The sequence below is a fragment of the Rhamphochromis sp. 'chilingali' genome (assembly GCF_963969265.1).
Source record: "Rhamphochromis sp. 'chilingali' genome assembly, chromosome: 11".
NCBI lineage: Eukaryota > Metazoa > Chordata > Actinopteri > Cichliformes > Cichlidae > Rhamphochromis > Rhamphochromis sp. 'chilingali'.
The window spans coordinates 39,118,133-39,355,632 of NC_137938.1; the positions used below are offsets into that span (position 1 = coordinate 39,118,133).

Genomic DNA, 237,500 nt, shown 5'->3' on the forward strand with positions numbered 1-237,500 from the left:
CAGATCCAGCTAAGACAAACTGCAAGAGACCACAAACAGGGTGCCATGTTAGCACAGATAGGTGGTGCCTAACACTACCTTACATGTCCCAGTTTAACTAATTGGTGTGTGTTATCTGGCTTCATGGACAGATAGAGCTGGGTGTCATTTGCATAGCAGTGTAAATGTATGCTATGTCTTCTAATGATGCTGCCTAAGGGAAGCATGTATAATGTGAACAGAATTGGTCCTAGCACTGAACCCTGTGGAACTCCATAATTTATATATATAATTACTTTCAGAAAGACATCTACTTTGATAAAGTCTACTCTCCACCGCTGTGTAATCAATTATTGTAAATGTAAATGTTATCAGGAAATGATCAGACAGGAGAGGGTTTTCAGGAAACACTGTTAAATGTTCAGTTTCTATGCCATATGTTAAAACAAGATCTAGAGTGTGATTAAAGTGGTGGGTGGGTTCTTTTACATTTTGAGAGAAGCCAATTGAGTCTAATAACAGATTAAATGCCATGTTGAGGCTGTCATTTTTAGCATCTACATGGATGTTAAAATCACCCACAATAATTATTTTATCTGAGCTGAGAACTAAATTAGATAAAAAGTCTGAGAAATCAGACAGAAACTCTGTGTAAGGCCCAGGTGGACGATAGATGATAACAAGTAAGACTGGTTTCTGAGTTTCACAGCTGGGGTGGACGAGGCGAAGCATCAGGCTTTCAAATGAATTAAAAGTCTGTCTGGGTCTTTGGTTGATTAATAGGCTGGTGTGAAAAATTGCTGCCACACCTCCCCCCCGGCCTGTGCTTCAAGATTTCTGGTAGTTAGAATGACTCGGGGGTGTTGATTCATTTAAACTAACATAATCATCCTGCTGCAACCAGGTTTCTGTAAGGCAGAGTAAATCAATTTGTTGATCAATTATTAAGTCATGTACTAACAGAGACTTGGAGGAGAGAGACCTAATATTTAATCATCCACATTTCACTGTTTTACTCTTTGGTTCAGATGTGGATACTTTATTGTTCTTTCTTTGTAATTGTTTATGTTTAAGTTGTTTGTTGCTGGTTTTTAGTTTGTTTTTTTGTCTGTTTGGGAGCTGACACAGTCTCTATGGAGATGGGTTTTTGGGGGGGTAGCAGGAGGAGAGAAGCTGCAAAGAGGCGTGTAAGACTGCAACTCTGCTTCCTGGTCCCAACTCTGGATAGTCATATTTAAAGTAAATCTCACTGCAATGAATGAGCTTTAATGGTGATACTCGGGAATTGAATAATACAAAATACAAAAACTCAAGCAAGGAAGGAACTAGGAAACTCAGAAACTACAGGGGAAACATGGACAACAGGGAGGGGGAGTGCATGCAGGATGAGGGAACACATGATAAAGAAGAGAGGGAGACTAAGCATTATACATGGACAGCTACAGAGGGAGAGGAAACAGGTGGGAGCACAGCTGACACTGATCATAGTGAAGGAGACAAGGGCTGTGTCCCAATTCAGCGACCATACAGTAGTCTGCGAAGTGTGGGTACTACGAACTGCGAGAAGTGCCGAAGTGAGAGGCTTGTGAAATGGGACGGTCTGGCCTTTGTCGCGCTGCTCAGGTTGCCTAGCAACCATGATACTAACCGCGAGAAACGTTTCATACAGCCTTGTGTGACAGAAATGAAGGAGAAAAATGTCTTTTGTTCTTTCATTTTTTTATGAGATCATTTTGATTAGCTGAGTATCTGAGGCTGAGACCACGGGACTGTAAAAATGATTGTTGGGCTTCATTTCTGTGCTGAACAGTCATTTAAGATTAGCTAGTAAATAACAATTAGCTGATGTTGTTCATGAGACTAAAGTCATCTCACTTTGGTAATGTAAATATAATATGGCCAGTATTATATTTAGTATTAGATTATTATGATATAGTACAGCAGTGAGCTTCAGTAAAGGTTTCTGAATATTAAACTTGTTTCTGGCTTTCATAGTTTGGGAGAAGTTGTGGAGGAAGTATTTTTGCATTTGGCACCTTGCACCGGGCGCTTGGGAATCCACTGCTGTGTATGTCACCTTTGCTCTTGTAAAAAAATTCATTGCTTAATGAACATGGGATGAGGGAGAACACAGAAAACGAACGATGAGACTGAGAGAAGATGAGACAGAGGGAGAAAAACTAGACACAAAAACACAGAGGGACAGAAGGTTACCAAAATATAACAGGAAAACTCAAGCACTGAGACAGGGAGTTAAAGATGCAAAGATCAAAGTGGTAAATCATGAGGACGACTGCACATGGAAGACGGAGTAGGAAGAGAATGCTCCAGAGAGCTAACCAACCATTTCCAAAAACCAAAACAATCATGAATTAACAGGGTACCAGTACCATGACAGATTAGGGGTTGCCTGATTGTGGCGGGGGGTTGTCTTGGATATTATAAGGTGTTTACCTCACAGTATAAAGCAGCTTGAAGCAAATTAACACACATGCTGGAGTAATTTTTGAAGTTTGCTCAGAGGTAACAACAGAAGCGCTGGACTATTTGTCTGACCTTTAGCAGCTTTATTCACCCTTCAGGGCCCTTCAATCAAGTGATCATTTGCTCCTTACCTTACACACGTCTAGAATGGTTCATAGAGGGGATCAGGCATTTGTGGTGTGGCGCCGAAAATGTGGAATGATCTACCTCTCCACATTAGAAAAGCAACTGTCACTCTTTTTAAATCCCATCTTATGACATATTTTTTCTCTTTGGCTTTCTATACTGCATGAGAGTTACCATTTTTTTATTCGAATGTTCTTACCTGTTTGATGATGTTAATGTCATTGTTTAATTATTCTGTTGTACAGCACTTTGGTGAACTCTGTGTTGTTTTAAATGCGCTTTATAAATAAATGAAATGAAATCTGTTTGTTCATGCAAAATCACTGAAATTAGTTCAGAAATTTCAACAGGAGGGAAGAAGTCCTGTTTAGCCGATTTCCCACGATGTTGTTTAGTATCCGTTCTTAAAGGTGATGCATTTTCTGTGTTTGGTAGTGAGTTTGGTCATAAAACCTCAGAATTGTAAAGTGACAGCAGAGAAAAGACCAACAGAGTCTCAGCACACTTACAGACAGAGATCCCCACAAGAAGACACCGCTATAAATCTCCAAATCAGAGTGTGGAAGCACGATGATCCCAAACAGGAGGAGCAGCAGGCCAACCATGATCTGCACCGTCTGTGGGTACAACCGTACGCACCACACAGATGCTTTACTGCAAACACTGTGTACTATTACTGTGATTCTGAGCAGTTACAGAGTCTCACCCCCAGGGCCTCCGGTCGTCCTTGGCTGAACTTGGTCTTCTGTGGAGTGTTTTGTGGCTCAGTAGCGGGGATCACGTGGGTGACCACGAAGACGCTGCCCACCGTCCCTGCTGCAGATGTAGATGCTGACATGTTTGAGCTGAAGTGATAGAAGCTGCTGTGGGCTGCTGCTTTGTATTTGAGCTCACAGCTAATGATTAAATCCGGACTGCTTCCTGCTTCCTCCTCAATTCCCCTTCACGAAAACACAGCATGTGTTTTCATGAGAAGGAGGAAATTTAGCCCTGAAAAATTAAGCTGACTTTGACCTTCATGCTTCAGCTCCCTGCAAAAATTCATCTTCCTCTTTTTGGTCTGGCTGCTGTTAAACTTTTCTAGTTAATGACTTATAGCCCTCCTGCTGTGAGCACCATAATGGATGAACCATGAGATCTTGTATTTATCCACAAAGCACATATAGACCAGATGGGCCAGTTCCTTTTCAGACTCTTCTTAGATCCTCAGAGTCAGGCTTCTTTGGTACCTGTAACATGTAACATCTCTCAGTATGTGGATCTGTTTTCTTTGTTAGAATCGGTCAGACCATTGCTGATCAAACTGAACATGCCAGACTTTGCTAAGAAAGTCTCCAAAACCAGATCAGCCAGACAAGCCAACAATGATGGAAACTTGTTAAAATGATCCATGATAGAAGAAAGGTAAATAGAAATAGGACCAAAGCAAGTACTAGGTATGCAAGCAGATCACTGTCACTGAGGCATAGGAGAAGCAGCAGATACACAGACAGACTTAAAATAAGCATAAAAGTACATAATGTAGAATCACAAGTGAAATGTTAACTAGAAGGAAAGGCAAGATTGAATAAGCGGGTCTTTAGTCGTGATTTAAACAGTGTAATAAGGTCAGAGGCGCGGATAGCGAGAGCGAGGTTATTCCACAGTACCGGGGCAGCCAGAGCAAACGCACCGTCACCCCGAGACTTCAGCCGAGATCTAGGTTGCGTCATAAATCAGATCAAATCAAATCACTTTTATTGTCACATCACATGTGCAGGTACACTGGTACAGTAAATGCGAGTGAAATTCTTGAGTGCAAGCTTCACAAGCAACAGAGGTGTCTAAAAATAAAATAACATGATGAGATGATGATGAGATGAGATAGCCTTTATTTGTCATTTGCAGGTCTTTTGCCCACAACCGAGATGACAGACCTTGCCGACCGTACATACAATACACAAACATCACATTGGGGAGACAGGTCAGGCCAGGTAGCGAGGAAAAAAACATCGAAATGTGTAACACAGAAGGATAATACAGGAATGCACAGATATCAACACACCACAGCACAATAAACACAGACAGCAACATGGGAAAGAGTTCCAGTGTGTACATCTGATCTGGGACCGCTGCAATCTTTCGACTGCGCCTCCAGCTGACCCGATGTCCACGTTGGAGGTGGCGTTGGATCCGGGGTAGGGAGGGTGATGCGTCAGTGAGTGCTTATCAGTATCAGTATATGTATGTGTGTGCGTGTCCATAGTTCAGCTGAGACAGTGTCCTTCGCCCTGCCAGGCTAAGTAAACAGTCTTCCAGCCAACTCAGGTGGCCTTGCATGGGATGGGAAGGAACAGTCATCAGGGAGTTGTTGTTCTGCTCCAGCCTTGAGCCCACAGCTGGCGCTGTAGGGGTAGCTGGATTATGATGGTGATTTTTCTTTTGCAACACCTCATGAGAATTTCAAGCTGTTCTTTAACACTCCGACACTGGTCTCTCAATCTCCCGTTGGAGAACCGCGGGCTTCCCCATTATGGTATCAAACTTGCATTCTGTGGTCTTGTCATTCTTTTGCTCAGAGAGCCGATTCTGAGAACTCACGACTGCAGTTAGCTGTTCCACGATGTAATCCAACTTTCGCTCAAAGGTGTTATTCTGAGCAGGCCTCTCCTTGATGTAACCCAATATACGCTCGGAGGTGTTATTCTGAGTATTCACGGCAGCCGTAAGCGTCTCCAAGGTCTTAACCGTGCTGCTCTCAATGAGCCCATTCTGAGAAGTCGCGCCTCGTCCCATCATTTCAATCCCAGCGGGCAGCCTTGGGGGGGTTTGAACAGCCAGTTCCGCTCTCTTAATTCTCCGATAAGCCAGGGCCAAGCCAGCTCCGATCAGCAAGAACCCTGTTATCATGGTTCCGAATAGATAGATATCTTCAGCGTCCTCGATCGACAGTCCCGCCAGGCACACGACCCTCCATTTCTGCCACCCGTCCATCGTGTATCCGGCAGGGAAAGTCCCTCCAGGGCACTCGGGCTCTTCCAAGCCCAGACTTCTCGTTGAGAAAAGGGTGTCAATAGCATTCAGAGACCAGTTGATCAAATCCATAATTCTCTTTAGGTTTTAGAAACAGACTGTGAGAGTGTTCCAGGGAAAGTAATACAAAAAACACGAGACTAGAGAAGGACATAGAGCTAAGCAGGGAACAAGCAAGCAAAATATAAGATGGGTAAATCTGAGAGTTATATGAATAAATATATGTACAATATAAGAGTGTGTGCGCATTACTGAATGTGTATACTAAATATATATATGTACACGTGTGTGTGTGTGTATACATATATACATATGTATATATACATATGTAAGCGGTGCTGTTGCCGTACCAGGTGGTGATGCATCCAGTGAGGATGCTCTCAATGGCACAGTGATAGAAGGTCCTGAGGATGCGGGGGCTCATGCCGAATCTTTTCAGTCTCCTGAGAAAGAAGAGGCGCTGCTGCGCCTTCTTCACTGTTTTGTTTGTGTGTACTGACCACGTAAGATCCTCAGCCAGATGTACTCCAAGGAACCGGAAGCTGCTCACTCTCTCCACAGCAGCGCCGTTGATGGTGATGGGGGTGTGTACTTCTCTGCACCTCCGGAAGTCCACTATCAACTCCTTTGTCTTTGTGACATTGAGGGTGAGATGGTTGTCTTGACACCAGTGGGTCACAAGTATTTGAGTAGCAGATCTAAGTGTTCTAGCAGGAATATGTGGTCTGAGAAGTTCACTAAGATAACTCGGCGCTAATTTATTAATATTTTTGAATGTAAGCAGCAATATTTTAAATTGAATACGGGACTTGCTATGCTATCCAGCAATACACCCAAGTTACTGTCATAGTCACAGGAAGAGCTAGCAAAGGGACCCAAAGCAGCATGAAGTTGGACATGAGGGATATTACTGTCGAACACCACGATCTCAGTCTTCTTAATGTTTAAAACAAGGGACTTACTCAGGAACCATTCTTTGACCTCACACTGCATTCTTGAAAGTAGTGCAGAGACACAGCAAGGTCATCAGTAAATTCAAAATAGATCTGTATGTCATCGGCGTAACAGGAAAAGGTGATATTGTATTTTTCAAAGATTGCGCCTAGAGGGATCAAATACAATGAAAAAGAATAGGGCCTAAAACTGATCCGTGAGGCACACCGCAAAAGGCCGGTGCAGAGGAAGAGGAGAAGGTGCCTAAGTTAACCGAAAAAGACCTGTCAGCGAGGTATGATTTAAACCAGTCAAGGGCAGTGCCTCTAATATCCTCAGTGAGACAAGTCTTAATAATAAGATGCTATGGTCCACCATATCAAAAGCCGAAGAGAGGTCCAATAAAACTAGGACCATAGAGCGTCCAGTATCAGTAATACATGCATATACAAAAAAAACGATGTCTAACGAAGATCTCAAGAGGACCTCAAAGGCTGACTTAATAAAATTATTCAGAGCTTTTACTTCACTCAAAGCTTCCTCTTGTTTTTCAGGAAACCTCTAATCAAGTACGTCCCCACACAGAGCTCTGAGAACATCTGTAGTTCATTGTTTCTGCAGAGTAGAGACACAAAAAGGAAGAAGCTCCTGAGCTCTAAAAGGGCTTTTTGGTAAACTGAAGGAATTCCTTGGTGACCTGGTGTACAACTGTAACCGCATATGGTAAATGGACTAGTTCTTATATAGCGCTTTTCCACTCTTCTGAGCACTCAAAGCGCTTTACACAACTTGTGCATTCACCCATTCGCACAAGCACAACTGACATTCACACACATTCATACTCCGATGAATGCATCGGAGAGCAATTTCGGGTTAGTATCTTGCCCAAGGATATTTGGCATGCAGACTAGGGGAAGCCGGGAATCGAACCACCAACCTTCCGATCAGTAGATGACCTGCTCTACCACATGACCTGCTCTGAGCTACAGCCACCCACCATATCAGCAACTCTCCTCCCTGATGACCTCTGACCTGAAATGTGCTCCATAAATCAGAGTTTAAATATTTGCTTATATGTAGGAGGAAATACTAGCTGCTGTTTCTGCTCCACAGTTAATCCTTTTAAATATGCACAGTGAGTTAAAGCTGGCTCTATATTCAGGTCAGCAGCCACGCATGCTGGTCACATAGTTTCATAAGAGGAAGCATCGAATCTAAATTATTTTTAACAGTTGAGCAGCTTCGTGGAAATTCAGTGATGTCAAGTCCAAACATATTTGTGCAGTCAGATGTTTTTCTAGAATATTAAAGACTTCACACAAACTTTGTGTTATTGTAAAAATGAAAACAAACCACTCACTTCATCGCTTTTATTTCAGTCCAAGGTTGGTTTCAACACTTGAAAACATAGAGAAAAGCTACTCTGTGATGACTGAATGACCTGATTTACCCATTTATGTATTTACAACAAGTAAAAGTCCCTGGATGCTTCCTAAAGTACTTAAATAAACCTCAAAGGCAAAACAATACAAAGATTCAGTCATGTGACAAAATGATGAATTCCTGTTGAGTAGCGTTTCAGCGCTACACATCACAAATACTTGGAAACGAGTCAAAAGTTTCCTCATACACCCAAAGTGTCAAACATAAAAGTACTCCTTATGTAGCAGAGTCCTTTTTCAGAGTTAGCAACAGTCTTTGGCATTGTGACCAAGGTCATCTTCATTCCTTAACCACAGAAACATACATGAGTGATTTTCATATTTATATTACAGCAAACAGTACTCATACAAAGGTCTGTTATGCTGTTGATTATTTGGTTACAGGTTTTTCTTGTGAGCGGTCTTCCAGCTGGTGCTGTTTAAAACGGTACTTTAACACTTACCTTTCGGATACGATTGTCTTACCCGTGTTTCCGCTCGATGACGTGCCAGCCAAAAGCATCTCGAGTGCCTTTTAAAGGTTCCTGTGGGTGAAGAGGGCATTGAATAGTTATATTTATATTTATTGTAGATTGTAGACAGTAGGCCATATTTTATTTAATAATTGTAATTGAAGAGCAGCTTCAGCAACAGGTTCCTCCAACCCAACTGTATCAGGGGACGTAACAGAAGCTCGTCCCTTCTGCTGCTGTCAGACTTTTATCAAATCAAATCACTTTTATTGTCACATCACATGTGCAGGCACACTGGCACAGCACATGCGAGTGAAATTCTTGTGTGCGAGCCCCACAAGCAACAGAGATGTGCAAACACAACAACACAAACGAGCAAAATACAAGAATGGCCAACCTGAAACTAATAAATATATGTACAATATATAATAGTGTATGCATTTCTGGATGTGTATACTAAATATTTTCCTACGTGTGTGTGTATACACATTTTTACAAATTAAATAGTAAAAAAAATAATAATAATAAAAAATAATAATAATAATAATAATAATAATAAAATATATAAAATATACAGAGTTGAATATGTGCAAAACAAGTGGCATTTATATACAGTGTGGAGTGCATAATGTTGAAGTTCCAGTAGTGAAGCTGAGGTGTCTATGACGTGTTCAGCAGTCTGATGGCCTGATGGAAGAAGCTGTCTCTCAGTCTGCTGGTACGGGACCGGATGCTGCAGAACCTCCTTCCTGATGGAAGCAGTCTGAACAGTTTATGGCTGGGGTGACTGGAGTCCTTGATGATCCTCCCCGCTTTCCTCAGGCAGCGCTTCCTGTAGATGTCTTGGAGGGAGGGAAGCTCACCTCCAATTATCAGGTTTGAGTTTCTTATTTCTAATTCCTTGTTTTGGTTTGATTTTCTGTAAATGTGTAGAATTATTTCCAGCAATAAAGCTGCTGTTTTCAATTAACTTCCCATGTTGTGTGTCCTGTGTTTGGGTCCTACATCCTGCCACACAGCCACATAAAAGGTTCGAGACATAAGATGGAGCTAATACATTCAGATATTTAAAAACAAAACAAAATCTTGAAGTCGATTCTACGACATACTGGTAACCAGTGCAAACATGCCAGGATTGAGGAGATGTTCAAATTTGCGAGTGCCTGTTAGGAGTCGGGCCAGCCGCATTCTAAACCAGCTGCAAACGAGAGAGTAGGACCTGGTTAATACCAAAATAGAGACTATTGCAATAGTCAAGCCTAGATGATATGAATGCATGAATCACTCTCTCGAAATCAGCAGATGACAAAATGGTCTTGGTTTTGCATTCCTCCTCCCTAGCACAGATCAGCCTGCATGTTCATGGTGCCCACTTTTTCCTCCTTGTGTATGTTGTGCAAACATGGGTGCAGCCAGTGTTGCAACCTTTTCGCAACATTTAGTGAGTTTTCACACCCCCTTAGTGACTTTTTCCTTAAAAGCGACTAGCAACAAATCGGATGACTTCTGCTGGTGTTATTGGAGACCTATGACGACTTTTTAAGCGAAAGCGCAAATCGCTCTTACTCTCAACAAGCAGCCGGTGCTGCCGTGGTCAGCTCACCCGTGCCAAAGCGCTCAAAGGTGGCGGATAGTCATCACGCAGCAGTTGCCCCCAGCTTCTGTCAGAGCAACAGATGTTCACACCTATGCATACTTACTGCAAATGAATCACGAATGAGCGAAGCTGCTGCTCCCACCTGAAGTTTTTTTACTGTTACTTTTGGTGGATCACAAGGTTTAAAACTACTCACACACACACACATGTGGAACTCCGCCACTTCGGGTCACTTTTGCTAGTCCCAAGCTCAGATAATGCAGGGTTTGAATTGTGACAGAAAAAACCCAAACATTTCTTTTAGCAGTTATTAATTTGTGGTTCTAAATATATTCTAAATGCATTTAGGGTGTTTTTTACTTTGTCTCTTCCACAATGTTATTTCTTTCTCCTACAGCGGTGGTTACAATTACACAAGCATGACCAATTATGTAAATAAGGTGATGACATCATCTAGCGAATTCTAGCGACTTTTAGCCAATACTTTTAGCCAATAGCGATTTTCCTTACTAAGGAGTTGGCAACACTGGGTGAAGCTGGAGAATCTTCAGCTTAGATTATTGTTGTCATTGCTGCGATTCTTTACATGATAAACTGATTTGGTGAGCAAATGTTTACACTTATTCAAATTGTTTATGTGCCTTCTCTCAGTTTAGCACCAGGTTTATGAACTTGCTAGCTAGCTAGTGTTAGCCTAGCATTGCTGCTGCCTCTCGGCTCATGTTACTTAAAAATTAACACCACAGCTTTAAAAGCCTGATATAAAAATCTCTCAGTGAAATTTTCTGTTGATTGTTTGAATTAGAAGACTGAGCAGCTGCTCAATAAGAGCCCGGACGAAACTTTTTCAGAAGATGCAGTCAAATTCAAATTCAAATTCAAATTTTATTTGTCACATACACAGTCATGCACAGTATGATATGCAGTGAAATGCTTACACAACTGCTCGTGACCTAAAGAAAAAAAAAAAGGCTATGAATAACATAGGAAATAAATATGAAAATTAAAGAGGGTCAATTTAACTAGGAAGGAATAAAATAAAATATAAAAATTAAAGTTAAAAATGAAATAACTGTACAACAACAATTTAGAATGAAGGGTAAATTTAACTGGGAAAGAATAAGATAAAATATATAAATTAAAGTTGAAAATGAAATAACTGTACAACAAAATACACAATACACAGTATAGAACTATATAAGAATGTATGAAGAAATATAAATATATATATACAATAACAGCAGCTGTACAGTATTAAGTGGATATGAAGAAATATGATGTCCAGTGTCCACTGAACTGGGCGCATGCGCACGCAACGACCGGCAGTGAGTGAGAGCTTGGCATCCTAAGTTTTTAAGTTTTTAAGTTTTTATAAGTTTTTATCATTTCTTTTCGGTTCTATTGCTGGCATGTGTTTTGGTTGAAAGAAGTGACAGTTTCTTACAAAGTGACACACGCTCCACAATAGTGAGAACGTCATGGATTCAGCTGAGGATTGTTTATTCCCGCGACGAACTGTTACAACTTAACTTACCGTATGACGGTAAGGACCTCACCTCATGTATGCCGGATTTTATACATAAAGATTTTAACAGAACGAGTGAGAAGAGGAAGAGGAAAAGAGGGAGACGTGGAGGTGTTAAATTGCGCATGAGGAGACAACAGGTCAGTCGGTTTCCCCTGCCGTCTGTTATCCTTGGAAATGTTCAGTCTCTTAGGAACAAGCTGGATGAACTCCAGGGAAACGTCAGGTTCCAGAAAGACTTCAGGGACAGCTGTGTAATGGCTTTTTCCGAGACATGGCTGACGGAGCTGGATCAGGACGCCGATTTTTCAATTGACGGTTTTGGAGCTCCCTTTCGCCAGGATCGGGGTGCCCGGGTAACAAGGAAATCTCAAGGAGGGGGAGTATGCTTGTATGTGAACAAACGTTATTGTAGCGCTGTGACTGTTAGAGAGTGTATTTGTACACCAGATGTTGAACTTTTATCCGTGTCACTGCGCCCTTTTTATCTCCCCCGTGAGTTTCCACAACTTTTTATTACCGTAGTTTACATTCACCCGGAGGCTCACCCCGCCTCCACCTGCAGCATCATCTCAGACGTAGTACAGAAGCTGCAGGCGCTTTCTCCTGATGCACCAAACTTTATAATGGGGGACTTTAACCATGTCTCCCTTAAATCAACTTTGGGCAATCTGTATCAATATGTATCCTGTCCTACCAGACGGGATAAAATGTTGGACCTTTGTTACGGATCGGTGAAGAATGCTTATAAATCCCTCCCGCTTCCTCCTCTGGGATCTTCTGACCATAACTGTGCATCTTCTGCCCATCTACAAAACTGTCTTAAAACGAGAGAAGACAAAGACTAAGGATGTTGACATATGGTCAGAAGAATCTGTGCTTACAGATTGGGAAGTTTTTATTCAGTCTTGTGGAGATGATCTCGACGCTTTGGTGGATGTTACTAGCTCTTATGCAGTATTTTGTAAAGACATGATTATACCCCGTAAGCGCGTTAAAGTCTACGCTAACAATAAGCCATGGGTCACTAAAAGTGTCAAATCCTGTTTAAGGAAAAAGAGACAGGCCTTTGAAGAGGGGGGTGTTACCGATTTTCAGACAGCCACCAAGGACCTGAAAATCGAGATTTTGAAAGCAAAACAGAACTACAAAAACCTTCTTGAAAGCAAATTTGCTGCAAAAAATTTTGGGTCTGCCTGGACTTGTATGAAAACCATAGCAGGGTTTCAAAATCCCCAGAGCAGCAGTCAGGTCATTTTAGATGGTTTTAATTCAGACAGAGATTTTGCAAATGCCTTAAACATGTTTTATGCTCGTTTTAGTTCTTTTGATTTTAGCGAGGATATTTTGGAACTGAAACAGAAACTGAGAGATACTCAGCACTTTATCATTGAACTCAGCGATGTTAAAAAGGCCTTTCATACAGTCAATGTGAACAAGAGCCAGGGTCCTGATAATATTAGTGGCCGCCTAATTAAATCTTGTGCTGATGAACTCAGTCCTATATTTCAGGTTATTTTTAACAAATCCTTGCAAACACAACATGTGCCCTCTCTTTGCAAAGAAGCAGTCGTGGTTCCTGTCCCTAAATCTAAACGACTTCAGGCCTGTTGCCTCACTTCAGTTGTCATGAAAGTCTTTGAAAAAATCATCAGAAATGTGATTATGAAGAGACTGAACATCAGCTGGATCCAATGCAGTTTGCATACAGGCCCAACAGAGGAGTGGAGGACGCACTTTTGACTTTACTAAATCTAATTCTTAAACATGTAGAGAGTAAAGGGACTTTTGCAAGACTTCTTTTCATTGATTTTTCTTCGGCTTTTAATACAATACAGCCCCATATTTTAATTAAAAGACTTTTAGAACAGTTTGAAATCAGGAAAAACCTGGTGGGCTGGATTTTAGATTTTCTAACTGACAGGTCACAAAGAGTGAGAATAAATGGGGTTCTGTCTGTCAGGGCAGACATGAAAACAGGGTCATTATTAAATATGCAGATGACTCTGTTATTGTCAGCTTACTGAAAGAGGGTGAAATTAACCACGGTCCAGTCATTGATGACTTTGTTCAGTGGTGTGAGGAGTCTCATCTCCAGCTGAACATATCTAAAACAAAAGATATGGTGATTGATTTTAGGAAACAACAAAATGGGCACGGAGTCACTTTAATTAAAGGTCAGAAAATAGAGCAAGTACAATCATGTAAATATCTTGGGACCATAATAAATGAAAAACTGAACTTTGATCAAAATTGCAAATCAGTTTGTAAAAAGGGTCACCAGCACCTCTATTGTCTTAGGAAACTTGTTCACTTCCACATTGACCAAAAAATTTTAACTTTGTTTTATCGTTCTTTTATTGAGTCTGTTTTATCCTTTTGTTTGGTGGCATGGTTTGGTCAGACCTCTGTCACAGAGAAAAACTCTCTAAATCAGATAGTGAGATGGTCCAGTCGTCTGATAGGTGAGCCACAGTCTTGTTTAGCCTCCCTGTACTCTAAGCAGGTACAGAGGATGGCTTTATCAATCCTTAAAAATGGTTCCCATCCTCTAAGGGGTGAATTTCAGCTTCTTCCCTCAGGACGGAGGTTTCTATTTCCGAGATGTAGGCCAAAGCGTTATAAAAATAGCTTTGTCCCCGTTGCTGTCACTGAATTAAATAAGAACTGTTTTTGATTCGAAATATCAAAACTACTATATATGTGCCACAGTGAGTTTTATATTTACTAGGTATGTGTGTTTTTAAAGGGATGCCAAATGCTGTCATTTTTCTGTAAAGCAAATTTACCTTGCCTTTGGGTATAAATAAAGTTACCTTGACCTTGAGTGTTGTGCAATCCACATTTAAGTGTCTCTTGCAGTGCAAATATGCTTAAAGTGATTTAGTGATGAAGTGATTCAATTAGATGACCACGCATCTAATCGAATTAGTGTAAACAAAGTGCAGAAAGTCCAGTGTGTGTGTAAGAACTGTATGTGTGGGTCAGTACTGTGTGGTGGTGTGATTGAGAGACCGTATCGCCTGCGGGAAGAAGCTCCTCCTCAGTCTCTCTGTGTTGGTCTTCAGGGAGCGGAATCGCTTTCCCGACCTCAGCAGAGAGAACAGTCTGTTGTTGGGATGGCTGAGGTCCTTCACCATCTTCCTGGCCTTGGTCCAGCACCGCCTGCTGTAGATTGAGTGCAGGTCAGGGAGCTCGGAGCGGATGGTGCGCTCAGCTGACCGCACAACCCTCTGTAGAGCTCGTCTGTCCTGCATGGTGCTGTTCCCGAACCAGGTTAAGATGTTTCCCGCCAGGATGCTCTCTATGGTGCAGGAGTAAAAGTTCCTGAGCACCTTGGAGGGCAGTTGGAAGTCTCTCAAGCGTCTGAGGTGGTAGAGACGCTGTCGGGCCTTTTTCACCACGGTGTTGATGTGACAGGACCATGACAGGTCCTGCGTGATGTGAACTCCGAGGTATTTGAAGCTGTCCACTCTCTCCACTGGGCACTCGTTGATGACGGGGGTCTGGTAGTTCCTCTCCTGCTTAGTGCTGAAGTCCACTATCAGCTCCTTTGTCTTACTGACGTTTAGAAGGAGGTTGTTCCTCTGGCACCAGTTCTCCAGATTCCTAATCTCCTTCAGGTAGGCCGTCTCGTTGTTATCAGAGATCAGGCCCACCACGACGGTGTCGTCAGCAAACTTGATGATGGTGGTGGAGCTGGTAGTGGGCACACAGTCATATGTGTACAAAGAGTACAGCAGGGGGCTCAGAACACACCCCTGGGGGGCTCCAGTGCTGAGAGTGGTGGAGGCTGAGACATGTCCGCCCATCCTTACTGCCTGTGGTCTGCCAGTTAGGAAGTTGGAGATCCACTGACACATAGATGAGCTGAGTCCCAGATGCTCCAGCTTGGTGGTGAGTGTGGAGGGAATTATGGTGTTAAATGCAGAGCTGTAGTCTATGAAGAGCATTTTAACATAATTCCCCCTTCTAGTGTCCAAGTGAGTGAGTGATGTGTGGAGGAGATGAGAGATGGCATCGTCTGTGGAACGATTTGGACGGTAAGCGAACTGTAGTGGGTCCAGTGTGTCTGGTAGTGAAGAAATGATGAAGTCTCTGACCAGGCGTTCAAAGCACTTCATCACTACTGAGGTGAGGGCTACAGGGCGATAGTCATTGAGAGAAGCAGGGTGGGGTTTCTTCGGGACAGGAACAATGATGGACTCCTTGAAGCATGTGGGGATCACCGACTGAGATAAAGAGATGTTGAATATCTCAGTGAACACAGGAGCTAGCTGGTATGCGCAGTCTCTGAGGATACGACCTGGGATGCCGTCTGGTCCTGCTGCTTTCCTGGTGTTCACTCTCTTGAAGGCTCTCCTTACTTCATGCTCGGAGATGACGAGCACGTTTCCGGTGCTGGCAGTATCTCCCTGTCTGCAGCCGTTAGCGCCGCTAACACTAGCATTGTTGGAGTCCTTAGCTGCAGCCTCGAAGCGAGCATAGAAAGTGTTCAGCTCGTCTGCCAGAGTCACGGCCGCGTTCGTCATACCGGTTGTTGGTGCTTTACAGTCCGTTATTGTCCTTAGTCCCCGCCACAGGCTCCTAGAGTCACTCTGTTGGAGTTGTGACTCTAGTTTCCTCCCGTAGCGCTGCTTCGCCTCTTTCACCGCCCTCCGCACGTTATATGACGCGGCTTTGTACGGGTCCATGTCCCCCGTCGTGAGTCCCGTGTTGTAGGCAACGGTGTGGGATCTCAGAGCATCGCGGATGGTTTTATCCACCCACGGCTTCTGGTTGGGAAACGTTGTGATAGTCTTTGTCTCCACGGTATCATCCGCTAGTTTCCCGATGAATCCCACAACCGCTTCCGTAAACACGTTGACGTCATCATCGGAGCTGTTTCTGAACATGCCCCAGTCTGCGTCATCAAGTGCGTCCTGTAACGCAGCCACCGATTGGTCCGTCCAGCGCGCGACCTTCCTCTGAACCGGAACTTCCTGTTTCAGCCTTTGTTTGTATTTTGGCATGAGGAAGATGGCAGCGTGATCGGATTTGCCAAAAGGAGGGCGGGATTGTGCCTTGTAGCATCCCTGACCGTAGTGTAGCAGTGGTCATTAGGGGATGGGGCTTGTTTTTAATCCATATGAACCTTTATAACATATGAACTGTATATACTTAATCCCTGTATTTATTTTAATGCTTTATGGCAGTTTTTGAACATCCGTGGCATCTATTAATATCATATCTAGCCTTTCTTTAACAACATAAGCAAAATGCTTTTATATTTAACGGACATTTCTGTTTAATTACATTTTAAATAATAATAACAATAGTATTTGTTTTGTTAAAAATGTTCTTTTCCTGTCCTCTCTTATTAGACTTAAGGTGGGGCTGCTCTCTGCTGTTGCTGATGACTCCAGTTAATTCTACAGACATGCTGTGTAACTCATGATTATATCACACAGACTTAGTTTAGACTGCCAACACTGTCTGCACAGTCTGTAGTGAAAGCTGCAAGTTTTTGAACAGTGAAATTAGTTTTGTGCCCAAATTATTCTGCAGCTCATAGGAATGAAAGGTTTTTGTCGCCCTTTTTAAAAAATATGCTTTCATTGCATTATTGTGTGGTGCTCAGAGCTATTGAGACTGACGTTGAATATCACCTCTCTGGTGGGGAGAGTGCCTGATTTATGCATGAGGATGAGAGATAATCACCTCAGTTGATAGCTGAGTTTTCAGCTAATCATCACCTGGTGGTGAGTTGGATCAGGTGGCAGGGAGCATGACGGACAGACCTAGCACACCCAACAGCATTCTGAGGGCGGCTAAGAATGGACATCATTTAGGCTGCTGCAAGGAGCTGCGACAGTAAGGTTGTTGGTGCCTGTCGTGATAGTAATTACCATGAAGCCTGTCGGGCTTGGTCAGCCATCAGGTGGTGGCCTCCAGTGGTCACTGGAGCAGGTCACAGCTGAGTGTTGAGTGGCGGGAGTGAGAATCACCACCTTCAAATCTGTGGCCATGGTCCTCACCCAGAAAAGGGTGGAGTACCTACTTTGCATCAGGGATGAGTTACTGCCCCACGTGGAGGACAGTCTTGTTCACGAGTGAGCAAAGAGGGGAACGAGAGATCAACAGATGTATTGGGACCACAGCTGCAGTGATGCGACCGCTGTAGGAGGCCGTCGTGGTGAAGAATGATTCAAGCTGGGCATGAAAACAACTCTTAAACTGAAACAGGCTGTTTTACAGCTGATGAAAGGTTTGGGGCAACATGACCGGGACCAGAGTGCATGCACATATTGAATGTGGAGAAGACGAAGGAGATTGTTGTGGACTTCAGGAGAATGCACACCCAACATGCTCCTCTGACCATTGACGGAGCGTCTGTGGAGAGAGTGAGCAGCACCAAGTTCTTGGGTGTGCACATCACAGAGGATCTCTCCTGGACGTACAACACCACAGCACTGGCCAAGAAATCACAGCAGCGTCTCTTCTTTCTCCGCAAACTAAGAAGAGCAGGAGCACCAGCCCCCATCATGTACACTTTCTACAGAGGCACCATCGAGAGCATCCTGTCGAGCTGCATCACTGTGTGGTTTGGAGCCTGCAATGCGTCCTGTCATAGAACCCTCCAACGCATAGTGAGAGCTGCAGAGAGGATCATTGGTGTCTCTCTCCCCTCCCTCCAGGACATTTACAGCACCCGTCTCACTAAAAAAAGCCCTTTGCACAGCGGCTGATCCCACGCACCCAATGCAAAGCTTCTTCAAGCTGCTGCCGTCAGGGAGGAGACTGCGGAGTCTCCAGGCCAGGACCAGCAGACTGAAGGACAGCTTCATCCATCAGGCTGTCAGGAAGCTTAACTCCCTCCCGATTCTGCCCCCTCTCCCCTCTCTCCTCCATGGTCTCACTGAACTCTGTCACACACACACACACACACACACACACACACACACACTCTCTGACTCACTCACTGGCCTGCACCAGTTACCAGTCACTTTGTGGAGCATTGGACTGCCATTACCTCATAAGACTTTGTTGTTACACTATCTCTTACCGTACATTACTAAATCTCCATTTGCACTATTTGCCTATTTGCACTACTCTGCCTGGTTTACACTCAATGTCATTTACCCTTACCTGAATACTGTATATTGTATATTGCATAGCTTTCTTGTTAAATTGTATTTATTTAAATTTTTACTTTTTAATTATTTTATTTGCATTTTTTAATCACTCTCTTATATTTAAATGTTCATTTGCTATTTCATCTAGGGTTTGAGAGTAACGGAATTTCTATTCTCTGTATGTCCTGTACATGTGGCAGAATTGACAAATAAAGTTGACTTTGACTTTGACTTTTGACTTTGAGAGGTAATACAGTGCGGTAGAGAAGAAATGTCTGGCAATCCGCTGGGCGGTCGACTCTTTGTTACTACCTCTTGGGATGCTCATTCACCATCTGCTCAGACCACACCCTGCTGCAATGGTTCCATCGCATGAAGGATGCCAAGAGCTTTACAGCTCTTTAAATTCAAGGTAGTGTGGAGACAGTTGGAAAGCTGTCTGGAATAAACAACAACAGCAATAAAAGCTATTCACAAGCACGCTGACTGTTGCGACATATAACTGAGCCTTACGCTATGACTTGAGCAATTTGGACTTCTGCTCAAGCTTGAGTACTGAGGACCTCACAAACTGTTTTATATCTACCTGCACTGCTGTATTGGACTGCATTGCCCCTTTTTATAACCAAACAGACTAAGCCTAACCCTAACCCGTCAGCCCTGGCAAGGAGATACAATCTGTGTTGTCAGACATGAGTGCAGAGACTTTATACAGCACTTTGGTAAACTCTGTTGTTTTAAAAGTGCTATATAAATAAACGTGACCTTGACCTTGTTTGTGTCCCAGCAACATCCAAAGCTTGTGGGATGTCAAGCTTCCTGGCATAGACAGACTATACAGTTGACTGATGGGTAATGGGGCGATGGGGCGCCAGTAAGCAAATCTATGCTACAATCGTAATGATGGTGAGGTGGCAGAGAGAGAGAGCCAAATCTTTGCTGAAAACCTTGGTGAGGTCATGGTAAACTTCTGGAACTGCGGAAAGGTCAGGTTTATCTAATGGGTCGAGGAGTTCATTGGAAGTCACACTAGGTGTAGCTGCATACAAGCAATTTTTGTAATGCTAGGTATTCCATCCAGCCAGGGGTCGCCAAGAACTAAAGGAGTGCTCGGAGCATGGAAAAGAAACAGACTAACCTCCTCCATGCGGTTACCAAACAGTGATAGCTGAATGTTCAGCGAGTAGGGTCCCATTAAGAGCCGAGACTTGTAGTGGTTCTGTCAGAGGGATCAATGGATGACCAAGACTTTGAGCTAACACCTGATCAATAAAGTTTTACTCCGCTCTGCATTAACTTAGCTAAACAGGTGAGTCATGGTAGGGAAGTTTCTCGAATCGTGCCTGCCAGCAACCCCACACTTACCAATGGGCGTGATCTTTCACCCAGGAGGAGTCAAGTGTACACACAGTGCCCCTTCTGCCCACGATAGAAACACTCACCCGCTAGCAGTCTTCTCCGATCCAACAGGGAAAGCTGTGCACGGCTGACTTGCATGGGCTGCTCATCCCCATCTGCCAACTCGCTTCCCTCCAAGCGCCGCTCTGTGGAAGTGTCTCCTGCCGCAGGTGTAAATCCCCCTGCTGGCGGTCCGAGGATCAGAGGTCCATTTACCATACTCGTACATGTGATCATCCATCCTGCTACACATGGAAATGAGAGGATCCAACGACTTAGGTAATTCCTTTACTGCCAATTCCCAGGAGCTGATCCCAGGATCGCTGAAACTTCAAATGGAGATTTGAGATTGAGAGGGCGCATCTGCATAGCAGTGTAAATGTATGCTATGTCTTCTAATGATGCTGCCTAAGGGAAGCATGTATAATGTAAACAGAATTGGTCCTAGCACTGAACCCTGTGGAACTCCATAATTAACCTCAGTGTGTGAAGAGGACTCTCCATTTACATGCACAAACTGGAGTCTATTAGATAGATATGATACAAACCACTGCAGCACAGTACCTGTAATACCTACAGCATGTTCTAATCGCTCTAATAGGATATTATGGTCGACAGTATCAAACGCTGCACTGAGGTCTAGCAGGACAAGCACAGAGATGAGTCCACTGTCAGAGGCCATAAGAAGATCATTTGTAACCTTCACTAAAGCGGTTTCTGTGCTGTGATGAGCTCTGAAACCTGACTGAAACTCTTCAAATAAGCCTCTGCAGATGATCTGTTAGCTGTTTGACAACTACTCTTTCAAGGATGTTTGATATGAAAGGAAGGTGTCACGGCGGCGGATGGCCGGTACTGAATAGGACTCAGGTGCAGAAACCCAGAGCGGAGACAGTAGATGATTTAACAGTTTATTACGGTTAAGTGCAAAGGGGAAAAAAAGGAAACGTGGCAAAGACAGAAAATGACGAGACGTGGAGCCTTGGTGTGGCGTGCCCAGGGGAACGTGGCTAGGGCGAGGGAACGAGGCCTGAGAAGCGGAACGGAGCTGAGTGGGGAACAGTCACACTGAGGGAAGAGGATATAGGAGTTAGGCAGGTAGTGAAGGCAGCTCAGAAGTGGCCAGTATAAGAGCAGCAATTCTTACTTGCAGTTAGGGACCTGGAGTGTTTGAGAGGGGGGTGATGAAGATCCAGGGGAGGCTGAGTGGCGTGGAAAGGCTGACCTGAGATCCGGGGCTCCAGATGGAGTGTGATGGCAGGAGGGCAGGCAGGTGAGGCACAGAGGGATTTCCAGAATGAGCACTAGGTATCCCGAGTCCGGAGGTGGAGTGAGCCTGGGTGGGTACAGCAACTGTAGTACAAAAGAGTCTTTGTTAGTAAGATGAATCACAGCGAGAATTTGAAGCACAAGACCTGTTACCAACATGGGTTGATGACGAACTGGCAGTGAGTGAACATCGATGTGTGGTTTAAATCCCTCTGGCTTGATTGCCTGCAATAGGCTCCAGGTGTGCAGGAGCTGGAGTTGGCCCTGCCCAGGGGCGGATCCCAGGTCAGTTCAGGAGCCTAATGGAAACTCCAGCCACCCACCGTAGACCATGACAGTACCCCCCCCCCCTCAAGGGACGCCACCCGGCGGCCGACCGGTCCCCAGCCCGCGACGTGACCTGAAAAAATCAGAGACAAGAGCAGGATCAAGGATAAACGAGCGAGGAACCCAGGCACGTTCCTCAGGCCCATACCCCTCCCAGTCCACCAAAAACTGGTGACCCCGACCACGGCGGCGGACGTCAACGATCCGCCGAACCGCATAGGCCGGATGACCATCGATGAGCCGGGCGGGCGGAGGGGGGTCGGAAGGCGGGCACAGCACACTGGACAGCACAGGCCTGACTTGGGAAACGTGAAAAACCGGGTGAATCCGCAGACTGGGAGGAAGCTCGAGCTTCACAGCAGAGGGCGAGATGACCGAGTGGATGACATACGGCCCAATAAACCGAGGAGCCAGCTTGCGGGAGGAAACTTTAAGGGGAACATCCTTAGCCGACAGCCACAACTTCTGCCCTGGAGCGTACCGAGGAGCTGGCGACCGTAGACGATCTGCATAGCGGCAGTGGCAGGCAGCAGCTTTCTTCAGTGCCTCCTGAGTCCGAGTCCAGACGCGGCGGCAGCGCTGGAGATGGTGCTGGACGGAAGGCACAGCCAAATCAGCCTCTTCCTCAGGGAAGAGGGGAGGCTGATAGCCCAGGGACGCTTCAAATGGAGAGAGACCAGTGGATGCGGAAACATGAGAATTGTGCGCATACTCCACCCATGGGAGATGTGCTGACCAGGTAGCCGGGTTATGGGAAACCATGCAGCGGAGCATGGACTCCAGCTCTTGGTTGAGCCTCTCAGTCTGCCCGTTGGTTTGAGGGTGGTAACCAGAACTGAGGTTGGCTCGAGCACCCAGGGCAGAGCAGAAAGATTTCCAAACCTGGGATGTAAACTGAGGTCCCCTGTCAGAAGTGACCTCGGCAGGAATCCCGTGGAGTTTGAAGACGTGGTCAACCATCAGTCTTGCAGTTTCCGTGGCAGTGGGTAGTTTCTCCAGGGCAACGAAGTGAGCTGCTTTTGAAAACCTGTCGATTACAGAGAGTATCACTGTTTTACCTGCTGACCTAGGCAGTCCAGTGACAAAGTCCAGGGAAATGTGGGACCAAGGACGAGAAGGTACGGCTAGAGGTTGTAGAAGACCGGATGGTCGCTGATTTCGGGTCTTGTTCCTGGCGCACACGTCACAGGCAGAGACGTAGTCCCGCACATCATGTTCCAGAGTTGCCCACCAGAAGTGACGACGTAGTAGTGCGATGGTGCGGCCGATTCCAGGATGGCAGGAAAACCGGGAGGTATGAGCCCACTTAATTACAGCCAAACGGGTTGCTGTGGGAATGAAGCGGCGGCCCGGAGGACCTGTGCCAGGGTCTGGTTCATCCTGTAAAGCATGCTGGATGGATTCCTCTATGTCCCAGGATAAAAACGCTACGCGGCAGGAGGCAGGAAGCACAGGAGCTGGTTCGGTGGGTTCAGCGTCTGGGTCGTAAAGACGAGACAGGGCATCAGCCTTGGCGTTCTTGGAACCTGGACGGAAAGAGATGGCAAACTTGAAGCGATCAAAGAACAGAGACCAACGGGCCTGGCGAGCGTTTAGACGCTTAGCTGTTTTGAGGTAAGTAAGGTTTTTATGATCTGTGAAGATGGTGAATGGGTGTTCAGCTCCTTCCAATAGGTGACGCCACTCTTCCAGGGCTAACTTAATAGCCAGCAACTCTCTGTCTCCTACATCATAGTTGCGTTCAGCTGACGAGAGTCGACGTGAAAAAAAGGCACATGGGTGTAACTTGGCCTTGGAACCTGAATGCTGTGAAAGGACCGCTCCGACGCCGACGTCGGACGCGTCTACCTCTAGAACAAATGGCTTGGAGTGATCTGGGTGACACAATACTGGAGCTGAAGTAAATAGGCGCTTGAGCCTACTGAATGCTACCTCAGCTTCAGGTGTCCAGATGAACTGTCTTTTGGTGGATGTGAGTGTAGTGAGAGGAGTGGCTACCTGGCTGTAGTTGCGAATAAACCTCCGGTAGAAATTGGCAAAGCCGAGGAAACGTTGTAGGTGCTTGCGTGACGTGGGCGTGGGCCACTCCAGGATCGTGCGGATCTTGGCTGGATCAGTCTTCACCTGCCCTCCTGCGAGTATATAGCCAAGAAAAGTGACAGATTGTGCATGAAACTCACATTTCTCGGCTTTGACGTAAAGTTGGTTTTCCAGGAGGCGTTGGAGGACTGCTCGGACGTGGACATGGTGTTCCTGGGGGGTCTTGGAGGAAATGAGTATGTCATCAAGATAAACAAAGACAAACTGGTTCAGGAAATCACGGAGCACGTCGTTGACCAGGTTCTGAAAGACAGCGGGGGCATTGGTTAACCCAAACGGCATGACCAAATACTCAAAATGATCTAGGGGCGTATTAAAAGCCGTTTTCCATTCGTCCCCCTCCCTGATGCGGACAAGGTGGTAGGCATTGCGGAGATCCAGTTTGGTGAATACGGTGGCTTCATGGAGGGGTTCGAAGGCTGAGTTGATAAGGGGTAAAGGATATTTGTTTTTAATGGTGATGTCGTTTAACCCTCTGTAGTCTATGCATGGACGGAGTGATTTATCCTTCTTTTCCACAAAAAAGAAGCCGGCGGCCACTGGAGAGGAGGATGGGCGGATGATACCTGCAGCTAATGACTCGTGGATGTATTTTTCCATGGACTCTCTTTCTGGTCTGGAGATGTTGAATAGCCGGCTAGAGGGAAGCGGAGCACCAGGTAGAAGGTCGATAGCGCAGTCATAAGGCCTGTGGGGTGGTAAGGACGACGCTTTGTCTTTACTGAAAACTTCCTGGAGGTCATGGTACTCAGGTGGGACGAGTGTGAGGTCAACCGGATCAACGTCCGAGGTGTTAGTGTCAGGGGCACCCGGCGGTAGGGCAGACTTGAGGCAGTGGGCTAGACAAAAAGGGCTCCAACTAGCGATTTTACTTCCAGACCAGTCTATATGAGGGTTGTGTTTCTGTAGCCAGGGGTAGCCTAGGATGAGTGGTGAATCAGGAGAAGAGAAGGTGAATAAGGTAATGGCTTCATGGTGGTTTCCAGAGGTGATGAGGGTTACGGGGCCAGCCTGATGGGTTATCTGAGAGAATATTTGATCGTTTAATGCGGTAACAGGGATGGGAGGATCGAGAGTCTTGAGTGGCAAATGAAGGCGTCTAGTGAGAGCTAAATCTATTAAATTTTGCTGTGCTCCGGAATCAACGAGAGCATGGAGGGGGTGAGAAACCTTATTTAGACACAGGGTGACTGGTAGAATTAACCGGGGTTTGGAACTGAAAGAGGATCCGCCCACCTGTATCCCCGAAATTACCGGCGGGCGGAGCCTTTTGGCCGAACCGAACACTGCGCTAACCTATGCTCCACTGAGCCACAGTAAAAACACGCGCCCGACCGAGGCTGTCGTTCTCGCTCCTCTGGTGTGAGACGAGAGCGGCCGATTAGCATAGGCTCCGGAGCGGCGTCCGTTTCCACGGAAACGGGAGCGGATGTTGACACCGGACGTGACGGTGGAGGAAGTGAAAACGTACGAGGCGCAGGTTTACGATGTTTCTGGTTCTTTTCTGCCTCCCTTTCCCTCAGGCGATTATCTATCCGAAGGGAAAGGGAGACCAAGTCTTCAAAGGATTCGGGCTCATCGCGGGAAGCGAGCTGGTCTTTGAGCTCGTCGTTTAAGGCGCGACGGAACACTCCCCGAAGGGCATGATCGGGCCAATTGGCCTCGGCGGCTGCGGTACGGAAGTCGATAATGAACTGTTGCAACCCGAGCAACCTTTCATCAGAACTACCCTCCGATACTGGGTGAGTAAAGGTCTTTTTAAACTCGCACAGAAAATCATCAAACGAGCAGGTTGGGAGCGGATGAGCCGACAGGTACGCCTCGGTCCATAACAGCGCCTTGCCCTGTAGCTTAGCCACCAGATATGCTACCCGAGCTGATTCGCTAGTAAATGAACGGGGTGAATGCGTGAACGCGAGAGAACATTTCAGTAGAAAGGCCGTACAGCGGCCCCGCTCCCCAGAGTACGGCTCGGGTTCTGGGAATGCAGCATCGCGAAACACGGAGCCCGAAGGGGTCGGAGCTGGGGAAGACTGGGGAGGTTCTGCCACGGGCGCAGGGGACGCGGAGGATGGGCCTGGAGGAGGGGAGAGAGCCGACTGAATCACCTGCAGGGAAGCTAAGATCCTAGCCTGGGTCTCGCCTATGGCTTGACACCGGGTGTCGAGAGCCTGCAACGCTTGCTCATGAGCCCCTAAAATGGCTCCCTGCTTGGAGACTGCTGCACATACTGGGTCTGCTGAGTCCATTTGTTGGCCAGTTCGTACTGTCACGGCGGCGGATGGCCGGTACTGAATAGGACTCAGGTGCAGAAACCCAGAGCGGAGACAGTAGATGATTTAACAGTTTATTACGGTTAAGTGCAAAGGGGAAAAAAAGGAAACGTGGCAAAGACAGAAAATGACGAGACGTGGAGCCTTGGTGTGGCGTGCCCAGGGGAACGTGGCTAGGGCGAGGGAACGAGGCCTGAGAAGCGGAACGGAGCTGAGTGGGGAACAGTCACACTGAGGGAAGAGGATATAGGAGTTAGGCAGGTAGTGAAGGCAGCTCAGAAGTGGCCAGTATAAGAGCAGCAATTCTTACTTGCAGTTAGGGACCTGGAGTGTTTGAGAGGGGGGTGATGAAGATCCAGGGGAGGCTGAGTGGCGTGGAAAGGCTGACCTGAGATCCGGGGCTCCAGATGGAGTGTGATGGCAGGAGGGCAGGCAGGTGAGGCACAGAGGGATTTCCAGAATGAGCACTAGGTATCCCGAGTCCGGAGGTGGAGTGAGCCTGGGTGGGTACAGCAACTGTAGTACAAAAGAGTCTTAGTTAGTAAGATGAATCACAGCGAGAATTTGAAGCACAAGACCTGTTACCAACATGGGTTGATGACGAACTGGCAGTGAGTGAACATCGATGTGTGGTTTAAATCCCTCTGGCTTGATTGCCTGCAATAGGCTCCAGGTGTGCAGGAGCTGGAGTTGGCCCTGCCCAGGGGCGGATCCCAGGTTAGTTCAGGAGCCTAATGGAAACCCCAGCCACCCACCGTAGACCATGACAGAAGGTTGGAGATTGGCCTATGATTATCATGGTCCCAGGACTTCTGACCTGATGTTTTGACATTGTGTATTAAGTTCATTTGTATTCTTAAGATCCCTAGGTTTTCTGTTCGGTATTGTTTATTAGATTTGCCCCTGTGTTTTCCTCTGTGTCTCCCTCTGTGTGACTGTGTATATAGTGATTTGAGTTACTGTGCTTTGCTTCCACTCCTTGTGTCCTGTGTTTTCCTCTTCCCATCATGTTCTCTCTCTCTGCCTGTCTCGGCTGTCTCTGTGTACCTTCTGTGTGATGTTTAAGGTCCGTGTCTTGGCATCAGCATTTTCAGTTTCGTGTCCTCCCCGCTCTGTCATGTGTAATTGTCCTCAGCTGTGTTTCCCGTGTGCTTCCACTTCCCTCGTTACCTTCTGTGTATTTATGTCAGCGTCCCCTCTGTTCCGTGTCGTGTCGTCCCTCGTGGTTGTGTGTGTTTCCTTGTGTCTCCCCTGTGCCTTAGCTTTTAGTTTCTCCCAGTACAGTGTTGTATCGCTCCCTGTGTTCCTGTTAATAAAGCCGTGCCTTTTGAGTTTATCCCCGTCTGTCTTGAATCGTGCGTTTAGGTCCTCTCCTGCTTACACACAACCCAAACCTGAGAATAATTAGCTAAGACCACTGGGTCTAGAGATGGCTTTTTAAGTAATGGCAAATTAATTAATTAATTGTACCAGCAGCAGCTAGGTCTGGGGAGGCATCCAAGCCCTCAAAAAACTATTAATGCGCCCCCCAGCCCCAGCAGCCTCAACCTGGCAGAGGTGCTCAACACCTTGTTTGCTTGGTTTGAGTCTACCCCTCCCTCATACTCCCTGCCACCCACATCCACCTTCCTCCCACACTTCCCCCTCCATCTCCCTTCAGGAACATGAGGTCAGGAGGAGACTGAAAGTGGTGAACCCAAGCATCACTGAAGAACAACTCAAACAGAACCCCTGTTGTGTTTCATCTTTAAATCGAGGGGAAGTAAATCCACAGACATGTTTTCTGCAAAGGGAACAATAAATTATTTATTTATCAGAAGATTTTAATTCTATCTTCTTATATTTTCCTTCACATTGACTGGATACATACAGAAGATTTCTGGGACTCTTCGTAAACATTTTGGATTCTTTGGCTTGCGTGTACTCACATTCTGATCATAAAATCTTTATTGAATATTTTGCTTACAGCTGATCTGTTGCTTTTTTATTTATTCTATGATCTCTACCTTTCTACCTCTACAAGATGATCCCCTCTCACCTTCCTGTAAGGGAAGTTTATTTTGGAAACAATTCAGACAAATCCAGGACCCTGAGCAGGACTCCTCATCCACAGGTAAGCTGTCTGAATCCAGCTATGGCACACCCGTATGTACCACCATGTGTATCTGCTGTGTGGTTCAAACACGAATCTTGAACATGCTGTTTGAGACGATTCAGGATGCTCTCTACAGGTACCCTCGTCATCTCTGAGTTCATCTGAAACTTTCTGCTTTATCGTGAAAATGTCCTGTGTGGCTTGTTTTATCCTGAGTTTAACACAAACTTTATTTCATGTAACTTTACACTAACAGCAGGTTCATGATGTCATTCCTGTATAACAGGAAGTCCGCATATCCTGCTGTTTCGATGAGTAATCCTTTAGTTTTCCCTCAGAGGATTGAACCTGCTGTCTGATCTTTCCAAAGATGTAATATAACCATGATACAAAGTCCTTTATTATGATTTACAAGTTATGAGGTAAGTTTTTAGGTCACTTAATCATCTCTGACAGCAAATATTGAAAACCTGCCTTTGGAGAATTGGCCCATTAAAGATGCCACATCAGGAAAACATGTCCAAAATCTCCTTTTTATTGCACACAGAGACAGTGTGAGGAGCTGCTTTCGGCCTCACACATCTCAAGAAGTGAGGTTTAAAAAACTCTGTCTCACCTGTGATGATGTTACTGACCACACAGCGCCATCGGGTGATCATCTCCAGGTATTACACCTGTATCATTTCTGCTGTGTTGTCATTATTCGAAGCTCTCTAATTATTAATAAAGATGACACTGTTTTATTTAACAGTTACAACAAGCTGACATCAAATCAGAAAAGTGAAGGGAAGGATGAGAAGCAATTAATAACATAATCGATGATAATCAGTAACAGGCAAAATGATCAGTCTGTTTAAGGGAAACTTTGAAGCACAAATAAAAGTCAGAATGCTGAATGTGATTGGACGGTAGTGGCATCTGTTTGAGGGGGTGTGATGGGGTTGAGCAGATCAAACTGAGGTTATTGTACTCGGCCCTGAAAAGCTTAGAAATATGGTATCTAACCAGATTCTTACTCTGGATGGCATTACCTTGGCCTCCAGTAACACTGTGAGGAACCTTGGAGTCATTTTTGACCAGGACATGTCCTTCAACGCACATATTAAACAAATATGTAAGACTGCTTTCTTCCATTTGTGCAACATCTCTAAAGTTAGAAATATCCTGTCTCAGAGTGACGCTGAAAAACTAGTTCATGCTTTTATTACTTCCAGGCTGGACGACTGTAATTCATTATTATCAGGAAGTCCAAAAAACTCCCTGAAAAGCCTTCAGCTGATCCAAAATGCTGCAGCAAGAGTCCTGACAGGGACTAGAAAGAGGGACTATTAGAGCACTTCGCTCTCGCACTGCAGGCCTACTTGTTGTTCCTAGAGTATTTAAAAGTAGAATGGGAGGGAGAAATTCCTTCTGCGGAGGTTTCTTCCTGTTAAAAGGGAATTTTTTCTTCCCCCTGTCACCAAAGTGCTTGCTTATAGAGTCTGATTACTGAGGTTTCTTTGTATTATCGTAGCATCGTTTTGTACAATATAAAGCACCTTGAGGCAACTGTTGTCATCATTTTGGATTACATAAATAAAACTGAATAGAACTGAATTCCATTATGTTTAGTCAACTGTAGCTAATAAACTGATCTGAGGAAAACTCAGTAGATAGACTCACCTGACGTGTGGGATCACAGCAACCTCCAGGTTTGCCTACTCCTGCAGAACAGCCACACAACATCTGCTGGATCAAGCAGAGAATGGCTGAAAATCCTGAAATTGCCTGGCTGGACTGAAAGAAAGAAAAACAGGCTGCTGATGTTCCCTTGCCCTAACTAAAAATTTGAAACAGTTTCTCTTCTCTTCAGCATGTTGGTCAAACACCTATAATCTCTGCTCCACAGACCTCTGCAGCTAGGTCACAGCTGTTACAGCCAGTCCGCATTCACCTGTGCTCTAAATACACATTCTCATTTAATTTAATATGAAAGAAAAAAGCTCACTATGTCCAGGTCTGACTCCCCAGGGTCGCTGTTGGTAAATGCTTGAGATGCATCCAGGAAGAAGACCGTCGCTGTGACAAGTTAAGTCACACCAGCAGCAACATTTAGAACCACAGCACTCTTACTGTGCATAGAAAACCACACCTTGCTATTAGTACACCTGGAACACCTGAAAATATTCATCAGTTCTATGAGGCAACTCTCTCATTGGCTCTCACAGACAATTAGCAAGTAATGTGTTTAATACACGAAAACATATGCATAGCACACATTCAAAGGAACCTGCAGACACCACTCTGATCTTTGAGGAAGCCTTCTTGAGGAAGTCACAGAGATGAGTTACTGACCTTAGGTCTCTGTGAAGTCCCATCATAGATCGTCATACACCCAGCTATGATGAACTAAAAGAGAGAGCAGTGATTAATTAGGGAAACGATATGAAGGGGAAGAAGTGTCAGCTGACTCACCATCACTGGTCTCCAGATGTACACCATGCAATCAGAGACCACACCTTTGGACCATGTTGCCCTCAGGACCCCAAAGACCATGACAGTCAGAGCAACCATGATCTGAATCACCTGCAGGAAGACATAAAGTCTCAGAGGAAACATTCAGAGCCTTTGGCTCATTCAGCCTTTGTAAGAACAAGTGATGCCAAAGAGATGATGAAAGAAACACTTTAACATTTGAAACATTTATGCTTGAAAGTCAGATGTTCCCGCCAAGTCATTAACAATCAGCTGACCTCCAACTTCTAGTCCTGTTTAAATTGTCCCTGATGAAGTTGTCCTGATGCCAAAGATGTTATCTCCACATCTACTGAACCACATCCTTACACTTTGTGCTGAGAGGAAGTTTGAACTAACCGGTAACACGAGTCTGTATTCACATTTAGCTTGTCTTCTGGACATTATCTTTCTGAACTTTAATTTCCAACAGAGATTATTTTCCGAGGCGATCCAAAAGCCTCTGAGGACAGACGTCCTCTGTCATTAAAGTCAGCTGAGAGATCGACAGCAGAGCAGCAGCGTGGTTGTGAATCACATGCCTTCAGCATCCACAGGTTAAAGATCAGTGGTTTAATCATCTCTGTCTGGATTCAATCTGACCCCATCAGGATGTAAAGGTGTCTCACCCCCAGTGCCGGCAGTTGCTTTCTGGTGATGTAGTACCGCGGTAAAACCACGACCACGGTGCCTGATGCCGCCCCTGCTGATGGAGATTGCTGCATGTCTGAGCCCACGAGAGTCAAGCTGCTGTGCTAAGTACTGAGTTAATTATTGACTGGATTTTTATCATTTTATCTCAAACACACCTGAACAGACTGAGGAAGTCAGTGGAAAATCGTGTATATTAAAGAGTAATTTGGAGGACTTTGCCAATCAGCTCTCATTTTATTATTGCCAAGACAACAATAAAACACCCATCAGTGCCTAAATAACAACTTTTTACTCATCATGTGAGGCTAGATGAGTAGAGATTATAGATTCATAATAAAGTCAATGTCTCACCTGAGACCAGCCCTGTATCGCGTTTGTAGGTTAAGGGAAAAATACTTTGCTGTGATAAAATGAAACCTTTTCTAACTTCCCCCCTGGACGATGAAGGGAATCCACCCACAGGTGGAATTGGTTTTTGCTTCTCATTCTAATGACTGAGTCTCGGCGATCATCTCTTCTTCTTCTTTTCTTGTGTATATTTTGGCAGCCAAAGAGTCAAAGCACACTTCAAGAACTAGAAAAATGCCCAGTGCAGCGCTACTGCACTGGGCCCCGGTCTGATGGGCCTGGGCCCCCCTTCCCTGGCGGGTCGCGTAGGGTGGGAGTGCCTACTGGGGTCAGCGGGGGAGCTGGCCCCAGGGAGGGGTTACCTGCCCCTCCCTTCCTTCCCTCCCCATCTCCAGCTGCCTCCCTCTTCCCGCTCCTCCACAACCACCCACACATGCAGGGCCTTGGAGTGGGGGTATGTCACCAGGGTGCAGAGGAGGCTACCCCCCCCCGTCCCCTTCTGGCTGCCTCTGCCTCAATTTTATCCCACAACTTAGACATTCACATTATTCACACTCTCATTACACATACATATAGGATCTTGGGGGTGGGCACAAACACGGAGTCCAAATCACCATCAGGGTGTATACCTCACCCCTGACGTCGTTGCCCACCTCTCAATTTTAAATACACTTAGTCATTGAGGGCTAGCAGGAGGGACCATGCGCTTACCTGCTGCTCCTTGGCAGGTAGCTCCATGCCCTCCTGGGTTTTAATTGCACCTTAGAACACATATGCATCAACACTACAATGAGCGGGTGGAGGGAGGTTTGGAGTCTTCTCCCACCCCCATTCTCTGCGGCCTGCTGGAGCGGGAGGGCTAGTAGGAGGAGTTGGCCGTCCGACTGCGGTCTGGGGTGTGGGGCCTCCCTGCTGCTGCGGAGTCGGGGTGGTCTGCCTCTCCCCACCGCAGGGAAAAGGGTAACACCACCTGGGTCTGGGTGCAATTCCCCCCTCCAGGGGCAAGGGTACCTAGACCCGGTTTGTAGAGTACGCTTGGGGAGTGTGATTGTGTGTACAGCGTCTCTTTATGTCTGTCTCCACGTTGGTTGAGTGTGGAGTAAGTGCATATGAGAGCATGAGGGTGGGAATGGATGTTTGTATCTGTGTGTGCCTGTATGTCTGTGTCTATATGTCAGGTTGGGTATCAGACGCCACCTCTCTGGGGACACCTCAGGCCCTCCAAGGTTTGGAGGCCTATCTCCACCTACCACCACTTCCCCTGCCGGTGGCGGACTCCCTCAGGTGTCGGTGTGTTGGTGGTTCTTTGTGTCTGGGGGTGGGCGTCCGGGTACACACCGGCTCACTCCTTGGCGGCCGCTTGTCGGGGCCTGGGGCCTGGGGCTCGCTCGGGCCCCTTTGGAGGTGGGGTGCCCCCGGCCTCTCGGCCTGGGGCTCGGTCACTCAGGCACAGCTGGGGGCCGGCGGAGCTCACGGGCGCGTCACTGCAACTCCCCCTGACTTCTGCTCCGCGGCTGCTGGGCGAGCCCTCATCTGGGACTCTCCTCAGCTCTTACTGGAACAGTGGCGCGGCTGCCCCTCTGTTGGTCTTCCATGGTCTCTTGTGTTCTGGGGGCCTCTGGATGTCTGGAGTTTTGATCTCCTCCATACCTGCTTCACACCCTGGAGGACGGGGCTGTGGCCCCCCCACACTCCCTAGCAGATCATTACATGGAGAAACCTTTGGAATGCAAGCATGCTGATCCACACAGGTATGCACACATGGGTATTCACAGACGCGGACTAAAGCTTTGTTGGCTGCTGCCTCAAAGCACACTGTGCGCTGTCTATCTTGCGTGCTGCACAATATCGTTTATTATTTAGTAAATATTGATATCTATGACTAGCTAGTTTATTGTGATGGTGCTTTGTTTTCTCTATTATTATGTTACTCTTTGTTGTTTGCTGTCTCCTCTGTTTGTTTTTTTTGTTTGTTTTTTTTTTTTTTTCTCCATACAGGTGACCCAGGAGTTCTTTTTTTTTTTTCTCTCTCTCTTCCCCCCCCTTCTCACCGTCTCTTCTCCCCTTTGGTTTTCTTTCTTTCTCTCCCCCTCTTTCTCTCATTCATTCCCCCTGTCCTATTTATTAAAAAAAAAAAAAAAAAAAAAAAAAAAAAAAAAATGACAAAGGATGAACTGAAGCTCTGCCATCACGTAATGTCGCATACTGCTGTTTCTGATGTCATTTAAAAAAAAAAAAAAAAAAAAAAAAAAAAAAAAGAACTAGAAAAATGCAAAATTTTTGTCCTCAAATATTTATATGTTTTGAGATTTTTTACATATTTATATCCCTGTATATCTCCAAGGAACAATTGCTCTCATGGTTATGCACTGTGCTGCCCAGACTGTCAAGTTATGTTCCTTGTGTTGCATTCAAGGACTGATGACAGATGCCATAATGGCACCGGTATCCGGTGCCATTATGGCACGGTTCTGACATAAACGGTAGTAACCAGACCGAAAAGCAGCGCACATTTCGGTGCTTTACTTCGGTGCTTTTTTTCCCTGAAATGTCATACAATTTGGATTCTAGCCAATCATTTTACCTTTGCAAGCGTAGTAGGCGGGCCCAAGTACGTACGTTCTTTTAGAGCAGAGCTACAGATTAAAAATGCCCAAGGCGAAGCTGTCAAAGTCTGGCTGTACTTCACAGCAAAATATGCAAACTCAGCAGCAACAAGTGCTTTAAGCTGATACTGTGATACTGTCAAAGGAGGTAACACCTCGAATCTGATGAAACACCTGGCGACCTATAGCATTTTGTTAAAAGCCGAGAAATGCGCCGTATTTGATAGCTTGCTGCGAGACCTCACACCGAGCGCATCTACTGCGAGTGTGGTGCCTGTTATCGGACCCGGAGTTAGCAACATCCCCCAAAAACCCGAAGAGGAGAGTCCTGGCCCCTAGCCCTGCCAGTGTAGCAGAAATGATGAGGATGATGATGCAGCAGCCGTTCTTCTCTGTGTGAGTAGCTTAATGTTGTTGGTGTGTAATTTACGTTGAGTAGGCTAACCACGTTATTAACACTTAAACCCCCGCATGCATGTAAGGTGAACTAGCAAACATCATCATAGCTACATGCGGCTGTCTTCTTGTTTGATGGCAGATACTCCCTTCACCCTGGCCAAAAAGGCTAAAATGACCAAAGAAAAAGTGGAAAACAGCTGAACATGGGAGGTTTTTGGACAAAGTTTGTGTTTTTTTCCATTGTTTAAGCACTGCTTCCAGCCAAGAGTGATACCATATATGCCCCATAGCTGCAGAAAAGGCTAACATTGTTATCTTTTTACAAGAAAACAGCTGAACATGAGAGTGTTTATGTTCTTGATTATTTAATCACCGGTTCGAGCACCGTTTAAGCACCGGCACCGCTTCAAAAGTACCGGTTTGGTACTGGTATCGGATAAAACCTAAACGATACCCATCCCTAGTCTAAACCCCATTAAGGTTAACCAACCTAAAGATTCATCAATGTTTTATAAAGCTTTCTGCCTGATAACTCAAAGAGCCCATGTTCTCTCTGGTGTTGTCCCTGTAACACAGTGGTTCTCAAGCGGAGCTGATGTTAAACATCGCAATCACGTTTACAGCGGAACAAAGAAATTTGCAGAAGTTAATAACATGTACATCCACTGCAAAGCTGCAGCAGCGTGTGTAAGTCGGCAGCTGCAATAAAGAAGTGTACTGAAAAGTGCGAATACATGGGCGAATCTGTCGTTCATTGTTTACAGCGGTGCTGAAACCCTGGATTGGGGCACGACAGACTCGCCCACGTGTTCGCACTTTTCAGTACACTTTTTTATTGCGGCTGGCGACTTACACATGCAACTGCAGTGTTTCAGCTACAGCCTACACACATCAACAACAACAACAACATAGGACCCAGTTCTTTCTGTTTTAAGCCGGCAAGGCATGATTGGGGATTTTGCTCAGGTGCAGCCGCTGTCACGGCGGGGTGCGCCGATGTGTGCGGAAACAGGACCCAAAAGCAGATGATGACGAGGAATAGTAATGATTAACAGAAAAGTGAACCTTTATTGCGATGACGGCAGGAAATGAACCAAGAGACCAAAGCAAACAGGCAAAACACTAAGAAACAAAACACTAAGCTGGCAAAACACTAAGAAACAAAACACTAAAGGTACTAAGACCAAAAACTATAACTATGACCGAGGTGGAAAATAAACAGGCTAAGACTATGACTATGACTGTAACTCTGGTGAGAATAAACAGACGAACTGACAATGGCATGAAGAAAACAAAAGGCTTAAATACAGACATGAGGTGATCAGGGGAAGTGGCGACACATGGGGGGAAACAGCTGACAGACATAAACCTAATGACAGGACCAGGAGAGGAAAGCTAAATACAATGAACAAAGAACACATGACATTGTCAGAATAAAACAGGAAATGACAACACAACTTAACAGACCTAATACGTGATGAAATAAATAGAAAACCCCAAAACATAGAAAACCCAGGAACAATAACTGCCTAAACTAAAGGCAAATAGGAAATAACACAAACTAATAACATATCAAAAAATACAAAGAAAACTCAGAGTGCTGGGTCGGAGACCCAGCCTGTGACAGCCGCCTCCCCCGCAGCTGCATCACAGACCACACCACCGCTCTGCAGTCAAAAACAGGCTGACTGCAGCCACTAAGAGTGAAAAGTATTAAACTCTCACTAAATTATATATTTTTCATCTCCGTTCAAAAGTTTCTGGACTTATTTCCATGTTTGGTTCACATCCTGTTCAACTTGTTGCTTTTTAGAAGAAGTGCTTCAGACGATTGAAGCAGTCGAGGGACAAACGTTACAAATAGTTATCTGAAATGAAAGTTGTTTAAAACAAAAATGACTGAAGGATTCATTGTGACTGAGTTTATGGCTTTAATTTTCTTTAGATGGGGCGTGAAAATATTTCTTCCTGCCATGTGGGGAATGATGTAAAACATTGGAGAACCACCGCTGTAACGTGTTGTAAAGGACTTCACTCATTCAATTCATGCTTCTTTGGCAGCCCATCCTAAAGACACTATTTTCACAAAATCAAAACTTGGTGATTAAAATTGATTTTTACAGCTCATCTCTGGGAGTAAAAGTTCAGCCTTTTTTATTGCGACATTACTTCTTGAATCTGACCCTGCTTAGTGCTGGACCAATCAGAGCAGACTTGTTGAAAGTTAAACATTAAGGCTCAGACATGTATTAAGTCCAGTCTTGGACCAAAAATGTTTTTTACGTGAAGCTACAGGTTAAAATGGCTTTTCAATTAGCACTAGCTTTAATCCACATCTGGGAAACTGGTTATGAAAGTAAACGTATTACCGTATAGCCTGTATCAAGGCCCAGTGATCAATAATCTATTTTAAATATATTTAAATAAATCTAATTTTAAATAATCTGCAGATTTCTTTTAAATTGCAGTCATAAAATGTTAAAATGTACCAAACTAATCAACCACCTTCAGCCCAGAATCAAAGTGCAAAACTCTAAAATCCCCGAAGCCTGATAAATGTTCAATTTACGACACAAAGCTTTAGAGAACTCTTATTGATTGGCCAAAACGCTAAATGCAAAAGGAGACCTAACCCTAACAGGAGATAAACACCAGAAGAGAACCTGTGATTTAACACCGTGACTCTGCAATGTGAGACGATGGCTGTGTCCCAATCCAGCGACCGCATGCTTTGTAGTGCACATTTGTAGACTGATTACGTCACAACGACGCAACGAAGGCTGTCCTCAAAGAGTCCTCCAAATGCATCCTTAATTTCCCCAGTCCGGTGTAGCCTTCGTGGCCCAACCTATCCCACAATTCATAGCGCGGCGGTGGGTGTGGATAGTTTTTTGTGAAAAAAATCGCAGATGGGTGAAGCGGAGCAGCTGAAAAGTGAACTTTTAAATGTAAGTACTGAATGTTATTTATTTATGTGCGAATGTTTAATAACGAAGAACATTAAAACATGACTGTTGGCCACATGTCGGCACAGTTATGTGACATTAGTGACGTTTGTACTAACTTGGTTTTAAAGCCTTTAAATATACGCCGTTCAATAGCTGAGCTTAATCTCACAGAGACTCTGATAATTTCATGGATAATTAAAGTCAGTCATATATCCACAAACACAACAAGCTGAAAGTCAGTGATGCTGCTCGGTTTGCAGTCCTGAACATCACGGCACAAGCAGGATTCACTGCACTGTTAATGTTAGCTGTGTTATATTGCTGCCTCTGTTCGGTGGTGTCGAGCCAAACGGACTTTAACGTGTTTGAACGAGCTGATGGTTCACTCGTTAAGCTGAAAGAAAGATGCTTTAATCACAGCAGTCACACATGTGTCCACTGCACCATCTGGAACTCTTCTTGTTTACACTGTAATAACACAAACACTAAATCCTCCTGTTTGTAGCAGTGTGTACACCTGAGACTTTAACCTGTCTGTCTGTCCTGCACTCTCTCTCTGTTTCTTTCTCTCTGATTGTGGAATAAAAGTATGAACATGTGTTTATAAGTTACACTTGTGTTTGAATCCTGCAGCTTATCACACATTTGATTTCCATGTGTGACGACTGCAAGTGTCCAGAGTGAGGACAGACTGAGGGACCCACTGCTGCACATCATCTGTGAGGCTTTGCAGCCCTGATGATCCACCAGGACAAACTCAGCAGTGTGTGAGGAAGAGGAGGAGGAAGAGCCAGCAGCAGCTGACAGATGGAGAGAATAGACAGACTGTTCCCTGTTTGTGAAGGACTGCTAGGAAAGTTTAACATGACTGTCTGTGCTGAATCAGTCTTATTAGGTAATGTTCACATAATGTGATCATCCCAGTGTTTCCAGTGTGGGAGAAAGTACTCAGAGTACTCAGGGCCTTCAGGTTACACACTATGAAAGGCAGAAACAAGTTTAATGTTCAGAAACCTAAAGTCTGTATCAGCAGCAGAATGGAGCTAAAATAAATGTTGGTTTCAGTTCTATGAAGCTTTGAGTATTTTGGATCAGTAGCTGCTGTGTTTGTTGCATCATGTTGCTGTAACTGTTTATATGCTTTATATATTCTGAGCTAAGTTGATCTATAGTGTTACATATTCTATAAGGATGTTATGTGTTTGTAGACTTTCTGCCCAGTTTGACCCATTTAGCAGACGTCAGCCTGTTTAAGGCTCTGATATCTATTCTGTGTGACTTACAGCAGTTATGACATGGTCTGATTTTCTCACCCAATAAAGGAATATTTCATATATCAGTCTACCCTTCATTCTATCAGAAACAGTTATCACAGCTCGTACATTTGCTTTTTATACATATATGTAAGCAATGAGCCAAATTAAATAATGCCAACAAATTAAATGAACAATATTTGTCTCTTATATATAATACATCGGTATATACCATGTAACAGATGCTTGTCTTTGAAGATTTATGGTGATAGGAAATATAAATAACTGCAACTTGAATCTTTACTGAAGCTCAGTATTTGACACAGAGTTCAAGCTCACTGCTGTAATAAATCTTAATTAATATAATAATAGATATATTAGCCATATTATATTTACATTACCAAAGTGTAATGACACTCGTCTCATGCGTGACATTAGCTAATTGTTATTTACTAGTTCATCTTAAAACTACCGTTAGATACAGAAATGAAGCCCAACAATCATGTTGTTACAGTCCCGTGGTCACAGCCTCAGATACTTAACTGAGGAGTTTGGCTCCACTCTTCTTCACAGCGTTGCTGAAGTTTGCTCCATTCGTTTATGCACAGCTCTCTGAGCTCTGCACTCTGGACCGCTGCAGCAGCTCCGTCTGCGCTCGCTTCAGCGTCCTGCCGATTGGTCCGAGCTTCAGCTGCGGGACACACGGCCTCACTCTGACTTTGGAATACTCGGATGTACGGGGAGTTCACGGTCCACTCGGATCGTCATCACTCCTGCACGGCGCTCACAGCGAGCCGTTTGCTGCTGTGCACTTTACTCTCGTCTGTTGCTGAAGTCTGCTGCGGCTTTACAAACCTAAGTCATGTTTTCTCCTCTTCTCTTTTAAAGCAGCAATACTTCTGTTAGATTTGTATTGTTGATTGTCATTTATGCTTAGAAATATTTACTTATATATGCTTAGAGTTTTGTAATTAGTTGTAGATTGGTAGAGGTTTTGATCCTTGATAGTCTGCAAACTTTGTGTGTATTAGACAGCACTTTGGGAGCATGAGAGGTCATACCGTGTCTTATTGTTTTATGGTAGGATTAACGTAGTTGCGTCTGTTCTAGTCTAAGTGCTCTTTGTTTAGATGAACTGCAGGACTTCCTCACCGTGTTATCTAGGATGAACCATCTAGGGTGAGGGGGAGGCTACCCTCTTCCTGACCAAGGATGTTTGACCCTTTGATCAGCAGTCCACACACACACACACACACACACACACACACACACACACACACACACACACACACACACACACAGGCAAGGTACTCTTTGTTTGTATGTAGACGTCGTATGTTAATGAACCTATGCATATTCATGTAACCTCAATAAAAGGACAGTGTATGGGAGAACGGACGAGAGCTACTGGGGTCAAGCGAAGGAACGGCGTTTGTCTGGTTCTCTCCCGTGCACGAGTACCATGAAGAAGTTTGCCTACTTGCGTCTTGCTTGCGGTGTAATTATATTGTCTTCAACGTTCCAGCAGATGGGTTCAAGCTACAAACCTATCAACTTCTTTGGTCTATTTCTATTTGTGCTGTCATTAACTTCAGTGTTTAAGATGCTAACTGAGGCCTGTAGAGTGTGAGATGGAGCGCTTTGATATTTGCACAAATTGACTGCAGCCACACCAACATCCGCCTATGAACAATCCTTCTCACTGTAGAATGACGGACTTTCACATTGTGTGGAAATGATCTCATCGCTCCTCCCAGATTGATGGACAGCACCAAGAATATTGCTGATGTCTTTCATCCTGAGCACTGATAACACATTCTTGAATGCTGACAACATTTCTACTTTTATATAGGTGGTTGCTTCTTACCCTTGCGACAGGCGAGACCTGAGTCTGGAAACTGCCCTGGCAGGCAGAGCTGGGTTTTTCCCTTTTATAAGCACAGGTGCAGGTAATTTGTTGATCTCTTGTGTGAACCTGGAGTTGTGTGAATACTGGGTCTAAGCAGCGCTATTTGGCCTTTTTAGCTTTTCTACAACAGCTTGGTGTGGCCTTCTGTTAGTGAGGTAGTCCCCAGATAACGTTCTGCTTGAGTTTTGGCAGAGGTTTAAAGTTATTTGTACCCCAGTAGCAAGAAACTGTGTGGAAACTTGCCGGGGGCAGTTAACTGAAAAACAGACATGAGGCAAAGTGGGAGGGATATTCCTTCTGAGGTAACCTGCTCAGTGTAAGTAATGTCCCGTTTTAATTTACAGATAGCCAATGGCTGCTGGGCCGACGTCCTTGGATGTCTGTGTCTGCTGCCATGTGTTCTGAGGCTGATTTAATTTGACAGTGAAGAGCTGAGAACTGTTCTGATGGTTGTGGCTGTTTATTTGGTCTATTTGTTAATTATCTCATCGTATCAGCACCCATTAATGTACGGATTGTGTTTTAGCACCGCAGACAGCGAAGGCGCCACGTGGAAGCTGATCCTTTTTCTCGCCGCTTTTACATGTACATAGAATAAAATAGAATACAAATGCTATTTTATTCAATTGTGTATATAGTATTTTATTCTATTCTATTGTGTACAGTTGTGTACAGTATCTTATTGATATTTTATTCCAGTCTTTATTTTTTTCTAATTTTTCTATGTAACTTTGCACTGTCCACGCGTGGGACTAATAAAGGTTATATTATCTTACCGCGGTGACGGGCATTGAAGAGTTTCTATGACACATCGTCAAGTGTGGATTGCCGTTTAATGTGTTCGTTTTTAATATATTCCCCTCAGCGCTTGTCTGTCTCCCACCTACAATTGTCTTGTGTGCTCCTGTTACCTGTTTAGAACAGTTGTTTTTGTATTAGGATTAGCCTTGTGGACTGACTGCATACCTACGGCTCATTCCTACTGCAATGGGTGCCTCCCTCGGGTAACACCATGTTGATGCCTATAGAACTAGTAACAGTGGGCTTGGTTTTTTCACAGGATTATATATAAATAAAAGTGAACTGAGGGGGTCATAGGTTCAGCTGTGAGATGAGGACACGCCCCAGTTTCCAACGATTTTTCCACCTGTTTATTAATAAAGGTGCTTCTGATTTAAAACCTGCTAACATCTCAGAATAAAATGAGTGAACTGACTTTTTCTGCCCAAGCTGCTCCTTTAACAGGGTCCCCTCGTGCTGAAACAGGTGTAGTGTATAACATTACAGATTTGTTTTTCAGTACTTACAGTGTGAACTGGTTTCTTTGGAGTATCATAAACAATAAACCAATGTTTCTCAACACAAGTTCAATCAAAATATCATCTCTGAAAGTACAGACACAGGAAACGGGTAAAATAAAGATGGGTTTCCACAGATATACCAACTATTATATTGACTATAGATCATTACAGTACATACAGCGCAGTAGGTAGTTTTACACGTTATCAATCAAACAGGAGCGTATAAATAAATATGTCAGCTTTATGAATGAAAACAAGTTAGTTTGCAGCAGGACGTTTGTGTCTTCATCTGGTAGCAGGAGGAAAATGGAAATGACCTCAGTGCAAATTGTGCATCTGTAAACATCAAAGGAGTCTGATTATTTCTCTTTAGGCCAGTTCAGGTCTGAGTGGAGGAGAGGATGAGAAATTCGGAGGAATCTGAGGAGCTTTCTGTGGCTAAACATTCAGACAATTAAATGAAGGTAAGGAGAGCTTCACCCACAAGTTTCAACTTCAACCTGCTGGAAATCTCTGAGGGAGCTACAACGGTGAAACGAATTACCACGTGTATGAGCAAATATGTTAAAGAGCTCTAGTATTGGGTAATTTCAGTTATCCTTTCTTTTATTCATTAAACTGATCTTGGGTTGGAGTTCTTCATCGAGCTTTCCTTGGATGTAAGAATTTTACACCAATATTGTGGATCTCCTACTGGTCATCCAGAGGTACTGCAGTTTGTCTGTGGCAAAACGATGCAACAGGAAGCTGTTCATCTGTTTGCCACACTATAAAGAAGTAATCGTGACTGTCACTGGAAGACATTAAACACTGTATATCAAATTATGGCCCACTAGGCCAGAACCAACCCACCGACTGCTCCAGGACTTTAGTCAAATGCGTGGCTGACTGCGGTGATACCAGCATTTACTTTGCATGGAAAATTTCAAGTACTTCTGCATGATGTTTGACTCATAAAGAATAAATATCAACGTTTTCTAGTTCAAAAATACTCAACATTAACATTTTATGCTTTTGAGGACCCACTGTAACCTACAAGTTGTAATGCACATGCACCGTATGAAAAGCAGGTGATCGCTGTGTCAGTTACATATGTCATATGGTTTATTAGGAACTGAAGGCATGCAGATGGTGTAAATAATCTTCCTTCTGAGTTTAATTTAAATTTTAGATGTTTTAAGAACTCTCCCTTGTATGTCAGCACAGTGGCCATGCTGATCAGGGGGAGCCGGGCCTCTGCACAAACAAGGTAAGTATATCCTCATAACTCACTGTATTTAAAGTGATTTTCAAGCACTTTGGTTTCTTAAAGATGCCAGAACAGTATTTGTGATCAAGAATACGTAGTTTGATTTAAAATGCAGCTTTCGTACTAATATGTTAAAACAAATTAGGACTACCTGTGAAGACACTGCTGACAAGCGTCACGCAATGTCACTGAACAGCCACATAAAGCACCATTACTTAATTTAATACAGGTTTGTAAACAGCTTCGTAAGAAAATAAGGTCTCACATGTTGATCGTTATTTAGTTTCTTGGATTTAATATTTACAATTTGATATTTTCTACTTGTTATTTTCAGAGCCCATGATCTTGTACATGATCTGCGTGTGGACGTACACGTCTCTGCGTGTGGACGAACACGTCTCTGCGTGTGGACGTACACGCCTGCGTGTGGACGTACACGTCTATGAACACGTCTCTGCGTGTGGACGAACACGTCTCTGCGTGTGGACGTACACGTCTGCGTGTGGACGTACACGTCTATGAACACGTCTCTGCGTGTGGACGTACACGTCTAGGAACTCTCTATATACTTGAGTCTCATCAGAAACGCTTTTTCAATAACCTAAAAAAGAAGTCTAATCAACTTAATACTGCTATCCACCTGCATGAACCTGCACAGACATGCACACGTCATCATATTCTCAGAATAATCTGATTCCTGAAGATGTGATGTTATATATGAAAGGTAATCGGTAAGGTGATAGAGTCTAACTGCATGTTGCAATGATCTTTAATGTTGGTTGGATTAAACTCATACTGACCTCACAGTTTCACACCAGGAACAGACAAAACCTGTATTAAACCTAAACTCTTCTCAGGTGAATTGAGTCCTTGTTGGTGCAGCTCTCCTTAAAGACCACACCATGGTATTAATTTGAGTTCATCTGTGATGATCTAATGGAGATGCTTCACAGTAAATCAACCCCTGATAAGTCTCTGCAGCTACCCTTTGCTTTGCTCCCTTGTCTTCATTCATCAATCCCCGTTGGACTCAATGACTTTTTCCGCCAGAATCTCCTGGAAGGTCGAAAGCTGCTTCATCTGCTCTGTCTGCATTGAGTGTCTCCTCATCAGCTTCTTCTTCATCTTGAAGTCTGGGCCCCGTTTGGGTGAGGCTGGGGCTACTGGAACCAGGATCTTGTGTCCGGAGTTGATGGGGGAGGTGGGTTTCCCATTGGCCCGGATGTCAGGGATGGGTCTCTGCGGGTTGATGTTAAGCGGAGGCAAGAAGCCGGGCCTGGTGTGGGAGATGTGGTCCAGCAGCAGGGTCCCAGAGCCCCGGCGCTCCAGGAGCCCTGGGCCACGCCGTCGCATAGTGATGGGAGAAACTGAGTTGGGGATGTTTTCCAGAGACTCCCTGGAAGAACTGGTGACCAGGGACAAGGGGGAAGCGTTGTACCTCCTCCGTTCTACCGAAATCCTCCCAGAGTCCGGTGATCCAGGAATGGACTCTGGACAAAGGTGGGTATCTGACTCATAGTGCTCCATCCGTGTGAGCTTGGGGTGAGCTAGGGCTCGGGCCACAACTGTCCCAGGTCCAGCAGCGTTCTCCTGGGATTCTGGAGCTGTGTTCCTGCGGTAGAGGATCTGGTGCTGCTGCACTTTGTCAGCCCACGATGGACCAGACAGCCCTGCGCAGTCCTCAGAGCAGGATCGGTCAATGAGTTTAGGGGATGTGGGGTCGTGCGTCTCAATGCTGTGACGCCGTGACAATAGTGGCCTCACCGGCTCTGTGACAGTCAGTCCGTTCATCTCTGTGATCGTCTTGTTCAGGTTGCTGTTGCCCTCCTCCTCCTCCAGACCTCCATCCACCCGGTCCTGGGGAACCCCACTGAGAACTGAAGGTGCCACCAGGCCCCACGGTTCTGAGTTCAGACGCTTAAGCAGTTTACGGGGAGGTGGCCTCTTCTCACCTGGAGGTCGAGCTGAAGGTAAAGGTAATGCTGAGGTGAGTTTGAAGCTGAAGATCCCTTCCTCATCTTTGTCTCCTGCAGGGGAGGAGGTGCCAATCTCCACCTCAGAGGGTGACATACAGGCAGGAGACAGTTTGTCCACAATGCCTGGGGATGGTGGGGAGTTGAGGTACTGTTTGGTCTTCTTGGTGCCTGACGGAGATGTGTCGGTGGTGATGATGATCACCTCCTTGCCCTTGGCCTTGCAGGAGTCCAGCAGAACCTGCAGGGTGTCACGGTCCCCTTTGTTGATGGCGTGGACAAGAGCAGAGGAACCAGAGTAGTCTTTGAGGCTGGGATCGGCTCCGTTCTCCAGCAGCAGTGACACCACCTCCTTTCCTGCCTGCTCTGCACAGGCATGCATCAGCGCTGTCCGGCCACTCTTATCGGGGATGTTCGGGTCAGCTCCTTTCTCCAACAGATACCTCACCATCCTCTGCCGGGTCTGTGGGTCATCGTAGCTTGCTAAGCAGGCAGCAGAGATGGGCGTCTCGCCACGCTCATTGCCCTCATTGATGTAAGCGCCACCCTCGAGCAGCAGGCGGGTCAGCCTCAACTTCCCCTGGAAGACAGCTTTGAGGAGGGCATTCCCCTCAGTCTGCAGGGGTCCTCCATCGCCCATGATCCCTTGCCTCTCCTCAGACCTCCTGCCCACAGGATGCTGGCTTAATGCTGAATCTCCATCCTCCTTGATAAGTTACATGACCTGCAGAAAAAGTACATTGAGGTGAGTCCACCTGAATAAAAAAAACATGCTAACATGATGGAACCAAAGATACTATTTAAATTCTATGGAGTTTTTAACCACTGATATTTATTGAAACTCTTTCTGAGTTGACGTCAGTAATAACTTCCTCATCCTATTCTCATCAATTCTGTTGTACATGTACAATGACAATAAAAGACTATCTTATTGTATTCTCCAAATCATCAATGTGACTTATAGACCCTTCTTTCCTACAAGACTGCTCAAAGAATTCCTACCATTAATCAATACTTCAATCTTAAATATGTTCAACCTATCTCTGCCTTGAAGCTGGCAGTAGTAGGTTTCAGAGCTCATCACAGCACAGAAACAGCTTTACAGGGAGTGCAGAATTATTAGGCAAATTAGTATTTTGTCCACATCATCCTTTTCATGCATGTTGTCTTATTCCAAGCTGTATAGGCTCAAAAGCCTACTACCAATTAAGCATATTAGGTGATGTGCATCTCTGTAATGAGAAGGGGTGTGGTCTAATGACATCAACACCCTATATCAGGTGTGCATAATTATTAGGCAACGTCCTTTCCTTTGGCAAAATGGGTCAAAAGAAGGACTTGACAGGCTCAGAAAAGTCAAAAATAGTGAGATATCTTGCAGAGGGATGCAGCAGTCTCAAAATTGCAAAGCTTCTGAAGCGTGATCATCGAACAATCAAGCGTTTCATTCAAAATAGTCAACAGGGTCGCAAGAAGCGTGTGGAAAAACCAAGGCGCAAAATAACTGCCCATGAACTGAGAAAAGTCAAGCGTGCAGCTGCCAAGATGCCACTTGCCACCAGTTTGGCCATATTTCAGAGCTGCAACATCACTGGAGTGCCCAAAAGCACAAGGTGTGCAATACTCAGAGACATGGTCAAGGTAAGAAAGGCTGAAAGACGACCACCACTGAACAAGACACACAAGCTGAAACGTCAAGACTGGGCCAAGAAATATCTCAAGACTGGTTTTTCTATGGTTTTATGGACTGATGAAATGAGAGTGAGTCTTGATGGGCCAGATGGATGGGCCCGTGGCTGGATTGGTAAAGGGCAGAGAGCTCCAGTCCCACTCAGACGCCAGCAAGGTGGAGGTGGAGTACTGGTTTGGGCTGGTATCATCAAAGATGAGCTTGTGGGGCCTTTTCGGGTTGAGGATGGAGTCAAGCTCAACTCCCAGTCCTACTGCCAGTTTCTGGAAGACACCTTCTTCAAGCAGTGGTACAGGAAGAAGTCTGCATCCTTCAAGAAAAACATGATTTTCATGCAGGACAATGCTCCATCACACGCGTCCAAGTACTCCACAGCGTGGCTGCAAGAAAGGGTATAAAAGAAGAAGAACTAATGACATGGCCTCCTTGTTCACCTGATCTGAACCCCATTGAGAACCTGTGGTCCATCATCAAATGTGAGATTTACAAGGAGGGAAAACAGTACACCTCTCTGAACAGTGTCTGGGAGGCTGTGGTTGCTGCTGCACGCAATGTTGATGGTGAACAGATCAAAACACTGACAGAATCCATGGATGGCAGGCTTTTGAGTGTCCTTGCAAAGAAAGGTGGCTATATTGGTCGCTGATTTGTTTTTGTTTGGTTTTTGAATGTCAGAAATGTATATTTGTGAATGTGGAGATGTTATATTGGTTTCACTGGTAAAAATAAATCATTGAAATGGGTATATAATTGTTTTTTGTTAAGTTGCCTAATAATTATGCACAGTAATAGTCACCTGCACACACAGATATCCCCCTAAAATAGCTAAAACTAAAAACAAACTAAAAACTACTTCCAAAAACATTCAGCTTTGATATTAATGAGTTTTTTGGGTTCACTGAGAACATGGTTGTTGTTCAATAATAACATTATTTCTCAAAAGTACAACTTGCCTAATAATTCTGCACTCCCTGTAGTGAAGCTTACAAATGATCTTCTTATGGCCTCTGACAGTGGACTCATTTCTGCGCTTGTCCTGCTAGACCTCAGTGCAGCGTTCGATACTGTCGACCATAATATCCTATTAGAGCAATTAGAACATGCTGTAGGTATTACAGGTACTGTGCTGCAGTGGTTTGTATCATATCTATCTAATAGACATACAAGGTCTTAAATAATCAGGCCCCATCTTATCTCAATGACCTTGTAGTACCATATCACCCTATCAGAGCACTTCGCTCTCGCTCTGCAGGCCTACTTGTTGTTCCTAGAGTATTTAAAAGTAGAATGGGAGGCAGAGCCTTCAGTTTTCAGGCCCCTCTTCTGTGGAACCAGCTTCCAGTTTGGATTCAGGAGACAGACACTATCTCTACTTTCAAGATTAGGCTTCAAACTTTCCTTTTTGCTAAAGCATATAGTTAGGGCTGGACCAGGTGACCCTGAATCCTCCCTTAGTTATGCTGCAATAGACGTAGGCTGCCGGGGATTCCCATGATGCATTGAGTTTTTCCTTTCCAGTCACCTTTCTCACTCACTATGTGTTCACAGACCTCTCTGCATTGAATCATATCTGTTATTAACCTCTGTCTCTCTTCCACAGCATGTCTTTATCCTGTCTTCCTTTTCTCACCCCAACCAATCACAGCAGATGGCCCCACCCCTCCCTGAGCCTGTTTCTGCCGGTTAAAAGGGAGTTTTTCCTTCCCACTGTCGCCAAAGTGCTTGCTCATAGGGGGTCATATGACTGTTGGGTTTTTCTCTGTATCTATGAAGCACCTTGAGGCGACTTTTGTTGTCATTTGGTGCTATATAAATAAAATGTAATTGAATTGAATAGACTCCAGTTTGTGCATGTAAATGGAGAGTCCTCTTCACACACTGAGGTCAATTATGGAGTTCCACAGGGTTCAGTGCTAGGACCAATTCTGTTTACATTATACATGCTTCCCTTAGGCAGCATCATTAGAAGACATAGCATACATTTACACTGCTATGCAGATGACACCCAGCTCTATCTGTCCATGAAGCCAGATAACACACACCAATGAGTTAAACTGCAGGAATGTCTTAAAGACATAAAGACCTGGATGGCCGCTAACTTTCTGCTTCTTAATTCAGATCAAACTGAGGTTATTGTACTCGGCCCTGAAAAGCTTAGAAATATGGTATCTAACCAGATTCTTACTCTGGATGGCATTACCTTGGCCTCCAGTAACACTGTGAGGAACCTTGGAGTCATGTTTGACCAGGACATGTCCTTCAACGCTCATATTAAACAACTATGTAAGACTGCTTTCTTCCATTTGTGCAACATCTCTAAAGTTAGAAATATCCTGTCTCAGAGTGACGCTGAAAAAACTAGTTCATGCATTTATTACTTCCAGGCTGGACGACTGTAATTCATTATTATCAGGAAGTCCTAAAAACTCCCTGAAAAGCCTTCAGCTGATCCAAAATGCTGCAGCAAGAGTCCTGACAGGGACTAGAAAGAGAGATTTCTCCTGTATTGGCTTCCCTTCATTGGCTTCCTGTTAAATCCAGAATTCAAAATCCTGCTCCTCACATACAAGGTCTTAAATAATCAGTCAAGTCAAGTCAAGTTTATTTATAAAGCACATTTAAAAACAACCGAGGCTGACCAAAGTGCTGTACAATAAAATACAAATATAAAATACAATAAAACACAAGTACATAAAAACACCTCACTGATAAAACAATAAGTTAAAACAATAAGTTAAACCTTGCTAAAAGCCAATGAGAAGAGGTGAGTTTTAAGAGCAGTTTTAAAAGTTCCTAGGCTTGTGGAGAATCTGATGTGAGGAGGTAAACTGTTCCACAGTCTGGGTGCAGCCACAGCAAAAGGCCTCTCTCCCCTAGTCTTTAATCTGTACCTGGGAACATCTAAAAGCATCAGGTCTGCTGACCTCAGAGATCTCCTGGGGCGGTAAATGCTAAGAAGCTCTGCCAGGTAAGGAGGTGCAGTACCGTTAAGAACCTTAAAAACAAACAGTAAAATTTTAAAATCAATCCTAAAAGCAACTGGGAGCCAGTGGAGAGAGCAGAGGACCGGAGTGATGTGGTCTCTCTTTTTGGAACCGGTCAGCATGCGAGCAGCAGCGTTCTGCACCAGTTGGAGGCGATGCAGACAGGAACGATCTAAACCAGCATAAAGGGAGTTACAGTAGTCCAGCCGTGAAGTAATAAAAGCATGGACCACCCTTTCTAGATCGTTCCTGCACAGGTAGGACTTCACTTTAGCTAAAATCCGTAGATGATAAAAAGATCCCTTGACTACGGAACTGATTTGTTTATCAAATTTAAAAGCACTGTCAAAAGTAACACCAAGGCTCTTAATGGAGGAAGTACATTCAGAAGTTAGGGGTCCCATAAAATCAAAGGAAAGGTTGGGGTCTTTAGGAAGCCCAAACACAATGACTTCATTTTTACTTTTATTTAGATGTAGAAAGTTAAGAGCCATCCAAGTCTTAATGTCAGACAGTCAGGAGAATAACGTGTGCAGAGAGTCCTTACAGTCTAACCTCAGAGGGAGGTAGATCTGAATCAGGCCCCATCTTATCTTAATGACCTTGTAGTACCATATCACCCTATTAGAGCACTTCGCTCTCGCTCTGCAGGCCTACTTGTTGTTCCTAGAGTATTTAAAAGTAGAATGGGAGGCAGAGCCTTCAGTTTTCAGGCCCCTCTTCTGTGGAACCAGCTTCCAGTTTGGATTCAGGAGACAGACACTATCTCTACTTTCAAGATTAGGCTTCAAACTTTCCTTTTTGCTAAAGCATATAGTTAGGGCTGGATCAGTGGCTCAGTGAGCTGAACTGGCGTTTAAGAAAGGAGTAATGCAGCTGGTCAATGATGGCGGGAGATCTCTGTTAGCTCATTGAGCGTCAGCTGACACTTGTTGCCAGGTGTGGAGGTTTAATGATGTGCTTCAGTCTGAACAAACAGGTCCAGAGTTCCGCTGAGTCTATCTGCTCTCACAGCCAGAAGTGAGTGTGAGTGTGTGTGTGTGTGTGTGTGTGTGTGTGTGTGTGTGTGTGTGTGTGTGTGTGTGTGTGTGTGTGTGTGAGTGAGTGAGTGAGTGAGTGAGTGAGTGAGTGTGTGTGTGGTTCTTCAAGGTTCTTTATTATTATTTGTCACATGCATAGTTATACAAGTATAACACACAGTGAAATGTAGCCTGACACGCTCCTCGACATGTGCAAAAATTGTGTGTGTGGGTGTGTGGGGGGGGGGGGGGGGGGGGGTGTAGAGGAAGAATATATATATATATATATATATACATACATATATATATACACACACACACACACATATAGTATATACACTGGGTGAATGTGCAGTAGTAGCAGCAAGCAGGTGAATTCTGTACATTAATATGAATAGATATCTGACTATTTTACAGGATAGACAATATAAACATATTTAAAATTAAAGGAATTGAAATGTACATTGTGCCTTGGTTTAGTGTCTGGAAGAGTCCTGACTCAGTCAATTATAGATGATGTGAGAGGGCGGGTGTGTGTGTTTAGGGCACGGATGGCTTGGGGATAGAAGCTCCTCTTGAGTCTCTCTGTCCTTGCCCGGAAGATGCGGAACCTTCTACCAGATTGCAGAAGTTGGAACAGTTTGTTGCCAGGATGGGACGGGTCCTTCAGTATCTGCGCTGCTCTAGTCCGGCATCTCCTGGTGTAGGTGTCCTGAAGCGGGGGGAGAGCAATCCTGCAGCAGCGTTCTGCTGTACGGATCACTCTCTGGAGGGCTTTTTGGTCCTTCACACAGCTGTTCCCAAACCACGATGTCATGTTCTGTGTGAGGATGCTCTCCACAGCGCCTGTATAGAAAATCCTGAGGATCTTTGGAGAGACCCTGAACTTCCTGAGGCGACTGAGGTCCTTCAACATCTGCCAGAAAATGCTGAGGATTTTCTATGAGTCTGTGGTGGCCAGTGCGATCCTCTATGCTGTTGCATGCTGGGGGAGCAGGCTGAGGGTCGCAGATGCCAACAGACTTAATAAACTGATCCGTAAGGCCAGCAATGTTGTGGGGATGGAGCTGGACTCCCTCAAGGTGGTGTCGGAGAGGCGGATGCTGTCCAAGATAAAGACAATGTTGGATAACACCTCCCACCCACTCCATGACATGTTGGTCAGTCACAGGAGCTCATTCAGTGAGAGACTGAGATTACCGAAAAGCACCACTGAACGACACAGGAAATCATTCCTGCCTGTGGCTCCCTGTACAACGCATCCACTTAACACACTGTTTGCTGCTACAACTACACATGTTTCTTTTCCAAATATTTATTTATAAGTGACTTATGTATGTATGTATGTATATATATGTATATATTGTACTATTCTTAGTTAGCGTATTGTCTGTCTTGTCTTAATGTTGGTTTAAAATGGAGCACTGTAACAAAAAATAATTTCCCCCAGGGATCAATAAAGTATTCTGATTCTGATTCTGATTCCTCAGTTGTCGTAGGTGATACAGGCGCTGCCTAGCCTTTTTGGTCTGGACCTGAATGTGGGCAGCCCATGTCAGGTCTGAGGAGATGTGGACACCAAGATACTTGAAGGACTGCACCCTCTCCACTGGAGCTCCATTGATGATAATGGGCTTGTAGTCTCTGTGCTGACCCCTTCTGAAGTCCACCACCAGCTCCTTGGTCTTGCTGACGTTCAGCTGGAGGTGGTTGTCCTGGCACCACGATGCCAGATTTTTCACTTCATCCATGTAGGCCGCCTCATCGTTGTTGGAGATGGCACCCAACACCACTGTGTCGTCAGCAAACTTCACAATGGTGTTAGAGCCATGGGTGGCCACACAGTCTGAAGTGTAGAGGGAGTAGAGCAGTGGCGAGAGGACACATCCCTGAGGTGCTCCTGTGTTGATGGTGATGCTGTTGGAGAAGCACCTGCCCACCCTCACCACCTGAGTTCTGCCAGTGAGGAAGTCCAACACCCATGCACACAGACGGCTGTTAAGTCCCAGATGCCTCAGCTTTGTGAACAGTCTGCAGGGCACTATTGTGTTAAACGCTGAACTGTAATCAACAAACAGCATTCGCACATAGTTACCCTGTTTCTTGTCCACGTGGCTGAGAGTAGTGTGTAGGACGTGGGCGATGGCATCCTCTGTGGATCTGTTGGATCTGTAGGCAAACTGCAGCGGATCTGTGGTGTCTGGGATGGAGGAGGAGATGATGTTCTTCAGCAGCCTCTCAAACACCTTCATTACTACCGAGGTCAGTGCAACTGGCCGGTAATCGTTCAGGGATGAGGGTTTGCTGTTCTTGGGCACAGGGATGATGGTGGATCTTTTGAAGCATGTGGGGACCACAGACTTCGCCAGGGACTCGTTGAAGATGTAAGTGAACACACCTGCTAGCTGGTCAGCACAGCAGCGCAGCAGACGGCCGGTGATGCCGTCTGGCCCCGCCGCTTTCCTTGTGTTCACTCTCCTCAGTGCCGCTCGGACGTCATGCTCCGCGATGCTGGTCACCGGTCTCTCGCTGATGACGTCACGGTCCTCGGTAGTCAGGCGGTAGATATTATTAGCCGCCTGGCTAACCTCGAAACGGGCGTAGAACCGATTCAGCTCATTGGTGAATGCAGAGTCGGTGTGTGTGTGTGTGTGTGTATTTCTTTAGCTTTGAGCCAGCTAAGAGCAGCACTTACACTTACAGGTGAGGAAGATGATGGTGAATCCTAAGGAGAGTGTTTTGTTCATGATGAGTTGTTCTTGTTATGTTTATGCCCAAAGTCTGAAAAATTGACCGCAAACTGAATGCATGTTTATGGATCAGGACCACTAGGCTAAGGCTAAGAACCACCTGAAGTCTGTAAGTACGTTCAACATATGTCGAACACCAGAGGAACACTTCTAACACTCTTTGTTTGTGTTTGCTGTGATGGCTCAAACTAATTTAAAAAAAAAAAAAACAGGTTTCATCCTGTGCTATTTTATCAAGGCATTGAAGAACATATCCTGGTCAAAAATGACTCCAAGGTTCCTCACAGCGTTACTGGAGGCCAAGGTAATGCCATCTAGAGTAAGAATCTGGTTAAATACCATATTTCTTTACCATAAGTTTGGGTGTCATCCTCGACAGTGCTTTATCTTTCAATTCACACATTAATAATGTTACTCGGTCTGCATATTTTCCAATTGCGCAACATTAATCGTCTCCGTCCTTTTCTCACCCCACATGCCACTGCCATTCTTGTCCTCAGCCTTGTTACTTCCCGGATTGATTATTGTGATTCACTTCTCTTTGGTCTTACTCAAAAATCCACCAACAAGCTCCAACGCGTCCAGAACTCTGCTGCCCGTATCATCACCAGGACCCCTTCTGTCCACCACATCACTCCTGCCTTGCAGCAGCTTCATTGGCTCCCGGTCAAATATCGCATCAATTTCAAAATACTCTTGTACACATTTAAGACTATTCATCATCTCTCTCCTCCATATCTCTCTGACCTGGTTAAGATCGCCGCCCCATCTCATTGCCTCAGATCTTCTTCTTCCCTTTCACTCTCCGTCCCTTCCCCCCGTCTTGCAACCATGGGGAGCAGGGCTTTCAGCTGCTCTGCTCCACGACTCTGGAATTCCCGACCTCCTGATTTAAGAAACATCTCTTCCTTCTCTCTCTTTAAGTCCAAACTCAAAACCCACTTGTACAAATAGTTTACCCACATAACCTCTCCACTCTGCTCTTTTATTAGTTTATGTCTTATGCTTTTATGATTCTGTAAACTGCTTGCTTTTATTCTACTATGTACAGTGACCTTGAGTGTTTTGAAAGGCGTTTTCAAATAAAATGTATTATTATTATTATTATTATTAGATACCATATTTCTAAGCTTTTCAGGGCCGAGTACAATAACCTCAGTTTGATCTGAATGAAGAAGCAGAAAGTTAGCGGCCATCCAGGTCTTTATGTCTTTAAGACATTCCTGCAGTTTAACTCATTGGTGTGTGTTATCTGGCTTCATGGACAGATAGAGCTGGGTGTCATCTGCATAGCAGTGTAAATGTATGCTATGTCTTCTAATGATGCTGCCTAAGGGAAGCATGTATAATGTAAACAGAATTGGTCCTAGCACTGAACCCTGTGGAACTCCATAATTAACCTCAGTGTGTGAAGAGGACTCTCCATTTACATGCACAAACTGGAGTCTATTAGATAGATATGATACAAACCACTGCAGCACAGTACCTGCAGTAAAGCTGTGTCTGTGCTGTGATGAGCTCTGAAACCTGACTGAAACTCTTCAAATAAACCATTCCTCTGCAGATGATCTGTTAGCTGTTTGACAACTACTCTTTCAAGAATGTTTGATATGAAAGGAAAGTTGGAGATTGGCCTATAATTAGCTAAAACTGCTGGGCCTAGAGATGGTTTTTCAAGTAACAGTTTAACTACTACGTTTACCCTTAGCCAGCAGTTTTAAATTTCCTTCAATGTCGCCTGCTCTGGCCCCTGGAAGACAATTGACTATGGTTGCTGGTGTCTCTAGCTTCACATGTCTGAGAACAGAATCACCAATTACCAGAGTTTGACCACCGGCGGGTGTGTCGCCGAGTGGGGAAAAACGGTTAGACACATGAACAGGTTGGTGGTGTACCTGGGGCTTCTGTTTAAGAGCTCAGCACCTGTTATCTCAATCTCTACCCCATCTCGGCCCATTATCTTGGATACTTTCTCTCCTGTTTCACTATCTGAGCTGGTAAAATTAGTGAATTCAGTGAAAGCATCCTCCTGTTCACTTGACATTGTACCTGCATCATTTTTCAAAATGTCTTCCAGTTTATTGGCCCATGTGTGCTCACTTTAATCAACTCTTCACTGGCGTCTGGTATAGTTCCGGTTTATTTTAAAAAACGCTGCAATTCTCCCACTTTAAAAAAAAACCTCAGCTAGACCCCTCTCTTTGGAGCAGCTACAGACCTATCTCTAAGTTACCGTTAATCGCTAAGCTTCTAGAAAAGGTTGTGGCTAAGCAACTTATGGCAGCTCTAGATAAACATGGCATTTACGATAAGTTTCAGTCCGGTTTTCGTCGATTTCACTCCACGGAGACAGCCCTTCTTAGGGTCTCAAGCGATATCTTGATGAATAATGATGCAGGAAAATGCTCTGTTCTACTCGTGTTGGACCTCACATCGGCTTTCGACACAGTTGACCATCACATCCTCATTGAAAGGCTGAAAAATTGGGTTGGTGTATCTGGAACTGCATTAGAGTGGTTCTCCTCTTATCTCCATCACCGATCCTTTTCTGTGGCAGTCTCCGATTTTAGGTCATCCTCTACCTCCCTTACTTATGGTGTCCCTCAGGGGTCAGTTTTGGGGGCTTTATTGTTTTTAATACATCTTCTCCCCCTCCAGAATATAATGGGCTCTTTTGAGGACATTTCTTATCACTGTTACGCTGATGACATTCAGTTGTACGTTTCTTTTATGCCCGAGGATTTATCTAAGCTTTAGCATCTGAATGATTGCTTAGATTCGATCAAACGTTGGATGGCTGCAAATTTTCTCCAACTCAACGAGGTGAAAACCGAAGTCCTCGTATGCGCCCCTGATAGGTTTCTATCGCAGATAGTGAAAGCCCTCGGTCCTCTCTCACTCTGTGTTAAATCCTCTATCAGGAATTTGACTCGAGTCTCACATTGGATGGGCATGTGAAATCTCTGGTTCGGTCTTGTTTTTATCGTTTAAGAAATGTGGCTAAGCTAAGCCCGGTTTTATCTCGCTCTGAACTGGAGATTGCTATAGATGCATTTATTTCGTCACGCTTGGATTATTGTAATCCACTGTTTATGTGTCTAAGCAAAGATTCTCTGGATCGTCTGCAGGTTGTGCAAAACACTGCAGCTAGGCTTTTGACAAAATCCTCCAAGTACTCACATGTGACACCGTTGTTATCTCAGTTACACTGGCTTCCTGTTAAATTTAGAGTCAATTTTAAGATCCTGGTCTTGACCTACAGAGCTGTGCACGGACTGGCACCAGCCTACATCTTTGATCTGCTACAGCCCTATGTCCCTAGCAGGTCTTTGAGGTCATCTGATCAGGGCTTACTTGCTTTAAAAACACTAAGAGGAGGACTAAGGGTGACAGAGCTTTTGCCGCTGTGGCCCCGAGACTGTGGAACTCTCTCCCCCAACATTAAGAACTGTGGACTCAGCAGCTGTTTTTAAAAAACAACTCAAAACTCACCTTTTTAAAACTACTTTTGGTTAATTTTTTGCCTGTTTTATTTTCTCTTTTTAAATCTTTTTATGACTTGTAATCTTATGTGCAGCACTTTGTGATTCTATCTCGAAAGGTGCTATATAAATAAAAAATTATTTATTTATTTAAGACTATGCTTACTCCTCACCGTCACTCAGCCGTCCTGTTTCCCCGGCTGCCCGGGGCAGTCTCCCAGGGGACAGCTAGTGGGGCCTACGCTATCTTCGGCTGCACCGGCTACAGGGGCCTTGCTAGCTACAGATTTTTCAAGGGTTCTAAGCCGAGTCTCCATTTCAGTAATCCTGGCCTCCAGAGCTGTAAATAGGCTACATTTATTACAAGTATCATTACTGCTAAAGGAGGCCAAGGAGTAACTAAACATCTGACACAATGAGCAGGAAAGTGCAGGAGGGACAGGTGAAGAGGCCATGCTGCTAACGAGTTGGCTACGAGCTAAGCTAAGCTAGTGAAACCCTAAAGCAACCGTAAGTGAATATAAACAGTGTTGGGGAGTAATGGAATACATGTAACACTGTTCCGCATTTAAAATACAAATATGAGTACCGTAATTGTCGGGCTATAAGCCGCTACTTTTTGCACAAGCTTTGAACCCTGCGGCTTTTAGTCAGGTGCGGCTTTTCTATGGATTGTCCATGATTTTTGTGATATCGTAAGACGATTTGTTTTGTTTGTTCCGCTGTTGTACGGCACTACGTTGCCTGGCGGAAGGATCGGGGTTCAAGAGTGGTATGTTGGTCACATGTCCATCCGCCAGGCAACATAGTGCCATACAAGTAGCGCGAAAAACAAACTTCAAAGTAGCGCTACGCGTTCAGCGGGAGTCGTGGATGACCAGCGGCGATAAACTTGCGAAAAGCAAGTTATGCCCAACTCCATTCTGACAGCGTGGAAAAGTGTGAAAACATCCACGATCACCAACGGATTTCGAAGGGCTGGACTGCTGCATGATGGAGAGGAGGACACCGCCACGGCCCTTCTGAGGGTGTTCGACTCTGACAACGAGGATTTCTTTTGTTTTGAAAGTGACAACGAAGGAGAGAAGCGGAGAGTGGATGACGAAGCCATCCTGAGCCTGTTCGTTTCCGACACTGGAGGAGAGGACTTTGGTGTTTTTAGTGCGCAGGAAGAAGAGAAAGATGGTGGTGAATGACTGACTTTTCTTCTTGTTAAAGCCGTGTCACTGCACCTGAGCCTAAAAGGTAGTCCGAATCTATTTTTCTGGTGTGCTGTAGGTTATTGTTATGTACTACATGTGCAAATATGTACCCATAACTTGTTTTTCAAAATATTAATAAAAGGGGTGTGTCTCCAAACAGCCATCTCTTTCCTGACAATTCGCTTTGTGCATATTCTCTTACATATGATAAGTCAACATTGAAATACCTGCGGCTTTTGGTCAGGTGCGGCTAATGTATGTACAAAACAGGATTTTCCCCTGATTTTAGCTTGTGCGGCTAATATTCAGGTGCGCTTTGTAGTCCGGGAAATACGGTAATTGTATTCCATTACAGTTACCGTTTAAAAAGGTGGTATTCAGAATACAGTTACTTTGTTGAAATAAAGGGATTACACAGCGGTCTTTTCCTGTTTCATATGTTCAGCTATGCACCCTCTGTATATCTCGCTAGCAAAGTTGACCCAGACAAAAGTAAAGCTAGTTTTCAGCTACGAGCCCGACATGAACCCGACGTATTAGTCAGAGGTCCCTTTACTACGGTTCGGAGCCGCGGACCTGTTTTATATACGCGCCGAATAGTTTTCTGCACGAGATCGCTGCAAAAAGTGCAGCCTTACCTAATGTCCACCTACTGTTACTCATTTATATTAAGATTTAAACATCTGGTTGGTGTGGAGGGTAACCTTCAGTAATAGTAATAAATCACACAGCAATAGGACATTCATGTAGTTGTAAAAAGCATGATAATATATTAAGTAATCCAAAGTATTCAGAATACACTACTGTCATTGAGTAACGTAACGGAATAAGTTACAAAATACATTTTGTACTCTGTAGTGGAATACATTTTAAAAGTAACCTTCCCAACACTGAATATAAATTAATGAGTAAATACACCAAGAGTGTGTTTCAGAGGACGCACATGAAGATTACACTACGAAATAAGAAGTTACTATAAGTTTTGTATTAAATTGCTACACAGATATACTACGGAAAAACACCACTGTGTTGGAACAGGAACAGGAAGTGATACTCTACTGCAGAGAGAACGAACACCAAGTGACAGTATGTGTACTGCATATATGCCTGCGACCTGATGAAGGTCGGATAGACCAACGTGTGTGCAGCAGTTACATGTAACTGTTTCATGAAGCAATAAGGCAAAAAATATTGAGATGACAAGCTGAGTCTGAAGGAAATAAAACACAAAAACGGGCTGTTATTTGTGTGTGTCTGTGTGTGTGCATTTTTACAATGTTTACATATCCTTATGGGGACCAAAAATTGGCATGCTACTATACTTGTGGGAACCATCAGTCACTTATGGAGACAACGTTTGAAGACATTTCTGAGGTTCAAAACGGGGTTTTCGTGTCAGGGTTACAGGCAGCTAGGGAAAGTATTACGTCAATTATGTCCTCACTAACATATGAAAACAAGTATGTGTGTGTGTGTGTGTGTCTCTGTGTGTGAGGTAGTGTTTCTACTGCAGCATACCATGTAGTACTACAGGACACTATTAGAGATCGATCCCTGATCACTGATAGATTAGATAGATTACTGATTACGTCACGTGTCCCCACGGTCACCTGGCACACAGGTGGAACCTCCGACTCATGACGACAACGATGATGATGATGATGAAGGTGAGCTGTGGAGGAATGCGGATCTCTCGGTTTCTACGTCACTGCACTGCTGTGACGCACGCGGATCTATATTTACACACGCATGAGACACGTGCACGCGCGTGTCCCATCGCAACGCGCGTGCACCAAGATGAAGATAAACGATGTTTCTATAGCTTCATCATCATCATCCTCAAACATCTCGAGGCATCACAGCGATCAAACGGACCCACACATGCACGCGCGTGGTACCGGTCCCGGGAGCGGCGATGCTGGTGGCGATAACGATGATGAAGATGGAGCAGAGCTGCAATGATGGAACTGATGAAGGTGTGTTTGGTGTTCTTACCCCGGCATAAAGAAGCCTCTTTATCGACTCACCGACCGTTTGAGTCCGTCACCGACCGCTGCTGTTTACCGACGGACTGACGGAGCGCTCCTCCTCCTGCGCGTCTTCCTCCTCCTCTTCCTCCTCAGTCTCAGCGGCTTACAACGGATTCAACCCCCCCACCCCCACCGATGGTTAACGGCACAACCGGACATTTTAAACATTTCTCCCTGATCAATAACCTGATCAGACTGAAGCTCTGTTTTTAGTTCCGCTGCTTCATTTTAATAGAAATCACCTGTTAGATGGCCACGGCGTTTCCATGGCAACCGTACACTTCCTGTTCGCACGAGGGAGAGTTTTGCTGCTAAAAAAACATTTCAGCGCAGACCAGCGATTATTATGGGATGTTTGTAACTGTAAGAAAGCAGGTCAGAGACTCTTCATCTCATCATCATCTTCATTATTATCATCATTTTTTATTTTTTTATTACCTGAAGATAAAAATAAAATACTGCAGCGCTCGCGCGCGCACACACACGCACACGCACACAGTGGTGCTATTATGGAAACAGTTTCTATGGTAACTGATGTCCTGAATTCCTGCAGAAGTGTTCCCACGGTGACACACACACACACACACACGGCGTGTGTTTAATGCTAGCATTTTAACGAATCAGCTGATGTGTTTTTGCTGAACATGCTGGAACCTCCTCACCTCACCAAATTCAGAAACCTTCATCATCCTCATCCTCACAGGGATGCTGAAACAGGGGTGTTCTCCTGTCTCTTTGAGGGTTCTCCAGGTTCCTCATCCGGTTAACTGGTGATAATAAACCTGCCATTGCCATGAATGTTGGTTTATCTCGTTGTGTCAGATTGGCCACCTGTCCAGTTGTACTCCACCTTTCAGCCTATGACAGCTGGAATAGGCTCCACCCCTCCACGACCCTGAAGTGTCTTAGCATAGAATCTCAGTGACACAGAGGAGCAGAGACGGGTACCTGATGTTTGATCTGTTTCTGATCATTTGCTGAAGGAAACTTTACAAAGTGCATTTTGGGCAAATGTTCAAACTCGCATCAGCCTGTGGGACAGGTGTCTGCTCCGGTGTGAGCAGCTGAACATTGCAGGTTTGTCACAGACCAGTTCTGTTGCAGGGTGTCAAATGTTTCCTCCAGGTCCATCACAGCATCTTGGTTACGACAGAGGTATCCAAATCCATGATCACTGTGAGAATTTTCCCATCTCCACTGACATCACGGCATCAGCCAAGCTTCACCTGTTTATAATGACAGGTGCTGCTCAGTTTAAGTCCTCGAGTAAATATATGGCATTTGGGGAATGAATAATCAAATAAAGGCATGTTAGAAAATGAATCTGTGCAGTGTCTTGATGCATGCTCAATCATCCAGGTAAGGAAATCCCAAAAGGTTGATTCTGTTCATCTGGACGTTTTCAGTGGGAGAAATGTTTTGTCACTCATCCAGGTGACTTCTTCAGTCTCAGCTGACTGCAGGTTTCCCCAACCATATAAACAGGACATTTGCACAATGACTGAAACCAGCACCACTGAATGAACAATGGCGTGGGAGCTCAGTTCCTTGATCATTAATATGCGAATTGTTATGACCATTGAACAAAGCCAATTGATGAAGGCCTAAGGAGCTTGGAAAGAAAAGCGTCTGGACTTCTTTGAGTTGCTTGAAGACGTTTCACCTCTCATCCGAGAAGCTTCTTCAGTTCTAGGATCAAATGGTGGAGAGTCCCAGATTTAAACCCGGTGGGAGTTTCCCCCCAAAGAGGGACGAAGGACCCCCTGATTATCCTCTAATCACATGACCCAAGGTGTGAAACTGGGTGTGGGTCCCAATCAGCCAGAGTTTCGGGTGTGTTCATTGTGAAACCTGGCCCCACCCTATCATGTGATTTCCTGAGGTCAGATGGCCCAGGATGTGAGTGGGCGTTAAGGCGTCTGGGAAGGATCTCAAAACTGGATTATAGATGGCAGAGAGTTGGTGTCGTAAACCCCGCCTCTGTTCAAAGATGGTCGCTCACAGTGGACATAGATGGCTTCTTTCACTCCTCTTTCAAACCATCTGTCCTCTCTGTCCAAAATGTGAACATTGGCATCCTCAAAGAGTGTCCTTTATCCTTAAGATGCAGATGGACTGCTGAGTCTTGTCCTGTGGAGGTGGCTCTTCTGTGTTGTGCCATGCGCTTGTGAAGTGGCTGTTTGGTCTCTCCAATGTAGAGGTCTGAGCATTCCTCGCTGCACTGTACAGCATACACCACATTGTTAACTCATTCACTGCCATTGACGTCTATAGCCGTCAATGGCAGTGAATGAGTCAATGGGTTTAACTCATTCACTGCCAATGGCTGGCAGTGAATGAGTTAAGTCTGTGTTTTGGAGTTTTGTCTTTCAGGTGAACCAGTTTCTCTCTGAGCGTGTTGCTGGGTCTGAAATGCACCGGGATGTCATGCTTGGAGAAAACTCTCCTGAGTTTCTCTGATACACCGGCTACATAGGGGATGACAATGTTGTTGCGTCTGTCCTTCTTATCCTCCCTCGCTGGTGTCTGGTCTTCTTTTCTGTGCCTCTTTGCTGACTTTAAGAACGCCCATTTAGGATAGCCGCACGTTTTGAGTGCTTCCTTTACATGTGTGTGTTCCGGGGTAGCGGTCATGTCCGGTTAGGGGCTCTGTTGGCTCTCCGGTGACTGTTTCCTCGCGGCTGCGTGCAGCGGGGCTAGGGGAGGGTCTGTGCTGACGGACGTGGGTTACTGACCTGGTAGCCTGGCTGCCCCTGGGTGGGTCCGGCATGGGCGTGAGGTTCTGGGGGCGCTCCGTCTCTGGGCTGGGACCCGGACCGGGCCTCGGGGGCTTGGGTCCTGGTTGGTGTGTTGCCGGGGTTGTGGGCGGGTGGGTGCATGGGGGCCCAGCCCTGGAGCAGGGTGCCGCCGGTGCGTCGAGCCACCTGGGGGGCTCTTCAACTGGTGGGGGAGATTGTCACATCTTGCAGGAGCTTTCCTCTCCTCAGGAGCTCCCTCTGCAGGAGGGGGAGATACAGGAGAGGTGGAGGAAGATCTCAGCCTGGGTGTTTATTGTCTTATGTAGTCTGGAAGATGAGTGGATGGTGGGGTGGGTGCAGTTTTCTCTGTGGTGGGGTTGGGTGGACTGTCCCGGACTCTGTGGGGCCGGGCGGCGCTGCTGCACTGGGCCCGGTCTGGATGGGCCTGGGCCCCCTTTCCCTGGCGGGTCGCAGAGTATGGGGGTACCTACTGGGGTCAGCGGGGGAGCTGGCCCCAGGGAGGGGTCACTTGCCCCTCCCTTCCTTTCCTCCCCATCTCCAGCTGCCTCCCTCTTCCCGCTCCACCACAACCACCCACACATGCAGGACCTTGGAGTAGGGGTATGTCACCAGGGTGCAGAGGAGGCTACCCCCCCCCCCCCCCCCCCCTGTCCCCTTCTGGCTGCCTCTGCCTCAATTTTATCCCACAACTTAGACATTCACATTACTCACACTCTCATTACACATACATATAGGATCTTGGGGGTGGGCACGATACACGGAGTCCAAAGTACCATCAGGGTGTACACCCCACCCCTGGCATCGTTGCCCACCTCTCAATTTTAAATACACGTAGACATTGAGGGCTAGCAGGAGGGACCATGCGCTTACCTGCTGCTCTCTGGCAGGTAGCTCCATGCCCTCCTGGGTTTTAAATGCACCTTAGAACACACATGCATCAACATTACAATGAGCGGGTGGAGGGAGGTTCGGAGTCTTCTCTCACCCCCGTTCTCTGCGACCTGCTGGAGCAGGGGGGCTAGGAGGAGGAGTTGGCCGTCCGACTGCGGTCTGGAGTGTGGAGCCTTCCTGCTGCTGCGGAGTCGGGGCGGTCTGCCTCCCCCCACCGCAGGGAAAAGGGAAACACCACCTGGGTCTGGGTGCAGTTCCCCCCTCCAGGGGCGGGGGCACCTAGACCCGGTTTGTAGAGTACGGTTGGGGAGTGTGATCGTGTGTACAGCGTCTCTTTATGTCTGTCTCCACGTTGGTTGAGTGTGGAGTAAGTGCATATGAGAGCATGAGGGTGGGAATGGATGTTTGTATATGTGTGTGCCTGTATGTCTGTGTCTATATGTCAGGTTGGGTATCAGGCGCCGCCTCTCTGGGGACATCTCAGGCCCTCCAAGGTTTGGAGGCCTATCTCCCCCTACCACCACTTCCCCTGCCAGTGGCGGACTCCCTCAGACATCGGTGCGTTGGTGGTTCTTTGTGTCCGGGGATGGGCGTCCAGGTACACACCGGCTCACTCATTGGCGGCCGCTTATCGGGGCCTGGAGCCTGGGACTCGCTCGGGCCACTTCGGAGGTGGGGTGCCCCCGGCCTCTCGGCCTGGGGCTCGGTCACTCAGGCGCAGCTGGCTGCCGGCGGAGCTCACGGGCGCGTCACTGCAACTCCCCCTGGCTTCTGCTCCGCGGCTGCTGAGTGAGCCCTCATCTGGGACTCTCCTCAGCTCTTTCTGGGACAGTGGCGCGGCTGCCCCTCTGTTGGTCTTCCTTGGTCTCTTGTGTTCTGGGGGCCTCTGGATGTCTGGAGTTTTGATCTCCTCCATACCTGCTTCATACCCTGGAGGACAGGGCTGTGGCCCCCCCACACCCTCTAGCAGATTATTACATGAAGGAACCTTTTAAAAAAAACAAAAAACAAGCACGTCCATGCTCACAGGTGTACACACGGGTGATCACACCCACAAACTACACCCTTTTTGGCTCCTACCTCAAAGCACACTGTGTTCTGTTGATCTTATGTGCTGCACAATAATGTTTAACATTTAGTATTTACTGTCATATTCCCATATATCATTGTGATGTTGTTTATTCTATTACTCTTGTTCTCTTCTGCTTGCTTTCTTTTTTCTTTCTCAGCAGGTGATCCAGGTGATTGATATATGCATTTTTTTTTCTCTGCCCGTTCTGTTGGTTTTTGTCTTTTGCCCTTCTCCCCCGTCCCTCTTCTCAGCTGTTTCTCTTTCCCTCTTTCTTTCTCCCCTTCTTTCCCCCAGTCAAGTCTGTCCCGTATTCATTAAGTGAAAATAAAATAAACAATAAAAGGTGAATCAAATGGACCATTACGGCAAGGCTGGGATGGTCAGTTTGGTAAAGTAAATCCGTTGGGCATCTTTCTTTGCCTTTAGACAACAATTCTGATGGCAAAAGAGCCAAACGGGACAGGCAAAAAAGAAAAAACACATGTGTGTGTTCCTTCTTTTTCCCTTCAGGCTTAGAGGGAACATGTTCTGCCCGGTGGTGTAGGGTCCTAATTACTCCAAGTTTGTGTTCCAGAGGGTGATGGGAGTCAAAGAGGAGGTACTGGTCCGTGTGTGTGGGCTTCCGGTAAACTTCGATGTTGAGTTTGCCGTTCTGTTCAATGTGCACAGCGCAGTCCAGGAACACCCCACATCACATCAAGAACTCCACCGACTTCACCGACAAGATCCAGAAACTTACCCTGGATCCAGATGAAACCATGGTGTCCTTTGATGTAGTCTCTCTCTTCACTTGCAAACCCACCACGGAGGCCGTGGAGACTGTCAGAAAACGACAAGAAGACAGCTCCTTGGAGGACAGGACCAATGTCACACCCGATCAGACCTGCACACTGTTAGACCTCTGCCTCACCACTACATATTTCAAGTACAACGAAGGCTTTTACAGACAAAAACATGGCTGTGCCATGGGCTCCCCCGTGTCACCTATTGTAGCCAACCTTTACATGGAGGAAGTGGAAAGGAAGGCTCTTGGCTCTTTCAAAGGAAGAGTACCCAGCCACTGGTACAGATATGTGGACGACACCTGGGTCAAAATCAAGACACAAGAAGTGGATTCCTTCACTGCGCACATTAACGCTGTGGATAAAAACATCAAGTTCACCAGGGAAGACACAAAGGACAACTGTCTGCCTTTCCTGGACTGCGCTGTGCACATTGAAGAGAACGGCAACCTCAACATGGAAGTTTACCGGAAGCCCACACACACGGACCAGTACCTCCTCTTTGACTCCCATCACCCTCTGGAACACAAACTTGGAGTAATCAGGACCCTACACCACCGGGCAGAACATGTTCCCTCTAAGCCTGAAGGGAAAAAGAAGGAACACACACATGTAAAGGAAGCACTTAAAACATACGGCTATCCTAAATGGGCGTTCTTAAAGTCAGCAAAGAGGCACAGAAAAGAAGATCAGACACCAGCGAGGGAGGATAAGAAGGACAGACGCAACTAGGGATGGGTATGGAAAACCGGTTCTTGTTGAGAACCGGTTCCCACTGTTTCAGTTCCTTGGAATCGTTTGCCATTTTTGCAAACGATTCCCTTATCGATTCCAGTCGCCCCGAATGACGTCACCACGTTGCAGAGCGTCATTTACCTGGCAGGAAACACAGCGGCTCAAACGCTCGGTTACACTTTACGAGAACGGATGACAACAGGGCAACTTGCAATACTTGCAAAGTAGAGATTTCATTTACGGGAGGAAACACTACGAATATGCAAAAAACACGTGATGACCTTAAATGAATGTCGTGTTTTTAATTCCGCTCCGGACTCGTGAATCTCAGCCCAGCAGCAGCGGTAACGTTTGCACGTCCTCTCCCGTTAATGCGGCAGGTAAATAATCAACTAACATATTATGTTAGCGCGATCTGCCTTATTACAAACCTGCCATTACTGTGCATTTAGTGACCATGATGAGACAGACAGAGTCTGGCTCAGATGCTGGCAGTTCTCGCTGCAGTCTGCCGGTAGCGTCTCCTTTCAGGCAGGATAGACGAACGTCACCGAGCAGTGACTCAGTTTGTGGTCAAAGGCTTGCACCCGTTTGCCACAGCAGATGATTTTCAGTAAGTGAATGTGTTTAATTGTAGGCAGGGACATTACTGTTGTGTAATTGCTACAGAATAATTTATGTTATACTTTGTTATTGCTACAGAAGAATATTTATTTTATTATTTTACATTTACAGTTTTTTTTCCTGGGGACCCTGTGACACCCCATTGAAGAGCCGCAGGCTGGATCTCTTAAGATCTCACTGCTGGGTTTGTAAGGCCATGTTACTCCTAAATTTCTATCTTGTTCAAAGAGAAGATATAAAACAAAGTTCTGAGCTAATCGACCTTAGTGTTCTCCTTTTTAAAAAGAATCGATAAACAGAATGGAAAATGGAATCGAATCGTGAAAATCTTATCAATACCCATCCCTAGATGCAACAACATTGTCATCCCCTATGTAGCCGGTGTATCAGAGAAACTCAGGAGAGTTTTCTCCAAGCATGACATCACAATGTACTTCAGAACCAGCAACACGCTCAGACAGAAACTGGTTCACCCGAAAGACAAAACTCCAAAACACAAACTTAACAATGTGGTGTATGCTGTACAGTGCAGCGAGGAATGCCCAGACCTCTACATCAGAGAGACCAAACAGCCACTTCACAAGCGCATGGCACAACACAGAAGAGCCACCTCCACAGGACAAGACTCAGCAGTCCATCTGCATCTAAAGGTCAAAGGTCACTCTCTCGAGGATGCCAATGTTCACATTTTGGACAGAGAGGACAGATGGTTTGAAAGAGGAGTGAAAGAAGTGTCACAACCCGGCTCATAGGAAGTGACAATCAAGAGAGAGACCACACACAGGTTTTTAAAGACTGTAAGACATATTTAATGAAAATAAGGTAAAGCAACTTAAACACAATTTAAAGGACATAACAGCCATAACTGAAACTTCCAAATGAACAAGATGGATGCCAGACAGAGCGAGCCAGAGCCAGAGCAAGCGAGAGACTCCGCTGGTTCAGTCTAGGTGTCTTTATATACACTGGGACTGGCCTTCTCAGGTCTGCTGCATCTATAATTGGTCAGCTTCACCTACCTGCAAGAAACAGGTAACAGAAAAAGCAAAACACAAGGCCAACCCACTGGCCATCACAGAAGCCATCTATGTCCACTGTGAGCGACCATCTTTGAACAGAGGCGGGGTTTACGACACCAACTCTCTGCCATCTATAATCCAGTTTTGAGATCCTTCCCAGACGCCTTAACGCCCACTCACATCCTGGGCCATCTGACCTCAGGAAATCACATGATAGGGTGGGGCCAGGTTTCACAATGAACACACCCGAAACTCTGGCTGATTGGGACCCACACCCAGTTTCACACCTTGGGTCATGTGATTAGAGGATAATCAGGGGGTCCTTCGTCCCTCTTTGGGGGGAAACTCCCACCGGGTTTAAATCTGGGACTCTCCACCATTTGATCCTAGAACTGAAGAAGCTTCTCGGATGAGAGGTGAAACGTCTTCAAGCAACTCAAAGAAGTCCAGACGCTTTTCTTTCCAAGCTCCTTAGACTACGAGGACCTGGATGACTGAGAACCTTCCCAGACCAATTGATGAAGGACTATTGATTACTGACTCAGGACGTACCACAATTCACGGATCATATTAACTTGGTGGACCGACACATCAAATTCACCAGGGAGGATATGAAAAGTGGCAGGTTAGCCTTCTTAGACTGAGATTTCCATCAGTAATGGGGGACATCTAAAAGCTGACGTGTACCGTAAACCTACATATACAGATCAGTATTTAAGGTTTGACTCTCATCATCCACTGTAGCATAAACTGGGCGTCATCAGGACGCTACAACACAGAGCGGACACCATCCCCACAGACACAGCGGCCAGGGAGGCAGAAGAACATCAAGAAGGCCCTGAGTAAATGTGGTTATCCCAGCTGGACTTTTGTCAAAGCTGGGAAGGCTCCTAAAGAAAGCTCCAGCCGATCCAGGAGAGAAGGACAAACTGTCATGGCCAAGGCCGCCTCGAAAGAGAAAGGATGCAAATGCTGGGCGCAGAACAGCACGTAGAAAGTTTCAGTGACAACGTTTGTTTTCTCAACAAGTGTACACAATCAGGAAACTGAAATGTGAGTTTAACAAGTACTAGATGCAACACCTAAACCTAAGGGGTTTATGCAGCCTGAGCTAAGTAAGCAATCTATCCTTTGTGTCGCACTGCTTACTTGCCGCGGATGGTCAGTAGTGGCGTGGAGGGGTGAGTGGTCCGGGTGAGTGGTCTGAAATCCAAAATCCCTGGCGTTGAGGCATGGAGGTAGGCAGGTGCATAGGGCGAGAAACCCATGAGACTGTCAGGACGTCCAGCGTCTGGATGGTTCAAGGTTCAAGGTTCTTCATTTGTCACATGCATAGTTATACAAGTATAACATACAGTGAAATGTAGCCTGACACGCTCCTCGACATGTGCAAAAATTGGGGGGGGGAGGGGTGTAGAGGAAGAACATATATATATATATATATATATATATATATATATATATATATATATATACACTGGGTTAATGTGCAGTAGTAGCAGCAAGCAGGTGAATTCTGTACATTAATATGAATAGACATCTGACTATTTTACAGGATAGACAATATAAACATATTTAAAGTTAAAGGAATTGAAATGTACATTGTGCCTTGGTTTAGTGTCTGGAAGAGAGTCCTGTCTCAGTCAATTATAGATGATGTCAGGATGGGTGTTCTTGAGTGGAGATTCGTGTCTGGCAACTTGGTGCGTGGCTGTGAAAGAGAGATACAGAATGAGATAAGGTAGTTTGCAAGTTGTGTACAAAATCACAGCGGTGGCCTGCGCTAACTAGGGTTAGCTGAGAATCTGGCGAAGAGAGGTCGTGTGCGCTGGCCTTATGAGTCCCCGGCTTAATTACCCACAGGTGCGAGCAATACGCAGAACACAGCGGCTCCTCCCAGGGGTGGAGATGCCAGCTCGGAGGGAGAAACACTGGTACCCACCCAGACCATGACACAACCGCTGACTAAGTGAAAACCTGTAGGGATCCCGTACGTGTCAGGAGTATCGGAGCAGCTGAGACGCATTTTTTCTAAACACCAGGTCTCTGTGGCTTTTAAACCCTAAAACGCTGCGCTAAAAATTGGTCCACCCCAAGGATTGGGTCCCCCGACACAAACAAAGTAACATAGTGTACGCTGTTAAGTGCAGGAGGATTGGCAGGATTTATACATCGGGGGAACCAAACAACCTCTGGCTACAGCACAGAAGAGCCACCTCGTCAGGCCAGGACTCTGCAGTCTGTTTACACCTACAGGCCAGTGGTCACTCTTTCAAGGATGAGGATGTAACATCCTGGACAGGGAGGAACGCTGGTTTGAGGGCAGAGTCAAGGAGGCCATTTGCGTGAAAAGGGAAAGACCATCTCTGAATCGAGGAGGGGCCTAAGGGTATGTCTATCACCATCTTACAATGCTGTGATTGTAGCCATTCCCCAACTTTCCTGGTTTACAGTGGTGTTCTGGTCTGTCCTGGTCTTTGTGGTCCCTGCTGATTGCCTCTTGGGGATAATGAAGAGACCCATGACTCTTGGTCTCTTTCAGTGCTTCTGTTGGTTTGTGTGAAGCATCAGGACGTGCTGTGAAATTGAAGCGTGTTCTTCTAAACTCTATGAACACTCCATCAGGAAAACTCTAGTGTGAGGAGAAAACCCCTAACATGTGACATCAGTGTAAATTAAACCTCATCATACAGGCTGATCAGCCTCATCAATGTCGATGCTAAATTACTATCCAAGCTATTAGTAAGGAGGCTTGAGGGCATTCTCCCACTTCTTATAAACCCTGATCAAACAGGCTTTATCCAAAATCGTTTCTCATCTACAATTAGACGACAATTAAATATTATACAATACTCGAATCAGACAAATTATAATATGTTATATCCTTAGATGCCGAAAAGGCATTTGACAGAATCGAGTGGACATACTTATTTAATGTATTAAAAAGATTTGGCTTAGGCGAGGGTTTTATTGGATGGATTAAAACTATTTACAAACTTCCAAAAGCTTGTGTCATAACTAATGGTGTACAATCAGCATTTCCACTGCAGAGCGGCACGAGGCAAGGTTGTCCCCCGTCCCCACTCCTCTTTGCATTAGCACTTGAACCTCTTAGTTGTCTGTGACAAAAAAAAATTACAAACGGAGATTAATAATAACCCAATTATTTATAATACAATAAGGGTTTGGAGGGAAATGCGTAAAAGATTGGGTAGAGAAGACTGCACTTCATTCTTGACTCCTTTACTGAGAAACAAAGAATTTGTTCCAGGAATGTCTCGCAGTATATGTTCGATGAGCAGCACAAAAATGAATTAATTAAGGGTAATTGGCGACTTGTTTCAAAACAACACACTGATGAACTTTGAGCAACTGTAGTCAAATTTTAATATTCCTAGAGACCATTTTTTGGGGTTTCTCAAGGTTTGTAATTTTGTTAAAAATTCCAAAATTCTGGGCCCCGGTCTGATGGGCCTGGGCCCCCCTTCCCTGGCGGGTCGCGGAGGGTGGGAGTGCCTACTGGGGTCAGCGGGGGAGCTGGCCCCAGGGAGGGGTTACCTGCCCCTCCCTTCCTTCCCTCCCCATCTCCAGCTGCCTCCCTCTTCCCGCTCCTCCACAACCACCCACACATGCAGGGCCTTGGAGTGGGGGTATGTCACCAGGGTGCAGAGGAGGCTACCCCCCCCCCCCCTGTCCCCTTCTGGCTGCCTCTGCCTCAATTTTATCCCACATCTTAGACATTCACATTATTCACACTCTCATTACACATACATATAGGATCTTGGGGGTGGGCACAATCACGGAGTCCAAATCACCATCAGGGTGTATACCTCACCCCTGACGTCGTTGCCCACCTCTCAATTTTAAATACACTTAGTCATTGAGGGTTAGCAGGAGGGACTATGCGCTTACCTGCTGCTCCTTGGCAGGTAGCTCCATGCCCTCCTGGGTTTTAATTGCACCTTAGAACACATATGCATCAACACTACAATGAGCGGGTGGAGGGAGGTTTGGAGTCTTCTCCCACCCCCATTCTCTGCGGCCTGCTGGAGCGGGAGGGCTAGTAGGAGGAGTTGGCCGTCCGGCTGCGGTCTGGAGTGTGGGGCCTCCCTGCTGCTGCGGAGTCGGGGTGGTCTGCCTCTCCCCACCGCAGGGAAAAGGGTAACACCACCTGGGTCTGGGTGCAATTCCCCCCTCCAGGGGCAAGGGTACCTAGACCCGGATTGTAGAGTACGCTTGGGGAGTGTGATTGTGTGTACAGCGTCTCTTTATGTCTGTCTCCACGTTGGTTGAGTGTGGAGTGAGTGCATATGAGAGCATGAGGGTGGGAATGGATGTTTGTGTCTGTGTGTGCCTGTATGTCTGTGTCTATATGTCAGGTTGGGTATCAGACGCCACCTCTCTGGGGACACCTCAGGCCCTCCAAGGTTTGGAGGCCTATCTCCACCCACCACCACTTCCCCTGCCGGTGGCGGACTCCCTCAGGTGTCGGTGTGTTGGTGGTTCTTTGTGTCTGGGGGTGGGCGTCCGGGTACACACCGGCTCACTCCCTGGCGGCCGCTTGTCGGGGCCTGGGGCCTGGGGCCCGCTCGGGCCCCCTTTGGAGGTGGGGTGACCCCGGCCTCTCGGCCTAGGGCTCGGTCACTCAGGCGCAGCTGGGGGCCGGCGGAGCTCACGGGCGCGTCACTGCAGCCCCCCCTGGCTTCTGCTCCGCGGCTGCTGAGTGAGCCCTCATCTGGGACTCTCCTCAGCTCTTACTGGAACAGTGGCGCGGCTGCCCCTCTGTTGGTCTTCCATGGTCTTTTGTGTTCTGGGGGCCTCTGGATGTCTGGAGTTTTGATCTCCTCCATACCCGCTTCACACCCTGGAGGACGGGGCTGAGGCCCCCCCACACTCCCTAGCAGATCATTACATGGAGAAACCTTTGGAATGCAAGCATGCTGATCCACACAGGTATGCACACATGGGTATTCACAGACGCGGACTAAAGCTTTCTTGGCTGCTGCCTCAAAGCACACTGTGCGCTGTCTATCTTGCGTGCTGCACAATATTGTTTATTACTTAGTAAATACTGATATCTATGACTAGCTAGTTTATTGTGATGGTGCTTTGTTTTCTCTATTATTATGTTGCTCTTTGTTGTTTGCTGTCTCCTCTGTTTGTTTGTTTGTTTGTTTTTTTTTTCTCTCCATACAGGTGACCCAGGAGTTTTTTTTTTTTTGTCTCTCTTCCCCCCCCTTCTCACCGTCTCTTCTCCCCTTTGGTTTTCTTTCTTTCTCTCCCCCTCTCTCTCTCATTCATTCCCCCTGTCCTATTTATTAAAAAAAAAAAAAAAAAAAAATTCCAAAATTCCACAGTCTTTAACATCGGTATTAACATAGGTAGATCCACTTTTACTTGCAACCGTTTGCGAGAAACCCAATACAAAATCCTACACTGCCTATACATAGCTCATAGCTATAGCTAATGTCTTGCATAAGATCACACCTCATATTTCTCCCTTCTGTAGTACATGTCAAAAAGAAACTGGCACTTTTTTTATTACTTTTGGGAATGCAAATTAATCAAAAGATTTTGGAGCTCCATATCTCAAGAACTAAGTAATATCTTTAAGAATCGGCTCCAAAGGGACCCCGGATATTTTCTCCTCAGCCTACCCTCAAAAGAATTAACATTAAATCACTTGCAGCGCAAACTATGTGATAAACTATTGGTGCTAAAGCTAGGAAATGTATTCTCATTAACTGGGTTAAGGATAAACCTCCCTCTTTGTGGCACAGGGAATTATTTAAAGTTGTTCCTCATGAAAGAACCGCTGCTGTTTTAGGAGGACATGAGGATCTGTTTCTCAATGTTTGGTCCCCTTTGCTTATTTATTTGCCAAATGATCTGTCCCAACTGTTGAGGGGGGGTGGCTGCTTTTAAGATGTCCTCAGGTAAATGGGAAGTCTTTTTTTGTTTCTTTCTTGTTTGTTTCTCTCTTCTTTCTGTTTTCTTTTCTTTTCTGTTTTTCCCCGATATGCGTATTTGCACAGGTATATGACTTTAATGCATGTGATTTCCTTTGGGGTTTTTTCTCTTGTCTGCTTTGTTATGTGTTTTTGCTTTTCCTGATCATGAATAAAAACTGTTAAAAGTAAAAACGCAAAAACAAAAAAGAAACTCAGACCTCAGAAGATGACCTTTTTTATTATCAAACTGTCCAAAGCATTTACACTGAGTATGTGCAAACAGTCATGTGACAGCCTCACCCCAGCTGTAAGCTAACAGGTTGGCTATTGAAGATCAGCTGATTGATCATTCATTCACTTATCTGAACTCCTGTCAGGTTTATAATTACATCGTCACTGCAGAGAGTGATTTGAATGACTGTGGTGGTCTTATGATGAGTGTCACTGTGCTTTCAGGATCCTTTGGTCTTTCTGATCATCGCCTCCAGTAGCTTCCACTGATCGGGAGTCACCTGAGACACAAAGAGTTGAACAAATGTTAATACAGTAAATAGGTGGAGCCACTGAATATTCAGGTGTGAAATTGGCAGAGGGACACAATGCGACACTCACACTGCGCAGTTCATTAAACTCTCCTGCGAGTGACACATACTCTCCTCCATCAAACCGAATCACCTGAAAACAAACATGCAGTTCCTGTTACATTCAGCAGGAAGTTCAATCTGACCAATTAGTGGCGCCTCGCAAATACACCTCATGAACCATCCAACCCTACAACTGTTTGACCTTTGACCCCAGGTCATTTTAAACTCACAGCTCCAGACATCCAGGAGGCATAGTTGCTGCTCACATAAGCCGCCAGGTTTGCGATCTCAGCTGGTGTGCCGAGTCGGCCCGTTGGGATGCGGTCGATCATGGCCTTCTCGAAGGCTCCAGTTGGGTCCAAACGGCTGAAGGCCCCCTGAAACCCCCCAAACAAGCCAAAAAACCTAAACAACAACAACAAACTGAAGATAACAAACACCAGCCGCTACAGTCACGTGGGTGGCACCTTTGTTCTGATTGGTCCAGGCTGGATGATGTTGAATCTGTGGCCATAGCGCCCCCATTCTGCTGCCAGAGACCTGAGACACAGCCACAACACTAATAATGCTAACCACAGGTGATGCTGTGAGACGTTCAAGGTCATCTAACCTTACAGAGTGACCTCCGAAATCAAAATGGAATTTAACCTACTTGTAGAGCGCCTCAACTCCGGCCTTTGCTGAAGCACTCGGGACCACAAAACCAGAACCAGACTCAGCATATATGGTGGTGATGGCAAGGAAGGATGCTCCTAAACAAACAACAATAAAAACCAGACCGCAACATACCTGATACACATGATCAGAGCGAGACAGTGAAAGACATCTGAACAGATTCTCGGAGAGAAGTCTCGAATGCCAAAAAAGGTGGCACTCTATGCCTAAAGAGCCAATCAACAGCTGGACAGGAAAAGGTTTCTCTACCTTTCTGGTTCTGGATCAGCCTCTTTCCGAGCTCCAAGGTGACAAACGCTGTCCCGTTCAGGACGATGTCGGTGATGGTCTTCCAGGCGTTTGGCGACAGACGTTCTGACGGACAGACAAAGTTTCCTGCAGCATTGTTGATTATTACCTGCACCAATCAGGATGGAAGGTTTGGGGTACGGGTCAGCCAATGAGGGGCCTCAGAGATCCAGAAAGAGGTGAGTGTTTGGTGTGTGTGTGCTTACATCAGGAAGTCCAGTCAGAGCCTCAATCTGATCAACACATTGAGAGACGGCCTGAGGATCTCTGACATCACACTGCACCGCATGCACCTGAGGACAAAGAGACAACTCGTTTGGACCAGGACAGATTACACAGAGTCTGTACTGGATCCAGATTCTGGTTCTGACCTTGTTTCCAGTTTGGCTGCTGATCTCCTCAGCTGTCCGCTGCAGGACGTCCAGCTTCCTGAAGCACAAACCAAGATGGAATCAGGGTTCAGACAGTGCTCGCGGCTGGTTTTGAGTTCTGGTGGCTGCTTGGTTTAAAGAGGAGATGGAGGAAGATCCGAATGTTGCTCTGATGAAAAAGGCACCGACTCATCTATAAAGTCAGGTTACTGAAGAGGAGAACTCAGAGGCTCTCTAGAGTTCTGGTCTAATGTATGAAAACAGGTTTTCCCTGCTATCAAAAATAACTGAGGTAAACCTCAGTGTGACGATTCTTAATAATGAGAGAGGAGAGGTTAAAGTTAACGGTGCGGTTTTAATGGGCCTCTCTTCACCTTCACCAGCTGGTTCTGTAGGATCTCTGCAAACATCGTGATGAAATCGACAGTTCCTGCGCTGACGATCAGATTTAAAACAGATTATGGTCATGTGACCTCTAACCTGCTGGCAATGATGCACTGCGCTCCCAGCTGCGACAGGGTGGCAGTCATGGCGCGCCCCAGCCCTGTCCCTCCTCCTGTGATTAAGGCCATACGGTTATTGAAGCTTCCCGAGGGCAGCATGGCATCTTCAAGGGGCGGAAAAAAGTTGGCCTGCGACCCGGAGCGGAGACCTGTTGACCCGTGGAGCCTCGACTGGAGCTGCAAACACATACGATTAATCACTTCATCAATCCGGTAAAAGTAGTGATTGATTACATTGAGCATCAGTTAGCCTCTTTATTGATAGACTCTTCCAATTTGAACTCTCAAAATGTACCTGACAGGTGAGTCCTTCTAGTAAATAAGTGTGTAACTGAGTCGGGGCTTATTGATCTCATTAATCTCCTGACAGGAAGTTCATCTAACCACCACCAATTGCATGCTTATTTACTCTGATGAAACTGATCAGTCTCATTGCTCTACGGAGTATCAGGGCCACGTTAAGAAAAACCTGTTAATAATCGTTTGGAGAATAAAGTGAAAATGTGCAGGTTACAGTAGTTGTGCGGCTGTTTCATATTGTGAAACCTGCTGTAAATCAATCTGAGGCGGACTAACTGTTATTTAAAATCCTCTGCAGGTTAGAGCAGGATAAACAGGTTAGTTTGCTGCACTGCGATGGTTTAAAGTAAAGAACACAGTTACATCAAGTGTAGCAGAGATTCATATGAATTTTAGCTGATGATGGTTGTATAGTGCAGGGGTCGGCAACCTTTCTGATGATGAGTGCCATCTAAAATTTCCTCAGAAGTCAATGTGCCATATGACTGCATTAGCAATAAATGTAATAACGCTTTATATGAACAGTTACACACTATATAGAACCACTTTAGAGAATTATATTTGTTCGCAGATGTTGGCAGCTATCAGCGAATAGTTATCAGCTATTTTGAAACAAAAAAAGGATCAAAGGTTTTTATCCATAACATCAAATGAACTGTACAACAGAAAATCCAAATGCTATTTATGGTCTCCTCACAACAATGATAAGAAAAATAAACTGGGCCAATATGGCATGTTTGTTAATACAGAGTAGACTTGTAGTCAAGACCACCTAAACTGAGACAAAGACAAGACCAAGACAAAAAAAAAAGTCTTTAAACTGCAGCCAGATGCTGCTTCGTTTACGGGTGTCGGGCATATTTATGTGTTTTTGCACTCGCATAGCCCTCCTCACCGCTGTCTACTGTCTCACTCATTTACTGAGAGGACAGACGCACGCTCCACTTGACTGTCGCATCTCTCACCCTCTCTGTATATTATCTTAGATCCTCGCATGTGACTGGCCACAATATGGAGGGATTGGAGCAAGGGGTGGGCGATATAAACAATATACGATAGAAACTATATAAATTTGGCCAACGATAGAGATTTTGACTATATCGCTCTATCGCGATAGCGCATGTTGATGATGTCATCAAGCTGCGCCTGTTTTGGTCGAAAGCATCGCAACGGCTGCAACCATTATCATCTGGAAATTATGGCGGGCGACAGTCATAGCAAAGAGATGAAGCACTTTTGAAATATGGGGAAAGCCAAAAACTGCGCTTCCTCCACTTCCGTAACATCGATTCATTAATGTTGAATTCTCTCGCAGCTGCTCTGTTCCCATGTTGTTGCAGTATATTAATAACTAACCTCGTATTGTGGATGAATAATCTCAGTTGTTCTCCTGACTGAAGTTTGGCCCGTGTACAGCATCCTGCTATGCGACTGCATTTGTCCCTGACCACCAGAATCCCTCACGTTAACTTTTATCGAGTGGAAAAAAAGTTGGCTTCATCCTCCAGCTTCACTGTGCTAATGTTATGCTAACATAGCTGTGTCGCTAGCAATCACGTAGCACAACATTATATACCAGGTAGTCCAACTTCAGTAACCCTGCAAACGCCACTGCTGTTTAGTTTTCTGTCTTTATGTTAGAAGTGGCAGCAGAGCTGTACGTTTGAATTAGTTTCAAAAATCTCAGTCAGAACATGGTATGAAATGTTTAGGTGGAAGCTAGCGAGCTAACTTCCTGTTAACTTCTAACTCTGTGAAATTTAATGAATTCTGTTTTCATGGATGCCTGGATGTAAAACTTAATTGTTACACCTGGTAAAGCAGCAACGCTGATGATTTAATTAAAGATGAAAGAATTTAGACCGTTTTTAACTCTCAGTGTCTTTGACTTTGGGACCTGAAGGCGACGGAGTTTTGGACGCAGATTACTCCGTGAAGCTCCTCACTACGGCAGCCGTAATGCTCTGACGATCCATCAAGCAGTGCTGCTTACCAAAGTTACACTAAAACATTTTTAACAGATTTCTGCAGCCAAAATCGGTTCGAGGTCAGTAAGCACAACCAGAATTCATACATAAGGTACACTCTCGATTTTTGAGAGTGGGGGGGGGGGGGTTAGAAATGACTGAAAGATTTATTAGGCTGTGTTTTGTTCAAAAAAAGAATGACTTCATATAGGAAAAAAATATATATCACATATGAAGGGCACCTTAAACTAGTTTTTTAATTAAGCAGCAAGACAGTCTTTTAGTGCGCATGCGCCAACCAGCGTGCAGCCTGTTACAGTCGCTCCTGCTTTTTCTCTTAGTTTAGCTCTGTTTTCTTACGTATTCTTTTTTTCTGACTTGTATTTTCATCCGTTTATTATCTTTTACTCAATCATGTGGATTGAGAGAGTTTTTGTTCTTCTGGTGGCCGTGGAACTGTTACTTTTATCATGGAACGGGACCGCGGCACATCTCCTACACTCACGGACTGTTTACTCCAGAGATCAGCTGATCGCCCTGATGCCGGCCGGCTCGCTGGCCAGGCCCGCAGAAGTACCAGCTGAAATTTGGAGGAAAACACATCGGGGATGCAGAGGTCAAGGACAGAAGAGAAGAAAGAGACGGTGAGACAGCAGAGGCTCGAAGCGAGGAGGAGGTATAAACCGTGTCTGCCGTCTATCGTGATGGGAAATGTGCGATCGTTATCGAATAAAATCGACGAGCTCTCAGCACTGGTACGGAGTCAGAGGGAATACCGAGAGTGTAGCCTGATGTGTTTCACCGAATCATGGCTGCACCAGGACATTCCCAATGAGAATGCTTCCATGGAAGGCTTCCACACTGTTCGGGCGGACAGCGACAGCATTGCTAGCGGTAAGCGGAAAGGAGGTGGGCTTGCTGTAGTTAACAACCGGTGGTGTAACCCTGCCAACATAACAGTCAAAGAAATCATTTGTTGCCCGGACACTGAACTGTGTGCTGTTGGACTCAGGCCGTATTATTTACCCAGGGAATTCTCTCAGGTCATCTTGGTGGCTGTTTATGTTCCTCCCTCTGCTAACCCCACAGCTGCATGTGACACTATCCACTCTGCCATAGCTCGGTTACAGACTCAGCACCCGAGTGCCTTTATTGTGATCTCGGGTGACTTCAACCATGTATCACTGGACAATACACTAACAACATTCCAACAATATGTGGACTGTCCCACCAGGGGAGAGAAAACTTTAGACCTACTGTATGCTAACGTCAAGGATGCATACAGCTCCTCCTCCCTCCCCCCACTTGGTAGGTCAGATCATAACCTGATTCACCTCACCCCCCGCTATGTGCCAATTTTGAGGCGGGAACCTGTGACCACCAGGACTGTTAGGAGGTGGTCAGAGGAGGCCTTAGCAGAACTACAGGGCTGTTTCGAGGTGACCGACTGGGAAACACTCTGTGAGCCTCACGCCGAGGACATCAATGGGCTTACTGAGTGTATCACAGACTACATAACTTTCTGCACCGACTCCATTGTTCCAGCTCAGACTGTTCATTGTTACCCAAATAACAAGCCGTGGGTGACTAAGGACATCAAAGCCCTCCTCAACAACAAGAAGAGGGCTTTCAGAGGGGGCAACAAAGAGGAGGTGAGGAAGGTCCAGGTGTTACTAAAGGACAAGATCAGAGAGGCTAAGGACAATTACAGGTTGGATGCATCAGCAGGGATGATGAGACAGAGTACCGGGCTGTGGTCGACTCCTTTGTCACGTGGTGTGAGCAGAATCATCTGCAGCTCAACGTGGCAAAGACCAAGGAACTGATCGTGGACTTCAGGAAGACCAGGAAACACTTGACCCCTGTTTCAATCCAGGGGTTCAGTGTTGACATTGTGGAGGACTATAAATACCTTGGAGTTCACATTGACAATAAACTGGACTGGGCTAAAAACACCACAGCACTTTACAGGAAGGGCCAGAGTCGTCTCTATTTTTTGAGGCGACTGAGGTCCTTCAACATCTGCCAGAAAATGCTGAGGATTTTCTACGAGTCTGTTGTGGCCAGTGCGATCCTCTATGCTGTTGCATGCTGGGGGAGCAGGCTGAGGGCAGCAGATGCCAACAGACTGGATAAACTGATCCGTAAGGCCAGCAATGTTGTGGGGATGGAGCTGGACTCCCTCAAGGTGGTGTCAGAGAGGCGGATGCTGTCCAAGATAAAGACAATGTTGGATAACACCTCCCACCCACTCCATGACATGCTGATCAGTCACAGGAGCTCGTTCAGTGAGAGACTGAGATTACTGAAAAGCACCACTGAACGACACAGGAAATCATTCCTGCCTGTGGCTCCCTGTACAACGCATCCACCTAACACACTGGTTACTGCAACAGCTACACCCTTCTTGCACATGTTCTTTTTCAGCTATTTATTAATAAGTGACTTTTATGTATATATATGCCTGTATATATTGTGCTATTCTTAGTTAGTGTGTTGTCTGTCTTTGTTAATGTTTGTTTATAATGGAGCACTGTAACGAAAAATAATTTCCCCCAGGGATCAATAAAGTATTTTGATACTGATTGATTGAGAACACAGTCAGGGCTGTATCAAGACACGAGGACTAAACCCCAATTCAACCAGACCCAGAACTGATCTGGAATTAAAACAGGACTACAACAGTTCAAAATCAGGACTACTTAGGACTTAACCAAAACAGAACCAGAATCAAAACTAGACAATAGTAGCACTAAAAATCATCATAGACCTGCACTACACTTATTGTTTAATTACACCAAAGCCCACTATTTAGATTCAGAAACGTTTATATAATTATTTAGCCTTGTTGAGCAAACAAGCCTGCAAAACTTAATAAATATGAATTCGAAAAGAAACAAATGGCATCTAAAAAGGAAACACTAAGTACTGGATACATGTTCTGATGAGTTTTGGCAAACAACCATTTGACTAAATGGCCTGCATTTGTATAGCGCTTTCCTCAGTCCCTAAGGACCCCAAAGCGCTTTACACTACATTCAGTCATCGGGCTAGCGATTTTGCGAGCCCTGCAGGCTCTGTGTTTTGCCTTATATGCATCCACAGGTGTGCCACCAATTTACTCACATGGACTCTACTAACCTATCAGAAGCTTCTTCACTCACCCCGGTTCTATCAGCCGTCAGGGCTGGGGAGCAGGGGGGAGGTGCTGGCCGTCAGATTGGGGTCTGGGATGCGGGGCCTCCCTGCTACTGCAGATAAGGAGGTGGTCCGCTTGCCTCCACCCCAGAGAGAAGGGTTACATCTCCTGGGTCTAGGTGCGGCTTGCCCCTCTGGGGGCGGGGGTACCTGGACCTGGGATATAGAGTATGTTTGGGGAGTGCGACTGTTTGTGCAGTGTCTATTTGTGTCTGTCTACACGTTGGGTGAGTGCCGAGTATTTGGTTGTGTATATGGGGGTGGGAATGCACGTTTTATGTCTGCGTGCGCCTGTTCGTCTGTGTCTATATGTCAGCTTGGGTCTTAGACTTCACCTCTCTGGGAACATCTCAAGCTCTCCGAGGTACGGAGGCCTATCTCCGCTCACCACACTCCCTGCCAGTTGCTGATGCCCTTAGACGTTGGTGTGTTGGTGGTTCTTGGTGTCTGGGGCTGGGGGCTCATGTATGTACCGGCTCACTCCTGGTGGCCGATTGGCGGGGCCTGGCGCCTGTGGCCCGGCTGGGCCCCTTCCGGGGGGTGGGGTACAGCCTGAGGCCTGGTCCTCTCTGGCACAGCTGGCTGCCGGCAGAGCCCGCGGGCACGCCACTGCAACCCCCTCTGGCCTCTGCTCCGTAGCTGCTGGGTGACCTCTCCTTTGGGGCTATACTCAGCTCTTCCCAGGAGGGTGGCACGGTTCCCCCCCTTTGGTGGTCCTCCTCGGGTCCTCGTACTCTGGGGCCTCTGGATGTCTGGGGCCTGGAGCTCCTCCATACCTGCTTCATGCCCTGGGGGACGGGGCTATGGCTCCCCACACTTCCTAGCAGATCGTTACATGGAGAAACCTTTGGAATACAAGCATGCTGATCCACACAGGTGTACACCCGGGTGTTCACAGACGCGGACTACAGCTTTCTTGGCTGCTGCCTCAAAGCACATTGTGCGCTGTTTATCTTGCGTGCTGCACAATATCGTTTAATGTTTAGTATCTACTGATATCTACTGCTAGCTAGTTTATTGTGATGGTGCTGTTTTTTTATTATGTTGCTCTTTGTTGTTTGCTTTCTCTTCTGGTTTTTTTCCTCCATACAGGTGACCCAGGCATTTTTTTTTCTTTCTTCCCCCCCTTCTCACCGTCTCTTCTCCCCTTTGGTTTTCTTTCTCTCCCTCTCTTTCTTTCATTCTTTCTCCCTGTCCTATCCCCCAGTCATGTCTGTCCCGTTTGTAGCAACCAAAAATAAAATAAATTCATAATTATAATAAAGGTCAATCAAATGGACCAATATGGCAAGGCCATGATGATCCACTTGGTAAAATAAATCCGCTTGGCATCTTTCTTGGCCTTAAGACAACAATTCTGATGGCTAAAGATCCTAACGGGACACACAAAAAAAACAAACAAAAAAAAAACAAAAAAAAAACAACAACTGCCAGCTAGCAACGTCCCTCTCACCGGTAGGTTAAGTTATTTTTAGCCAATTACAAGTTGAACCTGGTAGTTGGGGTTGTTAGCTAAGATACCATCATTAAGAAGCGGCACAACTAATGCATTTTCATTTCATTTTTTTTTTTTTTTTAAATTTTATTTGTTTCACACATGGTTCAGCAGTATTTGATTTCCTTCACACAAGTCCTCATTCATATTAATATAGCACCGCACCCATAGGTGAAAAGGAGCAGGAAGAGGAATAAATTGTTATAAGCACCTGCCCCCTATCTGAACTCCAATCAATCTTACAAGTGGGCGCACTCTAACATTTATCTATATTTAACAATGCAAAACAAAACAACAAATGAATATAATCAACAATATACAATTCTACTAATATAAAATACTACAAAAATACTACTCTTGCACCGGTTTTCAGCCAACAGGTCCTTAGACAGGCAGCCAAAATCATCAATGACCCCTCTCACATTCTTCACCCCGCATTTCAGTGGCTCCCCTCCGGGCGGCGCCTCCGCTGCATTTCCTGCAGGACTAACTCCAGCTGATAAGACCATTCCCCACACCAGAAACATAAACTCTTCTTATACTACCGACAATTCATTCACTTATAGTCACTTACAGTTATTTACTGACCTTTCAGTCACTTTAATTTTAAAACTGTAAAATTTTAAAACTGTGTATATACTGTATATTCTGTGTATTTATTATCTTACTCTTATTACCTGTTTATGCCCTGTCCTTATCTTCAACGTCATGCTGCTCTGTTGTATGTTAATTGCCCCCTTGGGGATAAATAAAGTCTCTCTGATTCTGATTCTACTTGATGGCACAGAAGAACTGTTCCTTCCACATTTAGCCCAGTTATCGTTTTAAGCATGTAACACATTTTAAAACGGTGTATATTTGTAGAACTCTTAAGATTATCATGAAGAGAATTCCATGTTCTTATACCGCTAACCGTCAGACACATTTGCCTTTGTGAGGTCCTAGCAAACTGATGCCTCAAATAAAATTTCCTTCTACAATCCCCACTTCCTGAACACAATACAAATAAACTTTGTAACTTCAGAGGTAATGTATTATTTTTTGCCTTGAACATGATTAATAATGTTTGTAATTTCACTAAATCTTATAATTTCAACAAATTCGATTTTATAAACAGATTATTTGTATGTTCTCTATATTTAACATTATGAACCATTCGTACCACTTTCTTCTGTAACAAGTATACAGGTTTTATATTACTCGCATATGTATTCCCCCGCACTTCAGCACAGTAACTGAGATAGGGGGAAATTAGTGAGAAATATAAAATACTAGGGCTGAACGATATATCGCATTTGCGATAATATCGCGACATGATCAAGTGCAATTTTCTAACCGCAAAGGCTGCGATTATACTCTGGACATGTCCAAATTCATGGGCTGCATCCTCCTGAGGCCGCATTTGTAGACCAATTACGTCACAGCGACGCACCGAAGGCTGTCCAAATTCGTAGACTCCTCCGAATGTAGCCGACAAATGCGTCCTCCTTTTCCCCGAATTTGAAGGATGGGTCGGGTGTGTCCTTCGTGGCCCACCATATCCCAGAATTCATAGCGCGGCCCAGCCAAACTCCAGTTTCCAATAATGGCGGCCGCTACTAAGTTTTAAAATTACTCTTATTAATCTTTCTGGGTCACAAAATAAACTTTTAACATATTTTCAGGCGAGAAACTAGTTGTGTAAACATCAAATATCTGCTCGGTTTATCAAGATATCGCATATTTGCAAAAGTGCTTCGACGTTTTCGGAGGCGTCTGTTACCCACCAGCTCGACAGCTAGCCGGGAGCTCGAGGATTACTGATGCGGCCGAGAACGGCACATCATTTTCAGATCACCGCGGACTTTCGCTGCTCGGGTTAAACGTAATATATATAAGTCACTTAGACAACCTAAAAATGTTATTGTTGGGCTTTTTTCAGTGTTTTGTTTGTTCGTGAGTAAATCGGTTTGGCTGAGATTAAAGTTATTAGATTAGATAAAATAAAACTTTATTGATCCCCCGGGTGGGTTCCTCCTTGGTTTTCACACAGCTGACTAAACGTCAAACAGAAAACTGATTAAACAGAAGTATGAGACAGTCGAGAATTTACACCAGTGTCTGGTTATATTTTAGATAGCATGAAGCAGACGGCCGAGTTTATTAAACTCCACCGAGACAGCGGTGACGCTAATCAGAAGGCTAGACCGTCCAATTTCACGGCCGTTTACATCCGGCCTACCCGACCGTCTGAGGACCAGTGCGGCCTCTTCAGCTTTGCCTCTGCCACTTGAAGATGTCGTGGAGGCAGAGTTGAATAGTTACCTGTTGACCCCTGTCATTGACGGAGAGGATGATCCCTTAGCCTGGTGGAAGGTGCACAACATTCACTTTCCACGACTGTGCAAGATGGCCCGCAAATATCTGTGTGTGCCAGCCACAAGTGCCCCCTCAGAGCGTCTGTTCAGCACTGGAGGGAATATAGTGACCTGCACTCGCTCATCCTTAAAGCCAGCAAAAGTAGATATGCTGGTCTTCCTAGCAAAAAACCTGTGAGCTAGGATGATTATGGCTAGCTGAGCCATACTCATTGTGCACTTTAGTTTGTGCTGTGTTGCTGTTACTTACTGCAGATAATCAAGATGTTCAGCCAGTTTTAATTTAAAGGCGTGTTTGTGTGTGTGTTTATACAATTGCTATTATGTTTGCACTTTATGTGTAATGTTACTGACTGCAGAGATCAGTAAGATGTGTGTATTTTTTATTTATTAGTTTTATTTATTTAATATTATTTTTTAATTTAATGACTGTCTAGTACCGTATTTTCACGACCATAAGGCGCACTTAAAAGTCTTAGATTTTCTTCAAAAAGTACGGCGCGCCCTATAGCGCAGTGCGCCCTGTGTGTTGTAATGAGGACGTAGTAGAGAACACCATGAGAACGCTAAAGGGTGAAGTGTGGCAGAGTTGGAGGAAAGACTCGAGCGGTGGATCATCGAGCAAAGAACGAGCGGGAGAAGCGTTTCGACGGTCACCATTCGGCTAAAAGCAGTTTCACTTTCACTTTTTATGAAACGGTGCCATTTTTCCATCCGGACCAGGACTACGGTAGCGCAGCAACTTCCAGCGGATTATAAGGAAAAGCTGGCCATCTTCCGCCCCTACTGCAGCAAACACATCCAGCCCAGCCACATCACTAACATGGACGAGGTCCTGCTCACTTTTGACATCCCAGTGAGTCACACTGTGGAGAAGAAGGGGACCAGCACGGTAGCGATACGCACAACGGGGTATGAAAAGTCTTCTTTTACTGTTGTGCTTGGCACAAAGAGTGGAAGGCAGCGCCGGGTGAGTTACGCCACAATTTGCGAATGGATTGTAGATGCTTGGGCTAACATGTCTGCTGGCACTGTTGTTCGAGCTTTCGCAAAAGCCGGCATCATTTCCGAGGAGCCGCACGGCACGGAAAGTGACTCTGACAGTGAAGAAAGTGAACCTGTAATGTTTGATGGAGATTCAGCGCAGCTGTTCAATTCAGACACAGAGGATGAGGACTTCGATGGGTTTGATTGATGATAAAAATGTGAGTACCAAACTTTGTTTTGCTCCTGCTTTATTTTTAAATACGCACACTTGTATGCTTGTGTGTTGTTGATGATGACGATTATTGGTAATAAAAATGTGAGTAAGGTACCGAACTCAGGTTTGCTCCCGCTTTATTTTTAAATACGCATACGGTACTTGTATGCGCCCTATGATCCAGTGCGCCTTATGTGTGTGTTAAATACAGTAATGGCACACATAACTGAGACTGCGCCTTTTAGCACAGTGCGTCTTATGGTCGTGAAAATACGGTAGTTCACAGATGTCGAAAAACTGAGTGTGGTAAAGCCACTGATTTTTTTTAATGTATATTTCTGCAATCTGCACATTGCACTGACTTTCATTTTAATGTTTACACCAGGGTTCCTTGTCAGCACTTTATGCTCAGATGTTTGTAAGCTAAAAATAAACTATTGTGTATGTTCAAATATACTGTTGTGATTGAAGAAGTTAAATAAAAATGTCAGTCATCAATTCATGCATCACCTCATGTCATCATAACAGAGGTCTGTCTTCCAGGAAAGAACAGTTTAAAATTAATGTAATATAGTATTGGCCATACTATAAGATGTATTGCTTGTCTTTGTTTAATAATACAGAAGACAAAGACCTTAAAAAATAATCGCATATCGCATCGCAATCGCAATTGGGGCAAAAAATCGCAATTAGATTATTTTCCATAATCGTTCAGCCCTATAAAATACGCATTGCCTTATAATCTAATATCCTGACATATACAGTGTACTGTCAGTGCAGAGGATGAAATCAGCCAGGACAGCTCAGGAAACATCTGCTCACATCTGGCTGAATTCATGGGAACTTCTAATCAACCACTCAGCTGCCTGTGCGCTGAGGCACGCGCCTCAGGTGGACATGCGATAGCTGGGTGAGAGGTCAACACCCTAAAAAACGTATTTACTCTATCATCGCTCAAACAGTCCGCTTTCTGACGTCACAGACGCCCGAGTGAGGGCATCAACAAAATGCTGCATAATTAAAGTTTCCCTCACGCGCACAGCGGAGCTCCTTACGACTGCCGCGAGCCTCCCTGTTCTCCCCACGACACGCGCCGCCATCTTCGTCGGCTCACGAAGGCGTCATAATGGGTCGTACTAAGTAAAGCAGGAGCGGCGGGAACGTCAAAACGGAAAAGCTCCCAGTCCGGTTAATGCTCGGGAATCACTCGGGACTGACCTGGATAAGAATTTGTCCATTTCTGAGTTAAAGGTTGTATTAGATTTGGTTCTTGATGACGACGACGACTATTATTGATCGCCTGGTTTTGTTTTGTTTTAAAATAATAAAGTTTCTAGTTTTAAGCTAAAATCACCTCTAATCTGTTTTTTAAATTTCAATTTTCAAAGTTTGTTTTTTTAGCCTCGCTCTTTCTTTCTTTACGTTAGCAGTGACGACGCCCCCTCCTCCCTGCACAGTGGTTCAGTCCACATCTGACGACGATCATGTGTTACCGTAATATCGCTATTGCGTTACACAAACCGAGCTCCGTTTTGTCCACAAACAGCTTGACGCGTCGCAGATCGATGGCCAGTCGGTTTGGTATTGATAATTGATCTGATGAAGCTTCGGTGAGTGATGACCTGCGCTCGCGGAGGACTTTGGTTTTGTTCCTTCCCGTCTACTGGGCCAGTTACGGCTCCGGTCCGTCATGGTCCGACCGGAAATCTGAACTGATAAACAGAAGCTGATCGATGCGCGCGGAGCTGAATGAGAGGATTGATCAGCAATGGAGGACCGGGTCTCCGAGCCCAGCCTGGTTCTGGTCTTCAGCGGGAAGAGGAAGTCCGGAAAAGATTACGTGACGGAGCTGATCCAGCAGAGGTAAACACACCTGGAATATTTCGTAATTTATGGAAAATTCAGCAACAAGAGACATTTGAATTTTCACAGCAGATTTCGGACCCAGTTTCAGCTCCACTACAGCTAAAACAGAAACCAGAGAAGAACAAACTGCACTTTTTGTATAAGATAACCCAACCCACCGCCACCACCACCATCATCATCATCATTATATCACGATCCAGTTTTTAAATCCGCCTTTCTTAATGTTAACCTTGTATTTGTAAATATTTGTTATTTGTGTTTCCGAGTGTTTGTTGTTTAAAACACAAACACCTGGAACACTTGAACACCTGTCCATGTTTACCTCACTGCGCTGACCGTGCAGGTTGGGCCCTGACGTCTGCTGCATCCTGCGCCTGTCTGGACCCCTAAAGGAGCAGTATGCTCAGGTGAGTCTCACCTGCTCCAGATGCACCTTCACACAAATCTCTGCACTTTACCTGGAGGTCATGAGTTTAGATCCCTGGCCAGCTGGTTCTCCTGGATTAAGGTGGGTGACCGTCCAGGTCTCGGAGCTCCTTCAGGTTTGCTCAGGCTGATGACGATGGAGGATGTGCGAGTAGGGCAGCAGGTTTGATCTCCAGAAGGTTCCTGGGAACCACCTCATGGACCACATCCTCCAGCAGCAGTTTATATTCATACTCAGACATGTGTGAGGTGTCCAGGTGAACCAGCCCATTCGGGGGTCACACCTCATCATACCTGCCAGTTTGCTACTGTACCTGAAGCTGATAAACCACAGCCAGACACTATACCAAGAAGGCTGCTTCTGGTTCTGCAGGAACACGGTCTGGACCTGGACCAGTTGATGGGTCCTGGACCTTATAAGGAGCAGTATCGAGCTGACATGATTCACTGGGGAGAATCTCGCCGCCGCCAGGACCCCGGCTTCTTCTGTCGCCTGGCGAGCAGAGGAGCCTGCCAACCAGTGTGGGTAGGTGAGCGTGGATCATGTTGCTGTGATGTCATCCTTCAGACAGCTGAGCTGTGCTCTGTGATTGGTCAGTTGGTGAGCGACGCGCGGCGGCTCTCAGACCTGCAGTGGTTCCAGGCAGAGTTTCCTCAACAGACTCAAAGTGTCAGAGTTCAAAGTTCCGAGAAGACCAGGTCACAGAGGGGGTGGAGCTTCACTGCAGGTGAGATTGAATCCTCCTACTAACCGTTTGTTTCTCTCACCTTTTTCCGTCTCACCTGTCTGCCCATCTCGGTCTCTCAGGTGTCGACGATGCAGAGTCGGAGTGCGGTCTGGACAACGGAGTTGAATTTGATTGGATTGTAATTAATGAAGCCGACGCCCCCTCGTTGGACGAGCAGCTGCGTCCAATCTTGCAGCTCACTGAGGAAGCAGCTTCAACATCATCAGTAAATCAAAGCTGATCATCAGTGACTGATCAGGTGGTCCCGCCCACAGAACTAACACGTTGACCTAACCTGCAGCTCAGGTGTTTCAGAGCAGCTGCTGCAGGTGGTCTGGCATGTTTTTAAAGAAGGGAGGACGGCATGCTTTCAGCAGAATGAACTACAAAACTATTGTTCAGCTGATCAATAAAGTTTTATTTAACACCTGTTCAGGCCCTGTGTTGTTGTGTTTAGAAGTTTGTAGTCCCCCTCAGCTGTTGCTGGTGTACGAGCACCCTCTGCTGGTCTGAGCAGGTTAAATCAATGATTTCAATGAGAAAGATGACAGCCGAGGCTTCGTTCCAAACTCTGCAGTTCCTACTTTAGTCCAGCAGATGTTGAATGAACGTGGCTCTGCAGCTGGAAGACGACGCTGGTGTAGTAAAAGGAGCCATTTCACCGGCTCTCAGCACACGCCTGTTCCACAAGCCTGAAAGTTTACCCAAGTTTGCACTTTCAGTCACTAGAACGTGACCAGGTTTTAAGACTGAGCCTAAAACTGACCTGGTGTCAGTTTTTAAACTCTCCTGCGGACGTGTATTTGTACTGCAGTACAACTTCACAGCTGCCTCACCGTTTCAGAGGAAAATGAGTCGATCGATCAATAACCCCCAGACTCTGTTTGGTTCTACATACGGTACTTTTATTTTATAAAATCCTGTTTCACTTTCACGATTTATTACAATGAACTGTGACATCATCAGTGATGACAGCACCTGCCTCCAGGTAATCACTTTTCTTAACTTTGATTCTGTCCTAAGGTCAAAGAAAACAGGAGGCGTGTCTGGCTTGTGATTGGCCCCTTTGTTCACCATATTTGGCAGTTGAATGCCTCCGTTATTGGTCACTCCAGTAAGCCACACCCCAGAAGACAAAAACAATAATTAATTGGCTAACAGAAGATTGGCTTTCATCAATCAGTCATCAATATTTATTGTGGCAAAGTGAACTAAAGCAGGAACAACAAACCGTTAAGACAAACACGCCATTAGTCATTAGTTAACGAGGGGCGGGGCTGTTAGTCACTCATTATTACAAAAACATGACTGGGGTGGAGGCAAAGCAAACTGTGCAGAAAAAGTTCAAAGTAGGAATGTGAGAAAAGAGGGGGAGGGGCCAAAGGTGAGGGGAGGAGCCAGATTGGAGAGGAAATATCTCCCACACTCCTCTCATAGCAGGATCAGAGGATCTAGTTTTTGACCTCCAGCAAGCAGAGAAAAGGGGAGGGGCCAGTGACAAAAGGGGTTGAGCCAGAGGAAGAAAGGGAAGAGGAATATTTTGGCCACAGAGTTTCCTGACATCCACGTCAGGTAAGGCGGAGCCAGAGGTTCAGCAGGAGTTGAGCTCCTCCATGGTCTGGTTCAGGGTCGCCTGGAGCTCCAGGTTTGCGTTCTTGGCAGAAGTCAAAGCATCTGCAACACAGAGAGGAGGGGCCAACCAGTCAATGACCAATCACATCAATCACAGGCTGGTCTCTGAGGTCTTACAGTTTTACTTTGTGACCTCAGCTGGCAGCTGATAGTGTAGTGGTAAGACTATATGCCTTTGGAGCGGGAGTTGCAAGTTCGCCCTGTATTCAGTAAGGGTCCTGCTAGAAAACCATGCTAAAACCTGGAATGGCGCAGCTAAGTCTGCAGGCTGTCCGCAGCTCGGACACATGTTGTACTGTGTATGTGACAAATAACACTTGTTGTCTGTGATGAATATTGATCGTGGGCCTCACCTTCCAGACCGTCGATGGTTTTCTCCAGTTTGGCCACCGAGCGCTCGGCAAACTCAGCTCTGGTCTCAGCCTGAAACACAGGAAGTCGGATGACAAAAGGGAAATACACACGGGGGAGAATGTGAAAAGCTGGTCTGTTGCAGAACCCTGATTGGTCGCTCTGGTTTGTTGTTTTGTGCAGGATAAATAGTCAAACTGAAAACGCTCGTACGTCCTGGTTTTATACTTTCTTAAACCCTTTCAAGATATTTTTTGTTTAGTTTTTTTCAAAATAAAACATCACACTTTATGGTCACATTAATCTTGTTTAACTCATTCACTGCCAGCCATTGGCAGTGAATGGGTTAGACCCATTGACTCATTCACTGCAATTGACGGCTATAGACGTCAATGGCAGTGAATGAGTTAATATTCGTGACCTCAGACAAAGTCTCAGACCTTAATTATAAAATTGAAAATACATTACACACTTAGCCTTAAACCGACGATTGGCTGACTTTATTCAGATGCTTCCCTCCATGCAGCTGACAGCTTTTATTGTGAAAAGAAGAAACAAATCGAGTTTCTCCAACAGGTCGTGACGTCACAGGTGAACATGACACTCACCTCCTTCAGTCTGTTGCGCAGACTCTTGATCTCCTCCTCATACCTGTCCTCCTTCTGAGAGTACTGACACACAGAGACAGCAGCCAATCAGAGAGCAGGTACACACAGGTGAGCACACAGGTGTGAGGCTGAACCGTTTCTGGTTCCAGAGACTGCACCGGCTCCGTTCCCCGGCAGAATTACCTGTGCCATGAAGCCCCACCCCCTCCTCCTACCTTGTCGGCTTGGGCCTCCAGAGACTTTGCACTTGTGAACACAGTTTTCAGCTCCTCCTCCAACACCCGGGTCTTGCTGCAGGTCAAAGGTCACATCAGAGGACACAGTGTGTCAGACAGGCATGTGGGCAGGTAGGCTCAGGTGGTGTCAGGTATCAACTACGGTACCTTCCGACTAAAGCAGGATGCACTCAGCAGAACCTGGAAATGTTATGAGCCTGACCCAACTGTTCATACGGTCCCCATCTTTAATGTTCCCGCCTCAAGACTTAGACGGAGCAGCACACCTGCACAGGTGTGCTGCTCTGAGAGATTGCCAGGTACGGAACTGATGATGTATTCTGTCGCCAGGCAGACAGGTGCAAGGTGGAACACCATAAATGTGATCTGTAGGCTCCGCCCCTTTGTTTTCAAGTCATGAGGATGCCAACAAAGCCATTGATTTACATTTCTACCTCACCTGCTGCTTGACATCCTGTTATCAAGATGGCTGCCGAGTGACGAGAACTGCTTCTAGAAGGATTTTAATCAACCCGACACCACCTGAGCACCCTATGAGTTTGTGTGTGTGTCATCAGGTGTGTGCGTGCGCACTGTCAGGTGTCATTGAGCCTGCAGGTAGATTCATGCAGAGCAACAAGAGGAGGAGGGTGAGGAGGAGGAGCTGAAGCAGCAGATAAAGGTCAGAGATCATGGAGGCAGTGGGAGGTCAGGAGGAGGAGCTTCACTCGGTCAGCAGGTCCAGGTCACGTGACCCTCAGTACCTTATCCTCGGACGCCTGCAGACTCTTCAGCGAATGATCGAAGCTCCTCAGCTGCTCCTCCAACCTCCGAACCTTACTGTGAGACAGGTGGAGGCAGGTAGCAGGGCATGCAGACAGTTGCCGTAGAAACAGACAGGGAGAAAGAGGCGGAGCTGTTACAGAAGCAGTGTGGCATCACATCAATGTGATGTCAAAGTTACCAGGTGTGTCAAAGCAGCTTCATGCTGTTACAGAGGCAGGTATGTCCACTTCATTAGGAACACCTACCCGCTCGAAACTCACCTGTGTGGTCCCCGAGGTGTTCCTAATAAAGTGGCTCTGAAAGTGTGTGTGTGTGTGTGTGTGTGTGTGTGTGTGTGTGTGTGTGTGTGTGTGTGTGTGTGTGTGTGTGCGCAGAACCTCTCGGCCTGCTCCGCTCGTTCTTCAGCTCGCTCCAGCTCTCCTTCCACCATCACCAGTTTACGAGCCACCTGTCAATCAAACAGCACACTGCATTCCTGTGTACGACACCACTATGTACTACTAGGGCTGGGTCATATCATACCGTTCACGGTAATACCGATAGATGTATAATATGGCGATAGAATATGGGTAAAACGTGCATGCGCTGTGCCTTTGTTTACATACGCACATGGCGGCGACGCAGAACGAGAAGAGTGAAAGCGGATCGTTGAATGAAACAATGAACCAGAACTGGTTTGTAAAAACGCTGCAGCTTCACTGGTGTGGAACTGGTTTAGCTTTCGTCCGTCAGATACACAACAAAGCACTATTTTTGGTAGAGCATGCTAGCGGGCCGTCGCTATTACCGCGTTGTTTGGAAAATACGGCGCACTTAAAATCATCCTTTGATTTGTCTGAAAGTCGACAGAGCCCCTTATAATCCCGTGTGCCTTATGTATGAACTCTGGTTGTGTTTACTGACCTCGAAACGATTTTATGTGCACGGCGCTCGAAAATCTGTCAGATGTTTCAGTACGACTTTGCTAAGCTACGAAGCCGCACCGCTTGATGGATTGTCGGAGCATTACGGCTGTCGTAGGCGGAGCCTCGCGGAGTGATACGTACTGTGCTTCAACATAATGTTACCGTGCTGTGTGTGTATGACCTCTTTTTAAGTGTTGTGGATGTTATACATGGTTATGCTGAGGATATGTCGGCCAGTTTCCACTGGAAATGCCTTTTGGTTAAACTGTCAGCGAGGAGTTTGCATTTGCACTGTTACATGTTTATATAACTTTAATGCAGATAAAAAACAGCTGCTTGTTTAAGTGAAAATACTTTGATGTTTTTTTTGCACTAATAAAGTTGTGGAGTTGTAAAGTATTTTGTCTCGTGTCAATTATATCGTCAATTATATCGTTATCGCAGATTTTCAGATGTATATCGTGATAAATATTTTGGGTCATATCACCCTGCTCTAACTATGTGGTAATGCCAGTAGCAGCGTGTGCAGTACCTCCTCATACTTGCGGTCTGCCTCCTCAGCGATGGTTTTGGCCTCCCTCAGCTGCACCTCCAGCAGCTCCATCTTCTCCTCGTCCTTCAGAGCTCTGTTCTCAATCACCTTCATCCCCCTGATTGTGGACAAAGTTATGTGATCACATTTAACCTTTGACCTTCTCAGCACTGCTGCTGTGTAAAACAGCTACAAACAAATCCTACAAATCCTGCAGTGCTTCTCATAGTACTGCCACAGTATTACTGTGTATTATTACAAGCTGTAGTACTTTGCAGTATTTGTGGAATACAAGCGCCCTCTGACCTCTCGCTCTCGTCGGCTACCTTCTCAACCTCGTCCAGCTTGTGCAGCGCGGCGGCGAGTCTCTCCTGAGTGCGGTCCAGGTTCTCCTCGCTGAGCTGCAGACGTCGACCGAGAGACGTGACCTCGGCCTCCGCCTGCGGGGAGACAGACACAGGTCAGCTGACACATCGACCTCTAACCCCCCAGGGGCGCAAACATCCGGTCATTCCCCATCCTGTTCCTTCCTTTCACAATAAAATTCCTTTTCTCACACACAGGTGCGCGCACACACAGTGACAGCTGCACATGAAATACTTAAAGCTAAAAATGTGTTTTTACTAGTTATGAAACATTGTTATTGTAGTAATAACAAGCTTGCTCTGGTTCAGGAGCACAAACAGGAAATGACACAGGAATCATCTGTTTTATAAATAATGTTTCTGATTTCATAATTCACAAACAAAAACAAAGCTTAACTGTAGTTTGTCTATTTACTCTTAAATTATGAAACTCGACTTTAATTCTGCTTAAAGTCGAGTTTCAGCAGCAGAACGCACAAGCAGACTGCGGCCTTTTTAATCCAGCACCTTTAATCTGGAGGTAACAGGAAGTGAAACGGGTCAGGTTTCCTGTACGCATCAGGTCACACAGCCAAGTGTGTGTTATCAGCAGCTTCATGCTGCCGTTTATCAGCGCGTCACGCCCTGATACACATACACACACACACACAGTGTACTGCAGTACTCAGAGTACACACTCCGCTGACAGGAAGGGTACTGGATATTTACTGTAACAGGTAGAAATGAGGCTGTGCACACTGTGAGGGAGGAACCACATGTGAGCCACCTCCAGATGTGCGTGAGTCAACGCACCTATCAATCATAGGCATTTTCACAACACTTTGATAATCGGAGGAAATGATGTCGCTGCAGCACAACAACAGTAAGATAAATAACAGGATATTTGTGGAGTCCGGTGACGTAGGCGGTCAAGATGGCAGCTTGAATAGAGATTGACAGACCACGCGACTTTCGCACATTGCATGCTGGGAACTCGTGGCAAAACAATCCAAGTACCGCATCACATGCAAGCATTTGCAGCACCGCAAAACGTTCATTCTCCGGTTCCAATACCTTCTTGGTTTTTCTTTGCCGCCCAAAAAAGGTATGTACAAAACGAAGGAGAACAATGCCGGTCCGTACAAAGACAGACTCGACAAAAAGGCAAAGAAAAGATATGAGGAAAAAAAAAAAAAATCAAAGGAGTGAAAGGGTCAGACCCTTACGAGCACACAGAGTGGACAAAAGACGTTAGCATGCTGCCCAACTTTCACCACGCTCATATTTATAATTATACGGTTCTTGGAGTGAGTGCACTTGTCACGGACAAACGAGCGGCATTTAATCCCTGTATACGGCTGCTGCACCAAAGGAAGATAAAGTTCTCCCTACTGTTCCCAGCGGTGCTGGTGCTGAAAAAGGGCAGACGTGAGTTTACTGACACAAAAAAAAAAAAAAAGCCCAGGACTACATTCTGTCTTTACTTTAAGGGAGATATTTACAGTCAGGGCTTGGATTTAAACACTACCCTTTTTCTTTTCCTTTTTTTTTTTTCTTGCCCTAGCTTTAATTAACATGCTATACACGATATACTTTGCACCTCCTAACTGTTTAGTTTCAATATTATAGGGCTTCGCAGTTTTATTTGAGTTATTCAGTTGTGCTGCTTCTGAGGATACGAAGCTCACTAAGACTATTAAATTCCTGTAAGTTTTTCAGTTGTTATGAAGCCCTTTTCAGTTTGTTCAGCTAGCTAAGTCCCGGAATGACTGTTTTCCTCATATTACATTGATTTAATATGCTGCTGGCGACAGGTCCTGTTTATGACTGTTCGACTGGTTAGAGTCACGGACCATAAAGTTTATGTTTTGCTTTCTGGGGCTCATAGCCCACCTGAGGGTGACTAGTGTTCTTGGTTGCCCCAGACGTATCTGTTTAAATGTTTATCAGTTGGTATTTTTATTTACTTCCAACCCCCCCCCCCCCAATTTTTCTTACAGCCAGCCTTCCAAATATTGTCCACTCAGTACTGAACTCCTGGTTCTAATAATAAGTTACCCCACGGTTATATGTCCGACACGTATTGCATGATGGCGAATAAGCCACAAAGGGCCCTTACTTTAATGACCTGGAATGTAAAGGGCCTTAACCACTCAATAAAAAAAAGAAATCATGACATTTATCAAATCAAAAAAAGTTGACATTGTCTTTCTTCAAGAGACTCACTTGTCTCCCCAAGAGTCAGATAAACTTTGCCGTGATTGGGTTGGTCAGGTATTCTTTTCGTGTGGCAGCAGTCAGAGTAGGGGTGTCGCAATTTTAATTCATAAGCAGTTACAGTTTAAATGCTCCCGGATGGTTAAGGATGAAGATGGGCGGACATTGATACTCTTGGCTGAGATTCAAGGCCATAGGATGATTTTAAGCAATATCTATGCACCAAACATCAACGACCCCACCGTTTTTGGAAACTTGGAATGCAAAATTTGTGATATGGGCGACTACCCAATCCTGATAGCAGGGGACTTGGTCATGGATGATATACTGGATCGAAGCACTCCCTCACAGCGACACTCTAGATCAGCGTCGGTCGCTATAAAAATGTGTAGGACCTTGGGTTTGGTGGACGTATGGAGAGTATTCAACCCATCCACAAGAGATTACACCTTTTATTCTGCCCCCACAACACTCTGTCAAGAATAGATTATTTTCTTGTGTCAAATTCTATCATGCCCTCAGCAATGTCCTGCTCTATTGGTAGAATACGCGTTTCTGACCACACCTCTGAGCTCATTTGGTAGCCCCCCCAAGTCTCCCAGATGGAGGCTAAACTCAAGCCTTTTACATGATCCCAACTTTTTCCACTCCTTAAGAGAGCAGATCAATTCTTATATAGAAATTAACTTCTCTACAGCTCCCAGTGCAGGTGTAGCATGGGAAGCTTTGAAAGCCTTTATTAGAGGGTTCATCATCCAGCATGCCTCATATAAGAAGAGAACTGCTCTGACCAAGCAGATAGACCTGGAGAGGAAGATTGCCATAGCTGAAGCCGCTTTTAAGGCAGACATGAGCTCGGCAAATCTGACCCACCTAACTAGACTTAAATATGAGTTTAACTCAATTTTGACTCAGAAAATGGAGTTTTCTCTATTTCGGGCAGAAATACTTTGAAGATGGAGATAAACCTGGCAAACTACTTGCAAGATATATTAAACAAAAAGAAGCTCAGACTATCATAGCAGCAGTTAGAGCACAGGATGGCACTATGGTGTCAAAACCCTCTGAAGTGAATGAAGCCTTTAGAGATTTCTATATGCAACTCTACTCCTCTACTCTAGCTCCCCAACTGGGTCTAGAGAGTATTTTAAATTCAGGGAATTTAAAATAGAAAGTAGCTCGTCCACAGAAGGACTGGTAGCTCCCCTTACGATAAGGGTTCAGATCGCGCGAACAGGTGTGAAATGTGTGTGTTTAGTTTGTTTGTTTGCTTGTTTTAATCAATTTTAAATCATGCTTTTTATTTGTTTTTGTTTCTAATGTCTCTGTAAAGCACTTTGAATCACCTTGTTGTTGAATTGTGCTATACAAATAAATTTGCCTTGCCTTGCCTTACTCAGAAATACAAGCAAACTCTCAGGAAATTAACAGTTTTCTCTCCCCCCTCAACCTCCCAACTCTCTCTAGGACACAGGTGGACTCCCTGGACGCCCCAATTTCAAAGGAAGAGATCTTAAGGGTAATCAAAAACCTTCCAATTGACAAGGACCCTGGGTTGGATGGGTTTACAGCCGAGTTTTACAGGAACTTTGCAGATGAGCTCTTCCCTTTACTTCTGCAAATGTTTGAGGAGGCCCTGGATAAGGGCAGCCTGCCACCAACACTGTCAGAGGCACTTATTTCGCTTGTCCTAAAGAAAAACAAAGACCCGCTTGACTGTAAGAGTTACAGACCAATAAGCTTGATCAATTGCAATTGCAAAATTTTAGCTAAGGTACTAGCAACCAGATTAGATGAGGTCATGACTTACTTAATACACCCCGACCAAGTTGGTTTTATTCGGACCACAGCTCTGCCGATAATATTAGACGCCTAATTGATATTATGTGGGCAACCCAGGATAAATCCTCTACGGGGGACTTTTCTCCAGCTATAGCCCTCTCCCTGGATGCAGAGAAAGCATTCGACAGGGTGGAGTGGCGTTTTCCTCTGCCCCCCTCTCACGGACAATAACCATATCCAACTTCTTAATAGCAATGAACTGGTCTGCATTGGTGCATCATATCTTTATTCTCTTCCCCCTCCTGCCCCCCCCCCCTTTCTTAAATAGATAACTATCATATCTGATATCATATCTCACAGTACAATAATATTGAATGGGTTGCATTGTTGTATTTTGTCATGTTTCTCAGGTCTTTGTCTGAATTTCTACGAACATTATTGCTAAGGATTGTCTTATTGCATTGGAGTCACACTGGGTTAAATATGTACACTTGGGTTTTAAGGGGTATTTATTATTTTCTTCTTTTTTTTGGGTTGTATGGAAGCCCCAAACGCAATTTCATTGTTCTTGACAATGACAATAAATAAATAAATACTAAAATACTAAAATACTATTTTGTGTAATGGAAGCATTTGGCTTTGGCCCAAAATTCATAAGGTGGGTCAAACTTCTCTACAACAATCCAAGAGCATCAATACTAACGAACCGTATTGTATCACAGTCCTTCGACCTCCACGGAGGTACAAGACAGGGCTGCCCACTGAGTCCTTTGCTTTTTGCTCTAGCTTTAGAGCCTCTGGCAGCAACAATACGTAGAGACCCTGATTCTCCAGGTATCCAGGTCCACAATAATAATCACAAGTTGATGCTCTATGCTGATGACGGCCTGGTCCTAATATCGCAGCCAGAACGCTCTCTACCTGCTCTCTTAAGAATTATTAACCGGTTCTCTAATATATCAGGATATAGACTAAATTGGTCAAAGTCTGAAGCGCTCCCTCTGACAGCCTTCTGCCCCAAAACCCTGTTCCAGCTGGGGGATTTCAGCTGGCCTCAGACCGGTAACAAATACTTGGGCATTACATTCCTCAGTTTGTTATACAACATAGTTCAGGCTAGTTTTGAAACTCTATTGGACAAGTTCAGAACCGACATAAGTAGATGGTCCCCTTTGTTCCTCACCCTTTGGGGTAAAGTTAACATCATCAAAATGAATTGTGCTCCAAAATTTAATTACCTACTACAAACACTCCCGCTAAAAATCCCATCAAAATATTTTCATCAATTTGACAGATTGTGCAACCAATTCATACGGAACAACAGACGCCCTAGAATAAAGCTTAAAAAGCTACAGCAGCCAGTGGAGTCGGGAGGCCTGGGAGTCCCAGATTTACTGTTTTACCATTATGCTTTCAGTCTGAGACACATGGTTCACTGGCCCTCCCTCCAGAACGAGCCCCCCCATGGTTTAGTCTGGAGAGTACTTTGTGCTCACCACTCCCTCCGATGCACATTTTAACCACCAAGCTCCCACCAGATATACAAACCCACCCCATTCTTCCGGTTCTGCAGACGGTCTGGAAGAAGGTGGCCTTGCTATTAAATTTTAACTCCCACCTTCACACTGAGGCTTCCATATGGCTCAATCCCAAACTCTGCATTAATAAGTTTCCGTTTTTCTGGAGACTGTGGGTCCAGACTGGGATACTTGTTCTCGGAGACCTGTATCAGGGGAGTATTCTCAAGTCCTTCAACGACCTTAAAGCAGTTTTGGTTGCCACAGAGTCAGTTTTGGAGGTACTTGCAGCTCCGGCACTTATTGCTCAAAACTTTTGGTTCCCCCTAAACACCACCTCCAACTATTGAATATCTCAGCTACATCAAAAAAATCTTTGGGGGAGGTCGTGAAGTCTCTAAATATTACTCAATGCTTGTTAAGGGCACGAGTAAAGGGCTACCCGCCCTCCAGTTAGCTTGGGAATCTGACCTTGGTGTGGCTTTTACAGATCAGGAATGGACTGCAATTTTGCAGAATAGTAAAAAGGTGTCCAGGGAACTTAGAACGAGACTAATCCAATTTAAATTACTACACCGAATTTACTGGTCGCCACACAGACTGTATAGGGCGAACCTCATGCAGATGTCAGACTGGGGTAGGCACATTGACCCATATGATTTTGGAGCTGTCCTAAAACCCAAATCTTTTGGACTGAGATACATGACTTTATCAAATCAACCATACGATGGGATATTCCTTTTTCACCAAGACTATTTGTTTTGGGGGACCCATCACTCCTTAAATATGCTCCGCCTAAGGCTGCTGTGGGTACAGACTGCATTGATGCTGGGGCGTAAACTCATTATTTCCCAGTGGAAGGCCCCTTCCACCCCACCTGTCTCTGTATGGCATATTCAACTAGGGAGACTTGCTGCACTTGGACAACTGTCATACAGGCTTCTGAATAAAGTGGAGAGTTTCCATCTGAAGTGGGATCCATATCTGTCCAGAATAAAACGAACAGACTAGAACTTGGAGTGGGACTGACATTGACATTCTGACGAAGCACCCTCAGGGATGTCAGGGTGTGGCATGCAGTAAGACCCACATAGTCAAAGGCTGGCTGTTTTTGTTTGTTTATCTCTTGCTTTGTTTGTCCCCCTCATTTTGGTTTTGTATTCTCTACTGTTCTGCTGCTATGCTGATGCTTTTTTTTTTTTATGTGATGTAATCTGTCTCTGCAGTGGACTGTAGTGTTCTCAAAGCACAATAAAATATTAATCACAAAAAAACAAAAACAGGATATTTGTAAATGTTTACAAACATAAGAGCTCAGTTATAAACATCCAGAATATTACAGAGGTGAAATATATCTGTGTTTAAAGAAGCAACAGGAACGTGTTCATCGAGCTTCATCACTTCCTGTTCACGCTGGCCGCCGGGTTAACGCATTCTCCTCCAGCATCATCAAACACGATCAGCATGTTGTCACGGACAGCTTAAACAGCCAATCAGAGTAAAAACAGCACCATGCTGAGCCAACCAAGTGGCTGGACCAAATATTCACAAAAACTCAGGCGACTGTGTCAGCGAGCCCATAAACTTAGAAAAGGTGAGCGCCCTCTGCTGCAGCCCTGCTGGAACTACACAGCTCGCCTGATCTCGCCCTGCTTCAAACACGCCGAGTTCGCTCTAAACTTCAGGCTGTACACCAATCAGAGCCAGCCGCATCAGGCACACTTCCTGTTTTGTGACTGAAGTCTGATTGCGAGTAATGGCATCACTTCCTGTCTGACGGCAGGTAAATGCAGTGCCACATAAGCCTTTAAGCCTTACCACAGAACCAAGTCCGCCAGAGCTTATCTTTATATTTTTACAGGCTGTGGAGCCATTTTTGGGAGCATTTCAAGTTGCTATACATCAATACAACAGTTGTAGCCCAGATTTTAATAACATGTATGCATTAAGTCCATAGTAACTACATAAATTGCAAAAAAGTGCAATGAACAAGAAAATTGAAAATTGTTTTTGATTTTTTTACATATATTTCTAGTTAGAGAAATTTTTATAATTTTTATATACTGCAGGAAAAACAAAAATAAATATTATAATGCAAATTTGCAAAAGATTCAGCATGTGCATCAAAACAAACTATTTCCAGCAGTGCAGTTTGAGTTGTAAGCATCCCAGAAACTATTCAGAAAAGCATAACACTAAATATGACTTTTAAAAACACCAGTATAGGCTTATAAGGCCCTGAAGCTAAAAAAAAAAACGACATTTTCCACGAAAATGACATCACTTCCAGTCTCGGCCAGGTAATGGCGGACATGCGATTGTTCGCGCTGACGTCTATTCCAACGTAGGAAGTGTTTTGAACAGCTGAAAGCGTGTTTCTGGAACATTATGTTTTTGTTGCTGCAAGCGCTTTTTATGCAGTTTTTTTCAAAGCGTTATGTGGAAGGAAACCGTGACCTAGGGCAAGCTGATGGCATAAGATGCAAGTACAACTCCTCTGGTTTCATACGCAAAAATTTTTTGCGCTAGCTTACGTGGTTCCAGTTCTACAGAGATTTAAAAATAGTTACGCAAAACGGAGCGTGCCCACTCCGACCGGTTTTAAAGGGTTAAACCCACAATGACAAATGCACAGCAGTACAGGACTGTGGGAGCGCAGCCTCGTGCCATCTGACAGGAAACAGCTGTGAAATACGTGATGTCATCGCCTGTGACTTAAGGACATCGTTCGGGTGCGTGTGCCGTACCTCCTCCCGGGTCCTCTTCTCCTTCTCCACCTCCCTCTGCAGTCGCTCTGCCCGCTCCTCAGCCTCCTCGGCCTGCTCCTGCAGGACTTTGATCTTTTTCTTCACTGCCTCGATGCTGTTCATGCCGCCACTCATCTTTTCTTCTTCTACTGCACAGAAAAAGTTTATTACACACTTTTCACAGTAAAACAGAGCGCCGCACATACTTATTCTGAAATAAACTATCAGCAGGAAGTCCGTTCAAACGACGTTTTGTAAGAGTGAAATAATTACAGCTGTGGTCAGAGGGAGGCCCTCTATCACTGAGCCGGGGAGCGAACACAGCGAGCCGCGGTGTGATACACAACGTGGAGCTTTTCAGAGCTCTGTGTGTAAATACATGAATCCAAAAAAAAAGGGGCAAGGGGAGCTCACTTCTACAACCTGTTAGCGGTCCGGACTTGTCCACGCCAGTAAACACGACTTTACAATAACGTAAACACAAACGCAGACCAAATGTCTCCGTTTAGAAATGATCCTGAAAAGAAAAACAAGAATAAGGCAGAATTTACACGTCAGTCGAAGCTCAGAGAAAAATCAAACATTGAGGCAAGAATTCAAACACTGAGCTCAACAGCTGGAAAGAAAGAAGCCAAACCTGAGCCATTTCAGGAAGAGCTCTGTGTTAGTGGCCTTTAAAACAAATGTCGCAGCGCCAGTCACTAACCCGGGTTAGAGTATCCAGCTGCTGAGGCTCAGTGACAAATAGAGCTGCATGTCATCAGGGGGGTTCAGAGTGGACTCAGATCATCATCCATTGGGCGTAAAACGTACAGCTTATTGCACCAGCAGCATCTGCTCTTATAGAACTATCATTAGCTTACAGCTTTAAGTGTTTAAGGTCTGTGCTAACTAAAAATAAAGACAAGATGATAGTTTATTAAATTTTAATGAAGTTTGCAGATTGTTTCAGTGGAGTTTAATAAACTCCTTGCTATCTAAAATATAAAATAACATATTCTCGAGCATCTCACACTTCTGATAATCAGCTGTCTGCTTGACGTTTATTCAGCTGTGTAAAAACTATAACTTTAATCTCAGCCAAACCGATTTACTCAGGAACAAATAAAACACTAAAAAAAGCCAAACAATAACATTTTAAGTTATCTAAGTGACTCATATATCATGTTTAACCTGAGTAGCGAAAGACGGCGGTGGGTTTGAAAACGATTAGCCGGGAGTCCGGTGTTCTCACGGCGCTAGTGAGCCTTGCCCCCGGCTCGCTATCGAGCTAGTGGGTAACAGACGTCTCCGAAAAGGTCGGAGCGCTTTTGAAAATATGCGGTGTCTTGATAAACTGAGCAGATATTTGAGGTTTACACAGCTACATTCTCGCCTGAAAATATGTTAAACGTTTATTTTGTGACCCAGAAAGAATAATAAGAGTAACATTAAAACTAACTAGCTGCCACCATTGTTGGAAACTGAGCTGGGCTGCGCTATGAATTCTGGGACACAGCTGCTTCTTCTTCGGGGTTTAACGGCAGCTGGCATCCTTGTACATGCAGTGCTGCCATCTTCTGTTTCAGTCCGTTATTACACTCTTAAATCCTGCTACTTATTCCTGCGTCTTTTGTGATCTTACAAAGCTTCAAACGACGCGTCGACTATTAAATCAGTCGTCGACGATTTCGATAGTCGACGTAATCGTGACTAGTCGACTAATCATGGCAGCCCTAGAGACCAGTCTTACTTGTTATCATCTATCGTCCACCTGGGCCTTACACAGAGTTTCTGTCTGATTTCTCAGACTTTTTATCTGATTTAGTTCTGAGCTCAGATAAAATAATTATTGTGGGGGATTTTAACATCCATGTAGATGCTAAAAATGACAGCCTCAACATGGCATTTAATCTGTTATTAGACTCAATTAGCTTCTCTCAAATGTAAAAGAACCCACCAAGCTTGATGATGACACCATCAACATGCGCTATCGCAGTAGAGCGGTATAGTCAAAATCTCTACTGTTGGCCAAATTTATATCGTTTCTACCGCCCACCCCTAGTTACAAATTATCTTTCATATTGACTCATCTCACAGAGGTCCTGCTAGACCTCAGTGCAGCGTTCGATACTGTCGACCATAATATCCTATTAGAGCGATTAGAACATGCTGTAGGTATTACAGTGGTTTGTATCATATCTATCTAATAGACTCCAGTTTGTGCATGTAAATGGAGAGTCCTCTTCACACACTGAGGTTAATTATGGAGTTCCACAGGGTTCAGTGCTAGGACCAATTCTGTTTACATTATACATGCTTCCCTTAGGCAGCATCATTAGAAGACATAGCATACATTTACACTGCTATGCAGATGACACCCAGCTCTATCTGTCCATGAAGCCAGATAACACACACCAATGAGTTACACTGCAGGAATGACTTAAAGACATAAAGACCTGGATGGCCGCTAACTTTCTGCTTCTTCATTCAGATCAAACTGAGGTTATTGTACTCGGCCCTGAAAAGCTTAGAAATATGGTATCTAAGCAGATTCTTCCTCTGGATGGCATTACCTTGGCCTCCAGTAACACTGTGAGGAACCTTGGAGTCATTTTTGACCAGGACATGTCCTTCAAAGCACATATTAAACAAATATGTAAGACTGCGTTCTTCCATTTGTGCAACATCTCTAAAATTAGAAATATCCTGTCTCAGAGTGACGCTGAAAAACTAGTTCATGCATTTATTACTTCCAGGCTGGACGACTGTAATTCATTATTATCAGGATGTCCTAAAAACTCCCTGAAAAGTCTTCAGCTGATCCAAAATGCTGCAGCAAGAGTCCTGACAGGGACTAGAAAGAGAGAGCATACTTGAGCCTGATTCTGCCAGAGGTTTCTTCCTGTTAAAAGGGAGTTTTTCCTTCCCACCATCACCAAAGCCCTTGCTCATATAATTGTTTGGGCTTTCTCTGTTTTCCTCGCATTATTGAAGGGCCTTTACCATATATGGCACCTTGGGGCAACTGTTCTTGTGATTTGGCGCTATATAAATAAAACTGAGTTGCATTAAACCAACGTGTATATTTTTGAGTGACCAAGCCGTACGGAAAGCAGTGATCAGGCGGTTCTCGAATGTGTAAGAAAGATTAGTGATATGCTGTGTTGCTGGTGATACGTGAATGGCTCGAACTCATGAAGAACCAAAACAAAAACCTGCTTTTCCTGGAACGCGTCAACTCTGAAGCGACATGACTGTCAAGTTCTGACAGCCAATGGTAACATGGATGGGACATAGCATAACATAGGGCTGTGTGATATGACCAAAATCTCATATCCCGATATAAGACATCTATCGTCCCAATAACAACAACAACAACAATAATAATAATAATACTAATAATAATGGATTGCATTTATATAGCGCTTTTTCGGGATTCAAAGCACTTTACAATACCACTATTCATTCACTCTCACATTCATACACTGGTGGAGGCAGCTACAGTTGCAGCCACAGCTGCCCTGGGACAGACTGACAGAGGCGAGGCTGCCATATCGCGCCACCGGGCCCTCTGACCACCACCAGTAGGCGGTAGGTGAAGTGTCTTGCCCAAGGACACAACGACCGAGACTGTCCGAGCTGGGGCTCGCAACACCACAAAACAAACGATTGCGTAAAATGAAACGATAGACATTTTTATATTGTCATCCGATATATATCGTTATATCGAACAGCCCTAGTATAACAGCTTAGCTCAGACAGAAGGCGGCGTGGTTATTTCTGCTGTCAGATCCCAGTGGCATCCTGCAGCCCATAGAGAAACATGGGTTTCGCGCTCCTGAGATGAACGAAGAGGGCAGAGCAATCTCTGCTTTAGATCATCTCCACAGAACAGCGTCCTCTGGGAGGACCCGATATTTGGATTGGGTATCAGCAACGAGTTGATCTCGGGGAATTTTCCTCGCAGTCAGCTGACACAAATCCGCTGAGATGGGTAGCCGCTGTTCCACCTGAGCACCAGTGGCTCTTTCTTGTGCTGCATCAGCCTCTTGATTCCCAACACCGCCAAGCTGAAGGCTGTAAGAACGACTGCTACACTTGAGCTCAGCTCAGAGATTCTTAGAGTACTCTGATTATTCTTAATAATCTGATTTCCACACACTGCTGGGCCTGAGCAATGACCCATCCTCCAAGTGTGATTAATGTACAGGGTCATCACCCGTATTTTTGACCACTGCTTAAACTGATCAAATCGGAAGTGTAGGTCAGAGTTGAAGCTTTGACCTGAAGAGACACGTTCAGGGGGCGGTTCTAGTTCTCTCCCCCTATGATTGGCTTTTTTAAATAAAGTTGGTCTGAATAAAACTCAAACTTTAGTCCCTCCCTGTGCCCGCGCACCTCTCACGTGCTCAGGTCGTTTATCCATACCTCATCGATTATTACCGACTTTATCGGAAGCACGTTTTTCACACCTGACTTCCTCTTGTGTGCGCCACTGTTTGTTCCGTGTTAGCACGTTAGCGCCGGAAGCTAGCTGCGGACACCGCCCTGTTAGCGGCTAGTTCGTTAGCTCAGCTCAAGTGTGCTCGGCTTTACCCGTGTGTCCCCCACTTACCTGTCCGAATCCTTGGAAACAGTCACACCTGTAGCTCGCGCCCTTCTTCCGCTGCACTCACTTCCCGGTCAGCTAACTGTTAGCTGTTGGCGGCTAATGCCTCACTCTCCGTGAAGTTTGACGAACTGTGAATCGCGCTCCGTCTCAGCCTCCGCGGACTCGAGTGTCGTGTCGGTCCTCGTGCTCCCTGTTTGGGTGGTGGTCTCGATTTCTGGTCTAGGGTTCTGGTCGCGCTGAGTCTGGATTCCGGTTCCAGCCAACTCCCAACTCAGGAGACTCCGCCCTCTTCCGGGTTAAATTCGCTCCACGGGAAGTGATGTTGCACTATGTCCTCTTCAAAGTAAAAGTCCGAAAGAAGAAGCTGCCGAGTATCAAAGTTTAAAATCAGACTCCTGAGCTCTGTGAATACCTCCCGGACAGCTGACATTAACGCTCTCTATCAAAACTAAAGAAAGTGTATTAATTCTTTGTGCAAATATGACTGTTTTAAATGAATTAAAACGTACTTTTTACTTTTAATTCCTCTCAGACAAACTGCAGATTTAATAATGGATTGGATTTATATAGCGCTTTTCAAGGCACCCAAAGCGCTTTACAATGCCACTATTCACTCACTCTCCCATTCATACACTGGTGGAGGCAGCTACACTTGTAGCCACAGCTGCCCTGGAGCAGACTGACAGAAGCGAGGCTGCCATATCGCGCCATCGGCCCCTCTGGACAGATTTGCTTCAGTTTTACCGGTTTTAGTGACTTTCCTGAAACTGAATGGACTCTTCAATCTCTGGCTGTGTTCTGTTTTGTTTTTGGGTTTTTTTTCCCCTGAAGAAGTTGTTTTTGAAACTCCTTAGCTGTTAATCCCCTCTCATTGTGATTGAATATTAAACCTTAGAAAGCATAATGACAATTTTTTTTTTAACAAACCAAACCAGAAATCTTCTCCAGCTTGTTCTTCTGATGTGTTATTGCAATTTGGCTCTAACTAAATCAATTAAATTAACAGCAGCAGCCACCTCGAGGTGGGAAGAAAGTGTAGAAGATCAGAGAGGAGTGACTCTGACAGGTGTGCACAGGTAGCTCCAGCGTGATGTTAAAGCAGACTGTGTGCTGGCCAGCAGGAAGACCCCCACTTTCGTGCTGTAACAGCAGCGATCTGTGGTCCTGGGACATTGATCAAGCCGCTCTTCTATGGAACCAGCTCCCTGTTCGGATTATACAATTTTCTTCCTGTTAAAAGGGAGTTTTTCCTTCCCACTGTTGCCAAGGGCTTGATCAAAGGTTGCCATTTGATTATTGGGTTTTCTCTGTATTATCATAGGGCAGTGTGCCAAACAGACAATGCTGGGGGCCAGAATTCGTCCGCAAAGGATTCGATTTGACCCACTGGACCAAGGGCGGATCTAGAGAAATTTTCTTAGGGTGGCATGAGGGTGGCAAAATCAAAGCCCTTTTTTTCAAACACACATGCAGGTGGTTACATATGGTTAAAATGATGCAAATGCAGTAAGTATACACGTTTTTCATAGAAATATAGTCCATAACTTAATTATTTTCTGTAGCCCCCATAATTAAACACTTTAGTGACATAAAACATGTGATGTTATGTACTGTATAGCCTGGATAATAAATAAAGATGTAACGCTGTAAGTATATGATCCAGAAAGCTACACCACATGGGGCGGTTCATTTACCAACACAAGTCTAACTTAAGTTTCACTGTTTATTGTTAGAAAAAAAGGTAAAATCGTTACAGCTTAAATTACACAAAATGTCAGAAATCTGCACTGTCATGCACAAAAATCTAAACCTAATTTTTCATGATTTGTTGGATTAACCCTCTGAGGCCCAAAATATAACCGGTCATTTTTGACTTCTTTTGATTTTACGTTTGTATTTCACCTTCAAATTGTGCCATTTTATTTTTTCCCCTCTTTGTTTGGTATCATTCTTTTCAGCTTGACCTCACGTGTCTGAATTTAGTTGTTTTTTCATTGACATACTGTGTTAACACAACTGATCTGAAATCACACAAACTTCAAATCCTAGTAGTATCTTTTTTACTGTAAACAAAAAAACAGACATGTTGAGTAAATTATTCTTATAACTTGAAATGTAAATATAAATTGTACATTTTGAAAACTTATGCACACATTTTGTAAACATATACAACTATTTATCTAAAAAATGCAGCCAATACACCTGCCGATTTTTTATTTTTATTTTGTACAACCATTTAAAAATATTACTAAAACTAAAATCAGGTGTCGCAATAAGATGCCCCACAAATTATGTGTGACAGTAAAAAGAAATTGTTTGTCCACCACAAGACAGGAGAACAGCACAGGGATAAACCTGCAGGCCTGACAACAGGAGGTGTATCACTCCGCTGGTTTTCTACTTGGTGACAGTGCTGGGTCATATCATACCGTTCACGGTGATACCGGTGTAATGTTGGGCAACGATAAGAAAATGAAATATGGCGATAGAATATGAGTAAAACGCGCATGCGCAGTGCCTTTGTTTACATACGCACATGGCGGCGAAAAAAACAACTCCCTTTTAACAGGAAGAAACCTCCAGCAAAACCAGGCTCAGGGAGGGGCGGGGCCATCTGCTGTGATTGGTTGGGGTGAGAGAAGGAAGACAGGATAAAGACATGCTGTGGAAGAGAGACAGAGGTTAATAACAGATATGATTCAATGTAGAGAGGTCTGTTAACACATAGTGAGTGAGAAAGGTGACTGGAAAGGAAAAACTCAGTGCATCATGGGAATCCCCCAGCAGCCTACGTCTATTGCAGCATAACTAAGGGAGGATTCAGGGTCACCTGGTCCAGCCCTAACTATATGCTTTAGCAAAAAGGAAAGTTTGAAGCCTAATCTTAAAGTAGACATAGTGTCTGTCTCCTGAATCCAAACTGGAAGCTGGTTCCACAGATAAGGGGCCTGAAAACTGAAGGCTCTGCCTCCCATTCTACTTTTAAATACTCTAGGAACAACAAGTAGGCCTGCAGAGCGAGAGCCAAGTGCTCTAATAGGGTGATATGGTACTACAAGGTCATTAAGATAAGATGGGGCCTGATTATTTAAGACCTTGTATGTGAGGAGCAGGATTTTGAATTCTGGATTTAACAGGAAGCCAAAACAGGAGAAATCTGCTCTCTCTTTCTAGTCCCTGTCAGGACTCTTGCTGCAGCATTTTGGATCAGCTGAAGGCTTTCAGGGAGTTTTTAGGACTTCCTGATAATAATGAATTACAGTCGTCCAGCCTGGAAGTAATAAATGCATGAACTAGTTTTTCAGCGTCACTCTGAGACAGGATATTTCTAACTTTAGAGATGTTGCACAAATGGAAGAAAGCAGTCTTACATATTTGTTTAATATGTGCATTGAAGGACATGTCCTGGTCAAACATGACTCCAAGGTTCCTCACAGTGTTACTGGAGGCCAAGGTAATGCCATCCAGAGTAAGAATCTGGTTAGATACCATATTTCTAGGCTTTTCAGGGCCGAGTACAATAACCTCAGTTTGATCTGAATTAAGAAGCAGAAAGTTAGCGGCCATCCAGGTCTTTATGTCTTTAAGACATTCCTGCAGTTTAACTCATTGGTGTGTGTTATCTGGCTTCATGGACAGATAGAGCTGGGTGTCATCTGCATAGCAGTGTAAATGTATGCTATGTCTTCTAATGATGCTGCCTAAGGGAAGCATGTATAATGTAAACAGAATTGGTCCTAGCACTGAACCCTGTGGAACTCCATAATTAACCTCAGTGTGTGAAGAGGACTCTCCATTTACATGCACAAACTGGAGTCTATTAGATAGATATGATACAAACCACTGCAGCACAGTACCTGTAATACCTACAGCATGTTCTAATTGCTTCAAATAAGCCATTCCTCTGCAGATGATCAGTTAGCTGTTTGACAACTACTCTTTCAAGGATGTTTGATATGAAAGGAAGGTTGGAGATCGTGGCTCAAGAGTTGGCAGTTCGTCTTGTAATCGGAAGGTTGCCAGTTCGAGCCCTGGCTTGGACAGTCTCGGTCGTTGTGTCCTTGGGCAAGACACTTCACCTACCGCCTACTGGTGGTGGTCAGAGGGCCCGGTGGCGCCAGTGTCTGGCAGCCTCGCCTCTGTCAGTGCGCCCCAGGGTGGCTGTGGCTACAATGTAGCTGCCATCACCAGTGTGTGTGTGAATGGGTGGATGACTGGATATGTAAAGCGCTTTGGGGTCCTTAGGGACTAGAAAAGCGCTATATAAATACAGGCCATTTACCATTGGCCTATAATTAGCTGAGACTGCTGGGTCTAGAGATGCTTTTTGAGTAAAGGTTTAACTACAGCCAGCTTGAAGGCCTGTGGTACATAGCCGATTATTAGAGACAGGTTGATCATATTTAAGATTGAAGCATTAATTAATGGCAGGACTTCTTTGAGCAGTTTTGTAGGAATGGGGTCTAAAAGACACGTTGATGGTTTGGAGGAAGTAATTATTGAAGTTAACTCAGAAAGATCAATTGGAGGAAAAGAGTCTAACTTAACATCAATGGTACTAAGAGTAGCTGTAGATAATATTACATCTGTGGGATGATTATTGGTAATTTTTTCTCTAATGATAAAAATTTTATTTGTGAAGAAGTTCATGAAGTCATTACTAGTTAACGTTAAAGGGATGGTTGGCTCAACAGAGCTCTGACTGTTTGTCAGCCTGGCTACAGAGCTGAAGAGAAACCTGGGGTTGTTCTTATTTTCTTCAATCAGTGATGAATAGTAAGATGTTCTGGCTTTGCGGAGAGCTTTCTTAGGCAAGCTACAGTTGTAGCCACAGCTGCCCTGGGGCAGACTGACAGAAGCGAGGCTGCCATATCGCGCCATCGGCCCCTCTGGCCATCACCAGTAGGCGGTAGGTGAAGTGTCTTGCCCAAGGACACAACGACCGAGACTGTCCGAGCCGGGGCTCGAACCGGCAACCTTCCGGTTACAAGACGAACTGCCAACTCTTTGAGCCACGATCGCCCACGATGGACTAAGCCTCCATCTTTAAGGAAGATGCACGATGACAGTCAACGTCAAATGCTTACTCCAAGCCGGTAGCGTTAGTTACTTTAGGTGAAAGTGGATTGTTGGTTTTGAAGCCCGCTGATTGTGTGTTTGGTTTCAACCTCTCCCAGGAGATTGGCACGGAGAGGAGAATCAGGAAGCACCATTCAGACACGGAATCGCACGGACGAAGCTGCACTTGGGGATTAAGGAGGAGCACCTTTGGATTAGCACCTTTCACTGTTTTTTGGCACTACCTTTGGAAACGCACACTTTTTGGCCAGAGCGCCGCATTTTGGGGTCCTCTTTCTCCTGCACCCGTGACACTTGAGGCGACTGTTGTTGTAATTTGACACTATATAAATAAAACTGAATTGAATTGAATGTCAGCCATCTTTGTTTATTTTTAGTTTCAGGAAATAAATTTTCCAAATGAAGTTTGTGTCACTGTGTGCTTAGTTTATCAATTCATTCATTTCTGCATCAGTAATCAAAATCTGAAAGTCATGTTTCATCTGAAGCTAAAAGTAAAGACAAATACTCGAAGAGCAGCTGATTAGATTTATAAAGAGTACAGCAGGAATCACCTACACTCATCAGAGATCAATACAATTACTTCAGTCCATTGTTACTACAGTTAAAATACACTCAAAAGAAATGTTACAGCGGCACATCTGGATGTGAGGCGTGCATCCTGGCGAGCTTTTTTGCATAAACAGAAATGTTTTGGATCCCAAAGCTTCAGATAAAAAAAACCATAACAAAACAGTGATGAATCACACTGTAGAAACTTCCCAGCGTTAAACCTGAACACAATCAGTTATTCAAAAACTTCAAAATCACATTCAGGTCCTGATGTTACAAATTCATTTTTTTGTGTTTCCAAAACCTATAGAACATCATGTGAACTCACAGGGGGTGGGACTACTGTCCATAAAACACCTGATCAGAGATGATCAATCACACATGATCAGGACAGAGGATATCCGCATTCTTCGGTAACGCTTTCTGCTTTATCAGCGCCAAACTACAGTTCCTCTACTGTCCAGCAGAGGCAGCAGCGAGTCAGTCCCAAAACCCTTACATGTTAAAATAAACATGCTTACAGCCTGATTCACAAACTGGTCTCTATAGATAACACTCTCCTGTCTGAACTGATTAGAGTTTGCATTATTAGGGGCATGGCCTCTTTGACTGATCGCAGACTTGTTAAACTTGCTGTAGTCCACCCCAATATGATCGCATGATTACATCATCACCGGCGTCTGTTGTTCTTTTTTGTAAATGAACAATTTTCTATGTCAAACACTGTTCCATCATCATCATCACCGGACGACACGAGGAGCTGACATCATCACCTCCATGCATCAAAAGAAACAAGCTGATTGGTCAATTCAACCAATGTCCTACACAAGTATAAGAGACACAGCCATGCTAACATGCTAATAGAAGGAGCTCTGTGCTCCTTAAAAACACACCTGACCTACAATCCAGCACTACGTGAGTCCCGACCCCCAAAACCCACATCTGACCACACCAACCTCCAATCCCTCCCCATAATCCCAGTCCTTTCAATGCTTACATACTGGTAATGGTTTCTGTAAATCAGACACCATTAAAATCAAAACTTTAAATATGAGATGGCTGCTGGTCCAAAGGCATTCTGGGTAATGTAGTGTGGTGTGTCTCAGATTCAAAGAATAAATAAAAATCTGTCTGCTTAAAACAAACTGTGAAAAATATCTGGATCAGACCAGATCCAGATCCAGGTCCAGCTCCAGATACGCATGCTCTGGTCCCATTTACAAACAACAAAGAAACAAAGAAACAAAAAACATCAAGGGCACAGATCAAACCAGTGATCTAATCACATGACCCAGTTTGTTTGAAGCGGAAAATAAGTTGCCAATTTAACCTCGCCCTTACCCTTTTGGCTCCAAGTTTTAGAAAATGTTCCAAGAACAAAAGTCTGATTTGGTCTAAAAACTGTAAAACAGGCAATGGCATTATATCCAGGGCCTTTAACAATAAGAGTCCGATGTGTGTCTGTGGCATCGCAGTGACAACAGCAGAGGTCCCTGAGGTCATCGGCTGTAGGTGGGGCGTTAACTCTCGCTCTCCTCTGGGATGTCCTGCAGGTCTGAGGGGTCAGAGGTAATAGGTTACCATGGAGACCATCATAATGCCATGGGCTTTCCATATTGATTGTTGATCAGTGGTACTAACCTCTGGGGCTGTCAGAGCGAGGAGAGATCTTCATCACTTCCTCCTCTTCCTCTTCATTTCCTTCTTGGACGCCATCTAATTGGTCGACTGGATCCTCGGTGGCTAGTGGGGCGAGGGGGCGAAGCTCCAGTTCCCGACTGCTACGTCTCTTGTTAACCTGCCAACAGACAACTCGGATTTATTTCAGTTTTGTCGACTCATCGCGCTTTAGTAATGTAATGTGTGCGTGTTAGTCCCCATAGGGAAATAGTTCCTCTGCATTTAACCCATTCACCCAGTGAAGCAGTGGGCAGCCACCAATGCAGCGCCCGGGGAGCAGTGTGTAGGGACGGTACCTTGCTCAGGGGTACCTCAGGGTAGCCGTTCAGCGGAGTTGAACCCCCGACCTTCCGATCATGGGGCCACCACTCTACCTACTGAGCTATCCCTGCCCAGTAGGTGAACAAGTGAACCCAACTCACCTGTTCTCCTTTCATAACATCACTCTTCTCTCCATTTTTGCTCCTCCTTCTGGTGCCTGGCTCCACTCCCTCCCAGTTTTGGTCCTCCTCTCGCAGACGGAGGCGTGTCACTTCCTCCTGTAGCAGCTCCACCTGCCGCCGCAGCAGCACCGCCTCCCCGCTGGCTTCCAACCCTGTGTCACGTGACAGTGACCGGCTGAGGCGGGGGCCAGGGGCAGAGCCAGGGGTGGTGGAGGGGGTGGAGCCTGCACTGACCAACAGCGCTAGCATTGAGTCCTGACGAATCACAGCAGCCTGCAACATTGATAACATAAATACTGAATAAATGAATCACTATTTATACATTTATTTGGGTTAATTGCAGGATGTATAAACAAACAATACTAGAAATAAGTTTCAGACCTGCAGGGCGTGAAGCTGTGTGCTCAGACCGATCAAGCGCTGATGGACGTCCTGCAGAGAGGACAGCTGAAGATGTTAGAACTGCACAGGCAGAAACTTTGTACATCAAAATGTATGAAACGGTGCATGAGCTGCATCCCAACACAGACAGAAACATGTCGATCTTCAAAGCGAATCTAAGCCCTTTTGGCACCTACTCAGATCGACTTGCTTTTATTACAGTCCAGTTACACCTAATGTGCGTGTTCGTCATCATACCGACATGTCCGAGTGTCCCGTGATTAATATGCGACGACTACAACAAAGGTGGACGTGGAGCCAGCAGTATAGCTGCTGCTGGGTCTGTGGCTTTTCGTCAGACTCGTGCACCTTGTGTCGGTTTTTGCAGCCTTTTTCCTCGTTGTCGGGTTTCAAAAATGTCTGTTTTGATTTTCGTGAACGAGTTGCTTTCGTGACTCTTTGAATGACGCCACTGACCAGCCAATCGGTGTCACGCAAACTGACATCACATTTTAGTACCTGCCCGGGTCCCTTGGAACCCGGGCCGAGCAGGTACTATTGCAGTATGTGGTGCCAACCCCGAAAACCGGCGAACTGTGGCAAGGCGATCCGAGTAGGTACTGATGGAGAAGGGGCTTAGGTCTTTGACTTCTTGGTATCAAGAGGTTACTCAGAAAAGAGGAAGTAGGTGTTACCTCGTTCAGGGTTCGCTCCTGCAGCTGGTTACCATTTCCATCCTGAAAGAGAAAAGAGCTGAAACTGAGAGACGTGGAGACAAGCTGCCACAGACCTTCTCTTATTCTGAAGGTTCACTCAGACATATGAAAACATACAGTTTATATAAAGAGGATTTATTTGAAGAACTGTGGTTCAGCAGACAAACATTTAAACACAACTGAAGGTTTGCATCGTGCAGATGCAGGTTCAGCTTCACGAACCACCTGAAACTTGCGGACCAATCAGGTGGAGCCTCTGTTGTACCAGCTGCATACGATGATGTTATAAATAAGGGAAATGTTGCGGAACGTCGACCATGTAAGTGAAGAAGTAGCTCCACCCGCTCGTCTGTGCAGTGAGACGTAAACGAGCCCCTCAGAAAAACATTCTTCAACATTTACTTGTTTTTTACTGTCACCTGTATCTTCATTTCTGCTCCAGTTTCCATGGAAACAAAATCCACCAAAACCCTGCTGTGACATTGGGATCATATGACCAATTGCTCACTGATTGGTTAAAGACTGTAAATAACTTCCATGGAACCTCTGAGCATTCAAACATTTTAGCTGTCAGAAGAAATATGAAGGGTTGAAAGTTTCACTTCTTTAAGACACACACCTGAGCAGAAGGTGAAAGGTGAGCGTTACCTTTGAGGACTTGTCGTTCAAGTCAAAAGAGCCGTTCAGAGAACCAGAGTCACCATCTGAGAGAAAGAGACAGGTTATCAAACAGCAACAGAAAGATGATTTCTGCATCACGACACGAAGGGGCGGAGCACAAACAGGCGACAGGTGACTCACCGCTGATCTCCTGGTTGCCGTTGGTTATGGAAGATTTCTGGATGCTGGCATCTGACAGCAGCTCCGTCAGTCTGTCGACTGAAACAGAAAATATGGTGAGCCTGATGGTGAGCAACCGGCAGCCTGGACCGAGTCTCTGTTAGCGCTGGAAGCTGCTCGGGGTGGAGGCTGTCTCGGAGAACGTTTCCTTTAATGCTCAGTTCTTCTTTGTTCCCAGATGTTTATGTGTGGCACAAAGACCTGAGGTGTGATGGCTTCATCCCATAAATATCAATTTTAAACATCGAACAAGGTGAGCTACATCCATGTAACCACGGCAACATCTGACCCCACTTCCGCAAATCCCTTTATTGTGGCGGGAATGAACCCTGTATAAGTTCCGGGTCAATCAGCTGCATGTCCCCTGCTCCTATGGACTAAATTGAACTGTAGATACACACAGGTCATCCATCCATCCATTCGCTTCCGTTTATCCTTTACAGGGTCGAGGGGGGCACTGGAGCCTATCCCAGCTGTTTTAGGGCGAGAGGCGGGGTAGACCCTGGACAGGTCGCCAGTCTGTCGCAGGGCCGACACACAGGGACAGAAAACCATTTGCTCTCACATTCACTCCCACATTCAGACCTATGGGCAATTTATTTTTTAATTATATTTGGATTTGGATTGGAGAAGAAAAACCATCTGCACAGCAGTATATGAATAACATGGGAACAAAGTCCTTCCAGGTTTTAGATTAAGTCCAGGAGAGCAAATGATGAAGTGATCAGCGGGTGCATATTAACTGGTGGAGGTTAACTAGCTATTACTAGGAGAGTTGCTCGCATGCTCTCCCGAAGGAGATATATAGAACACATTACATGGAACTATAAACACAAACTGGGGGGGTGCCCATGCTGCAATCATGGTGAACAAATAAGTAAATAAACAAGCAATAGTAATAGAAGTAAATGTAATAAATAAATAAATAAATAAAACAAAAACCAACCAAGTAATAGTGAGATCAAGTGAAGTCAGCCCTCGTGGGGGGGATGAATTGGATCCAATTGCTCCAAATGTGGTAGAATTTGGCTTTTTGCTTTCTTAACAGATATGTAAGTTTTTCCATCCTAAATATCTCTAAAATGATCCCAAACCAGTCATCCAGGGTAGGCTGGGCTGGGCTGAACCATCTTCTAGTAATTGTTTTTTTACTCGCCACCAAGAGTAATTGCACCAACTTAATCTCACTCCTACGTTCCAGAAAGGGGACCAAACTCATGTATAAAACCTTGAAATCTAAAGGTATTTGAACGTTAAAGACTGCACTTAAGGAGACCTGAACACCTATCCAACAGTTTTTTAACTTGGGACAGTCCCAAAAAACATGAAAATGGTTAGCAACAGTCGAGCCCCTTTGTATCTCTCCTGATATGGAGTCTTGAAGCACCTAATAATATTCTTCCAGCCATGCTCCTTCCAGCTCATAGAACTGGACGTGGACCACTGGCAGTACCAAACATTTTCCCACTCCCCCACAGAAATACCAATTCCTGATTCCCTTTCCCATTTATCCTTAGTGTATAAAGTGTTATCCTTGCTGGCACTAGAGAGAGCTTTGTATAGTTTAGAAATAGATTTAGTAGGGGTCATGGTTGTGGCATTTTTCAGGATGAGGAAAAATGCAACTCAACATCATTGATGCCTATGGGCAATTTAGATTAACCAATTGACCTATCCCCACTAACTGCACGTCTTTGGACGGAAGCCGGAGTACCCGGAGGGAACCCACGCAAACACGGGGAGAACATGCAAACTCAACACAGAAGGAACCGGCCTGATGGGGGAATTGAACTCAGGACCTTCTTGCTGTGCGGCAACAGTGCTGACCACCGTGCCACCGTGCTGTCCTATCACAGGTCAATGGAACAAAACTGATCTCACACTGGACTAAACCTCGTCCCACCTCCTTTTGGGACCTAATAAGCTGTTTTGTGTTATTACCATTATTTCTGTTCTTATATATATGCATATATTTATTTTCTGTATACTTTTGAGCTCTATTTCTGTTTCCTGTGTTTTATTCACACACTCAGGCTCCGTAGCCTGATTAGCTCATTATCTATGAAGCTGCAGTTAGGCGCCCTGGTCCTTTACCGCGTTACACCCTAATCTCCACCAAAGGTCACATGATCTGTTAAAGTCTTAGTCCATCGTTCTGGACCTAAGAAGCATTAGCACCTCCTCACCTTCACCGATGGCAGCGAGGAGGAGTGGCTCGGCCTGAGGTGCCTGAGGAGTGTCAGCTCTAAAAAGGTTCCTGCAGGAGGAGGAGATCCTGACCTCCATGTCTCCTTCTTCTTCTGCCTTTCCTCTTCCAGACGCCTCCACCAGATCAGAAAACAGAGTGACGCGCTCCTGTAAGAGCTCCAGCACCTCCCTGTCCTTCTGCTGGATGTCAGCTCTGAGTCTGCGCAGCAACGCTTTGTCTTCTGTCTCAATGAGAGGAAAGTCGTCTCTGCACGGACAGCTGCAGAAAAAAAATACATCAGTAACTAAAGTACACAGTAACTACAGTAACTACAGTTTGCAGTAGTTACCACAGTAACTAAGGTCACCAAAACTAAGTAGAGGCGCAGAAGGTAACAAATACAAATACCAGTTTCACAGGTTAAATATCAATTATATATATTTGGCCTCTGTAATATTATGGATATTTATAATTGAGCCGTTTGTGAGTATTAGAGCGATTTCTTATGTTTGTATTATTTAACTGGTTCAGCCTGTTGCTCTTAAATACATCATTTCATTTGATAGTTGTGATTCTGATTCCTGCAGCACGTCATATACTAAAGAGAAAACCGGACATCAAAACTCCCACAAATACACGATGCCGTGCACTGGTCGAGACACTCGACTGCAGGAATATGACTGTATTATATTCACTGAATTTACAGGCGCTCTGTATTGTGATAACTGTCGTCATCGGGGTAGGAAATGACGCACAGCCAGAGCACTTCGTTTCCTCAGGACACACACGTGTGTCTTGCTCACCTGGTGGCGGCCTGCTGGATGCGGCTCATCCAAGTCTTCCTGTCTTCTTTCGATGAGGCGTGCAGCTCATACATCTCCGGGGGGGTGGAGTCACTGATCAGGTACATCCCTCTCTCCTGATTGGCTATGTCTCTGACAATCAGATTAGTCAATGAGACCACTGGAGACTTGTCCTGAAACGCAGGTGAGCAGACAGGTGAGCAAACAGGAAACCTTGAACAGAGCTGAAGAAGGTCAGGGGGCTTTCGAATGTTATCAGGCATGACTCACCAGTGACACAACAAAGGTGAACTTCTGGTCTTTCTCCTGGAGGAAAACCAAGATGTCTGACATCAGCAGCACCTGCACATCTGGAGACAAACACAGTCGTGACTTGCAAGCTCTGCCCACACGCATGTTGCACCACAGCAGGTGATAAAGCCCACTACCTTTCATCCTGGTACCCTGGACCTTGCAGAGGAGTGTCCCCTCGTGCAGGAGCCTCCTCCTCAGCAGCTCTCCACCTCTGAACACGCCTCCTCCCCGGACCTCTGCCTGGGCACGCGGGTCCAGGCGGGCATGGATCTCCTGCAGCCTCCTGCTCCGGTCAAGCTCCAGGACCTCTTTGTCCACAGAGCTGATCAGCTCCTTCAGGAGGCCCAGTGCGCGGCTCAGAGCCTGTGCCTCCTCTTCGCAGCCTGCAGGAGGTTATGGATTCATCACAGTCATAAGTCAAAGGTCATCAGAGAATCCTAAAGGTCAAAAGTCACAGATTACCTTTAGTGTTGTCCAGGATTCGCTGGATGAGGACGGGGTACTTTGTGATCCGCTGCGTCACCAACAGGATGCACTCCTGGACGCCGTGACGCCGCAGCAGAGGACCGCGAGTCACACGCTGAGCATTGTGGGAAAGGATGGAGACAGGAAGTCAGCATCAGAAACACCAGCCGGCCCCAGGCCGAACCAGCTTGCAGCAGCGTAAATCAAAACACAATGACCATGACGGTTCCAGGATCAGCCTGAAGCCACAGGTGAGCGCCTCACCCTGATGAACTGCTGCAGTCTCCGGTCGCGAGCCAAAACTTCCTTGTAGAGTTTCACAGCTTTCGGATGTCGACTGCAGAACTCTGAATAAACTTTCTTCCAGTCATCAGCAGTCTGCCCTGAGAACTGCACACACACACACACACACACGTGTAGGTTCGGTGGATAAACTCAGGTCTTTGGCGTGTCTTTGTAGCGACCGTCTGGTGAATGCCATTTTAAAATCAGTGCCAAGTGGTTGGTTTATGTTGACAAACGTGACGTTCAGTTCCGGGCAAACAAGCCTCGGGTTTTATTAAATAAATCCATCCATTTTTTTGTCTGTTTTTTGTTCACACTACAAATAAAATGTGACAGCAAACGTGCTCTAGTGTGAACGTCTCAAAGCGGCCTGCATGTGCAAAAGAAGACGTCACACACAATGCGCTCTGTTCACGGTAGGTGTTGTTGCAGCAGTCTACCAATTTCTGCACAGTTGTAACCGACAGAATTTTGACAAATTAATTAGAGAAAGAAGGACACTGAGAAAACAGAGAGCCCGTGCTTTAACAATGGCCTTGTTTGGAGCAGTGGCTGCTACCTCCGTGCAGATGTATATATGGACACGGAGTCGTTTGTCTTCTCCAGCGCTGATAATTGGGATCTGTCTTTTGTCAGTGACGTAAAAGACTAATTTAATGCGACATGACCATCAAACAGCAGTCACTTTCTAAAACATCAGATATGTATCGGATTCAGTACCACATACAAAAGGTCGCATTTGAAAATGTCGGATTTGTGCTGTTCAAACTGCCATACCATGATCGGATATGGTGGATTTGATGCGCTTTCGCCTGCAGTGGGAACGTAGCCTTAGAAGCCCTGTTAGCAGCAAGGTGCGGGTGCAAGAGGTGGAGTCGTCGTACCTGTCGGACCAGCAGGTCTCCCAGCTTGCGCACCGTGAAGTTGGTGGAGCTGCCCTCCACCAGACCCGCCTTCCTCCTGTTCAACAGCTCTGACAGGAAGTGGGAGTGAAGCTCCAGCAGTTGGTCCAGACACGGGAAGATGGTGTGGACCACCCCCGCCTCCAGCATCACCTCCTCCAGCATCCCCCGCCGGTACACGCCCTCCATGATCCTCAGCGTGCGGACGTGGTGAAACTCGGTCTGGATCAGCTCTGAGGCAAAGAGAGAGCTCGGTCACGTTTCTTCTCCAGCTGTGGCGAGCACACGCACAGCTGTAGACCACGCTTTAGTTAAGGTTTTAGAATTGGCTACTTCGTTGGGACTGTAGGAAAACCCGACCCCGCCCACACAGAGCACTGACACGTCAAACACCTTTGGGAGGAACTAAAACAGAGACGCCAAGTGCCAGACCTGACAAAAGCTCTCCTGAACAAATGGGCAAAAATTCCCACACATCTGGAAGCTGTATGAGCTCCAAGTTTAAATCTCCCGCAGGTGTAACGAGTCCACATGTTGTGTGTGTGTGTTTGGTGACTGTTGCTGTACCGTAGATGACGTCCTGCTGCTTGATCAGGTCTTTGTGAAGTGTTTGCAGGAAGTTGGGCTCCACAGCGAGGCTCCAGCTGTCGACCTGCACGCAGCTGCCCTCCTTCTGCAGCTCGTCCAGCAGAGGGCTCCACTCAGCTGCACACAGAAAGAATGAATCCCATCAGGTTACAGCGCCACCTGCTCACAGAATTAAGATCTGATAGTAATCAATAAAAGTGACTAACAGACCGTCATCAGTAAGAGACTCCATGGACAGAGTCCTGCTCCTGAAGTTCAGAGACTCTGTGGACTGAGACAGGATCCTCTTGAGACCTGCAGAGTCCTCGGTCACACTGAGGACAGACAGAAAGGTGACTTATGATGCTCTGATGGTGTGAAGATGCAGAGAAGCAGGTGAGCATGTCAGCTGTTGACTGCCGTGGCAATTAATAAATGTCTGAATGTCTGAGTGTGTTGAAGCTCGTCATATCGAAAACTTTTTCAAGTCACTGAAGCTGCAATACTCGATTACAGTAATCGAGTACAGTAGAGTACATTAGTTTAAAGATAGAGAGCTTCAGTGTTTTACTTTTGCCCCACAGAACACTGAACTAGTTTCACTGGATGCGATTTAAAAGCTTGCTTCACCTTCCCCACAAATTGATTCTGTTCATCTGGACGTTTTCAGCGGGAGAAACGTTTCTGTGGGCTGGTTTCAGTCACTGAGCAAATGTCCTGTTTATGAGGCTGGAAACCTGCAGTCAGCTGAGACTGAAGAAGTCACCTGGATGAGTGACGAAACGTTTCTCCCACTGAAAACATCCAGATGAACAGAATCAATTTGTGGGATTTACTCACCTGAGCACGCATCAAGACCTCACTTTGTGATGGGTGGCGGTTTGATGATGTCAGCATCTGGATTAATTTTTTTATGTTTTATTCTTAATGAACTCTGCGTGAATTTATTCTTGCATATAATGAATTTTAGTTCTTTCGCTCTGCGGCCATATCTCTAACCCTCCCAGCAGCTGCTTCCTGCAACCACAAGAACCACAAGATGGCGATGTCGGAGCCGAGCAAACCGGAGCCTCGTCTGTGACCTGGAGGTTTATATTTTAGCTCAGCTGAATGTTTCCGATTTCCAGTCTTTCCACACAAAGTGGTCAGTTTATTAGGAACACCCATAATCAATTTAGTCTGTACATTTGCTTTTCCTGTTTCTGATGCTCCTGCTCAACCACAACAGCCAGCAGCCAATTAGCTCCGTGCTCAGCCTCACCCTGCGATGTTATTTGTGGAGACACTTTTGGCGAGCGAGAGGCCAGATCGAACGCGTCTGGAGCCGAGCAGCGACTGACGAAGGCTGTCAGAAGGATAGATGGCTGAGCTCGGTCGCTCCTTCATCATAGGCGCTGAAGCAGAGAAGAAGAAAAAGTCATCATTGTGACAAACAACAGCAAAAGAAGAGGAAAAGGAGATGTTTTTAGGTGACAGGACTCACTTTTGCTTCTCATGGCGACGTTCTGCAGAGCTGAACTATTTCTCGCTAACGCCAGCTTCTGTTGCTGTCAGAGAGAAACACAGGTCAACCTTGGAGCGACCAAAGAGAGAGAGACAGCCTGCGTTCATGAGCAACACAGCTGCTCCAAAAACCCGAGTCACCGACGTTTGTGGCAGTTCTTTTTATAACTTCGCTCTGTGTTTCACTATGGGAATCGCCTTGGTGTGACCAACTACGGAATCTCCAATGACACCATGTCTGTCCATGACAGACCTGGCGAGCCGTGCTCAGGCGAGCCCCTCGTTCTAACACGGCCGACCAACCCCTGCTGACTCATTCTTGCTTTCTTCCTGTGAGAAACTACTTTGAGCTCCCTCAGCTTCTCCAAGCTAACTTGATTAGCTGCTTAACAGTTAGAATGAGGGGGCGGAGCCCTGAGCCTTTGGCTCTGTTGATCTTTACTCACTCCTGGCGCGCTCAGAGTCGAGCCCCACATATTCCTGCTCCACAATAATATTGCAAGCTTACTCAAAGAGACGACTTGAACTGAGCAAGGAGAATCCTGAGACAGGACGCACACATGGAAATATCCTGTTTTCCTTTTTCCAGCGATCAGTTCAGTGTTTTAGTCAAACTTCTACACAAAGATCAGTGCACAATAAAAATTACACAACATTTCTCAGTAGTGTGCACACAGAGCATCATTCATTTTCTTTCTTTTACTATCCTCAGTGCAGGTGAATGCCTCATCTGTGCTATTTTTCACCAGCTGTCACACAACTTCATTATATGCAACAGCACAAAATGCTGTCAGCTTAAAGAAAGAATTAGTAAATATTCCACTACAGGATGTCCCAAAGAAAAAAGTATGCTTTGATGCCATTTATTTTTACTGCAGTGCATCAATTCCCTTTTTTCCCCACACATCTTTCCTCTGTGCAAGAACGGAGGCATCTTGCTCCATTCACTGAATTCAACAGTAGACTTTCAGATTTTCAGAGTTAATAAATATGTGAAAGTAATATGTTTTACCACATCATTGTTCTAACTGTGAACGGTGCACTGAATGACGGTCAGGTTAGGGCTGATTTTTTTCACTCAGTGGTGTGACACCTATCACAGCGGCTGCACCATCCGCTGCAAAGCCGCAGAGATTAACATGTATGTGTTGATCTCTGTCTCTCTCCCACAGCGTGTCTTTATCCTGTCTTCCTTCTCTCACCCAAACCGGTCGCAGCAGATGGCTCCGCCCCTCCCTGAGCCTGGTTCTGCCAGAGATTTCTTCCTGTTAAAAGGGAGTTTTTCCTTCCCACTTGCAGCCAAAGTGCTGCTCATAGGGGGTCATATGATTGTTGGGCTTTTCTCTGTATGTATTATTGTGGGGTCTACGTTACAATATAAAGCACCTTGAGGTGACTATTGTGGTTTGGCGCTGTGTAAATAACATTGAATTGAATTGAAGTTAATGTAACCTTTTTTTTAGAAAGACCCTGATAGCAAAGCTTTCTGATGTAAGATGTAAACCAAGAGCGAACCATTGTTTTCCCCAGTGTGACTGTAGCCTACCAGGACTGGGACAGGTGTGTGCAGACAGACAGGTAAGAAGAGAGAGAGACTGCTCTTACCTTCTGCTTCATCTTAGCACAGCTCGCCAGACTGTCTCTGCAGCGATTGTGGATGGTGACATTACATGCTATGAGACACACAGGTAAAGAGAGACACGGGTGTAAATGGGGTGACCCAGCTGTCTTAGCTAATTATAGGCCAATCTCCAACCTTCCTTTATATCAAACATCCTTGAAAGAGTAGTTGTCAAACAGCTAACAGATCATCTGCAGAGGTTTATTTGAAGAGTTTCAGTCAGGTTTCAGAGCTCATCACAGCACAGAAACAGCTTTAGTGAAGGTTACAAATGATCTTCTTATGGCCTCTGACAGTGGACTCATCTCTGTGCTTGTCCTGCTAGACCTCAGTGCAGCGTTCGATACTGTCGACCATAATATCCTATTAGAGCGATTAGAACATGCTGTAGGTATTACAGGTACTGCACTGCAGTGGTTTGTATCATATCTATCTAATAGACTCCAGTTTGTGCATGTAAATGGAGAGTCCTCTTCACACACTGAGGTTAATTATGGAGTTCCACAGGGTTCAGTGCTAGGACCAATTCTGTTTACATTATACATGCTTCCCTTAGGCAGCATCATTAGAAGACATAGCATACATTTTCTTTGGTATACAATGAAAATGTATATCTCTGAAATTTGAAACAATGAACAGACGCTGAAAAACTAGTTCATGCATTTATTACTTCTAGGCTGGATTATTATTATCAGCACTATTATCAGGAACTCCCTGCAAAGCCTTCAATTAATCCAGCAGGAAACAGTCTGTAAACGAGCTTCTTACAGTCTGAAGTTTACAGAACAGAATCTGTTGTGCTGCCGGACTCTGTGAAGTCCAACAGAAACTCTACAACTTTTTTAAGATTCAGATGCCCCGCCCCTCCCTGAGCCTGGTTCTGCTGGAGGTTTTTTCCTGTTAAAAGGAATTTTTTCCTTCCCACTGTCACCCAAGCGCTTGCTTACAGGGGGTCATATGATTGTTGGGTTTTCTCTGTATTATTGTAGGGTTTACCTTACAATATAAAGCACCTCAGGCAACTGTTGTTGTGATTTGATGCTGTATAAATAAAAAAGAGAAGCGAGAGAGAGAAACCCAACTACCACAGTGGTACTGGAACCTGCAGAAACCAGGCAAGAAAGAGACCACTTACATGCTAAAGACACACATTTGTTCACTGTGCTGACCTCACTTTTTCCACAGAAGATGTCGCCAGTAAACCACAACACACACACAGTTAAAAATACTCTGTGTTCTGGGTGTGTAAGTTTCTTTTTATAAACTTTCTTCAGTCTTCGAGTTGCTCTACACCAGGGGTGTCCAACTCCAGGCCTCGAGGGCCAGTGTCCTGCAGGTTTTAGATCTCCCCCTGGGTCAACACACCGGAATCAAACGATCAGTTCATTACCAGTCCTCTGGAGAACTTTAAAACGTGTTGAGGAGGTAATTTAGCCAAATCTGCAGGACATCGGCCCTCGAGGCCTGGAGTTGGACACCCCTGCTCTACCCAAAGATTTGTCTGTCTGTATCGTTCTGTTCTGTCTGGTGTTGCGCTGTCGTTGTTTTGTTTTTTTGCAGTTTTGACATATTTCACTTTATGTTGTCTTGTGTTGATTGGCTGTCATTTGTAGCACTGTGGTCTTGGAGGAACGCTTTCTCCTTTCACTGTGTACTGTACCACTGTACATGGTTGGAATGACAATAAAGCCACTTGACTTGAAGTCTGTGTACACACACACACACACACACACACACACGTAGACACACATACACACACACACACACACACACACACACACACGTAGACACACACACACACACACACACACGCACACACACACACACACACACACACACACACACACACATAGACATAGTCCCCTTGACCCACTTCTCAGGGTGCATCTGCAGCAGCCAATCAGAGTGCAGGACAACAAGGTGTGTAGGCTGACACACACACACATACACACTGGGCGAGGGGCTTGGGGGGATGGGGCGGGAAGAGGGGTGAGTCTTCTTTCACCCGCTCCTGAGGTCTACATGTGGTCACATGACCAATCTGTTGTGTTCAACAAGGAGATTTTACTGTGTTACACTGATCTCAGCTGACTCTGTGTGTGTTAATCCGGAGGTACATCTGTTCATTGTGAGGAGGATTAACACACCGTCTGTCATACACACAGCAGACAAGCCCCCCCCCCACACACACACACACAAGTTTGATCAATCTGTAAATCGACTGTATAAATAAAGTTTCCTGTGTGTAAATGAACTGTAAACCCTCCCTCTGTACAGTTGTGCTTAGGGATGGGTATCAAAACCCGGTTCTTGTTGAGAACCGGTTCCCACTGTTTCAGTTCCTTGGAATCGTTTGCCATTTTTGCAAACGATTCCCTTATCGATTCCAGTCGCCCCGAATGACGTCACCACGTTGCGGAGCGTCATTTACCTGGCAGGAAACACGGCGGCTCAGACGCTCAAAAGTTTGGTTACACTTTACGAGAACGGATGACAACAGGGCAACTTGCAATACTTGCAAAGTAGAGATTTCATTTACGGGAGGAAACACTACGAATATGCAAAAAACACGTGATGACCTTAAATGAACGTCGTGTTTTTAATTCCGCTCCGGACTCGTGAATCTCAACCAGCAGCAGCGGTAACGTTTGCACGTCCTCTCCCGTTAATGCGGCAGGTAAATAATCAACTAACAGTGCATATTATGTTAGCGCGATCTGCCTTATTACAAACCTGCCATTACTGTGCATTTAGTGACCATGATGAGACAGACAGAGTCTGGCTCAGATGCTGGCAGTTCTCGCTGCAGTCTGCCGGTAGCATCTCCTTTCAGGCAGGATAGACGAATGTCACCGAGCAGTGACTCAGTTTGTGGTCAAAGGCTTGCACCCGTTTGCCACAGCAGATGATTTTCAGTAAGTGAATGTGTTTAATTGTAGGCAGGGATATTACTGGATATTCTTGTGTAATTGCTGCAGAATAATTTATGTTATACTTTGTTATTGCTACAGAAGAATATTTATTTTATTATTTTACATTTACAGTTTTTTTTCCTGGGACCCTGTGACACCCCATTGAAGAGCCGCAGGCTGGATCTCTTAAGATCTCACTGCTGGGTTTGTAAGGCCATGTTACTCCTAAATTTCTATCTTGTTCAAAGAGAAGATATAAAACAAAGTTCTGAGCTAATCGACCTTAGTGTTCTCCTTTTTAAAAAGAATCGATAAGAGAATCGAAAATGGAATCGGAATCGTGAAAATCTTATCAATACCCATCCCTAGGTGTGCTTACCTGGGCAGCTGAGCGCCTCTTTGGCCGTGATGCTCCTGTTGCAGGAGGAGCAGAGGGTGGTGGAGGACACTGTCAGTGAGGTAAACAGGTGGCCATTACTGGAGCGCACCTCCCTCTCTCTCGCTTCCTTCTCCCTCTCTTTCAGGCGCTCCTTCTCCTTATTCTGAGAAACAGATGAGACAGAGCTGTATGAGGGGACCGGAGCACCTGCTGAGAACAGCCAGCGGATTCAAACCCACAACTTCTGATTGGCTGCAGACAGACTGTTTCACCAGCCAATCAGAGTGCAGGGCTGAGTATCAGTGGCTCCACTCTGAAATGAGTCAATCAAATACTTGGAGGCCCACCACGCGTGGGAATCACACGCGGTTGTCAGCCAGAGTGATTAATCAGCTATCAATACAGACGTGAAGGCAGCGTGAGGCTTAAATGAGTCACATCTGTAACCGAAACCACCGTCAAGTTTCAGAGACATCTTCACTAAACTGCTCCAAAGTCACAGACTCAGACCTGATCAGTCGATCCATCGGTAACAGCAGAGGGAGCAGAGTTTAAACTGAAAACACTAAAAGTGACGATTCATCAGAAACATGTTTCATGTTCCCAAAAGCTGAACTTCTGCTTTCTGCTTTCTGCCCTGGGAGGGGCAGGAAGGGGAAGTGTGTGAGGACCGTGGGGGGTGGGGGGATGATGTCATCACAAACACAGAAGTACACATGGGTGTGAAATCCACCAACAACGAAACACTTCTGCTTTTCCTCTTCACACAGCTGCAGCTGAACATCATTATTGATTCTAGATTATTGGATGCTGCAGGTTGAAACCCGACACGTCACAAAACACAACCACCTCTCGAGCTTTTGCAAGAAAATGTGAAACAGCTGCAGGGTGTTTTGCTGCAGCCTCGTCGCGAGCTCCCCCAAGCAACAGCTGTTTTTTGTGTTTAATTTTACTTTTCCTTTATTTTTTCACGACTAGCACGTGTCTCCTTGTGTACGACCGACAAACCTTACTGGACATAAAAGACGGTCTTTCTTATAACTTTCCGGAGTTCAAGTTTTGCAACACGGACGCTCCGTTTGCAGACCCCCCATTCATCTCACCTGAGACGCCTTTGTTCTCTGTCCCTGGAGGCCGCAAACGCCGACGCAGAGGGAGAAGACCTGGCGTTCTGGTTCGACTGAGACGGCGCACTAACAGACCACCGTTACCCAGTTTATTACTGGCTAATGTGCAGTCTCTGGAGAACAAGCTGTGCGAGCTTCGGGCACGGATCTCATTCCAGCGAGAGATGCGGGACTGCTGCGTGATCTGCCTCACAGAAACCTGGCTATCGGACAAGGTACCGGACTCCGCAATACAACTACCGGGGTTCTCCGTGCACCGCGCGGACAGGTCACAGGATCTTACTGGGAAAAGCAGAGGCGGTGGTGTATGTTTCATGATCAACAACAGCTGGTGTGATTATGCGAACGTGCACCCGGTCAAATCCTTCTGCTCACCGGACCTGGAGTACCTGATGATTAAGTGCCGGCCATTCTGGCTACCGAGGGAATTTACAGCAGTGATTATTACGGCTGTTTACATTCCCCCACAAGCCGACACTGACCGTGCACTCAGGGAACTGTACAGCGCGATCAGCAGCGAGGAAACCGCACACCCAGAGGCAGCGTTTATCACAGACGGGGACTTTAACAAAGGAAACCTGAAGAAAGTTTCACCAAAACGCCACCAACACATCCACTTCAACACTCGTGGAGACCGGCTACTTCACCACTGCTGCACCTCTTTCCCGGGATGCGTACAAAGCCCTCCCCCACGCCCCATTCGGCCAATCAGATCACCGCTCCATCCTGCTCCTGCCCGTCTACAGGCAGAAGCTGAAACAGGAAGCTCCAACCATAAGGGCGGTGCACAGTTAGTCGGACCAATCGGAGTCTGTGCTGCGGGACTGTTTTGATCACGCGGACTGGGAAATGTTTCACGTGGCTGCTAAAGACATCGACGAGAACACAGACTCAGTCTGCGGATTCATCAGGAAATGCGTGGAAGATGTCGTCCCATCCAGAACAGTCAAATCCTTCCCAAATCAAAAACCCTGGATTAACGGAGATGTTCGCGCGGCACGGAGCACTGCCTATGCCTCCGCGAACACATCGGACTACAAACACGCACATTACCAACTCCGGAAGACGATCAAAGCAGCCAAACGTGAGTACAGGGACAGGGTGGAGCAACAGTTTGACAACCCTCGGAGTATGTGGCAGGGACTAAACACGATCACAGACTTTAGAGGGAAAACCAGCACACCGCAGACCACGGCCTCTCTGTGTGAGGATCTAAACGTATTCTACGCTAGATTCGACACAGCGAACACCATGAGACCGGACAGTGTGCGCACCGCGGATGACGTCAGCGCCAGGGGCGGATCTAGAGAAATTTTCTTAAGGTGGCAAAGAAATCAAATGGGGTGGCAAAATCAAAGCCTTTTTTTTTTCAAACACTCATGCAGGTGGTTACATATGGTTAAATGATTCAAATGCAGTAAGTATGCAAGTTTTTCATATAAATATAGTCTATAACTTAATTATTGTCTGTAGCCCACATAATTACACACTAGTTACATATGAGTTTTGATCTTATGTACTGTATAGCCTGTAGAATAAATAAATATGTAGCCCACTAAATATAAAATCCAGAAAGCTACACAACATGGGGCGCTTCATTTACAAACACAAGTCTAACTTAAGTTTCACTGTTTTTGTTAAAAACAGTCACATTGTTACAGCTTAAATTACACAAAATGTCAGAAATCTGCACTGTCATGAACAAAAATGTAAACCTAATTTTTCATGTTTTGTTGGATTAACCCTCTGAGGTCTACAATACAACCGGCCATTTTTGACTCCTTTTGAGTTTATGTTTGTATTTCACCCTGAAATTGTTTCATTTTGGTTTTTTCCCCATTGCCTTGTTTGATTTCTTTTCAGCTCAACTGAATTTAGTTGTTTTTTCACCGACATGCTGAATTAGTGTTACTGATCTGAAATCACACAAAGAACTTAAAATCCTAGTAGAATTTTTTACTGTAAAAAAACACGGACATGTTGAGTACATTTTTATAACTTGAAATGCAAATATAAAATGTACATTTTGTAAACATAAACAACCATTTATCTAAAAATGCACCCCATACACCTGCCATTTTTTTTCATTTTGTACAACCATTTAAAAATATTACTAAAACTAAAATGAGAGAACAATCAGGTGTTGCAATAAGATGCCCCACAAATGATGTGTGTCAGTAAAAAACAAGTTTGTCCACCAAAAGACAGAAAGCACAGGGACAAACCTGCAGGCCTGACAACAGCAGGTGTATCACTCCGCTGGTTTTCTACTTAGTGACAGTGTTTACGTTGCAAATGTGGCTCTGTGACAGTCATTAGCGCCCTCACTGACACACAAAACAAAACGACTACACAACAGAACAACTACACAACACAACACAACACACTAAGTATGCACTCCACACTAAACGTCACAAATCTCCCACATCTAAAAACTCACTCTGTCTCGCTGCCGTTACCGTCACTCCCCAAACTTTTCCCTTTTCCTAAACAACCAAATCCCACGTGTTGACTTTTTTAAAAATTGGTCGCCATGGTGTATTTTTCCACCGATAGGAAACATGTGGCTTTATTTCTTTCCTTACTGTTTTCGTGCTGTCTTTAGAAAACGCTTAAAACACACACACACAAAAATGTGACCACAGTATTTAGAAAAAAGCGTGGCTTATATATATTTTTATCATAACTCTGGATTTACTGGCCTGTAATTAAAATTTAAAAACTTTAAAGTCCGAACTTTCAATGTGGCTGAAACAGAGACTCAGCGTGGCTGCAGCTTGTTGCTGTGTCACTCACAGATGTGTGCTCACATCAGTCATGTGATCTGGAGGTGCAGCGTGTCCGTGGACCTCAGAGGGTTAATAACACTCACCTTCCTTCCATTTCCACAGTGTAACATCCACCTATCTGTGTGAAAAGCGAAATTCCCATGGTGTTGTTCAAAATGTGCTCTGGCACAATCATGAGCATCGCTTGCTACTGAAAACAAGAAAAAAGCCGGTCCTGCTTTGGGCTGAACCATTTGTTGGTGGAGGGGGGGAACACTATGCAACATATTCAGTTTTAGCATTTATATTCACTGCTGACTGTAACTACGCTCAAACTGTTAATGCTATCTTAATAAACAGCACTGTCAAATGCAAAACTAGGGTGGCACTTGGGGTGGCAAGGGATCATTTTAGGGTGGCACTTGCCACCCCATGCCACCCTTCTAGATCCGCCCCTGGTCAGCGCGCACACTGTGTCTGAGGAGGATGTGCGGAAGTTCACCAGGAAGGTGAACGCACGCAAAGCTACTGGTCCGGACGGGATTCCCGGCCGCGTCCTCGAGTCATGCGCGGATCAGCTGGCTGGAGTGTTCACACACATCTTCAACCTTTCCCTCTCTCCGTCTGTAGTCCCAGCCTGCTTCAAAATGGCCACCATCGTCCCTGTACCCAAATCCTCCACCATCTCCTCATTGAACGACTGGCGACCTGTAGCCCTGACCCCCATCGTGAGAAAATGCTTCGAGAAGCTGGTCAGGGACTTCATCTGCTCTGCACTACCCGACTCACTGGACCCTCTACAGTTCGCATACCGCCACAACAGGTCCACTGATGATGCCATAGCCCTGACACTACACACTGCCCTGTCACACCTGGAGAAGAGAGACACGTATGTGAGGATGCTGTTTGTAGATTACAGCTCAGCATTCAATACCATCGTTCCCTCGAAGCTGGACAGGAAACTGCAGGATCTAGGACTGAGCAGCTCCCTCTGCAGCTGGATCCTTAGCTTCCTGTCTGACAGACGCCAGGTGGTCAGACTGGGCAGCATCACCTCATCCCCCATCACACTGAACACTGGTGCTCCACAGGGGTGTGTACTGAGCCCTCTCCTGTACTCACTCTACACCCATGACTGCACGGCCACTAGCAACTCCAACATCATTGTGAAGTTTGCGGACGACACTACAGTGGTGGGTCTTATCACCAACGGTGATGAGACGGCTTACAGGGAGGAGGTCAGCGCCCTGACCCACTGGTGTCAAGACAACCATCTCACCCTCAACGTCGCAAAGACAAAGGAGTTGATAGTGGACTTCCGGAGGTGCAGAGAAGCACACACCCCCATCACCATCAACGGCGCTGCTGTGGAGAGAGTGAGCAGCTTCCGGTTCCTTGGAGTACATCTGGCTGAGGATCTTACGTGGTCAGTACACACAAACAAAACAGTGAAGAAGGCGCAGCAGCGCCTCTTCTTTCTCAGGAGACTGAAAAGATTCGGCACGAGCCCCCGCATCCTCAGGACCTTCTATCACTGTGCCATTGAGAGCATCCTCACTGGATGCATCACCACCTGGTATGGCAACAGCACCGCCTACAGCTGCAAAGCTCTCCAGCAAGTAGTGCGGTGCTCTGAACGGATAATTGGAGGTGAGCTTCCCTCCCTCCAAGACATCTACAGGAAGCGCTGCCTGAGGAAAGCGGGGAGGATCATCAAGGACTCCAGTCACCCCAGCCATAAACTGTTCAGACTACTTCCATCAGGAAGGAGGTTCTGCAGCATCCGGTCCCGTACCAGCAGACTGAGAGACAGCTTCTTCCACCAGGCCATCAGACTGCTGAACACGTCATAGACACCTCAGCTTCACTACTGGAACTTCAACATTATGCACTCCATACTGTACAGTAATGCCACTGTTTTGCACATATTCAACTCTGTATATTTTAATATATTTTATTTATTGTTTACTCTATTTAATTTGTAAAATGTCTATACACACACACACACACACACACACACACACACACGCACACACGTAGAAAAACATATTTAGTATACACATCCAGTAATGCATACACTCTTATATTGTACATATATTTATTAGTCTCAGATTTAGCCATTCTTATATTTTGTTTGTTTTATGTTATTGTATTTTTACACACCTCTGTTGCTTGTGAAGCTCGCACACAAGAATTTCACTCGCATGTACTGTACCAGTGTACCTGCACATGTGATGTGACAATAAAAGTGATTTGATTTGATTTTGGGATGAAACATGCAAACGCACGTGTCCAGTGTATTTCTAACTGTTTATATCCCACATAGCAAGCAGGGGCCTGTTCTTCGTACGTCGCTTACTACATCCAAGATCAAATGACACATCCAAGACCAAACCATCGCGCTAACCGTGATCTCGCTAATCCGGTTCCCCGAACACACCTGCTGTTGACGATTAGTACAGCTGGACGCAGTAATGTGACATCACTGGGTGTCGTAAAAGGGGCTACGCATCGATAGTAGAAACATTGATCGGCAACCCGCTGATTGGTCGGCGAAAATGTCGAAGGGGCGTGCTCGGTATTTTCCGGCAGCAGAGCAAGAACTCATGATTGAGGGATTTCAGGAGTTTCAGAGTTTAATTAAAACGCAAGAGAACACTGCAAAGGCTGCAAAAGCAAGGAGAGAGGGCTGGCAGAAAGTTGCTGACAAATCAAACTCGTAGGTAATTTAATAATAATAATAATAATGGATTGGGTTTATATAGCACTTTCCAAGGCACCCAAAGCGCTTTACGATACCACTATTCATTCACTCCCACATTCACACACTGGTGGAGGCAGCTACGGTTGTAGCCAGGCTGCCATATCGCGCCATCGGCCCCTCTGGCCAACACCAGTAGGCGGTAGGGTAGATCTATCATATGACACTACATTGTCCAATATCATATGGCATTATATTATATTATAATATGTTATATTATATCCCCTTTCACATTAGAGCCACAACAGGACCCACAAGAACATGGGAACAAGTAAAAGTGGAATACAGGAGTATTCTACAGAATGGTAATATTTATCTCTTAGATTGCTTTTCGTCTCTTGGCAAGGTAATACTGGCCTGTAATACTCTGTTAGTTTGTTCATAACAGCAACCAAGAAAAGGGCAGAGCAAAAAAAAGACAGGTGGTGGTCTTGCACCCCCTCGTCAACAAGTTGGTTAAGTAAAGTCGCGCTGAGCTAAAGGATCCTGTCTATCCCGCAATATACGCTGAATTCTGAGGACTCTCCTTATCAATCTTGCACCTTCCGCAATGGGTTGGTCGCGTATACGGACAGGACATGGCTGCGACAGGCTTCCCAAATCCACCTTCGCTTTTATAGCCGTGGTCTCTCATCTTGATTACACGAAGTAATTTACAATTACTACTCTGAAATATGACTTACATCTGTAATAATCACATACATGTAATAGAATGTTAATAGTACATTTCCCTTTTTTAGGAAATGACGTGTATGTATCTGTGTGACATCAATAAAAGGATCAAGTGCTGCATTATCTTTAGTTACATTGATGTTATTTATTTATGGTGAAACAGTGGTGGAATATCGCTGTTGCTTTCGTATGAATGACGCGGACATACCTGCGTGGCCGCGATCTAATCCTGTTTACATAAAGTAAACCTGCTCCCCAGCAGGTTTACGCTTACGGCTCTGTTGCTATGACAGCAAGTCCCGGATGAGCTTCGGGGAACCGAACGATCCAGGATCACGCGAAATCGTCAACAATCTAATCCAGCTAACTTACTTAGCGAGGTACGACGAACAGGCCCCAGGTCTGGCCTGGATCTGGGATCAAGCCGGCACTGCTGACTGACTTCTGGAATGAAGTCATCCAGATGTGGGCCAGGGCTGGCGTAGATGGCACTGTCTATGTTATGTCATGCCATATCTGGCTCGATTGTGGTTTGGTTTATGTGGCCCAGGCTCATAGAAAGCAGGTCTTCCTTGGATCCAGCATCAAGCTGGCACTTCTGACTGACCGGTGTCATGGCAGAGTGTATGTAAACCAGATGTGGGCCAGGTCTGGCAATGATGGCACTGTTTATGTTCCTATTTTCCTATTTTAGTTAGAAGACCCAAATGCCATGTTGCAATACTATACTATTATGGTAGCCAACGTTTCAAATACAGGTTTCACAGGTTTGTGTCAAACCGTGCTCTTTATCCAAAACATAGTGAGGGTTTACTCATGTTTACCACTGAGTGGCTGTAGCTCAGGAGGTAGAGCAGCCTGCTGATTGGAAGGTTAGTGGTTCGATCCCTGGCTTCTCCAGTCTGCATGTCAAGAGTGTGAATGTGTATGAATGTAGTTAGGAAGCACTCAGTTTAGAGAAAGTGGGTGAATGTGGCATGCTGTATAGAGCACTTTCAGTAATCCGGAATAGTGAAAAGTGTTATATAAGATCAGTCGATTCACTGTCTGAACAGAGTTTTGTCATGTTACTTTTGCACTATTATGCACATGTTGTTATTACATGGCTTGATTAAGGTACACATTAGGCTGACATCTGGGGCCACGGCTGAAACTGTGTGTTTGCAACTGGCCTTGTGCTGGCCCATGTGTGGGCCACCCCTGGCAAACCAGATCTGGGCCACACATGGGTGGTAATGCGTGAGCAGCAGACGATCAGTTGGAGGTCTGGATCATCTCCCAGGTCCTCTCTCGTGTCTTTATTGGGTTTTTTTACTCCTGTTACGGACGTGATACTGTTCAGCTACTAGGGTCACACTGCTGAAATATGCTGAGTTTTCAGATACCAGCTCTTTGGAATTCACTGTTTTGGTGCAAAAATACTAAAAAAAATTTTTATTTCCAACCGTGTTATCTTTAACATTTTTCATAGGTTCAGTAAAGAAATGTGAACAGGACACTGGTAAGAAAGAGCCTAAAGACACTGGGGTGTCTTATGTGTGGATACAACATTGGTTCATCGTTGATTTATTATCCTTTTTATGTTTGAATGATTCAAAGGTCAGAGCTACGAGGCTAAACAAACACAGTGGTCAGGTACATGGACCAGACTGAAAAAGCAGCCAGTGTCCAAAATAACTTTACTGGAGAACTCCTGCTCGAGTCTGGCTGCTTATGAGCAAAGCATAAAGAACGAGACGTTTGCACAGCATCAAGATATCCATCCTTCCACTGCCCCACTTCGTGTCCGTCACAAACAGCAACACTGTCAGTGGAAATAATCACAGATTTAACTAATGATGGTGATGATTATAGAAACACGGTTAGTTCTTCCTGCTTGAGTTTTCTCTGCATGTGATCAGTGTTTCTATTTGAGCTCATGCCTGAAAATAATAACTACTTCCTGTTTCTGACTCTGAACTTCTTCTGGTCAGATATAAATTAAAGGAAAGAAATCATGTGACTAGCAGCCAGCCAATGACAGAGCTCCTGTTTTAAACTGTCTGTAAAGTTAAAGTTTTAAGGTAAACAAACTGCAGCAGCTGTGATGTGAAAACCGTCTCAGCATTGACAAGAAAAGCATCATAGTTACAGAGAAACTGGTGACAGTCACTGATCAGCTGATCAATAAATAAAGAGCTCAGTGATGAAGACGAAGAAAGCGAGCTCTGTGCTGTGGAGTGGGGGGGGGGGGGGTGTCATGTGACGGCGGGCAAGTAAGCTGAGGTTAGAGGAGAGACGGGAGAGACAGCAGACTCAGTGAGGACAGAAGAGAAACAGGTAATGCTTCACTGGAGTCTGACCCATGTGACCTCACCGCGTACCAGCCGCAGAGCTGATAACACGCTGGTGAAACGCAGTCTGTGCTGGCCTGACTTAATGCTTCATGTCCTGAGCATTGTGTTTTCCTTTTTCCTATGTAGTGTTTAGTGACTACTCAGTAGTATTTAATTTAGATTGACTTGAGGCATGATTTGATGGCATAGTTCAGGTTTGAGCACAGTTTGAATTGTTTTGGGGTGAACGTTTTTGCAAGAAGAGTCAGAGGTTTTGTGAATGTAGCGTGAAAATTGGGTTTTGGACACCAAGGTCAATCACTTCTTTCTGGGGTAAATCGACATGGTAACTAGACATCGTCAGATATGAAATAACCACCTACTGACCAATCACATCTCCAGAAAATAGGATCACAATTGCTAGAAGATCCCTCAGACTTCGACGTGTGAACGGTCTGTGTTTGTGAAGGTTCTCAGTCATCCAGAAAGCTCCTTAGAGCTTTCTTTCCAAGCTCTATGGAGCTTGGAAAGAAAAGCGTCTGGACTTCTTTGAGTTGCTTGAAGATGTTTCACCTCTCATCCGAGAAGCTTCTTCAGTTCTAAGGTCAAATGGTGGGGAGATTTACACATTCACATCCTGGGCCATCTGACCTCAGGAAATCACATGATAGGGTGGGGCCAGGTTTCACAATGAGCTCACCCGAAACCTTGGCTGATTGTGACCCACACCCGCTTTCACACCTTGGCTCACGTGATTAGGTAGAGGATCATCAGGGGGTCCTTTTGTCCCTCTTTGGGAGTAAACTCCCACTGGGTTTAAATCTGGGACTCTCCACCATTTGACCTTAGAACTGAAGAAGCTTCTCGGATGAGAGGTGAAACATCTTCAAGCAACTCAAAGAAGTCCAGATGCTTTTCTTTCCAAGCTCCTTAGGTCTGTGTTTGTGTTTCCCTGATGAGCATCAGTAATAAATACCAAATAAAGATTTTTTTTATGCAACTTTATTTCTTGACAAACACTTTTACAGCAGTGTTGTTCTAAGCACATTAATTGATCCTACAAGAGAACTCCTACACTACACTAACGTCTTTGCTCTGAAACCCTTCAACGAGTCTGCAGCTGACAGAATAAAAACGAAAGCAGCAGGTTACCAAAGTTTTGGTTTAAAATTAGCTAGAAGGGTTTTCACTGATTATTTTATTACAGTAGATTCTTTGCAGGGGGAATACGTTTTAAAACCACTGTGTGAAGCACAAACTGCTCTAGTCATGTGAATTTGCATGAATTAATCTGGTGATTTAGAAAATGTCTACATTTGGTTCTACTTGATTCTAATCTGCTGGCAACACAGAACAAACACCAAGATCAGCTGTTCTTTCCACTTTGATCTGCAACAAGTTGAAACGATTTTCATCATCAGGCTGTGAGAAGCTTTCGTGTTTAAATGGATCCAGTTTCACTACTCTAACTACCTTAGAAGTAAAAAGCACCGCTCTGAGCACGCTCAGTGAAAAATTAGAGAATTACAGAAACTGTGTGTGTGTGTGAGAGAGAGAGACTGTGTGTGTACGTGTGTGTGTGTGTGTGTGTGTGTGTGTGTGTGTGTGTGTGTGAGAGAGAGAGAGAGACTGTGTGTGTGTGTGTGTGTGTGTGTGTGTGTGTGTGTGTGTGTGTGAGAGAGAGACTGTGTGTACGTGTGTGTGTGTGTGTGTGTGTGTGTGTGTGTGTGTGTGAGAGAGAGACTGTGTGTGTGTGTGTGTGTGTGTGTGTGTGTGTGTGTGTGAGTGAGAGAGAGACTGTGTGTGTGTGTGTGTGTGTGTGTGTGTGTGTGTGTGTGTGTGTGTGTGTGTGTGTGTGTGTGTGTGAGTGTGAGAGAGGTAGAGAGAGAGACTGTGTGTGTGTGTGTGTGTGTGTGTGTGTGTGTGTGTGTGTGTGTGTGTGTGTGTGAGTGTGAGAGAGGTAGAGAGAGAGACAGTGTGTGTGTGTGTGTGTGTGTGTGAGAGAGAGACAGTGTGTGTGTGTGTGTGTGAGTGTGAGAGAGGTAGAGAGAGAGACAGTGTGAGTGTGTGTGTGTGTGTGAGAGAGAGACAGTGTGAGTGTGAGAGAGAGAGAGAGGTAGAGAGAGAGAGACAGTGTGTGTGTGTGTGTGTGTGTGTGTGTGTGTGTGTGTGTGTGTGTGAGAGAGGGAGAGAGACAGTGTGTGTGTGTGTGTGTGTGAGAGAGGGAGAGAGACAGTGTGTGTGTGTGTGTGAGAGAGAGAGAGAGAGAGACAGTGTGTGTGTGTGTGTGAGAGAGAGAGAGAGAGACAGTGTGTGTGTGTGTGTGAGAGAGAGAGAGAGAGAGAGAGAGAGAGAGAGACAGTGTGTGTGTGTGTAAGAGAGAGAGACAGTGTGTGTGTGTGTAAGAGAGAGAGACAGTGTGTGTGTGTGTAAGAGAGAGAGACAGTGTGTGTGTGTGTAAGAGAGAGAGAGACAGTGTGTGTGTGTGTGTGTAAGAGAGAGAGACAGTGTGTGTGTGTGTAAGAGAGAGAGACAGTGTGTGTGTGTGTGTGAGAGAGAGACAGTGTGTGTGTGTGTAAGAGAGAGAGACAGTGTGTGTGTGTGTAAGAGAGAGAGACAGTGTGTGTGTGTGTGAGAGAGAGAGACAGTGTGTGTGTGTGTGTGTGTGTGTGTGTGTGTGTGTGTGTGTGTGAGAGAGAGAGAGACAGTGTGTGTGTGTGTGTGTGTGTGTGTGTGTGTGTGTGTGTGTGAGTGAGAGAGAGACAGTGTGTGTGTGTGTGTGTGTGTGTGTGTGTGTGTGTGTGTGTGTGTGTGAGAGAGAGAGACAGTGTGTGTGTGTGTGTGTGTGTGTGTGAGAGAGAGACAGTGTGTGTGTGTAAGAGAGAGAGACAGTGTGTGTGTGTGTGTGTGTGTGTGAGAGAGAGACAGTGTGTGTGTGTGTGTGTGTGTGTGTGTGTGAGAGAGAGACAGTGTGTGTGTGTGTAAGAGAGAGAGACAGTGTGTGTGTGTGTGTGTGTGTGTAAGAGAGAGAGACAGTGTGTGTGTGTGTGTGTGTGTGTGTGAGTGAGAGAGAGACAGTGTGTGTGTGTAAGAGAGAGAGACAGTGTGTGTGTGTGTGAGAGAGAGAGACAGTGTGTGTGTGTGTGTGTGTGAGAGAGAGAGAGACAGTGTGTGTGTGTGTGTGTGTGTGTGTGTGAGTGAGAGAGAGACAGTGTGTGTGTGTGTGTGTGTGTGTGTGTGTGAGAGAGAGAGAGACTGTGTGTGTGTGTGAGAGAGAGAGACAGTGTGTGTGTGTGAGAGAGCGAGAGAGAGTGTGAGAGACTTTTCACACAACTTTATTTACACCACATTAAAAAGAAAAAACAAACAACACCAAAAAGTAACACAAAAATGCTAAAAAACTCAGTTCATTTTGACTCCCTGATTCCAACCAGAGAGCGGAAATTCAGCACCTTAACACAGCATAAATAAAGCTGCTTCTTCACACAAGAGCTGAAACTATCCGCACTGGTGTTCCCAGGGAGAGAAGCATGCCACTCCCCTCAGGCTGCTCCTCAAAGGAAGGACTGACCATCAATGAAGGAAAAACATATTCGCTGTCATCAGCCCATTGATCAGCGAGGACCCAGTCTCCAGCAAAGTCTCTCAGTGATGGCGACAGAGATTGCCAAATTTCCTCCATAATTCTCCCCAGGATTCTGGAGGACTTAATGCCTGTGGCACCACCAAGTGCACCCATTGACATCCTTGTAAGATGACAGAGTTTGATAATGCCAGCCTCCACAAACAAGAACATAGTGCCAGGAAGTCATTAAAAAACAGTGGCTCCTTAAAAAGCCACATCCCAGGTCTGGGGTTAGGAGTACGTGCAACCTTCAGCGCCCGCCAGGCATTAACCACCGAGCTGTAAAATGGTACAAGCCCAGACAGGTCCACTTAATCCAATTTCAGAAGAAAGAGTTGTTGGTCCAATCCAAGCCGGCCCGCTCTCCTAAGCAACAATTGAGCAGAAGTCATCCAGCTGTGACCACAGCCATACAGCAGCCTCTGTGCCGTCTGTTGTCTAAAGGTTGGAGTTCTGGACAAAACATCTATTAGGCCTTGTCCCCCCTCCGCCACAGGAAGATACAGGCCCACCGCACGAAGCCAATGCTGACCCGACCAGACAAACTTCACCAGAAGCCGCTGCACCTCTTCCAGAAGACCGGGTGGTGACACTAAAACAAGTAACCTGTGCCATAAAGACAAGGCAACTAGATTATTAGCTATTACAACTCTACCCCTGTAGGACAGGTAGGGGAGTAACCGGTTCCATTTAGACAACTCAGCCTCCACCTGTTCCCACACTCCCTCCCAGTTCTGCTTCACAAAGTCATCACTCCCCAAGTAAACCCCAAGAGTTTCAATGCCCCTTTGACCCCAGCGAAGGTTCCCAGGAAGTTTGGGAATACTCGCCAAATGCCCCACCAAACAGGCCTCACTCTTACCCCAATTAACCCTGGCTGAAGAAGCGTTTTCATACAAAACCAGACATTCCTTTAATTCCTCCACATCCCTTTGATCCTTAATAAAAACATTAACATCATCAGCACATGCTGACACAACAACAGGAGGGCTCTGAGCGAGATCTGGCAAAGAGAAGCCCCTCAACTTGCTCCTCAGTCTACAGAGAAAAGGCTCAATAGCAATGCTATAGAGCTGTCCCGACCCAGAAGACTCCAGAAGTGCTCAAGAAACTCCGATGGTAAACCATCTATTCCTGGAGCTTTGCCTGAAGCCATCTGAGACACCGCCACAAACAGCTCATCCAAGGTTATATCCCTGTTTAAAACATCCTGATCCCCTGGACTCAGCTGAGGAAGCCCCTGCAGAAGGTCCGAAGCAGAGTCCACATCACAGCTATCCGCACTAAACAAGTCCGTGTAAAAGGCCACTGCATGCCTTCTCATCTCAGCCAGATCTGTGGTCACCTTTCCATCCGAAAGATGAAGACACACCATTTGCTTTCTGTGAACCACAGATTTCCCCAAATTAAAGGAAAATGTAGTTGGAGCGTCCATGTCCTGGAGCCTGATGAGACATTCTCCATATGTGTTATCTCTTTTTCTAGCTCCTGCACAGTTGTCATGATATTGACTATCAAATTAAAACCATTTTGCTGACAAAACACACAAATTTCCTACCTCCCACCATTGAACGAAGGAATTAAAATCATCCTTCCTTGATCTCCAGTAATCCCAAAACACCTAAAATTTTCACAGAAAATCTGACCATGCAATAATTTTACATTGAACCGCCAAAAAGGTTTGGATTTACTGGTGGTAGATAGAAACAGCTCCATTAAAACTAAGTGACAGAAGGGAGACGGTAAGGGACGGAAGGGAGACGGGTAAGCGAATTATGCTGTAGGGGACGTCAGACGCTGGAGATTTGGCGGGAAAAAGCAAAGGGTAGCATAGAAATTAAAAAATGCTTTTAAACTTCAAGTATTCCAAATACACTAATCACTTGTCATTTAACTAACCACATTTGTCCAACTATCTCCAACACCCTGGAGGACAACGAGGAGAGTTTAGACGCTCTCCAAGATTTCATCAACCGGTGCTTCCATGACCTAGTAATGAAGAAGGCCCAGAGTGCGTCTTCCCTGGCCAAAGTTGAGACGCCGCCATCTAAAAGATGTCGCCCAGCAGACTCCCCCGGCACAACATCACCTGCCGGCAAAGACATTGTGGACATCCTGGAGTCAATCGATAGACATATGAAACTTTATATACACCACAAATGAACCCATTTAAAAACGAAATTGATCAATTTCTCGATAATGTAACTCTCCCAAAATTATTAGATACCCAAGCAGTGGCACTGGATTCGCCACTGACGCCAGGTGAACTCCAGTAAGCGCTGGTAAGTATGCCCACTAATAAGACTCCAGGTCCAGACGGCTTTCCAGCAGAATTCTACAAAGAATTCTGGACAATTCTGGCACCAATTTTTCACAGGATGTTGCAGGAAATCAAAGAAAATGGCAGACTTCCACCAAATATGCACTCTGCAAATATTAGTCTCTTACTAAAACCAGGTGAAAACCCTGTATTTCCTTCAAGCTATCGTCCAATATCCCTTATAAATGTAGACCTTAAAATAATCTGCAAAGCTCTCTCAAAGAGATTAGAGAAAATAACCCCCCTTTTAATTCATCCTGACGAAACTGGTTTCATAAAAGGTAGGCACTCATCAACAAATACACGTAGACTACTTAATTTAATAGACTACTCATGTAGTAAAAATATTGAAACCATAATATTCTCTCTTGATGCAGAAAAGGCGTTTGACAGAGTTAACTGGAAATTTTTATTTGCAACTTTACACAAATTTGGTTTCGGAAATTCTTTCATAAACAAATGACCAAACATCCTCCAGCTTCTGTCTCCTGAGGGGCACCAGGCAGGGATGCCCACTCTCCCCTTCACTGTTTGCAATTTTTATTGAATCACTAGCAGCAGCAATTAGATAGGCTACAACAATTAAGGGCCTAAAATGTATGGATGTAGAACATAAAATCAGCCTTTATGCAGATGATGTGTTACTTTTTCGCCAAAACTCACAAACCAATATCTCTGGGGTGATTGCATTGATAAACTCTTTCTCAAAAGTCCAAGATTATTCAATTAACTGGTAAAAATCTACAGTTCTTCCGATTAATTGCTCCTTCCATAATTCTTCATCTACCCGACTGCAATCTGGAAATATTAAATATTTAGGTATTAATGTTTCTCCCAAGCTTGCAGATCTAACTACATGAAACCACATCCCACTTTTAAAGACAGTAGAAGGCGATCTGACTAGATGGAAATGTCTACCCGAACAAACCATCACAAGTCTTGATACAGCCTCTGCCATCACATTTGATCAATCCCTCTGATAGGCTTCATCACCTAGTGGGGGGGGGGGGGGGGTTATGGTTTAGTCCTACCTTTGCTATTGTGGTTGATATGGGGGTAGGGACGGTCTTAGGGCGTTTAGGGATTCCCTAGGGACTTGTATATTTCTAAATTCCTTTGGAAAGATAAACCCCCACGTATCACCTTAAAAACATTACAAAGGACCAAGGATAAAGGAGGACTAGATCTGCCTAACTTCAATCACTACTTTTTAGCCAACAGGCTTCAAGTTCATCTCTAGATGGTTGAAACACACCTTCTTAGATGAACCTTGGATAGATGTAGAACAGGCACTATGTAATAACCTAGAAATTTCAGACCTACCATTTATCAGCTCAAACAACAAACGACATGAATGCTTTAAAAGCATCAATATTAGCTCTTCTCTAACAGCATGGTGGGAGTTTCTAAAAATGACAGAGTCTTCATTAATCCCATGTAAACGTACACCTATCTGGAACAATCCGGACATACCGGTATTACAAAACAATGATATGATCAACTTGCCAGATTGGAGTGGTAAAGGAATTAAATACTTGGAACATACATTGGAAGGAACAGACTTTATTTCGTTTGACAGACTAGTTATACAATATGGCATTAACAAGAAAAGATTTTTGGAATATCAACAAATTAAGTCCATAGTAAAAAAGAAATTTAATCCCAGTGAAGCTGAATTACAAACACCACCAAGTGTGGTACAATTTTTTAATCTAAAATCCCCCAAATTATTCTGTAAAATATACAGAACACTTTCTAAAATAGATGAATCAATATCCCTTCCTATTGCAAAATGGGAAGTGGATTTATCAATCAGCTTAGACCAAAACCTTTGGTCTCAGATTTGCTTAAAAACCTTTCAATGGATCAGAAATCCCAGTTGGCAATTAATACAATACAAAATATTACACAGAGTGCACTATACTGGTCATAGGATGTTCAAGATGAGCTATACGTCTTCCAATAACTGCTCACACTGTCAAGCAAATACACCGGACAATTATGTCCACACTCTTTGGTTCTGTCCACCAGTTCAGAAGTTTTGGCGCGAGATATGTGAAGACTTATCAAAGTGTCTGAAATGTAACATTCCAGCCTCCCCTTTAGTGTGCTTGCTAGGCAACTTGGATGAGGTTGTTACAGAAATAAACACAGCCCACATTGTTTTTACGGCCCTATGGTCCTCACTAACTGGAAAATAAAAATAATCTTAATTCTAACCAATATAAAAACCATCTAATAGAGCACATTAGTCTTGATACAGCCTCTGCCATCACATTTGATCAATCCCTCTGATAGGCTTCATCACCTAGTGGGGGTGGGGGGGGGGGGGGGGGTTATGGTTTAGTCCTACCTTTGCTATTGTGGTTGATATGGGGGTAGGGACGGTCTTAGGGCGTTTAGGGATTCCCTAGGGACGTTTTCCCTGGAAGGCCTAACGCAGGGGTTGTGGCCATGACCTGGTTAGGGGCTCTGGTGGCTCTTAGATGGTGTTTTCCTTGTGGCTACGTACAGCGGAGATGGGGGAGGGTCTATGCTGGCGGAAGTTGGTTACTGGCCTGGTAGCCTGGCTGCCCCTGAGTGGATCCGGGATGGGCGTGGAGGCTTAGGGGTCTGGGGGTGCTCCGCCCCCGGGCCGGGGCTCTGGCCAGGCCTTTGTCCTGGTTGTTGTGTTGCCGGGTCGGTGGGCGGGTGGGTGCATGGGGACCTCTGGTGCATCGGCCCAACTGCAGGGCTCTCTAACTCTCTACGGTTTGCCCCTCTGGGGACAGGGGTACCCGGACCTGGGATATAGAGTATGTTTGGGCAGTGCCGAGTATTTGTTTTTTCTGTATATGGGGGTGGGAATGCACGTTTTATGTCTGCGTGTGCCTGTTCATCTGTGTCTATATGTCAGCTTGGGTCTTAGACTTCACCTCTCTGGGAACATCTCAAGCTCTCCGAGGTATGGAGGCCTATCTCCGCTCACCACACTCCCTGCCAGTCGCTGATGCCTTCAGATGTTGGTGTGTTGGTGGTTCTTGGTGTCTGGGGCTGGGCGCTCATGCATGTACCGGCTCACTCCTGGTGGCTGATTGGCGGGGCCTGGCGCCTGTGGCCCGGCTGGGCCCCTTCCGGGGGGTGGGGTACAGCCTGAGGCCTGGTCCTCTCTGGCACAGCTGGCTGCCGGCAGAGCCCGTGGGCACTTATCGGCTACCCCCTCTGGTCTCTGCTCCGTGGCTGCTGGGTGACCTCTCCTTTGGGGCTCTCCTCAGCTCTTCCCAGGAGGGTGACACGGTTGCCCCCCTGGTGGTCCTCCTCGGGTCCTCGTATTCTGGGGCCTCTGGATGTCTGGGGCCTGGATCTCTTCCATACCTGCTTCATGTCCTGGTGGACAGGGCTATGGCTCCCCACACTCCCTAGCAGATCGTTACATGGAGAAACCTTTGGAATACAAACGTACTGATCCACACAGGTATGCACACGGGTGTTCACACTACACAAAGTACCTCAAAGCACATTGTGCGCTGCTGATCTTACGTACAGCACAATAACATGTAATATTTAGCATCTACTGTTATCTACTGCTAGCTAGTTTATTGTGATGGTGCTGTTTTTTTATTATGTTGCTCTTTGTTGTTTGCTTTCTCTTCTGTTTTTTTTCTCCATACAGGTGATCCAGGTGTTTTGTTTGTTTTTCTTTTTTTTCTTCCCCCCCTTCTCACCGTCTCTTCTCCCCTCTGTTTTTCTTTCTCTCCCTCTCTTTCTTTCATTCTTTCTCCCTGTCCTATCCCCCAGTCATGTCTGTCCCATCTGTAACAACCGAAAATCAAATCAAATAAATACATAATTATAATAAAGGTCAATCAAATGGACCAATATGGCAAGGCCATGATGATCCAATTGGTAAAGTAAAGCCGCTTGGCATCTTTCTTGGCCTTCAGACAACAATTCTGATGGCTAAAGATCCAAATGGGACAGGCAACAAAAAAAAAAAAGAAATTAGTGATGATCTGAAAAAACAACATGAAAACACTGACAGTTAACAATTCGAGCAGTAAGTGAAACAGACAAATAAAACTCGTGTAATCTGGCTGCACTAACTCTGCCATCATTGACTTTCACCCAGGTATACTGCCTGGGGAAGGATGCTTCATCCTCCATGCCTCAACCAAGTTAATTTTCCGTAGGACATCTGATAAAGATGCGGCTCCGCCCCTGTCCTATCCAAAGTAAAGTCAAGACAACAATTACAGTCCCCACCCAACACAACACAGTCCCCTTGACCCTAAGGTTGGTGCATAGACAACAACAAAAGTAAAAATAAAACCTATTTCAGCTTTCACCATAAGGACTCTCCCCTTTACCATCTCCATGCTGAAAGTAATATTTGCATTAAGAGAAGGAGAAAATAAAATAGCAACTCCTGCACTAAAATTTGTCCCATGGCTACGAAGCTGCTGCCCTCCCCACCACAGACCCCAGTCTATTTCATTTGTACTGTCAGTATGTGTTTCTTGGAGAAAGGCTATATCTAGTGTCTTCTGCTTGATCACCTCAGCTAATAAGGGTCACACCTCACACTCACTCAGACACACCAAACTCACCACCATCAAACTCCCAGCATGCAGTGCGAGAGAGAGAGTGTGTGTGTGTGTGTGTGTGTGTGTGTGTGTGTGTGAGAGAGACAGTGTGCATGTGTGTGTCTGTGTGTGTGTGACAGCTGCAGTGTTGACTTTATTTCTCATTAACTGTTCAAACTGCGTTTCTGATTAAACTCGTTTTTAATAACCTGTTTCTGCACACGCACAGTCACATGATCAGGGTCAAAGGTTATTGATTGTGGCTTCTTCCTCCTGTGGTTGGCTGCTGAAATACACTCACAGTTTGAAAATGTCAATTTTTAACATGTGGGTAACCATAGAAACAGGACTCCTTCTTCAGCAAAGTACACACCGGCTCTACTTCCATCCCACAATGCACTGCAGCGCAGTCACATGACCGCACAGCTAATGGTAAGATCAGTGTTCCTCAGTCAGAGCTGAAAGGAGTTTTACAGCTTCCTCCATGCCAGGGGACACTGCGGCGCCCTTTGGGAGATTATGCGATCCCATAATTCATAGCAGCGCACCGTCAGGTCATCATGGAAACGTGGTCGCGTGCTGGCACGAGGGAAACATTCGCTTCCTTCTCTGACATCAGAGTGAAGCATCTGCCTGAGCATAGGTCAAAGTGTAGCTCTGCCCTCATTGTGTAGCGTTAGAGAGAGATCATGTGACGGGGCGGTAATCACATGATCTGGTGTTCATGTGAGGTTATTCTGACTGAGTGAAGCCTCCTCACCTGAGCTCAGGTAATGTCAGCTCACTGATCAACGTGACATTTGCTCTGGGCCTCACACCTCCCATCATGTTCTCATCATCATCTGAAGCAGCTGATTGGTCGGTCTGTAGCAATACTTGGTGCAGACAGAGGGTATCGATCAGCGTTGATCAATGAACTAAAACTGATCAGTTTCACTGATGGCAGATCAATGAAGGACTTCAAATAAAGTTTTACGGAGTGTGTGTGAGAGAGAGAGATGGTGTGTGTGTGGTTTTTTTAAGCATTTAAAGGGTTTATCTTCTACTAAACTTTATTAGTGTGTCACCTGTCTCAGTTTCCGTCTTTATTTACGGCTCAGAGGTCAGAGGTCAAATATTCACAGTCAAATATTCACTCCTCCTCCCTGCTTCCTGTCTGACACACACACACACACACACACACACACACACACACACACACACACACACAGAGCCTCCCCTCCCCCTTCTCGTTTCCTCCTGCAGGACAAAGCGGCCACGCTGCAGCTAACGGACACACAAACTAATACACACCAAAACTCAGTGTGAACACACGCACACAGGCCGAACGCACACGCGCCACGAACGCACACGGACGCTGAACACACACGCGCGCGCGCTCTGAGCAGTTTTCAGTCTGAACGGAAAAAAAAAGTCCCGTTTCCGTTTCTCCTCAAACTTTCCTCACGTGTTCAAACACAGCCTCCTGTACACGCTGATCATCGATCGATCGGTGATCAGCGTGTACGACCGATCAGTAGCCGATCAGTGTCTGATCAGCAGGTATCGATGCTGTGATCGATACTCTATAGTAACGGAACAGTCTAAGCGGAAACAAAGCGGAACAGCCGCCTCCCGCCGCTCCCTCAACGATCACTCATCAATAACTCCTGATCGGACGCGCGCAGCCGTCTGCCCCGATCCATCCGCGAGGAGCGGTGTGCACGCGCCCGGAGAGCATTTCTTTCTTTTTTCCGGTGAACTCACCTTCAGGTTAATTTCCTTCATCCTGTCCTGCCTCCTACTCTCCAGCAGCCGGGACATTCCCCTGATCAACCGATCCCTGATCAGCCGATGGTCGATCACCTGCCGATCTCCGATTGATCCAGCTGATTGCTCCGGTCTCTGATCAAAGAAGTGCGGTTCTCGTCCCGGAGCGTCCGCGGTCTGAGCGGAGGGGGCGGGGCTTCTCTCTGACTGACAGCGAAGCTCTGTACTTCTAACTAATCACAGCTCAGCCCGCTGCTGGGACGCTCGACCAATCACAATCCACTCAGGTCTGTGAGCCCAGCCCCCCGCCAGTTGTCAGGGAGCGCTTCTTTTCTCTACCGGGGCGGGTTGACGATAGTGAGGGGGGAGTCAGTCTCTATGACAACGTGTCCACAGCTCACGTGACCCTCATCAGCCACTAGGACAGCCGAGGGCGTCACGTGACTGATGACTTGCGCGGATAAAATAGACCCGCCCGCGCGGGCGCAGGGTGGACAACCATCGCGGTGTGACGTGGAACCCCGGAGGTCAATCCCCGCCCACTGCGCGCGGAGACCGGAGTACATTGGCGTAGACAAGAAACGAACCTCCATCGGACACAAAGAAAAAGCGATCGATGACAGATCAGACCGATCGGAAGCAGCTCCACAACAGTCATGTGATCGATCAGAAGCGGATAGATCACTTCACACAGAGCCAAACGTTTGTCTGCAACTGCCTCCCGGCACAGGCCGCCACACTGTTACCATGACAGCCAGCAATTAACAAACACATTAACCTGAGGATAGTGACGTCATGAAAGCCTACCGCCCCCTCTTGACTGGCCGGAGGAAATACAGCTGATATTTAACCTTTAGTCTTTCAAAGGGAAAAATGGATATTTTGACATCACGGCCAGTAGTGGTTCAACTCCACAATGAGGGCGGGGCCTTTTTGTGCGTGGGTTCTCTCCGGCTTCCTCCCACAGTCCACAGTTAGTGGGGTCTGGTTAGTTAGTGAAACCGGTGGTTACCAGACTAAATTATAAATAGCGGTGGGTTTCAATAATCGATTTTTCTGACTCAAAACGATTTTAGCTTGAATAAAGTGATTTTGATTCAATAAATTCTGAATTGATTTTTAAATATCAATGTATTTTGCCAGAAACGCCAGAATCTCAGGTCAAAGCTCACAAAACTATTCAACAACTAGCAAACCGATAAAACAGCAAATAAAGACAACTCTTTATTGTCATTGCACAGTCATACCTAGTACAATAGCACAACAAAACAGCACAGTAACTTAAATTAAAGTGGATTTTTTTAAGTGCATGAATGGTATGAGCAAATGAATGACGTAATAAATAAAAGAATGAGTATGTTTATTGCACATTACTATTGCTGCGTGCCCTCTGGAGACAGCGAGTGCTGTACAGGTCCTTAACGGAGGGAAGAGGATGTCCAATGATTTTTTGGACCATATTAATAACCCTCTGAAATGCTGTGGTGCAGCTGGAGAACAGCACACAGATGCAGTTTGTCAGCACACTTTCAATGGAGCAGCGGTAAAAGACGATCAGCAGCACCTTCTTCAGCTCCATTTTTCTGAGGATTCTCAGAAAATGAAGATGCTGTTGGGGCTTCTTTAAAACCGCCGAGGTGTTTGAGCTCCATTGGAGGTCTGTTTCTATGTGCACACCCAGGAACTTGAAACTGGACACCCTTTCCATGCACTCCCTGTTGATGCTGCAGCTCAGATTTCCTCCTTCTGAAGTTGACTACGAGCTCTTTTGTCTTGGTGGTATTGAAGTCCAGGTTGTTGTCTGCACACAAATCCGACATGCTCTGGACCTCAGCTCTATATCATGTCTGCATTGACTGGGTGGGAACTAACACAGTCATGTGTGTACAGAGTGTACAGTAGGGGTGTTAGTACACAGCCTTGTGGAGAGCTGGTGTTAAGGCTGAGGGCTGAGGAAAGATGAGGCCCCACTCTAACCCTCTATACACGGTCTGACAGGAAGTCTCTGATCCAGCAGCAGGTAGTAGAAGGAAGTCCGATATCCAGCAGTTTAACTATTAGTCTGTTGGGGAGTATCGTATTAAAAGCAGAGCGAAAGTCAACAAAGAGCAGCCTGGTGAATCGCCTCTGATGTTCCAGGTGAGAGATGGTGATGTGGTGCATTGCAACAATGGCGTCTTCAGTTGATCTGTTAGCTCTGTATGCGAACTGGAGCGGGTCGAGTGTGGGTGGCAGGCAGGACATGATGTGACGTCGGACCAGTTTCTCGAAGCACTTCATTATCTGTGGTGGGAATAACGGCGTTACAAGTAACGACGTTACTAACGGTGCTACTTTTTTCAGTAACAAGCAGAGATACTTGTAACGCGTTACTGTAATCCGATTACTTTTTTCAAGTAACGAGTAAAGTAAGGGATTACTATTGCAAAAACGGTAATTAGATTACCGTTACTTTCCCGTAGGAACACTGCGTTACTGTGTTACTAAAACCATGATTTTTTTGCGAGAATGTCTCATGACAGTGACGTAAGCGAGTGCGACGTTTGTGACAACAGCTGTGTGCAGATCAACAATGGATCATTATCGAGTGCGGAAGAGAGTATGAGCGTGCAGCGTTTAAAGCGTGGAAGTACTGACCTTACTTTGAGTTTAATTCCATAAAAAGTGACAAAAACATTAGTGTCCGCTGTGCGTGGGAAGAAAACTTCTTTTTACAGCGAAAAAACCCCTAAACCTCCAAGCAAGCACCGAGTAGCTATGACGTAATGGGAAATTCACAGAGAAACTCGTGGATTCTTCCACTGACCGCTGCGGCACACCTGCACCAGGACAAACCTCTGCCTACCCTACCTCCGCTAGTCTTTGACTTTATTTATTTTCTGCAGTGTTTTACTTGCATCTATTTGAAAGAGTGAGTGTAAACACACAAAAAAAATATTTTATGTGCTGGAATGTGCAGAAAATAGGTTTAAATATTAAACAAATTTCTTCCAGTCAGAGAATGTTGCATATAATTACATTTTTGCTTGATGCATAAAGTTAAAAGATTAAAACTAATAAAACAAGTTTTAAAAAGAGACTTTTCCATTTGATTACATTTTGTATGATGGATTATGTAGAAAAAGTAGAATTGGGCTGAAAGATCTATCGCTTTATCAACTATTCAGGTTGTAAATCGTGTTTTTAAAAAGTAACTAAGTAATTAATTACTTTTGAAAATAAGTAATCAGTAAAGTAACGGGATTACTTTTTTGGGGAAGTAATCAGTAATTAGTTACTGATTACTTTTTTCAAGTAACTTGACCAACACTGGTAACGAGTAATATGAGTAATTACTGTTCCTATCGTTACAACGCCGTTACCATTACTAACAACAAAATACGGTCCGTTACTATTTTTCAACAGACGGTTGAAGCTGTGTTCAGCTCACTGCACATTATATTAGTTACACAGAAGTAGCTGTAAGTAATCGAGGCGCTACAGCTTTAAGCATTTGCGGGCACTCCCGCGGACAGCAATCACTTTCTGCCCGACGACCACTTTCTGGCACAACACCTGGAGCTAGTGAGCAAAACAATCGCATGAGTGCTGCTGTTTGATTGAAGAAGAATAAAGTGGTCGGGGTAAGCCAATTACATGACCACTTCAAGATGACAAAGCAACAAGGTGATATATAACAGTTTTTAAATTGTGTTGACAGGCCACGTAAAACCAGAGTCATGATAAACAATATATACACGGCGTTTGTTCCTGAATAGTTTCATCACGTTTACTGTCTAAGGACAGCGCTAGCAAGCACTCTGCTTATGACCAAACAAAAAACATGTTGGTGTTGGTGGAAAAATGCACCATGTTGACCAATCAAAAAATGATATGGCGACATGACATTTGGTTGTTTAGGAAGAGGCGGAAGATTTAGGAGTGACAGCGAGAGAAAGAGAGAGAGAGAGAGTTTTGAGATGTGAGAGATTTGTGACTTTTAGCATGTTTGGAGAGTGTAGTTAATGTGTTGTCTTGTGTAGTTAGTGTGTAGTGTTGTGGATAGTTTTGTGTTGTGTGTCAGAACAATGAAGCGACTGCTGTCTCCAGGTAGAAACAGGAGTGATACACCTGCTGCTGTCAGACCTGCAGGTATCAGGCTGTGATGTTCTCCTTTATAGTGGACAGAAATTATTGGAGTGGCACAAATAATTTGTGTGGCATCTTACTGAATGAAGAACAGCTGATTGTTCTGTAAATAGTCTGAAAAGGTTATAAAAAGGGTAAAAGGTAAATGGCTGCAAATAACTATGTTTGCAAAACTTGTGCATAGGATTTTAAAATTGACAATTTATATTTGCATTTAAAGTTATGAAATATGATTCATTAAACATGTTTGTGGTTGTTACAGTAAAAAATATAAAATTTTCTACTCGGATTTTATGTTTTTTGTCTGATTTTAGATCAATTGTGCTAATACAGTATGTAAAAAATGAAAACATAACTGTAAATTCAGACGTGTGAGGTTGTGCTGAAAAGGATGATACTAAACAAGGAAAAGTAAATAGTTTTTAAAGGTGAAATGTGGAGGGAAAATCCAAATCCAGTTTATTTATATAGCACATTTAAAAACAAAACGTTTGCCCAAAGTGCTGAACAGAATCACAGGATAAAACACAAGATACAACCACTGATGCTCACATAAAACATAATAAAACACATAAAAACCACATAAACTCAAGCCAGTCTGAACACTATCGAAAAAAGGTGTGTTTTCAAGAGCATTTTAAAAACAGGAAACGAAGATGCCTGTCTAATATCTAAAGGCAGCGTATTCCAAAGTTTTGGGGCCATAACTGAAAAGGCTCGTTCTCCTCTACGTTTAAGCCTTGATTTTGGGACAACCAACAGCAGCTGGTCAGCTGATCTGAGGGTCCATGAAGGAATATAAGGCTGAAGTAACTCGGAAAGTTATGGGGGAGCAAGACCATTAAGGCATTTATAAACCAGTGTTAGGACTTTGAAATTGATTCTGTGATGAACAGGAAGCCAATGAAGAGAAGACAGGATAGGTGTTACATGTTCATAGCTGTGGGTACCAGTTAAGAGGCGGGCAGCAGCATTTTGAATGAGCTGAAGACGAGCAAGAGATCGTTGTCTGACTCCAAAAAACAGTGCATTACAATAGTCAAGCCGTGTTGAAATAAAGGCATAGCGCTATATAAATCCAATCCATTATTATTATTATTATTATTACCTTCTCCATGTCACCTCTTGACAAAACTGGCTTCAGCTTAGCTATTTGCCCCAGCTGGAAAAAGCTTTTTTGCAACACCGAACTAATATGTTTGTCCAAGTAAAATCTGAGTCCATAATGACTCCCAAGTTTGTCACATGCTGCTTGATATAAGACCCTAGCCAACCACAATTTACGAGCAGGCTACATGAAATATTATTAGGTCTAAATACAATCACCTCCGTTTTACTCTCATTGAAACTCAAAAAGTTCAGAGCCATCCAAGCTTTGATATCAAGGCAGTTCAAAAGGATTTGGATGGAGCCTGGGCCATTTGGTGCTAAAAGCAAATAAATTTGGCAGTCGTCTGCGTAGCAGTGAAAGGATAGTTTGTGTTTTCTAAAAATAGACCCCAAAGGGAGCAGGTATAATGAAAAAAGAAGAGGGCCAAGGATTGAGCCCTGAAAATCAAAAGTAGTTAAAAATGGCCCGTTATACCATGGACCCCAGAGGGTTAAACATTTTTTTTAAAGTAATGCAATAGTTACTTTTCAAGTAATTAATTACTTTTAGAATCTTGTAACTCAGTTACTAACTCAGTTACTTTTTTGAAGAAGTAACTAGTAACTATAATTACTTACTTGCCCACACTGTTCATTATAACAGGTGTTAGAGCAACTGGTGGGTAGTTGTTGAGGCCGCTAATGTTGGTGCGCTTTGGCAGTGGGACAATTGTGGCCAACTTTAGGCACGGCGGGATGCAGGACTGGGACAGTGAAGAATTGAAGATCTTAGTGAAGACCCCAGCCAACTGGTCTGCACATTCTTTTAGGGCCCTTCTGGTCACCCAATCTGGACTGGTGGCCTTTCTGGGGTTCACTGTCCTCAGTGTGCATCTCACCTCATCACCTCATACTCCTGCACCATGAGGCTTGGGTTGCTGCTGCTGTCCAATGTTTTAGCTGCTGCTGCCTCTGTATGGCGTTATTTTTGTGCCACTATTCTGAGTGCACGTAAAAAAAAATTGAGCGCACGTAAAAAAAGTTTGCAGGTGCAAGTGTTGCATTTTGAGGAGAAATTTATTTTGAGCGAAGAAAAGCTGAATTTGAGTGAACAAAATTCATTCCTGCTTGCAAAAAATGTATTTCAGTGTTTGCTATTATCCACACACACAACAGCAGTCCCTCTCGCTCAGTTTTTGCATTTGCGCTCGCTCGCAATGTGTTGCTTGCGCTCTCAACATTTCTGCCCGTGCGTGCTCAACTCTTTCTCTACACCAGGGGTGTCAAACTCAAATACACGGTGGGCCAAAATTCAAAACTGGAACAAGGTCGCGGGCTAACATTAATATTTATTGAAAAAAAAAACTTCCTCCAGATATAAGAATGAATCTTTTCTTATGGACTCAAACAAGTTTTGCTGAAAAACTGAATATGGAACAAGCAAAGCTTGATACTAAACAATATATATATTAGCTGTATAATACCAGTAGGCCAGCTCTAAAAGTAATTTGGTATGTCTTCGCGGGCCAAATGTAATTAGGCTGCGGGCCAAATTTGCCCCGTGGGCCAGAGTTTGACACCTATGCTCTACACCGTTATATTCGTGCCACAAAACCAGCCAATCACAGACTTGGAGGAAAAAAATTCTGATTGGCTGCTCTGGTCTCCAATCAGCTCGAAATGACAAAATGCAATATCCCAGAATCCATTTCGTCCAAAACTCAAACGAGGCAGTGGCGGAGGAACACAGAGTGGCAGAGTTTGAAATATTACTCTTTCTGGGTCACAAAATAAACTTTTAAGATATTTTCATGCGAGAATGGTGCTGTGTAAACTTCAAATATCTGCTTGATTCATCAAGACATCACATATTTGCATAACTGCTCTGACGTTTTCGGAGATGCCTGTTACCCACCAGCTGACCGGGTGGTCACTCGGGTTAAACATAATATATAAGGCTGAAGTGACAAAAAAAATCACCGACTACACCACCAGGTATTACAGGAAAAACCATAAAGCCTTTGAACTAAAACAAACGCTGCTGTGACAGTGATGCACACTGTGTCTTGTTGGTATATATGTATGATTTGTATCACCTTCGTGTTTCCAAACCGATATCATGACCAGCAGCTTTTACAGCTGTGGCTCCAGCAAACATCAGCTGATACTAGAAAGTAATATTAAATAAATTATAACAACAGCTGATCAAGCTTGAACGTGCTGCTGTTGTTGTTTAGCGCAACATCTGCTGGTTTCCTGTTTCTGGCGCAAAGTGGGAGATAAACAAACAAGAGAGACGATCAGCTGATCATTGATCAGTTTCATGATTGAAGTAGCAACAGGAGAGAGAGGGTGAGAGGATGAGAGAAGAGGCAGCTGTGCATCAAAGACAGAATAACTCCAGCTTTGTGTCTTTTTTCATTCTAGCTAAAGTACGGGACTTATCGCGTTCCTTTTCCCTTCAATATGGATGTGTTGTAATTGGTCCAGCCCAGAGTTGATCATGACCAATTGGCTAATCCACCACCTTTCATTGTTTATACCGTTACAAAAACAAACAAACATAAAAATGAAAAATCATCATCGGCCCACCGGGCAAATGTCTGGTATGCCCAATGGCCAGTCCAGCTATGCGGTCAGCTGGTGGGTAACAGGCATCTCTGAAAACGTCGGAGCACTTATGTGATGTCTTGATAAATCGAGCAGATATTTGAAGTTTACACAGAAACATTCTCGCATGAAAATATCTTAAAAGTTTATTTTGTGACCCAGAAAGAGTAATATTTCAAACTCCACTCTGTGCTCCTCCACCACTGCCTCCTTTGAATTTTGGACCAAATGCATTCTGGGATATTGCATTTCGTCATTTCGAGCTGATTGGAGACCAAAACAGCCAATCAGATTTTTTTTCCTCCAAGTCTGTGATTGGCTGGTTTTGTGGCACAAATATAACGGTGTAGAGAAAGAGTTGAGCACGCACGGGCAGAAATGTTGAGAGCGCGAGCGACACATTGCGAGCGAGCGCAAATGCAAAAACTGAGCGAGAGGGGCTGGTGTTTTGTGTGTGCCATACCTCTGGTCCCTTCACCTCAAAGAAGTGGTTTAGCTCCTCTGCAGCGCCGCTTTTCCAAATTCGTAGGCTGCATCCTCCTGAGGACCCGGCCTTTGTGGTCTACATGCTCCCCCCCCCCCAAAAAAACCCCAAACAAAACCAAAACAGTTTCAAAATTTATTTATTTATTTATTAACCTTTATTTAACCAGGAAGATCCCATTGAGATTAAAAACCTCTTTTTCAAGGGAGACCTGGCCAAGATAGGCAGCAGCAGATGTCTCACAGTTACAGAAATTACTCAAACACAGGCAGCAACAACACACATGCAACAATAAGTGAAAGAATACAAATAAAATAAAAATAAAATTCAATAAAATTCAAATAAAATAAAAAGTCAGTTAAAATGACAATCAATCTAATTGAAACAGTTGCATGTTATAGACTTGGCCTCAAGGATTCGTAGTTTAGATTTAAAATCACTTAATGAAATGAATTCAGTCATTTTCCATTCCTTCTGCAGTTTGTTCCAGGCCGAGGGTGCTAAATGGACAAAAGCTCTTTTACCAAGTTCAGTTCGGGCAAATGGAACAGAAAGCAACAAGTAACCATGCGGACGAAGAGAATACCGACCAGCATGTTTCATTACAAGCAGGGAACATATATAAGAAGGCAGCAACCCAAGTATCGCCTTATATATAAAACTGTATAAATGAGAGTTCCTCCGACTTACCAAAGCAGGCCATCCTACCTGAGAGTATAACTCACAGTGGTGAGTCTGAAATTTACAGTTAGTGATGAACCTCAGACAAGCATGATACACAGAATCAACCATTCGAAGACATTGAGCAGAAGCATTCATATATAGAATATCACCATAATGCATGAAACGTGTGTTTAGCTGTGGTAACTAATTATTGTGGAAAGATCACAGAGAAACACTGATGATGTCATAAATCTCGACACACTGGGCTGCCTTTATACTGGCCCTGTGTTTACTTGGTACTGGTTCAATTCCAAAATTGCAGTATGGTAAAGTGTAACCGGTGTGATTCTGCGTTGTGTCTGATAAAAAAGGTAAAAGAAAGAAAGACCTCCAAGTAAATAATTTGCCCACTCCAGCTCCTCTCCCACAGGGGAATTGTAGAAAAAGGGCTGGCATTTATTTTTACATTAAACATAAAGTATGCATATACACGTAACATATTTGACATAAGATAAAACAAAAACAACAACATGAAATCCGACATACCTGATAAAAAAAAAGGTAAAAGAAAGAAAGACCTCCAAGTAAATAATTTGCCCACTCCAGCTCCTAGACCAAATACAAACAGTGGGGAAGAGGGTTAGCTCAACCCACCACAGCTCCCAAGCTAGCAAGGAGTATATATTCATGCTAGCATTTATGGCGCCTAAAACACATTTATGATACACACATACTACACACTTATAACATCTTACAAAAACAGGCTTAATAATGACAATAACTGAACTAAAATCGCAATCATAAACATCAGGGTGGCTAAATATGAATTATGTGTGTTTTAAGGTGTTGGAAAGAAATGACACCCACCTCTCCCACAGGGGAATTGTAGAAAAAGGGGAGAGGCAAAAGGGGTACATAGTATTGCACCAAAGAAGAAGAAGAAAAGAATGAGGAGGGGCTCTAACTGATAATGAACACAACTACAGGCTTGGAGGTCCTAAAAGTCAGGTATAAAAGAAGCAGTTTGGGGGTTTAGAACACATTTTGTGTAATTATAACAATGTGATTTATGACCCTGTTACAAAAGCACTAATGACTGACCTGCAGCTGAAGCAGCCACACCTCTGTGTGACATCATGAACACCGGAAATTACACCTGTTTTCACCTGCCGCATCTGCAGAATGAGATTTAAATTCTTATGGCTGTTTTTAGCCTTGGTACTCTGAGGGGGCTAAACTCGCGGGAGCTCCTCATGTTTGAGTCTGCAGCAGGTGGGCTTTCTCACCGTCCTCCAATCACAGATCATTTCCACTCCTGAAACTGAAGCAGGCCGAGAAACGTCATCAAAGGTCAGACACCTGGACCTGGTTAGATCTGAGGCTCTGACCCAAACATCCAGACAGCTGATGGTGATGAAGATGTAGGCTTCACATCATCAGTGTGTTAATCCTACCGAGTGCCTCCGCAGAGGCACAGCAACCAGACCGTTTTACTCACTCACCGCTCCGACGAACACCTGCACAAACAAACATCTGCACAAATAAACAAACATCTGCACAAACATCTGCACTCTCAGTGCTGCTGCTCCTGCTCGCAGATGTTCGGAGGAGGAGTGAACATGCTCCCTGTTCTTGCTTCATGAGTAACATCACATTTTTGGCACATTTTTCGTCGCAGTATTGGACGAAAACAAATCAAAGAACATTTAACGCTGTTATTTCAACGTTTTAACGCGTGCGCGGATGTTTAATTGACACTTCTCCTTTAAGAGAGCTTTTCCTTTAACACACCTGACCACACCTGAGCTGGACTTCCGGGTCTTTCACAAAGAGAAGAAACAACAACAAGTCGGCGGAAGAGAGCCGGGACCAGGATTAAAACCAGGATTAAAACCCGGCCCAGGTCTTCAGCGAACAGGTGGGTTTTTTCTTAGTGTGAATTTCCGCTCCGTTAGCATGTAGCCTGTTAGCTCGGAGCTCAGTCACAGTTTTTATCATATTTGATCACAAACGTCACGTCGCCATGTCAACTTGAGACTGCCGTCATGCAATGGGCGGGACTACCGCTACCTGCAGCTTGTGTTTTATTTGTCACAATTTCAAGTTCAAAAAACTTCAGAGCATAAAAACAGAAATTTTTTAACACTCCCGCGCGCGCACACGCACGCATATAAACAGACAGTTGCGTCATATACAAAGCTGCGTGTAAGAGTCTGTATTGATTATTGATCATCAGATCAACACGAAACTTTCACACCTTCGTTCGTCCACTCTGAGCTCTGAGGGAGCCTCAGGAATGGAATAGAGTACGCTTGGGGAGTGTGATCGTGTGTACAACGTCTCTTTATGTCTGTCTCCACGTTGGTTGAGTGTGGAGTAAGTGCATATGAGAGCATGAGGGTGGGAATGGATGTTTGTATCTGTGTGTGCCTGTATGTCTGTGTCTATATGTCAGGTTGGGTGTCAGGGTCATCAGAGAGGATGAGTTTGTCTGGACCGAAGTCCTGCACTTCTAAAATAACAAGCATAAAGCAGAACAACAGGAGACTAAATCTGAGTAAGAACAACACAAAAGCACTCAGAGTTCATCCTGATATCAAAGCCAGAGAATAAAGATGAGTTTGATGTCAGGGCCTGATGTGAAGAAGACCCGATCCCCTCTGTGCTTTCATCTGGACCACAGTCATCCACTGTGCAAACTTCAGAAATCAGAGAGGGAACAAGAAACTAGAAAAGAATAGAATGGGCCTTTATTTTTCAGACTCAACGAAACGAGGTTGTTTTCCCACCGCGGAGCACCCGGGTTTACCTCCATTCTTGCCGGTCAGCTCTTTTTTGCTTCCGAGGCCTCATCGGAGGAAGCAAGCAGGCTTTTTTGTGCTGCTTTGCCGGCTTCGCAGAGAACTGGATCTTCAGGGGCTTTACTCTTGGGCTGCTGCCAGTAAAATACGCTTGAGACTTGTTGGAGCTGGTTTAATCCCCACAACCCCCTGTGTTTACCATCCGGGTTGTCACCTGAAAGCATGGAAAGCCACGGCTCATCACAATAGGAACCCTGATTTACTGTGTGGCTTACTGCACTGTGCGGGCTCTGTTCCAGGCTATTCTACAACTGTCCCGGTGGGTCTCAACATTAAAATGATGTTAATTAATGCCCGCTCAATTGCCAACAAGTCTTATATTTTAAATGACTTGTTCTGTGCAGAGACGCTTGATTTAATGTTTGTCTATGAGACCTGGCAGCGTGAGAATGAAGTCTCACATCTTTTAGAGCTATGTCCCACAGACTGTTCATTTCTCTGTGCGCCTCGGATATCTCGACGAGGAGGTGGAACAAGCTGTAATTTTTAAAAAGACATTTTCATACCAGTTGATTTCTTCGAGCTGTTACAACTCTTTCGAGATGGTTATGATAAAAATTGGAAGAGATCAGCCCATGTACGGTATCTTAATTTATCGTCCACCTGGGTCTGCTGCGTCTTTTCTGGCAGACTTGAAAGAACTTTTAACTTCCACTATTAAACTGGGCAAGGTCATCATTGTTGGAGACTTCAACATTCATGCAGAGGACTCATCAAATAGTACCACTAAGGAGTTCCTGAGCATCATGGACTCTTTTAATTTTGTTCAGCATGTATCAGGCCCTACTCACACTGCTGGGCACACTCTGGACTTGGTCTTCACTTATGGCGTTTCCCTTGACCACTTGAATTTAAATGACGTTGTCTTTAGCCACCATAAGTCAGTCTCTTTTAATGTGTTTGTCAACTCAGAGTCTCTTCCCCAAGATTTTGTTAGCTGCAGGCCCTTTATTGATGACTCTGTTATTTCTAAATTTTCTTCCCTTTTTGATTTTAAAACTTCTTTTGACGATGTTGAGCTCCTTATTAACTCTTTTAATGAACACTGTCTTGCTATTGTCAATCAGGTTGCTCCTTTCAAAGATAGGCATTGCTCTGTTAGTTCCCGCACACCCTGGTTAAATAATCAAACTCGTGGTCTTCGATGCTCCTGTCAAAAAGCAGAGCGTCTCTGGAAGTCCACTGGTCTGGTTGTCCGCTGCTCTCGCCGGCTGGAGTGACCATTGAACCCCCCGGCTTGCTATCGAGCGGGTGGGTAACAGACGTCTCTGAAAACGTCGGCACACTTTTGCAAATGTACGATGTCTTGACAAACCAAGAAGATATTTGTAATTTACACAGCTACTTTCTTGCCTGAAAATATGTTAAGTTTATTTTGCGACCCAGAAAGATTAATAAGACTAATTTCAAAACTTAGTAGCGGCCGCCATTGTTGGCAGCTGAAATTTGGCTATGAATTCTGGGATATGGTGGGATACGAAGGACACACCCGACCCATCCTTCAAATTTGGGGAAATGAAGGACACATTTGTCGGCCGCATTGGGACAGCCTTCGTCGCCTGGCTGTGACGTAGTCGGCCTTCAAATGCGGCCTCCGGAGGATGCAGCCGACGTTTTGGGACACAGCTTACGTTTGGTTGACTCTGTGGAATCCTTTAACCCTGGAGAACCCATGGGGTCAGAGCCGACCCCATGGGTTCTCCAGGGTTAAAAAGCAGTTAAAAACATTTTTGTTTAAACAGGCCTTCTGCTAATCAACAATTTTGAATTGTTTTGAATTTGCATTGTTTATATTGTCTATTTTATTACTTAATATTTTCTTTATTTTGACCTTTGTGTACAGTGCTTTGTGACTGCCTGTCTACGAAAAGCACTTAATAACTAAACTTTACTTATTATGGGCGCTCCCCGCCAACCTGCCGGAGTTCAAATGTAAATAGTAAATACACGTTGGGAATAAATGACACACAAAAATAGGAAAGGCACACAGCGGAGAGCAAAGAAAAGACTTGGACTGAATGTGTGAGTGTCCTGAGTGATGGGGGTCACACAGGCCATGGCTCAGATGGGTGGGTGGCGTGCATTTGCTAAATCAATCATGAAACTTAGGTGAAGGTAGCATTTTTTTAATCTTTGTGATTCAGAATTTCATGTTGAGAAGAATTCTACATGCTTTATTGTGATGGCAGTGAAAGTGTCGTCTGTTGGGTTCAAACATTGCATCAGATTTCAAAATGATCTTTCACACAGTCTATATAAATGCAGGAAGCCAGGAGGTGGAGAAGGAGGCCTGCATTATGCCTTAGTGATCAACCACATCACACTTGAAGTACTCCAGTGTTTACTCCAGTGTTTCAGCACACACAGGTCGTGAGCTGTGTGTGGCACAGTTCCTTGTATCACCTGTTTACTGTTCACTTGGATTTACCTGACCCACTCTCTGTTCTCTGGCAGGTGCATTTGCTCACAAAACAGGACGCGCCATGATGGAGGACAGCGGAGGGAGGAAGACCAGAGAGGGCGAGGACGAGGAGACGGTGAGCTCAGTCGTGACCGAGACGAGCACGCTGCCGTGGTCTGCAGACAGACAGACGGGTGGACGGACAGGTAAAGCTGACAGGATGAGCGTGAGGTCAGGTGTGTTTCTTCCCGAGGCGTCGAGCTGCACAGAGAGCGAAAGAGAACTGAAGGCAGAGGTGGAGAGGAGGTGCGGCAGAGCGGGTTTAGACGAAGGAGCGGAGCTACGTGAGGATAAAACTAGGGTACACCTGTTGGAGGAGGAGCCCCGAGAGAACCTCCTGCCAGAGAAAGCTGCTCAGGTGTTCAGGCCTGCAGTGACTGCCCTCCACTCCCCCTCCTCACTCAGAGAGTCTGGGCCGCTCCGGGAAATGGAGTCCGAGAAGAGTCCCTTTCTGGGTCCCCGAGGAGTTCCCGAGAACTACAATCAACATTATTACCTGCACGAGGAACTGCGCTCCAATAAACGTAAGTACTAACTCAGAGACTATGTCAGAAAATCACATCACCTTGCATCAGGAGGAAATGGTCAGGGGGTCGGGCACACCTGAACAGAACCACCTGAACCACCTTAAAATCTGTAGATTCTAGACGACGCTCAACTAAAACGACTGGAATGACTTGGATACTTATACATATTAGTGAAACCAGTCCCTGACAATCACAAAAATGCAAATGTTGAGGTTTTTTTGGGTTTTTTTTAAAAGTAAAGTAAATTTTTATTTATATAGCACCAAGATAAAATCACAAAGTGCTTCACAGAAGCAGAAATGGACATGAAACCTCAAACAAACAAAATCAACCAAAAACAAGTTTAAACAGTCAAATTTAACACCAAGGTTACTAATGGAGGGTTTAATATAAGAAGCAAGAGGGCCTAGATTTTTAACCACTGGGGGAACAAATTTCTCAGGAGCAAAAACAATGACTTCAGTTTTACCAGCATTTAGTTAGTTGATAATTAGTTGATAAATATCAGCCAGCCGATCTCTAATGGAATCTAAGCAGGACTGCAAGATTTGGAGCTTAGAAACATCAGGTGGCCTAAAAGAGATATATAGCTGAACATCATTAGCATAACAATGATATGAAATATCAGAAAAAGAGCTACAAAGAGCCCCACAGGAGGATCAGAAAAAAAAGTTTTTAAAAATCAGAGGCTGAGGAAGAACTCCCCATTAAACAGGAAGTTGGCTAATGCGTGCTCTGGCATTATCTGCCACCATGGAAGCTGTGGAGAATTGCTTATGCCATCACTCATTTAACCAATCACGTCAGGTTTTGGGACCTTTGGACAGGACAGCCATGCTAGTGCGTCCAAATCATATGACCATTTAAGATGACGTACCAGCAAGATGCAGTCTCACTGAGTCTCCGTTTGTGTTGACAGACCAAGTAAAGCTAGAGTTATGATAAATCATTCTCATTGTGCTTTTTCCTGAATACTGTCGTCAGGTGTAGCGTACAGAGCAGTGGTAAAACTGGATGTTCTAAGGAATGCACTTTCAAGCAAAAACGAACAAACACACCCTTTCCTATTGGTGGAAAAATGCACCACATCAACCAATCAAGAAATGATATGGCAACACGTGCCATTTGTTTGCTTACAAAGAGGGGGAAAGTGGGAATGATTTTGATGTTTAGCATGTTTGAAGTGTGTCTACGGTGTTTGGCTTTTGTTCTTTTTTTGCGTGTCACAGCAGCGAGGTGACGGCTGAATGTCACTGACTGAAATCTCCATGTGGAAAACAGAAGTGATACACCTGAGGTTTTAGGCCTGTGATGAGCTCCTCTGCCTTTTGCTGGACAGAACTCGTTTTTGGAACAACACAAATAATTTGTGTGACATCTGATTGCTTTGTGCAAAAAAACGGCAGAGACTGTTAACAGTTGCACAGAACTTTTATTTTTTCATCACAAGTTCTGAAAATGATTTGTTGAACATGTTTCCTGCTCTGATTTTCTTTTAAGGTTAGTTGTGTCACTACAGTATGTCAAAATGAAAACATGACTGTAAATTCAGACACGTGAAGTTGTGCGTAAAAGACTGATGCCAAACATGGTGAGGGAGTCGAAAACAGCAGGTTCTACCCTGGACTCCAGGGGGTTTAATTACCTGCCCCTGTTTATACACCTGTGCACCTCTGACTGCTGACTCTGCCTCCATTAACTCATTTTTCTCATCTGTGTCAGGAGGGCAGTGCTGTCTCAGTACGGATGTCCTGAAGATGGGCGTGTCTCTGATGGCCTCGGCGTTCTTCTTCCCTTTACTCGTCTGGGGTGGTTTTGTGTTTCTGCCATTTGACGCCCCGCTGCTGGATGGTGCCCCCCTCCGGCTCGTCTACACGCTGCGCTGCTCTGTGTTCGCTGCCACCCCCATCGTCCTTGGTGAGTCACATACCACCGAAAAAGAGATGCAGAATCTCACCTGTCTCACCTGTGTGCGTCTCACCTGTTCTTTAGGTTGGCTTGTTCTGGGCATCTCACGGCTAAGGTCAGGTGTGCTTCGTCCTCTGTTTGATGATGAGATAAAGGAGGCGGAGCTACAGGAAGTCACTGTCCACCAGCGCTTCATCTCTGACTCTGCCTCGCTGTTCCTGATTTACTTCCTGCAGCTGGTCGTTATGGCGATGTACCTTAGCCAGGAGCAGCTGAAGCTTGTGCCGCTCCTGACCATCCTCTTTGCTTTTGGAAGGTGAGGATCCATCCACGATGTGATCAGTCGATAACGACATCGATTGATGAATCTAATGGCGCTTCCGTGTCTACACAGGTTGGCTTACTGGGTCGCTGCGGCATTTGGCAGCAGCATTCGTGGATTTGGTTTTGGCATCTCCTTCCTGCCAAGTATCATCATGATGGGAGCAAACTTCTACTTCATCTTCACGATGGATGCGGCGAGTTCCATTTTCAGTGTTCCCCATGACGAGGCACCGCCTCAACCAGCAGGCCGACAACGGTTTTGGGGATAAGACACAAGCAGTGATTGATGATTGTCATTATCGATTGAAAAGTAAAATCTGTCTTTATTTTGAGGTTTAAATGCTTTAAAATGACCAGGCGTAGCCCTGCCCAGCTGGTGTGCGCGGCTCTTGTTTTTTCCTTTATTAAACTGCTTCCTGTTCTCTGCAGCTTCCTGTTGATCTTTTTTTTTCTGTTTTATTTTCTACAATTGTTTTTATGATCAATAAATTAAAGAAAAGAGACTGTAATTTACAAATTTTCACAATAAAAGTTGGAAACTATCACATCGTTTCCTGTCTGCAGTGTTTCAGAATAATGTTGGTACAACAAACCTTTTTTTTTTTTTCAAAGGACATGACAAAATATGTGATTTAGGGAATAAAATAAGAAACTGATTATTATTTATGTTACAATTAGATATTTAGATTTTAATTTATATTTATTTACAAAGGTTGTTTTTTTTTTGCACACTGCAGCCTGTCAGTGTTGATGATTAATCATCTGCTGCTGTGAAGCTGATTTTTCTAGTTAAACTGGTCAAACTGTCATATGAAATCTGAGCACAGGAAGTACTCACACCCTGACTTCACAATAAAAGGATAATGTTTTTCATTTTGGATAAATAAGAATCTTAAAAATATCGTGAAGTATCAAGAGTCGATAATTTTTGTCCCTCTTTATCAGTATTTATAATTTGATAAGCAGAAATGACACAGGAGGATAAAGGGTTGAAATGTTTGTTGCTCTGAGGCATCGGAAACAGTATGCGTCATTATATATAAACACAGTTTCCGGTGACACAAACTAATGAGATCAATCGCATTGATCAATAATCACGAGATCATTTACGGTTGACAGGAAGCAATTTTCTGTCTTCGCCATTCTGTCTACAGGGAAGCTTTTATTTTGAAGGCTCAGGTGTGTGAGGCTTTTGCAGGTAGACTGCATTTTTTTTTATTGTCACGGACTGAAGGAACTTCCGAGAGCAGCACTGCCATTTGTTCCTGCAAGATCGGCTCATTTACACCACATCCTGCCACTGAAAACGCCAAACAGAGAAGTTTTCTTCATGGAGTCCGTACCTGTGAGGAGGCGGTCCTGCCTGCTGCGCTTCAGAGAGCGCTGTCCGTTCAGGAAGCTCTGCAGACGCACGTACGGTCAGTAATCTCTGTTTAAATAAAGCTCAGTGAAACTGCTTTTGTAATCAGCTTTCAATAAACTTTAACAATAGGTGTGTTTTAACGTCATTAACGTGTTTAACCCTGATGAGGTCATCAGAGGCTGCAGGGCTACTCTGGGAGAGAGGCAGGGCTCACCTGGACAGGTGAGAAGTGTGATATACTTCACCTGAGTAGAAACGCCATAACAGGTCTAAATTAAAGCTGCTGACCTTCAAAACAGATTCGAACTTGATCAAAAATAACTGTGTACACCTGCGTGACAACCACTGTCTTAGCTTTCAGTTCTGGTTTTAACTCCAGTTCTTCTTCTGGTCTATTTTCTTAGGTCCAGCCACAGTTGTGGTTCGGTTACAGTCCACTGTCAGAGGCCATCATTTGTAACCTTCACTAAAGCAGTTTCTGTGCTGTGATGAGCTCTGAAACCTGACTGAAACTCTTCAAATAAGCCATTCCTCTGCAGATGATCTGTTAGCTGTTTGACAACTACTGGCAATGGCAATGTAGCTTGCCATTGCCAGTGTGTGAATGGGTGAATGACTGAATGTAGTGTAAAGCGCTTTGGGGTCCTTAGGGACTGAGTAAAGTGCTATACAAATGCAGGCCATTTACCTTTTTACTCTTTCAAGAAAGTTTGATATAAAGGAAGGTTGAAGATTGGCCTATAATTAGCTAAGACTGCTGGGTCTAGAGATGCTTTTTAAGTAAAGGTTTAACTACAGCCAGCTTGAAGGCCTGTGGTACATAGCCGATTATTAGAGACAGGTTGATCATATTTAAGATTGAAGCATTAATTAATGACAGGACTTCTTTGAGCAGTCTAAAAAGAGTTGTTACAAAGGGCATAAAGCACCTCGAGGTGACTCTTGTTGCGATTTGGCTGAATTGAACTGATTCCATTTCTATTTCCAGTCGTGATTTTGGTCAGAACAGAGAAAGAAATCAGTCTGTCCCAGAGGTTGCTGACTCTTTATCGCCTCCTGTTTCCTGTGGAACAGACATATCAGCAGCAGATTCGTCTCCTATTGATCTACCTTGGAATGATGTCAGATTTTCCTCCACCAAGCAGCCAATGCTTCAGATGTTCCCACATTTGGCCAGGTGTCAGAGTTTCTCTCCTCCTGACCAATCAGACGCAGACACTCACATGGAGGAAGATTTGTGTGCCGCAGAGAACCATCAGAACCACCAGAGTCACCAGAACCAGCAGCAGGACGCAGAGGGCAAAGCAGACAACCATATGGGTGAGGACTGCCTGTGCTTTTAGTTTGAGCCTGCAGAAGCTGAACTGAGGAGTTCAAAACCAGATTTTTAGACCTTTGAAAGGAATCGGTTAGTTTCTGTCTTTTTCTCTTTATTATTTATATTTATGATTTCCTTGGAGACACATGCTAAGCTAAAGGAGCCCAGTTAGCTCATTTAGTGGATTAATTTTTTTCCAGTGACGCATGAATTTTACCCAGACCTCACTGATGTTAACATCACAAATGGACCATAACGTACACTGACTGAGTGGGAAGCCGTGACCGCAGAGGTAACTGCTTCACCCAGGAGCTCAAAGGCTTGCCACTAGTTGAAATCTCTCTGATTTTTGTTTTGTTGCTTCTTCCTGTTTCAGAGCTCGATGATGACGTAGACCCAGAAACCGGAGAGAGAGCACAGGGTTGACCCCACCCCCTTTCTGTCAGGAACTGCTGCACCGCCCACATCACCTACACCTGGGGGAAGAAAGAAGCCTGTTGCACGATCATGACCTAAAACACTGTCAGAATTCTAAAAATGTTTAAAGAGAATCTAGTTTAAAAATGGATTTAGACCAGTAACAGATATATTAGATGACAATAACAGGTAAAGTAACATTTCTATGAAGAAATATGTGAACCTCTTATGATGATTAATAAAGGTAAAATCAGAGTCAGGTGTTTTCAGTTGAGCTGTTTATATTCAATTCAATTCAGTTTTATTTATATAGCGCCAAATCACAACAGCAATAGCCTCAAGGCGCTTTAAGGTGCTTTATATTGTACAGTATTTAAAGAACTATCTATCTGAGTCTGATTTCCACAACATGTTGTGACTCATGACCAGATGAGAAGTGAGGATTTCAGAAAGAGACTTGTTGGTGGTCATTGGGCTGTAAGGGTTCCCAGAAGCTTCCCTACTTTTATATTTTTCATTTGTTGCATCAATCAGCATGCACTTTGTCACTCAGAGAGTAAAAGTCCTGAATTAGCAGCTAAGAACCAAAAACAGGTTCCAAGAACTTTGGCAGTTTGTACTTCCTGCAGCATGGAGTGACCACAGCTACGAAAATGTTCCCACAGTCCAAAAGCATCTATGGTGGGGTCATGGTTTGGGACTGCTTCAGTGCATACAGACCAGAACAGCTCACCATCACTGATGGAATGATGGATTTTGACTGAGAAGCAGGACATCTGCCTGTGGATTGAATCGTGCAGCAGAGACAACAACCCTCAGCTCACAAGGAGAACATTGAAGAAACGTTCACGTGAGGAGATGTGAAGCTCAGAGTCCTTGAGGCTATTGGCCACAGCAGAACCTGGAAGCAAAGGTTCAAATACTTGATATGATACTGGACCAGTCGCCTCAAGATGCTTTGTATTGTAAGTTAGACCATACAATAATTTAACATTGATAACCCCAACAAGCATATGACCCCCTATGAGCAAACACTTTGGCGACAGTGGGAAAGAAAAACTCCCTTTTAACAGGAAGAAACCTCCGGCAGGATCAGGGAGGGGCGGGGCCATTGATTGGTTGGGGTGCGAGAAGGAAGACAGGATAAAGACATGCTGTGGACGAGAGACAGAGATTAATAACAGATATGATTCAATGTAGAGAGGTCTGTTAACACATAGTGAGTGAGAAAGGTGACTGGAAAGGAAAAACTCAATGCATCATGGGAATCCCCGGCAGCCTACGTCTATTGCAGCATAACTAAGGGAGGATTCAGGGTCACCTGGTCCAGCCCTAACTATATGCTTTAGCAAAAAGGAAAGTTTGAAGCCTAATCTTGAAAGTAGAGATAGTGTCTGTCTCCTGAATCCAAACTGGAAGCTGGTTCCACAGAAGAGGGGCCTGAAAACTGAAGGCTCTCCCTCCCATTCTACTTTTAAATACTCTAGGAACAACAAGTAGGCCTGCAGAGCGAGAGCCAAGTGCTCTAATAGGGTGATATGGTACTTTACGGTCATTAGGGAGCGTTCACCCCATGATCAGAAGGTTGAGGGTTCAAATCCACCGAAGGCTACCTGCGGTATCCCTGAGCAAGGTACCATTCCTACACATTGCTTCCTGGGTGCTGGATTGGCTGCACACTGCTTCACTGAGTGAATCGGTTAAATGCAGAGAGTAATTTCCCTACAGGGAAAATCCAGTTTTGAGATCCTTCCCAGACACCTTAACGCCCACTCACATCTAGGTTTCACAATGAGGTCACCCGAAACCCTGGCTGATTGTGACCCACACCCGTTTTCACACCTTGGGTTGTGTGATTAGGTAGAGGTTTATTAGGGGGTCCATTGTCCCTCTTGGCAGATTACTCCCACAGGGCTTAAATCTGGGACTCTCCACTACTTGACCCTTAGAACTGAAAAAGCTTGTTGGATGAGAGGTGAAATGTCTTAAAGCAACTTAAAGAAGTCCAGACGCTTTTCTTTCCAAGCTCCTTAGACTACGATAACCTGGATGACTGAGAACCTTCACAGACATACTGGGGAAAGTATACAAAAAAAAAAAAGATAAGATGGGGCCTGATTGAATCAGTTATGATTAGTATCATCAGTAAATAAAGTAGCAGGTCTGACTGGATTCTCTTTAAATGCTTTTAGGGCTTGTTTAGGTTTAGGAAGGTTTAGGTCGTACTACAGAAAGAGAGGAAAATGTTAAAGGCTTTAATCTTTTTACTGCAACAGAAACACCTCCATTAATTGTTTGTCTGTTTTACAAAGAACCTGAAACCTGAATCAGGTTTTGTTTTGTGTACAAGAAGTGTCACTCATCTGCTGCAGGTAAAGCCGCACTCAGACATCAGTATAAAAGGTTCTGCTGTCCCTGTGACAGAGTATTGGCACCAGGGCATGGCATTCAAAAGGAAAGCTTTTGTGTAAGAAGCACATGAATGCAGTCCAGGCAAGAAACTTGCAACATGTCAGAGGACGATGTGACCTTTGACCTGCTGACAATAAATTTTTTCCCACAAAGTTCTGACTTTCCCATAAAAAATTTCCCGTAAGAAGTTCTGACTTTCCCATCCCATAACATCTTTCCTCAGAATGTGACCGAGCTTTTGATTTTTCTAAGATTATTTAACTTCCAGTTTGAAAACATGAAGTTCCCGGTGGCTGATTTCTGGTCAATAAAATGATCGATTTATCTGATTTTAACATTTTGTGAGGTGATAAAATAAAAAGGTGATTTCTGTGGTGCAGATTTAATAATTTCCTTAGGGATCAGCATACTTTTTTAGTATGCTGATCCCTAAGGAAATCTTACTTTTTTAGTATGCTGATTCTGCTTGATGAATCCCAACTCGTTTAAACTTTTGTCCTTAGGTCTGATTCTAATGTACGGTCATCTTATTGATTACTGAACTATTGATGACAATGTGATGGCTCTATAAAACTGAATGTTTGGCGTTTTTCCTCTGCTTTTGTGTGAACAATAAAGCTATTCAATACCGGGTATTTTGTGTTGTATCCCATCCATCCATTTTCTTCCACTTTTCCAGGTCGCAGGTCGTTGGTCGGGCAAACAGCCTAAGGAGATAAATCAAGGGTTAGGGTTAAGCTCCTTTTTGCTCGACATCACCAACAAAGCCAGATTAGGCAGCAAAGTAACCAGACTAATATTAACATTAGTGTAACTGGTCCAGATGTTTGAGTGTAAAAGTGATATGCACCGGAGTTTCGTATCCTCCACGCAGCATTCCCAGCCTGTGTCCATATTTCAGATTGTTCTGTTTGTGGATAAGTTGGTATCATTAATTATTGATTAAGTCTTAATCTCTCTGTAACGTTAACGTCAATCTTTGATCGGTGTGCATCACAAAGTACAGCTTTAAAAGCCATCTGGTCCTTCAAGTTATTGTGTCCCCACAAACATTTTTTTTCTGTTTCTGTTGTTTTGTAGCATGTTTATATCTGCTGGTGTTTTCTTAGATCACACCTACAGGTGTTAATGTTTACATGTTCACTTATCCTTATTAGGATAATCAGGATAAGAGAATGAACGTGGACTCTGCTGTTCTAAGTTGAACAGCAGAGTGCAGCTCACACCTGTACTTCCTGATGAAAGGCTCAGCGGCTTTATTCAGAGGAGTTTGGGATCAATCACACATGAACTCCGGTGTAACATCTTCCACTTAGTTTGGCACTTTTGCAGTAAAATATTTTCTACAATAATCCGTTTGATGTGTCAGCAACACCAGAGAACATGAAATCATGGAAAACTTCTTTATTGACTTAAAAAACAAAAAGACAACATAATATTAAATCTTCTGAACGTTAATATTTACAGATTTTTTATGGACAGTAAACACATCAGTGTTTGCCTTCTTTTATTTTTAATAAAAGACGCGTTGCTTTTTCATTGGATAAGATCTTCTGACTGGTTAATATCAGTCTTCCGTTTCATTGGCTGCTTCTGTCTCAATGGGTGGGGCTTCATCCTCTGAGCTGGTCTGACGTGCTGCTGTCCGAAACAAATGCATCAAATCCCGAAACCTGCGGGACACCTGAAGACACGACAAGAAGTTAATAAAGTGAGCAGTTGACAAACCGACCAATCATGCTGGAAGAACACTGAACAGCCAATCACCTCGCTGGGAGTCTTGTTGCCGAGCAGGCTGGAAATGGCCTGAAATGTGTTCTGATTGGCTCCTTCTTGCTGACATGTCTTCAAGATGACCCGGTCTGCTTCTCTGAAAAATAAACAAACAGTCAGGCCTTCCATAGGTGCCTCCTAACTCCTTTTCCTAATCACCTTTCCTTCGTCGAGGTGAAAGAAAGTACCTTGTCCACAGGATCACTTTCTCCCCGCTCGCAGTCAGAGAAATGTTTTTGGCACAGACAGGGAGGTCAGGAGGAAGAGGAGCTAACCGAGGAGGAGTGCAGAAGGCTGCAGACGTGGAGGAAGCTGTAGTGGAGGGCGAAGCTACAGAGGAGGAAGTAGAGATCGTGGAGGTGCAGGTAGAGGTGATGGAGAGGGTCACAGGTGGCGGTTGCAGTGTCTCCTCTCTCCTGCTCCTCTTTGCTGCTGGGCTCTGTTCCTTTTTCCTCTCCTCCTCTTCTTCCTCGCCCTCCTCTTCCTCCTCTTTTGTATCAGCCAGTGGAAACGAGCCTTCCCATGATGCATCACACCGATCTGTCAACACAAACAATAAAGTTATTTAAAGCAAACACGCACCTGTCTGCTAAAGGACCAACAGAGGATCGTGTGACATACCTGGCAGGGGACTGTCGTCGCCCCCCTTCAGGTCCAGGTCTTTGTTAGCTGGTTCATCATGGGTAGCACTTATCTGAGAGTAGAGTGGGTCCAGACTCTTCATGGCCCTGGACACGCCCCCTGGGGTCTAGAGGACAGATGAACAGGTAATTCAGGTGTAATTCTTTCTACGCGTTTCACCCCTGGTGAAACATACAGACATACCTTATTGCCATGGCAGCGGGTGCATCCTTTCCTCTTGTGTTTCTGGATCTTTGAATCACGACAAGGGCAGACCCAGTCTTTATCGGACCAATCACAGCCCTGCAAAGAATAATGTAAATCTGTCCAATCACAGGGTTGAAAACAGTAACAATGTAAATCTGACCAATCACAGGGCTGAAAACACAGCTGCTCATTGTGACAGGACGTCAGCAGAAATAAGCAAACAATCCTGGATCCCGACTTCCAAAAGATCTGGAGTCATAACGGATCCAGATTTCCAAAAAAACAGACGTGGAATCTGACTTTGGAACGCTCTGGATTGTGTTTTTCTACAAACGACCTGGAGTACAGCTCTCCCCTAAAAGATTGATAAAAAGGAGCAGAGACAGGAAATAATCTGACCCCCTTCAGACCTTGTAGTTTCTGTGAGAGTCCATCTTCCTTCTCTGACGCCGGTTTGTCATTGGTTGGATCTTATGTCCCTCCTCTTCCTCTTCTAGTTCTGGCAACGTCACCTCCTCAAACCCGCCACTGGCCCCGCCTCCTGAATTTTGGCTGACGCCCTCTCCACCTTCCAACCCGCCGCCTCCATCTTCTGGCCAATGGGTTTCTTCAAACTGTCCAGGATGCGCTGGAGGTGGGCGGAGCTCGTCAAAAAACACCCAGAATTCAGCTTGTAAATGGGTGTGGCCTTTGAGCAGCATAGACATCTGAGCTTTGAGCTGAAAACATGAAACAGCTGAGATTAGCACAGGTTAGTTCCACCTGTCTGGTTAATCTGGTTCAAAGACCTCGTACCTCGTGGACGCTGGTGGGACTGAGGTCCTGGCCTATCTGCAGAGCTTTGATGATCTTCTGGTAATGCGACGGATTGTCTCCAAAGCTGATCTCCAGCTGTCGAAGGAAACGGCGGCTGCGCTCAAACGCCTGCTGCTCGTCGAACTGCAGAAGCATGAAGAGTGAAAACACCGTTAAATTCTTGTGACCTGCGAATGGACGGAGGCATGACGTGAACTCGTTGTTACTGAGCTAAAAAGCTGCAGTGATACGGATACTTGCACGGAGCACATGAAATGAGGCACGGGGACGTTTGTTTATTCAAACTGCGCCGCTCGAGTTCTGCAGCACACCGCTGACATGCAGTTTTTTTACTTCCTGTTTAAGAATCCATAGTGCTTTGTTCTGATGCTGGAACGCCATCTGTAACTGCACGATGGCAGACTGAGTGCGTGCACTCATGCCCCAGCTCGCCCGAACAGATGGGCGCAGTCCAAACATGCTCGAGCATGGCGGCCTGTACAGAGGAAGCAGTTGCGTCAGCCTCTACAGACATTCACTGTCCTGCTGGCAGCTACGGCAACTCTTAAGGTGGAATGCTTCGCTGTATGAGCTAAATCAATCGGCGCACCTTAAAAAAAGAAAACGATTGATGATTCTTGTCTAAGGAGCTTGGAAAGAAAAGCGTCTGGACTTCTTTAAGTTGCTTGAAGACATTTCACCTCTCATCCGAGAAGCTTCTTCAGTTCTAAGAGTCAAATGTGGAGAGTCCCAGATTTAAGCCCTGTGATCAATGATACTCTAAAGAAACTCTGCCCTTTGTGAACATGGAGATAAAAGGAGCGTCATCCTTCAGCTGTTCTCTCCTCTCATTAGGAAACTCTTCAGCCTCCTAACAGGTTCTCACATGAGGGGCTCTGTGATTGGCTGAGGCTGACTTTAACTTTAGTCGGAGCTTTAGGGATTAGAGATTTGTAAAAACACCAGTGTTGGGTAAGTTACTTTAAAATAGTAACTTAGTTACATTACTAGTTACTTCTCTCAAAAGTAACTCAGTTACTTCAAGTTACTCGTTACTTTCAAAGTAACTAGTTACTAGGGAAAGTAACTTTGATTTTACTCAGAATTTTCTTGTTAATGTGTTGCTTCCATAACTTTGCCAGTCTTCTAGCTTGCGTACTTGCCACGAGTGCACTGTGCCACCTACCAATAGAAAGGGAAAGATAATGTGCATATTTCCACGAGAGAAATCCCACGCCTGGACCGTCATTGACTACTGCCATGATTCTAGCCTACGTCACAGCGTCATGTGCGCCTTTTACATCCAACACAAAAACTGCAGTCGTGGTGCTTTCGATTGTACTCAGAACTCAGAAATTCTGCCTTCTGAATTGGAAGATGTAGGTTAGGGCTGCTCAATTAATCGAATTTTAATCACGATTACGATCTGGGCTTTCAACGATCATTAAAAATGACTGAGCCGATTATTAGCACCTCCCTCGTACTTTACTCTCGCGCTGCTCCGTGTGGTAAATCGAGTGCACCGCTCTCCATTTCGAACACGCGTCACAACAATTAAGAGGACCCGAGGGAAGCTCGGAAAGCTAAGCAGAAGTTATTTGGAGAGGAGAGTGACTGCTGTTGGTTGAAAAGAGAGGTAACAAAAACAAAACTTCAGTGGTGTGGAAACATTATGGGTTCGCGGAGTCAGACGTGGATCAAGTAGACAGTGTGTAAACTTTGCTAGGATGTAGTAGCTGCACCACAGAGCAACACTGCAAAGTTCACTAAACATAGATGTTTACATTTTTCATTTATTTCTTATATTGCAAACATTTGCACTGTTATCAGTATTTGCACACTATTTTATATTATTTTTTAAAGTCATTATTCAACACATTGTTATTGTTAACCCTTTAAAGCCGGTCAGAGCAGCACGCTCCGTTTTGCCTAACCATTTTTAAATCCCTGTAGAACCTGAACCATGTAAGCTAGCGCAATAATTTGTTTTGCATATGAAACCGGAGGAGTTGTACTTGCATCTTATGCCATCAGCTTGTCCTCGGTCATGGTTTCCTTCCACATAAAGCTTTGCAAAAATTGCATAAAAAGCACTTGCAGCAACAAAAACATAATATTCCAGAAACACGCTTTGCCGATCCATCAGCTGTTCTTAACACTTCCCACTTTGAAAAAGACGTCAACAGGAACTATCGCATTTCCTGCCCGAAACCAGAAGTGATGTCATTTTCGCAGAAAATCTAGTTTTTTACTTGTAGGCCTTAAAAGCCTATACTAGTGTTTTTATAAGTCATGTTTGACTTTTCTGAATAGTTGCTGGGATGCTTAGGACTCATATTGCACTGCTGGAAATAGTTTATTTTGATGCACATGCTGTTTTCTTTGCAAATTTGCATCATAGGATTGTTTTTTTGTTTTTCCTGCAGTATATAAAAATTGCTGTATCTCCAAAATAAAACTATGAAGACACTCAAAATAAATTTCCTGTTGTTGTAAACTATTTTTTGCAACTTTTTTTGTATTTAAAGTTTTGAGGGATAAACCTCTTAAATTTCTCCAAGTAGAAATATATGTAAAAAAACAAAAACTATTTTCAATTTTTTTGTAGTTTATTGCACTTGTTTGCAATTAATGTTGTTACTATGGACTTAACGCATACATATTATTAAAATATGGGCTATAACAGTTGTATTGATGTATAGCAACTTGAAATGCTCCCACAAATGGCACTACAGCATGTAAAAAAAATAATATAAGCTCTGGCGGACTTGGTTCTATGGTAGGTCTTAAAGGGTTAAAATAAATATCGTCAAATAATCGTGATCTCAATTTCAGTGAAAATAATCGTGATTATCATTTTTGCCATAATCGAGCAGCCCTAATGTAGGTAACACCAGACTGCAGATTAGCTGCATACAGGGCTGGACTGGGACAAATAAATCGTCCCGGGCATTTTGACTAGAGACCGGCCCACCATTATAGGAAAAATCATAAAGCCTTTGAATGAAAATAAACACTGTTGTGACAGTGATGTACACTGTTTTGATGGTATATATGCATCGATCTATCAATCGTTTGTTGTAAGATTCAGATAATTATTTTTTAAAAGCGAGACATTTTAAATGAGAATAAGAAAGAAAAGTATTTCTTTGTGCCCCCCTTTCCCTTTTAATGCCCTACATGGACCCCTGGCAACACTTTGCTAGATCCGCACCTGCACAGTTACCAGCTGTCAGCTGCTTAGAAAAGGATCCTGGTGTTATTTGTCTCTCAGAAACAGTTCATAACTTCCCTTCAACTCATTCATGTCACCTAAAAGGTAAACCTGTTTCTCCATCACAGCTCTGATGATCCAGTAAGGACATCTCCTGGTTTCATCTTCATGTTTCCCTCTCACCAGATAACCAAACCATATCATGACCAGCAGCTTTTTTGCAGCTGTGGCTCCAGCAAACATCAGCTGATACTAGAAATTAATATTAAATAAATTCTAACAACAGCTTAAACGTGCTGCTGTTGTTTAGCGCGACATCCGCTGGTTTCCTCTTTCGGCGCAAAGTGAGCGATAAACAAACAAGAGAGCCGATCAGCTGATCACTGATCAGTTTCATGATTGAAGTAGAAACGGGAGAGAGAGGATGAGAGGATGAGAGAAGAAGAGGCAGCTGTGCAGCAAAGACACAGAATAACTCCAGCTTTGTGCTTTTTTCATTGTAGCTGAATTACGGGACAAACTGTTCCCTTTCACCTCAATAAGAAACGCGTAATATTTTCTCTGAATACCAGACGGGACGGTTGGCAACTCTAATAACTTATGAACAAAATAAAGTTCAACATCAGTAACTTCATAGCACCACCCAGCTGTATAGAAACTCCGTCATGCTAGCTAGCACGCAGTACGGAAAAAGTCAGCATAACGAAAATAAACTGCACCTAAACTTGGTTCATATCTGACCCAGAGAGACTGCAGGTCATAACTTCTTACCTGAAGTTCAGTTCACACTTGGACCGGCAGCCGCCTCGGGTCTCTTTTCCGTCTGCGTCCCTTTTCCTTCATCCACCTGCTGGCCTCCACCACTTGCTAATGTTACTGAATCCGTGGAAGCTCCGCGACAGCCACCACACGAAGTAACGAGTAACGACCCTATCTAAATCCCAGTAACGAGTAACGCGTTCCTGATTTTGGCTTAATAACTAGTTACCGTGCTCGTTACCACAATAATAACGTAGTTACTGTAACGCGTTACTTAATAACGCGTTAGTCCCAACACTGAAAAACACATTTTGAATTCATCACTTGGAGCCTTTATGAGGAAACTTAATGAACATGTAGCTGATGCTGAAATGCAATTGTGTGGGTTGCCATGACAACACCAGAAGCCAGCGCCTGAGATCGTTATATTGTTTTGCTTTATTTAGTATTCATGTTTGTGTACACTTACAGTGGAAAAGGATCATCTTTGAGTCCAGTGATACATTTTTTCTTACAAAAGAAAGTTTCTGTGAACATGATTGTGGAGTAGTCACCTCCTCCGGAGTCACAGGAACAACAAGTTGTGAGCGGCAGAGACAAGACTGACTTTTAGGGCTCTTCAACTTTTCTACTGCTGGTTTACAAAGCGTACACGGTAAAATTATGCTTGTTAAATTGTTAAGCACTTGTGCACTTTGTTAAAAGACATAAGTGTCTGAAACAGATGTTGTATGTGCCAATGGTATTATTTTACTTGCTTCTAGTTTTCATGGTGCTCCATGATTGTGAGAGGAAATAAAAAAGGAATTGTGGACATCAGTAAGAAGCGTGGATTTTTTTTTTTTTTTTTTACCAGAGTTGATACAGAACACCTTGGGCTGTCATCAACAGGAAAACCAGCGAGTTTAACTCCAATGATAAAAACCACACGAGCTGCTCACCAGTCCACACAGCAGCGCCTGGTCAGGATGCAGAAAAGCGGCGAAGTCTTGGAGGAGGTCTGTCCGGTTTCCCAGGATGCAGCGCAGTTTCCTGAACAGCTGCATCACTTCCTGTCCATCTCCCACCTGCTCAAACTCACTCAGCAGAGACACAAACTCCTCCACCTGCTCAGGTACATCATGCAGTGCCTCACGCACCTGTCGACACACAGGAGGAACATCATGAGCCCACATGTTCTAAGGAGAGATGGTGATTACTGTTGCCATAAAAACAAACAAAGTGAAGACCGGCCCCCTCGTACAGACTGTACGAACTTGAACGAGCGCCACGCCACGCCACGCCACGCCACGCCAGTAAAATCAAATGTCACTATTAAAGGAAACACCAACTCCACCACCTATATTTTAGGTATCTTATTCCACAGTTTTTCTAATTTTTCTATGTAACTTTGCACTGTCCACTTTCTGCTGTAACAAAAAAATTTCCTACGTGTGGGACTAATAAAGGTTATCTTATCTTACTTTTACTGCCCTCCAGTGTCCGTGTGGCGGCACTACAGATTCCACTTACATTGCCCCATCAATCTTTCCCTCTCATTCACCCACAGACGTCGTGCTGCTGTGGTCACTCCTCCTAGCTCCTTCTAACACGCAGAACAACGAAAGCTAGACACAAATCCCGGGAGACGCGATGCGGGAGTCATTAACGATGCTGTTGTTTATGATCCTCAGAGATTACAATGCTAACAATAATCCATGCAAACACGAACCAAAGAGCCCGAAGGGAAGACCGGACACGTTGCACCGTTTATGTGCCGAAGCAAAAGCAGCTGAACATCAATGACGTTCTCATCCAGGTGATGATTCACAGGTGAAACCACAAACATGACCACGAGCACAGTGTGTGGTAAATTGACTGATTCTTATATAGCGCTTTTCTACTCTCCTGGAGTACTCAAAGTGCTCTATACAACACATTCACATTCTGATAGGCACTGACTCTAAACTGAGTGCTTTTCTAACGACATTCACACTCCGACAGATGCATCGGAGAACATCAATATCTTGCACAAGGATATTTGGCATGCAGACTGGAGGAGCCAGCGATCCACCAACGTTCCAATCAGTAGTTGACCTGCTCTACCTCCCACATGGTGGACGGGTGGGTGGAGACCTATCAAGTGATCATTCACTAAAATCTGACCAATCCTGCTGGAGGAGCAGCCACGAACGTTTTCTCATTTATCACAAGAAACGCAGGAAACTGAAAGGAGGTTCGGAGGCGATGATGTCAGCGTCTGGATCCTTAGCTTCCTGTCTGACAGACGCCAGGTGGTCAGACTGGGCAGCATCACCTCATCCCCCGTCACACTGAACACTGGTGCTCCACAGGGGTGTGTACTGAGCCCTCTCCTGTACTCACTCTACACCTATGACTGCACAGCCACTAACAGCTCCAACATCATTGTGAAGTTTGCGGACGACACTACAGTGGTGGGTCTTATCACCAACGGTGATGAGACGGCTTACAGGGAGGAGGTCAGCGCCCTGACCCACTGGTGTCAAGAGACAACCATCTCACCCTCAACGTCGCAAAGACAAAGGAGTTGATAGAGGACTTCCGGAGGTGCAGAGAAGTACACACCCCCATCACCATCAACGGCGCTGCTGTGGAGAGAGTGAGCAGCTTCCGGTTCCTTGGCGTACACCTGGCTGAGGATCTTACGTGGTCAGTACACACAAACAAAACAGTGAAGAAGGCGCAGCAGTGCCTCTTCTTTCTCAGGAGACTGAAAAGATTCGGCACGAGCCCCCGCATCCTCAGGACCTTCTATCACTGTGCCATTGAGAGCATCCTCACTGGATGCATCACCACCTGGTATGGCAACAGCACCGCCTACAACTGCAAAGCTCTCCAGCGAGTAGTGCGGTGCTCTGAACGGATAATTGGAGGTGAGCTTCCCTCCCTCCAAGACATCTACAGGAAGCGGTGCCTGAGGAAAGCGGGGAGGATCATCAAGGACTCCAGTCACCCCAGCCATAAACTGTTCAGACTGCTTCCATCAGGAAGGAGGTTCTGCAGCATCCGGTCCCGTACCAGCAGACTGAGAGACAGCTTCTTCCATCAGGCCATCAGACTGCTGAACACGTCATAGACACCTCAGCTTCACTACTGGAACTTCAACATTATGCACTCCACACTGTATATAAATGCCACTTGTTTTGCACATATTCAACTCTGTATATTTTATATATTTTATTATTATTATTATTATTTTATTTTATTTTTTTACTATTTAATTTGTAAAAATGTGTATACACACACACACACACACACACACACACACACACACACACACACACATGTAGGAAAATATTTAGTATACACATCCAGAAATGCATACACTATTATATATTGTACATATATTTATTAGTTTCAGGTTGGCCATTCTTGTATTTTGCTCGTTTGTGTTGTTGTGTTTGCACATCTCTGTTGCTTGTGGGGCTCGCACACAAGAATTTCACTCGCATGTGCTGTGCCAGTGTGCCTGCACATGTGATGTGACAATAAAAAGTGATTTGATTTGATTTGATTTGGAGAGACCACGTGTGCAAAGATGGGAGCTCAGCAAACAGCGGGACGATTTAACGTCCATTGCTCACCCTGCTGAGGTAACTCTGTGCGAACGCCATGTCTTTGCTCTCTCTGTGCGGGTCGTTGTCCAGGATGTTTTCGTCATACAGCAGCAGCAGTTTGGCGCCATCTTTGCTGTGGCGCTCCTGACGGCTCCTCCTGAGGCCACGATGAGGTTGGCTTCGGCCTGCAGAGATGACAGAAAATAAGAAACACGAAGTATTCGGTCACAGATGGCGAGTGTTTTAAACGGTGTTCAGACGCAGACCCACCTCGTCCTCGTCCGGGACATCGCCCCCCTACTCCTCCAGGCGTCCGCTCTCTGGACGGCGTCTCCTCGTCTAAACCCGCTTTTTTGCTCCGCCCCTCCCCTGAGTCCTCTCCTTTTGGCCCCTCCTCCTCTTCCTCTTCCTCCTCCTGCGACCCAGGAGAGGTGGGAGAGTGCTCCTCCTCTGAGTCGCCATCTGTACAGAGCCGCTGCTCCGCCGCAAGCCACGTCAGCTGCTTCATTGTCTCCTAAAGGTCAAAGGTCAGAGATTATCCAAACCCTTGGCACCTCATCAGCATAACTTTTCTTTTCAGCCGTGCTTTTAATATTTTTAAACAAATCCAAACGCCTCCTCGTGAAAACAGATTTCACTGCCGAGAGTTACCGATATCTAAATCAGTGAATACCAATCATTCACAAACGTCTCCCTGAAGACGTCTGTCCTTCAGTTTGTTTTGGTTTACTTTAAAGACCAAACTGGTCTTCATTAACGTTCATGTTTCTTCAGACTGTGTCCTCTGGATTCAAACCCAGCCAAGGGTTTGGTGAGGTTTTTCTCAGAAACACCGTTCTCAAACCCACTGAGCATCATCCTACTCTTACTTAAACTTGATCATGCTGTTGTAACCAGTGATGGTTATAATGGCGTTACAAGTAACGGCGTTACTAACGGCGTTACTTTTTTCAGTGATGAGTAATCTAACTAATTACTATTCCTATCGTTACAACGCTGTTACAGTTACTAACAAGAAAATGCGGCGCAGTCCGTTACTATTTGTCAACAAACAGATGGTTGAAGCTGTGAGATGTGAGAGATTAGCGTGTTTGGAGAGTGTAGTTAATGTGTTGTCTTGTGTAGTTAGTGTGTATCGTTGTGGATAGTTTTGTGTTGTGTGTCAGAACAATGAGGCGACTGCTGTCTCCAGGTAGAAACAGGAGTGACACACCTGCTGCTGTCAGACCTGCAGGTATCAGTCTGTGATGTTCTCCTTTATAGTGGACAGAAATTATTGTTTTGGAGAGGCACAAATAATTTGTGTGGCATTTTACTGAAGAACAGCTGATTGTTCTCTAAATAGTTTGAAATGGTTATTTAAAAAATCAAGGTAAAAGGTAAATGGCTGCAAATAACTTTGTTTGCAAAACTTGTGCACAGGATTTTAAAATTGGCAATTTATATTTGCATTTAAAGTTATGAAATATGATTCATTAAACATGTTTGTGGTTGTTACAGTGAAAATATCACTTTTTCTACTCTGATTTTATATTTTTTGTTTGATTTTAGATCAATTGTGTTAATACAGTAGTCAAAATGAAAACACAACTGTAAATTCAGAGACGTGAGGTTGTGCTGAAAAGGACGATACCAAACAAAGTAAATAGTTTTTAAAGGTGAAATGTGGAGGGAAAATCAAAAGTAGTTAAAAATGGTCAATTACACCCTGGACCCCAGAGGGTTAAACGTTTTTTAAAGTAACGCAATAGTTACTTTTCAAGTAATTAATTACTTTTAGAATATTGTAACTCAGTTACTTTTTTGAAGAATTAACTAGTAACTATAACTAATTACTTTTTCAAAGTAACTTGCCCAACACTGGCTGTAACACAAATGTCCATTTTAGGATCAATAAAGTCTCTGTCTATCATTTCAGCAGCTGTTTGTGCTGATGAGCTTCTACTGAAAGGAAAGAAATTTAAAAAATGTTTTCTATTCAGCTTCAGTTTCTGCCTCAGACACAAAAACATGAGAAAATCTTTAGTCTTTGTTTCCTCAAACCTGAACTTTTCTCTCTGTGTCGGAGTAAAAATACATGATCAGAGACAACTTCTGACCAATGAGGAGGCCGGCAATAAAACCCGTTTCACTTTTATTTAAACATCACCAAATCACAACAACAGCTGCCTCAAGGCGCTTTATATTGTAAGGTAGACCCTACAATAATACATACAGAGAAAACCCAACAATCATATGACCCCCTGTGAGCAAGCACTTTGGCGACGGTTGATCTGATATCCTCGTGTTGGTGTTGTTCCCAGATCATCATACTAAATATTGTTCCAGGATCAACATTGCAAGTGACCAATCAGAATGTTGTGACGTCATACCTTTGCGACTTCGGGAAAATAATAATAATAATAATAATAATAATGGATTGGATTTATATAGCGCTTTTCTAGGCACCCAAAGCGCTTTACAATGCCACTATTCATTCACTCTCACATTCACACACTGGTGGAGGCAGCTACGGTTGTAGCCACAGCTGCCCTGGGGCAGACTGACAGAAGCGAGGCTGCCATATCGCGCCATCGGCCCCTCTGGCCAGCACCAGTAGGCAAGTAGGGTAAAGTGTCTTGCCCAAGGACACAACGACCAGGACAGAGAGCCCAGGGATCGAACCGGCGACCTTCCGGTTACAGATGCGATTCCCAACCCCCTGAGCCACGGTCGCCCCACCACACGAAAAACCGGCGTAAAACAAAAAACTGTACTTAAGCTGCGTGAAACCGCCTCTGTCCGCCGATCAACGGACCCTAACCCTTTAATAAACAGTAAGCAGAATTGATATTGTCCTTGCAACATTGGAATTTCATAAATGCACGAATGGCTTGGCGCGCAAAGGAATGATGTCACAATAATGTGATTGGTCACTTGCAATGTTGAACCTGGAACAACATTTTCATGATGGTCTGGGAACAACACCAGCACGAGGATATCAGATCATCCCTTTGGCGACAGTGGGAAGGAAAAACTCCCTTTTAACAGGAAGAAACCTCCAGCAGAACCAGGCTCAGGGAGGGGCGGGGCCATCTGCTGTGATTGGTTGGGGTGAGAGAAGGAAGACAGGATAAAGACATGCTGTGGAAGAGAGAAAGAGATTAATAACAAGTACGATTGTAGGGTCTACCTTACGATAATAAGCGCCTTAAGGTGACTGTTGCTGTGATTTAGCGTGAGTAGTGGTTTAATTACTGCCAACATGAAGGCCTGCGGTACGTAGCCATTAATGAGCATAAACAACACCACTAAATCGCAAAAGGTGGAAACTTTTAAGGTAGACTTTCTATCTACCTGTAACTCTGGAACCGACAGAACAGACTCCTCTGATGCTGATGACATCACTTCTTCCTCATCTTCATCCTGTGTGAGGTCATCAAAGTCCTCATCATCATCATCATCTCCATGCCGGTCCTGATCTTCGTCCTTATCCTTCCCTCCACTGTCGTCTCTCGCTCCACTCCTCTCCTCCCTCTGTCTCCCTTCCTCTTCCTCTCCACCCTGCTCATTCTCACCTGCTTCGCCTCCTTCTCCCCCCTCTCCTCCCCGTCCCCACTGCTCCTGCTCCTGACCATTGTTTTCTCCTCCATTCAAACTGACACCAATAACAATTGCCTTTTCCTCCTGTTCCTGTCTCTGCTCCTCCCGCCTCTCCTCTTCTTCCACATCTCCTGTACATGACGTCAGGCTGAGTGTTGATACCAAGACCATGCTCTCCTCTTCCTGCTTTAGCTTTTCCTGCTTAGAAAAGACCTCTTCCTGCTGCCCATTGATTGGCCCGTGGATGTGATGCTCCAAAACATTTTGGGGGGAGGTGGGAGGAGCTGGGGGAGTCCACACCATCTGGAGGAGGAGGCAGCCCGGCTTCAGTGTGTTTGTAGTGCTAGGACTTGTGAGAGAGGGAATGGGCAGTAGAAGTGTCGAGGGGGTGGGGCTCTCCTGTGCAGACACGGTATGTGGTGTATTTTGGCCAATAGGAAGGCAGGACTGCATCACCTTGGCACACACGGGGTGGGCGGGGCCTGGATGAGCAGCAGTCAGTGGGACCGCTCCAGAGATAGAAGCTGGTGCCAATGGTAGGGCTCCTGACACAGCAGTGGGGGCAGAAAATAACGTGACGCCTGAAACAGGTAAAAAGCGCATGTCCACCTGTTTCTCTCCGTGTGGCTCCACCGGCAGATCCTCCTGTGCTTTGGCGAGTGGCAGCAGAGATTCATTATGAGCCAGTGCGAAGACGCGCCTGTGGGTGCGGGGGCGGGGGCGGTAACTGTTGATATAATTGGGGTGGAGCCTGAGAGTGCAGCTTGGAGGAAGCCAGGAGGGGTAACGGGCATCTGAGCGGGTCTTCTGGATGCTTGGGCGACTGTTCTGCAGACGAGAATAATGGGATCTGTGCCTCAGATTATGATGTTTGAGCAATACTCGTATAGCAGCGCATGAAACTACACAAAGTTTCTTTTTGTTATAGTTCTGAGACACAAAATCTGAATCAACAGGTCACGCTTAAAGAAAAACTTTAGATTGGAATTGGCTAGCAGGTTCAAACTGGTCCTTTCAAAAACTAAACCGGCAAATTTTGCTCCCAGCAGATTTGTACCTGGGTCTGAATGGATGTAGACAGAGCCACACAATAAAGGGGAATTCTATTATATTCTATTATAGGTGTGAATCTGGATCACGATCGGGATTAGCTGTTCAAACCTTGAGCCAGTTTGGCATGTTTTCACCATCTCTGTCCACCGGGGGGCGCTGGTCCTCCTGCTGGACTCTGCTGCAGGCGAGTGGCAGCGGCGGGACGACGCCCTTCGTCACAAATGTCTGAAAAGAACCACAAAGTTGGGCCCCGAGTCATTCATTTGAAATGTAACGTTCGCTAATGATGTCACACGGTGCATAGTGAGGTCACTCTGATGTCACCTTGATGACATTGTCAGGTGCTCTTGGGCTGCTCATCTCTCTGACGTGCTTCCTGAAGTTCCATCGACTCTTACAGAGCAGGTATGAACTGATAAGCTCGTCGGACTGAAATGCTCCCTCGAAGTGTTTCAGGCCGAGAACGATGAGACTGCACAGAGGCATGATGGGAAATATGTTTTTACTGAGTTCAATGAAGAACAGAAGCCATAAATTTACACAAAGTGCATGTGAAAAAATAAAATGTAGGAAGTGTGTGTTTTTTACCAATCCTCTCCTGGCGTGTATAATGTTCTCAGGTTCCTGCTGTGGAGGGCGGGGTCTAGGCTACAGACAGGAAGTAGTTCTGGGTATAGGAACACGGGTCGTGTGGCGAACAGCCAGGCGGTGTCGACAGGCAGCAGAGGGAAGGCAAGACCTAAACAGAACCAGAACAAGAATCTGAACCTGGATCTGTTTGGTGCATCAAACATGGCTGACAGGTAGCTTGCCCTTACTGTTGGTTGCAGGGGTCATCTGGGGGAGCCAGCGTCTGGAGGCTCGAGTGGGAGGAGCAGGTGGAGGCTCGTCCCTCTGCTCCACCTCGTGCAGGAGGTCCAGTGCACCCTGCAGGTTACATGCCCTGAAACAGCTGAAGGCGCAGCCTTGCTCCTGATGGTGGGCGAAGTGCTGCAGCTCCTCCTGATAGTGGAGGTGCTCATTAGTGCTGGTTCAGTTTCATCTTATTCACACAGCAACAAGTCGCCTCAAGGCGCTTTAAACTGTAAGGGCTGGGTTTAAAAAAATAATGAATTTCCTGATTCAAATCTATTTTAGTCTGAATAAAGCGATCTCGATTCTTTAAAATCCTGAATCGATTGTTAAATATAAATGTATTTTATCACAAATTCCAGAATCAGCTCAAACAGGACATGAGAGCAGAAACACAGAGCGTGGATCGTCCACAGACGCGCCGTTGGGGCTGAAACACACAGATTCTGCAGGTTTCGTCTCTCTGACCAAAACTGACTGAACCAGCAGCCAAAGAAGCTCAAACTTCACGTTTGACAAACATCGTCATGGATTCTCTCTGACTTTGGCTGTTTCACTCCCCACACAGCTCTCTCTCCCTCAGTCCACTCAGAGACCAGTTTACCATCAAATCTCTGTTTTCTGCATTATTCTCTGCTTATCACGCTCTGCTACTGTGCTCGGTGCTGTCGTCCTCTGACAGCAAAGCCTCATTTCTGCTGTTTAAACTGAAGACATTTAGACTTCAATGATTGCTCAGCTGTGTCTGTAATCAAACCTCTGTGACTCTGCTTCACTCCAGCAGCATCAGGTCATGTTCACATGTTGATTCATGGTTTTCTTCAGTTTTTGATCGACTGCAGAATATTTTTAAGGTTCTCTGCTATAAAAAGCCAGGACAGGAACACCTGCTTCAGACACAAAGACGTCTGCTGTGATGGTCACACCTCTGATGAAGTCTCACAGTGTCAGCTTTGTTTTATAGATACAAAATATGGATATGTGCTGATAGATGATCAGAGTTATAATATTTCAGACTGAGTCTGAATCGAATAGAAAATCAGTAGAAATCAGTAACGACACCCAGCCGCAACTGTAAGGTAGACCATACAATAATAGAGAAAAAAACCCAACATATGACCCCCTATGAGCAAGAACTTTGGCGACAGTGGGAAGGAAAAACTCCCCTTTGACAGAAAGAAGCCTCCGGCAGAACCAGGCTCAGAAAGGGGCGGGGCCATTTACTGTGACCGATTGGGGGTGAGAGAAGGAAGACAGGATAAAGACATGCCGTGGAATAGAGACAGAGATTAATAACAAGTAATAAGTTCAAGAGCTGAGGAAACGCCCACCAGGTAAGTGCCCACTTGCCCTGTTCAGCTATTGTAGGTATAAATTGAGAAGTGTTTACTGACCAGGTAGCGTTTGGTGATGGAGGCTTCATGATTCAGGGCAGCAATGTGGCGACTCAGCAGGTGAACCTGTGTCAGCAGTTGCACATGCTAGGAGAGAAAGGGTCACATGATATCAGGCAAACACACCTGGAGAATAAGTGGGTGAGACAGGTAACCTTCCATACCTGCTGCAGCTGGTGCTGTAGCTGCAGTTTCTGGGTGTGGTCCAGTTGGAGGGAGGGGCCAATGCGACGCGGCAGCACTAAGACAGAAGCAATGGTATTGTGAGGTTGGGTGGGTGTGTCCTTCAGAGTTGAGGAGAGGTGATTGGTCGTGTCCTGCAAGGCTCTCCGCTGCTGCTGAGCTTCGTACTGCTTTCTGACCGTCTGCCGCCGCTCTGTTAGCATGTTGGCTAACGGTGCCTCAAAGCTACGGGCAGCAAATGGAGACACTGTAAGCGAGCGTGTATCACATATTCTGAAGTCTGATACTTAGCCACCGAGTATTTCACGTGTAAGTAGGTGGAGCATCATAGACAAATTGTTTCCTCTCAGCGTGACTCTTCTTCACAAGATCTGTGTGAAGAAGCAGCAGCAGAGGACACTAGTCTTCCTCCCGACCCAAACAGCCACAGCACTTCTCTGCTGTGCCGTCCCAACGGGAGGCAGCACCGTGCGCCACTCCTGTGTGTGTGTGTGTGTGCACAGGTGTTCACCTCACGCCTTGAAGTCTCTTCATACATGTTCAGATCACAGCAACTATGATGAAACCACCTTTACATCATATAATCTTGACATCAATGATACAGAGTCAGAATCAGAAAAACTTTATTTATCCCCAAGGGGCAATTAACATACAACAGAGCAGCATGACTTTGAAGATAAGCACAGGGCATAAAGCCTGTGAAGGTTCTCAGTAATCCAGGTCATTGTAGTCTAAGAAGCTTGCAAAGAAAAGCGTCTGGACTTCTTTAAGTTGCTTGAAGACGTTTCACCTCTCATCCAACAAGCTTCTTCAGTTCTAAGGTCAAATAGTGGGGAGTCCCAGATTTAAACCCAGTGGGAGTTTCCCCCCAAAGAGGGACAAAAGGACCCCCTGATGATCCTCTACCTACATCAGAGAGACCAAACAGCCACTTCACCAGCGCATGGCACAACATAGAAGAGCCACCTCCACAGGACAAGACTCAGCAGTCCATCTGCATCTTAAGGATAAAGGATACTCTTTCGAGGATGCCAATGTTCGCATTTTGGACAGAGAGGACAGATGGTTTGAAAGAGGAGTGAAAGAAGCATCTAAGTCCACTGTGAGTGACCATCTTTGAACAGAGGCGGGGTTTACGACACCAACTCTCTGCCATCTATAATCCAGTTTTGAGATCCCTTCCCAGACGCCTTAACGCCCAATCACATCCTGGGCCATCTGACCTCAGGAATTCGCATGATAAGGTGGGGCCAGGTTTCACAATGAACACACCCGAAACTCTGGCTGATTGGGACCCACACCCAGTTTCACACCTTGGCTCAGGTGATTAGAGGATCATCAGGGGGTCCTTTTGTCCCTCTGTGGGGGGTTTCTCCCACTAGGTTTATATCTGGGACTCTCCACCATTTGACCTTAGAACTGAAGAAGCTTCTCGGATGAGAGGTGAAACGTCTTCAAGCAACTTAAAGTCCAGACGCTTTTCTTTGCAAGCTCCTTTGACTGTCGGCTTACATCCAGAGTTCTCTGCTGCTTAAATTTTTTTTGTTATGGAAAAAAGACAGGGGTGTTGGACAGATCTATATTTAATTTAAATGAGGATTTACTTAAGTCATCAAGAGTTAACGGTTTTATGACCAAAATTACATTTAACCAACATGAGTTTATTCAAATTTTATTTGCAAGTCCAGTTTGGGTGATGAAATTAAAGATAACACAAGGGAATAAAATAATGCACATTCATGAACGACATCTTTACCTATAGATTTACTTTAAGCTTCATTTCCGACAGATTATGATTAATCATAAAAACTATTTTAAGTTGGAGATGTGAACTTACTTCGAATTATTTATGTTGTAAACTATTAATATAAATCAGGTCACTTTAACCTTGCTGAACTGAGGTAGCAGGTTTTTTTTGGATGAAGTGGCCTAATCTGAGTTTTGATCATTTGTTGAATGATTTGACAAGCAGTTGGGCACTATTAGTTTTAGTTCTCCTCAGGGGAAAGTTCTGACAAAAGCTACACCAGAAAAACATGGAGGGTTTGGATAATTGCAGCCTGTCGGTTCTGAAAGGTAGGCCAAGCATATGCATATTTATGCAAATTAATGTCTAAATGAATTTTGTGTTGCACACACTGACAGTGATCCTACATAGAATCAGTTTTATGTTGTCAGATCAATAATATATTTAATTACATTTAAATGTATTTGACAAAATGACCATTTGGAATAGTTTCCTTTTTTTAACAGTGAAATGTATACATTTAAAGAGATGTACAACTTTTATATTTCTGACAGTTACTGACTTTTATTTACAGCTGCCAACATAGATGAGGTGTTGCTCCACACCCTCAGTAGGGATGATTTAAGGGACCTGCTTCCAGGGCCTGAAAATTTTATGAGGAGGAAACAGTTGTGGGCTCATGTTCACAAAGAGGCAAGTTTTTCCGCTTTTGATTTAAAAACACCTAGCACAACACATTTTGTTTAGAACTCCTGTAATATAACTATTTTCGTTTTCTTTTTTAGGATGAAACTAAAGAAAAGGCGTCTCATGGATATCTCACCATGTGACCAGGGAGAAGATTATGATGCAGATTCAAGTGGTGGATCAAACATGCTAGTGTATGTTAGTTTGCCCCCTAACATACACTAATGTGCCAGAAACAGGACTTTAATATCACCAACCATTCCCATGTTATTACCGTGTATCCACATAAATGGCCCACCCTGTACTATTGCACCGTGAGCCTAAACCTGCTAGTAACTTGTTTCAGTAGACTTCTTGATGCATTCTCAATCATCCAGGGAAGTAAATCTCCAAAAAATTGATTCTGTTCATCTGGACGTAGCGTTTTCTGGGAGAAACGTTTCGTCACTCATCCAAGTGACTTCTTCAGTCTCAGCTGACTGCAGGTTTCCCCAATCTTATAAACAGTACATTTGCAAAATGACTGAAACAGCCCACTGAGGGAACAATGGTCTGGGAGGTCAGTTCCTTAATATTAATTATGCAAATTCTCATGACCATTGATCAACAACCACTGACCAAAACCCACTGATCAAAGACCTCTGATCAATGGCCATGAGTACCATTCACAGAGAGTTGGGGAATGGCTGCAATCACAGCATTGTAAGACGGTGACAGATGTAACCTTAGGCCCCCTCCTTGATTCAGAGATGGTCTTTCCCTTTTCATGTAAATGGCCTCCTTGACTCCACGCTCAAACCAGCGTTCCTCCCCGTCCAGGATATGTACATCATCATTGAAAGAGTGTCAACTACCACCACTTCCCCTGCCAGTGGCGGACTCCCTCAGACATCGGTGCGTTGGTGGTTCTTTGTGTCCGGGGATAGGCGTCCAGGTACACACCGGCTCACTCCTTGGCGGCCGCTTATCGGGGCCTGGAGCCTGGGGCTCGCTCGGGCCACTTCGGAGGTGGGGTGCCCCCGGCCTCTCGGCCTGGGGCTCGGTCACTCAGGCGCGGCTGGCTGCCGGCGGAGCTCACGGGCGCGTCACTGCAACTCCCCCTGGCTTCTGCTCCGCGGCTGCTGAGTGAGCCCTCATCTGGGACTTTCCTCAGCTCTTTCTGGGACAGTGGCGCGGCTGCCCCTCTGTTGGTCTTCCTTGGTCTCTTGTGTTCTGGGGGCCTCTGGATGTCTGGAGTTTTGATCTCCTCCATACCTGCTTCATGCCCTGGAGGACGGGGCTGTGGCCCCCCCACACCCTCTAGCAGATCATTACATGAAGGAACCTTTTAAATACAAGCGCGTCCATGCTCATAGGTGTACACACGGGTGATCACACCCACAAACTACACCCTTTTTGGCTCCTACCTCAACGCACACTGTGTTCTGTTGATCTTATGTGCTGCACAATAATGTTTAACATTTAGTATTTACTGTCATATTCCCATATATCATTGTGATGTTGTTTATTCTATTACTCTTGTTCTCTTCTGCTTGTTTTCTTTTTTCTTTCTCAGCAGGTGATCCAGGTGATTGATATGTGTTTTTTTTTTCTGCTCATTCTGTTGGTTTTTGTCTTTTGCCCTTCTCCCCTGTCCCTCTTCTCAGCTGTTTCTCTTTCCCTCTTTCTTTCTCCCCTTCTTTCCCCCAGTCAAGTCTGTCCCGTATTCAGTAAGTGAAAATAAAATAAACAATAAAAGGTGAATCAAATGGACCATTACGGCAAGGCTGGGATGGTCAGTTTGGTAAAGTAAATCCGTTGGGCATCTTTCTTTGCCTTTAGACAACAATTCTGATGCAAAAGAGCCAAACGGGACAGGCAAAAAAAAAAAGAAAAAAAAAAAAAAAGGAAAGAGTGTCAACTGGCCTGTAGGTGTAAATAGACTGCAGAGTCCTGGCCTGATGAGGTAGCTCTTCTGTGTTGTGCCATCCTCTTAGCCAGAGGTTGTTTGGTTTCCCCGATGTATAAATCCTGGCAATCCTCCTGCACTTAACAGCGTACACTATGTTACTGTTTGTGTCGGGGGACCCGATCCTTGGGGTGGACCAATTTTTGGCGCAGCATGTTTTGGGGTTTAAAAGCCACAGAGACCCGGTGTTTAGAAAAAATGCAACTCAACTGCTCCAATACTCCTGGGTATGGGATGGTCTAGCCTTCAGATTAGCGTCACTGCTGTCTCGGTGGAGTTTAATAAACTCAACTCTATCTAAAATATAACAGGACACTGGTGTAAACTCTCGACCATCTCACACTTCTGTTTAATTTTTCCTGTTTTCTGTCTGATGTTTATTTAGCTGTGTGAAAAAAACCCGGGGGATTAGTAAAGTTTTATTTTATCTAATCTAATAACTTTAATCTCAGCCAAATCGATTTACTCACGAACAAATAAATGGTAAATGGCCTGTATTTGTATAGCGCTTTACTAGTCTCTAAGGACCCCAAAGCACTTTACACATTCAGTCATCCACCCATTCACACACACATTCACACACTGGTAAGCTACATTGTAGCCACAGCCACCCTGGGGCGCACTGACAGAGGCGAGGCTGCCGGACACTGGCGCCACCGGACCCTCTGACCACCACCAGCAGGCAACGGGTGAAGTGTCTTGCCCAAGGACACAACGCCCGAGACTGTCCAAGCCAGGGCTCGAACTGGCAACCTTCCACTTACAAGGCGAACTCCAAACTCTTGAGCCACGATCGCCCCGGAGAGAGCAGCTGCTGCCAGATGTTCTAAACATCAGACTCCAGCTGCTTCTCTCTGTGGTTTCATGAAGCTCCAGATGTTTCCATGGGTGATGCGATTGTGGTGATATTTTAAATTTTTTTTAAAAACTGTTTTTTAACATGTGTTTGTATGTTTCTAAGCTGAGCATCATGCACTGGGATGCAACTATCAGTACCGTAAAGCCTGTGGCACGTTGAACTTAGGGCCAGTCTGTGACGGGGGCTCCTCTTCCTCATGCTCCTCCTCCTCAGCCACCACCTCTTCTTCTTCCTGGAGCTGCAGAGGAGAGGAAAACAAGAAAAAGTTTGAAGCCTCGCCCACATACTGACGTTAAAGACTAATCCTGTGAGTGTAAAGTGGCATCGAGTCAAATTTGCGGAAACAAAATAAGAACTCACAGTTTCAAAGAGTTCTTCTAGCAGCTCATTTACTTCCTTCTCTGAAAAACAAGACGCAGAATTCACAGTGAGGATTCTGACACTCTCAAAGCTCCGCCTCCTCCTAACTGCACATCACTTACTGGTGATCTGCACAGCCCGGTCCGTCCTGTAGTCCTCCAGGTCGGGTTCATCCAGGTCCTCTGGGAAGTTGTACTCGGGGTCGTCGTCATCTTCGGCCTCTTCTGAAAACAAACATCAGCTGTTTGCCGTTAGACAAAACCATAACCTTCCTTTTCAACTCAAAAACATTTTTCTGAGCTTGTTTTCCATTTACGACATATCAATAAAGTTTGTCCAATCCTGGATGTTCACCATCAGCATGCTTCAGCAGCTTGACTTTTAAAGGTTAAAAAAAAAACAAAAAAAACCAGGTTCACAATTGGTAAATGGACTGATTCTTATATAGTGCTTTTCTACTCTCCCGGAGTACTTGAAGCTCTTTATGCAACATGCCACATTCACCCAATCACACCCATTCTCGCAAGGACTTTGTCTAAACTGAGTGCTTTCTAACGACATTCACACACTACAATGGAGGCATCGGAGAGCAACTTAGGGTTAGGATACTTGACATGCAGACTGGAGGAGGCAAGGATAAAACCACCAACCAATCAGTAGGTGACCTGTTCTACCTCCTGAGCTACAGCCACCCCACCACATTTAAAATTTGAAGCCTCGAGCAGCCAGCGCCATCATGACCTCTAACCTTCAAAGTCGGGGGCCATTAGGCCCTGCAGCCACTTTGCCCAATGGCGGTCCTCCTCCCGCTGGGCAGTGCTTTCATCGTACATGTCGGCCGTTATGTCAGGAGGCAGAAGCTCCGCCTCCAGCTGACCCAGAGGTACGTCTACCAGAGGATGCTTGGAGCGTGTGCGGTACGCCAAACTGCTGGAGCCATTATCAACGCCACCATCAACATCAGATTTCCTGTCCAGAGACTGAAACACACACACAGGTGCAAGATCAAACCAGACGGGACACATCACAGGTATTTACCCCCCATCCTTTTAATAAGGTGAGAACACAAAGTCTGATATCACACAGGTCCTTCAGTAACAGGAAGTGTTTAAAAAGAGTTTGATATGCTGTTCCCTGGTGTTGCCTGGTTAGATATGTTACCTGACTGTAGGTGTAGGAGGGGCTGCAGTCCAACTCCTCATCAACAGCCTTGAGTCTCTCCAGGAAGGACGATTCAGCAGGAGGGAGGAGCTGAGGCGCGCAGGTGGAACTCATCTGGTCGTGCGGGTTTCCTTCATATCTCTAAGCAATAAGCCAGAGGTCAGAGCAGCTTGCAGGGTCAGAGGTCACTGTACCACTTTGTGGTGGTCAGACATCAGCAAACCTGCAGGGAGCTGTCCATCCTCAGGTGTGTTGGAGACTTGTTCTGGGAGCCCAGGTGCATTCTGGGAGGTGAAGCCAAGCTGTCAGCATCACTGAGGAATGTCTGTCAAGATGAAAAGGTTTGTACAGATGGAAGTCCTGAAATTTTCATTTATGCAAGTTCTGACACTCCGAGTGAGTGTGTGTGTGTTTGTATGTGGCATCATGTTTGAGCGAGAAATGAGGCCTCACAGAGTGTCAGAGTCACCTGCTGCAGGTGAGACTGCACAGGTGCTCTTCATCCTGTTTCTGGTTCTCAGAGTTTGGATTAGTGTCTCTTACTGATAACCTGGATCTCACATGTGTGACATCATGACTGCACAGTGAGGTCAGTTTCCTGAGGACAGCAGCAAGGCGAAAGGTTAAAGACTCACCTCCTCAGCTGTATCTTCCTCCTCTTCTTCATCAGGACAATACTCTTCATCAGATGAGTCTTCATTATCCTCAAGTTCAATGTCAATAAACTGAGGGGCCTGCGGGACAGACAGGTGCGAGGGTAAAGCATCACTGAAACTGACAACATTTCAAATCCAACTTAAAACATTTGAACACAGGATGATGAGTTTACCTTGTTCACTGCAGACAGACCCCGGTTCACAGGCTGAAAGCAGACACACAGGTCAGGCTCACAGGTAAACTGTCAGAGAAGATTGTGGGATGCTGAACTCACCTGAAGGCTCTGTTTGAGTCTGGACCGAGTCCAGATCTTTGGCTCCTGATGAGAGACAGGCAGAAAGATATGTATTTTACATACATACAGAAAAAAGCAACAAATGCCTGACAGATACAGGTAGACACCAACAGGTGAACAAACTCACAAACATGGGAAGGTCCTGAGTGTCTCTGATTGCCGCTTTCATCATGGCAACCACACGCTCATCAGTGATCACCTCCTGAAACACACACATGTCTGAGTGTACGTGTTAGTGTGCGTTAAAGTGTGTGTGTGTGTGTGGTGGCGTGCTGCTCACGTGCAGGATGGCGCGCACGTCGCTGGATGTCAGGTTCAGCTGTTTGGACTTCCTGTCCAGGTCAATATCCAGTCGTCCCAGTTCATCATCGCTAGTCTCGACGGTGACCGCTCTCTCTCCCATCATCCGCCCACCTGAACAGGAAAGTCCGGGTGTGAACAAACGCTAGCTCTGCCTCCTTTAGCTGATCTTTACACAGCACAGAGGGAGGGTAACTCCCTGTAACCCTCCCCTGTGCAGATCAAATGCGGCCTGCACACAGACTGAACCAGCCAATCAGATCAATCAATCAATCTTCATTTATAAAGCACTTTTCATACAAAAGGAAATGTAGCACAAAGTGGTTAAAAGCAGCCCACCCCACCCCACCCTCCAACTCACTCCCCACACTCTCATTAACATAAACGATGTGAATACACACATACCCCCCCACACACACACACACTTAGAGTAAAATTGGGCTGGGTACGCATGAGCCACGTGAGGAAACACTATGGTAAATGGCCTGCATTTGTATAGCGCTTTTCTAGCGCTTTACACTACATTCAGTCATCCACCCATTCACACACTGGCGATAGCAAGCTACATTGTAGCCACAGCTGCCCTGGGGCGCACTGACAGAGGCGAGGCTGCCGGACACTGGCGCCACCGGGCCCTCTGACCACCACCAGTAGGCAAACATGGGGCTAGTATCTTGCCCAAGGATATTTGGCATGCAGCCAGGAGGCAGCCTGGGATCGAACCACCGACCTTCTGATTAGTGGCTGACCTGCTCTGCCACCTGAGCTACAGCCACCCGATATATAATAACAGGGAGCCGTCTGCACCGGGAGCCGGTCACAGACCGCAGCCTCCGGGCTGGGCACACAGCAGGAAGGAGGCAAAGAAGCCCTCCAGCCAGGCTGAGAGGACCCCCAGAGCCCCAGCAGCCACGGTCGATCGCCCGGTGCAGAGAGCGCCCTCCGAGGAAACACTGGAGATATGACACAATAGGATATATACAGGGCAAAACAATAAAGTAAATAAGAACGGGATACAATATAAATATAAATGGAGTAAGAAGATTAAAAAATGAATAAGAATAAAATCAATAAATATTAGGTAAAACCTAAATTAATAATAGAATAACAGGATAGAATAAATAAGCATAAAATAAATAAACGTTAGGTGAAAGCTAAATTAAAAAGGTGGGTCTTGAGCCTGTTGTTAGAAACATGTACGTTCTCTGCGGCCCTGAGCTCCTCCGGCAGGCTGTTCCACAGACGAGGACCATACCACTGAAAAGCTGCCTCTCCGTGAGCATGTGTCCTGACTTTAGGGGCAATCAAAAGGCCAGTACCAGAGGACCTCAGGGTCCGCGAGGGTTCATATGGTAAAAGCAGATCTGAGAGATAAGAAGGCCCAAGACCATTAAGACATTTAAAAACCAATAAAAGAACTTTAAAATCGATCCTGAAACACACGGGGAGCCAGTGCAGCGATTCTAAAACCGGTGTAATGTGGGCCCGCCCTCTGGTCTTCGTCAGCACACGAGCTGCCGAGTTTTGCAAAAGTTGTAAAGTTGAAATATTCTTTTTGGGAAGACCAGAGAGCAGGGCAGTAATCAATGCGACTGGTAATAAAAGCATGCATCAACATCTCTGTGTTAGCCCGAGAGAGAATAGGGCGACTCTGGCTATATTTTTTAGATGATAAAATCCAATTTTGGTTACATGTTTAATATGTGGAATAAAACCAAGCTCAGAGTCAAAAATAACACCCAGGTTTTTCACTTGTAGTGAAGGACATAATGAAAATGCCTCTAATTTAGACAAGAGTTTCTCTCTCTGAGCCTCAGGACCGACGATTAAAACTTCAGTCTTGTCCTGGTTAAGCTGTAAAAAGTTTTCTGCCATCCAAGATCTTATATCTAAAATACAGTTAAAAAGGGCATTATTAGATTATTCTGTTATTATATGTTACCTTATATATGTAATCAAAGTAGTGGAATTAGAATACTGCTGTAGATCACATTATACCCTTTAATATAGAGTGTGTGAGCTGTATGTAGTTTAGTTCTCATTATACTTTTGAGTTAACAGAACATATTCACATATTAGTTCATTAGATAAATGTGCATCACTCTGTATCCTTGATCTGCTGGGAATGTGTTACACTGTTTTCTTGACATGCTTAATTGTTGAATCATGAAGAGAAGGTTGTAAGCAGGAGACTCTGTGTCTAAAGACAGGGGAGATAGATAGACCACATTCCACACCCCCACCTTACAGAAAGCAGAGAAACAACTGCCGAGGTCATAACTTAGGCGCTGTAACAGAGAAAGAATGTGATGTTTTGGCTTTTACGACTAGCTGGGGGCCACTAGAGACTATAAAAAGCTGAGCAACCCGTCACCATTTTGAGACATGTGCCTGACCCTCTGGTAGCATCTCTCCCGTCCGGACGTTGTAATGCTCTGACTGTTGAATTGTATGGAAATAAATGATTGTTGATTGAGCATTGATACACCGAGTATTGTCCTTCCTTCAGCCCAAAGATTCAAAGAATTGGGAGAATTCAACAACTTGGTGCCGTGTGACCCGGATCTTTGGTGTGCTGAGGAGGTGCAGATTTGACCTTTGGTGAGATCGTGAGGCGAGGTGAACAGAGGACCGGTCCAAAAATAAAAAGGTAAGCACAGCCTGTTGTATTATAAATACCAAATGTGCATATTGGGCTTTCCAAATTAATCTGTTCGCTGAGTCACATGTATTTTCACAGTAAATTTGTCGGTGTCTGGTTTTTGGCGCAAGATACTAACAACATAAGTTGAGGCTGAATTCCAGTGTGTTAAATAAACTGCTTCTACCGAGATACTAATAACATACTACGTTGGACTAGTTGCAGTAAACTGCTTCTACCGAGATACTAATAACATACTACGTTGGACTAGTTGCAGTAATCTGCTTCTACCGAGATACTAATAACATACTACGTTGGACTAGTTGCAGCCACTTTACCTTCCACATTTAATTTTGTCTAATACTGGCTTCTGTAGCAATAATACATTAGAATTTATTCTGAAGACGCGGCCATTAGTCCAGTACATTGAAGTCGAGGTTTGTTTATTTTGTTTATGGTGTCAGTGACGTCCTGGCTTTTGCCGGCTATGAAATAGAAGTTGATTTAAGGAAAAGCAGATGCTGGCTTCACGGTGCAGTTGGACGCTGGCAACGCGAGAGCGAAACACGTCCGTAGGTTTGGTTTATGATACGGCGTGTTCCGGTGGTGCGGCCGTGAAGTGCAGTAGTGGTTGGTGCTAGTTTTAGTACATTGGATAGAGGTTTTGACGGTGGTTTGTGGCGTCAGTCGAGTTTTAAGGGCTGCGGTCATAATACAAAGTAAAAATTAAGTACATAGCAACACCTGGTTTATGATGTCAGGTATAACTTCGGGGATGCAAGCATCACTTTTATGATGCGACTTTGCCCCGTGGTGGCGGTCATAAGCGCAGAGAAAGGGGTATTTTGGTCTATGGTGCAGTGTGCTTTAAGAAGATCTAATAGTTGAGCTCAGAGGTTTCTGTGTAAAATTCCCGCTGAGGAAAAGTGTTGTGTGTGAGTGTGAAAGCGCGCTCTGGGTGAGAGAGTGTGTGTGAAGCTGCGAGGCGCGCCCTGGGTGCTGTCTTGTGGGTAAAGCGCGCACTGAGTGAGAGTGTGAGTGAGGCGCGCTCTGAGTGTGTTTTGTGTGAAGTGTGAAGCGTGAACACAGTGACAGTGACGGTTGATGTGTTTGATTAGGAGGACATTAGAGCAAATACACATTTTAGGATCAAAGGTTGATGCCTAGTGTACCTGTGGAACTTTGCCCTAGGAGTGGCGACCCTCCTGTTCGTGGACGCGCGGGCAGGACCGGCGGCGTCCGGGTGCCGAGGTGGTGACTTGGGGAGGTGAGGGCCCCCGCATAGCTACGGAAATAACACTGGAACGGCCGTGTAATCACGGGTTCACATTTATTCCGGACTAGAACAAGACACATTTTGCGAACAAACGTTGAGTCTAGATTAGTAAAGAAATATAAAAAGGTTGAATTCCTCGTTTCAGTGGTTGAAATTGTTGTGTGCCTGTCCCCTGACGAGTGTGAAATTAAAATAAAGAGGGAATTTGGAGCCACATGGAGATAGACGGGCATAATTGGGTGTATTACTCTGTGGTGTAATAAAAATAAAAAGGAGAGATAGTAAGAGGTGTGCAGTGGAGAATTATGGAGGAGTAGAGAGAGGAATGTGTTGGGAGACTGGCGTACAGTTTACGCTGTCAAGGTAGGCGTGTTGCCTGCTTATCGGTTTAAAAGTGATGAAAATGAAATTAAAATAAATCTCTTAGTGTGTTAATACAGGAAGCTGCGGACCTGGACCAACTGCCCCCACAAGCACAGCGGCCGAAGCAAAATTATAGGTAATGGGAACCACACCCAGCACGAATCAGCAGCTGTGAAAAAGACAGCAGCGAGGAGAGAATTAGAGGAGAAATTAAGAGAAGTTTTAACACATAAAATTGGGGCCAACGGACTTGTGGAGGTTGGGAAGGCGTCCGGAGCATCACAACAAAAAGGTGAAACAAAAACACACACAAGCAGAGAAATCTGAGAGAAAGGCTCCTTTTAAGGTAACGCCTAGTTTGAGAAAAGATAAAATTAACCTGCTTTTATACAAATGCACATACACGCAATGAAGAAACAGCTTACACTCATGAACACGTGAAGATTTTCCAGCAAGGTTAAAGAAAAATTAACATACTTAAATGATGAAGTCTATACATTACTGACAAAGAAACCCTCTGGGTTGCAGGACAACAATTTAACTAAAAAAAAAAAAAGGAACACTGGTCTAACCAACCAGGCAAGACACAACAAATTTAGTGGTAAAAAGAGTCAAATTGTGACATGTTTTCTGTTGATTGATTAATAAAAGTGATTACTGAATGAAAGAAAGTTCCTTTTTTGGGCTTTTAAACATGATCTTAAGAATTTTAACATATACCGGTGTTGTCCTGTCAACTTGGTGGGTTAGGAGTTGATTATATCGGGAGAGAAAAAACAAAAAAAGGGGGAGAGAAGGCTGACACAGGGCCTGGCCCCATTGTCTCCCCTCTGAATAACACAGCCAACACAACATCATTTTCCTGTTCGTTTGTTTTTGTTTTTTGTTTGTTTTTGTTTTGTTTTGTTTTTGTTTTTTCTATACATATTTAATTACAGGCTGCTTTGCCGGCCCTGAAAGCCGAGGCTGACTGGACTCCTGCTCTCCCCCATACGTGACACTGACCAAATGCTGCAACAGCTGGACCCACAACAACGACCTGAGAATGTCAACAGACCTGCAGGAATGTGATCTCATGCAGCCGAGACGGAGAGCACTAAACCTAAGGCCCGTTTCACTACACGGGGGAAAATTCCCAGACTGCGTCAGCTGACAGAGCTGTGACGAGACGCCCGCCAAGCCCGAATGAAAAGTAAGGCCGAGCGAAAGAATGCTGACCTTGATAACTTTGCATTCACACTGTGCAGGACAGTGATGGACCAACACGGATGATCGGGTGGCGAAAAAGGGCGTGACCGAGACAAGAGGAGTAACTGAGGACAGAAGGCACCTCAGAATGGACAAAAACACAGAAGAAGATGCAGGTTTCACCTGCGGTGAACATCGACACTGGAGAAAGGACTGCCCCAATTGGGGTCAGAACCAGGACGGACTGAATTTTGAGCAGCAGCAGCAGCAGCAATGGTCGCAAACAAACTGAAAAGGAGGGGGGCAGGACCCCAGGGCATGCTTCAGGCCGTGGTTTACCCAGAACACCAGAACAGGAAAGTGATGAACACACACACACACACACACACACACACACACACATTCAGAATGAAGTAAAATACACACATGAACACGTGCACTCGTTGAGTGAGTGAGAAATGACACACACACACACACACACACACACACACGTCTCCAAACACACAGATTCAGAATGAAGTGAAATACACACATGAACACGTGCACTCGTTGAGTGAGTGAGAAATGACACACACACACACACACACACACACACACACACACGTCTCCAAACACACAGATTCAGAATGAAGTAAAATACACACATGAACACGTGCACTCGTTGAGTGAGTGAGAAATGACACACACACACATATACACACACACATTGGAATGCTGATTCACTGAGAAGTGATCCACATACACACACACACACACACACACACGCTGATGCAATCAAGAATGCTTTGCTTATGCTGATATGCAAAATGCTGCACACAAACATCCCAATGCATAATTTTTATGAGGAGCCATTGATTACCATTAAATACTTAGAATGTGTTATATGTCACCTAGAAGGCATTTATGTAGATTTTAGGAATAAGCTCTAAAACAGTTTGGTTATGAAAACAATGTCTGTGCGTGATGTCTGTTTATGGCTCAAGGCCTTGACTGAATTCTTTGCTGTGCTTCACACAGCCCTGATGAGGAACAGTGGCACAGAGTGAAAAATGATGAATTAATAGTGTAAGTTTAGGTTGGAGTACGGCATTTTCTGTGATTGAGTTTTAATTCAAGGAGGAACAAAAGGTGTTACGGCACCTGAGGTTCTCATTCCCACACAATAGTGTCCCAGCAGGAAGCAAAATGTTCCTGTGAATTTCTGGTTGATTGTTTGGTTTTGTTTAGCGCTAGCTTGATTTTATCAGTGAGCTTTGGCTTGTGTTCTTTCTCGTAAGCGAGAGAGGGATAGTTTTATGCTTGGACATGTCTGCAACGGGCCCTAGTTTGTGTTATTTTAGTAGTATTTTGTTGGTTATGTCTGTTTTCGTTTTTGTTACAGTGCACTGGAGAAAAAACATCTGAGAGGTGTGATCCACCGGTGGTGATATGTTGATATTTTGTGAGTTCATGATTTAACAATCAGCTCTTTAAACAAGGCCTGAAAGATTGAAATTTAAAGCGCTATAAAATATTATTACTGTAAACAGTTGCAAAGTGTGCTTCTCCATGATTGTAATTGGCTTGGGAGAAATTCACTTATAGGGAACACTGATCTAAAAGGATTGCACCGAGTCAATCCGGCCCAAAAAAACAACAAGGAATTGTTTTCCTTTAAAATGATGACGTCATCTTGCTGGTGATGGAGGCTCGAATAGGTTGCGCGTGAGACTCCATTATCAGCAACATCTGGTATGAATGTGTATGGAGGTATGCATGTGAATGGACTGTGATGGACTGACGACTAAAAGTTTTGACTGACTTGATACTGAGACAATGACTGCACCCACTTTAGGATTAGTAAATGCCAATAAACAATTCATAAACAATTCACCCAGCCGACAAGAGAAGGGTGGATGCTTCGCTTTGTTTTGTTTTGTTTTTTCAGGAGTAGGAGGATAAGAGAGACTGGAGGAGGAGACTCTAGCTTCACATAAGTATGAACTGCAGACTTAACACTGTGGTTGCTGATTTTGAGTTACTGATGTTTGCATTAAGAAAACTGTGCTATATTAGCTGTGTTTTGATTAAGGTATCATGTTATATTATTGGGAATGCCAAATGCTACAGTGGAGAAGACTTTTGATACCACTCATGACTGGAATATGTTATTATTAACCATAGCAGGCCACTGTAAAAAGTCAATTAAATTTTATAGAGGAAAATCGCCAAAATTGAACAGTCATTCATAGGTATTGTTCAATTTTGGCGATTTTCCTCTATAAAATTTAATTGACTTTTTACAGTGGCATCCATTGGTCTGGTGTCATCAGGAGACAAGGAGATGTACAGCTGAGTGTCATCAGTGTAACTGTGGAAGTTCACTCCATGCCTCCTGATGACACCGCCGAGAGGGAGCATATACAAATTAAAAAGTACGGGGCCTAGAACCGACCCTTGAACCACCACATGTCATTTTATGGATCTTAGAGGAGCATGTGTCCATGCTCACCATAAAAGTTCTGTCTGAGAGACAGGAAGTGAACCAGTTGTGTACAGCACCAGAGAGGCCCACCATGTGTTTCAGTCTGTTTAAAAGAATAGCGTGGTCTACTGTATCAAAGGCTGCGCTTAGATCCAGTAGCACCATGACTGAGAGCTTTTGGGCGTCCCAGTTACATCTAAAATCAGTTAAAACCTTTAGGAGAGCAGTCTCTGTGCTGTGGTTCACCCTAAATCCAGACTGGAATAGGGCTGGGCCATATTATACCGTTCACGGTAATACCGGTATAATGTTAGGCAACGATAGGAAAATGAAATATCGCGATAGAATGGGAGTAAAACGCGCATGCGCAGTTCCTTTGTTTTCATACGCACATGGCCGATTGTTGAGTGAAACAGATGAACCAGAATTGGTTTGTAAAAATGGTGCAACTTCCGTGATGTGGAACTGGTTTGGTGTTTGTCCGTCAGATACACAACAAAGCACATTTTTTTGCAGAACATGCAAGCGGCCGTTGTTATTGTCATATTTGTCGGACTAAGATGCTCTTAAATCTGGGAGTAATCTGGGTCCTAAACTCCGTATACTTCAGGTCAAACAACACTGCAGCATCACTGAGCGTTAAAAACTGTCTAAATTCTTTCATCTTTAATAAAACGATCAGCATTGCTGCTTTACCAGGTGTAACTATAAAGTTTAACTTCCAGGCATCCATGAAAACAAAAGTTATTACATTTAACGGAGTTAGAAGTTAGCAGGAAGCTAGCGGAAGTTAGCTCGCTAGTTTCGCTAGTTACCTAAGCATGATATAGCATGTTCTGACTGAGAGATTTCTGAAAAAAAAATCAAACGTACAGCTCTGCTATCACTTCCAACATAAATGAAGACAGGAAACTAAACAGCAGTGACGTTTGTAGGGTTACTGAAGTTGGGCTAGCTGGTATATAATGATGTGCTACGTGATCGCTAGCGACACAGCTATGTTAGCATAACATAAACAGTGAAGCTGGAGGATGAACGCTAACACTTTTCCACTCGATAAAAGTTAACGTGAAGGTTCTTCATGGTTAGAGACAAATGCAATCGCATGGCAGGATGCTGTAAACGGACCAAACTTCAGTCAGGAGAACAACTGAGATAATCCATCCACAATACGAGGTTAGTCATTAATATACTGCAACAACATGGGAATAGAGCAGCTGCCAGAGAATTCAACATTAATGAATCAATGGTACAGAAGTGGAGGAAGCAAGAAGAATGAGTTTAATAAAGTTTGATTTATCTGACTGCTTTGTTTCGCTTAATGTGCCTTATAATCCCGTGCACCTTATGGTCCGAAAAATACGTACTGCACACTGCAGTTTAATGTTGCAAAGCACCTCTTTTTAACTTCAGTGGATATTATACATGGTTATGCTCAGGATATGTCAGCCCATTTCTACTGGAAATGCCTTTTGGTTAAACTTTCAGCAAGGAATTTGCATTTGCACGGTTACATTTTTATAAAGCTTTAATGTACATAAAAACCAGCTTCTTGTTTAAGTGAAAATAAATGGAAGGTTGTCTTTTTGCGCTAGTAATGTTGTGGAGTTGTATTTTGTCTCGCATCAATTATATCGTCGGTTATATCGTTATCGCAAATTTTCAAATATATATCGTGATAAATATTTTTGGCCATATCGCCCTGCTCTAGACTGGAATATCTCCAGGATCTGTCTATCATTGAGAAAATCAGTAATCTGAGTAAAAACAAGTTTTTCTAAGATTTTACTTAAAAATGGTAAGTTGGATACAGGTCTGTAGTTATTAAAATCATTACAATCCAAATTGCTCTTCTTCAGAAGGGGCCTCACCACCGCCGTTTTAAAGGCAGCAGGGAAGACACCCAACTGAAGAGAGCAATTCATCATGTATAAAAGCTCAGCCTCAAAAAATCCATAAAGTGTTTTAAAGAGTGAAGAGGGGATTGGATCTAAAAGACATGTGGTGGGTCTCACTGTGGAGAAAACTTTCTGAAGGTTCTCAGCATTAACCAGGACAAAGCTGTCCAGTGTCTCCTCAGGTACAATCGAGCCCTCAGATGTGTTTACAAACATATCGCGATTAGATAAAATATCAGATCTGATGGCGCTGACGTTTCCCCTGAAGTGGTCTGCAAACTGCTCACAGAGTGAGTCTGTGGGGGTTCTTTGGGAGCTGTTAAAATCAGGGTTAAATAAATGATATATAGTGGAAAAGAGGAAAAGAGGACCTTGGGATTATTTTTGTTATTACTGATTATTTTGGCGAAGTATGAATTTCTTGAATTCCTTAGTGTATTATTGTACATTTTAAGTTGCTTGTAAAATATTTGATGGTTGATAGTATTTTTATTTTTCCTCCATCTCCTTTCTGCTGCCCTGCAATTTCTTTTGAGTTTTTTGACTTCTTCGTTTCTCCAGGGTGATGCCTGTTTTACGTTAATCTTTTTGGTGGTGAGTGGAGCAACGCAGTCAAGGCTTTTCTTCAGTTTGCTGTTAAAATGATTAAAAATCAAATCACAGGGTGCAGGTAGAATCACAGGGGGGCATTCGTCTAAAACCCTGGTAAAATTTGCAGCCACTTCAGAGGTTAGATAGCGCCTCCTCACAGTTCGCACCGAGGTCTCCCGCTGAATAAAATAGGGCTGCTCGATTATGGCAAAAATGATGATCACGATTATTTTCACTGAAATTGAGATCACGATTATTTGACGATATTTATTTAACCCTTTAAGACCTACTATAGAACCAAGTCCACCAGAGCTTTTTTTTTTTTTTTTACATGCTGTAGTGCCATTTGTGGGAGCATTTCAAGTTGCTATACATCAATACAACTGTTATAGCCCATATTTTAATAATATGTATGCATTAAGTCCATAGTAATTACATAAATTGCAAAAAAGTGCAATAAACTACAAAAAAAATTGAAAATCGCTTTTGTTTTGTTTACATATATTTCTACTTGGAGAAATTTAAGAGGTTTATCCCTCAAAACTTTAAATACAATAAAGTTGCAAAAAATAGTTTCCCACCACAGGAAATTTATTTTGAGTGTCTTCATAGTTTTATTTTGGAGATACAGCAATTTTTATATACTGCAGGAAAAACAAAAAACAATCCTATGATGCAAATTTGCAAAGAAAACAGCATGTGCATCATTTCACTGTGGGAAGTGTTACGAACAGCTGATAGGAACGGCAAAGCGTGTTTCTGGAATATTATGTTTTTGTTCCTGCAAGCGCTTTTTATGCAATTTTTGCAAAGCTATATGTGGAACGAAACCGTGACCGAGGACAAGCTGATGGCATCAGATGTAAGTACAACTCCTCCGGTTTCATATGCAAAACAAATTATTGCGCTAGCTTACGCGGTTCAGGTGCTACAGGGATTTAAAAATAGTTACGCAAAACAGAGCGTGCTGCTCTGACCGGCTTTAAAGGGTTAACAATGACTTTAAAAAATAATATAAAATAGTGTGCAACACCACTGAAGTTTTTTTTTTTTTTAAACTCTCTTTTCAACCAACGGCAGTCACTCTCCAAATAACTTCTGCTTAGCTTTCCGAGCTTCCCTCGGGTCCTCTTAATCAGCGGTCTCCAACCTTTTTTGCGCCACGGACCGGTTTATGCCCGACAATATTTTCACGGACCGGCCTTTAAGGTGTCGCGGATAAATGAGGGAGGGGCTAATAATCGGCTCAGTCATTTTTAATGATCGTTGAAAGCCCAGATCGTAATCGTGATTAAAATTCGATTAATTGAGCAGCCCTAGAATAAAACCGGTGATGTTAAAAAACACACAGTAGTGGTCAGAGACAGCCAAGTCAACAACAGAGGACACGCTGGTGGACAGCCCATGGGTGATGACCAGGTCCAGAGTGTGTCCTCTGTTGTGAGTCGGCTGTGTGACGTGCTGGTAAAATCCAAACAGTGAAGAATGTTTAAGAATTCTTTTGATGCAGGGTCAGAAGGATTATCTATGTGCAGGTTAAAATTATCATATTATATTTTGAGTGTATGTTTGTTAAAAATTCTGAGAATTCCTTGATAAAAGCAGCACTGTCTTTAGGTGGTCTGTAAACTGTGACAGATAAAAGTGGAGGGCTGCTGAAAACAATAGCATGGAATTCAAAAGTGGTAAAATGATCAACCCTGGTGAATTCATCCTTCCTTTTAAACACCATTAGATATAATGACATCACCTGAGACAGGTGTGGCATCCTCTTCTTGTGTGTCAGTGGGATGTCCTGTCTGCAGCTGCCTGTCCATCCCTCTGTTTGTCCTCAAACATTTGACCTCCAGAAGACAGACATCTTCCTCAGCGATACGCCGCATCGCCATCGTCTGAAACACAGAGAGCAATGAGAACGTTACTGATTGAGATCAACAAAATCATCAATATGGGAACTCCACCTTCAGCTGCTGATACATTCTTTAATCTGAATGAAGGTTTAAACTCTGATGTTCTTCACACCCAGCTTATGTCCTATTGATCAATCAGAGATGTTTATCATTTTATAAAATATGAGCATAAAGGCTTAAACTTGACAGCCAGCTTATGATGAAACAGGTGATCACTGAACAGCTGGAGTCAGCTGGCAGACGAATAGTTGCTGATAAACAGAGGGTTAGGTTAGGGTCCCTCTAGCAAGATTTACCTAATAAAGTATCCAAACTAAACCATTTACAGCTAGATGTGAAAATAAAACAGTGTGTTAAAATAAGTAAGTGAAAAGACTAAATGACCAAGCTCAAGCTCAGCATTCAGGTTACAGTTCGGTGCTTCTCCGGGAACGGTGTGACCACTGTGACCGATGAGGTCGTCGACGTTACGGCGAGCCGGGGCTCCAGCGCTGTGCTAACTCAGGGACCGCAGAGTTCCAGCATCAGCACGGGACCTACCGGGAGCTTCACGGTGTTATGGTGGATCCACACAGAGCCGATTAAAGCTCAAGCTCAAACTGCTCAGCAAACATAAACATGTTGGTGTTTGTGTGTGTGTGAGAGCGAAAGCTAATGTTAGCTTAGTTCGCAGACTGAGCAGGCGCAGTATGGTTTGTTTAGCGCGTATTGCTCCAAGATCAATAAATAAAACGGGACCCATTGCCCAGGAGACAGAACCGATCACACGGACGGAAGGAAAGGACTCACCGTCAGGCTGAAACCGACAGCCATCTTTTACGCTCTCATCTTCCGATGTTTGCTCCGTTAGCCTGTTAGCTTAGCTTCTGTTCCGCCAACATCAATATCACTTCCGGGGCGAGACCTTGACTGGGGCTTTGGAGCGACAGAGGAGCGAAAGCACCACATCAGCCAGTAGCGGTTTTTGATACGGGCGACACGGGCGGTTGCCCGGGGCGGCATCACGGGCATCGGCAAAAAAAAAAAAAGAAAAAAAAATTGTTCGTACTCATGCTGCCCCGACGTCAGCCAGCGCATATTGGGAATGGTACAGGCACCGATCGGTTTTCTATCACCCATTTGCTGGGAGTAAGGGCGCCCTCCGTTTGCGAGGTGCGCCTGATGCTTGCGGCACAGGGAGGAGAGGGCGGGGCGGCGGGGGATTCTCTGGCTGGCTGGAGCGGCATCTAATAACTCGCAAAATAAAAACAAAACAACAAAAACATGAAAACACCAGACATTATGATACAGACTTATAATTTTCACCGATGTTTTTTTGAAATTCTATACGCGAAAAGTGAGCGCGAGAGCCCTCGGTGCGCCTGCTCGCTGCTGAAGTCAAAGTAAACTTTATTGTCATCTCCGCTACATACAGTCCAGAGAGACGAGACGACGAGGCTCCAGTTACAACAGTGCAAGTAAACAAACAATAAATATAAGAACAGTAAGAAAATAAATATACGCTTTAGGACTCGGGGTAAAGGGATCAATAACAATTTAAAATGTATAATTTACAGTTTGATGATTTAAAGTCTCACACACAACTTGTCGAAAGGGGAGGGGCCGGCTGCTTCCAAATAGAGCCCATTTCATTCATAATGTTGTAAATTATGTGTAATGGGTATCTTTGTTTCTTCTTGGAGTTCTCTATTTCTCTTATATCTAAAATAAGAGTCTGGATGGACAAGAGGCTGTTTTACGTGTCGGTTTGTGCAACAACGACAGTAAAACCATCGTGTCGCTCCGCCATTCGCTTGTTTTATTTCTCACAAACCTTTCACAACAAAAGCACCATATCCTTTTCAGGCTTTTCAAAATAAAACATGTAATAACTATAAATGGCGCTAACATTCCGGCCCCTAATTGTTACTGCTAAGGCATAACAATTACATATTAACACAATAAAGCGTCATTTAATATCAACACTCAGAATCTAACTGGCTTAACCAAACATTATATGAAACATAAGTCATATGTGTTGAACATAAATCTGTTACACATGAGGCTGAGATTCAAACTGTTGCCTCCATTTCAAGCAACAAACATAACTTGTCGATAGGCCTCTCCAAAACGCTAGTTTTGGTTTTGACAAACACACGTCTGACAAGTCCATGTGAGTCTGGAACTGTTCTCTCAACCTTTCCCATTAACCAGGAACTTCTTGGTGCACTGTCATCAACTATGAGAACAACATCTCCTGGTCTCAGATTTCTCCTAGTCACTAACCACTTCTGTCTTTCTTGTAGAAGCGGCAAATACTCTTTAGTCCAACGCTTCCAAAAAATGTCTGACAGGTACTGCACCTGTCTCCACCTTTTTTTTTGCATACAAGTCCTCTCTTTGAAACAATCCAGGTGGCAGTACTGGCTGCCCTTTAAGAAGAAGTAGATGATTAGGTGTAAGTGCGTCTAAATCATTGGGCTCATTAGACGCTCTTGTTATTGGCCTGCCGTTGACAATTGCTTCAACTTCACATAGCAATGTCCGCAAGCATTCATCATCCAGAGGTTGCTGCTTTAGGATCTGGTTAAGAATTCTCCTAACTGAGCGAATTTGTCTCTCCCAGATTCCTCCAAAATGTGACCCTGCTGGGGGGTTAAATATCCAGGTGATGCCCTTTTGCATGAGCATTTCTGAAATTTTTGAATGATTCCATCCCTTGATTGCTTCACGCATTTTCTTTTCTGCACCCACAAGGTTAGTGCCATTGCCTGATCTCATGACAGACACTTGACCTCATCTTGCAATAAACCTCCTGAATGCATTTATGCAAGAATCAGTCTCAAGTGAGTGGGCAACTTCTATGTGTATTGCTCTAACAGCAAGACATGTAAACAATACACCATATCGCTTAACTCTGCTGCGCCCATGCTTGACCTCAAAAGGTCCAAAATAGTCTACGCCCACATTTGTGAATGGAGGTTTGTCAGGAATCAGACGATCTTGTGGCAAGTTTGCCATTCTTTGTTCACCAGGTTTCGCAGATGTCCTTCTACATGTTACACACTTTGACAGGATCTTTCTTATTGCTGAATCTGCCTGTGGAATCCAGAATCTTTCTCTCAGCCTGGATAATATGTAATTCCTTCCTCCATGGCCTGTTTCTTGGTGAATGTGTCTCAGAATCAAAGTAGAAACATGATGACTTTTAGGGAGAATCACTTGATGCTTAACATCGGCTGGTAGTGCAGACTCATGCAACCTACCGCCAACCCTTAAAACTCCATCCTGGACAAAAGGATCCAGCTTCGCAATGTGACTGCTCCATTTAAGCTTGTCACCTTTTTGAAGACTTGCAATTTCTTCTGCGAAGCTTTGATTTTGACAAAACTTAACAATCTCAGTTTCTCCCTTTGCAACATCTGCAGTGGTAAGTGAAGATCCCTTAATACATGTTTTGAACTGCTGCATTTGACCTGCAACCTTTTCAGATTTCCTTTTGCTGCTTTCACAGCCACTTGCTTGTGACATGAGAAGCTTCCTTAACCTGCCAAGCAGCTGCTTGAACGTAAGTATCCAGGAAACTGCTTTTTTTAGACGGTACCAGTCTGAATAGTGAGAGATCAGTTTGTTCATTGGATTTTCATGTAATTTTGTAACATTCACACTCATCACCTCTTTGACTTCGACATCATTTTTTGGTATTTCTTTAATGTCCGGTGGAATTGGCCAGTTTTTCTTATCTTTTGTCAAAAACTCTGGCCCAGCAATCCAGTTTTAACACTTCATGATAAGATAAGATAAGATAAGATAGAACTTTATTAATCCCTCGGGTGGGTTCCTCTGGGAAATTCGATTTCCAAAAAAAGCACAGCAACGACCGAAGTTACAGTTACAGAATTGTTATATATATATATATATATATATATATATATATATATATATATATATATATATATATATATATACACACACACACACACACACACACACACACACACACATATATAAATACAGAGGCAAATATAAATAAAATATACAAAGGGGATAAATAGAATAAATAGGAATAAAAAATAAAAATACAAGTGAATTGCACATTTCAAGTATTGAGTCTATTGCACTGTTGACTATTTACAAAAAGTATTGCACAAGGTATTGTACAGTGAGGTGAAGAGGCACTACAGCTTAGTTGTTCCCCCCTCCTTTGTCCTCCTGTTTCCCCTCCCTCTCCCCTCCAGAGAGGAGTTAAACAGTCTGATGGCGTGTGGGACAAAGGAGTTTTTAAGTCTGTTAGTTCTTGTCTTGGGGAGAAGCAACCTGTCACTGAACAGACTCGTCTGATTGTTTATGGCTGTGTGCAGAGGATGCCCAGCATTGTTCATAATGTCCAGCAGTTTCTTTAATGTCCTTTTCTCTGCCACTGTCACCAGAGTGTCCAGCTTCATGCCGACCACAGAGCTAGCCTTCCTGATCAGTTTCTCCAGCCTGGATGAGTCCCTCTTTGCTGTGCTGCTCCCCCAGCACACCACAGCATAGAAAAGTACTCCAGCAACCACTGACTGGTAAAACATCCTCAGGAGCTTCCTGCAGATGTTAAAAGACCTCAGCCTCCTGAGGAAGTACAGTCGGCTTTGGGCTTTTTTATACAGGTGCTCTGTGTTGCATGACCAGTCCAGTTTATTGTCCACCCACAGCCCGAGGTACTTGTACTTGTTGACCACCTCCACCTCCTCCCCCTCTATCTGAACCGGCAGTGGACCTTCTCTGGACCTCCCGAAGTCCACAACCAGTTCCTTAGTCTTTGAGGTGTTGAGTTGCAGGTGGTTTGTGTGACTCCATGCGACAAAGTTCCTCACCAGACTTCTGTACTCCTCTTCCTGATCATCCCAGATACACCCCATGATGGCCGTGTCATCTGCAAACTTCTGAATATGGCATAATTCAGAGTTGTAGCAGAAGTCAGAGGTGTACAGGGTGAAGAGAAGAGGGGACAGCACAGTTCCCTGTGGTGCTCCTGTGCTGCTGACCACAGTGTCAGACGTGATGTCCTTCAGCCTGACGTACTGTGGTCTGTCGGTGAGGTAGTCGGAGATCCAAGCCACCAGGTAGGGGTCCACCTCCATCCTGTTCAGTTTTTCCTGAAGCATACAGGGCCGGATGGTATTAAAGGCACTGGAAAAGTCAAGAAACAGGATCCTGACCGTGCCTTTTCCCCCATCCAGGTGTGAGTGGGCTCTGTGTAGGAGGTACAGGATGGCATCCTCCACTCCGACACCCGCCTTGTATGCAACTGTAGTGGGTCCTGGGCATGTTGTACCTGTGGTCGGAGGAGGTTGAGGAAGAGCCGCTCTAGAGTCTTCATAAGATGTGACATCAGTGCCACCGGTCGGAAGTCATTCAGCTCATTGGACCGGTTCTTTTTGGGGACCGGGACGATGCAGGATGTCTTCCATAGGGCGGGCACTCTCCCCAGTCGCAGACTGAGGTTGAAGACTCGTTGTAGCGGCTCCCCAAGTTCAGCAGCACACGCCTTAACCATCCTAGGACACACCTTGTCTGGGCCTGCTGCCTTTCTGGGGCGAAGCTTCCTCAGTTGCCTCCTGACCTGATCCACTGTGACACTGGGAGATGTTTGGGAAGAGGGGAGGGGGGGAGATGTCTTGCTGCTGAGAGAGGGATTGGAGGAGGGGGGTGTCATGGTGTCAGGAAGGGGGGGAAGCGAGGGAGGCAGGAGAGTGGGGAGAGGACTCTGTAGTGAAGGTGAGGGTGAGGGTGGGGGGGTTGTGGGCTGGTCAAACCTGTTGAAGAAGTTGTTGAGTTCGTTTGCCTTCTCCACAGTCCCCCCCACTGTGCTTTTCTTGGTGTTGTGGCCTGTGATGTTTTCACACCATTCCAGACCTCCCTCATATTGTTCCTCTCCAACTTCTGCTCCACCTTCCTCCTGTAGGTGTCCTTTGCTTCCCTCAGGCAGCGTTTCACCTCCCGCTGTGCTGCTTTCATCTCCTCCTTCACTTTGCTCCTGAAAGCCTTCTTCTTCATGTTGAGGACAGCTTTGACTTCCTGTGTTACCCACGGTTTGTTATTAGGATAACACCGTACCGTCTTAGCAGGGGCGACTGTGTCCACACAAAAGTTGAGGTAGTCTGTAAGACAGTGTGTCGCCCCCTCTATGTCCTCACCATGTGGGCTCAGGAGCACATCCCAGTCTGTGGTGTCATAGCAGTCTCTCAGAGCATCCTCCTTTTCTGGGGTCCATCTCCGGATGGAGCGCGTTGTGACAGGCTGCCTTTGGACGAGGGGTGTGTATTGTGGCTGTAGGTAAACCAGGTTGTGGTCTGACTTCCCTAGTGGGGGGAGGGGGGTGGCTCTGTATGCATCTCTCACATTAGCATACAGTAGGTCAATTGTCCTGTTGCTCCTTGTGGGACAATTCACAAACTGGTGAAAAGCAGCCAGAGTAGAATCCAGTGTGGCATGATTAAAGTCTCCAGATATAATAATGAAAGCCTCGGGGTTTTGTGTCTGAAGTCTTGCTGTGACTGTGTGTATTTTCTCACAGGCAGCTGTTGCGTCGGCCCTCGGAGGGATGTAAACGCACACACAGATCACATGACTGAACTCCCGAGGTAGATAATATGGCCGCAAGCTAACAGCTAGCAGCTCCAGGTCCGGACGGCATACCGAAACTTTAACGGAGACGTGTCCAGGGTTACAGTATCTGTTGTTAACGTAGACAATGAGTCCCCCACCTCTGCTTTTTCCGCTGGCCTGCGTGTCCCTACCGGCTCTCACGGATGTGAAACCGCATAGGTCTACGTTAGCCTGCGGCGTTAGCTCGGTTAGCCACGTCTCCGTGAAGATAAACAAGCTGCACTCACGGTATAGTCTGTGGTTGTTCAGAGCGCACAGTTCGTCAATCTTATTCTGTAACGAGTTCACGTTGCCCATGATCACTGTCGGGATTGATGGTTTGAATCGCCTCCGGTGATCCGCTCTCCTCGCTCCAGCTTTGCAGCCTCTGTAGCTCCTCTTTAGCTCGGCCGGGATGTTGTGTCGCATGCCGGTCTGTCCCTTTGTTTTTAGTGCCAGCAGCTCCGCTCTCGAATAAATGAAGGAGCTGGTTCCAGAAGTTTTGAAAAGTGCATTATCCATCTTGTATCGCTATATCTAAGAGGTATAAGTAGAGGAAGGTGAAAAAAAACTTTGAAAAGCCTAGTCTAAAAAAGTTAAAGTTAAGAAAAAAGGTGCGGTGTTGCAGAGCTACTTGGAAAGGCTGCCGTCACTCCAGCGCCATCTTGGAATGTGTCTGTGTTCATTCCTCTTGAAGCGTGGTCAGCAGGGTTTAATTCAGAGTTGACATACATCCACTGACTTGGTTTTGTGTGTTCTCTAATAAGTGACACTCTATTTGCTACGAATGTCTTAAATCTGATGTTCTCGCTGGAAATGTACTTTAAAACAGTGGTACTGTCAGACCAAAACACAGATTCTTCTTGTGGCATTTGCAGCTCCTTTCTCATGAGCTTGTCCATTTTTAGTGAGTTTCTCTTTTCTGGTTTGTGATACGGAGGTAAGTAACAACTCCGTAACCTCTCTCACTGGCATCAGCGAAGTTGTGCAATTGTGTAGATATGACCACTCCAAATCCAGCAGGTTTCAAACACCTGTTGACGGTAAAGCCATGAAGTTTTGAAGCTCTGAATGCCAAACTTGTGACCTTTGAGCCAGTTCAGCTGGGATTTCCTCATCCCATGAAATCTTCCTGCCACATAGCTCTCGCAGGATGATTTTTGCTGGCAGAATGACAGGAGACAAAAAGCCCAATGGGTCATGTATTGCACTTACAAATGAGAGAATGCCTCGTCTAGTCTTTAGCACAGGTTTTTCAGTTATTCTGATCTTGAATACATCTGTCTCTGTGCACCAGTTCACTCCTAGGACTCTTTCATCTGGTAGTGCATCATGTCTCAAATCTAAATCTTTAATCTCCTTTGCTCTTTCCTTTTCAGGAATGGAAGCAAGGACAACTCTGCTGTTGCTCATCCACTTTGTTAAGTGAAATCCTCCACTCTCACACAATGCAGTCAGGTCCCTGACCATAGTACATGCCTCTGTTTCATCTGAAACTGACAGAAGACAATCATCTACATAAAAATTGTTCAGAACAGCAGTAACTGCTGCTAGTGGCATTTTTTCTTTAGCATCTTCTGCTGCTTTTTTTAGTGCATAGTTTGCACAGCTTGGGGAGGATGTTGCCCCAAACAAGTGCACCATCATTTTGTATTCTTGCAGAGGTTCATTCAAGTTCCCATTTGGCCACCAGAGAAAACGCAAAAGATCACTGTCCTCTGGAGGTACTCGCACCTGGTGATACATAGCTTCTATGTCTGACATCAAGGCAATGTGATCCCACCTAAACCTTGTTAGTACTCCAATCAGTGTGTTCGTTAGGTCTGGCCCTTGCAAGTGTTCTTCGTTCAGTGATTTCCCTTGAAAGGATGCTGCACAGTCAAAAACTACACAGAGTTTTCTTTTCTGGGGGTGGTACACAATGTACCAAACTCTCTCATTTTCAGGGGTAGTCTTTGTGTTTGGTACCTGAACTGCGTAGCCTTTATTCAGCAAGTCAGACATGAAGCTCTGATACTCCTTGTGAAACTCTGTGTTTCTGATTAATTTTCTTTTCAGATTCTCTGCCCTCTGCATTACTGCACTCCGGTTGTTTGGCATTTTGACAGCTTTGTTTGTCAAAGGAATACCTATGCTATAATGACCATTAATCCTTTCAACTGTGCCATTGACAGAATCCATAAACATGATGTCTTCTCGTGACATTTCCTGTTTTTCCTCAGAAGCTTTCTCTGGAAAATCATAGTTGAGCTGTTGCATCAAAAGATTCTCAACATTAGTGACAGAGATGCGATTTACCGAAACACTCAGCTCTCTGTCAGAAGGAGTAGAGCAAGAATCTCTCTTGAGAGGGCCATTGATAACCCAACCCAGGACTGTTCGAACAGCATATGGACCGTTATCTTTACTATGAATAATTTCCCATGGTTCCATAGCCTTGTGCACATCACATCCTATCAAAAGTCCAATGTCTGCGTCTGAATGTGGGAACTTGATTTGCCGAAGATGTGGCCACCTTTTTAAGTCATCCTGTGTAGGGATGTTCTCTCTAGACACTGGAATGTCTGCATGAGTGTAAATGTCAGGAAGATCTATATAGGTGTTCTCATTTAAACCACACACTTCTAATCCTGACAGGTGGTAACTTGTCACCATCTTTTCTTGTCCCATTGTGCGAAGCATGAATTTTGTCTTCTTACCTTCTACACCCAATTGTCTCATCAGCTTTTCTGAACAAAACGTGGCTTGGCTCCCATTGTCCATGAATGCATAAGTCTCAATCAACTTATTGCCTTTCTTCAACTTAACCCACACAGGAACGATCGATAACACATGAATGCCTTTTCCGGCCCCTGTGGCTCCACAAATTCTGCCTGAAGTGTGTGTTTCATCACTTGTTGTGGGAATGTCTGAAACATTTCTCTGGATGCAATCATCTGCCTTACTGTCCTCCTCCTTTGTCCAATGAAGCATACTTGGATGTCTCTTAGAGCAGTACTCACATAATGATCTTTTCTTACAGTCCTTACTCAGATGACCTTGTGTCAGACATGCAAAGCACAGACCCTTTGCTTTAAGGAACTCTAGTCTTTCTTTGTAAGGCTGGTTTCTGACCTTTTGACATTCTGCCAGTGTATGGAGTTTTTCACAGTATATGCATGGTTTCTGGAAGGCATTGCTAGTGTGACAAGAAGCACTTTTATTAATTTCAGGTGACCTTTCATTTGCAGCTTGTGTTACACTTGTAGCAAATGTGCTTCCCCTTTGCCTGGATGATCTAGTCATTCTCACATTTGCAGATGACTTTGCTTTGTCTTCAGCATCCTTAATGTCACCATACAAAGGATCTGCAGCTATTTTTGCTTGTCTGTTTATGAATCTGACCAGATCTGAGAACTTTGCTCTCCTTCCACTTGTTTCTTGAATGTCAAAGGCAGAGACTCTCCACATTTCTCTCATTTTGTATGGCAGTTTAGAGACAATAATTCTGAGGTTCGTGGGGATCTCCATCTCTTGCAGTTGACTGATGTCTTGCATTGCATTGTTACAACCAGTGAGAAACAGTGAATAGCTATGAAGAGCCTTTGCTAGGGCTGGGCGATATGACCCAAATTTTTTAGCTGGATGGCGATATAAGATATATATCTCGATATATTTTTTTAAAGTCATAAAGTAAGAACAAAAAGAGAGTTCTTAGTCAAAGCTGTGTCCCAGATGTCACACAGGCACTTTTATTAACATAGAGCAGATGTACATAAAATTTACTCAAAAATAAATTATGAGCATTTATTAAATAACATTGCTCCATAAATAAAAGAAAACAATGTTGTTTTTGTGCATAACAAAAAGCTCACAATTGTGCAGTCAAAATGTAAACTAAAAGACGCTGAGTGCAATAACAAAGACAGATTTCACAGCTGCTCTGTTCCCAACTTGTACTGCGTGACTGACAGCCTGGAGTTTGAAATCCGCTTCGCAACCACGTCTCTTAACAGGTGCCATTTATGGTCCTTATACACAGTAAGGTAATATTACGTTGAAGCACAGTACGTATCACTCCGCGAGGCTCAGCCGTAATCCTCCGACAATCCATCAAGCGGTGCAGCTCCGTAGCTTATCAAAGTCGTACTAAAACATTTTTGACAGATTGCTGAGCGCCGTGTTCCACATAAAATCGGTTCACGGCCATCAAGCACAACCAGAATTCATACATAAGGCGCGCTGTCAACTTTTGAGAAAATGAAAGGATTTTAGTCCGTGCAGCACCTCTGGGCTGCATGGCGTTAGCGTGGTTAGCTCGTTAGCGTGGTTAGCTAGCTAACACGTTGACGTCCAGCCCCACAGGGGCAATGCGCAGTAACTCGTTAACGGAGACTTGCCGTGTCCATCTTGTCGCTTCCTGCAGGTGAAGCGATGGGGGAGGAGGGGGAGTTGTGTTCAGTGAAGGAGAGGCGAGGCCGAGTAACGTTGCGTAAAGACGAAAGTGGACGAAAGAGAGGCAAACTTGTGGCTCCACAAGTATAATTATAACGTAACATAGACTATATCGATATAAAGGATATTGTCACATCTTATATCTCGTATAAAAATATATCGATATTTTTTAAAAACTCGATATATCGCCCAGCTCTAGCCTTTGCATCATCTGTTTTGATTTGTGGCCAATTGAATGCTCTGTTCATGCAGGCAGTTGCAATTCTCAGTTCATTACCATAATGACAAAACAGCAACTTCCTTGCCTCACTGTAGCCTTGTTGAGGATTCATGTGCTGACAACTTCTTACCAAATCTCTGGGCTCACCTCTGGTGAACTGTTCAAGGTAATATAACCTGTCACTGTCACTGTCAGTTTTATCATGAATTGTATGTTCAAAGGCTCTTATAAATGGTATGAACTCAAGTGGATCACCACTAAAGATGGAAATGTCTCTTTGAGGCAAATGTGACAGTCTATGTTGTTTGACTAACATCTCAGTGATATCATTTTGTTTCAACATGACTTCACATAGATTCATTGGAATAACACTGGCATCAGTTTGGTGCAAGTCATCTTGTTGTTTTACACTGTGACTGTTTACCTTTGACTGCCCATCATGTTCACCTTGTACCTTTGGCTCTTGGAAGCTGAAGTGCTTAACAGCTGATTCACACTGTTCCACATCATTTTTACAGCTCTCATATTCACAGTCCTCTAACACTTGTATTTTGGCTGTAGAAGCAGCAATAGCTGTCTCGATCTCAAGCTGTTCTCTTCTTGCTTTTAACTTACATTCTTCAATGTCCAAGGCTTTGTCTCTGTTTCAAGGATGCGGCTCGTGCGAGCAGAGCAGCACGCTCTGCTTCTTCTTTCTGCCGTACAGATGATACCGAAGAAGCTCTGGACGATCTTGATGAGCGGCTACTGACTGAGCTTCTTCCAACGCTGGTACCTGATTTCTTTGCAGTTAGTCTAGCAGTCACTGACATGCTGTCATCTGGGCTCACGTCATCTTGATGCTGATGTCTTGTTACGATGATCCATTTCTCAACTTCAGTCATAAACGCACTGAACTGCTCCTTTTTTGGATTGAACCAGATTGGTCCACATTCCTTTCATCTTCTGGCAACAGCGACAGTACATCATCATTTGCCCGTAAGAATTCTTCATGCAGCTTTGAAAAGTTACTTAAATGTTCATCAACAATGTCACGGCTTTCATTCTCTTTCATCAGTCCGCTAATTGTATTCATTTTTGAAGTTAATTGTGACAGCTTGGACCTTCTTGCGATTATGTGCCTGCCGACTCTATCAACGCCGACTCTGCATTCACCAACGAGCTGAATCGGTTCTACGCCCGTTTCGAGGTTAGCCAGGCGGCTAATGCTATCTACCGCCTGACTACCGAGGACAGTGACGTCATCAGCGAGAGACCGGTGACCAGCATCGCGGAGCATGACGTCCGAGCGGCACTGAGGAGAGTGAACACAAGGAAAGCGGCGGGGCCAGACGGCATCACCGGCTGTCTGCTGCGCTGCTGTGCTGACCAGCTAGCAGGTGTGTTCACTTACATCTTCAACGAGTCCCTGGCGAAGTCTGTGGTCCCCACATGCTTCAAAAGATCCTCCATCATCCCTGTGCCCAAGAACAGCAAACCCTCATCCCTGAACGATTACCGGCCAGTTGCACTGACCTCGGTAGTAATGAAGGTGTTTGAGAGGCTGCTGAAGAACATCATCTCCTCCTCCATCCCAGACACCACAGATCCGCTGCAGTTCGCCTACAGATCCAACAGATCCTCAGAGGATGCCATCGCCCACGTCCTACACACCACTCTCAGCCACGTGGACAAGAAACAGGGTAACTATGTGCGAATGCTGTTTGTTGATTACAGTTCAGCGTTTAACACAATAGTGCCCTGCAGACTGTTCACAAAGCTGAGGCATCTGGGACTTAACAGCCGTCTGTGTGCATGGGTGTTGGACTTCCTCACTGGCAGAACTCAGGTGGTGAGGGTGGGCAGGTGCTTCTCCAACAGCATCACCATCAACACAGGAGCACCTCAGGGATGTGTCCTCTCGCCACTGCTCTACTCCCTCTACACTTCAGACTGTGTGGCCACCCATGGCTCCAACACCATTGTGAAGTTTGCTGACGACACAGTGGTGTTGGGTGCCATCTCCAACAACGATGAGGCGGCCTACGTGGACGAAGTGAAGAATCTGGCATCGTGGTGCCAGGACAACCACCTCCAGCTGAACGTCGGCAAGACCAAGGAGCTGGTGGTGGACTTCAGAAGGGGTCAGCACAGAGACTACAAGCCCATTATCATCAATGGAGCTCCAGTGGAGAGGGTGCAGTCCTTCAAGTATCTTGGTGTCCACATCTCCTCAGACCTGACATGGGCTGCCCACATTCAGGTCCAGACCAAAAAGGCTAGGCAGCGCCTGTATCACCTACGACAACTGAGGAAGTTCAGGGTCTCTCCAAACATCCTCAGGATTTTCTATACAGGCGCTGTGGAGAGCATCCTCACACAGAACATGACATATATATATATATATATATATATATATATATATATATATATATATATATATATATATATATATATACACACACCCAGCATGCCCCTGCGGGCGGTTTATCCTTCAAGCTCGGGTCCTCTACCAGAGGCCTGGGAGCTTGAGGGTCCTGCGCAGTATCTTAGCTGTTCCCAGGACTGCGCTCTTCTGGACAGAGATCTCCGATGTTGTTCCCGGGATCTGCTGGAGCCACTCGCCTAGCTTGGGAGTCACCGCACCTAGTGCTCCGATTACCACGGGGACCACCGTTACCTTCACCCTCCACATCCTCTTGAGCTCTTCTCTGAGCCCTTGGTATTTCTCCAGCTTCTCGTGTTCCTTCTTCCTGATATTGCTGTCATTCGGAACTGCTACATCGATCACTACGGCCGTCTTCTTCTGTTTGTCTACCACCACTATGTCCGGTTGGTTAGTCACCACCATTTTGTCCGTCTGTATCTGGAAGTCCCACCGGATCTTAGCTCGGTCATTCTCCACCACCCTTGGGGGCATCTCCCATTTTGACCTCGGGACTTCCAGGTTATACTCGGCACAGATGTTCCTGTACACTATGCCGGCCACTTGGTTATGGCGTTCCATGTATGCCTTGCCTGCTAGCATCTTGCACCCTGCTGTTATGTGCTGGATTGTCTCTGGGGCATCTTTACACAGCCTGCACCTGGGGTCTTGCCTGGTGTGATAGACCCCAGCCTCTATGGATCTTGTGCTCAGAGCTTGTTCTTGTGCTGCCATGATTAGTGCCTCTGTGCTGTCTTTCAGTCCAGCTTTGTCCAGCCACTGGTAGGATTTCTGGATATCAGCCACCTCCTCTATCTGCCGGTGGTACATACCGTGCAGGGGCCTGTCCTTCCATGATGGTTCCTCGTCTCCCTCCTCTTTCTTGAGTTTCTGCTGCCTGAGGTATTCACTGAGCACTCGGTCAGTTGGGGCCATCTTCCCAATGTATTCTTGGATGTTCCTTGTCTCATCCTGGACTGTGGTGCTGACACTCACCAGTCCCCGGCCCCCTTCCTTCCGCTTAGCGTACAGCCTCAGGGTGCTGGACTTGGGGTGAAACCCTCCATGCATGGTAAGGAGCTTTCTTGTCTTTATGTCAGTGGCTTCTATCTCCTCCTTTGGCCAGCCTATTACCCCAGCAGGGTAAGAATCATGTTCTTTGATTTCTCCAGTGCCTTCAACACTATTCTTCCCTCGGTTCTAAAGGACAAGCTGGTGAACTCTGGAGTGGACCATCACCTCACTACCTGGATCCTGGACTACCTCACCGACCGACCACAGTATGTGAGGACTCAGGGCTGTGTGTCGGACAGGGTCGTCTGCAGTACGGGGGCCCCACAGGGAACGGTTCTGGCTCCGTTCCTCTTCACCATCTACACTGCAGACTTCTCCCACAATTCCACCCAGTGCTTCCTGCAGAAGTTCTCTGATGACTCTGCAATAGTCGGCCTCATCACTGATGGGGACGACAAGGAGTACAGAGGTCTGACCCAAGACTTTGTGGACTGGTGCCAGCTGAACTACCTCCAGATCAACGCCAGTAAAACCAAGGAACTGGTGGTAGACTTCCGCAGGCACAAGCATTCTCCACTGCAACCACTGAACATCCAAGGTATGGACATTGAGGCTGTGGACAGCTACAGGTACCTTAGTGTTCATCTGAACAATAGACTGGACTGGACTCATAACTCAGACGCCCTCTACAGGAAAGGGCAGAGCAGGCTGTACCTGCTGCGGAGACTCAGGTCGTTTGGAGTGCAGGGCCCACTCCTGAAGACCTTCTATGACTCTGTTGTGGCTTCTGCTATCTTTTATGGTGTGGTCTGCTGGGGCGGCAGCATCTCTGCTGGGGACAGGAAGAGACTAAACAGGGTGATCCGAAGGGCCAGCTCTGTTCTAGGATGCCCTCTGGACCCAGTGGAGGTGGTGAGTGACAGGAGAACGGCGGCTAAGCTGTCATCCCTGATGGACAACATCTCCCACCCCATGCAGCAGACTGTGACAGCACTGAGCAGCTCCTTCAGTGGGAGACTGCGGCACCCACGGTGTGGGACGGAGAGATTTCGCAGGTCTTTCCTCCCCACTGCTGTCAGACTCCATAATAAAGACTTTAACTGATCAAGCACACACATCCATACATATGCAATAATACTAAGTGCAATAATCCTTTCTGTCATCGTTGTATTTTTACTCAGTTGTATATAGTATTTGTATTTGTATTCTATTTTTATCTTATTGTATATTTATTTTATTTTATTCTACTGTATATAGTATTTTATTTTATTCTATTCTGTACAGTTGTGTACTGTATTTATTCTTATTGTATTCTAATTTTTGCCTCATAACTTTTGCACTGTCCACTCCTGCTGTGACAAAACAAATTTCCCACGTGTGGGACTAATAAAGGTTATCTTATCTTATCTTATCTTTGTTACCATCCGACTACACTTCTCCAGTCCGAACGACATTCCAATGTCATTGCTGTATAGCCTGGTAGTGTGGATCAGTGAATCGATGTCTCGTTCACTCTTGGCATACAGCTTGATGTCATCCATGTACAGGAGGTGGCTGACAACTGCTCCGTTCCGTAGTCGGTATCCGTAGCCAGTCTTGTTAATGATCTCACTGAGGGGGTTCAGGCCTATGCAGAACAGCAGTGGGGACAGAGCATCTCCTTGGTAGATCCCGCACTTGATGGTGACTTGTGCTATGGGCTTGGAGTTGGCCTCTAGTGTTGTACGCCACATCCCCATTGAGTTCCTGATGAAGGCTCTTAGGGTCCCATTGATCTTGTACAATTCTAGGCATTCCAGTATCCAGCTGTGGGGCATTGAGTCATAGGCCTTCTTGTAATCAATCCAGGCAGTGCACAGGTTGGTCAGTCTGGTCTTGCAGTCTCGGCTGATTGTTCTGTCTACCAGTAGCTGGTGTTTTGCGCCTCTGGTATTCTTGCCAATTCCTTTCTGTGTCCCGCTCATGTATTGACCCATGTGCCTGTTCATCTTAGCCGATATGATGCCTGACAGGAGCTTCCATGTAGTACTGAGGCAGGTTATTGGTCGGTAGTTGGAGGGGACCGGTCCCTTGTTGGGGTCCTTGGGGATCAGGACCGTCCGGCCTTCAGTTAGCCATTCCGGGTGTCTCTCGTTAACTAGCAGCTGGTTCATTTGTGCTGCCAGACGCTCGTGGAGTGCAGTCAGCTTCTTCAGCCAGTAGGTGTGAACCATGTCGGGCCCTGGTGCTGTCCAACTCATACTGGAGACCCTTTCTTGGATATCTGCCACTGTGATGGTTACTGGACCCTGTTCAGGGAGGTCGCTGTGGTCTGCCCTCAGATCCTCTAGCCACTGAGCATTGCCGTTATGGGTTGCGTCCTTCTCCCATATGCTCTTCCAGTATTGCACCGTCTCCAGCCTTGGTGGTGCTGTTCTCTTATTGTTCCCTTGCTACTGAGAGTACACCTTTGCTGGTTCTGTGGAGAACAGCTGGTTTATTCTCCTGCCTTCCATCTCTCTGGTGTACCTCCTCAAGCGGCTGGCCAAGGCTGTGAGTCTTTGCTTGGCAGTTTCCAAGGCCTCAGGTATGGACAGCTTGCTGTATTTCTTAGGCACCTTATTTGTCGCACCTTTCTGCAACTCCGTTAGTTGGCTAACCTCCCTCCGTGCTACTTTGATCTTGCCCTCTAGCCTCCTTCTCCATGGAGGGTACTGCCCCTTGTCGCTGTTCAACTTGTGGCCAAGCATCTCACTGATCACTGCTGCCGTATTGTAGATCAGCTTGTTAGTGTCGGTAATCGTGGTTGTAGGTATTGCCCGTAGTGCTGCATTAACATCATCTAGCAGACCTTCTGAGGGTACTTCACGTAATCTTGGTAACCGGCTACGGGGGATCCAGGTTTCAAGCTTGGCCATGATCCTATTTTTCAGGTCAGTTCCTCTCGCACTCAATGATCCTTCTCCTATCGCACTTGGGGCTATGTACCCAATCTCGGGTGGGGGTGATGATATCTCCCCCCTGACCTGGCGTCCTGACTCCTCCTTGCCGTAGCATTTGTGTTGTACCTCGTCAATCTCTAGCTGTGAGAGCAGTCCCTTCTTTCGAATGTTGGAACACTGAGCTACTAGTTGTTTCGCTGTCATTGTGGATGTTGGGTATCGAAGAATCCATAGGTCCCTCAACCTATTCATGTAGCCCCTTCCGCCGGGGTTACTTGCGTAGTAGCATTCCAACAACGCCCTGTTTTCGTCCCTTGCCCAACGATGCCTTCTTGTTCCAGTAGCCCACTTTTCCCCCAATTTTTGCACATGTCAAGGAGCGTGTCAGGCTACATTTCACTGTGTGTTATACTTGTATAACTATGCATGTGACAAATAAAGAACCTTGAACCTTGAACCGAGCTGTTCTTCCAAACCTCTTTCGGTGTACCTTTGCGCCCTCTTGTGGCCAGTCCCGCTACTGCAGCTCTGTGCCCTGGGCCTGGAATCTTGCGGGTTCTGCCATCTCTGCTCCTTTTACACAGCTTCTTATTCAACAAGTGTTCATGAAACAAAATGGTTTATGACACAAAGCTGAGGCTTTCGTAGTTAGTGTCATCTTCTTAAGACCAAAAACACTGTCACTGACTTATTTGTAAGAAGTTGAGAATTGCAATTGTTCAGTTTTAGCACGACTTGTAGCTTAGCAGCATATCATAGTCCAAAACTTTATCCATGAAGGCTTATTTCTTCTTTTCTTAGATTCTTCATGCATACAGCTCTGTGCATTTAACTGACTTGCTGTATTGAACTTTGCACGATCTCATAGCGATGCAGTCGTCTTGCTCGGGAGCATGATGGTTTTACTTAATGTAATGGCTGTCTTTGTTTCTTCTTGGAGTTCTCTATTTCTCTTATATCTAAAATAAGAGTCTGGATGGACAAGAGGCTGTTTTACGTGTCGGTTTGTGCAACAACGACTGTCCATACCTGTTCCCATCCCGGGCGTCAAGGTCCCCCATAGCATGCCCCAAAAGGCTGTGATCGTCCAACGGACCGGTGATGATGTCCCAATCCCGTTTCCAAAAATTACCCATACTTAGGTTTTTATTATAATTTTGTTTTGTGTTGTGATAGTGCAGTTATGTGTCATTGGGCCGTCGCGACGTTTCGGCCGGTTATAGGCCTTCCTCAGGCTGGCCCAACGTGTCTGTCTATGTGTGTTGTTTGTGTTTATTTTCAAACCAACAATGTATACATTAAATCTGATTTATTAAAAATAAAGTATTTTTAACTTATTTATTGTAACTTAAACCATGAAATTATCTTAAACTGCATAACTGCTGCTGACGGCAGCCACACTCCCACCAAATCACTGGTGCTTTTCAACTGAACCTCGTTGCAAAGGAAAAAACAAGTGTAGATAGTCTCTTGGGTCAAACATAAGTTACAGAGACAGGAGTTCTGAACTATTCAGCTTCAAGTAGGGTAACTGTTTTGTGGATGGGTCTCTCAAGATACACTGGCTTATTAACTCTTATTCCTTGGTCATCCAATGTCGCAGGGTTAGGGTTAACCCCTAACCCTCCCAAAGATTAAAAGAATTGGGAGATTTCAACAATGGTCAGGATGTGATTCAGCGTAAGAGGCTGTGGACCAGTGGGATCATTCAACAGGTGAGTTGTTAAGGGCCTACTATTTATGATTGCCATGACTTCATAAAGGTAGGTACCCAAGGATGAAGTGTCAAGTCTTTTGGATGAATGATCCAGAATGGATGTCAAAACACTTCTAATTGTCCTGATCTGCCTTTCCCAGCCCCCCCCCCCCATCATCGCTGGCAGATACTGGGTTCATGACAAACTCACAACCTAGTTGTCTTAGGCTTTCTTGGTCCATTTCCTTTACAGATTCCAAGAACTCTCGTCTTGCTCCAACAAAGTTGGTGCCCTGATCTGACCGAAGCTGTCGAACACTTCCTCGTATGGCGATAAAGGTTCGAAGAGCATTAAAGGCATCACTGGTCATGTCGTCGAGAAGCTCTATATGCACAGCACAAGAGCACAGACATGTGAATAGCAGACCGTAGCGTTTAAGTTCCTTTCTTCCCTCCTTAACGTAAAACGGGCCAAAGCAGTTCATTCCACAATAGGCAAAGGGAGGCGATGTTTCAACTCTTTCACGCGGTAAATCTGCCATTCTTTGTACTTCAGCATTCCTTCTGAATTTCCTACATTTGACACACTTGTAGATGTAGGAAGACACTGCGTGACTACATCCCAATAGCCAAATGCCATTTTGTTGCAGTTCATTCATAGTCATCCCCCGTCCCTGGCGATGAACCCTTTGATGGAAGTGTTCAATCAGTAACTTTGATATGTGGGTTTTGCTCGGCAAGATCACTGAATGTTTGATGTGTGGGTGTAAATCTGCATGCTCCAGCCGACCTCCCACTCTTAACACACCCTTTTCATCCAAGAAGGGATTCAGTTTGTGCAGCCTATTTGCACGATCTCTTGTTATTGTCTCCTTCGATTTCAGATCTTTGATTTCTTCGGAAAACAGTTCGTTTTGGACAGTAGCTATGATGAAAAGCTCTGCCTCTTTCCTCTCCTCAAGACTGGTGACTTCGTTTGTTCTGCACATCAGACCCTTGAGCTCTTTGACACATCGCATGAGTCGTGCAATAGCTTTAACTAGCCTTATCCAGCTTGAGAACCTTGAGAAATGATTGAGTAACGAATCTTCTGTGGGTTAGGGTTAGGGGTAATAGCCAGTAGTCGACCAAATAAAATGGAATAACTGGAAAAGTAAGTGTCGTAGAGGGATGAAAGTGGTGTCTATGGGGGTTTTTTGGGGTCCTCCGGACACCCTGGTGAAGACTCCATGTCGATAGCACCAACGGTTCTGGACTTGGTCAAAATTTGACCGAATAAAAAGTTCAAAATTGAAGATAGGAGTGTCTGATCGGGCAAATTCCACCACCACTGTACTCAGCAGGCCCTGCCGGGTCGTTAGACACCCGACATGGTAGGGATCGGTGACCTAACATGTGACCGAATATTTTTATTCGGTTGACCAATGGGTGCCGAGTGACCCAGCTGCGGATGTGGAATCCAACCCCCAGTCCGAGGGTGTGAGACTCGTGGTTCTGGGACTTTCTTGGGCGGAGATAAAGTCAGAAGATGTTTGGTGTCTTAGTGCACCTTCACGGACGTTAGGTTTAGTGAAAAGGACATGTCAAGGTGTAAAATGTTGAAAAATTACTTTTAAGAACATTACAGTTATTGTAAAAAATTAAAATATATACAGTAAAAAATACCTCTCATAATATCCATGCTAAATAATATTTATTAATGTAAAAACTTCAATGTAAACATTTTAGTAAATGACCATAAAAAGTTTCATAAATTTAAAATACAATGTAAAAATCATAGTCCTCACAATATATTGTCATTTTAAAAACTATGTAAAAATATAAGATTTTATTAATTTTACAATTTTAAACAGTCAAATTTCATGTTTGTGTAATTTTAGACATTAAAGTTCTTGTGGATAACCTTTTGAAAAAACAAGTAAACTTCAAAATGTATTTCTACATTGAGAAACAGGCTATAAAAGTGCAACACTTCTCAGTTCACTCATTTTGGACCTAACATTCAGACCATCAACATCTCTCTACATTGGGGATTTATCTTCTTTGGACCTTAAGGTAAGTTCAGTAATTTTTGGTGTGTGTGTGTGTGTGAGCACTTACCTGCTGTGTGTGTGTGTGTGTGTGTGCACTTACTTGCTGTGTGTGTGTGTGTGTGTGTGTGTGTGTGTACTTACCCGCTGTGTTTGTGTGTGTTCACTTACTTGATTTTATTGTGTGTACTTACCCAATTTTTTTGGCAAAGATGTTCAAGAATGCCTGAAGGCTGGCTTTGTTGAAATGAAGATAAGGTGGTTCCCCGACTTGAAATTTCGGGATGTCCGGGGAACCCGTAAGGCAACTTGGAACTTCGTTGACTTTGTTGAGGTCCACAACAATGACCAACAGCCTTCGGTGGAGGCACGGTCATCAGCCATGGTTGGAAATATTTCAATGGAAATGGAGCGACGTTCGCTTTGCTATGCCCGCAATCTTGACAGATACAAGGAACATGGCATGCCATGGTTGGTCGATGTACTGAAAAGGCTTCCACAACAGACCGATCCTGAAACTCAGAAGAAGATTCTCATTCTGGTCAGTTCAGTTGGCCTCCTGATGAACCGGGATTTCGTATCTTTTGAGAAAATCAAGGATCTGCTACTGGAGCTAAAGGTCAGTCAAGCGGACCTTCAGAAATGTAAGATTCTGTCTACATCTCCATGTCAGCGTACGTTTGGATTCACCCTGTACAAACTGTAGTACGACATCCCATATCGTATGGTGATCCATCCAGTGCATCCAAAGAAGAAGCCTCCAACACTGCAACTGGAGCTTGATCACGTGGAACTTCCCGTCCTGCTGGAGGATGAAGAGCCTGAGGTTGTGAGCACAAGCGCAGTGTTCATCCCTGCCAATGTCAGCAGGCATTGGTCAGAAATAGAGATAGGCTTTGTGAACATGGACCCTTCAGTCAGGGTAAAGATTGCATATGCACAGTATGTGCGGGATTGCAAGGCTGCAGGCTTGTCTGCCCGGTCTTACCAGGCATTTGTCCAGAAAAGACTGCACTTGGTGTCAATGTTGGACAAATAAAGAATCGGTGTTACAGATTTCACCAATCCAGTGCTTTTTCAAGTTATGATGTGATGAAAAACGTTCTTTTTTTTTACTAAGTTTTTATTTTTTCCCATGTTACACGAGTGTGATGCCATGTTACGGTTGTAAACATGTTTCCAAAATTGTTAATTTTACCTTTGTGCGCTTTGAAATCTTAATTCTTGTAATCAAACAATAAATGTTAGCTTTGTAAACATATTTGAAAATTCAGTTTTTGACATCATGTTCTGTTACAAAATCATTGTTGAGATGAAAATAATATATGTTAGTTTTGTAAACATTTGTGAGAGAAAACGAAAAAAAAGAGTTAAATGTTCAAAAAAGGGTTAGGGTTAGGGGGGTTAGGTTAGGGGAAATTGAAACTCCTCCCTCGTTTAAGAGGGCAGGAGTATGTGCACGCTCCGCACCATGACCCTTCCCGAGACCCGTTACGTTATCGCCACCCCATCTACCGTATCCGGCAATCCCCAGATCCGAATCGAGGTAAGTACCGTCCTTTTCTTTTTTAGGTTCAGGTAAGTACCAAATTGTGTTTAATTTTGCCGAATTTGTGTTTTATTTGTCCTGTTCTTTAGGTTCTTAACTGTTTTTTAATAAAATTTGTCTTTGCTCAATGAATTTAGTCTCTGTGTCGTTTTTATTTCCAATTCTTAGGCTTTTAAACTGTTTTTATCCATAAATTATCCAATTTTTAGGTTATAGATTTATGATAGTCCATATATTAGGTTTTTAATTTTTTAGGCCAGTAAATCAATACATAAATGAAAAAACATCAAAAGAAATCCCCCCCGAAAATAACAAACTAAAATAACAAACTAAAATAACAAACAAAAACACGTTTTAGTGCTGACGCATGGCTGTAGCTACGTTTCGGCTGGATTGTGCCTTCTTCAGGCTGTGCACATGCGTCGCTGGCCAAATCAAAATGAAGAGACTCTTCTCTGCCCCTCCTTTTATATGTGCTGTGGCTCCTCCCTCCAGCAGCCGCTGAAAGTACCGGATGTACGTCACTTTGCTTTTTTTCTTTTTTTGTGTTTTTCTCTTTTTCTTTTTCTGGTTTTTCCTTTTTCTTTTTTCTTGCTGCTTACTTTTACTTAATCCTTTGCTTCCCTTCTTTCCTTCTCTCCTTTCCTACCTTTTCTTTGCCTTCTTCCTTTTGTCTCCTAATCCCTGCATCTCTTCCTTTTGCCTTAAAGTCCCTCCTTACTCTTCTCCCCTCCATTGACTTTCCTTTGACAGTCCCTGTTTTCTGGCCTCTATTTGTCTTTGCTTTGGCTTTAATTCTTTGTCTTTGTGGCCCATCTATAATTTTCCCTCTCTTGGGTTTCTATTTTCCCTCTCTTGGGGTATCATCATCCGCAACTGGGGATGGAATCTCTTGGGTTTCTATTTTCCCTCTCTTGGGGTATCATCATCCGCAACTGGGGATGGAATTGGGGTATCTGCACAAAGGGGTCAGCATTGGGGTTGGGGTTAAGGTCAGGGCTTAGGCTGGGGATGGGACTAGAGATAGGGCATTAGTCATGTGGCTAGGGTTAAGGTTAGGGTAAGAATGTGGGATGGGGATAAATCAGGCCGAATTGGCATTGGGATTGGGAATCAAATTTGGGGTCCAAATCAGGGGTCAGAGGAATTCAATTAGGCATCCTGAGCGAGATGCAAAATAGAGGTGAGGGGTAACCAGATAAGGAATGGAAATGGCTTCGGCAACGGGTCCCAGTCAATCTGGGAAACCCAGCGGGTCCATGGTAGGACCTGGCGGGTAAGGTTAGGGGAAATTGAAACTCCTCCCTCGTTTAAGAGGGCAGGAGTATGTGCACGCTCCGCACCATGACCCTTCCCGAGACCCGTTACGTTATCGCCACCCCATCTACCGTATCCGGCAATCCCCAGATCCGAATCGAGGTAAGTACCGTCCTTTTCTTTTTTAGGTTCAGGTAAGTACCAAATTGTGTTTAATTTTACCGAATTTGTGTTTTATTTGTCCTGTTCTTTAGGTTCTTAACTGTTTTTTAATAAAATTTATCTTTGCTCAATGAATTTAGTCTCTGTGTCGTTTTTATTTCCAATTCTTAGGCTTTTAAACTGTTTTTATCCATAAATTATCCAATTTTTAGGTTATAGATTTATGATAGTCCATATATTAGGTTTTTAATTTGTTAGGCCAGTAAATCAATACATAAATGAAAAAACATCAAAAGAAATCCCCCCCGAAAATAACAAACTAAAATAACAAACTA

The 237,500-nt window shown here is 44.9% G+C and overlaps 9 protein-coding genes and 2 long non-coding RNA genes across 17 annotated transcripts in view; 4 read left to right on the forward strand and 7 right to left on the reverse strand.

Moving 5' to 3' along the window:
* LOC308406483 (membrane-spanning 4-domains subfamily A member 15-like) overlaps window positions 1–3,427 on the reverse strand; it is a gene marked incomplete at both ends in the record, with an annotated part of 30,721 nt that extends 27,294 nt beyond the window's left edge. The window contains 2 exons of the mRNA XM_080897522.1: window positions 3,095–3,206; window positions 3,296–3,427. Of these exons, the coding sequence (XP_080753648.1) occupies window positions 3,095–3,206; window positions 3,296–3,427 (244 nt within the window). The remainder of the gene's footprint in view (window positions 1–3,094; window positions 3,207–3,295) is intronic.
* Window positions 3,428–42,025: 38,598 nt separating this feature from the next.
* On the reverse strand, window positions 42,026–60,516 carry ankrd34a (ankyrin repeat domain 34A). Its single transcript, XM_080896364.1, has 2 exons — window positions 60,383–60,516; window positions 42,026–45,984 (listed from the first exon to the last, which is right to left on the reverse strand). Exon 2 carries the CDS (start codon window positions 45,898–45,900, stop codon window positions 44,302–44,304), a length of 1,599 nt encoding a protein of 532 aa, XP_080752490.1. The 5' UTR covers window positions 45,901–45,984; window positions 60,383–60,516; the 3' UTR covers window positions 42,026–44,301.
* A 13,953-nt stretch (window positions 60,517–74,469) lies between these two features.
* decr1 (2,4-dienoyl CoA reductase 1, mitochondrial) lies at window positions 74,470–88,336 on the reverse strand. Of its 2 annotated transcripts, XM_080897372.1 has the most exons (10): window positions 88,224–88,336; window positions 76,649–76,848; window positions 76,169–76,226; window positions 76,004–76,090; window positions 75,759–75,906; window positions 75,487–75,586; window positions 75,302–75,374; window positions 75,065–75,211; window positions 74,863–74,925; window positions 74,470–74,762 (listed from the first exon to the last, which is right to left on the reverse strand). In XM_080897372.1, exons 1-10 carry the CDS (start codon window positions 88,287–88,289, stop codon window positions 74,703–74,705), a joined length of 1,002 nt encoding a protein of 333 aa, XP_080753498.1. In that variant the 5' UTR covers window positions 88,290–88,336; the 3' UTR covers window positions 74,470–74,702. The 2 variants fall into 2 exon arrangements, with proteins under 2 accessions (XP_080753498.1, XP_080753499.1); XM_080897373.1 differs by lacking the exon at window positions 75,302–75,374 and having other exon boundaries at window positions 75,065–75,239.
* A 383-nt stretch (window positions 88,337–88,719) lies between these two features.
* pmvk (phosphomevalonate kinase) lies at window positions 88,720–90,639 on the forward strand. Its single transcript, XM_080897377.1, has 5 exons — window positions 88,720–89,052; window positions 89,399–89,462; window positions 89,855–90,007; window positions 90,080–90,209; window positions 90,290–90,639. The coding sequence occupies exons 1-5, from the start codon at window positions 88,958–88,960 to the stop codon at window positions 90,448–90,450; spliced, it is 603 nt and encodes a 200-aa protein (XP_080753503.1). The 5' UTR covers window positions 88,720–88,957; the 3' UTR covers window positions 90,451–90,639.
* Window positions 90,640–91,092: 453 nt separating this feature from the next.
* On the reverse strand, window positions 91,093–108,705 carry LOC308406390 (uncharacterized protein). Of its 3 annotated transcripts, none has more exons than XM_080897376.1 (9): window positions 108,443–108,705; window positions 103,846–103,994; window positions 95,545–95,678; window positions 95,239–95,356; window positions 94,179–94,249; window positions 93,780–93,855; window positions 92,801–92,863; window positions 92,195–92,264; window positions 91,093–91,883 (listed from the first exon to the last, which is right to left on the reverse strand). In XM_080897376.1, the coding sequence occupies exons 2-9, from the start codon at window positions 103,978–103,980 to the stop codon at window positions 91,801–91,803; spliced, it is 750 nt and encodes a 249-aa protein (XP_080753502.1). In that variant the 5' UTR covers window positions 103,981–103,994; window positions 108,443–108,705; the 3' UTR covers window positions 91,093–91,800. The 3 variants fall into 3 exon arrangements, with proteins under 3 accessions (XP_080753502.1, XP_080753501.1, XP_080753500.1); XM_080897375.1 differs by lacking the exon at window positions 93,780–93,855 and adding an exon at window positions 93,016–93,091 and having other exon boundaries at window positions 103,846–103,991; window positions 108,443–108,703; XM_080897374.1 differs by lacking the exon at window positions 93,780–93,855 and adding an exon at window positions 93,016–93,091 and having other exon boundaries at window positions 108,443–108,702.
* arhgef2b (rho/rac guanine nucleotide exchange factor (GEF) 2b) lies at window positions 108,443–152,164 on the reverse strand. 2 transcript variants are annotated; one of them, XM_080897370.1, is made up of 21 exons: window positions 151,946–152,147; window positions 130,050–130,212; window positions 126,743–126,810; window positions 125,118–125,181; window positions 124,896–125,028; window positions 123,866–123,969; window positions 123,635–123,772; window positions 123,050–123,300; window positions 122,145–122,270; window positions 121,878–121,995; window positions 121,550–121,798; window positions 121,392–121,471; window positions 121,122–121,294; window positions 120,317–120,597; window positions 118,092–118,169; window positions 117,939–117,994; window positions 117,270–117,311; window positions 116,575–116,625; window positions 116,173–116,466; window positions 115,712–115,868; window positions 108,443–115,625 (listed from the first exon to the last, which is right to left on the reverse strand). In XM_080897370.1, exons 1-21 carry the CDS (start codon window positions 152,000–152,002, stop codon window positions 115,591–115,593), a joined length of 2,718 nt encoding a protein of 905 aa, XP_080753496.1. In that variant the 5' UTR covers window positions 152,003–152,147; the 3' UTR covers window positions 108,443–115,590. The 2 variants fall into 2 exon arrangements, with proteins under 2 accessions (XP_080753496.1, XP_080753497.1); XM_080897371.1 differs by having other exon boundaries at window positions 121,392–121,798; window positions 151,946–152,164.
* Window positions 152,165–162,695: 10,531 nt separating this feature from the next.
* LOC308405982 (transmembrane protein 79-like) lies at window positions 162,696–169,545 on the forward strand. Its single transcript, XM_080896796.1, has 5 exons — window positions 162,696–162,840; window positions 166,238–166,768; window positions 168,494–168,688; window positions 168,764–168,995; window positions 169,074–169,545. The coding sequence occupies exons 2-5, from the start codon at window positions 166,267–166,269 to the stop codon at window positions 169,270–169,272; spliced, it is 1,128 nt and encodes a 375-aa protein (XP_080752922.1). The 5' UTR covers window positions 162,696–162,840; window positions 166,238–166,266; the 3' UTR covers window positions 169,273–169,545.
* Window positions 169,546–170,052: 507 nt separating this feature from the next.
* Window positions 170,053–175,284, forward strand: LOC308405459 (uncharacterized protein). 3 transcript variants are annotated; one of them, XM_080896128.1, is made up of 4 exons: window positions 170,067–170,421; window positions 171,441–171,686; window positions 171,885–171,976; window positions 172,061–175,281. In XM_080896128.1, exons 1-3 carry the CDS (start codon window positions 170,334–170,336, stop codon window positions 171,938–171,940), a joined length of 390 nt encoding a protein of 129 aa, XP_080752254.1. In that variant the 5' UTR covers window positions 170,067–170,333; the 3' UTR covers window positions 171,941–171,976; window positions 172,061–175,281. The 3 variants fall into 3 exon arrangements, with proteins under 3 accessions (XP_080752256.1, XP_080752254.1, XP_080752255.1); XM_080896130.1 differs by lacking the exon at window positions 171,885–171,976 and having other exon boundaries at window positions 170,053–170,421; window positions 171,576–171,686; window positions 172,061–175,284; XM_080896129.1 differs by lacking the exon at window positions 171,885–171,976 and having other exon boundaries at window positions 170,081–170,421; window positions 172,061–175,276.
* A 618-nt stretch (window positions 175,285–175,902) lies between these two features.
* On the reverse strand, window positions 175,903–214,043 carry gon4lb (gon-4 like b). The gene is made up of 30 exons (XM_080896430.1): window positions 213,659–214,043; window positions 212,710–212,851; window positions 200,519–200,652; window positions 200,366–200,440; window positions 200,218–200,262; window positions 200,116–200,148; window positions 199,922–200,020; window positions 199,510–199,611; window positions 199,287–199,427; window positions 198,874–199,105; window positions 198,248–198,349; window positions 198,126–198,166; window positions 197,903–198,003; window positions 192,506–192,749; window positions 192,342–192,428; window positions 190,914–191,097; window positions 190,684–190,834; window positions 190,420–190,567; window positions 190,204–190,320; window positions 188,797–189,870; window positions 185,731–185,974; window positions 185,488–185,645; window positions 182,824–183,021; window positions 177,910–178,053; window positions 177,525–177,833; window positions 177,112–177,210; window positions 176,908–177,034; window positions 176,475–176,826; window positions 176,281–176,383; window positions 175,903–176,197 (listed from the first exon to the last, which is right to left on the reverse strand). Exons 1-30 carry the CDS (start codon window positions 213,680–213,682, stop codon window positions 176,081–176,083), a joined length of 5,127 nt encoding a protein of 1,708 aa, XP_080752556.1. The 5' UTR covers window positions 213,683–214,043; the 3' UTR covers window positions 175,903–176,080.
* Window positions 201,530–207,645, forward strand: LOC308405678. The gene is made up of 2 exons (XR_013973378.1): window positions 201,530–202,965; window positions 203,048–207,645. It is a non-coding gene; the product is annotated as an uncharacterized lncRNA (long non-coding RNA).
* LOC308405679 lies at window positions 205,633–208,219 on the reverse strand. Its single transcript, XR_013973379.1, has 2 exons — window positions 206,704–208,219; window positions 205,633–206,611 (listed from the first exon to the last, which is right to left on the reverse strand). It is a non-coding gene; the product is annotated as an uncharacterized lncRNA (long non-coding RNA).
* Window positions 214,044–237,500: the final 23,457 nt, after the last annotated feature.

Bases quoted from the DNA above. Each gene is read 5' to 3' on its own strand.
- ankrd34a (XM_080896364.1), bottom strand. From the start codon at position 45,900: ATGGGCGATGGAGGACCCCTGCAGACTGAGGGGAATGCCCTCCTCAAA.
- decr1 (XM_080897372.1), bottom strand. From the start codon at position 88,289: ATGGCGGCGCGTGTCGTGGGGAGAACAGGGAGGCTCGCGGCAGTCGTA. The intron at 76,849-88,223 runs GTGAGGGAAACT...ATGTGTTTGCAG, and splicing joins TAAGGAGCTCCGCTGTGCGC to CTCCAGTCGAGGCTCCACGG. The intron at 74,926-75,064 runs GTGAGTTTAAAA...GTTTGTTTTCAG, and splicing joins CCTCCTGGATGTCTGGAGCT to GTGATTCGGTTTGATGGAGG.
- pmvk (XM_080897377.1), top strand. From the start codon at position 88,958: ATGGAGGACCGGGTCTCCGAGCCCAGCCTGGTTCTGGTCTTCAGCGGG. The intron at 89,463-89,854 runs GTGAGTCTCACC...CTGGTTCTGCAG, and splicing joins TAAAGGAGCAGTATGCTCAG to GAACACGGTCTGGACCTGGA. The intron at 90,210-90,289 runs GTGAGATTGAAT...TCGGTCTCTCAG, and splicing joins GGGGTGGAGCTTCACTGCAG to GTGTCGACGATGCAGAGTCG.
- LOC308406390 (XM_080897376.1), bottom strand. From the start codon at position 103,980: ATGAGTGGCGGCATGAACAGCATCGAGGCAGTGAAGAAAAAGATCAAA. The intron at 95,679-103,845 runs GTACGGCACACG...GTCTCCCCGCAG, and splicing joins AGAAGAGGACCCGGGAGGAG to GCGGAGGCCGAGGTCACGTC. The intron at 91,884-92,194 runs GTGAGGCCCACG...TCTGTGTTGCAG, and splicing joins AACCATCGACGGTCTGGAAG to ATGCTTTGACTTCTGCCAAG.
- arhgef2b (XM_080897371.1), bottom strand. From the start codon at position 152,002: ATGTCCCGGCTGCTGGAGAGTAGGAGGCAGGACAGGATGAAGGAAATT. The intron at 126,811-130,049 runs GTAAGCACACCT...TGTGTCTCATAG, and splicing joins AGAGGCGCTCAGCTGCCCAG to CATGTAATGTCACCATCCAC. The intron at 121,295-121,391 runs GTGAGTCATGCC...CCTGCGTTTCAG, and splicing joins TCACCTTTGTTGTGTCACTG to GACAAGTCTCCAGTGGTCTC.
- LOC308405982 (XM_080896796.1), top strand. From the start codon at position 166,267: ATGATGGAGGACAGCGGAGGGAGGAAGACCAGAGAGGGCGAGGACGAG. The intron at 166,769-168,493 runs GTAAGTACTAAC...CATCTGTGTCAG, and splicing joins GGAACTGCGCTCCAATAAAC to GAGGGCAGTGCTGTCTCAGT. The intron at 168,689-168,763 runs GTGAGTCACATA...CCTGTTCTTTAG, and splicing joins TGCCACCCCCATCGTCCTTG to GTTGGCTTGTTCTGGGCATC.
- LOC308405459 (XM_080896128.1), top strand. From the start codon at position 170,334: ATGGAGTCCGTACCTGTGAGGAGGCGGTCCTGCCTGCTGCGCTTCAGA. The intron at 170,422-171,440 runs GTCAGTAATCTC...CCTGTGGAACAG, and splicing joins GCTCTGCAGACGCACGTACG to ACATATCAGCAGCAGATTCG. The intron at 171,687-171,884 runs GTGAGGACTGCC...ATTTTTTTCCAG, and splicing joins CAAAGCAGACAACCATATGG to TGACGCATGAATTTTACCCA.
- gon4lb (XM_080896430.1), bottom strand. From the start codon at position 213,682: ATGGCTGTCGGTTTCAGCCTGACG. The intron at 200,441-200,518 runs GTGAGCAGCACG...TGTGTGTTTCAG, and splicing joins ACGTGCGCGCCATCCTGCAC to GAGGTGATCACTGATGAGCG. The intron at 177,834-177,909 runs GTACGAGGTCTT...TCATGTTTTCAG, and splicing joins GTCCCACCAGCGTCCACGAG to CTCAAAGCTCAGATGTCTAT.